This window comes from Chironomus tepperi, unplaced genomic scaffold (genome assembly GCF_022539635.2).
Source record: "Chironomus tepperi strain 1889 unplaced genomic scaffold, CSIRO-AGI_Ctep_v1 contig_33, whole genome shotgun sequence".
Classification (NCBI taxonomy): Eukaryota; Metazoa; Arthropoda; class Insecta; order Diptera; family Chironomidae; genus Chironomus; species Chironomus tepperi.
Genome location: NW_027226155.1, coordinates 23,336 through 284,611, shown reverse-complemented (window position 1 = coordinate 284,611; position 261,276 = coordinate 23,336). Strand labels below are relative to the sequence as shown.

General features: G+C 33.5%; 4 protein-coding genes across 4 annotated transcripts; 3 read left to right on the top strand and 1 right to left on the bottom strand.

The window, feature by feature from the left end:
* The first annotated feature begins 14,253 nt into the window (after positions 1–14,253).
* On the top strand, positions 14,254–26,945 carry LOC139094306 (glucose-dependent insulinotropic receptor-like). Its single transcript, XM_070645336.1, has 6 exons — positions 14,254–14,557; positions 15,521–15,720; positions 17,226–17,354; positions 19,142–19,291; positions 25,690–26,183; positions 26,254–26,945. The coding sequence occupies exons 2-6, from the start codon at positions 15,552–15,554 to the stop codon at positions 26,671–26,673; spliced, it is 1,362 nt and encodes a 453-aa protein (XP_070501437.1). The 5' UTR covers positions 14,254–14,557; positions 15,521–15,551; the 3' UTR covers positions 26,674–26,945.
* A 90,147-nt stretch (positions 26,946–117,092) lies between these two features.
* lobo (lost boys) lies at positions 117,093–218,229 on the bottom strand. Its single transcript, XM_070644698.1, has 6 exons — positions 217,720–218,229; positions 119,158–120,374; positions 118,707–118,761; positions 118,179–118,607; positions 117,833–118,116; positions 117,093–117,264 (listed from the first exon to the last, which is right to left on the bottom strand). Exons 1-6 carry the CDS (start codon positions 218,227–218,229, stop codon positions 117,093–117,095), a joined length of 2,667 nt encoding a protein of 888 aa, XP_070500799.1.
* On the top strand, positions 206,338–216,047 carry dan (protein distal antenna). Its single transcript, XM_070645990.1, has 2 exons — positions 206,338–207,391; positions 213,825–216,047. The coding sequence occupies exon 2, from the start codon at positions 213,836–213,838 to the stop codon at positions 215,762–215,764; it is 1,929 nt and encodes a 642-aa protein (XP_070502091.1). The 5' UTR covers positions 206,338–207,391; positions 213,825–213,835; the 3' UTR covers positions 215,765–216,047.
* A 632-nt stretch (positions 218,230–218,861) lies between the features above and the next one.
* tw (Protein O-mannosyl-transferase 2) lies at positions 218,862–237,551 on the top strand. The gene is made up of 9 exons (XM_070644685.1): positions 218,862–219,016; positions 219,077–219,266; positions 219,474–219,582; positions 220,835–221,616; positions 222,164–222,404; positions 226,582–226,730; positions 232,069–232,231; positions 233,011–233,151; positions 236,626–237,551. The coding sequence occupies exons 1-9, from the start codon at positions 218,862–218,864 to the stop codon at positions 236,814–236,816; spliced, it is 2,121 nt and encodes a 706-aa protein (XP_070500786.1). The 3' UTR covers positions 236,817–237,551.
* Positions 237,552–261,276: the final 23,725 nt, after the last annotated feature.

Below are 261,276 nucleotides of genomic sequence, written 5' to 3'. Positions count from 1 at the left end.
TTGTTTCTAAGCAACAATTAATTTTGAAAATTGCTGATAATAAAGGTAGAAATGGCATGAAAATTTTCTAATTTTATGTTAAGGTTCTCAATCGATACAAATGAAGAAAGCGCCAATGTTTTCTTAAAGACTCACTTATAGTAACACTATTAAGAAGCTGTTCCATAAGGGTGACATATGACAGTCATTTGGATTCCACATAGAGGCTCGTTTAGCGGAAATAGCTGCTTACGAGGGAAAAGCAAAGCAGTTTCTTTTCCGAAGTTTGATGAAATCAATATTGAAGTTTCCACTGGATGTTTACTGGATCTCACAAAATAGTGGGTTCCGAAAAAAATGAGATTGTAATAGCACAGAAGAGATGTGTGACGCAATTTAGGTCAATTACGTTTGAAAGAATTGGAAAACAAGTCTGAATTGAGAATCAGAATCGGAAAATAACTCAATTCAAGGTTTCTGTCATATCAAAATTATATTTCATACGGAACTTGCAGTTTTTGGAAGTGAGTTGAAATGACTCAGTCGCGGTATGATTTAAGTGCTTCGGTCCCTACCTATTGCAATACGCCAACCCTGCATGTACAAATACTTAATTTTGGCTAGATAGGTCACACACTTCGAAAGTGGAATAATGTTGTAGCTGAGGGAGAGACATAAGCTTGCTATTCTCCCCCTAGTTGAAATCCTCAAGGGAAAAGATGTTCAGGTACAAGAGCAATATGGCGTAGGACGGTAATAAAAGAATGCCAGTTAGATGCTAAAACTGAGAATTTATATAAGCTTTGTGATTCGGCCAGCAATAGAGTCAAATAGAAAGCATTTTGTAGCAACCTAGGCTCAAAGTCGGAGCATGTTTCCACTAAGTAAGAAAGTAAGCTGACCCTGCAGTCATGAGTTCGAGACTCGGCAGGAAAAATTCTTAATGGAGTGGAAACGCGACATATAGCTTTCATTTCGAACTTACAGGCAATAAAATCTTTTAAGAAAACTATTAAATTTTATGACTTTACAAACTCACTAGTTGACTTTAATAATTTTAGCTAGCTTTAAGTTCATCATTCCTTTCCATCATTAATCTAAATCTCACAAAATCCAAAAACTTTCCACACATCTAGTAACAAAAACATTATTATAAATCTTTCAAAGTTTGTTACTTCATCTACAATTTATTTCAGTACTGAAAAACAAAAAAATTAAGGCTATTAAGTGTAATCCATTCAAGTCTTATGGTAAGAAGAAAAGCTTGCCAGTCAGTTAACAAAAAAAAAGTGTGTCAGTGGAGCTTATCATATCTGACACTCTTCTTCTATTCATAAAAGAATCTTTTTCCTTTTTATGGCTTTTTTTTTTTGCTAGATTATTTGAATGATAATGGAAATAAGAATTGAGTGAAAACCCGAAAAATGGAAGCGATGGTCCCAAAAAAGTTTTTCGTTTGATTATTTTTGCCCCTTTGGTCATATCCATATTATTATTATGGCAATTCTTCTTACTAACATTTCCAAAAAATTCCACATTATTCAATTCGATTCAGCGTATTTCCCACATTTTATGCCTCGATCAATATCGAAAAAACAACGACAAAATTCTCAGAAATAATGTTTATGAAATAAATAGAAAATAAAGAGCTTTTTGTGGAAAGGCTCGAACAATAAAATAAATGAAAAATTTTATATAAGCCCGTTTCGTTGGATTTCCTCGAAATTTGTTCGAGACAAATTACATGAAAATATGTTTAGGGACTAAAATTTGATGGGAATCAGCAGATTTTTTTTGGAAAAAATAAAATAATGAATATTTAATGTTCGTGTTTTAAAGAAAGGATTACTATTGGCCATATTGTTTAGTTATGTACTCGATCGACACACATTAAAATGCTGCTACCAATTCGCCGTGGGAGGCAGTATACTTAGAACCAAGTTGCAGTCGCTTGGTAAATTTTGTTGCTTTCGCTGGTGGCAGCTAATTGCGACATTTGATGGCAACATTTCAATATGTGCTGATCGGGATATTATTTAAGATTGTTCTATGAACTGTTAGAGTTTCTTGAAATTATATTGTCATACACTCGGATTAGAAATAAACCATTATTTATGATATCACTCGAATAGAATGAAATATGAGAGTCTTGCTGCGGAAGTTACAAAAAGGCGTTGCCTGTACTAAATAAAAAGTAACAGAATTTGAAGTTGCCTCAGATTTTATATCCCAAGTGGACAAAAATACGTTAGAACTAGTTATCAGCTGAACATTACATCCAAAGAACTCATGGAAGAAAACTGTCGAAAGAGATAGTATTGGCAATTGACAGAAGGAAACCAGTGATAGAGCCAACCACTTAATTGAACCCCCTCCACACTACGGAAACGTTTTGTAACAGTATCATGATCCAAAATTTGTACTCCATAACAAAATTGTTAACACCAACAAACAAGGAGCATGTTCATGAGTATTCTTTACGTTTCTCAGCTAACATCCCATAGCTGGGGTGGACTCACTAGGCTTCATGTTCATGCTTAACCTACCCTGTTAGTGCTTCATCGCTTGAGCGGCTTGGCATAGCCAGGAGTGAATCACGGTAAGGTAGAAGTAGGTACTTAGGTAGGATAAGCGAAAGGGCGTTGTTTATGAGCATGCTAAGCTTTATATATTGAGTATACACTTGAGTTAACTCTTAAGCACGATAATATAAGTGAATATGCTCATTTATCGTTTAGAATTGGTAGTCGTTTATTGGCCCAGTTCGGTTCTTCTTTTTATTATTAGCCTGTATTTAACGATGGGAGGTTATGGATTCGACTGATCAGTACGACCAGCAAATTAAGTAACTAAGTATGCATCTTTGTCTCTTTGATTTTCTTTTCATAGTTACAATCTCAATTGAAACTTTTAAAGCTTTTGATACTTCCTTCTGAACAAAAAATCACAAAATCAATATCTCTTAATATTCAATTGAAAATAATTTGTATAAATAGCTGATTGCAATTTTCTCAATAAAATATTTTATTCTCTTTCTTTTCTCTCATAAGTAAACAAAATTAAATCAGCATTAAGGTTTAAATAATTTTGTGCTTTTTATTGCCGTTCATCTCTGATGAGAACTAAAATGGCAAAAAAATAAATAGGAAAAAAAAAACTTTTTTAATCCCGTGAGATTTTCCTATAAACACTTAAGCAAATAAGAAGAAAATTTTCTTGATGATAATTGCGATGATGATGATGATGATGATGATGATGATAAAAATAATATTCAACAACAGCTTTTAATTACTTTTATGAGCGAAGATTAAGGAGAATAAAAGAGAATATTTTCCAACTGAATAATTTCAAGTAAAAAATAAGCGGGTAAAGATAGAGTATTGTGTGATGACAGTAGCTCAGTGATGGGCAACCTGTGTGTTGCGGAACAGTAGTGAGATGCCAAAATATGTTTGGAAGTTCCAAGAATTGTATGATGCATGTCGGTCTAGACTTACTACCAAGGTGTGCCACGAAAAATAAATGGTTGCCCATCATTGCAGTATTTGTAATCCGAAAAGGAGAATTTTGACATTTTTTAGCATGGACGAATTTTTCACTTTTTCCATGAGCAATTTCGATTAAATTTTCTTTCTTTGGTGCACAATTCAACATGAAATCATTCCACACATATCCATACCTTCATGAAAAATTGTGTTAGACTGCGTAATGCGTAATTCTTCAATCTACTTGAATTATTATATTACTAGAGTATCGGAAGCGTCCGTAGCGCCCATCTTCAGAATTTTGGGCTTCACATTCCTTTATGCGGCATCGCATTACACCCCTCATTCCCCTGATACCCCTCAATTTTTGGCTTCACATAACTTCACATTAAACCCCCCAATCCCCTGATATCCCTCAATTTTTGGGGGCTTCCGTTCTTGCATCAGCAAAGGAATTGGGTGTTTATAATATAGATTCATAGAATTAAATCTCCAAATATCGTTAAACATCACAAATCTCAAAAATCTACTTTAATTCATATTACAAAATTCAAATCAACAATAAATGCTTAATTTTATACCTCAACTGATTCTGTTCTATTTTAGTTTTGCAAATAAAAGTGGATTATTCCCTTTAGTCAACAATAAAAAATTCAAAATCTTCTTTTATTTCACTCATTTTTATGCTATTAACTTTTTTATGTAACAAACAACTAAGTCCGGGGGTTTAATAACTGTCAGATGTTAATGAATGCAAATGAAGTTGATATTTTGACGTGCAAAAAAAAAAAAAAAATGGAATTAAAACTAAAATTATACAAGCATATTAAAAAAGGCGGAAACTTTTCAGACTAAGCTGATTTGAATTATAAAAGTTTCTCATTATGCATTTGCATGTTAATGATTTTTTTTTTGCTTCATCTTGTTCCTGTTTCTTTATTTTATTTTTTAATCAACCCTCGAATAACACTTGAACAAATTTTAAGTACTTTTTGAAAAAAAAAATAAAGGAATTGCGAAATTATTATGTGAAAAATGCAACGTGATGGAAATTGCAAATGATGAAAAGTTTTCAAGGTTTTCCTTCATCCCTTTCCCATATTTTTTTGGTTTTTCAAACTTTTCAAAGGAAACTGCACTGTTTATGTTTCTTATCTATTGGATGTGGGAAATAAGTATTGATTTAAGTTTTTAAGTTGTGGATCTAATTGAGTTTTCAGAAAAACTTTTTGCACATTCATTTCTGCTTTATGTAATCGCATGTTAATAAAATGTATAAAGTTTGAAGCAATATAAATTGAGACAAACAAATTGTATGATAAGATAATGTTTAAAGGAAATGCTTTACTTTTTATACAAACGATTGAGGAAATTTTTCTAATAAGATTGAAATTTCTTTGCTCTACTTTCTTGTATTTGAAGTTAATATTGAAAGTTTAATACATAGTTGACAGCACTTTGTGATTATGGACTCCACAGGTTCAAAAGGCGCTTCCACAATATAGTCTTGTCAACTATGATTTACAAAGTGTCTACTCTAATAAGATTCCAAATGAGTAAAATGACAAAAATTTGACAAAAAGTGAGAAACTCTCTGGATCGGCACTTATTGAAATATTGGAACCGCAGCGACAAGGTGGCAGTGTACTTAGAACAAAGTGGCAGCCACTTGGTAAATTTGGTTGTTTGTCACCTAAGCAGTCTCCTCTTAGTCGTGGACTGTGACGTTTTAGAACAATGATTCGACACATGAATACAATGATCAGAGGGTTCAAACGCTTCCTTCCTATTTTTAGACTAAATTCTGAATTTTGCTAAGTGAGAGAAATATCTCAAAATTCTCGTTAATTTTTGCATTCCATAAAAAATAAAATTCATTTATAATTTCCGTTTCTGAAAAATTTCAGGCTTAACCCCTTAAAGTTGTTTTGAAGAGGACTTTTAGTTTTACTAGGGCAAATAATGCCCGAAAATTCAGTGTAGATCGATTTTATTCTGACATTAAACCTGATTTCGAATCTGACCTGACAAAGTGATCACGCTGACTTAGGGTCGGATTTTCGGTCATTTCTACTTCGTATCCCTTTCAGTCTTATGGAAAAATAGAAGAATCGTAAGAAAAAAGTGACTCATAATCACACATTAGAGTAAATTTGATTTAAATTAAAGATTTTATTTACCATTTCATTCAGGGACGTATTTAAGGGGTCATGTTCTCTATGGAACATTTTATCAATTCCCTAGTATTGTTATGAATTTGTATTGAAAAGTTGACTAAAGTCGACTCGACTCCATATAAAATTCTAGTTGAATCCGAGCTCTGCCTCAAATTATCAATTTCCACACAAATAAGCTCCTAAAACTACAAGACAAGTATAAGCATAAGACATAAAGTGTTGACTTTACAATCAATGATGTATTCCAGAGAACTCTTATTTGCATTAAAATTCACACTCGTTTTAATAGAAACCAGTCACTTGGAAGTATGAATCTTATGCATGCATGTTTTTTAAGAAAATATTATTCATCTCAATCGTTGCTGTACACATGATTGCAAACTAATCAAACTCCTAAACTTAGTTCAATGTTAAATAGAGTAGAAAATCGTATTTAATTAACTTTTTTTTTCTATATCCACAACTTCAAGCTTCTCGCAATTTTATTACACAAAAAAAAAAATCCCTTCAAAGTTTATTTTAGCAACTCATTATAATTTTATCAGTGAACTCAAAAGTCAGAAAACTGAGTCAAAGTTATTTAAGTTAATTAAAATTCAACTGATTCATTTCAATGATCCTCCATTTACCTTTTTCTTAGTGCTGCTATCCATAGAAGGGGGTCGTTCAGTTATTATGCAACTCGCTTAAGGAAGTGGGAGGAAGGAGGATAGGTTCTAGATTTTGTTACGTTTCAAGCAATGCAATGCAAATGGACATTGGGGAGTAGAGGATGTCAAGTGTTTCATCTCCCCGTGGTATTACCTGTTATTACTTTGAACACCTCTGGCGACCGAAGCTGTGCCGGGATAATTTCTATAAAGAATAGATTAAAAGTCTATCCAAATTTCTTGCCTGTAGGGTGACAGCTTCAAAAACAGGTTTCGCATAGTAAGTTTACAACCTGTTGTATTCGAAATTATACTGCACCAAGAAGATTAGACGGAGAAGTACAAGCAAGATTTGTGCAAGCATTGTGGTATGGCCAGCAATAGAATCAGACAGAAGTCATTTTGTAATAGCCTAGGCTTCAAATCAGAGCATGGTTCCGGTATGTAAGTGAGTAATGCAAATGGACAGTATTCAAAAAGTTGACGTAACAAGTGAACGACCCCAATAGCCTTTTTTGGCATCATGACACTGGTTGAACCATCTCAAATAATTAAACAAAAAATTAAGAAGTTTACTTTTCCATTTAATACATTCCAGTTACTCATTTAGAGACGACTTTTTTGTTGCTTTATGCCATACCTTCCACGGTAAGCAGACGGCAAGTAAAGAAAGAAATTAAAAAATCTTCAAACAGATGTTTTTTTTTTACTTTAACTCATTTAAGACATTCTTTCTGTCTCTATCTCTCTCTACTTTCGGAAAAGTTCTTATTTAACAAAATTAATCTCAAATAAAATGTATGAGATGAAAGTACACAATGATGGTGAATGTTTGTAGGTCAGATGAAACTTTTTTTTTTTGCTGTTCTTCTTTATTCAATTTCAAGGAAAAAGTGAGCACAAAAAAAGTTTCTTCATTTTGTATTCTTTTTTTCTTCTCTTGATTTTTCTTTGTCCTTTTTTTTCTATTCTTTAAACTATAAACACAGGAGAGTTGTGTGATGTTGGACAGAGTTGAAACAATAAATAAATTGATGAACTACTAGATGAACTTCTTTCTAACATTGCCAAGGAAGTAGGTTGGATCTTATTAAAAATTGTAAAATACTCAATCGGCATAATGCAGCGAGCCTTTTTTTGCCACTACTGTTGAAATAGCAACTTAGGCAGCCCGCCTAGGGAATATAGTGTGCTGTTCAAGAAAATGTTGGGTACTACTTGAAAATCCATTTGATATTGGCAATTGGTCAGTTGATCTGTACGGCCAGCGAAGTAAGTAAGTAAGTAAATATGTAAGTAAATATGTAAGTTAGCAAGTAAGTAGGTATTACCTGAAAATTCTCACTTAAATAACTATCATTACTGTAATTAGGATTATTGATATCTTTGTACATGTTAAGATCGGAGATGGTAGATTGTAAACCTTGTCATTCATGTCCTGATTTTGGGGCCACCAACTTACAGAGTTTGATCGCCAACTGTACATTTAGTGATAAAAGGGGATTCCACGAGAGGGTGTGCAATTGGCATTTGATCTTCTTCGGCTTCTCCAATCCGCCGTTATTAAGATTGAAGAAGAGGTTTTGATTGGCCTGAACAGAATAAGGTTTTATATCAGACGATTTTTGGACAGAACTCAAAGTAGGCTTAAAGCAGACCTTTTAGCTACGACTTTTACTGCCTAAAGTGGAGTTAAGTCAGCTAAAGACACCTAAAATAAATCAGCGAAATTCTTTAGCTGGCTATTAGCAATGACTGACCTTAGTCGACTATAGTCAATAGCTCTGCCACTGGACTCTAAAATTTAAATGAAATAATGAAAAGTTAGTTATCCCTTTTTTTTTGTTGTTGAATTCTTTTTCATTCCAGTTGAATTTTATGTGATTTCTTCTGCTTTTTTTTGCAGCATTAATAATTTATCATTAATATATGTACATGCTAAAGAAAAAAAAAACAACAAGAGAGAATACATAACATTGATATCAGGTGTCTGTTTATTACATTAAGCTTCATTTTCCATCCCCCCACTCTACTTTACTTTTTAACCATCTGAAGTGGAAGTGGAGGAAGCAAAAAAAAAATTATTGTTACAGAATGAATTCGTGTAATCCAATTAATGTCAACTGAGAGTATCTAAAAATTGTAACTTCTTACTTATATATGTATAAATTTGCGCCATACTGTAGACGATGAAAAATATGAGCTATAAATTTTGTTAATCGTCAAAAAAAAAGTTGTGAGCTAGAAGAAAATTTTTGGTTCTTATAAACTCTCTAAGTATCAAAAAAAAAACAAGAAAATCTTCTTTGATGGGAATTAAGTGGATTCAAGAGACCTCTCAGAACATGTAAATCAAACATATAAATACATTAACCTGGAATCATGAAAGTTCAAGCTAACAACATTTTTACATAAATTAATTCAGAGAATCAGGAATGTGAAGCTGAAGCAGTTGTTTGCAGACAATTTACATGCAAAGTATAATGTAGCTATATATATACTTAATAAAGTTTTTAAGCACGAGTAACAATTTTTGAGGATGGAGAAAAATCAATATTAACTTTAAAGCAGCAAGTAAGGAAGGAATGAGAAAAACTTTTAATAATTTTCAATTTCCTTTTTTAAGTAATTTAAGATTAATTAAATTTAATACAATATTAGTAAGAAGGTCGTGACATCCAACTTTTAGTGACATCGCCATAAATTTTGTAGTGCTTAATACAGAGAAAATAACCTGAAATGCATACCCGAATAGCACAAATCGGTTTATCGATCGGATATTTGGCCACAGAACTACGTGACTCTGACTTGATTTTGGATTTTCTGTCAGAGTCCAGCACTTTGGTTGAGTAGCAGGCCGGTTGCTGGATTTTGGGTCGACTTGTGCTATGAGTGTCGAGGTGAGGTTGCTCGGTAGTGGGTTGGTTTCGTGTTTTGGTACCTAATTATTATGATACCGACTACACGGTCATGGTCCCGAGACCAGTGTTGATATGGATTGCCTTTGAAAAAGGCGTTGTCTTTGCCTTTGATTTTGCATTGCCTTTGCAAAGTTTGTCTTTTTTAAAGTCGAAGGCAAGATATCAACACTGTTCGAGACTCGGCAGGAGAAACTTATTCAATTGTCCTATTTCGAATCACGACGCGACTCACAGTCTTTCTTTGTAGGCAAAAGATAATAACGTCATGAAAAGAGTGGTTTCGATCCCACTAAGGGTATTAGGGATTTCAATCCCGTGATCCCGGGATCAGTTGTTCAAATTCCGTAATCCCGGGATTGAGATTTTGTCCCGGGATTGAAATCCCTAATAGGTATACTGAATGCAGTAGTCTGGCGCACCTTCAATCGTTAAGCAATCAAAGACCGTGAAACGTTCTAGCGCAGCTTTGGATCTCAATGATTAAAATAGCTAAATGCCAGCTATAAGTTAGATTTTTTGTTTTATTTGAGATCTAACAGTCTTGCTTGCTAGTTAAATCGATGAAAGCTGACAAAAATTGGATATTTGAAGCTTGTGCTATATTTCAGAGAAGAATAAATAGTTCCCGTCCAAAAATTATGTAGCGTAGTTTACTGCTTCCTCTAACTTATTTAAGATTCAAAAAATTGATTCTCAATCACTCGTAAAAGGTTACTTCCTCGAATAGTTTCATAGTTAACTTTTATTACTCAAGTGTATCCTAAAAACCTTCCGCTTTCCCCAATAAAAATTATTACAATCCATTTCCCATTTTAAATGCCCATAAAATTATACTACCCCTAACCTTGAGCACATTTGCTCTCACAGAATAATATTTAAACAAAGAGAGAAAAAAAGGCAAAATAACAGTTTCAGATGTAACAGCAGCAGCAGCAGTAGTATTTTAAATGGTTCATCTTTGGGGGATTGAAGAGCTTTTTTTATTGTTGCAAGTAAGTCAGATGTAAATCGCTATTTCATCTCAAAAGTTCCCTTTTTTCCTTTCGTTTCCTCTCATTTTAGTTATTCCGAGCAGCACAATATGGAGAAATCTGCAATTCTTGCATCAGTGACGTCATAGTTTGGCCGGTATTACGTTATAGCAGACAAAAGTCATGGTCTCATGAGCTCATCTAGTACATTTAGTGCTGTTCGGGATATATCTCTGCAATAACATGAAAAGATGTTTACTCATCTTCATCCTCAATCTTTCTTCTCTAGTTGCTGTTAAATATGCTTTCAACTGATTCAGTCATGCAGAAAATAAAGCACCAAGTAGTGTAGAGAGGAAGAAAAACAAAGACGAATTGTTTGTTTTCAGACAAGTTTCAACTTTGGTCTTGCTCGTATTCGCATCTTCATATTGCTGCTGTTATTTCTGTTCTTTGTGTCACGTTTGTAGACTTTTATTGCTGAAATGGGTATTGATGCACAAAATTAATAAATATTGTGTAAATAATGAAACATAAACTTATCCCATCTTTATCTTTTTTATTGATTTTTTAGTTGAAATTATTGGAATAGTGCAGGGTAATGTACACAGAGGATGGATATCTTGTTTAGGAATAAGCTGATTGAATACTTGGAATTATTGGATATTTAATTCATTCTATCCATATCTGATCAGAATATATTGAAGTGTTGCCAACATAGGGATGAGGCAGCAGTATACCTAGATCCAATTGGCTTTCACTTGGCGAATTTGGTTTATTTAGCAATGTAGAATTGGTTTAAATCCTTGCACTTGGTTCTGATTGCACTGCTGTCTCATGGTAGCAACATTTCAATATGTGCTAATAGGGATAGCAATTTTGTATTGTCCCAAAACTCACCTGTACTACAAGCATGCAAATTATTTATTCTTATTCATTGATCTACAGTCTAAAGTCAGTGGTGAATAAACTGTGAGCCACGCAACACTAGTATGCCGCTATTTTTTTTGAACATGTGCAGTTTAAATCGAGGATATCATCAAAATAAGACTCGAAAAACATAAGGTTGTATCCCCCTGGTCTATATATTTTCGACAATTCTTTGCAGATACTTCTGTACCTTTATTTCTTTCATTGCGAAACAAAAAAACCTTTTACAGTATTTTTCTTCTTTCTTATTTCAAATAAAAGCTTAAATCGCAGATAAAAAGGTAAACAATTTATGGTCGATGAAATATCCTCCAAGAGAGCAAAGTAAATTTGTTAAATGAGGATAAAAAGAACGCTTCTTTGCTCTAGATCAGTAGTGGGTAACCTGTGTGTTGCGGTACATTAGCGTGTCATCAGTTTTTTTGAAGCATGATGTATGATGTGCGTGGTTTTGATCGAGGCTTTCGATCAAGTTGTACTTACTTACTTCATTGACCGTACAGATCAACTGTGATCCATGGCCTTCCTCAAAAGTCGCCTTTAACTGGTTCTACGCCTTCCAATTGCCAATACTAAATTCAATGCTGTCTCCATCGACAGCTTTCTTCCAGGAGTTTATCGATCTACCACGAGCTAATACACCATCAAGCTGTGCCAAGAAAAACAAAAGGTTGTCCATCACTGCTCTAGATATTCTTTGAACGAATAGCCGAGATTTCAAATAAATTGTATTTAATTTTACATTCAATTGCTAAGTCAATGGTCGAGTTATGCTAGAGGGTATCCATACTTTGCTACTGTTATCAATCAGACAGAGTCAATTTTGTCCAAACTGAGTCCTTCGATACTCTAGAACAGTGTTAGGCAACCTGTGTGATGCGGCACACTATTGTGTTTATAAATGGCATGAACCGTATGATTAGTGTATGCCGCGAAAAATTGTCTGCATTCATAATGTGCAGTGACATACAACACTGAGGAGTTTAATACGTGGACACGTAAAGCACAAAAAGAAGAAGAGGCTCAACTCCTGGTCGACTTGACCCTGACCTGCAACCGGATTTCATCAAATATAGCCTGATGTCAGTAATAATGCTGGTCTGGACCCGAATATTCATCATTTTCTTCACCGCATGTCTTCCGAGAAGCAATCAGACCTTGAAAAAAGCCACAACTTTGTGATACAAAATGAAAATTCATAAAATACTTATAAGTCCCAACACCATGACTAGCTATTTACCATAATAGAAATACTAAAAAATCTCCTACAAATCCACTTCCAACAAACTTTAATTATCCTCATTTTTTGCCATGACTAATTGAAGCTTATATTTTTAAAGCCTTACAAACAGCACGAAAAAAAAAAACTTTTTTTTAAAGTGCACTCAACATCACTCGCACATAAAGCAGATGAAAAAAAGGAACAAGAAAGAAGGAAAAAAGTTCATTAAAGTTGTCAACAAAACTTTCCACTTAATTAGAATTTAAAATTCTGCTTGAGTATTAAAAAGTTTTTTTTTTGCTTCTTGTTCTGCTCTTCTCATTCTTGTCACTGTGAGTTCACAAGCTCTGACACAGTTAACGTAGAGGAAGAAGCTGAGATTATAAAGAGAGAGGAAAAACTAATTTTTATTTTTTTTGTGTTTGTTGCTTGAGGAAAAGCTTCTTTAGTTTATGATGAATAAGGGTCGTGCTTGAAAAAAATGAAAATGACTTTATTTCTGATTCTAAACTTTTTTGAAATAAAAGTCATGGATTTATGTTTTTATGAAATGATTACCTAAATTAATGGAGATAGTAATAAGTAGTCTAGTTGGTAGCTATGTGAAAGTTTTGGGATTCGAAAAAAAATCGTTCCTTCATTTTAATTGATAATGTTCCAAACTTTGAGATTGCTAAGGAGGTGAAGGTTTCCGTCTGGAATTTGTACGGCGTCATAGTGGATTTTGTATTATCTTTTACTTCCATATGGCTGCTCATTGAAGCTTTGTGCCCTCTATGTTAGTAAGCAAACGAATCAAATGAAGAAGGTTTCACCACATAGCTTTCTACATAGTCTCCGCTATGGATTCATTTATTCAGGGTCAGATACCAAAAAAGTACAGTAACTATGGTAAACAACGTAATTACAGTAAGTACAGTAAGTACAGTAAGTAAAGAGAGTACAGTAAATACAGTCAGTACAGTAAGTACAGTAAATACAGTTAGTACAGTAAAATACTTTCGAGTGTCCGATCCATAACATTTATTAACACCATATGGAAATAGCCCCCATATGGACGCTACACGGAGGTGATGGACACTTCTTGATTGCTTTTACGAACCAGAGAACCAATTTAATATTCCTGGATTGCTACCCGATCGGCATACATTGAAATGTTGATACCACGGTGACATCTTTATATTTAGTATCAAGTGGCTGACACTTGACCAGAACAGCCTAATTTGCAAATACATCCAAATGAACAAAGTGACTGCCAAAGTGTTCTAAGAGGACGCGTCAATCCGTGCCCGTCAACCTAAATTAGTATAAAATGGTTGTACGTATGTGTAGGAGGCAAATACTCTTTATTTAAATATTCAAAGTTCAAAAAACTCATCTTGACTAAAAACTTTAAAGCAGCTCATGATATAATCTACACAAAAAATATTAATATTGATTTTATCATTATTCTTGTCTGCGAAATCATGTCTGACATCTCTTTACAAACTATCGTAAATTCTCTCATCTCGCCATGAGATTCATCAAATATCTTGATGCGGTATCTTTTTTAATTAAATGTGTGACCGCAAAACTCAAACGATGGTGCACACATGCTTTGGTTATATTAATGTGTAAGTTATCAATATTTGATTTATAATCTCAAGAACAGATAGCAATGTTTGTGGTTGTGTTGGAAATATTTTAAAGTAATGTTTAATTTTCTGAATAATAAATACAGGAACTTCCATACATAATGAATTTTATTATCAAAAAATTGCACAAAATTTTTAACGTCAAATCGAATTTTAATGACTATGTCAAAAATGATAATCAAGTTATCTTTGAAATTTTGCCTTATCTTTTACGTCAAGATTCTTAAAAATTCATTTGTGTTTAAAAAGTACGACTTGTGTGTGACAACAGAATTAAAAAAATCAGTGCTCAGTTTATCGCGAATAGTTATCGATGAATGTTCTGTGATATTGAAATATTTCATAATTTAATAGAAAATAGTTCTGGGAATTTGGTGAAAATTGACTTTTTGGTGCTATATGAGGAATTGAGTCAATGCAATATGACTTTTGTATAATGCATAATATAATTGTAAAGCATTAATTTGGTCACAATTTTGTCAAAAGTGCAATATAAAATTAGTACCTGCTTTATAAGAGTGGACTGAAGTTACTGAGTAATCAAGTGCATCGACATGAATTTTACTACGATCATGAGTAAGAGTTCAGGTAGAGTGCATGGAAAATTGGAGTAAAAACTATCCCGAATAGCACAAGTCGGCTACTTACCTACTTACTTACTTCGCTGACTGTACAGATCATTTACATTTGATCCAAGTCGTTTGTTGTACGGATCATCTATGATTCATGTCAGTGGTCGTATAGATCATCCATGACACGAGTCAGTAGCCGTACAGATAATCTATGATCTATGTCGGTAGCCATTCAGATCAATTATGATCCAAGTCGGAGGCCGTACAGATCATCTATGATCCAAGTGATACAAGTTTCTAATTGATCCTAAATCCGGCTACAGACCGGTGTTACTCGATTTAAATTAAATCTGACACCAAGTCAGAGTCAAGCCAGTCTGGAGCCAGATTTTTGATCGATTAACCGACTTGTGCTATTCGGGTTCCATTCTTATCATAAAACATGACTCATAATACTTAATATTGATCAACAAACATACCCAGCAATGTATACATCTACTAGTAACAGAACAAATAAGAAGATTTGACACCAACATGTGTTCAAACATAGCTACCGCTTCTTCTTGATGTCTACAAATTAAACATAGTGTTTTAATTATTTAATAATTATTAAAATTGACAAGTGTGACATAGTTTGTGAATGAACAGTGACAATATAGATAGTCGTAATATATTCTGAGAGGATATACCTCGAGTACATGACGAGTAAATTCCAACAAACTCATAAATAAATATTATTTAAGTGAATTATTTACTTTTCGAGTCAAACCGGCTATAAAATAAAGTCATCACGTAATAGTTAAGTGATAAGTCAATGACATAATGAGAAGTCGTAAAAATTAATCGAAAATGAGTCAGAAAATGTCGCAAAAAAATTGAAAATTTTGAAGGTGTGACTGTAAACATTCTCAAAAGTATACAAATAGCAAGCCTACAAATGCATTAAAACTTTATAGAAAATTGAATTTTTTTACACAAGTAAATTACAACAGCTAAGAAGTAGAGCAAGCATGGATTATAATTTTGAAACAACGACATTGGAACAGAGCTTAATACAAGCTGCATCTGCTGAAACAACTACATTAAGACTTTATGACATTTTTATTCCACTTCTCGGAATTTTTATAATTTTGTTAAATTCTATTGTTGTCAACGCTAGTGGATTATTAATTGAAAAGCGTAAGTCTCTTTTGTTATTCTATATGCTTTCGGAATTGCTTTTGTGTTTTATTTTACACTGGGTGTAAATGGGATTTGTACTGACTGCGTGGTAATCCTTAAGGTGGCTTTTCGATGATGTGGTATGTTCTGGTTGTATTTAGACTGAGATTTTGGAATGCAGTCAATGATATGGTGGTCTTGTTAGTATCTGATTACTACTACTTCTCTTAAAGTAACATATGGTACCTAAATGATTGTTTAGTTATCCAGAATGAGCAGTTTGACATAATGTCTTAATATTAACTAAACCTACGGGCGACTAATGACATTTACATCGGCACGTTCCGTAAACTATTTAAAAAGTCTATTTTACTTGCTTACATTGCTGGCCGTTCAGATCATCCATATTTTCCATGCCCTCTTTCAGTTGGCGTCTAAAACTGGCTTTTTCATTAGCTGTCCTATCCCAATTACCAATACAAAATGCTTCACGGTCTCTACCAATAGCCTTTCCAATATCCTCGCATCAATCCCTGGTCATGTCTAATTTTCGAAGCTCTTTTTCATTTCACCGTTCTAGTTGCGAAGCTCATTTCGTGTGTTAGGTTCAGTTTTGAGGTCTTAGGACATAATGTGTCTCCGCTGCTAGGTATACAAGGATATACTAGTATCTGGATTACTTTCTTTACGAAAATCATTTAGATCATTCATATGATCCATAGCCTCTCTCAGTTGATGTCGTCTAAAACGGGCTCTACTGTTGGCTGCTCCGCCAATTGCTATTATCAAATGCTTCATCGTCTCTATCAGTTGCCTCTCTCCAAATGTTCATTGGCTGCTTTCGTGCTTGAAGTCTAGCTTTTAAGAGCGAGATGTGGCCAGCAAAAGAGTCAGATGAAAAGCCTATTTTAATAACCTAAGTTCCAATTTGGATCATGACTCCATACTAACTTACTTAAGTAAGTATATCATTTTGTCCACTCGAGAATCGTTCGAAGCTATCCTAAAAAATTCCATTAAGCCCAACAAAACATTCAGCTCGCTACATACAAAAGCTACAATTGCATCCATTAAATCAAAAAAAATTAGTAGTTTCCATCCCAAAAGCACGTTTACTGCCTCACTCGGGACACATGTATTATGATACTACTGCAAAGTAAATCATTTATGTCTCCGCACTCGCAACGAGACTTACTTCATACCATTTATATGAACATAATGTATATTTTTTGCTTTTCATCCTTACTCTTTCTCCATTTCCACTTTGTCATTTCATCTATCTCTACATAACATTCTCTAAATTGTCGTTGACATAGTTTAAAGAGCACGTTTCGCATCGCTTGCTTCCACTTAAGGACCAGCTATTTTCTTTCGAGTATGTATATATGGATGTATGGATGTATGTGTTGCTGTGAGAAAAATAAAGGAAATTCCATTTTATTGTGCTGCTTATATACTTTCTGTACATATGAGAATGAATTTTTTGTTCATAAAGATTCTTTGCTTGCTCTATATATTTCCAGGTCAACAACCACGAAGTTGCTATATTCTACTTGGTAACTTGGGCTTATCCAATCTGTTGACAGGCATTGCAGTCTTATTTGGACATTATTATCCAAGTCGAAATGATACGTCTTGTGCTATTCAGATAGGTATGTTTGTTGTTTTGCTTATTTTTTGGGGGATATCCATGTTTTGTGTAGGATGTCATTGTTAAGATTTTACTTTCAACCTTCGAGGATAATGTTAAAGGTTATTGGATTTACTTGAATTTATTTTCAACTTTTTTAAATTTTTTTTATGGAATAAAGTCACTCAAATTTAGGAAAATATCAATTTCAGTTCCTATTTTTGTTGATCACTTTTGTTTTACGTCATTTGTTTTATCACAAAACTCATTTATTTTATTTCCTATCCTGTAAACTTTCACATACAAAAGAAAATGAATCCTTAGTTTTGCAAATAATATTTGAACAAAATTGCATAATGATACTGCAATCTGCAATGAAGATTGAGGAAGAGGAAGTTGGTTAAATTAATTGAGAAAGAACAACTTTAGGGCGACTTTGTGCTACATTATGTTTTATTATAATATTCTTCAGAATTCTTTGTTCCAGAAAGTTTTTGGGATATTTTTAAAGACTTTATCTCTACTATTGACGATAGAGATAGTATTTAGCTTGGTTTCGGAAATTGGCAAGTGGAAGCCAGCGATAGAGCCAGCTTCAGGCGACTTTTAGGGGAGGTCATGGATCAAAACTGATTTGTACGACCAGCGAAGGAAGGATATCTCTACTAAAAGTCGCAAAATGGTCCAGAAATAAAAGAAGGCCTAACTAGTATTATGTCCAGAAAGAACACTTGTCGTAAAGCCACCCAAAATACACACAACGTATATTTCCATTTATATACCCTGTGTCTACCGGGAAGTTTGAACCTTCAAAAACTTTAATTAGAATCATTTGAAATTTGCTATCGTTAACTTGGTTTACAGGAAGTCACCTAGGAGTCTAGTTCAGTGGCGTCTAGATGAGCAACCCGGTTTAATTGAGAATCTCAAATTAGACGATTTTGAAAATTAGGTAAAATTCTACCCGAACAGACATGGCGTGACTCTCACATGGTGCCGGATTTCAAATCAAATTTGACATTCTTCAACTCTAACATTTTAATTAAGTTTGGTACCAAGTCATCACTTAATCGATTCATGTGCTATTTGGATAAAAGCTAGTCTTGTAATATCTTTTTGAAATTTTGAGGCTGATGAAGATCTTGATGGCCAGTGATCAATCACTTTGAAGGTGAATAGATCAACTTAATTGGTTTGCCTTATAAAATCCAGTTCATAATAGTGTTCCGCGAGAATTTCTCTATGATCGTGGCACAAAATGTTACCCAGCACTAGTCTCGGTTAGTAAAAATTCACGAGCATGCTCCATGTCAGTTCAATATAAATCTTGATATATTCGAATACCATCCAAAAGCTCAATATTCAATCCATAATCCACAAAATATTCAATGCCGACAAAATGAGCACCAAAACCACAGTTATATTCTTGAAGAAAGCTCATAAAAGTGATTGAGATTGAGTATGAGAAATAAAAGTGACAAAGATCTATGAAAAGCAATTTGAAAATCAACAACTTAAAGCCACATATGATATCTCAACTCATGTACTGTATTCATGAATCACATGTATACACAAGTCTTCACAAAACTGACAAATGCAAATCAATTTAAATGAATGTTTTTTGCTATGGAAAAAGTTGTTGTATACATTTTGTGTTGTTTATCACAAGCTTCTTGTTCTTCCTTTATTTTTTTTTTTGCATCCATTTCTCTTATTTCATTCACATTTGTCTCTTTCCGTTTCACTCACTCAATTTTCATTTGATTTCATTTTTATTTATTTTTTCTTTCTTTCATTCCTTTCTTGCAGGCATGATTGTTTCATCATCACTCGTTTCCGTGTTTTCAGTTCTATTGGTTGCAATTGATAGATTTTTATACATATCAAATGGATTGAAATACCAGCAATACATGTATCCGAATCGTGTACGATTTTTGATTGTGATATCATGGATTATTGGTGAGTAGATTGATGTGGCCTCATGTCATATACTTTATGGAAATTGCTTTTTGATTTATTCAAAGTGATCTATTTTTGTTTTAAGAGCTTATTTTTGGGCTTTTTTTGAAGTTTTGGTGAACACTTTTGGGTATTGTAAGAAATAATTTCTAATTAGACGTCGATTATAGTTTCAATTCTCATAAAAGAGTCACATCTAGAGTTGGCAGGATTCCGGAAGTCGGAATTCATTGTTTTCAGACTCCAAAATAGAGCTTCGCAAACTCTAATCAAAATCCTTACAAACAATGAGCATTCTTAATTAATGAGCGTATTAGTGAGTATAACCCGAAGGCAGATGACGTATAAATGGCAGAAAATCCAACTCCAAGGCAGTGTGACTATGGCCCCAGATCAGATAAGCTGAAATCCGGCCTGAGGCGAGAGTAAAATCAAGTTGGACCCCAATTTTTGGTTGTTTCTACGCTTTATGCTTTTGGAATACTCAATCAATATAAATCATACTCATGAGAATACTCCTTGTCTGTTTGGATATCAATATTTTCCATATAAAAATTCCAAGTCATTAAGTCTTTTTCAAATCAAAGTTGAACCCTGTGAGCCCGGTGTTCTCTGCATTGAGCCCTGTGAACCCGGTGATCCCTGCGATGAACCACATTTTCGCCTTATAAATAAGTCAATACTCATCGTCTCAGAGCCGTCATGGCAGCTTTGCATATTAACATTAATTGGGCAATTTAACGGGAGCTTGTTGTACCCTTGCCACATGGTATACTGTTCGGGTAGAACAAGCTCCACTTCCTACATTTTATTAATATTGGCACATATTCCATAAACATACATATTTAAATAAAAAATATCTCACCCGATTCATATTCATATATGAATATCATTAATTTACACACGTTGGTGTTAATCAATCCCCTGAAGTGCGAAATTCATTTGAAATCATAATGCAATCCCGCTTCATATAGGTGTATTAAATAGGTCATGTATTATACAGGAGAAAATATTTATCCTCATTTTTTCTACACGGAAATAAATGCAGTTTTATTTAAATGTTGTCGGTGATGCTCGGTAGAAATAGGATGCGATAAAATGCATGCTTTTAGTAAGTCGGATTAATGAAATTTGTAGGATTACTTTTAAACGTTTACTAATGCATTTTGAATCGAAAAGCTAAGGCAGTGCTGTACAAACTGTGTTTCGCGACACACTTACTTACTTCGCTGGCCGTACAGGTCAACTGTGATCCATGGGCTTCTTTAGATGGTACTTCCAATAGTTCCATGACCGCCGCGGTACATTGGTGTGCCATACATCAGGTGTTCCGCTAAATCGTTTCAAAAACTCCATAATGTGCTATGGCTCTTAAAATCTCGGACTACAAAGCACTAAACAAACATAGAAGAAATTCCATGATTCATCTCCAAATTCACATCCCATGAAGATGCTTGCATGAAAAATTGATAAGAACTTTTTCTGATTCTTTATCACAAAAGTGTCAGAAAAAAGCTCATAGCTTGCTTCAATTTTAAAAATACATCTTGTCTCATGATAAATGTCCTTTCCATTTTTAGAAATGTCAATTCCAATTTTTAAATCTTCAATAAATCTTTCTAAGAAAGTATTTTGATCTCCTCATCCTACCTGAGATTTTTTTTATCATATCATCAATTTTTCAAACATGCCACTTGTTCATCCTACATTAAAATGAACTATTCATGAATTTTGAACTAAATTGTAGGATGTTTTGCAAGTTTATTTATGGATAGTAATGGAAACTGAATGGAAGTTTATTTTTACAATTTTAAGTATTAGAAATTTCAATGAAATGAAGCTCTGATTCAGTTGACAGACTGTCGTGTCTGGAACAACTTTAATTCCAAAAATATTAACAAATTTTCAATAATTCCTAAAAAGTCCTTCCAAGCATGATTTTCTAATAAGCTTCATCATATGATCCGGAGCGACACAAATGAAAAGTGGGTCCAAATGGCATCTATTTCTAAATCGCCTAAATGAGCATGCTAATAAGTATCCTGAAAAGCATATGACTTATAAAAGATCTGTGATTCTGGATCCAGGCTAGATTAGATGAAATTCGGCTTTAAGCCAGAATCAAGTCTGCTTGAATTCGGGTTTTCGATTGTTTCTATACCATGTGCCTGCCGGATATACTTACTTACTTACTACTTAGCTGTTCCTATAGATCAGTTGTGATCCATGACCTTCCACAGGAGTCGCCTGAAGTTGGCTCTATCGCTGGCTTCCACTTGCCTACCGGATATATTCAATTAATATAATCGATCATGCTCAAGTTTTTAAGCATACCCTTGAGAATTCCCATGAGCATGTTCCTTCTCTGTTCAGTCACATGGCTCCCAAATCGTAGCTGCTTCTATTTGATGTTAGTCCAAAGACCAAACCTTATTACTGGGGTTTGCCAAAATTAAATGTGCAGACCTGCATAGATGCAAAAAACTGCAAGCTTGCAATTCTGGATGCGCATCTAGAACAATAGAAAATGAAGGCTTGTTGTTTTTCGGCAAACCCTACTTACTATCAGAGCTCGAAGTCGATTAGGATTTTGTATGTAACAGTAAACTTAATTCATCTCGACTTCAAGCTCTGCTTATTACGGTACCCATAAAAAATGTCCTTTTCAACCCTTCCGCTCCCCCTCTTAAGAGCGACCGCTGTGCAATAAGTGAACGGCTGATCAAAAGCTTTTGCGCGGAGCCTTCTTCATTTGTGTCACTCGGAAACTAAACATCTACAGCAGCTTATTTTATTCTTTGAACTGTACAAAGAATCATTTGATAAAGCAGAAAATATCACCGAATAGATGTATATATACAGTTTACCCAGTTCACTTACACTGATTCAATTTCTCGCTTAATAAATTCACTTAATCTTAAAAACTTTTGATTACTCCTCGATTTTTCTTATTTCTAAGATCAATATAAAGAAGAAGCAAAGAATAGCAAATCAAAGTAATTAAAGACTTTCTCAATTTCAATTTGAAGGATTTTGCTGACTTTCGTGAAAAAAAAATTCTTCGTAGTAATTTGAGAAGTGAAAATCTCGACAAAAGGCATTAAGCTTAAATACATAAGGAGGAATACTTTGCTTTAGTTTAAGGCGAATGGAAAGTAATGAAGTCCATTTAAGAGACTCTTCATAAAAACAGCATAAAAAAGAGAGAGGAGAAAAAAATGATTTTTATGCTGCCATATCTCATGCCTTTCTTCATTCTTTTAGTGTAAACTCATTCGTCGAAGTTCATCGTCGAGAGTGAAATGAATGAGAAACTTAATGGAGTCCCATAAAGCAGCTTTTTTTTTTATTTGCTCTGTTCGCCTTTATTGTTCGCTTCTTTTTAGCGCAGTTTGTAAATATTTTAAAATGAATGGGGTGAGTTTATGGTGAATTGTCTGATTGGCTTTGTGTTATCTTGAGTGGACAGAAGAGCTGTAGAACTTGACATCATCTGAACATTGAATTGCCATTGAATAGTTCTATCGTATTCTTGTCTTCTCAGGCATATTTAGCATGAAAAAAGCTAGTTGGTTGAATATAGCTTATAATGCGATGTGACTCTATGGTTCGGGGATTTATAGCTTTGATGACTTAGAATTATAGCACTGATTTAATTATTTTGGGGTGAAATCCTGACAAGCTTCAGGAAACATTGTGGCTTGAGCGATACAAATGAAGAAGGCTTCGTCAAGGTGCCTTAAATGTTCCACTAAACCTCATTGAAAGATACAAAGTGTAGAAAGAGCATAAAGTAGTGGCACAGTCGGATATTAGAGTTATGATGACTTGGGGATACTTTTTCTTGCCTTTTCTAGGGCGTGTGATTTTCGAGATCAATTAATGTTGTTGTGGACAACCTGTGTGCCGTGTCCATCTTTGATTGAAAGCCTCCTAATTTAGCATCCCCTGAAAGGCAATAAGCACGTGCACTTAAGAGCAGAGTAAACTGAGAGCAACGCTTATGAGCATAATAATCTAATATATTTAAGTAGACCAAGCTCTTGAATGCATGCTTTTTGTCTATTAGGGATTTTTACGAACATCAATCATATGCACTCAATCATCAACATTTGTAAATAAATGCGCTTCACTTCCTCCATTTGTCTACAATCTTTTCTACTTCTTCCCATACCCACCAACATCTCCAGTTCAAGCGAAATGGTGCTAAGTTTTAAATTGTGCTTAAAAATAGTATTGCAATCTGGGGAGGCAATAGTCGAGAGTGCCGTTTATCAAAAAAAAAAAGTGCACAAGCATAAGGAGGGAAGGAAAGGAAGAAGAAGAAAAAAAATTTACTGATTCACTCGAGTAATGGGAGTGTTGTCGAGATTTTTCAATTTGTAGCCCTCAAGTTACAACTTTCAATTTAGTTCAAGTATATTTTTTCATCTCAGTTTTTTTTTTATTGCTACCACTGCTGCTACATTTACATTATTCTTTTGTTCACCATCATCATCAATTCGTTCACTATTTTGTACTTGCTCTACTATCAACTGCAATTGTTTGAATTTCTGTATATGCACTTGGCAGAAAAGCAAACTGTGCAACAATATTTTTTTTTTCGTCGTTCTTTCCGTTTCTCTCACACAAACGGGACGAGCTTTTTTTGATGTCTGTTGGGTTTCATTTCAATATATATATATATGAAGCTTTCATTTATTAAACGATTTGGAATTAAAAATGCAATGGGAGTGAAATATAATGATGTTGCGTACATTCATTATATTCAGCGATAATTTTAGAATTTTAGCTGGAAATTTGTGTTGCATGTTTAGTTTAAATATAGATTTTGATGTGATGGAGTTGTTTGATCTAAAATAGCGGCGAGCAACCTGTGTGCCGTAGTACATTGTTTGTCTAAGTCTAAATTTAAGTCGGCTTGAGTCAACTCAACAAGCTTAAATTTAGTCGACTTCGAACTCTGTTAGAACCTTAATGAGTAAGCCTTCAAATGTACATTTAAATAGCACTACGGATTAGTAATTAGATAATCATGATTTTGAGAATGTACAGCAGAATTATATAGCATCGTCATTTCAGTTATATAAATCTGGAAAACACGACGAAGAAATGGACAAAAGTCCGGTCACAGTGCGATATGACTCTGGCTACTAAGTGTGACTCTAGCAGATTTGACCAAATTCTGCCTCAAGCTAGAGTCAACTCTGACTGGCAAAGAGACCGATTTTAGGTTTCGTAATAGTCTTTCTGTACCATAAAGCAAGTCTATTAGGACAGACTGATCTGGACGGATTTTTGACGATATATTTGGTTTCCAAGAAACATGATGATGATGAAGTAAGTCTATTTCAAGAGCGTTGCAAGAAGGTGAGGTGTTTTTAGGACAGTGTTGAGCAACCTGTTTGTCAAGAAATCCACAACTTTTTTTTGAAAAATATCACAAACAATATACTTTAGGGGCTCGGGATAATTATATGTTTAAGTTTAATGTCGGGGATCTGTAAGCCAATTTCCAAGCACCTCTTTTAAAGGCGCTACTTCGTATTTCATCCATTATGACCATTTCTATATAGAATCAAATACAATTCGAGTTTTCGATACCAAAACTCACAGTAAAGTTTCAAATTTGCCTCCAAAATTGTTTTAATCAAATTTTCCATTCCAATGCTGTTGCCCAAACAAATGAAAAATTTCGTTCATATTTTTTCTAAAATCCTTTCAACGCATAAACTAATCCAATATTGTGTTTGTAAAAAGTTCCACCATGCATGAATTTTGAATTGATGCTCAAACTTTTTTTTTACCATTTCCAATTCCATTCGGAACCAAAAAAAAAAAAATGTTGAATTAGTAAAATCGAGTGCAGTAAGAAGTGTATAAATAATGTGAACATATAAATGCATACAATAAATCCCATAATCAATAAATTTTATGATTTTATGAGGAAGAAGAAAAAAAAAAAGTGGAAGGCAAGCATTATTCACATTCACATGCATTTCCGACTGCAAAAAGGCGAGAATTGTTGTTGGATAATTTATGGGAAGGAAAAATGCTGTTTTATATTTTTTTTTATTATTGCAGCTTTTCCTTCTCTTTTTGTGCTCTTGAATTTTTTTTTTCATGCTACCCGGTAAGCTGTAATCACTCTAACCACTCAAAAGACTGACTTTATGGCTGGTCTATGTTGTTGATCGATGACTTTTTAATAGAATTTTATTTCAACTTGCCTTAAAACTCTTTAAACCAAAACTTGGCCTTACTATAAGGTAAAGTCGTAAACTGCAGGTTTGCACATCTAAAATGCAGGACATGCTGGCCTGCTGTTTATGGCCGAACCCGAATAAAATAGTATAATTGTCACTATACTTTAATTTATTAAGAATCAATTATTTCAGGCTTAATAGTTGGCTTCCTACCCCTCATGGCCCGTTCACTCAGAGGATCCATGTCCGGCGACCAATGCTGGTTCATCCTTCTCAATCCTGAATTAGTATTAGCAACGACAACAATTGGTACAATACCAATTTTTATTGTCGTCATCCTCTACAGCATTATCCTACGAACGGCATTAAAAAAAGTCGGTGAACTAAAAAAAGCAACAAGTATCATCGCCACAAATACAATTGAGACGGGCGACACTAATTTACGTATATTTAGAGGCAGTACAGTCGATTTGAGACAGACAGTGGATAGAGATCAAGATACGATTGTACCATTGCGGAAAAATTCAAAATCGAAAAGTTTACGATGCTTATGGTGCTGTTCATCGAGTTCAAAGACACTTGCGCCGGAAAATACAGCAATGACAATGACGCCACGAAGACAACCAAGTCGTTGGAAAGCTATAAAAATTGTTATGTTTACAACGGGAAGCTTCGTCATCACATGGGTAAGGATAAATAGTTTTTCATGCACAAATTTTTTTATTGCCTTTATTTCTCCTCGTCCTTCATAAACAGGTGCCGTATTTTATCGTATCCACAATGTATGTATATTGCGATCACGAAAACAATCCGAACTTTTGTAATGGATTAAAATATGCTATCGCGAGTCCACTAGCTATTTTAGGATTCGCGAATAGCCTCTTAAATCCAATTATATATGCATGGTGGCACAATGGATTTCGAACAAATGTGACACGAATTTATACAAAACGATTTGAGCAAATCAAATGGTGCCGGTGGTGCTTTAATAAATCAAATGATATTGGAACGTTATCACCAAGAACGACAAATTTATCATCAACATCGAATTTATCGTCAAGAACAACAAATACGACAACAGTTGGAGCTATAATAGCTGATGTAAATGAAATGGAAATTCAGTCGACTACAACAAGACCAATGACTGAAATGCAATCTGAAAATGTGGAACCGTGAATATGTTTCGACAATTATGGCAATAGAATCAGAAAACTTAACTAAATTCTGTCATGTTCATTATTCCTTGCCTGTATATCCCATTCAATTTTTGGTCATCGTCTGGATGTGATGGGATAACAACAGTGTAATTTGCATTCGTTTAAAATATTCATCAATACAGCTATGGTGAAAATTCGTGATAGTTTATTTTTAGTCGCTGTACATATTCAATAGAGTATATGAAGGTCTTTTATAGTGGTTTTAAGGATGAATATTAGGTGTAGGATTATAGTTAGTTTAATTTATTTCAATTTTAATTAAGATGTAAAATAAAGTTTTAGATTGAAAATGTTTTGGAAATTAATTCATTAATCATTAATTGACGATGTTCATTATCCGAACGATGCAAATGAATAAGGCTCCGCAACTGGGCCCCGCAACTGAGCCCCTTGTGACCTTCATGTGGAATCCATGTTGTATCTATATGGCATCCATAAAGCCTCCTTTTGGGATCTATTTGGCCTCACTGTGACATCCATGTAACCTTCATGTAGCCTTCAAGTAGCCTTCATTTGGCCTCCACCTAGCCTTCATGTGGCCTCCATGTGGCCTCCATGTGGCTTCCATGTAGTCTTCATGTGGCCTGCATTGGGCATCTATGTAGCCTTCGTGTAGCCTTTTTGTTGTCTATTTGTAGTCTACATAGATCCTACATATGTGGTCTCCATGTAGCTTCCATGTAGCCTCCAAGTAGCCAACATGTAGCCTCCATGTAGTTACCATGTGAAGTCTATATGGTGTCAATGTGGCCTCTATGTGGAAACTATGTAGAAATCATGTGGAAACCATGTAGTATTCAGGTGGCCTCCATGTGATGTCCATGTGGCCTGCTTGGGATGGAGTAGGAGATAAACGGAACCTTAAAAGCTCATAATGGCTTAAACGTCTTCATTTGTGTCGCTCGGATAAGGACTCTCCTTGACATATGTTTATACAACCTTTAAAGGTTTATCCCTTACAAGAAGTTACTCAGTTTAATCTACAAAATCTCATAAAAATTACAGAAAAAAAATTTATAGTCCAAATTAAATATTGACTTTATCCCTTTAATATCTCCTCATTTTCTGTCACTCTACTCAATTATAATTTATATCACCCGCTTCAATACCACCCCCAAAAAATTTTTACGTGGGATAAGAGCGGCAGATTTTATCGTCCAATTAAAAGTAATTAACCATGATTACTGGTTGTTAAAAATATCTACATGATTTATGTAATTATCGTCTCAAAAAAAAAAAAAAATTAAGGAAGTTGATGTAAAATTATTGCGTGACCCGAATTCAAACTTTTTTTTTTCTCGGATAGCTTTTTTTTGAGGATTTATGTGAATTAATGAGTGACATAAATATTCCAAAATGAGAGTAATCGATAAAGATTTTTTGTGAGGAAATTTTGGATTTGAATCTAAATATGAATTAAGGAGGAAGTTGGATAATTTTATGGATGTTAATAGGACAGAGAGGAAGGCTGATTTATTAATGTTGGTTTTTCAAGTTTTACAGGAGTTTTGGGTCTGATGATTTATACATTTTCTTGACATCATTATTAAAATGGGAATATTCAGCATTTTCATTGTAATTATCCGAAACATTTCAATCAGAATACCTTCAAGATTCCTAATCCGGAAGGCATACTGCGTAGTAATGACCGAAAATCCGGCAACAGTCCGACATGCCTCTGCCTTGAGGTTGGCTTTCATCGAATCTGGTATGGGGTCAGAGTCAAGTCGGACTATAGCCGAAAATCTCGACCCCTGTTCAACATGACTCTAGTGTGAGATCGGATTTCATCGAATCTGCCTAATAAAGTCAAAAAAGTCAACTCTGCTTTCAGTCGGATTTTCCACCGTTTCTGTACCGTGTGGATTCTGGATGAATATCACAAATCGGTTAATCAATTAAAAATATTGCCCCAGGTCAGTGTGAATCTAACTTGGTGCCTTATTTAGTTTAAATCAGTCACAATATAAGATTTACACCTCAAATTTTGTATCAATTAACCGATTTATGCTATTTGCAATTGCTGACGAAGAAGCATGTTCGAGTATATCTGTTAGAGTGGAAAGTGCTGAAATCACTGAACATTCCGTGTCTCTTCAACTGACCAATTATCCATTTTTCTCTACAGTTGAAAACAATAGCACTGAGTTACTATGTATTTGCTTAATAAAACATAAAAATGCAGCAAATTACATTGTAACTAATATTTTTGTTTAAAAAAAGTTCAACAAATTTTTTATGTTGTTTTATTCCTTTTGATGTTCAGTATTTGTGCTTCATTTCATTTATATGAGAATGAATTTTTCTTTTGTTAGATGGATAAATGAGAGCATATTCAGGGTATGCTGAAAATTTAATCAAAACAGATGGTATTTGTTGTGAACTATCATATGTTTTTCTATTGCTGTAACTGTAGAAAAGTTTTTGAAGGATTTTTTAGTTCATTTAGTCAGGACACGTTTTGTGGGAAAAATAGGAAAATTAGAAGATGCTTTTAGGGAGCTTTTGTTTCTGAGCTTTGGAAAAAAGAAAACGTTTGGAAAATTTTTAAATTTATTTCTTGTCGAATTTTGAATTTTATACGGAAATGAAATTTTGAATATTTAACGATTGAAGGCAGTTTAACGATTTTTAAGTTGTTAAAAACCATTTTTCAAATAAAAAATATCAGATTATTATTTTTGTATTTTAAGCAGAGTTCTTTTTTTTTAAAAAAAAAATCACAAGTAAGCGACCAATTGGGCTAAACCCTGCTTACCAAACTCTGATTTTAATTATTTAGATTTGTTCATGTTTTCAAAATAATATTAAATAGAAACAAATTTTATATTTCAATATTTATACACTAAATAGGACAAGACACTAAATTGGAATAAATACGGAATTCAAATAAACTTATGATAAAAGATATTAAAAATGACAGCAGACTTAAATATTCTTAAACAGAGTCCCGAACAACACACCCCTGTCTCGCCGTCTAAATGAAAAGTCGTCCTAAAAATGTGGTTCGTCGAATTCTGCCGCTCGAAAATTTTAAGATGTACACATAAAACTGTTGTTGTTGTTCGCTGGCCGTACAGCACAAGTGTGATCCATGGCCTCCCTCTGTTGGTTCCTGAAGCTGGTTTATCGCTGGCTACCGCTTGTCAATTTCCAATTCCAAGTGTGACACTATCTCTTGCCATCTAAAAGTTGGATTTCAATAAAACACATAAAATTAATTAATTTTAATTCTATGTCTTTATTAAATTAGGTATTTTAAATGAATCTTAATTTATGATTTTTAAAAGTTATATTAATTAAAATTTCAAAAGTAATATTCCGATAATATTCCATTTTCACGTCCAGCAGAGATGTTAATCATTCATTTAATCAACGCTTTCTAATTCGCCGGTTTTATTTGTTTTTAAAATATTATTTTTCACACATAAATAAGAGAAACATTTTTGAGAGCATAAAGTACCGATATCCGAAGATTCATTACTTCGTGCATTATCATCATCACATGCGCACATGTATAACACGAAAGGTACAACAGAAAGAAAGGACGAAATGAGATGAGAACATTAAGTAAAAATTTTCATCGACATTTGGCCGGAAGTATGTAGTGTGAGGTAATTTCTCTCATTTTTCTTCACCCTCCTTTTCTTTTTGGACATACAGAAGAGCACATTGAAAAACTGAAAACTACACATATAATAAATTTCATGTATGTGAGTGCTACTAGCCATCTCGCGATATATAATTTTAAGATTGTTGGGTGTTAGGGGGTGGCTTGTGGGTGGGTAGCATGAGAATGAGGGAAAAATAAGAAGAAGAGAAGAGAAAATTTTATGTGACGCGCGTTTCTGAAAAGGCTATTTCCCTATAGAATAACCAACTATGGATGTATATGTAGCATAGGCAAAAAAATCTGTAGAATGAATATTTTCTTGTGTATATGCGAGAAATAGCATAAAAAAGGGTCGAAATGAGATCTAACAAAAATCCTTAGATACATCTAAATATTTACCGAAATAATATGGAAATGAGCTTCATATGTGTATATATCGTAATGTTAATTTCTCACCCATCCACTCCCCATCCTTAAATGATAAAATTTTTACCCATTCCTTAATTTTTTTTCTCAAAAAATATCCATCAGCAGTAGCAAAGGCATTAGCATTGGCACATCAAGTCTATATGAATATGCTTGCTTCGTATTCTCTCGCTCTTGGTCCGATTTTCCCTGTTTTTCCATTTTGATGATAAGAATAAGAAGAAGATGAAGTCGTTCGCACGTATACATGCATGTAATTTGCATCTTAATATATTTTATTAAGTGCTCTAGCATCTCCGTCCTTCTCTCTCCGAGATATTCTACATAGGAGCCACATATTGCTCCTTTTGCTGGACAATGGCCAAGCGATTTTCCTTCTTCATTCATTTGTATGTATATGGATACGCTACTAGAATATTGATTTTCCCGCTCGTCGCGTTATTTGGTTGGCTCTTTCGCCTTCGTGAAATGCCACATATTCTCTCCTTCTCCAATCGGATCGGCCTCAGTTCACTTCCCAGTTTTTGTTATTTTCTTCTTGCTTCTTCCTCATCATCATCTTTCGTTTCCTTTAGTTTTTTACTTGCTTTTTGTACGTAACACTACATGACTATATTTTCTTTTTCAATAACATTCATTTATTGCACACACATATCCTATCTACCTCTAGCCATCGAGAAGAAAATTGTCCAGACTTTGTACTTACTTTTCTCTTCTTCCTTTTGCACATAACAAGTAATAGCATTGCTGAATTATAAAGGAGATTGCTTTGGCAGAAATAAGTAAGCAGCAAGAATTTCCCTTGCAAATTTTTTCCTCTTCTTCCTCATCATCATACATTCTACTTGACCGTTATTTCTTCTTATGTTTGTATCCTCCACAGTCGTTTTGGTCATCGGTGTGCCAATGGTTTGTTGTCTGTTTTGGGGTGGTCATGTGAAAGAGTGGGTTTTGGTTGGAATTGGATTCTTGTAATTGTCTTGGTCTATCCACGGTTAGGAGGATACAGTGAATGTATAATTAACACACGGCATTTTGGGACACAGCTGATTAACCCTCGATAGCTCAGTGATAGGAGCATGCAACCAGAAATCATTGGATGTGGGTTCGAGTCCCACTCGGGATCCATTGCTCGAAATAGACTATTTAATGTAAGATCAACAAGATTCAGATTCCCAGTAGTAGGAATCGAATTTCGTGTAATTAGATGTTCCTGAATATTTTGCTCACAGCAACTTCTCAGAACTTGGGATATGCCACGCGATTTCCAATTAACTTTCATAATGATTCTAAAGAAATAGAGCAAGTTTCTTTCTCGTTGGCGTACCATTTTCACCCCATCCTCTCATATACTTACCGTAAATCCATAATAGCATTTTTGTGACAGAATCTCCTACTATGCAAGAAACAGTGAAGCATATCAAGTAAGTAGTAGGAATCGCATTTCATGAATGATAAAATAGTCGACATGATAGAAGTAAAATGGGCAGAGGATTTAATAATAAACAGTCACAAAAATATCCCGGAGGCTCAAATGATGAAGAAATTGTTGTAAGATGAAAACAACACGATGTTGATGCGCGGCAGTAGAACTATCCCTTTTACCTACTGATAATCAATGTCATTATAAGAGGACGAAAATATATTCATATGTGGAATGGAATGGAAGTGAAATGTGTAGTTTATGTAAAGACGCCAATATGCTACATACATACATAATCATACATTGTGCATGTTCTGGCTTATTTTGATGTTCATGATATTAAGAATATTATAAGCATCATCATTTTTGGATAATCCTTGGTCGTGCATAAATATTTTGAAGTTGAAATTTTGTAAGATTTTATTCTGGTTGGTCTTATTTCGATTTAACTTATGCAGGAAAGCAAACTGCGAAAAAATGTCCAAAAAATCCGGTCTCATTTCTACTTGACTCTGGCCCCAGGTCATTTGGAGGAAAACAGGCCTCAAACAAAAGTCACAATAGCTTGGGACCTTCTTTTTGGTCATTTATGTGCCACATGTCTTCCTTAAGTTGAATTAAAGAGCTATCATCTAGTTTCACTCTTTAATATAGTGCTGGTCACACTTTTTAGTGCCACGGCATACCTTGGTGGTAAACCACGACCAAAACAGCACATGACATGCGATTTATGGCATAAAATAATATTTAGACAGCACACTAGTGTGTCGTGGCACACAGGTTGCCTAATACTGCTCTAAATGTTAGCTAATCTCCCATTTATCCTCAACAATTTTTGATAATCTTGACAAAATGTCCAAAATGACTTTGCAAGCTAATGCCCCAAAACAACATCAAAAGCATACATCAATTAATAAATCCTAGGAAATGCTTAACTTCCAATTATCCAATAAACAATTCATCTGTTAATCACTGCATTAAAACTTACAAAATTTCCATATAATCACTCAACCATTGCACCAACTGGAACTAATCATATGAATTTTTAAGACATTATTTGTAAAAACTTTTCAGACAAGTTTAGGTGTCGAATTTATGTAGCAGTAATGACACGCCAATGACTTTTGCATGTTTCTTCCATTTCAATTAGGAGTTTTAAGAACACAAAAGTTTTATTCAAGCAGTTCTTGCCTGGTGATAAGATGCAATCGGATTTTTGTTCTTAAATGATTCTCAGAAGAAATGCTCAGTTGATTAAAGTTCATAAAGATTGAAAAAGAAATTAAGACTGTTGCGTAGAAGCAGTTTCTAATGAAAATATTTAATGATGTTTAGTAAGTATTAAAGGATATGTCTTTAGATTTTTTTTCTAGGGATTAAAGCAAAAAAGGAATGGATTAAGGACTTGAAGTAATTTACAAAGTACCTAATTGTTTTACAGCTACCTTTTACGTTTTACGTTATATTCACAGCGTCCCTGATTGGCTATAATTTCCATGAATACCAAGTGAAAGACAAGTGGTATCCTGAAACGCACACGGGATTATGATGGCCAAAAATCTGTCCTCCGACCAGCGTTACTCTGATCTCAAACCAGATTCGATTATATCATGTCTCAGCCTAAAGTCAAGTCAGCATCATGCCGGTTTCCTGGCCATATCTGCGCCGTATGCTTCATCTAAGTGATGCTTCTTATGGCAATAAACATTGACATTTCCATTTGATCGTTATATGGCAATTACATGGCTGAAATGGCTGATACATGGCTGACACATGAGTGACGCATGGCTGATACATGGCTGATAGGAATTTGTACAGATTAAAAATCCAGTAAATTGCATTTTCTGGAAATTTAACCAATTTCAGACGCCTATCAAGAGGGGCTTTGGATCTCGGTGGATCTGTTTGGTCAGCGATGTAAGTATGTAAATGACGAGCAGCTTATGTTTAAGGTTCAAAAAAATCTAAGATTGAAGTGTGTCGTAAAACAAAAAGTGTTTAAACTCATAGGCAAACTCCAGGCTTAGACCGACGAGTTATTTGAGTTATGTACCTAAATCAGCCACCCTGCTTGCCTTATCTCTACTTCAAGTTTATGACATGTCTATCTAAATATGTCCATGTCCTGATGATTTGCAAACAAAAAATATTCTCAAAATTTCCACTGACAAATGTAATGAAACATTTCATTTCCCCACAGTAAATGACACTTTCACGACAACAAGAAAGGTTAAATCCATATTCATCGTAAAAGGAAGAAACTCTCAGCATTACTATGAAAGACAAAACATGAAACATAGCAAAAAGAAAACGACAAAAATCCTTTCATTTCACCATAACTACTCAACTTCATCTCATACCCATGCAATTTTACTATTACATGCTAGATTTTGGACGGTAAATAAGCGAGAACGTTTTTCATCCTCATCTTCTTTAGTTTCCTTTTTCTTCCTACTTACTACATACCGTACCAACAACAATACAACATGAAATGTCTCCATTTTCAGAGTAAAGCACGAAAAATATAAAATCGCCCTAGGAATTCGACGTGATATCGCGAAAAATTGTGTGTATAACATGTAGATAGTATACAGCACATAGAGTACGAGAGATAATAGAGAGCGAAACAGCACGGAGGCAAAAAAAAAGGGATGAGATTTGAAGTCCATATAATAATAAAATAGGGGTAAAATGATATCTTTTTAGTTTTAGTCATGCCATATACAACATGTTTCAGTTAAATTGTTTCCGCAGCAGCAACGGAATGGTAATGGTAAGAAAATTTTCCAAGCTTATGCTTAAAGAAGAGTGAGATAATGGAGATGTAGAATGGATGATAGTTTGCCAAAAGGAAAAGAACAAAAAAAAAAAAATGTCGAGATTAAATGGTCCTCAAAAGCTATAAATGCTTCTAATGATCCCTTACTTTATGTGTAGTGTGCGAATGAGCTTCTCGCACTGTCAAAGTCCCTCAAGAAAAAATATATATTTTTTGTCGTCGTCGTCGTTGTGCTCACTCCTTCTTTGGTCTTAATGATAATATAGTTTTTGGATGCCTTCATCAATTTTCGTCCTCTTTTCCATTCTTCTGGTATTGATTTATGTGAATTTTTGTTACCGTTTGTAACTGATAGCTCCTCTTCTTGTGTGGTTTAAGTTATGAGGAGAAGATTGAAGTTCGAGTTCCAGATATAATATGTGTCATTTAGAGACAACTGCAAGAAGCACTGTCAATTAAGAAGCAACTGTATCTGTTTTATTATGAGATTTATTCAACAGTTTTGTTTTTTATAGGCCAGTGGAACTCATAAGCCACACAATTTATCCTAATTAACCTAAAAGTTTTTTTTTTTTGATTTACATACGTTGAGATCTAATGTGAACAATGACACATGGAAATAATTTAGTCATAAAATCTGTGTCAAATTTGACCTTTAAAACCTGAAATGTTGTGTCTATGGTTTTTGAGACAAACACAAAGTTTTCTTAGTCTCGGTTTCGAGTTTTGTCAAAATTGAAACTTCGAAGAATAGACTTGCAATCTTAGTTCCAATCAAGGTCTCTTCATGATTTATGCAATTTAGAAATCAAAATTATAAGCAAGATTAATCTACCTTATCGATGAAGCTTTCAGACGAAACCAAGTTGAAAGGTGTTCGTTCTCGTCATATTGATAATGTGTCGTGCATCAAACCGTGTTCTTTTATACATCGGTATGACGCCGAATTAGCCTAAAAATATTAAATAGCCTCCAACTCGTTTATATGACGAAGAATGAGATTCAGAGCATTATCACGCTGCGTTGCGGCACATAGGTTGCCCATTACTGATCTGAAGATTAAAGCTTGATATTGGTTTTCACGTTAGAGCTCTTTAGAGTTAGGAAAGAGGAGTATGAATGAAAAATTTGTAGCTTTTCAGATTCAAACACTAGAAATTAAAATTCAAAATCGGTCAGTCTTATAATCGTCATCACAAATTGATTTTTGAAGTTCATTATAAAGTTTTAAAATCCATCAAAATTTTGGTTTCTATGTCAGGTGACAAAATTTGTCACTTTTGTCACATTTTCTTAATTTACACAATCTATCGCTTTTCACCTAGCTTGCTCACCTTCCGTGATCATCTTCTGTGAATCCAGAAATATTAAAACTAAACCTTTCAAACAACATAAATGCTGTTTCAAATTGTACATATATAAAACTATTCGCTAGTAGAAAACTTGAGTATCTATTTAGAGAACTTTATAGCACACCGAAAATTAATAGATTCACTTACACATAAGCATACATAAACATATGACAGCATAAGTAATCGTAAAATTTTCTCATATAACGCGAATGAAAATTTATGGTAATGATAATAAATCTAAATCATACGCAAGTCAACTTTATAGCTCATACCAAAAAAAAAAAGAATCATTTAAAAATATTTTCTATGCCTTTTTCCACTTTTATAGCTTAAGCTTAAAAACTAGTGGGTAAAGGGCAAGTAAAAGTTATCTCCAAAAAAATCCCCATCTCCTGATGCTGCCTACCACCACCGCCTATGTTTTATAATTCGTATTGCTAGAATTTTATGTTAAAAAAGTTTGTAATAAAATTAATGTCATGAGCCCCATCAGAGACAGAAAGACTAACTAATCTATGAGCGTAGAATAGTTGAATAACAAAAATAATAAAAAAAAAAAAAATCTCGGAAAAAAGGTTGATTTTTTTTAGAGCACTAGAAAATTTGTATATATTCGCATATCTCTTACCCTTTCTGCTCATATAGAAACATATAAAAAAAAACTTACAAATTATGAGATCCGGGACAGTGAAGAATGAAAGAAGGAGAATGATGATGATAACAAAAAAAAAAAAATTAGAAAGAAGAGATTTCTCTGCTTGAACCCTCGTCATTTACATCTTTCACGATTAAAAACATATTAGATTTTCTCCAAAAAACCGGAATAAAAAAAAAAGTTTTAACCCTCATCATACATGAGAGAAGGAAATTTATACGGAAAGAGAGAATAGTTGTCCTTGTTAGGAACAATTTCTTCTTATTTTTTCGTTGTTCTTGTTTTCTAAAAAAATTACTAAAATAATAGAAAAAACTAAAAATGGACTAACATTCTACGTAAATGCTGTGTAATGAGATTAATCCATTAGATTGCAGAGGAAGGAATCAGTTGAGTCATGTTTGGGCAAGGACATGTGCTTTGTTAATGTACATAAGCAGAAATTACGGTGATGTCCAGTTTTAGAGAAAATAAAATGAAATTAGATCTTTATTTTAGATCAGTGGTGGGCAAACTTTTGTTTTCGCGGCTAACCTTGATGATGAGCCTTCACTGAAATTTCTCATTATATCAGATTCATGAAATATCCAAAAAAAAAATTGACGGACCAGTGTACTTCGACGCACAGGTTGCTCAACACTGCGTTGTCTAAGCGGAGTGGAATCTGTCGAAAAAAGTTTCGAGCCATTTATATGCGAATCTGTCAATACACGAGTAAGGCCTCAATGGTCAAGTGGTTAAGCAATAAATCGGAAGTCTGTATCTCTTATGTGAGTTGGTTTTATTCCCACCAGATGCCGATAACTTACTTCGCTGGCCCTACATATTAGCTGTGATCCATTTTTTTCTTTGGTGTCTAAAAATGGCTCTATTGCTGGCTGCCCATTGCTACTACCAAGTGCTACACTGTCTTTATCAATAGCCTTCTTTCAAGAATTTTTTGGTTAATTAGTCGCCCGCCCTCGTGCCCTATTGCCATCTACAAAATCAGATTTAAAGATTTTATTAATGGAACCTTCATTAGGTCTCCTAACAGTGTGCCCTGCCCATCGGAGAAGTCTCGCAATAATAATAAAGAGTGCTATTGATATGATAAGGATTCACACAATGCTCATGACAGGGGGGAATTCAGGAGAATTTTGAGGATTTTGGGGTCAAAACCCCTCTTTTTAGGAAGAAATTCTTTATTTTGCTAGAGTTTATTATGAAATAATCCCAAACCCCTATCTAGAAATTTCTAGCTCCACTCCTGACTCACGACATTACACTATTAGAGAGGTTATGTATCACAATAGAGCTGTACGGTCAGCGAAACAAGTATAAAGATTTGAACGCTACAAATGAATTTCTATTTCGCTGAATATTTCCTAATTTTTGGCAATAATGTCATGAACATAATAATAATTCTAAATAAATTATAATTTTGGGTCTTCATAAATTTAGTCAAATTAAATTTTCCAATATACTTCAATCCCCTGTGAATCACGTTTTTTCTTACAGTTCCAAAGTCAAAATTAGATTTTACATAATAAAATCCTAAGTAGTTATCATCGCACGAAAAGATTGTTGAATACACTTAATTTACACCCATGCCTTAAAAAAGGACACATCACGTTTTATGAGGTGTCGCGAAATATTTCTCAATTACCCGAACGAAACAGTAAAACAAATTAGAAAATTTTAATACAGGGTACAGGGTACGTAAAAGATTTTATTTGTATCATGTCGTGTCAAAAACATCCAAAAATTTATTAGATTTAATTAAATTAAAGAGACATGTAAGGAAAAGGTAAAGGAAAATTCTTGCTTGCATAACTTCAAGGCGCAAAAAATATTTACGTTCCTTTCTGTTATGTAACCCATATTAATGAAGCACATTACATGATTTGGCATGAATGGAGAAAAGGGACTGTAAAGGAACTCTTTTAAAAATTTCATTCAAAATCGCGTCTTTCAGTCGCAATGAGCTGGAACTAATGAATAATTCAGAAAAAATTTTAAATATGTAGCCTTAGCCTTTTATCCTTCTTCATTCGTCTCTCATCATACTCATAATGAATATTATGACCATATAGGTAGCATTACGTCGTCGTCATCAACATACATACAACAACAGAAGCAGCAGCAGCTAACGTTAAAGACAAAAGACATGTTGAATAATTAAAAGATAAAATGGAAATTTATCCTCTCACAATAATTACAGTAACAGCTAACCGTGGCAGCGACGAAAACAAAAGAAAGTCGATGAAAAAAAATATTGTGAATGAGATGAAAAAAAAAATAATGGCTCGCATGTTCATGACGATGGAATGGCTCCTGATACACAATGTAAAAATAAAAAATAAAAAAGTTTTGTTTTACTAAATGATGTATATACAGCTAGGTATCATCGCTTTGTTTGGATGTTTCCTTTTCATCATCGTCATACGGCTTTGTACATACGTCCACATGTCCTGTATATCTTGGAATGGCTTTTCTGTATTTGAAAAGTGTGTTGAACTGAGATATGGGTGGGATGGCTGAGAGGCTGGCTAAGATGTAGTGGGTAGTTAGAGTTGGGGTAGTGGGTGGCATCCTATGTACACTAGAGAGCGGCCTTTAAATGTTTGAAAATGCTATGGACCGCATGTAGTGTCTTGTTTCTGATTGTGGCTCACCAGCTAGGTATATCGTGGTACAAACAAGGTTGCCCTTCTCTAGAGTGGAGGATGTTAGGAAGGAAACAAGCCAAATAGTGTCATCTGAAACCTGAACCCTAACAGGCAAAGACTATCCTCTCGAGACCTTTCTCACCTATACTAGATACTAGATAAGCATGCTTGTGAGCGTTGTTCTAGTTTGATCTGTTCTTAAGAGTGATCTATCGATGCCTAAGGTGATCCATGTCCCTATCCATAACAATTAAAGCAATTAAATAACTTAATATCTCACAAACTTCAAACAATACTCACAGCTATAAGGTTGAACATCCATAAATTCCAAACTATCTTACACTCACCCTCCCATCACCCAGCTCCATCACACATCCACAACCACATAAAAATACCATCTGAAACACGCGAAATGGCAGCAGTTTTTGGTGATTAAGTGAAACGTACAGAATAATTTTTTTATGCATCAAACCATAATCGTCGTTATAGACACCGTCATTGTGGAGCTAGTGAAATGAGAAAATAAGGATCACATGGAGAGAATAAAAAACTTTATCCACGTTCTGTTTCTATTCGGTTTATTGCAACCATCTTTTATGATAGTAACGCGTAGTGAAATAGTAGGAAAATAATGTAAAGAATCGCTTGATGCTCTTTCTGAATCATTGAATACGAATGGTGTGACTTTGAATAGTTATTTTGTGAATTATAGGTGTAAAATTTGGTTTGTATGTAAATGTATACGAAAATACATTTAATTATGGGGCCATTCAGTTACTACGTATTACTTTTTGAAGGACGGAGGGGATGGAAGGGGTTAAGGTATTAAAAAGTCGGTTTTTCAAGGTATGTAATTAGTGAATGACTCTATTAGATCATCGAGATTCTTAGCTGTGCTATATCGATTCTAGACTAAATTTTTAACGAAAGCGGGTTCGCTAGACCATTGAACACAGTAGACTTATAGATTAAAGTTGAATCAGAGCCACTTCTGTGATAATATTACTGTCTTTAAGCCTTTAAAGGAAGGTTATGAGTCGGGTTTCCAATTTATATGATCCGAAAAAGCACATTATAAGAATTTCATCTGTCGAGTCTTGAATTCATGCAGTCAAGGTTAGGTGTTGGATTAAATGAATACAAAACTCCTAAGTCATTCTGCTACCAAGCCACTTCTCTTGAGTTAAGTTACCTGAGTGGGTAAAATTACGTTAAAATTCGACATCAACTTGTCATTAACTAGTTCTAACGCATCTAACGGAATTGCTATGTTCATAGAGTAACCATTTGGGAGCCTAGTGCTTCCCTTAGCCTAACACCACTAAGTATCAACCCCACCTTCCCGTTGTGAGAGGCCGTTAATCCAAGCCACATAGTTTGATAAAGAAATCACGCGGTAGGCCAAATAACTCATGGAAGGAAGCTGTCGATAGACGGTTCCTAGAGATAGTGTCACACTTGGAATTGGTAATTGGCAAACGGTAACCATCGATAGAGTTAGCTTCAGGAGCCGACTGAGGGAGGCCATGGATTACACTTAATCTGGACGGTCATCGAAGTAAAGTAAAGTATGTAAGAATTATTAGCAAACTTACTAAAGAAGTCATTAAATTATAGCTAAGAATGTTCAAAAACACATTTAACCTAATTATTTTCATCCAAATATGTCAAAAAGTAGCTGCAGTTCTTGACATTTTCAACAAAGGAACAAGCAAAATATGACAAAAAAGTACAAAAACATGTCATCTCTTAAATACATCTCAAAATTGCAGCAAATATGCTGATAATAATTTATGTCCCAATAAAAAAGAAGAAATGTCAAAGTGCAACATAAGTGAACCTAAATGCAAAGAATTATATCCCAAAGAATGAGTTTGAATTGAACAATAAAGTAAAAGAAAAGCAAAAAAAAGTTTCCTAAACTATTCACTGAACTGTGTTAACATGCACTAACTCACTCGTATCCATATACACATAAAAATGTGACTGAATTTACTTGAAACTTGCCACAGCTGAAATCAATCGATAGTAAATTCTTAAAGACTTTTTAAAGCTTCTTTTCTTTTCTTTCCTTTTTTTTTCTTGACCATTCTCAAACTTTTTTCTCGTTTTCAGTTCCTTGGAGTTTGAGGGAAAATAAAAGAAAATTTATTACATAATATAAAGTCCAAAGAGAAACAGATGAATAATGTAAGTAAGAGGAGCGAAAGAGATGGAAAGAAGACAGACGTAAACATAAAGATGAAGAAATTATTACTCTATGTAGTCATTAATCTTTTTATGCCTGTTTTTTTTTTTCTTTTTACGAACTTCTTATGCTGCAATAAACAGAAATAAAGAATTTTTTTCTCTCCTCTCGACTTTTCTTTCCTTTTTTTATTTCCATTAAGGAAATACATGAAATGTTTTATTGTGACACGGCTATGATGATGAGATGATGATCTTGTAATTGTTTAAGGATCTTTAAATAAGAGGACATGGGGGTATTAAGTGGATAATCTTTATTGACATTGGGAAGTTCATGATATGGTTGTAGATTTTATTTGGATTGAGGTTGGATAATTTGGATATTTTATGTAAGCTGCTACAGGCTAGTGACTGCTAAAATTTATTCTGACAGATAGTGTCCCGGGCGACACAAGGCTCTGCTAAACCTCCTTTATCAATCAGTTCGTAGTACTGCCATAAATAATCAGCTTCCACGGCATGTTTAGTTCCATGATGACTTGTAGATGGATTGAGTCAAAATTACTTGACGACGGAATAGTATTAAAATGGATTTTTGACTCGAAGGAGAGCTTCTATAGCTAATTAATGCGATCATGGGTTCGAGATTCGGAGAACTTTTTACTCGTCCTTTTTCGAATTATATGTTCTGAAGTTAAAATCCCACTACAGCTATTAAATGGAGCTCATTTGACTGTATAAGTCTGATGCACCCTTACTGCAGGAGCGAAGCCAAAAAGAGGCTCTTAGTTCAAAATATTATTAACAAAAGAAACAAACTAGAGTAGCTCTGGATCTCATTGATTTAAGGTTCAAGTTACTTTCTAGTTGCCAATAGTTCCAATACTTTAAAATCTTCCATTTACAATCAACAAGAACTAAATTAATTAAGCATAAATCAAGTTAAATTTTTATCAACTTCCTCTTAAATTTATAAAGAATTCAACTTCAAATATGTTACAAGTTTTCTGAATAATTACTGACCATCAGAAAACTTGTTGAAATTTTTCACACTAGTCAAATCCGAAAATCTTCTCAATTTCATTATTAATTCACTAAAATAGAGTGAATATTTCATTACTTCAACTACTGTCGTTCTGCGAGAACTCTTGGATGTAGTTTGATTGATCCTTGTCCTAATGATAAGTTTGAGTGCAGGCGGTTATGTTCTAAACTTTTTGATGAAGTTTAGTTGATGTAGAAGCCTACATTTTCTTGAAGTTCAGTTGATAACAAGACATCATTTACAAAAGCCTGACAGAGTAAAACAAGTGAAAAATCTGATGATAGGCTGTTTTTACTATAACTTGAAGTAGGATTCAGCAAAATTGTCAGAGTAATTTGGCTTGTCGATTTTGTGCTTATAAAATGTGTGCTTTATAGGATTGATAAATTTTAATAAAATTTAGTAATAATATATTTATTTCGCTGGCCATACAGATCAACTCTGATTCATGGCATCACTCTTAGTTGACATCTGAAACTGCTCTATTGCTAGCTCCTCTATTGATTTTTATTCATCGTACAATATGTATCAGCTTCGTTTAAGATCTGATGCACCAAAACAAACATTTTGTTAATTTTTATTCAAAACTAGCCTGTGGTCACTGACATTCTAACTGTTTGAATTCTCATAAGCATGCAGCATCAAAGTATTCATTACTTATCATTCAAAAGGTCATTATCTAATGCTCTTTATTTAAAAAGGAGATAAAATATACTTTTTTATGCTGAATAGAAAGAAATAAAGAAAAAAAAAATATGAATGACTCATGAATAAATATTCATACGTGGAATGAATAAATGGCAATAAGCATTTTCCATTTTACTTTGACCATCATCATCATCATCATCGTCATTATTAACATTGCAATGGATATTTCATGTCCTTTTTTTCTCTTATCATCCATCCATACACTTATTTTTATTTTCTTCTTGACTATTTGTACTACATACTTTACACAATATCCACCCCATCTCTTCTCACCATTTTCATGACATGATAGCCAGCGCTTGAATATTTTTTTTTTTTTGTAATTCAAAAGGTTTTTTTCTTTGAATTCAAAATAAAGGAACAAAAATCATCCCTCACACTTTGCAGCACATACATTCATATTTTTTTTATTTTTTTCTATATCGTTGAAACTTTTTCTTTAAAAGATATAAAGCATAAGAAATTCTATATACGTAAATATATGTATGAAGCAATTGTGAATGTTATTTTTCCATCTCTGATTCTCTTTTGACTTTATTTTAATGCTAAAGATTTGTTGATGAGATCAGATTGTGTTGACTGTTTTGCAGAGGTTGAAGTCGACTTGATAAGGAGGGATAGGCTGGTATATAAGAGACTTGGAGGTGGATAAGGTTAGTATAATGACAACCAACTGTCCAGGAGTTAGAATTTTGTCATAATTAAGGTAGCATCGGTAGACTTAGCAGACAATTATTGCAAACAATTGAGAATAATCTTTTCTAAGAATTTTGGCTTCATTGTAATTGGTTGATTTTCCAACTCATCATCATAATGAGGTGTATTATAACAACTACATACCGAATTACTAAGCCATTCCATCAGGGACATGGCTCACAAATTGAAGATTTTTTCTTTCGAAAATTAGGGTCGGTTTACTCAAGTATTGGGTAAAGCTGATTTAGTTCCCAATCTAATGACGTATTTGTATGCTTATCAGGTATATTTAATATGAGCAAGCTCTGATAGGGCTTTTAGTTAACCAAATAGGCAAATGACACTGAAAAGGCTGAAAATCCAACCAGGTCAGTATGAATTTACATTTAAGCTAGATTTGATGACACCCAGTTTCAGGTCAGAGTCAAATCAGTCTGAAGTTGGAATTTTCGTCATTTCTCCGTCGTGTATTTTCCAGGTAACTGTCTTTTCATTTAAAATTAGACTTTGAGGTAACTTTCATGTTATGTTACTGAGCTATCTCACAATTGAATATCGCACTGATTGACATTAAAGCTTATCATCAATCAATAACAAACAATGAGCATACTCACTTAAATGGGGATGCTCATGAGCATATTAATCATTATAATTGAGTATCCTCAATTATGTAAACATTCTCTTTGTCTGTCCAAAGAACTCACTCTCTGACCAAAAAATGCGCTCTACTCACGCCTATATAAGCATGCTCTAATATTTTCTGTATGAATAGAGAATGGAATAAATTGAAAAGTGGAAGAACATTCGCTTGAATCATAAATATTTATGACCAGTGGAGAGAAAGTATTATAAACGGGGTATTTTCTTCATTCACATTCGTGTGCTTATGTTGATAAATAAAAAGATGAATAGAAGAGAATACATACGACTTTTATATGATAGAATATACAGCATTATAATGGAAACGAAGGGTGGAAAAGATGATGAAAAAAATAAAAACGCGTAGAATAAAATTTGTCCAGTTTTTGAAGATGTGGAAAATAATGTATGTATGTATATGTGGAAAATTTGGCACATCTGACAAAAACATAAAAAATTATTCCTTAAAAGATTTTTCATTTCTGTCGTGTGCATGAATTGTTGTAGACATTTTTCATTCCCTCCTTACAAGAATGTCCATGTTAGTTAAAAATGATATTTTTTTTCATTCTTCAATGACCAAGCAGCACAACAAATGATGCAGTCAGACTATCAATGTGTAAGTATGTCTGGCGAAAAAAGGGAAAATTTTTATTCCATTGAGAATAAATAAGATCTCAATGGGGAGTTTAAATTCAATTTTTCACTGCTTGTTGGAACTAACTGAATAATCTGAGTCATAAAAAAAAATCAATGATTTTTGCATCCACCACGTCCATCTGCCTCCACCATCATTCATCATTTAATTGCAGAATCATCACAGTATGCGATAATTTCAATAATCACGTAAAGACGCTGATGCACAGCATGCGAGTGAAAATGACACAAATTGATATGATAATGAATGATTTTGTATGGAAATCAGAAAAAATATTGAAATCGCAATGCGCGACTTGATGGAAATTTACCTTCATCGATCCATTAAATCATCCCCTATACAACATTCATCAGAATAAAATGTCCATTTGCAAAAAATATAAGAAGAGATGAAAAAAATTTTCTTTCGTTTTGTGCTCTTTACAACCCTCATCAAAAATCCCCCGCGGTCGAACATAAGAATACGTCTCACGATTTCTTGTAGTGTGAGCAAATAGCATCAGCAAAAGTGAAGAGAAGTAAAATATCATCTCGTGTTGAATATTATATGGAATTGTGTATGTGGAGATATTTTAGCAAGTTTTTTGAATATATTTTAAGGGATGTCATAGGGAATAATATGAAACTTGAGTGGACGGAGTTTCAGTTTTGTAGCTTAAATAATCAAATGGTTCAATAAAACTTATGATTTCTATTTTATTGTTCATTAATATCATCAATTTTGTAGATTGAAGTCTTATTACAAATAGCACAAATCCGTTAATCGATCCAAAACCGATCTCAGGCCGACGTGATTCTGATTTGGTGTCGGATTGGAGCTTAATATTTACTTGTGCTATTCCGATATCAAGTGTCTTACAAAGAATCATTAAGTTGACCAACATCTATCTCACCTGCTTACTCTCTGCAACCATGTACCCAGAGCTCGAAAAGTTGACTCTTATTCTGCATGGCTAAAATGATCGTCTCGAGACTTCAATTTACAAAAAAAGACTTTTCACCTGACACTGTCACCTAGTTGTCACTTTAAAAACTATCCGTCCGCGCTAGAGTTCATCCAAAATTGGAGTCCTGCAGACAAACCTTGCGAACTATATGAAAAAGTCGAAAAATGAAGACCTATGTATCTGAAATACCGGCTTGCACTTCTAAGCCAAATCAAAGTCCGTGTGTTAAGCTGGCATTTTTTCATCACTCCTTTGCGTCAAGTTGCTTTTGAAGCGTCTGATCGTGGTTTACCACGCGGATTTCAACCAATATTGGTGTAAACATCATGTGAACCTGACCTGCTTCAAAATTTAAGACCAATCTACTTTTTATTGACTGCTTATAGCTTTAAGAACGAGATTATTTATGGGAAAATGGATATCATGGTTAAACTATCCATCTAGAATCATTTGACCATTACGTCACAAAACCACCACCATTAACATTCATTAACATATTAAAGTCTTCTCAAAGTTAATGTATAATTCATTTACAATGTGAGTAAATTTCACCTTCTAAAACTATCTATATGTCAATTCCAACAAACCACTGAGTTTATATTCTTACAAAATGCGCCATTTCCAAAAAAAGTTCATTTCCGCAACTTTAACCTTTCAACTTACATTTCTGCTATTTTTCATCCCTCCAATACATTCATTTGTGTGTGCCTCGCGTGTAATGTTGCAAAATGCTGATGTTATTCAACCCACCAGAATAAAGAAAAGAAAAAAAAACTTTTTCCTTACTTCATGTAACGATTTTTTTTCTGCTGATTGGACACCAAGGAGACCGTTTCCTTAAAGCGTAATGTTATGTCCACATTGCAAAAAAGAGAGAAAATTTATTCGTCTCACATCGAGGATTTAGCATTATCGTCCAAGATCCATAATACAATTTCTTACCATTTCTTCTCCATCCACCTTGACGGTTGCTAGCTATTGCTACGTATGTCAGGAATATGGAGGTATATGTAAAAAAATGTGAATTTGTCAATAACATTACCTTACCATCGCATATTTTTTTCCTTGCCAATCTCTTCTTATTCTTATTCACTTCTGTTACGGTCCACTTTCAACTTCGCCATATTCCGCAATTTTTTTACCTCCTCCTCCTCGTTCCTTTATACTATTTTTTTTTATTCATCTTGCAGCCTGTGTGGACGAAATGATGATGACGATGATGATGGAAAGAAGAAGGTAAAAGGTATGGAAAAACTAAGGAAGAAGGAGAAAAAACGTTTGATATATCGACCGGGATGAAGGAAGCACACACAAAAAAAATGTATACACATAAAAATAGAAGAAAGGAGCATACACAAAAAAAAAAATGAAAAGTGGAAAGATGGCGAAACGAGAAGCTTGAACGGTCAAATTGATGATTCTTCTTTTTTTTCCTCATTTTTCTCCTCGTGCTGACATTTTTTTTTTTGTACTTTCCATCCTTTCTGTATCCTACGGCATAATCATGTGTAAGCAGTGAAGATGTGTACATACATATGTGGCTTGATGTAGTTGAATGGAAATGAAATGAAGGAGAAGGAAGAGAAGCAAAAAAAAAAAAATGTTGATTACATTAGGTTATTAGCTACATTCAAGCCATCCTATATGGATAGATGGAGCATCATATGTGAAGCGTAAGCAATATTGGCAATTTTAAAGATTGACCATCGAAGGACACCTGTGTGGGATGGAGAAGACACAAGGCAACTTTTTTTTGCTATAACATTAAATCAAATTAGGAAGAAAAACTTTTTTTTTGTATGTAAATTCTCTGTCCACGAGTAATTGACCGTATCCACGTGTAGGATCGTTATCACGTGAAAAGTCTTCGTCATTACCATCATTATCGATAACAATTACATCAATTTATCTTCTCCGCATCTGTTTTTGTGTGTCCTGCACGTTGTACATCCACTGCGTCATCACAAACTACTGGCCAAAAATGATGATAGTCATAAGCCTAACAGCAATTCTTGAAATGGTAGGATTACATCTAATGTTATTATTAAGAATATTTTTTCCTCCTTTTTTTTTGCGCAGTAAAACGGTTTATTGTAGTAAAGTAGCTTAACATTGCAGAGAGCAAAATGAAGCTGTTATCTGTTTGGAATTCGTTCTTCTTTTTGGATACACATGACTCGCAAAATCCTTTTTTTTTTATTCATAAAAAGTTTCTTTTTATGAGATTTTAATTTATACTCGACTGAATGGACATTGAAAGTTTTTTTTGGATATACTTCAAGACTTTAAGTAAACTCTTAAAGGATCGCAAAGTGTTCATCAATATTGGGGTAGGAATAAATCCATTCAATCAACTATTTTTTTTTATTTAGGCATCTTCTTGTTCACATCAACCTCATTCGCCACATCACATGTCGGATGGTGATTTAGACCCGAGAAGCATGTGAAGAAGGTTGTTGTTGACCTATGATCAGGTGGCTGTTTGACAAATTTAATCAATTAATTTGAGTCAAAATTTAGTTAGGGTTTGTATTGGAAGAAAAAAAGCAAACGATTGGGCCAGTTTTATGGGACGCATAAAGGAGGTCATGAATCGCAAATGATCTCTACGACCATTTTCGACCAGTGAAGTAAGTTAGCCAAAATAGGGATTTAATGAGACATGTGGAAGCATCTTGACGTAGGCTAAAAAATTAATTAGGTGACTGAGCATGCTCATAAATGTGAGTATGATACACAAATGTCAGGGTAGGTTTATCATTTCTTGTCAAAATATGCAAATTTCTTGGCATGTATGTAACTAGGAATTATAACTACACGGTATTATGACATTACAGTAGCAATAATTGCAGCCTATTTAATTTTTTTAATTAAAATAATTTAGGCGATAATCTCTTAGTCAGGATCATTAACCTTAGAATTTTTTTTCGTAATTTAAAAACTTGATCATGACTTAAGTTTGCGCCAGTAGATTGCATTCAATAGACTAAAAGTGGGATTAGAACCACTTCTTTGATGACAATCCTGCTTAGACTACGGGAAAAGGACAGACGAGTCAATCGTCCATAAGTGAAAAATTCTCTTATCAAGCCCAGTGTCTTGCCAAGATCACAAGATCAGTGTTGCAATAATAAGGTACAGAGGTACTAAATCATTTTCCTATCAAGCCACTGTGATTTGACAAAAATAATTACTTCCATATTTTACAGGAAATATTCGATCTAGAAACATTCAAACTCCGACAATCTTCCCATCTCCTCAACATCATTTTACACCGTCCGGTACCAAAACTATCCTCTCATTTTTTTGTGTTTTTTGAAATATTTTGTAATCTCGATAGTAGTAAAAAAAGGGAGAGGATAGGAGGTCTTTTTTTTTTGGAAAACATAAATTGCGTACGCTAAATCCAATCTATCAATGACTATCCGTAAGCTAAAAAGCTAGAAATATTTGTATAAAACGAATGAAGATGAATGGTTTGGGATAAACATCGACATTTAAAGATATTCATCTTTTATTTTTTTTTTCATCCTCAAGAAACAAGAAGACATGAGGCAAAATACAAACAGCACACAAAAAAAGAGCTAGCAAAACCCTCTTATGCGTTTTCCTTCAACACAACCTCTAAGAAGAGGAAAAAAAATTACAGTTTACGAGATCCAATCACTTTTGTACGAGCATCGTATATCCTCGAGATATCAAATGTGTATAGTTTTTCATTTCCAATTGGTGATGAATTTTTCTCTTTTTTTTTTGAGCGGAAAAAATTATTCCTGAAAAGGTCCATCGACAAACTACTGTTGGCAATCAATAGATAGAGCATCTTATGTCAGAGAAGCACACACAAAAAAAAAATGGCCCTCCGAGCAAAATTCCGCTAGTAAGCATAGAGGAAAGAGGAGAAAAAAAAATGCATTTGGAAAGAAAGGGATGAAAATCCAATTTATTTTTCTTTGGTCGAGGCCATTTATTTCCTCGTTTCTTCTGCCGTTCAATTTTCGCAATTTTCACAATGAAAGGAATTTCACCAATTTTTTTTTTCTGCATGATGTTGCTTCTTTATGGCCATGTGTATATATATGTATGCCTTTTTTGTGCATATTTGTAAATAGAGCGCTAAATAAAACAGTTTGTTTTGCTGGTTGACAGGGGACACTAGCGACACTAATGAAGAAGGGTCCGTCACGAAGAGTTCAAGGCCGCTATACTCCTTTTACTAATACCAAATGGAGCCTTATGGACGTCAAATGAGGGAGGCTCAGTGCTAATTTATTGCCCGGTGGCTTCCAATTGGTAATAATAAAATTGGTTTAGCGTAGCCTTGGATGCTCCTTGACGGAACCTTCTTCGTTTGTATCGTTAGGGGTAAAAGACGATATCTCAGCAACCTGACATCATAGTAAGCTCCAGTTTGAAGCATTAGGTCTATACTATCAAGATCCCTAACAGGTAAAAATGCTGCATTTAGGTACCAAAGTGGTCTTTCTATACCATGAAAGCATGCTCTATGTCTGTAATAGGTTATTCCGGTATTGATTGGTCTGGAAGCACAAACTTATCCATATGCACGTTAATTAATGACTTTACATCCATTAATAAAAGGAAAAAAAAAAAATTGAAAATTCAATTTAGCAACCGTTAGAAATTTAAATTCTCAAAAACCGTTACAAATCTTGTTTTCCCGGATATTCTCAAGATTTGCAAATTGATTCGCGCTTTTTTCGCCAATTACAGATCACTTTGACAAAAATGCGCTAAAGTCACTTAATAAGTTTTGAATACTTTTGTAATTTTTTGCTATTATTTGAGAATGAAGAAGGAAAATTGATCGGCAATGTGTAGGGTGAGTGCTACTGCCTGCTATCTTGACTGATAGGAAGGGTGCGAAATGATGCAAATAAAAAAATTTCAGCTTTTTTTTTATAAATCTACATACAATCAAATTGCAAATGTCCAGAAATATATCTTACGACTATCCAATATATCTATCGATACTGACTCTCTGCGAAAAAAAAGGGAAAAAAGGCAGAAAAAAAAATTTATTTCAAATAAATATAAAAGAAAGGAATGAAATAAATGAATGGCGAATCCTTGATGAAAAATCACATGAAAATTTTTCTTAGAGCCCCTCCATTATAGCCCCTCATTCCTTAACTTTTTTCCAATCACATTCTTTTGATTACGCTGAAGCTAAAAGTCCAATTTATATCCATACGGTTCTTATACATATATGCATGAATTTGAGTGTCATTTTTTTATTTTTATTTCATTTCGATAAAAGGATACACAAAAGAATTGCGAGAATTTTTCTTACCCCCATACTCCTTATTTTCATTTACGATTGATGACATTTGGTAGTAGCCAATTTGGATACTGATGATTGTCAATGGCCTATTACACCTTTTTTTCCTTTCTCGTTGATCACGATTTGTAACAGAATTTTCTTCTTATTATTTTTATAAATCACGTTTGAATGGTAAGGTGAGTTGGTATTGGTTGTGACTTTTTTGAACCTTAGGGCTTTGTAATTTATAGGTAAATTATTGATGCTTCCTAATAACACTAAATTATGTTCATAAGACAAAACTACACGCTAATTATTATTTATTTCTCAACATTGCCATCCAGAATAATTCAGTTTTGTACATTTATAATTAGTAATATACTTCACATAGATGATAAAGGATCAAGAATGTAATTTTCATAGCTTGAATTCCAATAAATTCAAGGTTTTGTTTCTCTTAAAAGGAAATAGCATGCTTTTATAGTATAACAATATCACTACGATACCAAAAAGCGATCTCTTTGCTTGTTTAGCATAATCAGTCGCCTATGACGTATGCAAACAGGGTGCTCAAGTATGATTATTCTACATCTTTTGCGAATAGATTTTAATAGATGATGATACTTTTAGGCACGATTTTTCCAAGCTTTATTCGTAATGGTAATCTTGTAGCTCACGATCCTAGTTTACTTGATACTTTTCATGTTCCCAAACTGGCAGTATGCTTTTATGGTACAGCAATGCCTCTACTGTACCAAAAAAAGGTCTCTCTGCTGATTAGAGGTTTTTGATTTGTTCTTAAGTCCAACGTTGCCCAGAGCTCAATTTGCACCTTGGTCTTTTAAATCAAAGAAATCAACGACATTCGAGTAATATCACCGAATTTGAGCCAAGCGTCATGCTGATTAGTCAACAGAGGCGATCTATTGCTTAAGATAACTTTAAAAGCAAAGTGACAAGGAGCTAAAGAATATTACTCAGCATTAGGGCATAGCTGCTTTGCTTGAGTATTGATACAGTAATTGTAGTTGACTTTTAAAGTTAGTCATACAGTCCCTACTAAAAACTTTAATTTTACAACTTCAAAATAGCTAATATTCCATCAATATTAGTGGAATTTAAATCTGAATTGCTTCTTAAGTCTTCCCCAAACATCTTGATTTCTATTTCTAAGTCAATATTTTCTATCGTTACTTCATTTTTAATCAATTTTGATATTTGTTTTTTGACTTTGAAACGCTTCCTAAGCATTGCAGTCAATACTTGATGTTCACATTCTTCTGAGCATTTAACATTTTTGCATGGATACATTTTTAAGTTCTTGATCTTTCTATACTTGAATATATTGAGTGAAATTCCATTTAAAATTAATTTTCTGCCAAATTTTGTCATTAAAATCAACTCAACCATAAAGACTACCACAGATAATCCACAAAATCCAAGCCATATATTCCAGCCAAATGCTAGATCATCATAGTTTAATACTTTTGGATCCTTACAATCATTTGTGAATTTTCTTGAAAATGTGACATAATTATCAGTCAAATAGATCATAATTCCCGAATCAATTAATCTTTCAGTAATACTACATATCATATTGTTGTAAAATACTTTAGCAGGTAGGAACAGTCCTTCATGTGATGTTATTACTCTCGCATCAATTCGATTCCAATTAAACTCTTTTTGCTCTGCCTGCTTTATGCTCATGTAAAACAGCTCATCGATAAGGAGGCAAATCTTTGCAGATGAATTATATGCTTGTGTGATATATGATTGATGTAAATCAACAGTTTCAATGTTTTCAGTTTTTGGCCTATGGATAATAATTCAAAAATTAAGTGGTTTCAGAGCTGCAAGGGTTGTGGATAGTGGAGGCTTCTCCATTGGAGTATGGACATCACTGGGAGTTGGACTCCGCTGTTTCTGGAGTCCAGACATCACTGGAGTCAGCAGAGTCTGGAAATCCCTAAAGCCAGTGAAATCCAGACATCGCTTAAGTCAACGGAGTCCGTACATCACTGAAGTCAACGAAATCCAGACATCGCTTAAATCAATAGAGTCAATGGACATCACTGAAGACAGTGGAGTCCGGATATCATTGAAATTCGCAAAGTCTTGACATCACTGGAGTCCATGAAGTCCGGACACAACATGATGAACTCTAATAGAGGCGCCTATATGGATTTATAGAGCCCAGACTCCCAAAGTCCTACCAAACTCTGACTAATCTTAATGACCAAGAATAACTGATGCTTACCAATGATTTAAATCATCATTCATCAATACAAACAAGGGTTCCTTTATCGATGTTAAAAGTGTATAATTTCTATCAATCAAATCCTCAACAGTTTTAGGTGGTGAACGTCGTGGCTCATCTGTTAAGAACTCAAAAGATTTACTTTGAAAGCATGTCCGAAAGATCAAACAAAACACAATAAAAAGTGTCAAAATAAATCTTGAGAAATTTTCTGTCGGTAATTTTGTCTGAGATACGCCAAAAAATATACTGATGACATTCCAAATTGGATTGTCAATTTCCTTGCCATATACTTTGTCTTGCACATTCTTTGAGACTCTATTGATTACTATAATTGTCAAAAATGTTACTACAAATGTGACTGTCAATAAAATCCAAGTCTGTTCATCGAATGGCAGCAATAGCTTCTCATATGGCGTGTAAGCATCCGCTGGTGTTGCAAAAAATTCAAATTTTACATCAATAAAACTTCTAAATACTGCATATTCACTAACTATCAAGGCATGTAATCCCATTACATCAAAATACACAAGCGGAATCTTTAAAGCATCGTTAATTTCAAGTAGAAGGACATTATCTTTGTTAGGGAACATGAATTGTGGGCCTGATTGGCCAATTAAATCTGCTGTGAATGTGAGGCCTTGCATAACTGCTGGTTGATAAGCAGCTGTGAAATTGAACTTTTTACCAGCAATTCTAAACACTTCCGGTGTCAATCCATGAATAGAAAGTTTTTTATGTGCTTGATCAGTCCTAAAGTACCCCCAAATATATGATGAATATAATGAAGCCATTGGAACTAGCATAACCAATTCACATCCATTATATTGCATGAATTTTTCATAATTTTCCAATTTTTTTATCCATTGTCCTGTTGTCTTGTTAAAGATGTTAAGTTTTTCCATAGTCAGATTGTTGCAGCTTTTAACAAAATATTCCATAGTTGACAGAGTCACGGCATCTCCATCATTTGTGATAAAGTATGAGTGCATATATATTGAACCTGTCCAAAATGTTAATTTGTCATAAAACCTTATTTGCCATGCATTTTGAAGATATTCAAATGTCTCATTTGTTAAAACTATGAAAAATTTCAGCGGCATGCTGTTTGGATTATTAAGTCTGTAATATTTCAATATATCAACAATAAATCGTGAATTTGAAATAAAAAATATCGTTGGTTGTCTCATAATATGCGGACGGTACTTATTGCCAATGAAGTTAATGGCAAATCGATAATGAAACTTCTCATCTGATTGCGATAAGAACTCATTCAAAATATCCAATGTGAACCTTAAATCTGTTTGTCGGCCAATAAAAATGTCAAATTGAATCTGCTGCTTAACAAAAAATTCATCAATGACGGTCGATAAACTCTTAGCGATCATGGAGATGTCATGAGAAATATTGTAGCAGCAAACTAAGCTGGAATTGAATATGATAAGAAAAGTCCACCAATTCATGACTTGAAGATGAAAGAATGATGACTGAAAATAAGTGTCGACTATGCACGCATTGGATATGCGTGATGACAGAAAAACCTAATTTATCAGAGACTTATCAATAAATATTTAATAAGTCAAGACATCTGTTGAATTTTCTTATTTTTTAAGCCTTACTTTGATTCAGTACAATCTGTGGTGGACAACATGTGTGCCGCGATACCCTAGTGTGATGCCAAGAATGATTAGAAATGCAATGAGTCGTGTGTAGCTTTGGCCTTGGGTTACCAGTAAGATATGCCCCAAAAAATTAAAAGGTTGTCCACCACTGCATTCCAATATTTTTCATAAAAAGAAAACCAAAAATAACATTTTTTTAGACACAATTGTAGATTAATACCTAAAAGAAGAATCCATAAAGTCGTGTTCTCAATCTGATACGCAATTGAATTGCTTAGATGTTCAGCGACTAATTTGACAATTGTTTTGGGACTATGCATGCATATATCTGACAATCTATAAACACAAATACTACTCACACATTGTGGTCTCTTTTTAAATGTTTTTTTCATTGAGACATCTCATCTCATGAGCCACTAATGGATCGGTAATTTTATTAGACACGGGGCAAACATGTACATTGTATATGAATACAAATGAACAGCTAATGGACACATTTTGAAGCTGAATCAGAACCACAAAATTTTTGAGAAATTGATTTTTCGACTTCAATTTCAATACGACGACCGTTTTAATATTTTTTGAGGGTAGGTAGGAATATATATTCCACATTTATATATATATGCTTATTGGAGAGAGAAATGTTGTCGTCTGACATATGAAATAGTAGGAAATAGCAACACTAGCATCAATGCTTTAGCCCCAAAACAAATTAAAATTGTTGTAAATTCAATTAAAATGTAAAATTTTTGATCGCACCGCTCGTACAAGTGCTTTAGATCACTTAAAATAATTGCTGGCAAATGCCACTAAAAGAAAAATTTTTTGCTGCTTGCTGCTTATTGTTTTGTAGAATGGAAAAAGATGTGAAGAGAGTGCGACTTTTATGAAAGTTTTCCTGAGTACATATGAAAAATACCGTAACAACTCCTACTGTATGCTACGGCTGCTGCTGCTGCTGCTTTCGTGGTTAACTATAATTAAAATTAATTTTTTTATAGATGTTGTGTGGAAAATATGTTATGCTGCTCGTTCTATGTCTTGATTGAATTTTCAAGAATATATTTCTTGATGTTGACGCAGTTAAGTGGTTTATTAAATTCTACATGAAGGCATCAAGGTTGGAAACAATTGACTTGAATGTTTCGAGGTTTCGGAGAAACATATTCGTGGAAATGATAAATGTTCTGTCAAGTTGGTGATTGGTGAACTGAAATTAGAAATTATCTTGAGTGACTAGTGGCCGTTCATTTATTACGTAACGATTTAAACGGGTTGGCGGTGTCAGAAAGTCGATATTTTGGGTTACATAATAAGTAAACAGTTCCATTATGTAATACATCCGTTTTATCAATCTATTCCAATCTAGTCTAGTAGACTCTCGTCCTTTTGTATCCGACTACACATTAGGTTTCTGACTCGTTCTTCTTAATTAAAAATTGACTAAAGCTCCAATTCAGACTACAGCTGTCAAAGTATCTACAATTTCCAAAAAGGATAAAATTAGAAATGACTCGATTTGAATCGACAACTTTTGGGTGATACCATCCTGAATTTGAGCGAAGTACTTTACCTGTTTGACCATTAAGGCACTTAGCTGCTTTAAATAAACGGACTCATAGGTAATGAATCAAAAATTATTTGAAAGCACAAGTAGCTCAAAGTCGTACCTGAAAATCTAACATTCAGAACAATGAACATCAGAATTTAATATCAATCTTACTTAATTCGCTGACAAAATAGATCAATTGTGATTCATGACTTCCAATAGTCCAAGTGGACAAAAATACGTTTGATCTAGTCATCAACTGGACATTAATTTGTCATCAACCAATTATAACGTAGTTTTGTCGACTTGGGTAGGTTTTATAGTTTATAGCTAAGGACGTAGGCTTGCAAGGCTAAGGAACTCTGTGATGACAAGAGCCCTGTTTGACTCCACTCTACTGTGTGGTTTAAATTGACCGTCTCAACCGCGGGAAGGCAAGATTGGTCCATAAAGAAGTAGAATTCAATAAAATCACCAAAATCATCAAAAAATGCGTTCTTTAATAAATTAAAGGTCTTTTCAACCTCCATTGATTTCATCTCGCCAACACACATCCCATTCGCATGATCCGCCTTAATACACCCAAACTCATAATCATACAAAAAATATATTTTGTAAATGTTTCTTATTCTTCCAATTCTTTTATATTAAATTCTATAGCAGCCATAGAATCATCATAAGTAGTATCCAACACATCTTTTCTAAAAACCAACATACATTCATTTAAAATACAGTTAGTCATAATGATGAAGCATAAAAGTGCTCATACATCTTTTTTCAAAAAAAAAAAAAAAAAAAACACGAGGAGTAGAGGATGAAAAAAGGAGACCCAACAGTCACCACCATTACCATTACCCTCAGCTGGACTCAATGAAAAACCAAAAACACACAAAACTTTTTCCCTCCCGGTTCTTTTGCAAAGATGGCCGCTTGACCGAAGCAGCAAGATGAGAGTAGAAAATAGTTTTTGAAAATTATTCCTATTCATGCTGTGTGTAGCAATATAGCAGCAGCAATGGATAGATAGATATAGAAAGATACGTTTTATGAGGACAAGGAGAAGGAGGTATAGAATAAGATGTGGCAAAAACGGAAAATGCGATGTGGTGCTACTTGTGCCTGTATACATCAGGACATACAACATTTCTGTACACATTTCATCCATTTTCAAAACGAGAAGAAGTAGTTTTCATCCTCAAAAATTTTTTTGTGACATTGGAGTGAGTTGAATGACGAGGAATTGAAAATGTGTGCTTGCTCCTTTTTGCTCTTAAAAACATACAACCGTGGGTGGCCAATGTGCTATGTGCTATATGCTGTGCCTAGTGAAGTACTGTGAAAGTGTAAGGCGGTGACACTGTTGACAAGTTTTTTGATTCTTTCTTAATTACTGGACGACTATGGACGACTATGGATGACTATGAACGACTATGAACAACTATGAACCTTCTTAACTCCATACGCATTAGAAATTAACAAGTGGAAGCCAGCGATAGAGCCAGCTTTAGGCGACACCTATGAGAGGTCATGGATCACAATTGACCTAAACAACCAGCGAATTAAGTAACTCTATCCGGTGCCCCCAAAACCCTAAAAACGAGCCTCTTTCAAAAATAAATAAATTCAGCAAAAAGTTCAACAGCTTTCAACTTTTCAGAGCTCCAAAATACTTTGTAATTCACGTTAATGCAATGAACACAAGAACACGTTTGGAAAGTCTAGGGTAGGTAGAAGATAACTAAGAAAACTCATTCAATTTTTCTGATCATTAAAGTTAGCTTTTGAACTGAGTACTGAAGCTCAACAACATCAAGAGTTTTCTGCCAAACCTCAAAGTATTTCGGACAGTGCCTCAAGAATTTTTGAGATTTGAACTCCTAACTTTGTAGGAATTTCAGCTCATCCCACTGTCACTAGTGGGGGTTGAAGTATTGGTTTGGACAAGGCATTGACACACGTTTCATCCGGATGAAAGGATTCTTCATCTCCATACAAAAATTTCATCCGGATGAAAGATTGTATGGGCCGGATGAAAGCGGATGAAAGATTTGTATGGGCCGGATGAAAGCGGATGAAAGATTTGTATGGGCCGGATGAAAGCGGATGAAAGGTTTATATGGGCCGGATGAAAGCGGATGAAAGATTTGTATGAGCCGGATGAAAGAAGATGAATGATTTTAAATAAATTTTTAATTGAATATTTTTAATACAAAAATCACATTTTAAGTTGTTTTAACATATTGATATGAGAAAATTAGTTTGAATAATTGCATTTTCCAAAGTTTTTATACAATTATTAGGAAATTAAGATAAAAAATAACAATTTCCATGATTTTTCATCCTTTTTCGGCCAAAAATCGCTTTTTCTCAAACTTTTTCACCCCAATATAAGAGAACTGATGTTAAATTTGGCTTATCTAATGAGTTTTTTAAACTAATATGTAAAAATGTAGTCGAAATTGGCTTTTCCAAAGATTTTTCACCATGATAAATGAAAATCGAGGACAAATATGGCTTTTCCGAGGGGTTTTCACCCTAATATAGGAAAATTCATTCGAAATTTATGTTTTTCAAGGATTTCCCATCCTAATATAAGAGATTCGAAGCCGTTGTTGGGCTTATATGAAGATTTTTCATCTTAATATAGGAAAACTAAAGCAAAATTGGCATTTTCGAGGGATTTTTACCCTAATAGAGAAAAATTCAGGAAAAATAAGGCTTTTACGAAGAAACTTTACTCTAATAGAGCAAAACTGAGGCGAATTTTTTTCTTTTTCGAGAGTTTTCCACCATAATATAAGGAAATTTTTGCAAAATTTGACTTGTTTGGAAGTTTTTTATTCTAATATACTAGAACCGAGGCTATGCAGTGCTTTTCTGAGGAATTTTCACTCTAATGCAAAAAATTTTAAGCAAAATTAGATTTCTCGAGGATTTTTATCCTTGTATAAGAAACATGAGAGCTATTTTCAACATTTTAGCGATGGATATTGCATCATAAAATCCATAGTAGTATTTAAAAACTATTAATATACGTGAAAAAATAGAAAAATGTGTTGAAATGTAATAAAATATTACTAAATTTTAATCAATCTTAATTTTAAACTCGAATAATTCTTTCCTGTATTTATATAATGTTTAAAAATCACAGAAACTGCTTTCTAAAAAATTATCATTCTAAATAAATTAAAATAATAATTTATTTTGAATTCATGAATCAATTCATCCGGATGAATTGTTTTTTTCTTTTTCCATACAAAAATTTCATCCGGATGAAAGATTTGTATGAGTCGGATGAAAGCGGATGAAATATTTATATGGGCCGGATGAAAGCGGATGAAAAGTTTATATGGGCCGGATGAAAGAAGATGAAAGCGGATGAATGATTTGTATGGGCCGGATGAAAGCGGATGAAGAGTGTCAACGTCTTGGTTTGGATAATGTGAGGTTTAAGGACAAGGAAAAATGACAAGGTGTGGTAGGTGAGTCTGTAGGAACGTCTGGTCTGTAGACTGTCACATTTGCTGGGGCACACGGAGACCCATTGTCGTGTTTGGAGTGTTTAGAGCTTGAAGTCAGTTCAGTTTTTGTATGGAAAAGTGATTCGAGTCTACTCAGCTCCATATAGAGCCGTAGACAGAAAGAGAAGATATGGGGGTTGTTTATTCCTTCCTGAATACGCTCCTACATAGTAAGCACTGGTCACTACCTGAACAATTTGTCAGAAGTATTCAAACTCAAACCATTCCTTTCTCTTCTAATTCCTACATATCAAATAGCACTAATTTCAAGTCTTTTCAACCCCAAAGCATCCCCGCCTTGACATTAAACTAGAATATTTTCTCGCAGAAAATAAGGAAAAGATGGTAGTAGTGGTGGTGGCATGAAAGGGATATAATTTTTCTATGAGTATGAGACACTTATGAAAAAAAAGGGTTTTCTCTTCAAGCATATAGCACATAAGCAGAAGTAGAAGCATCAGCAATAGTACAAAAAAAAGGATATTTGGATGGGTCGAATGTATATGTGGGTGGTGGTAAAAGGATAGTTTTTGTGGTTGTTCTATTCCGACGGTTTTTAATCAACGCTGGATATTTTGAAAAGGATCAAATGAAAAAGTTGATGTTGTTTCGGGGGCCAGAAGATGGAAGAGGGGGGGGTTAGAAAATTGGATATGATGGAATGAGTAGCGAAAGTATTTAAACTTTTAAAATATACATACGTATAGTCCACATGCCGAATTTTGCTTTTCAAAAACTTACAATTCTTTCATTTACTATATACCGTATGTATCGAAATGAACCCTTACAATACTCTCTTACTAGCTATATGTATGTAAGTTTGTATATCCAAATATATATATATAGAATAGAGTTGAATGTTTATGAAATGGAAAATGAAAAAGGAAAGGAAAGGAAATGAAGGTGGATTTTGTTGAAGAAAATTAAATGTGCTTATGTGCTATGTGCTATAACATCACAGGCAAATAGCAACTTCATGACCATAAGAGAAAGGCATTTTCGACAAAAAACCACGAGCAAATGGAATGAGTAGAACGATGGTGGCTAAAAAGGAAAGGATGTTAGTGGCGATATTGCGATAGTGGAAGGCAAATATGGCCATATTTTGAGATGTATAAAAAAAGGGTTTTTTTTTCGCCTTTCGGACAACTCATTTCTCTATCCATCCATTCACTCTTGTGTGTTTGTATGTACGTCAATGTGTAGATACTTTTTTAGGAAGAGAATGTGTAATGAACTTTCTAATGAATTTCAAAACGTGTCCAGTTCTATGTATAGTTTTAGCTATGGGTAAGGAAAGATGGAAAGTTTTTGTGAGGATATGGTGATGTGGGGAAGATACTTTAGAGGGATTGTGACTAAGCAGAATTATGGATTTGGTTCCATTGAATATATTGAATGTTTCAAATGAATTTCTTTAGAATTTAGCGAAGGTTTATTTCAGGATTAAGTTGTACATTCGAGGAAATTTATGGTCAATTATTCAATGGAAGGGAAAGTTTGTAGTTTTGATCTCGGTATTTTAAACCATGTAACTTTCCTGAATTTACCCAGAAAGGATGAGAACGGATTTCATAGCATCTGGACTGAGGCCTGAGTCACACTGGTCGAGGACTGGATTCTGGATTTTCGATAATTATCACCATGTGCTTTTCGGATAAATAATCAAATATCAAAAATAGTTATATCTAGTCCGAGCAGCACAATTTACCTGCTATAGTGCCGGTAAACCGCAGCGTTAACAACAAGACTTAAAAGTAGGGTTTGCCAAAATTAGATGCACATAGATGCAGAGATGCAGAAAACTGCAGGCCTGCGCATCTGGGTTAACCCTGCTTAAAAGTGTTTTGAAGGCAACATTATGGATATTATCAGCCCTTTTCTTGCTTGAAGAAAAATAAAATTTATTACATCGTGCTGTTCGAGCTTTCTATGATTCTGTGTCTTATTCAAGTGCCATCAATTAAAGTCATGGATCACAATTGAGTTGTTAGTCCAGTGTAATAAATTAATAAGGCACATGCTTTAAAAATGTGTCCTCAGATCGACTTAAATCAGGCCTGAAACCGAATTTTATCGAATCTTGTTTGGCTTCATATTCTCGCTGGTCTGATGCCTGATTTATGCCAATTTCTATGACGTGTGAATTCAAAGCATATAAAGGTCTAAATACAGTATAAATTCTTCCACTTAACCATCCAACCCCCTCTACCTTTTTCTAAACTATTCACATCTATCCAAAAAATGATGTTGATGAGACACAAAACCAAGGTTCGTTGAGTGCCAATGTGTGGTATTTAAAAACACACGAGAAAGGATAGTTAAAAAAAAAATTTACCATTTGTCCGTACATTCAATCTTCTTCTTCTTTTTCTTCTTACATTCATTTGAAAAATTTATATTTTTTTTTACTCATTTCACAAACATGAAACTAAGTTTTTCATTTTTCCGAGACATACAGAAGCTACCCTTTTGCTTACCTGCCACTGTTTATATATTATTCTCTATTTCTAATTTTTATAGTTTTTCATATGGACGGAAAAATATCCATATTATGTGTGCTTTTTAAAAACTTTATCTTCTTTCTATTTTTTTTGGATGTAAATGTATATACACATTTAACTTGGACATAAGTAATTTTCTCTCTCATACCGCAAACGTACGATGATGAATTTATACATGAATAGGTTAAATTTGAGTAGTCAAAAAAGGGTTTTTGTGTTTTGTGTATCAGAAAAATTAAAAAAAAAAGATAGAGAAAAAAAAAATATTTTTCATTAAGTTCAGCATAGAGAAAAAAAGGTATTTATGTGAGTTTAGTCAGGTATAAGGTTACTTACATACACAAACGAGGCTTTCTTTAGTTTCTTTTTTAGTTATAAAGTATTAAAAATGAACAAATATTATGAAAAATGATAGTTATAAGCACAATTCAGTCATGTTGCGAAATAATTGCTGAATTTCATTAACAAAATTTCAAATTTCATAAATTTTTTTGCATTTTAATGTAAGATTATTGTTAAATACAATCTGGACGTCAGCCAAATTAGTCATGTATAAGACGTTGATTTACCAAATAGGTATATGACTCGGAGTAATGGAATACGACTGTTGCAGACAAGCATGCAGTTAGTGTCTTTGTTTTGAGAGGAAGTTCCTAAGAATTATGCTAATTAATTAAAATGGAAATTAAGTTCAACAAGATTATTGCGTGTAACATATAACATATTTCAGCAAAATTAGCTACAAGTTGAGCATTTGATCGGCAATCAAACGGCGAGTCTTCGCTTTCCACTCGGGACAAATCAATGGGTTAATTTCCTTTTTTTCAACAATTATTAGCTATTTAAGAATCATCTTCGTATCAAAGAAAAATGGAGATTTTGACAAATGTAGGAGCATTGAGGAGATTTACCAGATATGCCTGGTGTCTAGACCAGATGATGCCTCATTATTTGAATTGACAACTGGTAACTTTCTGGATGGAAAGAAATCTCTTGGAAATCTCAAGGCAGACCAAATTATTCATGAGATTACTGTATGAACAACGATGCAAAAGTGTTGGAAATTAGAAACTGGCAGAAGTTATCTGACAAATCCAGCTTTCGACGAGCTCTAAATGTGACAGTGGACCTTCGTGCGCCTTCTCCACGGAAGCAAAGTTGAGTGTCTGACATTGCAAAAAGATTGAAAGTGAATTTGGTTCGATGGACTAGACATGTTAAAAGCAGATCTCAGCGAAATGCTTTTTTAAATAAGATCTTTAAGTCTAACGTTTTAGATGGCAAAAAATCACGAGGATTGTCAAAGAATTCATGGAATAAAGCAGTTAACAGAAACAGTATTAGAAATGAGTAAGCAATAGCCAGCGATACCCTAAGAAGCAAAGAGTATGCTTTCAGGGTACATCAAGATTATTCGGTATTTAAAAGCAGTGTCTCTGCCTGTTATAGATGGAACCAGTTTAAGGCAATTAATGCATCACGATTGATCTGTACGGCCAACGAAGTAAGATATCATTTAACTTTTCGATAGAATCGATCGAAATAATCTCACAATAATAAGACCTAATTAGACTAATCATCAATTACACATCTCTAACCATCACATTGTTATTTCAACAATCCATTCATCCACAACAAACCAGAAAATATTAAAGCAATAACATTTAATTTTTCATAACAAAAAATCCATCTATCTCACATGATAATGTACAGTCATAAAACCTGAACATGTTTAATTTTAATTATTACAACTACAGCCAATATCCATCTAATCTACAAAATAATTTTAGCAATTTACAAAGTTTGCGATGTCAACAAAAAACGACGATGATGATGATGATGATGTTGATGTGACGGTAAAGTATGGTTTGGTAGTAAATATATTCAAATATCCATCCTTTGAATAATGAAAAGAAAAGAGAATATTTTTCCTATCTTTATAAGCAACAAACGACAAGTAAAACTTTCATCTAATATCCTCACATAAAGTTATACATTTTCTAGTTTTTTGAAGGGGTGCACAAAAAATTTGTGTTGATTTTTCCATAATTTCTACCAAAAAACGAGTAGTAACGGCGTTTCGTGAATACATCTCATGTTTGATACTTTTGTTGTCAACGATGACATCGTTTGCTCCATTCATGTATATATATGTATGTACATACATACATGGTTCTATAATCTTGTTAGACATTTTCACCTAAAAGTATATTTTACTCTAGAATCATAGATAGATTCTCTTAGGCCCGTTATTTTATCTTTTTCGCTATTCATACAAATATGTGGATGGATATACAGATATAGTCATGCTACCATCTTCTCACTTTCACTGTTTGTAGACTGAATATTAGTACCGAGCTGTACAGTTTGTTTTCTCGTTTTAGATTTTAAGGTTGCTGAGTGATTTGATCTGTTGGACTGTATCTTAACTAGGAGACGACCAGCAGGTGGCTAGTGAGGAGCACTTAGTGTATCCTCTGCATACTCTCATACCCAATGGTTATTTCTTGACTTATTATTCATAGATGCAATTAAATTAACTTTTGGTTTTGAAAATTAGCTCTTGACCCTGCTCTTGACTTACTTCATAAATACAGGGAATTGAAAATTGGGGAAGCCAAACTCTGGCTCAGTAGCTGACCAAAAGTTAATTGCAAATCTTCTCGTGGTATTCTCTTTTACCACCGCTAACGACCGAGGCATATACCGGGAAATTGACTTGAAATAATAGATCAAAATCCTATCTAAACACTGTCTGAAGGGTTGCGTGACTCGCCACAATCAGGGTAGTGTCCTAACAATCAGGGTAGTGTCCTCTCAATTAGGGAATTGACCTTACAATCAGGGTAGTGTCCTCACAATCAGGATATGAATGATAAGATTTACAACCTTCCATTTCTGAATCCAACATGATAAAAGAAAGCAACACAATGCAAACAGAACTTGATTATCAACGAATACCCAACGCAAACTTCACATGCCTATGCACCGCCCGGTCACGAATATACATTTATCTATATTTTCATACAAAAAAAAAAAAACATATCATCAACATCACGGTTACCCTTCACTATTGTATTATTGTGTGTAAAGCCTTCTAGGTCCATATAGAATTATACATACATATACATCCGGCTTGTATCATCATCAAATGAGAAGAATAGGGAATGGGAAAAAGGCAATTTACTGTCTTTTGAAAATATTTGTAGAAGTAGAAGCAGCAGCAGAAAAAAAAGCATCATTATTATACAAAAACGACGGAGAAAAAGATGCGAAAATAGATGAAGCGCACACATACATGAAATAAATGTCCCTTACTATCTGTGGGACTAGTAATAAGTTGAAGTGGATAAAAAGCGAGAATGAGAATGAATATAGATGAAAAGATAGATAGATAGATGGAAACAAAAAAAAATAAAAATTGTGAAAGGAAGAAAGGAATGGAAAGTTCTAATGTTAAGGTTTGGGGGGAGTCGGGGAGGTAATGGCATCAACGACAGAAATTCTTATATTTTCACCTCCTTTGTTATGCCGCTTGTCGCTCATCTTCACATTCACGAAATGACGATGATGATGCGGAGAACTGAGTAAAGAGAATAATAGACGCATATACATATGATATGATACAGACTAGCGCCATTTCAATTCGAAAGGATTCGACATTGATTTCGAAGGATTCGAAATTGTATTCGAAAATTTAAAAAATATTTTACAGTTACTGTTAATGTAAACAACGAATTTTTACATGCAACAGAATTTAAATTAATATTGATTTTCTGTTTGTAACGTATTTTTTTATTTTAAAAATTTTCAACGGTCATTTATTATTTGAAAACATAGTTTTTATTCCAGTTTTCTCATTCAAATAATAACGGTCAATATTGGAAATAGCGATAGACTGATATGATATTTGTACATGAAGCTTAAATCAATTGGGTAGGATGATGTTTGGCGGATTTGGGTGATGTATATTTTAAAGGTTTTGTTGATTACATTCCCGTTGTCCTTTCTCATACCTCTTATATTATTTTTGCCATTTTGTCTGCGTCCCCATTATGACTATACATCACATCTGTGCATACATATATTACTTATGCTGAAACGTAAATTACAAAGATATTCCGATAGAAAAAAATACCCATCACGGCTCAATACACACATCAGAAACATTCATGCATGCCTCATGCCTTTTAACATCATCGAAAGATCTTCATCTTATGCCCATCACATGAATATATTTTTCTTTCCTTTTTTTTCTTGCTCCCTTCCTTCTTTTTTCGCATATTTAGATGACATGTATATTTTTGTTATGCTTTCACAATTTTTTTTCCTTACATACATCTATAGATATAAAATTTCTGTTAAATATCATACATGGACATTGAGAATTGCTTCATGTTGTCATCATTGATGCTTCTGATGATGATGTTGTTGCTGTTTTCTATTGTATTGGACGGTAAATCACGTTCCTATTTTATCCACATTATCAATGCATGGACACACGCTAACTCAATGTCTTTCTTCATTTTTCTATTCCATCTCAATTACACACTCACACTATTTTTGTGTTCCTCTCATGTCCTATTCATTGATCTCGTACACTTTACTCAATTTCTTATTTTTCTCATTTAGTCGGTTGGTTGTGATAATGGTGATTATGGTTGTATCCAGTTCTATCATTCTTAAGGAAAATAATTGAATGGCTGTGAATATATTAAGAATAAGTAAGAAGTCACATTTTAAGGAGTTCATATATGATGTGTAATAATTTACTTACTGGAACTATCTTCCTATGTGGAGCTTAGGGTATAATAGAAGGCTTTCCTTCAGAATTTCTAACAGAATCTGTTGCAGGCTTTGTAGTCCAGTTCTGTTCATCTTAAGCTGCTTTCTCTGTACAAGTTGAAATGGTTGATTGTAAGCCTTACAATTTCTAGCTTGATTTCGAAGGTGAGGTATTTTGCTGTCCTTTAATGCACTTATTCCGCTGCATAACTCAGTCACCTGCAGTGTATTTAGCAATATCAGTGAATGCCCCGAGAAGTGTATACCCTTAACATTTGGCCAGCTACGGAGTCAGACAACAGTTTCCCTAATTCCCAAATTTAGTGCACTTAATAAGTTCACGACTCTTACTTTTCAGGCTAATTTATTCATCCTCAAGTCAAAAATCCACAAGAACTAGTGTATCGGGTAGAAACCCAATGCGGATATATTCACACCGTCCAATAAAAAGTCTCGCGGGTAGGCCAAGCTTCGCTTGGCGAATGTTTGAGGAATCAAGCTCCAGTGGGTAGGCCAAGCTTCGCTTGGCAAATGCTTGAGGAATCAGGCTCCAGCGGGTAGGCCAAGCTTCGCTTGGCGAATGTTTGAGGAATCAGGCTCCAGTGGGTAGGCCAAGCTTCGCTTGGCGAATGTTTGAGGAATCAGGCTCCAGTGGGTAGGCCAAGCTTCGCTTGGCGAATGTTTGAGGAATCAGGCTCCAGTGGGTAGGCCAAGCTTCGCTTGGCAAATGTTTGAGGAATCAGGCTCCAGCGGGTAGGCCAAGCTTCGCTTGGCAAATGTTTGAGGAATCAGGCTCCAGCGGGTAGGCCAAGCTACGCTTGGCAAATGTTTGAGGAATCAGGCTCCAGCGGGTAGGCCAAGCTTCGCTTGGCGAATGTTTGAGGAATCAGGCTCCAGCGGGAAGGCCAAGCTTCGCTTGGCAAATGTTTGAGGCAGACTATCGCCATTTCAAATATTGACCGTTATTATTTAAATGAAAAAACGGGGAAATAAACTATGTTTTTAAAAAATAAATGACCGTTGAAATTTTTTAAAATCAAAAAATACGTTACAAACAAAAAATCAATATTTAATCAAATTCTGATGCATCTAACTGTTTTCTTTCAAATGAGCCATGTTATTGATGATCATTTGAGTCTTAAATCCATGGATTTTCATGAAAATAATTGATAATTTTTAAAAATAATTTTTCGTTGTTCACATGTTTATTAACGGTAAAATATTTTTTGAATTACATACAATTTCGAATCCTTCGAAATCAATGTCGAATCCTTTCGAAATGAAATGGCGCTAGTCTGGTTTGAGGAATCAGGCTCCAGCGGGTAGGCCAAGCTTCGCTTGGCAAATGTTTGAGGAATCAGGCTCCAGCGGGTAGGCCAAGCTTCGCTTGGCAAATGTTTGAGGAATCAGGCTCCAGTGGGTAGGCCAAGCTTCGCTTGGCGAATGTTTGAGGAATCAGGCTCCAGCGGGTAGGCAAGCTTCGCTTGGCGAATGTTTGAGGAATCAGGCTCCAGCGGGTAGGCCAAGCTTCGCTTGGCAAATGTTTGAGGAATCAGGCTCCAGTGGGTAGGCCAAGCTTCGCTTGGCAAATGTTTGAGGAATCAGGCTCCAGCGGGTAGGCCAAGCTTCGCTTGGCGAATGTTTGAGGAATCAGGCTCCAGTGGGTAGGCCAAGCTTCGCTTGGCAAATGTTTGAGGAATCAGGCTCCAGCGGGTAGGCCAAGCTTCGCTTGGCAAATGTTTGAGGAATCAGGCTCCAGCGGGTAGGCCAAGCTTCGCTTGGCGAATGTTTGAGGAATCAGGCTCCAGTGGGTAGGCCAAGCTTCGCTTGGCGAATGTTTGAGGAATCAGGCTCCAGTGGGTAGGCCAAGCTTCGCTTGGCGAATGTTTGAGGAATCAGGCTCCAGTGGGTAGGCCAAGCTTCGCTTGGCAAATGTTTGAGGAATCAGGCTCCAGCGTGTAGGCCAAGCTTCGCTTGGCGAATATTTGAGGAATCAGGCTCCAGCGGGAAGGCCAAGCTTCGCTTGGCAAATGTTTGAAGAATCAGGCTCCAGCGGGTAGGCCAAGCTTCGCTTGGCAAATGTTTGAGGAATCAGGCTCCATGGGTAGGCCAAGCTTCGCTTGGCAAATGTTTGAGGAATCAGGCTCCAGCGGGTAGGCCAAGCTTCGCTTGGCAAATGTTTGAGGAATCAGGCTCCAGCGGGTAGGCCAAGCTTCGCTTGGCGAATGTTTGAGGAATCAGGCTCCAGCGGGTAGGCAAATGTTTGAGGAATCAGGCTCCAGTGGGTAGGCCAAGCTTCGCTTGGCAAATGTTTGAGGAATCAGGCTCCAGCGGGTAGGCCAAGCTTCGCTTGGCAAATGTTTGAGGAATCAGGCTCCAGCGGGTAGGCCAAGCTTCGCTTGGCAAATGTTTGAGGAATCAGGCTCCAGCGGGTAGGCCAAGCTTCGCTTGGCAAATGTTTTGAGGAATCAGGCTCCAGCGGGTAGGCAAATGTTTGAGGAATCAGGCTCCAGCGGGTAGGCCAAGCTTCGCTTGGCAAATGCTTGAGGAATCAGGCTCCAGCGGGTAGGCCAAGCTTCGCTTGGCAAATGTTTGAGGAATCAGGCTCCAGCGGGTAGGCCAAGCTTCGCTTGGCAAATGTTTGAGGAATCAGGCTCCAGCGGGTAGGCCAAGCTTCGCTTGGCAAATGTTTGAGGAATCAGGCTCCAGCGGGTAGGCCAAGCTTCGCTTGGCAAATGTTTGAGGAATCAGGCTCTAGCGGGTAGCAATTTTCATACAATGTTCAAAGATTCAAAAAATCATAGAAAACATTGATTTTGAAATTTTGTATGAAAACGAAAGTTTTTTGCTTTTTTAGAAGCAAGGGCTGTTCCTGCCATGCCCAAAAACTAATCAGCTCTTCTATAGAGCAACACCGATCGATTGCAAAAAACTAGAAGTCTCTACGATGTCTCGTTATTGAGATTTCTTGCTGATTAACTTGTTTGCTTGTTTGTTTGCTTGTTTGTTTGCTTGTTTGTTTGCTTGTTTGTTTGCTTGTTTGTTTGCTTGCTTACAGAAAGTGAATTTTTCGTTTTTCTCAGCAATGCCTCAACCAATTTCAAATCTGTTTTTTGATTATGGTGAGGAATTCTAGGCACAAACTTTTTGCGATAGAACAATACTTGCCATTATGCTTAGTTTTGCTGAAAAATCAAAAAAACTGATTTTTCAATCTGAACAAATTCAATACATTCACACGTGAAAACGGTGTGAATATAAAAACTAAAAATCCTGTCCAAATAAGCTAAATGTCCATCATAACAATATATTTCAACACAAGACTCCCATAGCCTATTAAATATACCCAAAAATAACTAATTCACAAGAAAACAATCTTATTTGTATAGAAATTAAAGCAATAACAATTATAATGATAATTGTTGTTGATTTGATAAAAGTAAGGAAGGGTCGATATAATGAGGGTGGAACTAAGGAGAGTGTGAGGAAAAATCTTCTGCCTTACTTTCACTTTTGTTCATAAACATAATTTATGCTCATTATCATTTCGAATGATGAATGTGAAATATGATAAGAGGAATTTTGTGAAATGGAAATCTTTGAATTCTTGAAATTGCAGTTGTATTTTATTTAAGGTTGTGGAATGTTAAAGTGATTGTTGAGTTTTTTGGTGATTTTTTGTTGTTTTGTTCTATTTAAAAATTAGTATTTTCAACTAGAATCATCTAAAATTTACTAGGATCTAGTAAAGGGATGTTAGAAAATTACGGTATAAAATTGTTGAAGTTATTTCCCTCAAAAATTACGTGATTTTTCAGCGTCGCTAAGGCCAGTAGCTTATTTATTTAAATGTATTTCCTGAGCGTATGTAGATTCTTACTTCTTTAGTTCGCTCGATGTACAGATCAGTTCTGTTCCATGACCTTTCTCAATTGGCGTCTAAAACCTCTATCACTTGCCACCCTTTGTCAATTCCCAATACCAAATGCTTCACTTCTTCTTTCAACAGCGTCTTTTAGAGATGAGTATGAAGAACGGTTATGACAGTGCAAATTTTAAATATCAACTTAATTCTGTCATTTGAAATGTGAAATACCTCTGAAATGACCTGGTTAGACGAATTTCACTTACTTACTTCCTTGGCGAAGGCGCAAGGGGGCCCATTGCCGCATTTAGAATTCGTCGAAAGCTGGATCTGTTTTTAGATAACTTCTGCCAGTTTCTTATTCCCAGCACTTTTGCATCGTTGCTCACACAGCAATCCCATGAGCTCTTTGGTATACCTCGAGATCTTTTTCCATCCAGAGTGTTACCAAAAGTGTCTCCAAGCTAGCATGACTCTTGCGTGTAACTGGATTTTACCAAATCCAACTCGAAGTTAAAGTCACCCAATCATGAGGACACCAGTTTTGGACATTTTCATACCATGTGCCTTTCAGGAAAACCAGAGTATCAAATCGATTCGAATTTTATATGAAAAAGTCTCCTCGACTCCATATAAAATACGAGTCGATTCCGAGCGTAAATACTAATTACATTCAAAAATACAATTGCGAGCTCAATCGCCATAATACTTGAAAATACCCGTCATAAAATGAAATGAATATTTCCCCAAGTGAAAGACTGTAAAAAAATATATAATCAAAATGCAATTTATGTTTCTTATTCTATTTGTCTCCTTTAATCCTCGCATTATTCTCTCCCTATTCTTTGTTCAAAAAGCGACTCAGAGTATTCTTCACGTTGCCTGACCACCCAACATAAATAAGCGAATTATATTTCCCTCACACCCTCCACGCTACACATATGAGTACAAAAAAGAAGAAAATATTCAACTACTCACTATACAGCATGTGAGTAAGGAAAGGAAGAACGAATTTATTCATCATCATCGTCATCATCCCACATCTCACAGCAACATTCACGCGGCGAAGAGGGAAAAATGAAAATCATCCTTCGCCTTCACATTTTCCGTTATTTTCGTCTTCTTTTCACTCCTGCTGAAACTAGAAAATTTATTATATCGCGCGGAGGAGATGGACACTTCACTTATACATACATATGCAGATGTGTATTTTACACACATAATGTCCGATATGTGTAGTTTCCTCTCCTTCCTTCTCACTCACTCACTCAACTCTATTGCTTCTTATAAGTTGATTCTGCATACATTTAAAATATATATATACAGTCGTCTTGTATCACGTCAAATAAAACGACAAGACGAAGGAATCTCATGCGGTGTTTGTGTATACTGTATATGTGCTGCACACAGTTGCGCTAATTCGCATGTTTTTACATATCGCGTTCGGCTTTCTTGTTCACCATCACATGTGAGTCTTCGGAATTTAACACTGACACATTCAAATGTGTTGTTGAGAAGGGAAACAAAAAATATTTTCATGCTGTAATTTGCAAAAAAAAAAATTAGTTTTTTAATACTTTTTTATTTGTTTTGGAAATGAAGAAATTGTTTGGAATTTTGAATGTTATGGGGGATTTATTGATTAAGGCAATATTAAGGATATTAATGAATTATTAAATTATAATCAAAGATTTTAAGTATTGTTAATGAAATAAAAGTAAAATTGGCAATTTTAAATGAAATTAGTTTAAATTTGTTAGGAAAATTTTAAAAAGTTTTTAAAAAATTGTAATTTTAATTCACAAAATTTTAATTTGAATGACGAACATTTGAAAAATTTCAATTTTAAAACCATTTAATTTAAATTTAAAAATTTATCTTTTAAAATCATTTTTTAAATTAATTTTTAAAAAAGATTAAAATAGGTTATTTTAAATGTTTTAAACCCAGAATTTTGAATCTTATTTGAAATTTGCAAATTGATTTGAAAATTTAATTTCTTTTCAAATTTGCAGTTATTTCTACATTCTTCTTAATTTTTTAAAATGCAGAATTTGAATTCATTTTTAAAAATCTTGATTTGTATTAACCTTGCTAAATTTTTTAAAATTATTAAATTTCCTCCTTAATTTTTGAAAATTTTCTAGACTCATTCTTGTTCCGACTTATATCATGAATTAAATAAAGGAATATATTATTTAACAGAATCTTGATTTTAAATAACTTTACAAGTTTTCTTAAAATGAAAAATTTGAACAAATTTTTAAGAATTCTCAGATTTTTAATAACTTTTATAATTTTTAATTTGAGCAATTTTTTTTGTACTTTTAAAAATGTTTAAAAATTTGTTTTTACCTAGAATTTATTCCCAAATTATTCCAATAAAATGTCAATCAATATTGTAATTTTAACATATTTTTCCTCATAAAAAATCCAGAAATATTCGTTAAAATTTTTACATATTCATGAATATCACACAAAAATATTCAATAACTTCAAACTGCATTAAATTACTCATTAAAATCATATAAAATTATTCACAGTCACTCCTGTGATTCAAAAAAATTCATAATTTTTTTTCCTTTCAAATAGTCAAGAACTAAGGAAAGTAAGAATGCGTGTAGCAAAAAAAACCAGCATGAAATGTGTATAAAGTATCAATTTCATCCGTTAACTAATCTTCATAAGAAAAAAGTCTTCAAAATTTAACAATAGCCAAAAAAAAAGGAATCAAAATCACAAAAGGCACTTTTAACAAGATCATAAAGCATCCATCAAACCTCATTAAAAATCAATCATGCATGATGAAAATTTGCATACTTATTGCTACCGTAGATTGTTGATGTATCAATGATCCTCATATGCACAGGAACTTTCTATTTCATGTAAATAAAGGATTTATATTTAAAATTTATTCATAAACATTTTTATTGCTCGCAATTGAATAACAATTGGCGATAAATTGATTTTTTATTAGTCTTACTTCTTACAAATAATTTATTCATAATTTCCATAAACATATTTAACTTCTCACTAACTGCAAAAAAGGTAGCGAGGCAGAAAAACGATCGATTTAATTGTGATTATAATTAGTTATGCTTTGCGTTATTTGCATGACAAACATTCGCCAGTTAATTCACATATATCTTTCGATATTCAATCGTTTGAGATTTATACACTGTTCATCTATTGTTATTGTAACATGTAAGCAAGGGTATTACGAGTTGTAAAATTTCTTTATTATTCAATTGTTAAAAATTCATTGCATGGAAAATAAGATTAACCGTTGAAAATGCGCCGTCAATCTATATATTTTTATTAAGAAGATGTAAATTTTCTGGAATGTAAAGGAGAAGTGTGAGTTTAGGAGGGAATTAGACTGTGTGAAAAAAATAGATGCACATTTGATGTTTGGTGCAGTTTTGATGAGAAATTGCATCATTTTTATTTTGATAAGACAATTATATAAAATCTAGATTGAGTCTAAATTCAATCAATCGTCCTAGGATTTTTAGTCGCATGCTCCTATCACTGATCTATTGGGGGCTATTTCACTTTTCAGTAATATACTTCCGAATGACAGAACAACTTTTTTTTCACAAATATGAGTCAAAATCAGCCGTCACGATACCATTATGGCAATTTCTCGTCGTATCGTTGATATAGCGACGTAGCGGTGCATTAGCAAACTCGCTGTGCTGTTGGGACACACATTTACGATATCTCTCATATTATTGCAATCCTAATGATCGTTACAACGCGTTGCTAGGCCAGTACATATGTCTTGTTCTAAAAGCGATGAAATCGAATCACGACTATATAAAACTAGTAAAATAGAAATCTGTCAACTTGTGTAAATAACAGAGTTGTCAGATAGGTGCCTGTGGGTAGGTGCCTAACTATATCATGGTAGCTTTTGACTTTGTCTAGGCATTACCTATTAAAAGGCAAACAAATTTGCCTACTTGTAGGCTTACCTAGCCAAAGGTAAAATCTAGAAAAAGGCACTGCCTAGCCAAAGGCAATAGTTTTTGCCTTTGCCTAGGCACTGCCTATAATAGGCATGCCTGTGGGTAGGCAAACCTAGTGTAAATTCAGGTAGGTGCCTATTATTATGTTAAAATGAGAAAAAATCACGCATCTACTCAAATCTATGCTAGGTTTGCCTAGCCATAGGTATGCCTATTTATAGACAGTGCCTAGGCAAAGGCAAAAGCTATTGCCTTTGGCTAGGCAGTGCCTTTGTCTAGATTTTGCCTTTGGCTAGGTAAGCCTACAAATAGGCAAGTTTGTTTGCCTTTCAATAGGCAATGCCTGTGATAGATTTTTGCCTTTTATAGCAAATCGATAGGTGACAACTCTGGTAAATAATATAATATAGATTCTTTAAAATGTTAATAAATTCTCGAATTTTTTGCCAAAAAGTTGAGTCTTGTTGCAGGGGTTGGTTTATCTTATCTCGTTGTATCCAAGACAGTATCCAATATTAATTAATATTCTAATTGCTCGATAATTCTCGACAGGTCTCGAAGTCCTCTAAACTATTTTATGTAAAAGTCGACTCGATTTGATGCTAATGTTCCTTACCTGAGAAGTATAATGCGAAGAACCGGACTTTCACATCTTAAATATGGATCGAAATCAGCCGTGGACCATTCTCTTTAGAGAAGCTTTGCATCTTACCGTTATTACGGCGACGTAACGATGTCCTTGCGAATAAACTTTGCTGTTGGAAGCATGAATTAAAAGTCACAAAGAAGTTTTTATTAATCCGAGTGATTTCAGCCAGAAAATCTTAATTGTAGACACAAAATCGACCAAAGCTTCCTATTGATGATTAAATTACAATTCCATTATAGTAAATCATAAGAAAATAGTTCTGTTTTCTATGCATGAACACTCATTAACCAGCAATTATCATCAAATATATCCATTTCCTCATAATCTAGAATAAAACTTCAACACCAGTAAAATATGAATATATAAAATACATATTTTCAAGTCATTCAATCAATGCCCGATGTAAAGAAAAAATAAGAAAAAAAAAAAAAACAGTTTCAATCTAGCATAACAGCATACACATCTATCCATTCTTTTACCTTTTTCCACTTCATGTCCATTCACTCTCCTTTCTTTTCTTTATTTCATCATCGCAGAAAATAAAACATGGTTGAATTATTGATTAGTTCTCAATTCCGAGTTTTCCTTCACATCACCCTCCTTTTCTATCAATCAAGCGTAACGCTTTTTTCACGCGAGCAAAAAAAAGTGCGGAGATTACGATATACATATGGATATACACACATGTATATATGCACATAAGAATGGTTAAAAGGAGGAGAATGTCTGTATGTACGTACCATGAGTGAATGGATGGATGGATGGTTAGATGGATGGATGATGAAGGGACGAAAAAATTCAATTCTGAACATAAGTATGTATGCGAGTATAATCAACATACATTCTGTTCTGGCGATAAGGACCAAATTGAGAGAAGAAGAAGAAAAAAAAAAGAAAATTTCCTTCATATATCGCCGTTTGCGTGTGCAATACACAGCACAAAAAAAGATGAAAATAAAATATAATAACAGAAAATTGGAAGGAAATAATTTGAGGTAAGGTAATGGAGCGCATTCTGATGTTTTAGAATACCTGGAATGAACATGACGAAAAAATTGGCGAATATCTAGCCACAGACAGAATACATTCTAGACTGGAGCCAAGTTGACTCTAGCCTGTACCTGAATTTCATCAAACGTTGTCTTGGGCCAGAGACACTCTGGTCTGTTCTTCGCTGGATTTTTGTCCATATTTTGTTGGAATTGGATTGATGCGATGGCTGTATTTATGTATCTTTGAAATTAGACTGATAAGGTAGATGCAGAAGATGTAAAATCTCAACATGTCACTTAGTCATATACTCGAATAGCCTCCGATAGCTCAGTGGTAGAAGCATGCGATTGGAAATTTCAGGAAGTGTCAAGTGAGTCTGGGTCCTATTCGGAAACCGTTATTTGCCATGCTGCTTTAAGTTTTGGGGTTGTTGTCAAGTGCCATGATTATTGAAGAAATGATCTTTATGAAGAAATTCAGGAGTTGTCGGCAATAAAAGAATTCAATTTTTCAAGCAGCTTTGAACTCAGAATTTGCACACAGATAAGACTGATTGGCCATCACTTGGCCACCAAGTTTGCTTATAAGCATACATAGGCATTTGGTAGAGAGTTTGGGAAGATACAACAGATCATCGATCGCAATGCCGTTGTGAACCCAACATAATATGTCTGCCGATCGGGTACATGATCATATCTCATTTTTGTCACACAAAACAATTTGCGAATAAACAATTTCAAGCGTTTAAATTCCATAAAGTCAAAATAAACGCATAAACTCATCATCTTATGCATTATTCACACGCAAAAAAAAAAGAGACGAAGTGGGTGAAAATGACGGTGGTGACCAAGAGGGAATTTTCTTCTCTTTCTCTCGTTTCGCTATGACATAGCATTATATGATCTATGTAAAGAATGAATTGTGTACTTGAGATGTAGGAGAAAAAAAAATATTCCTCTCCTTTTTCATGTTATAGCAAAAAAAAAAAAAATTCTATTGATTGAAATCATAACAACAACAACAACAAAAGAAAAGGCAAAGGCATTAGCAGCAAATGGCGATTGAATGAGTCGAGAGAAAAGTAGCGGCGAATTTTTCTTCATCCTCGTTCCATCGAGATGAGGAGAAGGAAAAAAAGGAAAAATTCTTCTGTACTGTATTGCTGTACACATATATGCACGTAATTTTGCTGACATTACGTGAAGTGATGAATAATTTCGAGGCACGAGGGTTACATTTTGCCACTGCCTTAGCTGTTGTATTATATGTGTTGTCCGACGTGCTATGGCATCAGCAAGAAAAAAAATATATAAAGGGATAAGAAGAAGGCGTAGTGAAGGGGCGAACATTTCTTTATCCTCTTCATGTGAAATTGGATTTTTTTTTTCTCGTCCTCAACTGCTGATTCTACTGCTGTGTTTCTGCCTACCTAACCTCCCCAAGCATATATACATGTATGTGCGATAACCGTTTTCATTTCTTGTCTTCTTTCTATTTTTTGCTATTTATTCTTACTTGCTCACTCTCCTTTTATCCATGATATGATTAAATGGTAGAATCTCTATTTTTCTTTCACTATATGTCCAAGAAGCACGGAATATCACATGGATATAAGAATATCTATAGAACGTACCATAATAACATGACCATGTTGTTAAAGAGCAGTGAAGTATAAGCAGCATCAGTCATTTGACGATGTGCACATTTCAAAAGATTGCAAAATGCTGATAGACATACAGACTCAATGGTTATTTCTTTACTGATTAGATTCCATCCTCAATGTACCAACAACAATGCTGGATGAATGTTTGTTTGTGATCATTTGTGAAAGAAATTGAGTCTATTTGTCATGCGATCTGATAGTGGAATAACATAAGTTTCCATTTCTTTGGAGAAAAAGAATGAACTGAGTAAAAAATAGGAAAAAAGTAAAGACGAGGACACAATGAAGAAGTATTTTTGGGGAGGTAATATGGGAATTTGGTGGATGAAGCGCATACATGGAAGGAATGGATACAAAGTGACAAGAATTTCTCATGTCAATGTCAAGATAGTCTCCATCCGAATTTCACAAATATGTTAATTGATCCAACATCCGGCAACAGTCCGCGTGATTCTGGTAAGCTGTCAGATTTGAAACAAATTTGAAACCAATGCCTGGGACCGGTAAGACTCTAACTTGGAGCTGTATTTGGTTAAATTCTGAAGATTTTGAACATACCAGAGTCAGGCGTACCTGAAGTCGTATTTCGGATCAATTAACCAGCATTTGCTGCATATTCGGGCCAAAAGACACATCCATGACAAGCCAGACAAACCACCACCAAAACCCCCTCAAACTTCATCAATTTCTGATTCCACAAAACTTTTCAACTTAAACCTTCTCCTTAAAGGGGTCGAATCAGGAAAAAAATCTTCTTAAATGTTCTGTCTTTCTTAGGATATGATGCTTTATCATTTTCACTGAACTTATCTTCTTATCCTCAATTTCTATTTTACTTTCTTCTTTGCCACACATGATGGAACTAAAAGAAAACAAGAAAAAAGAAAATTTAAAAGAAAAGTTTTTGTAAAAGTTAAACGGTCAGTTTGTAAGAGACTACGCGAAAGTTTTGTGTCTTTATATTTTTACTTCTTCTTCGTCTTTCGGAGTTTTTCTTTTTCAGATGTCATTTGGATGTCTCAATAAAGAATTTAAAGGTATGGATTGTGGAGTTTAATATGATAATCTTGATCAATTTGGGTATTTAATCAGTTTTTAAAATCAATTCAGAGTTCCAATAAGCATTTCCCTGAAATAACAAGTTGACGTAGAGTCTAGACAATAACTAGACCTACAGTCAACTACCCGGAAGGCACAGAGCGTATAAATACCAAACAATCCAGATTCACGGCAACTTGACTCTGATTCCAGGCTATATTTGACCTAATTCGACTTCAGGTCAGCGTCAAGTCTTTCAAAATTTAGATTTTTGACAACTTCTACGCCATGTACCTTCCAGGTAGTAGACCGTTAGTCTACTTATTGACTGAAAATTATGTCAAGTTGTTCACATGAGTTTAAAGTCAATTCCACTGATTTCAATTCACTTCCCTCAATTTTAACCTCCTCAATTACATTAAATCTGATAAGCACAACAAAATAAAGTAATGAACTTTCTCATCTATACAAAAAAATTACATTTTCGCAACTCATACATATGCAACATCCTCGAAAATAATTAAATTATTTTATTGCACGCAACTGTTCATCATTCTATCGCACATATGTAGCACTTCGTGTACAAATAAGGTGAATATATTTTTGTTTTTCTTATTTAATAAATTATAATTGAAATTATTCTGTAAATGTTTCACCATAAGTGCAATCTATAATTATAATAAAAATGGAACAGGTCTTTAGGGGTCGTTTGGATGTTAGGTAAGGGATTTTGAACCTCAGCTCCCCTTCTTTGTGACATAATCGTTGAAGAATGAAGGGTAATTGATTCTTAACCGTAGGTGTGTGTGTGGGGAAGGGGGGGGGTCTCCCTTTTAAGACCGTTACGTAATAGCCAAACAGCAGCCTCTTAGTGAAAGAAGAAGATCATTTAGTAATATTTTAATACCCAAGAATAGCGGTGAAGAGAGTAAAAGGAAGGAAAGTATATATTTTTTTCGTATATAATTCAGTCAATAATAAGAAGAAAATCACCGGGCAAGAAGTCATGTGTAACTTGAATCGTCCAACTGCTATTAAATTCTTAGTTTAAACTTATAATGAGAGTCATACATACTTACGTTGAGCAACTGACGCGTTTCGCGATAGTCTGGACACCACATACTATAAAGACGAGATTAAATAATGCATCAAGTCGAGTCGAGTCTTAAATAATAATAAAAGTAATGAAATGTAATGAAAAAAAAGGGGTTTCATGTTTCCACTTCTTTTGTTCATCGAATGTACACATATCGCGTTTTTATGAACCTTGCATATAGATTGGGAGAGAATAATGAAATAAAAAAATATAAAAGAAGGGTCGTTAACATCCAAAAAAATAATCGTAATAGCTGCTGCAGTAGCATTAAAAACCAGATTTTTTGCTGCTTCTAAATTTCATTTTTTTCTGCTTTCTTTTATTCCTTCCTTTTTTTTCAATAGTTTGTCGCTTGTCGCGAGCCAAAAAAAAAACTCTTTTGTCGCATAAATGCGATCATAATAATGAGATAAGAGTCATTATGTCATAAATATATGACGATTATGCTCGCTGAAAACGAACAAAAAAATATTTAGGGCAATGAAGGAATGATTCTTTGCACATTGAGGCACTTGAAAATAAATTTAAGTGCTTTTTCTTATTTTTTATTTTTTTTGGTTAGTTCCACACATGCAAGCATTATTTAACCTTTTTTTTTGTGAAGAAACAACGGAATTTAATTTCATTTATGTTTTCATACTAGCCGTAATGGTGAGCTGTTGTGATTCTTCTTCACTATAACATCCGTTTGCGGAAAAATTTACGCTTGACTAACATTTTCGTATCGCGTACTCATTCAATCTTATGAACAATTCTTATTTTTTCGATAAAAAGAATATTGAGGTATATAGCAACATGTGCTTTAAGGTGGCTGGGTTCAAGTGTGTGAGGTAAAAATTATTAAAGATTATATTACTTTATGCTGATTATTTTTTAGATTTTTGAGCAAAAATTGCAGGGCTGTGCTTCTAAAATGCAGGAAATTCAGTTGTTTTGAGCCGCACCTTATAGTTCGTTAAAGGTAGAAGACCAGACTTGCTTACCTTTATGCATATTTTACTTTGATTTCGGGTTGTCGATGAAATTCAGATTAAATGCATCTTAAAAGACATTTTTAGGCAAATTTCTTTTCAAGTTGATATCATTTCCAAATAGCTTTCAAGGAGCCTCCTGCATTTTTGCAACAGGAGTTGGCATATTGAGTCAGGATGTATGATATGGAAGATTGGAGAAGCTGAAGTCTGACTCTTTAACTGACCAAATATTAAGTGCATATACTTTCGTAGTATCCTTAGTTACCACCAAATCCATCGATGGCCTCTGGGTTCTGTGCCAGGATATGAGCATGACAGAATGAGTTAAAAGCCTTTCCAATCAACCCTGCAGGAAGGGTGGGAGCCTGGTAATCAAGAGTGCTAAGACATGGAACCTAGTATCTCTAATAAAGCAATAAAATCCCTAACAGGCAACTGTACTAGATGACCATGCTTTTAAGCGTTGCTCTTGAGAACATTTTCTTTGTCTGTTAGGGATTTGGAGTAGTAGTAAAGCCAATGACATATTATTTTAAATATTATCAAGTTATATCGCATTTGATTTAACAAACCCTGAGAAATAATTCCATGATACACAAGTTCTTCCTAGAATGCATCATGCACATTAATTACATTTGAAAATTGCACAATAAATTCATTGAAGTAATTTCTATAGCATAATACTGTTCACTTAATCTTCAATAGATGCAACATATTACTCAATTTATTTATATAATATCCATTATTCCATAATTAAATTAACGTGAAAAATGCGTCATTCAATTCCTCCTGACCGCAGTGTCATTTAAAACTTTTCTTTTCACGTCAGTCGCAAAAAAACTTTTCTTTCTTATATATTTTCTTTTCCTCATATGGGGATGTACATGAATATAGAAAAATAAATGTACGGTCATACCGTCCATTTCGCTTAAAGAAACAGAGCGAGAGCACATCTTCGCTATATCTTTCCATCCGTCGACAAGGAGGGCATCGGAGGAGAATGAATGGGATAAAAAAAAGAGAATAAAAACCGCAGATGTTGAATGCTATCAGGGTTTTCGCAAGTGACCACTACGTTTCATACTTACGATTCTATATATTACAGAAATTTATTGTCATCGTCTGTTTGCTTTTGGAAGAGGAAAAAAAGCAAAATAAATGGTCGAGAGGAAAAAAGCACTCAAATTCACGCGATGTTTGGTGAAAAATAGATGAGAAATATCCCCTTTCAGTTCTTATGCGATTTTTTCCTTTTTCTTTTCACGTTTTTTTTTTGTGCAGAATAAATACGTTATTGATTTTCTCATTCCACATGGATATAATTCTGTCTTTCTCTCTCATCTATTCATTTCTTTTACCCCGCTATGTATAGATCCAGCACGGTGTATATATACATATATATGAAAAGATATTTTGTGCAAAAGTTGTGAAATCTCCGCTTATTTTTTCTGCTGTGCAAAAAAGTCGCTGCCACTACTGCTGCTGCTGCTGTTTTTTTCTTTCCTTTTCATATAGAAAGGACAACATGAAATGCACACAAAAGGCACAGGAGGGGAGGTTTTTAGCGAACGAGACGTGGCTGTCGTGCAATAACAAGGAAAAGAAAGAAAATTTCATCCCACATCATGCTATAGAAATTGAAATGAAATGAGGAGGTAGTATGAATGTGGTCAAGCAGTATGATTGACTGGAGTGCATTTTTCTTAGTGCTTTAATCATATTATGTTATTGTCTGTATGAAGCTACATTTTATTGGCTCTAGAGGATTGGAGGTGACATGATTTAGGTATTTTGTAGTTGTCTGTTGAGGTATGCTGGGTCTCAATATTAGATTTGTAGATATATCTTCAAGATACTCAAGATATGCACTGGTACATGTCCCAATCTAAGGTAGCCAGTTTCAGACGCCAACCAAGAGACTCCATGGATCACAATTAACCTCTACAGACAGCGAAACAAGTAAAAAACATGTCCTGATCTTCGATATTATCCCTTACTCACTACTGCATTTGCCGTGTAGTTAAGCTGTGATTCATGGTCTCTTTTATCCCTAGCAAAGACTATATCGATAAATTGACAGTCTAGATTAAACTCATATAGTCCGTAGCATCCCATAGTCCATAGTATCCCAACAGTCAGACAAACCACACGCATTCTCGTTTCATCCCATTACAAAAAGATGCTCACAAAAAGAAAGAGTTTGAGGGGCTTATAGAACTCAGAGAATATAGCGAGAGCATTGCAGATGAAAATAAATAAAACGTCGAGTTGGAGGGTAGCGAACAAAAATATAAAAGTTGAAGGGAAATACGAATGGAATGGTCATTATTATCGTCATTTCGCGTAGCAAAAACTCGTTACAATTGAAAAATCATTCCAACTTCCACCCTTCGATTTTATATGTATATATAAAGCCGTTCCTGTTGTTGATGCTTCCAACAAAATTTTTACTTGAAAGAAATAATAATAAAGTGAATTCAACTGTCGCCGTTTGCACACCAATACCATTACTAGAGACGTGACGCGCGAAGAAGCCGAAAAATTATTTTTCAGTAGTTTTAATGCTCCTTCCTTTCTTATTTTGTTTCGCGACTGACGCTTTTTATATGCCCTGAAGGCTGTGCACATTTTTTGGGCAAGAAACCTTCTCGTATTTATTTGATAGTTGGCAAATATACATACAAGAAGAATTGAAATAAAATCATTATGCACCGCATGATACGAAAGTGAATATTAAATTTCCAGTGAATTTATCCAAATGTGCCGCTTCGCTTTCTTGCACTTCTTTTCATAAACAGCACAAAAAAAGAGAGACTTAATGTTGGAAAGAATGATTTTTATCACGATGTGAAAGAATTCTTTCTCTTTTTATTTTGGTGTATATTAACATTCTTATGGAAATTTTACAAGGTGGGGTAGCTGTGGATGGTAATTGTGGTAATTAGTTGGTTTTGTGGATTATTGGAATTTTTTAGGGATTCAATTAGCGTAATAAAATTGCAGAGAATTGGGATGAACTTGATTAGGTTTGGTTTAAAATTCATAGATACTTATGGGGCTGTTCACTTATTAAGTAACGCAAAAAATGTTTTTTTTTTTTGATACAATACAATTTTCATGACCTAGGCATCAGTTTCGATCATTAATTGGCAAAAGTGGTTCTTTCATGTCCGTTTTAACAATATTTTATTAGTAAGGTAATCAAGAAACTTTCGTTCGGATTTTTCCTGCGATACTTCATATTCCAGACCCGTTTCTTACCCCAGCGTTCACCAGAGCTCTAATTTTGTCTTGATCAAGTTCATTAAGCAGCTTAAGTATCTAAACTTCAGAAGAAGAACAAATTTGCTAAGGGGCCGTTCACTTATTACGTTCGCTTTTTAAGGGGGAGGGGGTCTAGAATTTTGTAACAGCCTAAATAAAAAAAATTTTTTTACATGGACATTTTGTAACGAGGGGGGAGGGGGGTCTAGAAATTCGTTTTTTTGCGTAACGTAATAAGTGAACGGCCCCTAATGACTGAGATTGAATCGACGACCTTAGACTCACCACACCGAATTTAAATCTAGCCCTTAGCGCATTGCTCCACAAAATCACGTAACTGCTGTTACAAAATCATTGACTTCTTCCCCTAATAAGCGAACCATAAAAGTAATGAGATTCAGAGAAGTTTAGTGATTAAAATAGTTTTTTAAATCAAAATTTAAGTCGAATTGAATATTGCATAAAACTGACACGATTCCATCTAAAATTCTAGTCGCCTTCTAGTTCTGTAGAATTATAAGTCAAATTCTAGTTGTAGACTAACCTTAACAACAAGTCTAAGAATAAACCTAAAAGAAGTCAATGACTCTTCATACCAACCTCATACTCACCTCAATTCCCAAACCAACATTATGAGTGTCACTGCCTTTTCCTTTAGAATGCTAATTACAAAATAATACCATACTGCTAATTTTACTTCTTTTCTTCTTTCTCACTCTGTTTCTTATTCTTACATTTCTCGCATCAATACCAAAAAAAAAATTAATTATGCAACAAATTTGACATTTTTTTGTATGTGCAAAGAAATATAAATTTGCACTCATTTGTTATAAAATTTTTGTTACCCTCCTTGTTTTTCTTTTATTTCGATTCGGATTCATATCCAATTTTTATTCGGTACAAAAGGAGACGAAACATAAAATGCCTCTAAGAAATGCATAAGGTAAAGGTAAAAGGTATGAAAAGAAATCCTCTAAATTCAATTTAAATACCTTTCATGCATCACCACTTTTATTTGTTGTTTGATGTTATCACATCGCTGGCAATAATCTCTGCCTGTACCCCTGCTATGCTTTATATATACACAACATATGAAAAATTAAGGAAAAGATTAAAATCGTCGATTAATCATTAAGATGTTTGCCGTGCATCCTCTCAACGTATGCATTTGGGCCAAACATAAGGGTTGCAAATGCCTTTTAATCGAGGATGAAAGATTTTTTTTTGTGTCTTTGTTTTCTTAAGAAAATAAGAATGAAATGAATGAGATTCCCTGCAGGCAGCGACAGACAAAAAACCACAATTGACATTTTCGCTAGAAAATAAATCAGAGAATCATCATTTGTCATTTTTTTTTCATCTCTTCCTCTGTGAAAGTCTTTGGGTTTTATGGATATGAATATGCGTTGAGGACGGTTTGTTGAGATGTGATTTTATAGGGAAGGAAATGGACGAATGCTTGTAAAATGGCTAAATGCCCGAGCAGTATAAGGAAGCAAATTACATTATTTGATATAAAATTGGGTCTGAGTCAGCCGTTACGGTATCGTCAGGACAACTTCACGCCTTACCGTTAATACGACTATTCCTAAAAGAACACGCTGATCTGTTCGGGGTTTATGACAAGATTGGACTAATTTACAGCAAAATCTGTAAAATCAAACAGATGTTAGGCCACTATTAGTGATTCTTATGCCTGTAGAATAAGAAGCAATGCATAAAATAGGATTTTACTATGAACCACAGACCTGCATTTCCTGCATTTTAGATGCGTTGGCTCAGTTTTGAGCTGTTCATTTAAAATTGTCTTAGGTAAGGCTTTAGGCCTTGCCCATACCATTACCTGTTGGGGACGAACCCTACTAAAAATTAGATTAATTAAAAACCCGAACAAACTTAAAAATGCGCTCTAAAACTCAACATTTTTTTAAAAAATTTCCCATCACATTTTTGATTTATCTAAATTTTTTCTATTCATTCGCTACCTTCAGTCCCATGTATACAATTCATACAACCGTCCAACAACTAGAAATATCAGTTTCATTTATTATTATTCACAACATGCATACGTGTTGTTGTCGCACATATTTTAAAATGCAAAATTGTTTCAATAATTCTGTCAAATTAAGTAAAATAATAACTAAATTAGTTAATTTTATTATCCACCGATTCCGATGTTGCCGACCGAGCAACAATGTTTACAAAAATGTCATCGCCGCACTCACTTTATCTCGTGCTCACCATCAATATGCAGTCTGCTTAACGATTTTATTACACATTAAATGATTATCACAATTTGTAATATCAATGTGACTAATTAATTTCATTACCTGGACAATTCCGATTTTAATTGTGATCCAACAAGTTTTCATCCATAATTTTTTTGCTTCTTTTTGATCGCTTGATTAGCCTTATCGTGATTGAAAAGTTCAAAGATTGGAAATTATTTTTTATGTCACGGAACAGAAGAGAGCATTAATTTCGCGATCATTAAGATTGTTTTCGATCGATTATTTGTGATTTGATACAATGTGCTGCATATTGGATGACACAAGTATGAGTCAAGTTAAACCGTTTGTTTTGAATCGTGAGTTTTACACCTTTATATAGACAGCGAGGAATATGTTAAATAAATTTATAGAAAAACGACTTTCTAGTAGCTATAAGTCGTGAAAAATATTAAGTTTTTTATTGACATCCTAGAATTAATGATGATTTTATGAAATTCTAAGAAGTGTTCAATATAGTCACATTTCTGCAGTCACACTAGATTTGATTTTAGAATACTGATTACTAATATTGAGTTGCATATCAGTTTTACACTGTCTTGCGATGTTCGCTTAACGATCATTTGCAAACGACGGCCAATTTCTAAGAAGAAGTATGTTAGAGATTTACTACTAGATATAAGAAATTGAATGTATAGAGACAGACTTGAACAGCATGATGCTACAAAATTCATTTTTCGACAGAATACATATTGATCAAAAACATTATTTACAACTTTAGGTCTTTTAGTCAACTTAGTGATGAAGCGGTACTTCAGCGACTTCATTATGCTGTTAGGAAGAAAAGGGAGCAGAAGGCGAAACCAAAAGGTTTGTAACCGACTATAATCGATTTTATCATTATTATGTTGCTTTTGGTAGTTTTAACTGACGCTTGACTATAGCCGATTAAGCTCAATTTCGCACTCTGGGAAGAAGTGATTCAATTAATTTTCAATGAATGTCATTGGAATTTGGCCACAAAAGTTATTTTGAGAAAAAGATTGATAAAGTATATATTTAAGATTATCAATGATGACGCGAGCGATACTTAGTTGAATGCTTGTTGATCTGTACTTCCAAATGGAGCCTTCCAAAATATCCGAAATTCAAAATTCCGATTTCTGCTTTTCTAGCTTGCGTTGCACATGATGAGTTTAATTTGAAACATTTGAACAACACTCGATTTATAAGGAATTATTAAAAAGAGAGCCAAGATATTTTGTTAATCTGTATCCTTTTTTTTTTCTTTTCCCATCTGACTCCAGATTTTAAGTCTCCATAATTATCTCTGTCAACTGATTTTTTCAACAATATACATAACTAACTCCTTCACGATATTTTCGTTTATAATCATCCTCCTAAACAAAAATAAAAATCGGTACATATGTACAAATACATAATACACAATAGACATAAATAAGACAGCACTGAAAGGATAGATTAAGACGACGAGGGTAGAGAGGCACATGAAAACTAATAATAATGCAGGCATCGCATTCATTGTATTTCAACTGCGTTGGCACATCTTGGTGAACAATTGAAAAAAACGAAAACTTTTTTTTTGTGTCCTGAAGCAAAAATTATCATCATAAAAGAGGAATTATTCAGCAGAAATAATGACTATGCTTTCTTTTTCTAACGGTCGGTGATGATGACGATGAAGGATAAAAAGAGAGTATTGCAAAAAAGAAGACGAAGGAGGAAATTGAAAAAAAAGGTAAAGAATGCGCATTTTCGAGAAGTTTTCAATCAACTGTGGAGGAGACAGAAGAATAAAGTCCCAATAGATGCATTTCTAAAGATTAAAATCTACGCTCAGGTAAATAAAAATTGTTTTTTTGCAATCAGTATTCTCACGAAATAGCCTCCGATGGCATGAATACATAAATATACGACAATTGTATATGTATGCAGTGAAACAAGCAGTGCACTAAACTTTAAAGCAATTAATATGATTTTTTTTTTGCACAGGGCACCTCATTCATCATAAAAATGTCACAAATTAAAAACAATTAGTCTCTGGTGGGACACAACAAAAAAATTATTTTTTTAGTGACCAAATAATTGTTCATTGGCAGATTTTTTTTTTTATTTAATGCTAAAAATGACGGCGATTCATAATCAATCAGAGTTAATTATCGGTAATGTTGGATGTATTTTTGGCGAACTATGCAATTTTTTTTGAAATATTGAAACATCTAGAAATAAGGATTTAAGGTTATATCTTACGGATTGGGAATAATTTTTTATGGATTGGGAGAATAGACTTACGAAACAGCAGAGTTCGAAGTCCACTCGGATTCCTAGAACTTTCCTAGAACCAACACTCAGTTTGTCATATGCGTTCCAAAATCTGTCCTTCATGTCTTGAATTGCATGTTTCATGCTATCTTAAAGTGAGACCGACCTGTTCATTAAGATCAGACTGCTTAAACAGGCAAACTTGTGAAATATGAAACGCCACTTTTCTGGATGTACAGATCAATTGTAGTCTACGACCTCTCTCATGGGTTCTCTAAGCTTGTTTTAAGGGATATCGGCTTGCTGGGTTGAACCTTATAATAAATAGAGTCCCACTATAAGGCTTGAAATGACGGGTTTCACAGCGAAAAGGTGAGATTGATACATGATGTAAAGCTAGGAGCTGCGGCTAGAGCTAAATGTGATTCAAGTTTAGATAGCCATAAGTAAGAAGATTCGATTTTTCGCAATTAATATGCGCTAGCCGATCACTCCCATGTCTTGCCATCCTTCGATAAAACAACGTCCAACCGGCTTCATTGTGCTCCATAAGACTACAACTAATAGACAGCATCTGCAATCCCAACAAATCTAAATCCAAAAGCATCCAAATTATTCTCTACAACTTAATATATCCATTTTTTTGTCTCCATATCAATTACCAATATCTGTTAATTTTCTCTTTGTTTCCATCAGCCATGTCAAAAGCCAAAAAACACGGCTTTTTGACTAATGAGCTAGTCAAATAATTTGATAACGATAAACAACAAAATTACGGTCTCATATTTGGTTTGAAATAATAGCCAAAACAGCAACAACAAAAAAAGAATTGTTTCAATTAACAGATAGACACGAAAACTAGTTTCGCAGCCAAAAAACTTAATTTATGACAAAACATTGTTATATGTGCCTCATAAAATTGACCATGCCAGAAAGTTCATTGGAAATCACTCAAAATAGAGGAAAAAAATAAATTTTTTGCAGCATAATAGGAGAAAAAATCGTGTCTTGGTGCTTTTGCATGATTATAGCACTACTTTGGCTTTAATAACAATAATGATAATAAGACAAATGTCGCCTAATTAAATGCCAATTTGTGCCTTTAATGTTCATTGTGTCTAAATACATAGTATGTTGTGTCTATTGTTGGATATAAGCAACACACAATGGAATTGCTTCACAGTATATCGACTCAATATTTTACGTATCAAATGACAATCAGAATATTCTATTAATTAAATGGATAATTTAAGCAGCAGTTGGATAGATTAAAGTTTTATTATGATCACGGTGTGACTTGAGATTTTTTTGTTCAGATTGTCTAGTTACTGATTTTGTCCTTTGGGATTTTGTTTGAGATAATGAGTAAAGAGAACTTGAAGGAACTGAAGATGATTAATTAGACTGATTGAGAATACTTGGAGAATATATATTGAGGATTCTTGAGAACAGGCAACAAGCATGCTCATAATTTTGCTCAGAAAATTGAGCATGGGCAGTTGTATTAATTGAGTATGCTCAATAATATACCAAGAAAGCACTCGATGCTCAAATTACTGAAAATCCAGCCCCAGAACAGCATGACTCTAGCAAAAGACAAGATTAGATGAAATCCAGCCTCAAGCCAGAATAAAGTAGGCTATTAGCCGGATTTTCGGCCATTTCTACGCCATATGCTTTCGGCGAGACATGCTGATTGTCTGTTAAAATTTTTAGAAGTATATTCGCGAAACATGGGATTTGTGACTTAGCAAACTGAAGAAGTATGTTATGTTCCAGAAAAATGAAATATCTGTTGGTACCCAATACAAACGATAAGCTAGTCATGACGACCACGCCAAATTTCATCATCAAAAGTTATTTACAACAGTAATAAAATTACTCAATAACTGAGCCAATTAATTCAAAATTATCATCTCAAATATCAATTTGATCCATTTTCAACATAACATTAATAATAACAATATTTTAGGAACTACAATCCTTTTTATTATGTTTCTATTACTTTTTATCGATAATTATTTCGACCTTTATTAATTGTCATCTTCAGGATAAATTCAAATGTAAAAATTGAACAAATATTACTGCGATTTTTTAATAATTTGGGTAGTTTTGTCAGAAAAATTTTTCTGTTAAACTACCCAAATTATTAAAAATCGCAGTAATATTTGTTCAATTTTTACATTTGAATTTATCCTGAAGATGACAATTAATAAAGGTCGAAATAATTATCGATAAAAAGTAATAGAAACATAATAAAAAGGATTGTAGTTCCTAAAATATTGTTATTATCATCTCAAAATTGATTTAAACCCACCAAAAATCATCAAAAACAAACAACACATGTACTCTACATTCCACGTATCCATTCCATCTCCATCCTATTCCCTCTCACTCCATAAATAAACATTTTAATTTTCAATTACTGCTCATTTTCAGTTCACAAATTTTTAATCATCATATGTCAAAATGGCACGTTGGTTATGTATCAAGCACATAGATTACGCGAGATGGAAAAGCAGAACGGCAGCGTTAAAAAAATGAGCAACAGCAGACATTAAATGCTGGAAGCTGCAAAGTGTATAAAAGTCGGCAGCACGACTGCAGATAGCGAAATGAGAGGAAAAATCCAAACAAACTTTTTTTTTTACTTCTCTCCCTCTTCTACCGCTGGCTTTTTTTTTCTGTGTTATCAAACAAAATAAAAATTCATTTGTGGATGAGGAGGAGGAGGATGGAGAATGAGAGGAAAAAAAAAGTTGGTGAAGACAAAAAAAAAGCTGTATATTTTATGATTACGAAACTGACCTATGCCAATAATTTTGATATTATGAAAGGGATGATGAACATAAAACACATAAAAATAAAAATAAGTATCTGAATCACAACAACAAGTTGTGGCTGTAAGAAAAAAAAAAGCAAAAGAAAAAAGAAAGAAAACGAGCCGGAGATGTATATAACATTGGAAGCAAAAATATTGCCATTAATCTTTTATATTATTACTTCTTTTTATGTACCGGAGAGACTTTGAATTTTTATTCTTTTCCTTATGTACAGACATAAATCGTACCAGTAACTTTTTTTTTCTTTTTTTTTTTTTTGCTCGTCTTTCTCTTTCTTTCCTTTTTATTTACTCTGTTATTCTTTTTTGGAGGCATTTTTATGGCAAGATATGAAGAAGATTGTCGATGCAGTTTGGATTAAATGTCTTAATAAAAGCTTTGACCTTGACTAAACTGCTGTTTGCTTGAGTATGCTTGACTTTAACTGGTCATTAAATAACATTAACTACACATGTCTTACACATCAGAAATCTAATGATGATCTGACACATTTTAATCCAACTGTTAATGGTTTGACACATTTGATTCTTATTTTTCATACTCTGGTAAATTGATTATTACTAATTTTGTCCTTATTCGAATTGTACCTGACCCTAATAGACAAAAAACATGCTCTCAAGTGCAGATTAAGCTGAAAGCAAAACACACGAGCATACTTAGTTAGTATACATATTTTAGGTGCGGAAGCGGTCAAGAGCATGCTCATTCTCTGTTAGGATGAGATAGTACCCGAATGAAACAAATCTTTTAATCATGAATCTGACATCGTTTTGGATTTTGAATTGATTGAGTTAGTGGTGAATTCGGGGTTGTCTTCTAGTGAACTAGATCCGAGTGAATAACTTCGCATAATATCTAGTTAACAACTAGACCCACGGACATTTTTTTCGGAACGTTAGATAAAATATGTCCTTACATGACCGGAAACCTATTTATTAACTTGATATTCTGTCAAACTGTTCGTTCTGGGTTATCATTTATTTGTATACTAGAACTGATGGTTACAACCTTAACACATTTGACTCCAACTAGTCAGGTATTGGGCCATTTTAAAAAAAAAAAAATGTCTAAATTCAGTCAGTTTCATACAAAGTATATAGCGGCACACACTTGTTACCATGGCGGCGTTACCTAATATACTTAAGAGTAAAGAATGTTAGTTAAAATTTTGGTTACAATGTACCAGTTTTGGTTCATTTTATGGTGAGGGTCTGGAATCTAAAAATGCTATTTTAAGAAATACTAAATAATTTCTAAACTTATCCTTATTCTTATCCTTCGCTAATTGTCTAAATTTGGTCATTTTAGAACCAACTTTACCGCCGTCTAGACGAAGTTTGAGCAATACTTTGAAATTTGTCGATCGAGAATCATTCATGTCTTACTGCTCTCCTAACATTATTAATCTAAGCTTTTTAAAATGCAAAAACATATAAAAAAGCGCTTCCAATTCCACTCCAACTTCTTATCTTACAAAAATTTCCTTCCTCCTCTCCATGCTGTCTTTTCTTTTATTTTCTTCGTTTTCTTTTCAATGAACCTTATTTGTATCCTAAACAAATTGTTAAAGTCTATAAACATAAAACTCAAATGATATTTTTATATTCTCTCTCTCCATTTCATTCACTCTATCTGTGTGTCTTACTACATCGTCTTCATTGAATAATTTTCTTGTCTGTTTATTTTTATTTACTTTTTTTTTGTGTGCTGGCTGGCCTCTGTTATCGTTTTTAATAAAAAAAAAGAAAGAGAATGAAAATGAAGAGAAAATTAGACAATCACTTTGCACTTATTTATATTGACTTCCTTCTTCCTCTACATAAATGGCAATAAATAAAGATTTACATTATCATTAGGAGAGATTATGACTTCATTAGATACATAGATACATTGATGGCGTGTAAAAGTTAATTGCATGAAAATTGGAATGAAAAATTTATCGAGTCTGTTGTCGTTTCTTTTTTGCACAGCATGGCGCATCGTGATGAGTTGAGTGTGAATTTATCGCTTTAAAATTTTTTTCAATTTGATGTTTTGTATGTAAAACGATCGGCATGCATCGGCATCGGATGAATGCATTTGTAGGTGGTTGTAAGGAATTGAATTAGAATACTGGGTGGATTAATCCAGAAAGGCACACGACAATCCTTAGTTGTCTTATAAGCATAGTCGTTGCCTGTTAGAAATTGAGATCGCGAAAGTGAGTTCTTTGTAGAATTACCTATGTTTTCCCGAAACGAATGAAATCTGTCTAAGACTGTCCAGGTCCCAGATCAAATATCGAGAAAGCATAGTATTCTTCTTCTTCTTCCTTGGCGAACGTGCACGGGGGCCCGTTGTCGCATTTAGAATTCGTCGAAAGCTGGATCTGTCGAAAGCATAGCATTTCCTTGGTCAAAGTCCAATTTGTTATAATCTCTCATTTTAGGAATTACTATCTTGCTCTATCTGGCTGTCTTTCACAATTATAATATTTTCTATATACTCAAGATTTTGAATGTTTGACTGTTTCTGTTGAGAAATTTGTGCTTTTAACTTGACTTCGAAGGCCGTACAGATCAATTGTGACCCATGGATTGCTTCAGATGACGTCTAAAATTGGCTTATTACGTAACATTCTTAGGAGGAGGTGGAGGGGGTTGAGATTGCATGAATATTTTTTTACGGAGGAACTAGAAGGGGATCATAATATCGATTTAACACGTTACGTAATAAGTGAATGACCTCTTTTTACAATTCCATAATTCAAGCTGCACTCAATTCACGTCTTAGTCAGAACTACACAAACGATATCCAATTCATGTTCGTTATAAAAAATGAAATATCCATAAACCATATTAATATTGATATTTTTCCCTATATTTTCCTCGTCATACAAAAATGACATCAACAATATTCTTTATTTGCATTTCTATTGTCTTATTTTCCAATTCACGACGATCCAGCACAGCCAGACATCTTCTTGAATTCAGAAACGAATAAAAATAGAAGACAAAAAATTGTAATAAAAAGAAAGAAAAATATCCCTGCATCAATATAGTATGTAAATGTACGACACAAAAAATGTAACAAAAATATTGAAAAAAGATAAAAGAAACGGCAAAGATGTGCCTTAATGTCATTCTCTCCTTTCTCTATTTATACATTCGATGTGTTATTTCACCGTTACAAAAAAACTAAAAAAAAAGAACATAAAAGATGGCTGCTGGACCGCTGTTCCGTTTCGAGAAAATATAAATGGATAGCAATGTTTGTGAGTGAGTGAGAGCAATGACAAAAAGACTGTGTGTGGACTGACTGTTAGAATAGCAAAAAAAAACATTGATGCTGGATAAGAGTGTGGGGTGCACAGTTGAGAGAAAAGTGAAAAATACAAAAATGGGTGGACTAAATGTATTTTTTAGATCAAAACTCAAAGATGACGATGTTTGAGGAAATACAATGGATGAGATGTTGTGTTGTGGATGTTTATGGTGGGTTAAAATGAAGAAGGAGTTGGGAAAAAGAAGAGGCGTCTAGCAATGAGTGAGTTATGATTCATACTAGATTTATGCACTAACAGACAATGAGCATACTCTCCTTAATCAGCAGGTTGATGAGTATGCTCAATATAATTGAGCAAGGTCAATTTTGTGAACATACTCATTAGAATGATATCAGATCTGAAGGAATTTCAAAGGAGGAGGATGATTTAATTGATAAAGTACAGAGCGCTGATAAAGATGATTTACTTTACTGGACTTTATTGTCCTACAATATATATTAGAGTTCTAACAACTTTGCAAGTTAAAGTTGTTCCCAAAAAAGAGAGTAAGCCATTAAAACTTAATGAACCATAATATTAGTTTTTGTAGATCACTAAATATCTAGTAAAGGTAGCACTTTATGAACCAAAAAATCCAATACTTTGTCATTCATATGAACCAAGATCGAGTTATTAATTTAGTTGGAACTTTAGCTAAATCTCATCGTTGCTTCACCATTTATGGGGTTACTCAAAGGACAATTTCGTAATTTTTGACCCTGTTTAGCGTCCATATGTTGTATATCTAGTTTGCGTTAGATTATCTCCATTAGATCTCCATAAGATTGCGTCTTGAGCAGCATGAAGTATATCATTATTTTGCTGATAGTTGCATTAAAGCAAGAAGCAAGCATTGGCTTGTATATATTGACGCCAGAGTCCGGATCGTTACAGCTGTCCCGAATACAATTTTCTGTCATAAATGCCATACATTTTTTAAATTTTTCCAATACCTCTACATAAAAATTAGTGCTTGAATTCGTCTCAAATTTTGCATGCAAAAGTCAATTTGAGTCGACTCAACTTCATATAAAATTTGAGTTTACTTCGAGCTCTGATAAAAATACTATAAAGATCCTTGCGATCAAGGAAGGTTTAAACCCAATGGTGGCGGATAGAAAAGTCAACGTTACAAAAAATATTTTTTTGAAAAGAAACTTGTTACAAATTTACATCAATAATTTTTGATTTTAAAATATTTTTGACGGTTATTTTGAAGATAAATAAATTCAGTTATTTTGTGACGCAAATTCATATCTTTTATGAATTTACCAACAGTGGCGACTAAATAAACAGTGTCCATTTCGATTGCAACTATTACAATTAGAAAAACAGCATTAACTTATTACTTTCATTTAATCAAAAAACGGTTTTTTAAAATTCAAATATTTTGTTCTATAAGTTTAGTACTTGAGTTCTACGTTTGTTCTAAGTATAAGGCCCTTAGTTCTAAGTATAAGGCCCTAAAATTTTCTCTCCGCCACCATTGGGTTTAAACAAACTCAATTACCCTTTGAATCAATTTTATTTTAAGTCATTTGACTACCAAAAAGTCTTTGCCATTTAACTTAAAAAAAACTTGTCTTCAAATTAAAATATTCAAAACTACAAAATTGCTCCATGAACTGTAAAATAGAAATGAAAGTCCATTACCACTAATTTTAATTTCAAATATCTTGTTCATTTACACCTACACAAAAACAAAACTTTCCCAAACTTCCTCCCATCTCTTAAAAAATCTCATTCATTACTAAAACATTTTCATAAAATATTCTACAATCAAATAATTAAGAACCCCTTTTTTAATGCCAAGAATAAGAAGAAGAAGAAGAAGTAAAATTCAGTAGTGGACATGTACACAAAAGGCACAGCATTAGAGTCGAGTAAGTGAGATGGAGAAGGAAAGGAAACAAAAATGATTTTAAGCAAACACACAAAAAAAAAAAACTAAAAGGATTTTTCACTGCTACGACCAAGTCTGTAGTATGAGATATGAAAAAATTTTCCTAACGAAAGCATTTTTCGGACAATATTTGTTGTGCGGTGTATAAACTCATACCATTTCGCATCAAGCGTCTTCTTTACTTCCCCGAAATAATATTCCTTTTTCCTTTAAACTACACATACTTACACACACATATACACACGAAATGTGGGGGTGAGGGAGGTGAATAATAACAATAATAATACAATAATACACCATTATGGTGGACGAGGATGGTAAAAGGATTGAATTGAATAAATTTCACATCGTCCACCCTTTGTGTCGAAAAATCTCTCTATTTAAACTCTTTTCTCTTTTAAGTCACCACATTCAGAACCCCTTCTTTCTCCTACACATGTATATATACATCTCATCATTCTCATTCCATTAAATCTCTTATATTCACAGCAGAAGCAGCATCAACGCGAATGAGTAAAGGAAGAAGAAATGAGGTGTGGGTGGACATGGAGATATTGGGAATGAGTTGTGGAGTTTTTGCTGTTATTTTTCGGACGGACATAGAAAATGAGTGAGTGAGATAGAGAAATAGAAAAGCTGCTGTGCAGTGGACGGTAAATGTTTAAAAGAAGGAAAATTTTTTTTGTTACTTCTGTGAAGATGTTGGGATATTTTTGGTTATGTGGACGATTTTGGGGATTAAATTAGTTAATTTTAAATAAATTTGAATGATTAATGTGGTGCTGTCCGAATTTTTTTGTACTCCTAGAATGTAAGCTTCGTCCGAAACCGTACATGACATTCGGTACATGACATTTTCATTTTTCCAATTTTGGCAGCACTAGTACCGTGGCACACAGTTTAAACAACATAATATTAAGCCAAATTCTTCTCATTTTCACATGTAGCACACAGAATTTTTGGACTTTTCTTATGCTTTCCCGAAATCCCAGTCCTGGAAGATTTTTGGAATCTACGGGGAACGAGACTTTCCCGGAATTTCACGGTCTAAAGCATACTTTTGCTGTCCGGACTGTCAAAGTCCCACTAATTCTGTTTCATGGCATTTTAAAAAAATTTATCGGCTAACTAGTATCTTCATTGGACATAAATACGCAAAAACTACTTAATGACAAGTTAGAGTCCAGTTGGTGATCAGTTGTGACATATTTTTGTGTATTCCGGAATGCCGCGGCACCTTAGTTTGGATAACATGGCATTAAGTCAAATTCTGACCTTTTATATATCACCCAGAATTGATAGATTGGAATCCGGACCCCCAAAGTCTTCCCATAGTCCAGCCAAGTCTAATAATACCACCCATGAATAATTATAATCCAATAAAATTGAGACCAATCTTCACAAAAGTAAAGAAAATTGTGTATCATTCAAACAGCATATATACCTACATAAAGATAGAACATTGAATGGAACGAGAGAAAAAGATGTGGGTGGTATGGTGAATTGGTGGACGGACACAAAAAAACAGCACAAGCAGCAATATAACGTGAAAACTTTTCAAATATCCAGCAATGGTATGAGGAACGATGAAGTTAAAAAAAAGGGGTTTAGGAAAATTGCGAAGCGAGGGTTTGAATCAGAAAATGTCATATTATATTTTCTTCATCGTCCACTTTTGTTAACATGTACGTACTTAGGTATATAGCATATATGAATTGTTTGCATGTCCTATCATCTTCTCCTGAGACGGTCATTGTAGCAAATGTAGATTTTGTGATGTTAAAAGAAGAAAGGGAGTGAGTGAGGATTGTTGAAGATGGAAAATTTTGTTGTATTTTTCTCCTATCGACAGCAACAACAACAACAAAAACAGCATCATCGTCGTCGTCGTCATCATCGTTATCGTCGTTCAGAAGCAGAAGGAAATCTTGATATGCAAGGCAAAATACTAATTTGAAATTTATGTATAGCCAAAGACTGTGAATTTTCCTGCTGCATACTTATATAAGGCACAAAATATTTTTTTTGAAAAGCCATAACACTGCTGTACATACAGATATAATCATACATATACAATATTTAGAGAAAACTCAATTTTCATCCTTTTCTTAATGATTGTTGGGGTCCTTCCATTCTCATTTGCTCCTCTTGTGTGTACACTCAAGATCTATCTGAAAAATTATTCCTTTTTTTCCTAGTAGGCATGAAGAAGGCTAAAATATGTGTAGACACACATTGAACATAAGATTTTCTAATGAATTTTATAACGGATGAAAGATGGAGAAATTAGGAGGTTCTTGTATATCCTCAATATGTGGCTTTGAGATGAAGAAAATTAACATGGCAGTTGCTAGTTTTCTAGATGTTGACCAGAAATGTTTTGTGTTTTATTTTACTTTATTGATATTTTGAAAATTGTCTAAAATTTAGATATCGGATGTTGTTATGCTGCTCCATTTATGCAGTGCATCTGCATGCTAAATCTGACATAAATATTCACAGTAGTCAGCCCCAAAAAATTAAAGAAATTCGATTAAAATTGTCCAACGTCACAAAATTACTCCGTCGTCTTGACATACAGTACGTAGGAAACCAGTCCAAATGCCTCACAACAATATACGTAAATTACAGCATAAAGACCCACGCAATATCGAAAACGTTTTTTCACGATTCAAATACCACGTGCGGATTCATTGACTTGTGCGATCGCTAAAGAGCAATCTAATTATCTTGTTTATCTCTTCATTTACTTCCTACATGCAAAGGTCATAGTATTTTAGCTGTCATTTGTAATTCAATGTACAGGAAAAAAGAAGTAAATATCACTTACTTGTTGTAAATGAAAATTGATAATTGAAATGGACAAACATTATGTGTATTTAGTTAAGCAATAATGTTGTGTTTTATGAGTTTTGATTAATCTTTTGAGTAGTAAGCATGAATAAGTTTTAATCAAGACAGTTGGGTTTGAAAACGTGTGTAGTATGTTGACAGCCATTTAGAGCATAACAAGGTTCACTTATAAAGCTTATTATTTTAAAAGATTGTCGATATTAACTTCCGAAACTTCCGGAGGGGCCATAACCGGAAAGCGGTATGCTTCAGAAGGGGCCATCGGTCGCAAACTGCAGAATTTGGTCATTAGTAAAGGACGGATATATGCCGAAGAAGCTAATTACGGCAACCAGTAAAAAGGGGTTATCGACAAAAGACAGCAACCTGCGGAAGGTGTACCGGTAAGCGCAAAACCATGCATGCAGTAAAAAGAGTCAATTATTCTACCAATTATTACTTTAATATCAAGCTATAAACTACACGATCGAACAATAGTTCCAACATTATAACAGTTATGAATTTACAGCTACCAAGAATTTTGTTTTTGGCAAGTTTGTAACACACTGAAAAGGATTCAATTAGCTTTTAACTTACTTCTAAAACTTTTGGTTACTAGGGTACAAGATCACCTGCTCTAGTTTTAAACAATAATGATAATGGAGAACTTACTATCCTTTCAATATTTCATTACATAATATTTAATGTTGAGGAACATGTACTTACGTCCAGAAGATATTTTGCCAATTAATATTGTACTGAATAAAATCATGTCTGACTTATTAAAAGGATGTTTTTGAAAATATCTATAAAATATGTAAGTTTTGAAATGAAAATAAGACATCTTGTAAAGCCGAGCAGCACAACGAACTTCCTAGAGCATTGTTAGATTGAAATATCAACTGAAGTTGCTCTGATGGTAGCTTGATGGCTGATTTTGACCCATTTTTTATGGTTTGCAACATTGTATCGTCAAGGAACATAAAAGCGTGCAAAAATACAATTCGTCCAAATTGCATGCCTTGATGAAAAAATGCTGGCCTGCAGTCTTGGATGAACTATAAGGTACAAACGAAATCTGCAGGTTTGTTCATCGAAAATGCAGGAAATGCAAGCTTATAGTTTTTGGTCCAATCCTAGAATAAAATGACCATTTCAAAATGAAGCGAAGAATATCGATTCCAACATTTTTTGTCAAAGAAGTTGCTATCTCAAAGACTAAAAAATTCCAAAAACTTTAGCTTTTGCTCACTTAAAACTCAAACGTTTTCTTTCATTTGAATGTGCATTGTTGCCATGGGGTATCCATTTATTTTGTGTAACTATCGCCTCATGAACTAAATACAACATCATATGTGTGTATCTGGCATTAATGTGGCCAGTACTAACCAATATATGTAGAAGGTGGACTTTACACATATCTTTTGCATCATATTGAGTTGAATACACCGAAAGAAATTATCTTCTACAACTTTGTATATTGAATTCGCATGAGATATATGGAAGAACTTTCTGTGTGCTTCATAAAGCTTCCCATATGTATATTTGTATATGATGATGATGATAAAAAGGAAAAAGGTGAGTATTATAAAAAAAAGTTTTTTTTAGTTTTGAGAGAGTGAAAAAGAAGATAAATTTATACAACACAACAAACATGAAAAGGAATAAAATGAGCTACAAAAAACCATTTCTAATGAAAAAAGATTTTTCAAATGTAAAAAAATATACAGAAAAATTAAAAACTTTTTTTTTGTGCTTTGGACATATGTAAAACTTTTCTATCTTCTAGTGCATTTTTGAAATGGAAAATGGAACAAAATGTTTAATTAGTTGACTGACTGAACTGGTTGACTTAAAGATGTGCTCACTATACTTACTTACTTACTGGAACTGTACTCCGATTTGGAAACTAGGTTACTACAAAAGGCTTCCCATCTAACTCTATTGCTGACCTTATCACAAAGTTTGTACAAATTATTCTTCTTTGTATCTAACTGTATGTTCACTATGATTTGAGTTAATAATTGTTTGCTTATTGTACTTCGCTGGCCAAAATGATCAATTGTAATTCATGATTTCTCATGAAAACACCTAAAACTAGTCAAATCACTAACTAAAGCTTGATAATTCTCTATTTTAAGTACAATTTTGTCTCGATTGAATGATTCTTTTCGTGAGTTCTTTGGACGCAAAAGTGATCTTAAGACTTAACTGTTTCAAAATTGTTTTAGCAGCGTAATGCGGCAAACTATATTCTTCGCCAAAAAATATACCAAAACCAGCCGTTATGGTACCTCAAGAGCATTTTTATGTCTTAAGTTTAACAAGACGGCATAGAGATGTCAAAGCAAACACTTTGTGCTATTTGGTATTACATAATCCAACCAGTATCGATTGTTGAATAAGATGCGCGTTCAATAGTTCATGTAAGTTAATGAGTGATCATTATTTAAACCAAATCATTAGTTTTTGAAGCCATCTGTTTATTGCAGAGTAGTCAAAAGTCGGGTTTTGCTAATTACCAGCTTACCTTCCGCGTTTTATATCTTTCGCATGTGATTCATATTTTCAAATTTCCGCCTTCTGTCGATAACCTCTTCTACAGAGTGTAGTGTTTTGCCGATGTCCCATTTACAGATTGGCACCTTAATGCATGCTAACTCTAGTTCACTAATTGACTACACAACAATTACCTATGACATCCTGCAAAATCAAAAGTAAAAATGCTTCTCTTACCACTTTATTCCTGACATGATGTTTGTTTTGCTGTGATGTTCATTAAAAAGGCTCCAATGTTCCACACATTCGAAGGGTTGCTTTTAGTTTTTTTTTCTCTAAAAAACAGCAAAAAGAAAAGGATGAAACTAATGTCCACTCAGTGAAAAACTAGAGCGGTAAATGAGATCCATTTTGTTTTATAGTCTCATACACACATGTATGAGCTATGACGAAGATTAACATTAAGTGAGTCGAGAGGAACAGAAAAAAAATTATTTAAACTTTTTCTTATAATCAAAATAGAGAAGGCAACGCTCATAGCATATAATATGGCACGAAAATGTAAAATAATCGTAAAAATTCTTTACGAAAATGAAAATAAATTTTACCGAATGATAGTTGTGTAGGCGATAGATAGAAAGAGTTGCCGCTTCCACTTGTCCATGTTGGTTTTTTCTCAAAAAAATATAAGAGAAAGAAGAAGAAGATATAATATTTTATATTGAATAGTGGTAAGGGAAAGAAAATGAAAATCTCCTCGTCCGGGCTTCCGTTGTCAAAAATTTACATATTAATGGCTTTCTCATGCTACTCCTTTAAAATTTTCTCGTTTACATAAGAAACTGATTAAAGGGTTACTAATTTATTGTTGTCCATGTGTCGTAGTTGTTGTGCCCAGGACAAAATCATAGTCATTAGTTCGAAGTCTTGCTTCGGTAAGGTTTTATAAGAGGTCGAAACAACTCAAATAGTTTTTTACATATAAACTCAGAGTCGACTTTGAGCTCCAAAGCCTTGATCAATTTGTATGTCATCCAGAGACAATCTAGAGATCTATGGCATTTATAAAATTTGATTTAGACATTTTGATTTACATGTTAATGCGTATTTGAAGGTATAGTACTGAATTTTGTGTAGGATTCGACTTGTTTAAAAAGATGCATCTTGTATTTTAGATGCGCAGGCCTGCAGTTTTTGGTTGTACTTTATAGTTCGTCCAAGACTGTAAAATTAATTTTGTCTAAAATAAGTCTACTTGCTTTCCAATTGTTAATATTTCTAAAAAAATGATCATAAAGATCAATTGTGATCTATAATCTCCCATAGATATCATCTGAAGCTAGCTCTTTTGCTGGATACAGCATGCCGTTTTCCAATTCCAAGATCAGTACTGTCTTTATTGACAACTCACATGGTGGACAACTCAGAAGATGTGTAACTTCACATTTTGGTTACTTGTTTCCTGCGTTGTATCATACTCATCACAACTTACTTTCATGAGTTCTTTGGTCATTCACTTGAACTCTTGCCATCTTCAAAGTCAAAAATATAGACCTTTCTTAATGGAAATTTCACAGATTTTCTAATAATATATTCAGCACATTTGACAAGATTTATACTCATTTATGCGCCTTAAACTCCTTATTCCCAAATATTCCATTTCTCACTTAACTTTTTGTTGTTTTTTTATTAGAAAATAGCCCCATTTGGTCACATCAGTTTTAGCTTTTAAGGCAATAGTTAAATAGTGTGAGTAAGAGAACAATGATTAAGAAAATCGATGGTGTGAGAAGGTCTACTTCTGTGTTAAATATATTCTATTTAATGGGTATGAGTCCAAATATTCTAAAATAGATTTTTCAACTCATTCCACTTCCATCAAAATCACACCGCATAAGAAGAAAAAAAATTAAAATAAAATAAAATAATATCCTATACTCAATTTTTTATGTGTGTACGCTTTTAAGGATCCGATTGTGAAGGAAAAGATAAATTGAGTTTTTCATGTATAGTATAATATGATGCGGATAAAAGTGGCGGTGTTTATACCCACTATAATAATATTCGACATACACAAAAAAATAGGAGAAAAAGATGTGTGTGGAGGAAGAGGATGAGAATGAAGAAATATGTAAAAGGGCATGAGGTGGATGAGATGAGATGAATAAAAAGGGATTGTAAAACTAGTTTTCTAGTAAAAAGCATAAAAATATTCATATATATATACACATGTGAGTATAGATATGTGTAATTTTAATCTTTTTTATACTAAATGAAAAAAGCGGTCCTGAATATTCATAGATGTGATGAGAAAAAGTAGGAGTGTGGGCAAGAAAAAGGCAAAAGAATGAGATAAAGGCGAGGGATCGCTCATAAAATCTAGCATAGGAAAAAGGGTTTAGTTTTTTGTCTAATTTATATCTAAAAGCTGACTAATTATAAAATATAAAACCGTGTACGTAAGCACAGTTAGTTCTTTTTTTTTCATCTCTACTTATTTAATGGCTCACATACGTATACATACAAGGAGGGGAAATGATGAAGGATACTGGAGAGTTGGGAAGCATTTTTAAGTCAAGATATGTTATGTTTGTTGCTTATGCAAGTTGAGTTATGATGTGAGGAAATTAATGCTCAACCAGGAAAAAATTATGTCAAAAATTAATAGGAACTAGTAAATTTTCAGAAATTGTCATTTATAAGTCTTGCTGTTATTAGACTGATTTTAGCAATATTATGTAGCCACTTTTCTGTCTCTGGTGTGCACCCACCTTTGTACAGTCCTCAAAAACTCAAACCAATGCAAACTTATCCAAACTTCCCATAATTTTCTTATGTAAACCTGAGAACTTTATAAAACCCGTCTACTAGTAGGATTTTTTAAAAAGTTCAGTCACCAGAGGTGTACATAAATAGAACTACTGGTGACTAATGCCAAATTATTTGTAGCGTTTTTGAAAAAATTGTCATTGATTGACCGGAGGCTTAGATATTGACTTCACAATTATGTCAGGAAGTCTACTAGAACACAAGAAAATTTATTTTGTGATTTAAACTTGACATTTGACTAGGGTGGGGGATTGACATTCGACGAGACTCAGCAACAAGTTTGTTGAAAAGTACAGCAGCGTCCCGGTAAGAATACAGCAGATGGTCGCCCTACATTTGACCAGCTTTGGATCCAATCTTTGGTTTCGTCAATCCACCAGACTTATTTTATTACTGAACGCTTTATTAGGTGAATATGAGCATTTTTTGTAAGGATTTCCAATTTTTCCTGTACGTTAGTGATTTAAATGCCAAAAGTTCTCTTCAATTTTCCAATTTTTGGTGATTTTAGTTTAAGTGGACATCTTGACATAATGGGTAGTTGATATCAAGGCCTACGGTCAACCAATTACATTTTTATTAGAAAAAGTAAACAAAATTAGGTATTAGTCACCCGTAGTTCTTTAGTTTAGTCACTATAAAATCATAATCTATAAAGTTAATCTAATTCAGTGATTAATTTTGCTTAAGAACGAAAAAAACCTTCAAGACGACCCAAAATGCCAATTTTCTTTCCCATTTTTCCTAAATTCATGCACAACGAGAACACATTCTTTTTCCGTAAATCCTGTATGAGTCTTTTTTATTATCAAATGGTCGTCATATTAGTTTTTATAGAGTACTCAACACGCCGTATGCATACAATATATAAATTTAGAAAATAATAAAAAGGATTTTATTATCTCAAACAATGACAACAAGTGAACGAGTGTTAAAAAATCGTGAAATTTAATGCTCGATCAATATGAAAAACTTTCTTTATTTTATTTATGAATTTTAATAAATTTTCTGATTTTTAGTTTTTATGACCATCAACCTTATAGTCCCCCCACATATATATGTGTAGTGAATGGGAAGTATTATCATAAAAAACTTTAGATATGAAGAAAGTACAGTAAAGTAACATGAAACCTTCATAAACATTAGTTTTACATTAAAATTATTCCATGTTGAATAGAAACATAAAAAAAAAGTTTTTTTTTTTTACTTTCTATGTGTATATGAGCATTAATGACCAAGCACTACAAGATTTTCTAATGTAAAATATTATTCGTAAAGCATACATACAATACGGTCAAGGCATTTTGCAGTAAAACTTCTTCAACTGAAAATTTTACCTAGCAACGATGCTTGCTTATGCTTAGATCCCCAACTCCTAACAAAATTTTTACCTCCTTTATTCTCAAAAAGAGGATGAAAAAAAAAAAAAAAGATGAAAATATGTGAAAGAAGCTTCAGTTGCCCAGGGTAAGAATGACCACAACAGAAAATTTTCCTATTCTCATTCGTCGTAGAAGAGCTTCATGCACAATATTCAACGTTAAGGGAATCATCATCATCATCTCAATATCTCATACTCCTTCTTTCAATTTTACTCCTGCACATATCCACATTTTTTACCACTTCACATATTCAAAGTCCACCTCGCGTCGCCCACATTTCTCTCTCTTGTTACGGGGGATATATATGTACATACATTCGATAGATGTATGTATGTATATTTAGAAAATATACAATTTGTGCTGCGGATACTTGTCCAGCACATGTACGACGTCGTTGTTAGAAACGGAACGGAACAGAACGGTCTTTTTCATTTCATTGTTCAGGAAAATTCAAGGAGTTTTGAAAGGAACGAGATGAGGGACGAAAAATGAACGGACGGACGATGAAGAACTTTTGAGATGAGGTGGTATGATGAAAAAGAAGAAGAAGAAGAAGATGTGTGGCTGGATGCTACACATGAAAATTATTTCTCGTTTTTCTCGCCCACTTACTCGCACTTCTTTCCTTTTTCTCAAAACTCACTCATTCCTCCCCCAACTGCCTTCACTTCGTCCAACATTCAATTTATGCTCGAATGACCATCCGATGTGTACATACATAGATACATTTGCTATGATATTTTGTGTATTGTATTATATTTTCTGCTGTGCTGTACTTCTGTTGCCTTTTTCCTTTACCTCATCCCTCCCCCTCCCTCATTTTCATATCTTAAGTATAACCAAAAACCAAAAGCATTCCTTCTTCTAGACACTAAAAAAAACTAAAAACTTAATATTCTTCTATGTTGAATTTGTATGGAAGCAGTTTCAACTCGTTCCTAGATGAATGAAATGATTCACAGTGAAATATTTAGCAATAAGACCCCAAAAACTGTACTATACATCAAGACGAAAGTACATAGAGAGAAAACATTTTTTTGTTTTTGTTTTGAATGGCTAACATCAAATGCTTCTAACTTACCATTCCAACAATGAGTCGACGGCAACGACGAGAAACTATGAATTGCAGAAACTTTGTCCATTTATTTTCCACGGAGCAACAGCAGAAATGTAGAGAAAATATAGAAATAAGAAATACACAACATGCACACACGATATGACGATGATATAACTGATATATCTCTAATGTTGTACAGCAAAGCTATAAATGTGATGGGAGGGAGAGACCAAAACCGTCCAAACATCCTAAGAAAAGGAACGAGGGAAAAAAGGCAGAAATGAGCAGAGAACTTTCATAGCTATCGTCATTGTCCTCGTCGTATTTGAATATCTTTGTTTGTGCAGCCAGCAAAATGTATATGAAATGGAAATAATAATGAAGAATAGATTGAACAACATCTTTGCATTAGATTGTTTGTGGCTACAGAAGACGATATTGCCCATTGTGTATTGCACACATATATTACGATTCGTATGGATGTGATTACATCAGGAGGCGTTTTGTGGCGCATTTGTTTGTTGTTCTTTTGAACTTTTTCATAAATTCTTTTGTTTATAGTTCAATTAAATGCTGAAAGTGTGCCGGATATCAGCTTTTTGATGAAACTTACCTTAGCAGGCAAAGAACGTGCTCTTAAGGACAGTGTAAGCTAATAATAGTAAGCCAGTATATTTAAGAAGAGCAAGCTTCTGAAAGCATTCTATTTACCTATTAATGAACCCAGACATGGCTAATTTGTTAAAATTAAGCTGATTTTTAGGATAACTGCTGAACTTACTTGCCTACTTCGCTGATTGTACAATTAAACTGTGATTCATGGCCTAATTGCTAAATATGAATTGCTTTCTACGATGCATAAGCAAATTGACTGATAATAATCGATCCAATTTCCAACACCACGTCGTCAAGACTCTGGGACCGTGTTGGTCTTAAGGGTAATAATTCACAGGAACAGAATCTCGCCGATAAACAATTCGTATCATCAGGGCTATGTCGATGGTCAGCAGCGAAAAAGCAGCATTGGTCAAGTAGTTAGAGCGTCAGCATTGGTTGGCTATGTCAATGGTTTCATTCAAATTTGAGGAACAAGATAAAGATGGATTTCAAGATGGATAAATTGCAATTTGCTGCTCTAAAATGGCCGAATTTTACCAATTTTCTGCTTGAATTCCTAAAAATTTCGTTATATTTTGTGCAGTTAAGAGTAATTTCTTGCCTGATTCCCCAAACAAATCGTTGCAAATTGCTGCTGAACCACAAATTTTCTAATTTTCTAGGAAAAATCAGTGGTGAACCCTTCTATTTTTCTTGGTATGCCTTGATTTCCATCATCTTTTTGCGGCACATAACCTGCTCACCACTGCTCTAAGTTCATATGTCACATGAGACAAACAGCCAATAATTCTGACCACTTCACCCAATAAAGTTCGCTAAAAAAAAGCAAGTAAGCATAAGAGGAGGTTAATGCTTTCTGTTGATGCTTGATTATATTTTTTTTTCTACTGCTCTCTTTATGTTTATACGAAATGTATATATTATAGATATCTACATATTTTCTAAGATGTCGAATTGTATGCATGAGATGAGATGAGGCTTCACGTTGTGGCTATTCAAATTTCATCAAATATTGAACATGTGAAACTTGCTTTTCCAACCATCTTTTTCCGAAAAAGCCTTTCACATAAATGAATTTCTAATTTCTCCTCTTCTTCATCTCCATTCTCTCCATTTCACTCGCACACATCTTGTGGTCACTATAGTGACTAGCCTTTCCATTCGTATATCGTATCTATCTATCATCATCGTCATGTACATCATGTACTTATTTCTCTTCTTTCATTTTGCTTCCTCGTATATCACAAGATATAATGTGATGTGTGTGCACAGTCCATAAGGTACTAAGATATTGTACTTTTCCTATTGCTTATCTATTGTATGCATGGATGATACATGCATGCATTAAGATGAACATTTTCTAGATGAAAAATTTACATTTTCTATAAGATGATGAAATGATGGCAAGCAAGCAAAAAAGAAAAGAAAAGAGAAGAAATTGATTTATTTTGAGGGAACATGCAATACATCCATAAACATTGAATCACGATTTTATCGAAGGAAATTAGAAAATTACCTGAATAATGAAGTCATAGAAATAAATTGAAAATTTTCTTGTTTGTGCATTTTGATCACAAAGAGAAATATTATGCTGACACAAAGTTGCTACATGTCAAATTTTAATAGTGACTATTACAGGATTTTCTAAAATCTTAATTAGATGGTTCTTGTGATCTTTTAATTGGAATACTAGAATTGAGTCTTTTGGTAGCTCAGGTATCAAATTTCTCAACTAATTAATATTGTTGATTAGATATGCATATGTGAAATGGATCCAAAAAAGGATTTTTTTTGGAATAAATTCATTAAGTTTTTGAAATATTCAAATAGTTCAGATAAAGATCACCTTTAATGATGATGTTGATGTCCTTTTACTCCACTATGAACTATAGGACTATTGAAACTATTGAATCTAACCCAATTAGTAGACAAAACTTCATACTTATTATAATATTTGCTCTGCAGAGCCGTCTCTTTACGAATAGACAATTGTCAAGTAGTCAACTTGGTCTGCCATGATTTCATTTACTCATCGGATTCCAGAAAACAGCTTGTCACGTTAAATCTGCAGGGCCTATTCTAATAATGTGATCAATACAGCCCTATTCCTTTTTGCCTATATCATCGACTTAAGGCTCCTATTTCGTCAAAACGTTGACTCTCGTATTGATTATGAGCTATAAGTAACACTCAAAGAGCTCTTTAAATTAGGCTAAGGAATCTGTCTATAGTCCTAATCAAGCTTCTTGTAATTTCTAAATGGAAGCTGCTATCACTTGAGCATCACGAACAGTATAACGTGATCGTCAGAGCATCTCTACGTCGCAAGACGCGAATTTGTAATGACGGCACTCTAACGGCTGATTTCGATCCATTTACGGTAAAAAAATGAGGATCGTCTCATTGTACCGTTATTTTATATCTTTAATTCACAAAAATTTATGATATAAAGGATGTAGTTCAAGACTTCTATGTTTCGTTTATTTCTCACATATCCTCACTAAAATTACAAAAAAAGTTACCTAAACATCAAATAAATAACAGCAATAATCATAAATAAACAACGGTAAAATGAGAAATATTAATTCCAATATATCTTATTGTGCTTATGCTGGATATTTAACCCCGTTACTACTCAATAATCAACTCACTGTGCTGCGTTTTGTTCCATTTTTCTAATTCTTTTTTATGATGACGACTTAAATTCACGAAGTGCATTAAAAGTGCAACGCAAATGTAATTTCCTCTTTCACATGCCGTTCAGGGACTGAAAAAGTAGTTCTTAAATCACAGACTTTAATTACTTTCGAATGAGGAACAAGAAACCCTTTCTCTTTGGTTAATTCCTTATTTTTTGTTGTGAAGGAATTCATGTGAAATTGTTTGACAGAATTAAAATGAAATTTGATCGCGATTTAGAGGCACTGCTGATGATTCCGTAAGTTATACATCAAAACAAAAGTAAACAAATGGTGACTGCTGGCATTAGCATTCTTGTTTTGAATAATCTCACACAGAACAGCACAAGGATAATTGTGCTAAGATCATAAAGTAAGAAATTTTATACCTCTACCGTAACTAAAGGGATCATGGATGTTTTTAGCGGCATAATAGACAATGTAGTGGAAATGTTTCATCCATAAACAGACATAAAATCAAAATGCGAGAGTCAAAAAATGAATAAATTTTATTTCAACGGGATTTTTATGTAAAGAAGGACGGAAGACTGCGATGATTATGAGAATGAGGTCGTGAAGGATCGTGAGCAGCGGTGCTGAATATATAACTTGAATCTTTTTTTTTTCTCATTTAAGCCCTTCTTTCGATGTCAATTAAGCATTTCCCTTCCTTTTACCTTTTTTTTTCTTCCTTTCTTTAACATCCCATACCTTTTATGTGCATTGCGATGCACTCACTCACTGCTACAAAATTCTTTTTTATTATTGTTGTTATTATTATTTACCTTGAATTATAAACTTCAATAATAAAAAATAATTTAAGAAGAAAATCGCAGTTCAAAATTGTAAATCATTTCTTATGGTTCTGTTCTGTTTCGTACCCCGTTTTAGCTTCGGTGATGTTAAACATGAAATTATTGTATTCATTGCAGAAGTTCTCATCAAAGTAAGGGGATAGTTTCTTATGGAACTTAATGAACTGCAATTTTTGACGTTTCATTCTTTTTCTGTTAGTTGACATTTAGAAATAAGACCCGAAAACACAAATGATAGAAATGGTCAAATATCCGACGCCCAGTTGACTTAACTCAGGTTTGAGGCTGCGATTCATCGAATTTGGCAAATAGCTATTGTCACACTGATCTAGAGTTAAATTTTCGTCCATTTTTATATCTTGTGCCTTTTGGGTAACTGCTCTGGATGGGTAGAGCAATTCAAATTCACGATTCCCCAAAGATGCCTTATATAGCATGCTCTATCGAAGGCTAGAACTTTTTTATTCTAAAAATTAGATAATATGCAGCAATATGATCACCTTTTCGGCTATATTGTGAAACTCATCAACAAAACTAAAGAATGTCCAATTTCCTTAATCATTGAATAATAAGTATGTCCCTAAAATTCAAAATTATGACCAGTATCATCAAAAACATCTTAAGACACTATAACAGGAACCTAAAATGTAAATATTCAGATAATATCTCTACTCTTTTAACACTTGAAAAGGAAGTTTCAATCCATATTGCGTCCGATTGAAGATAACAAGGTTAATGAACTCAAAATGAATGATAAAATCTCCTCGACACATTAATGGTTGCATAAAATTACTTAAGGGTCATTTCATTTAAGAAAATTTACATTTTTAAAAGAAATTAGAGGTGACCTTTCAAGATGTTTTAGTAAATATTTAAGTTTAATGTGTATAGGGTATTTAGAATAATTCTAAAGGGTCAAATAGTGTAGAAAATTGGACATTTTAAGGAATTAAAATGTAAAGAATTGGAGTAATTAGACATGTATAGAATATTAAGCAAAAATAACAACTGACCGTTGCTTTTGTGGACTGTTTTGAAGTTGACCGTGTCCAATCAAGAGGATTATTTATCCACATATACAGTTATTCGGGAATATCCTTTATGATAGAGACAAGCAATGGGGTTAACCTCAAGATATTATTCTAATGTTCACTATAAAGTATATTTTAATGGATAAATGGCTGCTAATGCTTCAAAATTGTCAAATTCCGATATATTAAGCTTCAGCAACCGTCAAAATTCATTAAACCAAAACGGAACGTTCGGAAATTGCATAAAGCATAATTTTTGGCCCTGATTTTGAAATAAACCTCTAAAATGGGCAAATTTGGGTCTAAAATGCCATTTTTACCGTTACTTAATTTCCAAATATTCCCAAATTTTACTAAAATCAATTCAAAAACGACCCGATAGTCAAATTAAAAACTATATAATTTGAAATTCCCTTTTAATGCCCAACCATATAATTATTTTATTTACTTAACAATAGTTTTCCTTTCATCTTCAACATAACTTCATGTGCAGTGTTTATGTATTGCAATTCGATCCAATAATTTTGTTGTCAAATATCATTAAATAATCATAAAATTATCGTGATTTATTGGCATTTCATGTGAAATGAATTTAATTAACCTTTTCATTGAGTGCACACATTTTACATTTGCTTGCACTGATGAAATGCTGAAAGTGAAAAGTGGAAATTTGATTGAAAGATCGAGAGGTGATGGAAATGGCCTGAAGGTATCTTGAATGTAATTAAAGTAATTTTTTGGCAAATTTGTTTGAAAGGGTTGTAAAATTGGATGCTGATTTTTTTATTTGGCAATATAAATCATTTTATTATGCAGAAATTTAAAATTAATTTAATTTATTGATTTCTCTGTTAAACTAACTTTTATGGGTAGGGATGTTATATTGTTGAATTGATAAATTAATAAAATTTTGAGATAGTTGCATTTTGTTGAAGTATTCATGCATGAAAACTAAACACATCAGGGTTATAAACCTACTCTTGAACCTATCAAACAGCTACCAAATGTAATGAGTTCCTACTGTCCCACAATACATAACTCATGAGGTCGAAACTCAGTACGGCAAATTTTTCGCTTTTTGAGTCATTTATACTGGAAATTTTTAGCTCACGGCCTCCTTTAATAGGCTACAGACAGTCATCTTGATTCGCACATGTTGGTTAATCGACCCAAAATGCTGCACTAGATCGACATAACTCCGTTTTAAATCCGGTACTAAATTGGAGTCACGTCGGGTTGTGACCGGATTTTTAATTGATTAACAGATTTGCTCTATTCAGGAATTTTGTTAAGAAAGTGTTTAGGATCCCGCTAAACTCCCGAGTGGACAAAAATACTTTATAACTAGTCGATGGCAATTTATTGTCCAGTCTAATGTCCACTCTGATGTCTAATTCTAACGTATTTTGTCCATTCGAGACTGATGACCATTAGACTCTTAATCAAGGCTTACTAGCTGTAATTAAGCAGAATTGCACTACCTAAACCATCATTTTCTGCAACTCGCTAATGCTTTGCATCTTCCAGTTCCTGAACAACTAAAAAACTTTTAAATGTATTCAAACAAATTTTTTTTAATCCATCAGCAAACTTCTTTATATAATCAGTTGTAGATTTATGAAACATTACATTTCAGCATCTCACTAGCAATATCCATTAATGAAAATCTTTCACAGCTTTAACGACTCATCTCATTATGAGTCCACCACGCTTCTCCTACCTTTTTGTCTTAATTTATAGAAGATAATCATCGTCCTTACCCACACTTAGTGCATAAAATAAAGAAAGTAACTGGGAAAGAAATCGCGTCATCAACATTCTACCTTCCTCGCGAGGCAAGCATTAATATGCTCAAGGGAATAAATGATAATGTCAATGGAACGTCGAGTAGAATGAAAGCATTTCATAGCAAAATGTCCATTTTCTGAAATGAAAAGACATTTACAAAAGATTACATAAGGCATCATGAAAAAAACCCCTATCCTTTCCTACACTATACAATATATATACCGTCAAATGTAAGTAGAATTTTATACAATATAAATACATACAGATATATCTATATGCAGCATGCAGAGCAGCACAAAAAAAGAGAAGAAATAAGGAAAAAAATATTTTTTTTTTTCCCCCAAGAAAATTGTGAATAACGTACATTGAATGTGTCCAAGCATCCCTTTTTCTGCTACAATTCTTCTCTCGATGACGACAAGGAAAAAAAAAACGCGAAGGTGGCAAGGGGTGACACGGACGACGGAGGACAAAAAAATCAATATTTTCCACCGGTCAAGCAAACGAAAAAGGAAAAATAACATGAAGCTGCGAATGAGGAAAAGGAAAAATCAAGAAAATGGAAGTAAATATAGCAAAATAGTTTAAAATTTGCAGAATCATATCATCAATCTGTCTTAAAATGCTTCTGATGTAAAATATGTAAAAGCATCTTCATCCTACACAACAAATAATTTCAAAAAATCACCCCTTCCATTTTCTTCAATTTTGAGATTTTAGCATTTTCATTTTCCACCTCCCATCCCTCATACCATTTCTCAATTTTTCATCCTTATCACCTCACATACATATATTTATTTTTCGCGATAGTGTCCATATACCCAAGCTCTTTTTCCTCTACGGATAAAACATACACAAGTGAAATTTATTATGTGTGTAGTTCAACATACATAGAGCATCATCGGTTTTTGTGTCGTCCACTGCACATATATAGATATATAGTGTATAGAACATGTGTATTATACACAAGTCTTGAGCTAAGCGAAGCGAATATAAAAAGGAAGAAAATCTCATCCTTACAAGAATGTGTGCCGTGTTTTTGTGTATTTTGAAACGGTCAGTTGTACTACGCATGTATCATCTTTCCTTTCCTCTTTTTACTCTTATTGCTTTTCGCCTTTTTTCTCCATCTACATTCAAACAAAAACAAGAATTGAGGGTAAAAACCGTAGGAAAATTTTCCTATTTCAGCATAGACCAAAATTTACTTCTTCTTTTGCCTGCTTTTTTACTTTACTTTACTACTATTATTATTGTTATGACGATGATGATTGTGGGTGATGAGGATGCTGATGATTATAAATTTTAAATATACATCTGCAATCAGAATGTTATGGGGTTCCGATGGATCAACAACATGTTTTTGTGTATGGAAATTCCTATTTATTGCTACTCTCGCAAGGCACAAAAATCACACAAAACTATCAAAAATAAATTTTTATTTTTAATTCAAAAAATCCAGCACAAATTCATCCTCAATCATCGCAATCATTATCAACAATTGACACTGAAACACCTTGATTCTTCTTTATTTGCTCCAAGCGACTCGGAATTGACTCAACTAAATTTCCGAATTTTCTTGATGATTCCTCTTTAACGGCATTGATTCGTTGCTGAATTATTTTGCGATGACGTTCAATATTCTCACTATAATTAGAGTTGAAGAATAAAATATTGAATCAAAAATTATTATTTGAACCTTTTTTTATGGGAAATTTTATGTTGGAAATGGCGTTGAGAATTGGGATGAAGGCACATTGGCTGTGTAGACTTCTACTAACAATCGATGAGAGCTCGAAGTTGGCTAGAAATACAAATGCAGTCGAATTGACTCAAGTCGACTTTTTCATAAAAAATCTGAGTCGACTTCAAACTCTACAATTCACCAAGAGCATTGACAACCTATCCGAAAAGCACACGAGGAAGAAATGACCGAAAATTCAGCTTAAGGCCGTCATGACTCTGGTTTGAGACCGAATTTCAAAGAATTTGGACTGATACCAGAATTATACTGGCCTGATGTCGGATTTTCTACCATTTCTGAATCGTGCGCTTTCCAGGCTGAAAGACTAGCTTACTCATCTATGTTTGATACTAAAATCAGAAGTCGGCAATACAATAATTCAAAATTAAACAGTTCTTGCCAAGATAATGCGCCATAACCTAAATCATCTCATTTCCCCACTTCCACTACCTGAAATCATCATCATCTTACCCTTCCTGTATAAATTTTTCATATTCTTGAATAGAAAATTGATCCATATAGCGATGAAGAAAACGCTTGAGTGAATTTAATTCAGCCGTTGACTCATCATATCGATGTTGAAGTTCATTTATCATTTCCTCATAATTTTTCTTGAAATCTTTCAAGCAGTCGTGAATGGCAATTTCAATTTCATTATCTTGCGGTTTTTTATCCTCAAAACGTACGAGATAGGGTGCGAGAAAGTCTGCCTGCTGACTTTTTGCGAGCATTTCACGTGTTTTCATTTGCTCAAACTATAAATTGGGATGTGAAAAATTCAATAGAATAGAAATCAAAAATAACTTTGTTAGCTCACCCTTTGCAACCTCATTTTTCTTGCTGAATCATTCCTTAATGGATCAAAAATACTAAATTTCAATAACGGTTTCGCAATTTGCTGCTTTCGAGCCTCTAAAATCTCCTTTATTTCACTATCACGAGCATGAAAACAGTCGACAGATTTCTCCTCGTCTTTCATTAAGTCTTGCAGCAAATAGAACATTTCTAAATTATTCATTTGAGATTCCCATGGATTTGCGACATAACCTCTCACACTATTAACATTAAATTTTGCTTCCTTCTCGCTGCGCGGCGGTTTAATAAAAGTTTTTGTCGTTGCCGTTATTGCATCTTCATCATAATGAAATTGAACAAAAACTTCATTCTCACTACGATTAAAATGACGTATGGCGACATCGTGATAGGCGTCTTTGTTTTCATTGCGGCTGTATTTTTCAATGATTTTCTGATAATGGTCAGACGTCGGATGAGGAATTTAAATAGATATAGAGAGTATGAATTAATGAAATTTGAATTATAATAGTTGAAGTTGGGTATAGTTTACCTCGATATTTCGTGCTGATGAGCTTCCATTGATGAAGAACTTTCGATAAAATAGTCTGAAAATGAAGGTTTGAAGAAGTTAAATTTGTGAATCTAGGATCAACATAGTTGCTGTGCATAGATATCATTGCTAGGGGTTTCAATCCGGGGAACAAAATATACTGAACATTGTGATTGACCCCTAGGACTTTCTAGGTCTAACAGAGAACTCTTGGGAGGATCCTGTTGTTGGATACCGTAATGCACTTGGATTGAACATCGGCAAGCGACATCCAACGATTAAATAAACTTCAAGCGCTATCTGAAAAAGGCAAAGGATCACAATTGATCTGCATGACCAACCAAGTTAATAAGTAAGTATATGCACAGAGAACTATAATAGTCAATGATAAGCTGAGATAACTAGGACGACTAGGACTCATCATCCCTCAATAAATTCAAATTCAACTCACAAATCGCGTCGCCTTTCGTCATAAAACTCTTCAATATAAGATGTATGAAAGATTGCTTGCTTCATGCAATCAAATCGACTTTTTGAGAAAAACTTCATGATGACTTCCTTCGTCTCGTCGGGATAATGTATAAAAGTCTTCAAGCAATCAACTCTTCCCTTTTCAAATTCCTCAATTATTTCTGTCGTGGAGCAATTGCGTTGAATTGTTGTCATATAATCTTCACGATTTTCGTACCATTCGTAGACGTGCAATGGATTCTCATAGTCAAGAGTTTTGTAAATGGTCAAGCGTTTCATAAGACCGTCGACATTCTTGTATGGAGCAAACTTTTCATAGATTACATATTTATAATGTTCCTTCTTCTCGCCATTAAAGTATCTCTCCTCAAAATCAACAGCACTAATGTGCAACATGTCAACCCATGAAAATGGCATATCAAGATGTTTCTCAATTGCCAAAATTTGATTTTCTGTTGGTTGATCTTCATCTTCATCATCCGGTTTCTTCTCCTTTCTAAGCTCAAATGGTTCGCCGGGCAGGAAATGCTCCCATTTTTGGTTATCCGACACATCCCATTTCATCTCATGAATCGGTGTGTTTGGATATTGTAGATTTACATAATAATTTTGATGATTCCAAATACTTTCGATTCCAAGATAATTTATGTCAGTCAATTCATGCATGAAGCCTGTTGATGGTTCAATGAAAAATGCTTTTGGTTCAACATCTTCTTGTTCGTCTTCATCGTCATGTTGAGGTGTGGCAAATTCTGGCTTGAAGCACCATGGTGAGTTTTTGATCATGACAATCCATGAATGGATACGATAGCCATGCTCTGGGTCAATTTCTGGTCGTTCTAATTCCAACATTTTCAGTTGTTCTTGTCTCATTTTCTCAGCCATAACTTCATTCTTTGCATTTGCTTCTTTCTGTTCACATTGAATCAAAAAACGACTTTTAAGGAATGGTGGATCCTTCAATTTATACTTAGGATCAAGTTCTTCCTCAACAATCTCTTCAACCTTATCCTCAGGTACATAAGGACATTTTACACGTCGTTGATCATTCGTTGTTACTTCACGTGTTGCATATCCCGAAACAACCATGGCTGGAAAGCCAAATCCTATTAAAATACTACACAACAACGTAGCCATTTCAAATGAATTTCCTTTACGTGTTCTCAACACATAATCAGGTGAATGAAGACGCGTTGGCTATAAAAAAAAAGAGAGAAAATATGTGTCATTAGCATTAAGATTCATTAACTCGACATCAAACATATCTAGTGAGACAATAATGAAAATAAAAGTGAAAAAAAAATTACATAGAACGAATAAAAATTGTGTCATGTGCGAGAAGATGGAAAGAGAAGCACAAAAAGGGAAGAACGAGATTTTTGTGGGTAAAATAGCGGACGGGTGGTAGGAAAAAAAAGAATGCATAAAGTGAAAGTCATAAACTTTTTTTTTATTTCACTTTTCGCTTTCATTTCATTCACAATTCGCCTCCATCCACACGAAATAAAAAAAAAGTGCAGTATAGTGAGATATAGGAGTAGTAGGAGCGAATGAGTAAATAAAATAAAAAAAAAAATTCTCACTTTTTTTGCATATAACACTAAACGACAACGATTCATTTTTATGGGAGATAGAGTATGGTATCTGGTATGGGACCGAGCATTACTATCTAACCAGAATATGCTTCGCAAATAAAGGAAAAGAGGAAAAAAAATGTGTGTACAACAACTAGTTCCATGAATGGAAGATGAACAGAGAGAGACGAAATAAAAAACAGACGATTTTTTTTTTTGCACTTCCTTCCTTTCGTCCTCTATATTCAACAGTATTAAATTATGTAATTACATTTTTTTTTGCTCTCATTCTTCTCTATGTACTGTAGTATATACTATGATACATATTGCACAAAAAAAAAGTACTGAATGAGAAATAAAAATGTTCAGCTTAGAAAAAAAAGAATGAATTTTTATATCCACCCTACCACCCTTAATTTCATTCTGCGAAAAAATGTATACAGAGAGAAAAAAAAATGTGGAAATAATACAATAATAAAAGACCATGTGCTTCTGTTTATACCAAAAAAGTTTGACTTTTAATGTTTAGAAATTATCAAAACCTGCTTAATGGGCGTTTAGGGAAATATTGAAGAACAACAGGATATTTTCGAAAGTGACCACTAACAAAAAACCAGTAATTATTGAAAATAGGACTTTACATCATTTTCTAAGTACACAGTACAAATGTCATTTTTGAAATGATTAGACCAAAATTTGTAAGATTTTAAGGGTTTGAATTCAAAAAGTCCAAAAAAGCCTCTTTAAAGGAGTCCTTACTAACTTTGAATAAGATTACCCACGTAGCCAAATTGTTTCATATGAATTACATTAATGTTCTAAAGGAACATAAAATTCTTAAATATCTAACATTTTGGTTTCACGGGTATATTTCTCACAACTAACTTTTAACTAAAGCCATACCAAAAAGCAACAATAAAAATTATGACTCATAACAAAAGACCCCCAAAATTAATAGTAATTAATCATAATTCAAAAAAACTTTGATTTATTTCTTCAAATTCAGATTCCAAAGAGTTTGAAGACCCTCAAGTCAATTTACGCCAACGAAAATCACGTTCCATATATTCAATAGCGTAAAGGTCAACTGAACAAACAAAAAAAAAAGTTGAAACAAACATTCGATCCAACGCCACTTTTCCAAGAATTCTCACAAGCAAAACAACAGCCACACTCTTTCGAAAGCGCAAAAGTAATGTCAATTGACCTTTCAAAAGCAGAAAAAAAATCATTACATTTGATTACATAAATATAAGGTTACGCACAATATTGTCCGTCATCTCCTCATATCTCTCAATACATGAAATTCTATATTATCGCATTGTTATGAAGACGTGTTTACCAATTTTCTGATAAGTAAATTGTACAGATATCGATAAATGGATAGAAAAAAAATCTAATCAACGGTTTATTTTATTTTTCTTATTGCAAAATTGGCAACAAAGGCGATAGCAGGCAGCAGCAGAAAAAAAAACATGTGTAGCGAAGAGAAAGAAAATAATTAAGCGACACGTGATGGTATAAAAGGCAATATTTAGTAGAAGGACGAATGTACACACGCTCATTTGATTCTGATGAAATGTTATACACCGCTTTTTTTTCTATTTTTCCGTCGTTGGCAGATGGAGGAAAAAGAAAGAATAAAATGTGAAATATAGTACCGGTCACTATCACTACCACTCACCATCTTTCCAATTTATTATTTGACGTATCTTTCTTCATGCTCATGTGCTCTATCTTACTTATCTATCTACTTCTAGTTGTACGTTTATTTATACGTGAGTATATTTACGTACATATGAGTAAGATGGGAATAAGTTGAAAGGATAATGAGTGTAGTGAAATGTTTAGAGCGCAATCTATTGATTGTGGTCCATGCTGGGGTTTTTCAGGTTGACATTTAGTTGGAAATGTATTTTTAGAATCCCGAACAACACAAATGCGTCAAGCCGTATTTTTTCTCAGGAAAAATGAGTCGAAATCCAATTTCGCTTATTCTCCTTAATTCTGCGGCGCAGCGGTAACATTGCAGTCACAATGGATTCAGGATTGCTACCAAAATTTAGCAAGATTCATGTGTTTTAAAACAAGATTTGATTAATTCAAAAATTTAAATTTTAGGAGAAATTTATAAGAATTTAAAGTTTTCCTGAGATTTAGAGCCGAAAATCTGTGATTTTGTCCAGTTACGTAGCACTCAAATGCCTCACTGTACAGCACAAGTCAATTATTCGATCAAAAATAAATCCTCAGACCGACGTGACTCTGACTTAATGTGGGATTTAGTTTGAATCCAGTACATAGTCAAGCCATTACCACGGCAGCCTAATGCCAAATTTTAGTTCAAAAATCAGACAAAAATGCCAAAAAACAAAATAATTTTCCACAAAAAGAGTCACCTAAAATTAGAAAGTTTCCAAGTGGAAGGAAAAAAAATATATATGAAGTCATTGAGGGTGAATATGGCACAAAAAAATGGTAATTTACAATCTAAACACATGCCACGATGTAAGAAAATTTCATACGTAAACATTTGAAAGTAAGGAAAGAAACTTTTAGTTCATTTTTTGACCGTAACTGTACAGCACATACATACAATATCGTCATCATCATCATCACTCTTTTGTCGTCCTCATCGCCGTCATGATCAAGAAGGGTCCACGGATATTATTTATGTATTATATGTAGCAGAAAAAAATAACAAAAAAAGAAGGAACGAAGGCGTTATACATGAAATTTTTTTACACGAAATCACCCTCGCTACATCAATCAAGTCGAATTTATTATTTTCTTATTTATTCTCTCTCTTCTCTATTTTTTTTATTTATAGTCAATGTGCTCAATTTCGCGCAAAAAAGGCGATGTAGGAAGATAGAAACGAAGAGAATAAAATAGATGATGAAGGAAACTTGATGAGGATGAATTTGGATGTGTTTTTAAAAATTAAATTATTTATGAAGTTTCTTGTGAATTTCGCTGATTTTAAAATTGTGACGAACTAACCATTTGCCAGCATTTGTATCTAAAATTTAAGGAATCAGCCTAGAACGTCTAAATAGAAAGCTTAAGTCCTCAATATTCTAAAGTAGCACAAGTTCTCGAGGATAAGAGCTAGCTTTAGACGTTCTATCCCCACCAAGGAAGTAATTAAGTCGAAGTCAGCACAGATTTTGTATGGAACAGTCGACTTAAATCAACTAGACTTCATACAACTCTACATATTCCCAATAAAAGCCAATTTTTCATCAAATATAAAAACCAGACACAAAAGGAATTGAATATAAATTGAACGAAGCATACATAAAAGGAAATGCTTCATTTATAGCTTATTTCATGAAAAGGTCATCTACATTAGTGTTTACTGTTTACTAAATCTGAATAGTACAAATCAGTTAGTTGATCATAAATCCAGCACCCGATCACTGTGACTCTGGCATGGTGCCAGATTTAAACCGAATCCGTCACCAAGTCGGGTAACGCCCAACTAGTACTAAGGGCATTTTGGATCCATTAACTGACTCCAGATTTTCCAGACCAGATTTTATCGAGTTTAGCATAAAGTCACGCTGTCCTGACGCAGGATTGTCGCTCATTCTTATATCGCGTACGTTTTGAGCAACTTGTTGTATTTGGGAAACAGAATTGCTCAGTTCTGTAGCTTGTGTCTAAGAAAATTCCCAAAAATTGTCTCACAACAGTCTCAATCCAAAAAATACCCAGAAAATAACCAAAAAGGAAACCCGAACAAATGAAAAAATAATCAAAGTCCTGTCAAAAAAGTTTTGATTCCCTGCTTATCATCAAGCAATACAAGCAACTACCATCAATAGAAGATACATGCAGACATTTGTCCCGATTGTACTTTTTACATATTTCAAATCACACACAAAAAAAAAAAAGGAGAAAGGAAGGAAATCAGTATGAATTGTCGAGAGAGAATGTCCAAAAATATAATACAACAACAACAACTTTAACAGCGAGAGGGAACAAGAAAAGAAAAAGGAAAAATAATGAAGCAAAGGCAGTGAGAAAGAAGGAAAAAGCATCAGCAGCATCAACAAAAAAAAAATTGCCGTCCTGATGGAAATTGTAATAACATCATCGTCCCCTCAATATATTTATACATCGTACACATATCTACAACATTGGCAGAAGAAAGCAGAAACGAACGACCGTTCTTTTCACATATCCACATCCTTAAATGATGGTTTGGCATTTTTCTCGCCATATCGCCGTAAGTAAAGTTGTGAGGGTGGACGAGAACTGGCGATTTATAATAGTAATGGGTATGAGATGTAAGCAGTGCACACAAAAAAGAAAGAATATATATAAAAAATCGCTTTCTTTTTGTTAGTCAAGCATCAGTGAGAGGCAAAAAAAAGGGGTGATTGTGATTGTGAAGTGTATGGCTGAATGGTCATAGCCATAACAGTTGATGGATGTTGGATTCAACGAGGGAAAATAAAGAAGGGATTGAAAAAGAATTTTTTTTTGTATTTTCACTCTACAATGTCCTTTTTTTTCTTCTTTCTTGCTTCTTCTTTTCTTTCGCGAATCAATAATGGACTTTTTTTTAAATGTCCCGCACATGGCACATGCTGATGTTGATGCTGTTTCATCTCAATTTTTTTTATATTCCATTTTCTCATCCCACTACCCTCTCAGTGGATTTCAAACATACATTTATATATTGTGAAATGAATAAGCTCTTTTGTGTAATATTATATATGCTATATGTGAGTGACTTGATGGTGGGGCTGCGATGGGTGGTCAAACTTCTTTTCTTCTTTTTTGATGTGTCATTCGTGAAGAAAATTGTAATCTCAATCTCAATAATGTTTTTTTTTTCTTTCCTTTCTGTGCTTCTGCTGCTGCTGTTGCTGTATGCCATCCATTCAACGAGGGAATAAATATAGAGCAAAATGTGTACATGCACGAAAGAAAACGGTCAGAAAAAAAAATTATATATATCTGCGCCAGTCGGTGACACATGACGGTTCAGATGTGGATAGAGGAGAAAAAAAATTTACTTTTAGTTTATTGATTTTTTATGTCTTTTAGTTTTTTTTTTTTTTTTTTTTTGAAAGACGGTGGTTTTAATGTCATGAAGTGATATTTAGAGAATTGACATGCTTAAGATTTGTAGTTTGACCATCTCATGAGGATATTAGGAAATTGTTTTAAAGATTTTTCTTGGCCATTTGACTCAAAAGTTTTGGGTAAAGTCTATTTAAATTTGTTAAATTAAAACACAGGTCGTAGATTTTTTTGACGTCTTACACGGAAATATGAAAGCGCGTGTAAGACAGCGCCCACTGTCAACATGGGATTCTAAGGAAAATCAAAAACTTTACTCAAATTACACGAGATATAAAATCACGCCTTAGGAAAATTCAAATCGAAATTTAGTATAGGAAATTGTCATTTTTTGAGTTGCATAGCATGAAAAAGTCATCATCTAAGTCAATCGAAGCTACTTGATGGCTTGGGGGTTTTGTTCGACGGGATTGGGAAACTATTCCGTAGTCCTTTTCCAAATCATATTCACTGTAAATGAGGTTCACAGTCCCTCTTTGTATTCTAGACTATCCATAGTAGTCAGTAAGTGTAGGTTTAAGTGCAGTGGTTTTTTGAGCTCTCACTCGTTTAACGGTCACTAGCCCTCTGATGCATAACCTTAAAGATTTTCGAAACAAAATTAAATAGTCGAGTAGGACAATATGGCTGACGAGGTACCCCTACATCCCCACGTTGACAACAAGCCAAGAAAGGACCCTAACTTGAATATCATGACGACTGCTTTTGACCCATTTTCATGATAATAAATGAAATACATTGCATTTTGCTGTTCAGTATAATAAGTTAAATAAGATCAAAACTTTAAATGAATAAAAATTCAAATTATCAAATTCGAGAGATCAATTTCAACAAATAATGCTTCCTATTCCAATTCAAATGCTAATTATATTGCATGTTTGTTTATATGATCCAAATTTTCAGAACGATTTTGTTAGTGCATCATTAAAATTTTCCTTTAATATTATGGATCATTATCCATCATCATATGCATGTGCTACTAACAACAGCGAGTTACGAGTATAGAACAATACAGCAGTAATAAGAAATCTATTAATTCCGCAAATAAGGTACAAAAAAAAATCAATAAACTAATGGATCAATTGATGCTTCAAACATGAAAGAAACTTTTTTTTTATTCTATTCTTCCTACATATTCTACGTGCCATCGTTGCTTTTTTATGCTTGACTATACATTTACCCCGCTTCCAACATTTCAAGTGGACGCGCATTCACGGCAATGTGCTCTCATTAATTACATTTTCGCCTCTTTAAAAAAAGTATAAGGTAAAGAAATGAGTATTTACTAATTATTTTCACCGTGCATGCTCAACATAATGATCTTGGTAGAATGATAAAAAAAAGAAGTAGATTCGAGGCGAGTCAAGGAATGGCTTGCAATAGTAATTATGATTCTTTTTTTCGCGAAATTCTTCCTTCTTTCTCTACTTTAATTTAATGTTTTTTTATTTCGAGTATCTATCTCTATCTATATTACAGCACGTACATGTGCAATTTTTATATCATTGTATTTGTGTTTACAAATTTCTTCAATTATTGGAGCAACAAAAAGCAGACGGTTTCATGTTAAGAGAAGCTACAAAAAAGCAATTGAAAGATTTTTTTTTTGTATAATAAAAATTCAGCAGCATCATGCAATATTTAGCGGACGATTATCCCTCGCAGCATAAACATTGTTGGCTAATGGTCAAGACAGCGATTTTTTTTTGTTAAGGCAAGCAAGCTCTGGGGAGATTGGAAGAAACTTCAATTACTATTGCATGATATCGCTGAATTTTGGCGAATTATAATCATTTTCCTCTTTTTCTGAATAACAAAAAATAAATAAATTTCTGCGAAAAACAAAATAATTTTTTAGTCGAAATTTTTCGGATGTCTGCTCATTTCCTTTTTATATTTTTACTTAATTTTTTTTTTCGGCTATTTAATTTCTTTGGTCTTTAGTTACAATGATTTTAAAGAGACGAGGATTCATTCAATTGAATTTTTTTAAGCATGTTGATTAAGAACTTTTTAAGTATGAAAGCTGTAAAGTAAAGCACTTTGTCTTTAATTGTCTTTAGAAAGACCTCTAATCAGTCACTCAGAATATCACTCATTGACACTTTACTTAATGCTCAAAATACGAGCTTCGAGTCGAAGCATTCGTTCAAAACCGCACGTATCCTACGATTCAAAGCATTTTCAAAATTTTTGGTGTTACACTATGTCCTGGCACACAGTTTACCCACATTATTCAAACACCTAAGTAGCAGACCTGGAAATCATATTACTTAATAGTGGCAAAAAATTGGGGTAAAGGCTAATTTGACTCTGATTTTTAATCAGATATCATCGGAGCCATGAGTTTTGTTGATCTGGGATAATTTTTGGCCATTTTCCAGGATGTCTTATGGGACCCAGTTGAAAATTCAGTCAAAAGTCAAAATCAAGCTAGCTTGTTGGCGGGTTTTTGATTGATTAACTGATTTGAGCTAATCAGGACAGTTCTATTTTACACTTAGGAGTCAATTTGAGTCGACATTTCATACAAATTTACTGCTTAGGAGAAAGCTAAAGATTTTAAAAGAATCAAGCAATTTCACGACAATTTGCCAATTGGTTTCAGATTTCAAAACGACACTCCAATAAATTTTCACATTCGCTCTAAACCCAAAATCATCGCAAACATTTTCTCACTTATCATACTTTATGCTGTCTTTCAGCAGCAACAAATGCACAAAAAATATATAAAACTATATTCGTGATGACCAGCGAAGTGTAATCGCTAAGAAGCCCTAGAAGCAACAAATGAATATGTATACAATGAAAAAAAAATAAAAACACATCAGTCAGCGACAGTAAACCGAAATAAAGCGAGGCCCCTCAATTGTTATATTCAACAATATCAAAGAAGAAGGCAACAATTTCATGATGTCGATTATTATAATTAAAATAAAGAATATATATATAAAAAGTGCAGTAAATAACATAATAAATGTGTTGTGTGTGCATAAGCCCCGTCATGTGTAATGTGGGGATCAACCGGTGAGCAACTGACGCAAAACAGAGCACAAAAAAAAATTGCACACGAAAATTTCGCGATTGTCTTGAATGTGAAATTGCATAAAAGTGCATTATAATGATGCCCACCCGAATATTTTTTGTATATGCGGTTTCATGTTACTCTCATTATTTCCTCACGGCATATATTGTATTATATATATTATTTAAAAAAAAAACAAAAGAAAAGAACAACAGTTGATAGAGAGACGAACGGAAAGATGTAGACGGATGTGCCAACAATGTAGTACAGTTTTTCGTTCACAAAAAATAATAATAAAAGAGGAACGACATATCGGCGAAGAAGACAGATATGAAAAGGTATGAGATTAAAAGCGCCAGAAGAAGAAGCACAAGTGTCAAGAATCAATGTTGACAACAAAATTGTAAGAATATTTTTTTTTTTATTCATCCAGTCAGTCAGTTTCCTTTCTGATGATCTCTCTCGCTTATTCAACTTCTTTGTTTTATTTCATGCAGCAGCAGTCTGTTGCGTTTCTGGTGTGCTATCATATGTCGTCGATAACTTTTTTGCAGTGGATAATTTGACATGGAATAAAAATTATGTGTTGGGAAAAATTATGCATTTTAAAATGTATTTATGGACTGGCTTATGGTCTTTTAAGTAATATTTAGAATCACTTATTTGTAAAGTCGATTAATACTATTCTTCGAATCAATAAAAAATATATCCTTTTTTGATAAAAATCGATTTTACAAGCAACAACCTGTCTGAGGTTTTACGATTATTTGAAAAATTCATTGACGCGACGAAATGTATTTGAATGCAATCAAGAAGTTTCTAATATTTATAATTTGATTGTTCTTCTTATCAAGATGTAATAAAATTATTTGTTAATTCCAGAAACGTAGCCAGGAATTTTTTGTGTGGAGGAAGGAGGGTGGGGGTTGTGCTTTGATTGAACTGTGTGTTGTGGCACATTATTGTGCATTAGAACTTTCTTGCAAATGCCAAGAAACCAGGTGCGGTTTCGTCGTTTGGACAGAAATGACATTGACAAAAGGACTTTGAACAATTTTGGCCCATTTTTAGACAACACTGATCAATATGATAACTGAGATGTCTTTGATGGCAATCCTCTAGTGCTAGCAAAAGATTGATACAGATATCTGGTCTGTTGCTTAATCTCTAGGTCAGAGATTTACTTAAATCTGATAGATTCATCTATATATAGCGCAATGCCGCAGAGGAATTTTGGGACTTTTATCTCGAAAAACCTAGAAAATCGAAGAATTTCCCAAAATAGGATTTTGACACCAACCACATATCCCATCCCTTCACCCTGCTTCTTCTTTCCTAAATGCACCCCTAATTGGTGTTATCCTTTGTTTACAATGTTTGTCAAATTAAATATTAATAAATCTATTCATTCATAAAAATTCAATAACAATTTTAGTCAATATTCAGTTTTCAGAAAATAAACAAATAAATCAAAGTTTTCATTTTAATTTAGAAATGTTAAGCGTAATTTCTATAATTTTTATAATTAGTATACTTCCAGCAGTAGCATCAATTATCAAGTCAGAGATAAATGACAGCAAGACCATCATGGCAAAAGCAATTTGGGATGTGATTGAAGAGTTTTACATCAAAAATTCAATTTCATTCGACATTGTTATTTACAAAAGTTCAGATACGTCGATAGTCGATGAAATTCAAAAGAGAAATTTCGTCAAGAATTCAGTTAAAATTATTGAAATAAATGACAGTAGAATTATAGCAAATTATGAATTTACATTAGACAATTCAGCACTGCTTATCACACAAAATATTACAACATTAAATTACTTTAATATGTACGTTCGATTGACTAACGACTACCCAAAGCCATTAAAATTTTTTGTATATCTAAATGATGTCACAGGATTTTATGACCATATTATGATTGATAAATTTTTATATGCATCAATGGGAAAACCATTGGATTTTGAGTACATTTTTTATGAAGCAACTGATTCCATTGAGCTGATCACATTCGAATGGTTTTTAGTCCACGACTGTAATGAACCGGTAATTGTTGAAATCAATTCCATTGACAAAGACACTCAAGAATGGAAATTAAAACTTGAAAATTACAAGAAATTTAGCAATTTTCATAATTGTAAGCTTCGAACTGGATTTATAGCTGAAATTCCTAATAATTTCTATTTTGATAAATTCACTGGAGATGTCAAAGGATTAATGGCTGATCTATTCATCGCAATGGCAAAATATGCTAAATTTGAACCATGGTTTAAAGTTGTGTCTATAGATATGAAAATAAGACCTAACATTCTTGTACCAAATGACTATATACGATTTAAAGAATTAAAAACTGTTCATGTTTTGCATGAAACAAAAACAGCTGTGGACAATACTTATCATATTTCAATGACATTTGCAGAAAGTAGTCTTATATTCCTAATTACACCTGGTGAGCCTTATACAGTCAGTGAAAAGCTTTTCCTTCCATTTGATGACGACACATGGATTTGGCTGACATTGACGTTTGGTGCAACATTTTTTGCAATTTTTATCCTCAACAAATCACCTCCAAAATATCAAAATTTAGTCTATGGTAAAGGAATCAACACACCAACATTAAACATTGTTTTCATTTTCTTTGGATTAGGTCAAATGAAAGTTCCGGAAAAGTCATTTCCACGATTTCTATTATTGAGTTTTATTGTGTTTTGTTTGATTTTTCGAACATGCTATCAAAGTAAATTGTTTGAATTTATGACGTCAGACATGAGAAAACCGTCACCAGAAACAATTGACGATTTATACTATCAAAATTTTACGATCATAACGATTGAACTAAGTCATATATTGGGGACATTGGAAAATATGATTGAGATTAACAAGAGGTAAGGCATTGACATTGTTTCCTTAACATGCAAGCATATGCTCCATTAGAATCATACAGTTACAATATGAATGAGCGGAATTGGCTACGGGTATCGGCTACGAATAGTGACCAGTAGGCATCTTATGGTACATTAATTAGTGAGCATTCTCATTACTGAATGGGATACCGTAAGATGCCTACGGGTAGTGAGTATTCTCATTGGTTCCATAAGATGCTCAATGAGATGTGCTTTTATGATAGAACTTGAATTTCATTTTTCGTATATTCCAATTTTAAGACCTAACGTCCTAACCTTCACAAATGTATACGAGTTTAACCAAGAGTTTCTCGAGCAACGTGACAATCATTCAGCCAAACTTGCATTTTTTCTGCCCAAAGAGCAACTTCCAATTCTTGGATCGATTTGCAAATGTTCTCCAAGAATCCTCAAGCAGTCACTCCTTACCCATCAATATGGCATATCCACATTCAGAAATCACTTTTTGTTCGATTTAACTGACGAAATTGTTCAGCGTTTTATACCAATGGGAATAATTCAACATTCGTACAAATTTCATACATGGATTAATTTTCGAAATATTATTGAGGAGGAGGAAAGCACACAGAAAGTTTTGGAAATTGACGATTTAGCTTATGGATTTTATATATGGCTTGGTTTTTGTGTAATTTCCATTATTGGATTTTTATTGGAATTAATTACGCATCATTTAACGGTTTTTAGACGGAAAGTTTGTTATGATTTGTGTATGTTTGAAAAGATAAGCAAGTGTGGAAGAATAAAGACAAATTTTTAATGAAAATTTTTCAAGGGTCAGACGCTTAATTGTAATATTTAATATATAATTCGAGTCAAAAATTGTGAATTATTTATTTCTCGGAAAGCACATAGAATTGGCAAAAACTTCGACCTCAAGCCGACTAAGCGATGGTCTGAGGCTGAATTTAATCGAATCTGTTCTAAGACCAGAGTGTCTAATCCTGGATATTTTCGGATAATTGACGTACACGTGTTCACCGTAAATTAAATATTAAAATTTTACAAACTGATTAACATTTGATTGAATATCAAATATTAGTGAATATTAGTGGCTTTTCATACCTAAGAAAGTAAACAACTCCTCAACATTTTTATGACTTAATTACTTATTCTCATGTAAGACGACTAAGAAACAGTTGAAAGGAAGCTTTCGATAGAGACAGTATTGCACGTAATAATCGAAATTAACAGAGGAGAGCAAGTGAAAGAGCTAGGCGCCATCTGAGGGAGGCCATGGATCAAAATTGATCTTCACGGCCAACAAGGAAATAACTAAGTAAGTAAATTGTTTCTAATGCAACATATGCAATTTGAAAAGATTTCAGGACGAAGTTTACAAGACATTTTAGTCTACAGAAGCAAGGATTTATCAATTGTCAACGAAAGTTTGTTGAAATAATTAGGGTTGGGCAAATATTCGAATATATTCGAATATATTCGCATATGAACAAAAAAATATTCGAATATATTCGAATCATATTCGAATATGCATTATTCAAAAAAATTCAGTTGTGTTTGATTTATTCAAAGAGTCATTTCTAATCGCATTTGTGAAGTATGTAATTTCATACAAAAGTTGATCAAAAATCCTTTTTTTGCTTATTTTAGGCAAAAAATTAGAAATTCTTAATAAAATTGCATTAATGCGTCATCATTCTTTCATAAGAGCATTATTCCAAGTCATAGATACATGTTTTAACACAAATTTACTAAGATTTTATCTTTTTTTGCCAAAAATAAGCAAAAAAAAGATTTTCGATCAACTTTTGTATGAAATTACATACTTCACAAATGCGATTAGAAATTACTCTTTGAAAAAACCAATTGCAACGGAATTTTTTTACACGCTTTTATTCAAGTCACTCTGTTTGTCTGCGTCAAATCTTGGAATCGATTTTTCGACCACTTCTGTTGCTCCTATTGAGCTCAAAATTTTTCTACATGTGTATTCTCGATGACAATACAATATTTAGGCATTTTGAAATCTCAAGAATTCTTAATTATGCTATAATTAATTAAACAAAATTTGAGATGGGAAAAAATCCGAAGTCAATTAAGTATATTTCTAATATACATGAATTAGACCATATATAAGGTTGAAATTAGTTTACATGATTTATTGTGCATTGATTAATAATACCAGCTATTAATTATGTTAAATATAGTATTCGTTCAAAGGATTTTCGGAAGAGAAAAAACAAAGCTAAGTATTTTTCTCATGGAATATTTAAAATTCAAAAAACCGTTATAGTTTGAATCTTAAAATACCGTTAAATTAAAATGAAATTTCCATCAATTCCACCAATTTATTCAGTAATAGTGAATCGGGACATAATGAATCTAGATCTTGATATTATGGAAATAGTGTGACTGGATGTAAACAGAATCTTAACATAATGTGCCTGGATGTTACTGGATCTTGATAAACTGCATAAATATGGTTCTGGATGTTACTGGATCTTGCTATATTGTATAAATATGGTGCTGGATGTTACTGGATCTTCCTAAACTGTATAAATACGCTTCTGGATGTTACTGGATCTTGCTATACTGTATAAATATGATGCTGGATGTTACTGGATCTTCCTAAACTGTATGAATACGGTGCTGGATGTTACTGGATCTTCCTAAACTGTATGAATATGGTTCTGGATGTTACTGATCTTGCAATATTGTATAAATATGGTGCTGGATGTTACTGGATCTTCCTAAACTGTATAAATACGCTGCTGGATGTTACTGGATCTTGCTATACTGTATAAATATGGTGCTGGATGTTACTGGATCTTCCTAAATTGTATAAATATGGTGCTGGATGTTACTGGATCTTACTATACTGTACAAATATGGTGCTGGATGTTACTGGATCTTCCTATACTGTACAAATATGGTGCTGGATGTTACTGGATCTTCCTAAACTGTATAAATACGCTTCTGGATGTTACTGGATCTTGCTATACTGTATAAATATGATGCTGAATGTTACTGGATCTTCCTAAACTGTATGAATACGGTGCTGGATGTTACTGGATCTTCCTATACTGTACAAATATGGTGCTACAAATATGGTACTACTGTGATCTATACACAGTCGGACGAACGAAGCGAAGCGAAGTGGAGTCCGACACTACTGTGATCTATACACAGTCGGACGAACGAAGCGAAGCGAAGTGGAGTCCGGCACTACTGTGATCTATACACAGTCGGACGAACGAAGCGAAGCGAAGTGGAGTCCGACACTACTGTGATCTATACACAGTCGGACGAACGAAGCGAAGCGAAGTGGAGTCCGGCACTACTGTGATCTATACACAGTCGGACTACTGTGATCTATACACAGTCGGACGAACGAAGCGAAGCGAAGTGGAGTCCGGCACTACTGTGATCTATACACAGTCGGACGAACGAAGCGAAGCGAAGTGGAGTCCGGCTCTACTGTGATCTATACACAGTCGGACGAACGAAGCGAAGCGAAGTGGAGTCCGGCACTACTGTGATCTATACACAGTCGGACGAACGAAGCGAAGCGAAGTGGAGTCCGGCACTACTGTGATCTATACACAGTCGGACGAACGAAGCGAAGCGAAGTGGAGTCCGACACTACTGTGATCTATACACAGTCGGACGAACGAAGCGAAGCGAAGTGGAGTCCGGCACTACTGTGATCTATACACAGTCGGACGAACGAAGCGAAGCGAAGTGGAGTCCGACACTACTGTGATCTATACACAGTCGGACGAACGAAGCGAAGCGAAGTGGAGTCCGGCTCTACTGTGATCTATACACAGTCGGACGAACGAAGCGAAGCGAAGTGGAGTCCGGCACTACTGTGATCTATACACAGTCGGACGAACGAAGCGAAGCGAAGTGGAGTCCGGCACTACTGTGATCTATACACAGTCGGACGAACGAAGCGAAGCGAAGTGGAGTCCGGCACTACTGTGATCTATACACAGTCGGACGAACGAAGCGAAGCGAAGTGGAGTCCGGCACTACTGTGATCTATACACAGTCGGACGAACGAAGCGAAGCGAAGTGGAGTCCGGCACTACTGTGATCTATACACAGTCGGACGAACGAAGCGAAGCGAAGTGGAGTCCGACACTACTGTGATCTATACACAGTCGGACGAACGAAGCGAAGCGAAGTGGAGTCCGGCTCTACTGTGATCTATACACAGTCGGACGAACGAAGCGAAGCGAAGTGGAGTCCGGCTCTACTGTGATCTATACACAGTCGGACGAACGAAGCGAAGCGAAGTGGAGTCCGGCACTACTGTGATCTATACACAGTCGGACGAACGAAGCGAAGCGAAGTGGAGTCCGGCACTACTGTGATCTATACACAGTCGGACGAACGAAGCGAAGCGAAGTGGAGTCCGGCACTACTGTGATCTATACACAGTCGGACGAACGAAGCGAAGCGAAGTGGAGTCCGGCACTACTGTGATCTATACACAGTCGGACGAACGAAGCGAAGCGAAGTGGAGTCCGACACTACTGTGATCTATACACAGTCGGACGAACGAAGCGAAGCGAAGTGGAGTCCGGCTCTACTGTGATCTATACACAGTCGGACGAACGAAGCGAAGCGAAGTGGAGTCCGGCTCTACTGTGATCTATACACAGTCGGACGAACGAAGCGAAGCGAAGTGGAGTGAACCGTCACCGAAATATTTTAAGTATTTACGTAAACGAATTGAATACACATGGGTCGAAAAATCTATTACTTGATATGACTAAAAAGAATAAAATAAATTTATATAAAAAAAAACTTTTTTTAAAAAGTACACGCTTTTATTCAAGAGTGAACTAAAAAGAAGAAAATAATTTTTTTCCGGACACACAAATATAAAACAAAATTTTTAACTAAAAATAAAAGCGTGGGGCGCTCATAATAGACATAATGTTATACATTCTTAGTTATTGTACATTCAAGCCCCTAATCAACAAGCTATAACAAGAAGATTTGCTCCAACAGGTATTAATATGTAAAATGATAAGATTCTAAATTTACTTCATTTCAAATAAGTATAACCTACACAGCACTAACAAGAAAAGTTAAATCAGTGCTTAAAAATAATTAGGAAATTGTAAGTAAGTATCACGAACAGACAAAGAGCATGCTCATAAAATTGAGCATGCTCAGTTAAATTAATTGATTATATATATAAGCACACTCATTAAAATGAGAATATTCATTGTCTGCTAGAGTATGTGACTACTGTATACGGTAAATGCATACATACAATTTCAAGACTATGTCCAAGTAACTAAGAATGTATAACATTATGTCTATTATGAGCGCCCCACGCTTTTATTTTTAGTTAAAAATTTTGTTTTATATTTGTGTGTCCGGAAAAAAATTATTTTCTTCTTTTTAGTTCACTCTTGAATAAAAGCGTGTACTTTTTAAAAAAAGTTTTTTTTTATATAAATTTATTGAATAATGCATATTCGAATATGATTCGAATATATTCGCATAAAATATTCGAATATTTGTATTCGAATATATTCGAATACGAATTTGCCCAACCCTAGAAATAATTCACCATTCAATTAACAGTGATAAGAGAAGAACCATGGTTTGACACTTAAATCCCCCCTCACCCTCGAGTATACCCGTGTAGCTAATAGCCCTCCAAAATACCAGACATCACAAATAAACGACCTTATAAATTCTCAATTAAATTTAACCTTGATAAAAACTCGAATCTCATTATTTTATATAAAATATCAACCCTTCAAATTAAAATATATTTCCATTACTTCAAAAATGCATTTCGCGGCACTCAACTCGTTCTGAAAAGTGTGCATGCTGCTTGTCGGCTTTTTACTGTAACGATCGTGCTGACATCGCGACATTCCTTTTATTATTGCATATCTAACGTTTAGTCATCGTGAAAACAATACATATTAAATGTCCAGATGAGAAGAAGGGAGACTTCAATACAATCGAGTCGTTAAAATCATCATCGTCGTCCGTCGTCATCATCATCAAGCTTCTATTTTACAAATATTCTTTGTAGCCAAAAAAACCCGCTGTATTGTTAAGCAATTTTAAAATAAATGCACGGTGAGGACATAAAAACATAAAAATCATATTAGGGAGAATCGCTCTTAAGCAGAATTAGGCAATAATAAGGGACGTAATAAAATATCGCGTATGCACGCGACTAATACTCACTTCTTTTCATTGTTGTAACTATTTAGCGACGAGGTTGATTTTATTATGTTCTTATAGATGCAGTGCAGTGTTCTCGAATGGAAATAATAAGAGGACGTATGGCAAGAACATATCTCGTTCTATCCCTTCTTTTATTCACGTCGTTTATTTCGTTCTTCTTTGTGCTATCGAAGCAAATAAAAAAAAAAAAACGCGAATGTGCATGTGCTTCTCGTTTTTTTTATATGCAGTGTTATTATTATTATAAAAAATTTTGCAGCCTGAGGGCAATTCTAATAAAATTACGTCCAGGAGAGTAGCAAAAAAAAGTTGCAATTCTTTGATCGTTAAAACCGTCAATTTATGTGCAGCATAACAGTAAAATATTACGAGTGATTTATTGAAATGTCGCGAAATCAGTAATCAGCACTCGACATTCAAAATAGTTTCATTAAAATGCGAAAAAAATATAAAAATAATTTTTGTTGTGTCGTGTCGAGTTCACATTTAATGAAACACTCAAGAAATCATTCAGCTGTGCTAAATTTATGCAGCAGAAAAAAAAATGTTAAAGGGATTTTCTTTTGCTATGCAATTTTTTATTTCATTTATTTTTATATGCTTCCACTTGCCTTTTTATTTGAGCATGAAAATTAATTTCATAAGTGGCTAATTTTCATATATCTTGAAGGGCTCGTCAGATTCATTTTGATTACTATTAATGTTTAAAAATGTTTGTGTAAATATGTTTTTTTTTTATATTTCATCTAGAAAAGTGAGATGGTAAGTTGAATATTTTTAAGATAAGAGTTGCAAGATATACGAAATGAGTCGAAGTTACTTGGTAGTGGTTTTGATTTTCGGGACTTAATTATTGCGCACTGTCTCAGTAGAAATTGGTTCGAGACTTAAATTCGGTGGTTTGGCTAATCTTTTATCGTTTAACTGTCATTAACCCCTGAGATGCTAATAACGCGAAGCTCTTCGCAAAAAGAGATAACCCATTAGATTTGACTTCACAATATGCTTTTCCTTACGAATTTTAAAATTTTTAAATACTAAAATTATTTGCTTTATATGTATTAGATGGATCCGATAGGTGCCTATAGAATAAAGCAAACTAAGAAGACATAATGCGTTAAAATGACCAAAAATCCGGCACCAACCATGCGGGACTTTAACCTCAGGCTAGATTCAATAAAACCCGGGTTTAGACTAGGTTCAAGTTGGCCTGAATATAGATTTTCGGTCATTTCTAGTCTTTGTGAATTCCGGGCTAGTTATATCATGGAAGGTTAAGCGTTAGCCCAGAGCTAGAATTCGACTCGAATTTTGTATGGAACAGGATTATTTACGTATAGGAATGCCGTTTTATAGCCAAAAAAATGTCTTTGAAAAAGTTTTTGGATTTGCCTAGGCACTGTTTAATTAGCTCATATGTCTAAGTAGTGGTTAGTGATAATAACTGGGTAGTAACTTTGTCTACGTATTGCTTTTGACTAGGCAATGATTTGATGAATGCAAAATTTACTGCTTATGCAAAGACAATGCTTGTTATAGAATTTTGCCTTTAATATCAGAAAATAGGTGACAATTCTGATATTTACAACCTCTCACGCTAAACATACATATTCAGTGATACAAATAATTCCGATCACCAGCATCCAATATACCAATTTATTTCAATTCAATACATTAATCGAACAAAAAAACTATGACAATATGGAAAAAGAAACAAAATCGAAAATGTTTGACAAAAAAAGACAAAGAATAATACAAAAGAGGTTGAAGGACAATTTATCTCATTTAGCTACGGTAAGGCCCACCAATTTATCATAGAAACGGGCCAAAAAAGAAATAACAACAATTGTTAGTTGAGAGAAGAAAAAAAAGTGTCATTAGTGCAACCAACATTGATTAATATCTTTAATAAGATTTTATACTAAAAACTGCACACAAAAAGCTGTCTTTTATTCCCTTTTACACACATATTTAAATTACCACGACGTCCCATTAAAAGACATTTTTCATCGATCCCTGGATTTTTATGTCTCTACATGAATAGTAAACGGGGAAATAATTAAAATAAAAAGGAAGCCTAAAGGCCAATGTATGCATAAAGAACTAGGAAGGCAGTTAACAATTGCAAGATAAATATTTACTCAATTCCATGCCCAAAAAACCAGTTCTCAACATAGATTTAACGACATAAATCATTTTACTATAGCCGAAATTGTATCATATTCACACAAATAAATTGTGTGAATATATTGTTTTTTGTTTTACAGAAATCTACTTTTTTTGATTTCCTGCTTCAGTCTTGCCGAATTATGAAAAAAGTTCGGTCATTCAAAGTTTGTGCTTCGTATTAGCTATCTAATGGTAAAATCAGCTTCATGATTAGTACTTCCAGTGCCGAGAAATCGCAAAAAATCACGTTCTGTCCTTTAGCAAGTTAGTTAGTTTCCGCGATAACTCAATTTAAACACAAAGTTAAGACTTCCGGTTTTTTCTATCGATAGATATTGGTTATCACACGAGCTGTATAGTTTTTGGGGTCATGAGATGCATCCACTGAGGCACAAAATGCAAAAAACTGAAATTTTTTCACCAAATATTAGCCGATTATTCCAAAACATTAACACGTGTTATCCGATTATTTCGAAACAATTTTTTTTTTTGTAAACAAATAAAAAATTCATTGAACTGGATCTTACGATCTCATTTTTAAGGTCGGGATCCTACTGGATCTCGTTTTTATGGGTCTGGGAGTTATATAGATCCTACTGGATCACGTTTTTTTGGTATGGAAGTTATGTGGATCCTCCTGGATCCTATTAATGGTCTGGAAATGAACTGGATCCTACTGGATCTCATTTTAAAATTCTGAAAGTATCCTTGATCCTACTGGATCTTGTTTTTATGAGTCTGGAAGTTATATGGATCCTACTGGATCTCATTAAGGGTCTGGAAGTGTACTGAATCCTACTGGATCTCATTTTAAAGGTCTGAAAGTATTCTGGATCCTACTGGATCTCGTTTTTATGGATCTGGGAGTTATATGGATCCTACTGGATCTCATTTTTATGGGTCTAGAAGCTATATAGATACTACTGGATCTTGTTTTTATGTGTCTGGAAGTTATATGGATCCTACTGGATCTCATTAGGGGCCGGAAGTGTACTGGATCCTACTGGATCTCATTTTAAAGGTCTGAAAGTATCCTGGATCTTACAAGATCTTGTTTTTATGTGTCTGGAAGTTATGTGGATCCTACTGGATCTCATTTTGATAGTCTGGAAGTGAACTGGATCCTACTGGATCTGGTTTTTATGTGTCTGGAAGTTATATGGATCCTACTGGATCTCATTTTGATAGTCTGGAAGTGAACTGGATCCTACTAGATCTTATTTTTATGTGTCTGGAAGTTATATGGATCCTACTGGATCTCATTTTGATAGTCTGGAAGTGAACTGGATCCTACAGGATCTTGTTTTTATGTGTCTGGAAGTTATATGGATCCTACTGGATCTCATTTTGATAGTCTGGAAGTGAACTGGATCCTACTGGATCTTGTTTTTATGTATCTGGAAGTTATATGAATCCTACTGGATCTCATTTTGACAGTCTGGAAGTGAACTGGATCCTACTGGATCTTGTTTTTATGTGTCTGGAAGTTATATGGATCCTACTGGATCTCATTTTGATAGTCTGGAAGTGAACTGGATCCTACTGGATCTTGTTTTTATGTGTCTGGAAGTTATATGGATCCTACTGGATCTCATTTTGATAGTCTGGAAGTGAACTGGATCGTACAGGATCTTGATTTTATGTATCTGGAAGTTATATGAATCCTACTGGATCTCATTTTGACAGTCTGGAAGTGAACTGGATCCTACTGGATCTTGTTTTTATGTGTCTGGAAGTTATATGAATCCTACTGGATCTCATTTTGACAGTCTGGAAGTGAACTGGATCCTACTGGATCTTGTTTTTATGTGTCTGGAAGTTATATGAATCCTACTGGATCTCATTTTGATAGTCTAGAAGTGAACTGGATCCTACTGGATCTTGTTTTTATGTATCTGGAAGTTATATGGATCCTACTGGATCTCATTTTGATAGTCTGGAAGTGAACTGGATCCTACTGGATCTTGTTTTTATGTGTCTGGAAGTTATATGGATCCTACTGGATCTCATTTTGATAGTCTAGAAGTGAACTGGATCCTACTGGATCTTGTTTTTATGTGTCTGGAAGTTATATGGATCCTACTGGATCTCATTTTGATAGTCTGGAAGTGAACTGGATCCAACTGGATCTGGTTTTTATGGGTCTGGAAGTCATATGGATCCTATTGGATCTCATTTTGATAGTCTGGAAGTGAACTGGATCCAACTGGATCTGGTTTTTATGTGTCTGGAAGTCATATGGATCCTATTGGATCTCATTTTGATAGTCTGGAAGTGAACTGGATCCTACTGGATCTTGTTTTTATGTGTCTGGAAGTTATATGGATCCTACTGGATCTCATTTTGATAGTCTGGAAGTGAACTGGATCCTAATAGATTTTGTTTTTATGTGTCTGGAAGTTATATGGATCCTACTGGATCTCATTTTGATAGTCTGGAAGTGAAATGGATCCTACTGGATCTTGTTTTTATGTGTCTGGAAGTTATATGGATCCTACTGGATCTCATTTTGATAGTCTAGAAGTGAACTGGATCCTACTGGATCTTGTTTTTATGTATCTGGAAGTTATATGGATCCTACTGGATCTCATTTTGATAGTCTGGAAGTGAACTGGATCCTAATAGATTTTGTTTTTATGTGTCTTGAAGTTATATGGATCCTACTGGATCTCATTTTGAAAGTCTGGAAGTGAAATGGATCCTACTGGATCTTGTTTTTATGGGTCTGGAAGTTATATGGATCCTACTGGATCTCATTTTGATAGTCTGGAAGTGAACTGGATCCTACTGGATGTTGTTTTTATGTGTCTGGAAGTTATATGAATCCTACTGGATCTCATTTTGATAGTCTAGAAGTGAACTGGATCCTACTGGATCTCGTTTTTATGGATCTGGGAGTTATATGGATCCTACTGGATCTCATTTTGATAGTCTGGAAGTGAACTGGATCCTACTGGATCTTGTTTTTATGTGTCCGGAAGTTATATGGATCCTACTGGATCTTGTTTTTATGGTCTAGAAGTGAACTGGATCCTACTGGATCTTGTTTTTATGTGCCTGGAAGTTATATGGATCCTACTGGATCTCATTTTGATAGTCTAGAAGTGAACTGGATCCTACTGGATCTTGTTTTTATGTGTCTGGAAGTTATATGGATCCTACTGGATCTCATTTTGATAGTCTGGAAGTGAACTGGATCCAACTGGATCTGGTTTTTATGTGTCTGGAAGTCATATGGATCCTATTGGATCTCATTTTGATAGTCTGGAAGTGAACTGGATCCAACTGGATCTGGTTTTTATGTGTCTGGAAGTTATATGGATCCTACAGGATCTCATTTTGATAGTCTGGAAGTGAACTGGATCCTACTGGATCTTGTTTTTATGTATCTGGAAGTTATATGGATCCTACTGGATCTCATTTTGATAGTCTGGAAGTGAACTGGATCCTAATAGATTTTGTTTTTATGTGTCTTGAAGTTATATGGATCCTACTGGATCTCATTTTGAAAGTCTGGAAGTTAAATGGATCCTACTGGATCTTGTTTTTTGGGTCTGGAAGTTATATGGATCCTACTGGATCTCATTTTGATAGTCTGGAAGTGAACTGGATCCTACTGGATCTTGTTTTTATGTTTCTACCCAAGAGCGAAGCTCAGCCCGGCTCTTATAGTGATCTATAAAGAAACTGTAATCTGCCCAAGTCGGGCGAGCGAAGCTCAGCCCGGCTCGTATAGTGATCTATAAAGAAACTGTAATCTGCCCAAGTCGGGCGAGCGAAGCTCAGCCCGGCTCGTATAGTAATCTACAAAAGTGCTGTAATCTGCCCAAGTCGGGCGAGCGAAGCTCAGCCCGGCTCGTATAGTGATCTATATAATAACTGTAATCTACCCAAGTCGGGCGAGCGAAGCTCAGCCCGGCTCGTATAGTGATCTATATAATAACTGTAATCTACCCAAGTCGGGCGAGCAAAGCTCAGCCCGGCTCGTATAGTGATCTATGAAAGTACTGTAATCTACATTGTGAGTAGAAAAGTAGTTCGAGCTAAGCTCGAACATCAATAGTTCGAACGCAGTTCGGACTTGGTTGAGCGAAGCTCATAAATTTTTGCGACCTGAACGGAGCGAAGCGAGTGAAGGCGTGAAAATTTTCCCAAGCACCAGAAACTGGATATCTATGAAAATTTGTTGCCGTTAGCAGAGAAATAGTTCGAGCGAAGCTCGAACAATAATAGTTCGAACGCAGTTCGGACTTGGTTGAGCGAAGCTCACAAATTTTTGCGACCTGAACGGAGCGAAGCGAGTGAAGGCGTGAAAATTTTCTCAAGCCGTAGAAACTGCACATGTTATACTCCATTTATATAATTTTAGTTACTTTTCAAGTAATCATTAAATATCACATTTATTTCATTAATCTATTATTTTGTTCAAGTTGATTTTTTTTTTTTTAATTTATAATTTTCTGTACAGTTTTCTAATCTGCGTATTGTGTGAATATTCCCATGAAGCGTGATCCGCTTCATTACTAGTTTTTATACCTTGTTAGTGAAGTCGTACCTTAAATGCACCTCATTCTCTAATTTGCATTTTTTTTAGTATAGCCGAAAAAAAGAGATTTCATTTTTTAAACGATTGACATCGAGGAGGAAGAAAAGGAGTAGAAAAATAGTTATAAAGAAAAAGAAATAAGAAAGGATAAAAGGTTAAGTAAATACTGAAGCCATAAATCACAGCACCTCATGCGATAAATCATCTACACTGATGGGATCATGAGATTCAGCAAAACCAATATTCTAGTGCGAGAAATTACTAGCAGCGAGTGGATGGAGAAAGAAGCAAAAAAAAATAAATAAATTTATTGAATACAAATTTGCTGGTGTGCTTGATGTATTTAATGATAAGCCACATGTGAATGAATATTAGCAACAGTAAAGGCTGTTGTGTGTGTTTGTGTGTTTTTGTGCGAAAATTTTGTATACACTGGCCCTTCTCGCTTGCTTAACATCCGTTCTGTTTGAATATATATTCATGCTTGACTTACATTTCACATATTCGCGTCTTTTTGTTCACTTTTTTCCATAGAATTCTTATTAATTTCAAACAAAGAGATTGGGTTTGTTGATTTACGGAGGAAATTTACGTATGGTTAGAGTTTTAGGATATGAATCAAATTTGAATAAAGTTGGACGTTTCTGAAGAATTCACTGTAACCCCTAACCGACAAAGAACATCCTTTTAAGGTACAGAATGACCACTACGGTACCTAAAAGTGATCATATTGCCTATTATGGTACTGAAGACAAATTGAGGACAGTTTGAGGTTTCCTAGATCAGTAACAGTTCAGAATAGAACTCACTAGTCGATTAATCGATTCAAAATATGACACCAGACCGACCGATGATAATGCTGACATGATGTCAGATTCAAATCCCATCCAATAATCTCAAATAAGATCAATGAATGCTTCAAAATCTCAAAAAATTCACCAAATACCGAGAAATATCCCACCAAATTCATACCCCTCGATTGCAAAATCAGTCCATTCTATTTCCCAAACATTCCAAAAACATCAAATCTTTCCGCCGTCCCTTAAAAAGAAAGAAATTTCATGTGTGTGCATATGACGGCGATTTTGGACATTAAATTATTTATTTTTCACATCAATTCCCTATTTTATATTACGATATTTGTAACAAAGAAGTATATCAGAACAGAAACAGAAATATGTAGCAGCAGCAGTGGTCATGATAATAATAATTCAACGAGGGTGGCTATAAGAAATGAAAAGTAACGACAACAACAAAATAAAAGGGAAAAAAATCAAGCGAACCGGTCCGAGAGAGTAAAATATCCTTTATTTTGCCATTTCTCGCTACATCCAAACTCGAAAGAATGTGAAGAAAATTTTATTGATTTTTTTCTCATCCTCTATTTTTCAAAAACGACGAGGAATCAACTTTTTACATCAAACAGCTCACAGTCGTCGGTCAAAAAATTGCTTCGATATACAATTTTAAAAAGATGTTTGTAAAAATCCATCCACACAATGCGCCAAAAAGCGAGACATACACACAGCATATAATCCCAAAACGTCAGCAGCAAAAGAGACGTGAAAGAAAGTAAATAAAGGAAGGGAAATGTTTTCTATTTCTTCAATTTATTCACATACAGTGGTCATTATTTCGCGCTGTTTATACTTTTCCTACATCTCATCTGACCATTTGTATTGAATTTCACCCCCTTTACTATTATTTTATATATTTTTGATCAAAATCAAATTGACGATACGGAATATAAAAAAAAATCTCAATTCACATCAGGGAATGAACTGCTTCTCCTTCACTTTAATAAATATTATTGAGTCTAGTAAATAGTTTTGAGTTAGGCGGATAGAAGACCCATCTCAATTACACGCAGTTAAATTATTATATGTTGAAATTGGACGTTGTGTTATTGAGAATCGATTGTTAAAGTTGGTCATGTCCGTATTGCCTATTGTTTTATTTGGATTTTATGGGAAAATTTTATAGTAATTGGAAATTTAAATCTAAAACTTAACATGAATTGCACAAGTCGGTTAATTGATCCAAAATCCGACACCAGACCGGCGTGACTCTAGCTTGGTACCACCTCGATACCAGAATCACCTTAGGCATCTACGAATCGGGTACCTAGTCAGAGTTTCGAAGGCCAGAGGTCGGATCTGAATTAATCAACCGATTTTTGCCATTCGGGTAACATCATGTGGTGTCTGAGCAGAGTACAATCTGCAATATCAACTAAATAAAGGCGAATCTTCCAGTTTGAGAATAATGGCTGAGTGGTTAGGCAACAGACAACAAATCTGTAGCACACTTTTGTAAATACGTGGTTTCGATTCTAACTAAGGACCGATATCTCAATTATTACAAAGATTGCTGTCGATATGACAAGGATTAGCACAATGCTCACGACATTTCACAACATTCGATCAACACTTCATTATTCTAAGGCTCAATTTTATTCCATCTCTAATTTCAAGATTGCTGTCACAGATTGCTGTCACAGATTGCAATTCTAACAAATTCCAAAATATCAAAATTGGTATAAATCTTCTGCTAAATGATCAATACTGCAGATTTCTCTGATCGCATTAAAAACCCAGCAGATGCACATCTGATTGAATCAATCTAAAACGGACACAAAACAATTCAACAATTCCACCCTACAAATATCTGTCATCGCGCATGTGATCGCCTTGAGTCCATGCTATCGTTTGTTCAGAATATTGAAGGTGGACATATTATGAATGATTGGAAAACTGACATCAATAAATATTGAATCTTAAAATATTTGTCAATTTACCGAATAAAAAAGAAACAGAAAGGGTAGAATCGAATCTAATTTTAGAAATACATTAAAATTGTCTATTTTTGTCTCACGGCTATCAGCACCTTTTCAGTTTTATAAGCAATATTCATAATACTAGTTTACAATCAGAAATAAAAATGAAGACAATTTCTCTATAAAATATTCATAGGACAAACAATAATGCGTAAAACAAACATGCATCATCATTCATCAAAAAAGAAAGGAAAGCAGGAACAGCAACAAAAAAAATCATTTTTTCACCAACTGTCCCGTTTGATGAAATCCAGCTTTGTCGCAGATTTCACATAACAATTTTTTTTCATCATATATGAAAAGCATGAAGAAGGAAAACTCGTTCATGATGAGGAGAAAGGAAAATCAAATTTATAAAGATTTAAAACGCATTATCATGTCCACAAAGTATCTCTTTTCGCCCGCTTTTTTTTTCTGTGTTCATGCTCAAGACACACATTTGTTTTTCAAGATCCAGTTTTTGACATTTTATTCGTCATTCATTCTCAAAAGTGCTATAGCATGTCTATGTATGAATACTTGATTATGTTTGAGGATATAAGTTGATGATGAATTCTTCAAAAAAATATAAAAAGAAGTCTTCTCATGTGACTCAAACGGGATTTGTCCTGTATGAAAACGGTTGGCTCGTAAAGACCTCAAAAAAAAATATAAAAAACCAACAACAATAAAAGAGGAACAGAGGCCATTGCACATTCATCAAAATATAATATTGAGGATGATCATCATCATTAACAATGAAGAGAAATGTCTTGTATACAGTTAATGGTTTGTTTGTCACGAATGGACGTGTCTTATGTTAAGTTTGCGATCCCGTATTTCATGAATAATTCTCATATCTAATGGGCGAATGTTGTCATAAAAACATAAATGTCCACTATACCCCGGGACGGGACTGAATCCTTAATAAATGAAATTGTCTAAAAAACCAGTTTTTAAAACTTATAGAAAAGGATTTTCATTATGAAAAATTGACGTGTCTATTTATAACTTTCACATGTCGCTTATGTTCTCTTTCGTGCATCTTTAAAATTGTATCGAAATAGGGACGGGACGATATGTACTGTTTTTTGTTTGAGAACGAAGGTAAAACTCGTTGACTATCTGTCGCAATATTAAAGTATAGAAGACGACAACAATGGGTAACAACAACGGATTAAAGTTGATTCAACTCTTTCAACGAATGGGACACGAAATGAGATGTTTGAGAATTTTTTGTTCTCATGGGAATGGATAAGGCGCATTTTCTGTAAATTAGGAGTTGGATGGAATGAATTTTTGAGTATTTTGATTCAAAATTGAGTCAAAATTAATCTAATTAGGCATTAAAAATTGATAGATTCATGTTATCATTTACAGTTGATGTATATCTAAGACAATTGCATCTTAAGGACATAAACCTGAGTAGTGAAGCACTTCAGAGCTCCTTTAACAGTGATCTACAAACAACACAATAAAGCCAATTCAAGTATCAATTTCTACGACACATAAATTCCTTTTTAACATAAATAAGATCATATAACATCCCCCATACCCCAAAAAATTCAAGAAAGTTTACACACATCAGAGTTGGTTCCTGATTCAGTTTAAATCTGAGTTGGTACTAGATTCGGTTTAAATCCAGATTGAACAACCTGACACCATACCAGAGTCACGACAGTCTGGTGACGGATATTGGATCGATTAGCCGACTTATGCTATTCTAGATGCTTAACTCTGATTTGGAAGACCACAATCATTCAATCATTCCACAAACCACCCAAACTGCTCTACTTTCCAAACATATTCCTCAAAAACCCTCCTAATAATCAAAAGAAAGTAATGAAGAAGAGCACAGGGAAGATAATTTGCTTTCCTATTCATAAATTCCTAACATTTATATTCTAAATCGCTGAGCATTCCTGCTGATGACGATGCCAAAAAAAAGGTCTTCGTTACGCACAATCCCGTAGTAAAATGTCCCAGGATCTCAGTTGTTGTTTTTATTCAATTGCTGGCTAAATAAACATATTTTTCTCATTCTTAAATCCTCTTTTAATGTTTTGGAATGAAGAGAAATTAAGACGGCGAAGATTTGCTTCTTCTTACCTTCCCTAATTGTATTTTGCCTGTATGCCCTCAAGGGGTTATTTCAAATTGTGAATGCATGCATGCATTTTTTTTTTTGTTAATTCTTAATTTTTTTTATTCTGACAAAAATATATATTTTCGAGTCGAGAAAAATAGAACATAACATGCACACGGTGTGCATCGAAAAGAATTTGACGATGACGACGACAACAACAACAACAATATTAAAATCAAATGAGAAGTCTCACGGCTATATCTAATTTGAATAAAATATTTATGCATCATCACTTTTATTTGTTGATGTTATCGGCTTTAGGAATAGGGCTCATACTATTGTAGTTTCGTATTGAGACGATGTATGCATTTCGTTACCGTAATCTGTCGATTAATCAAAACCAATGTTTTGCGTGATGTGCGGATGGGGTCAAAAATTAACGGAATGCATAGAAAAAAAGGTTGGATAAATGCTGAATATAAAGTCGTGAAAAATTGGATTGAGATTCGTTTTTTGGGCTGTCAGTCTATTATTATTGAGGATAGCTTTGGAAGATCTTTGGATGGGTTTGTCACTTTGTCCTAATATGGGGGAGCTTTTGAGATTTATTGGAGGCTCTGGTAATTAAGTGGATTCCGTTAGTTAAGCGGGTTATCCATGATCTTTCTGTTTTGTTCGTCACTCTGACATACATGGATACCTCAAATTGGTCGATCGATTGAAAATCCGGCTCTGGATCTTGGTGCCAGATTTGTTTCTATTCTAACTTGGTACCAGATTCTGTTTAAATCTGACTTGGTACAAGATTCGATTTAAATCCAGATTTAACAGCCTGTCACAATGCCAAAGTCAAATTACAACAGTCTGGTGCCAGATTTTGGACCGATAAGCCATCTTGTGCTATTCTAGATCATAAGATCTAATTTGGAAGGTTGAAATAGACGCAAAATTAAGGATTTATCATCAAATATGCGCTTTTTCCCTCTTACAGCTTCCTAACTCTCATATTATTCCATTTCTATGTATTAATCTCTTTCCATAATATCCCTAAATGCATCAAAATATAGTTTCATTTTCATCTCAGGATAAATTACCTAATATGCATAATAGCGAAATTACGAAAGAATTTTTTATGACTATTAGCCATCATCATCATTAAATATATATATTTTTTATTGGAAGTTCCCGCCATGATTTTTACATATGAAATAAAATAATATAATTTTTTATGTTACAGATTTTTTGTTTATACACATACAGGACAAGCTGAATGCATTTAAAGGAGACAAAAAAAAATCATCATTTATCATTTGCAGTGTGGCAAACACACAGAAAAATAAATGCTTTTACCAGCATTTAGAGGTTTTCTTTTCTTCTTCCTTTATTGTGTAATTTATAACCAAACAATTCATGTACACGAATGAAGGAACAACGGCCAAAAAAAAAAAATGTTACGTATGCATTCATTCAGATGTGTCCGAATAACGATTTTGGAATGAAAAAAATTCAATTTAGAATATAACAAAAATTCGATTTAATGACTATTTTTGAAGCTACTGATGCTGATCAAATATAAATGTCATTAATTTTTATTCCCTGACTGCTTTCACTGCTTTTTTTTTATTATTGTTGTGCATTTTTATTGTCAAATAAAAGAATATTTTCTGGACATATGGAATAATTTTTGTGTGATGCTGTAACTGGATGTTTGGTGGTGTGAAGTTAGATTTAAAGTTATGACACAAAAGGGAAGATAGAGAGACTGTTTGAAGCGGAGTTGGCAAGAATCAAAGGAGGCATTTTTTGGAGTTTTGGTGTTCGGATTCCCAAAGTCCTGACAATTCTGGTTCAGGAAACGTTCAGGAATTACGTAGCGCTCGAAATAGCGTATGCGAACTAGAGTTTGTCTAATATTGCGGGCCTGCAGCATTGGACGAACTATAATGTTAGCTTAAACTGTAGGTCAGCGCATCTAAAACATATAGAAATCCAAACCTCTGGTTCTTGATCGAACCCTAATTCAAACCCATATCCTCATCAAAATCAACCTAACTTCCCAAAAGTACCCATAACCATCCATGTAACATTTACACGAATCCTTTTGTGCAACATTTTCTACCAAATCCTCCACACATACAATCGATAAACTCTCTTATTCTGCTGTAAAAAGTAATAAAGATGAGATTTTTGGCAGTTGTTAGACAATCATACAACCCTCGCCTTTTTTTTTCATTTTTGATCGCTCACATTGCATCATTGTCCACGTTAATTAATGAAATCTAACACGACTATTGTTTGGATAATTTTTACACCCTCGCATATGTGTGAATAGAGTATAAATTTTGAGCTTAAAACGTCAAATTCAATGCACAATGTGTTTATCTAAAATTGCAGTTAAGTACTTATGATTGTATTGAACAGTTTATTTTAGAAAATTGCAATCATATGCACATGCACATCACCTTAAAATTCAATACATAAATCGACATAAAATATAGCTCCGTTCTAAGACTTTTTTCAATTGAGGTCCCGTATCCGGACACACAAAAGGCATAACAAAAGAAATAAATTGCGATATTCTACAAATAAACTAATCAAGCTTAACGAATCCATTATCGCGCGAAATGTGCATAAAAGATATGTTGAGGCTATTGTTTTCCTTTTTTCATCTTTCACTGATCTCAATCGCTATTCTCGTGCATTGTAGAAATATTTATGATGCGCTATGTCAACTAAATTTAACAATTTAGCCGTTATCGCTTCATTCATTGCAGGCACACACATACACACACTTATTGTTCAACACTTTATGTGATGATTGTTTCTTTTAGTTCGTCATTTGATTTTTTTTTTTTTTTTTTGAGGATTTTTGAGTGGATATCTGGAGGAAAGTGGGGTCAGCTTGGATGATTGGAGAAATGTGGCTCTCAAACTGAACTGGAGGATTATTTCTCAAAATAAGGTAAGCATTTGAAGGCAAATGTTATAGAAATGGTCGAAAATCCGGTACTGGGTCAATGTAACTCTAATACTACGTCAGACTCAATTTAGTCCCAGAACAAAGTCAAGTTGGTAGGGGCTTGATTTTCAGGTTTTCAGAATTTTCAAATTTGAACCAAATGCAGTGAAAAAGCGTCACACAACCTCCATATTCACTAGATTATGTGCTTCAATGATGATTCATGATTGACGAAAATTGCGAAACTTTGCTGAAATCGGAGTCATCGGTGTCTTCTCCTCTCCGAACAAATAAGGAATATACTCATGAACTCGCTTATATCGGTGAGTATGCTTATTGCCTGTTAGGACTCACTTTACAAATTGCATCAAATATCATTTCATGTCCAAAAAATGCGCTTCAAGTACCCATCATATTATCACATTGCCACCAGACTTTAATTCAATCATGTTTTTGTTTTCTGGTAAACTATCTTTATGTGCTGGCTATTTTGTAAATTGCTAGCAACACTTGACGGACTCTTTTGTGTAATTTTATTTATAAAAATTGTTTTAAACAAAAAATCGTCGTCAAAGTGTGGAAAGAGAATGAATATCCACATAAAGATGAGAAAAATAAGAACATAAAGAGCTGATAAATGAAAATAACAGTCAGAACAAACAAGAACGAAGTAATAAGTAAGCAGAGATAGAGAGCAGAAGGAAAGCAAATCACATATACGTCAATGCGGCGACACTTGAGTCATCAATGACCGTCATGCATACATTTTCATTTATTCCTCATTCTTTTCTTGATAATATTTTTTTCTTGTGCTTCTTTTCTGTCTTTGAATCATACCGTAAAGTATTATTGTCGATTTCTGGCGCTAAAAATTGATTTCTCAGTTTCGAGAGGGAAAAGAATCATCGCAATTTATTCTGTTTACATGTTCTTTTCAGTGTGTTATGATTGCTGAAGATAACAGGATTGGAAACTTAAGGAAATTGTTATTGATTTCAAGAGTTTGAATGATGTAAAGTTTTTTTTTTATCGTTTGGTTATTTTGAGTGAATTGATTTCGATTGATTTATAGGCACATAAACACTTGATTTAATGGTAGTAAAAAGTTTGGTCAAAATTGTCATTGAATGCTTTGTGTGCATTACTGTGAGTCATTCTAAGAAAATTCGATGTGCTCGAAACTTTAGCTACAGTTAGGATTCTAGAGATAATTGATTTTCTATTGATAATTGGTAAAGTGCAGCCAGTGTTAGAGCCAATTTTAGACGCCAACTGAAAACAACCATGGATCACAGATGATCTGTACAACCAGCGAAATAAGTTAGTTTCTAGAGAAAATATACACTTTCCCTCAACAGACCCTAAATAGAACTCGAACCCACACTCACTTAGCTGCATGTCAAGTGGTCTTATCTACTGAGCTATCGGAAGTTGTTAGGTAGACTGACACAATGCTCAAGTGTACTATCTTTCTCTATTCGTGTTTTGATTCTAATTTAATTCTAGTCATGGTTTAACCTCTAAGACCTTCACTTCCAGAATACACCTCTGAGGACACCCTAGCGTCTTACCGTCAACATGGCGAAATAGCAACACCTAATTAGCTACATTTTACTGCTTAACGAATTTCTCTCTTTGATTCAAAAGTCCTGAACACCTTTCTATACTATGACTATGCTAATTAAAGATAACTTCTGATTTTTGAATATGAAATCCAAAATTTTCAATTATGATATAACGAAAACATCCCTGATTGAACATAAATACATTATGACAAGAAAAAACCAAGTTAAGGTTCAGCTTACATGCATTTAGTTCTAGTTAACATCTAGTATTTTCCTCAGAGGATCAATTTATATCATAAAGTACCCAAACCTCTCCAATCTTAATTATAAAACGCAACTGACTAAGATACATTATAATCCATACCCATAAAGTAATAATACTTCTTTATGCATACATGCATTTACAAGTGGTCATCATAACCATACACAAAACACGGACTAGAGGAATAGAGTAAATGACTATAAAGTCAAAAGGGAAATGATAGAGTCTCGATATTTATGCATACATCTCATGATCTCATATGAGCGAATAAATGAATGATTCTTTCATGAAAATAAAAAAAAAAAACGGCGTTTCGCGACGGAAATACATGATAAATATTTGTACAGATATGTGAATGAATGAATTTATTCTTTGGACTGACTGCGTGATGCATTGAAGATAAGTGAAAGATAATAATTCTGGCTTCTGGCTTTTGATGAATGAATATGTATTTATTGTCAACAATGTCTGATAATTGCCGTTAAGCAGTTTTTGTCTTTTCTTCTTTTATGTATGTGGACATATGCAAATTATTTCATTGAAGAGATAAAAAATGTGTAAAAAGAATTTTTGCTGCTGTCGTCAAGTGGATTAGTCGAAGAATTGACTAGATTTGAGATTCAGTTGCTGTTTGAGCAGACATAGAGACGAATAGATGACCTCAAGGATCACAAATGACATCAACATCTAACGAATCAGTCTCAAGTAACCAAAGTATTTGATATATTGAAATTCCAAAAAGTCCTACTACCTTCAATAACAGTCACCATCATCTGAAACACATCTCATTCCCGACCAATCACTAAAATTAACAATTTTATCTTCCACACAGCTTACAAAGTCCTCAACAAACTACACAGATGCTATATGCATGGTTTGAAATTTCATCGCGAATCAAACACTACAAATTCCATAATAATAAAGATCTTTCCTACCCATCAAAAGTCTGATGTTTCAATTTCAAATAACCAACAGATGAATAACATCCTTTATAAAATATCCAACCATCACGCACAAAAAACAAAAAAAAAAAGAGTTTTTAGTGTACGCTATTTGATGATGTGAAATTGTCAATGCACAATGAAAAATAAATAAATTTACGCTTTATTATGTTGCATCTACTCGATTTGATGTTGTTGTTGTTGTCGTGCGGCATTGAAGGCAGATAAAAAATCGCTGCCGTAAAAAAGTTGCATATGAAATATCCCCGCTGTGCATCAAAATCTCTTCTGCATATATGCATATAATGCAAAAATCTTATCTCATCGTATTAATCTCACTCACTGGCATCGACTACAAAAAAAAATTTATATTTTTTAACTCTGATATTTTTTAATGGACATTCAATGTGCGTTTTTCTTTTCATTCTGTATCGTGTGTGTGTTATTTCTTTCTTTACTGGCTACAGGCCGCAAATTGGCTATCGCCACTGAACAGTATGTAGAGAGATATAAACACACATGTGAAAATCATCCACAGAAAAACAATTTACGTTAATTGATTTCGCTCACTGTATGTTATTTTGTTATAGCTTATGCAGTACGAGCAGCTCTAACTGTCTTGTTGTTGTACATTTTTAACATATATGTGTAGATTTTATTCAAAAAAAGATTGTTGCATGCCACAATATCGCACAATATTGAAATTGACTACAATTATGAGGATCTTAGTCAATTAGTTGTGATGTGTACGCATTGCCAACAATTATAATAGTAACGAATGCAATTTGCTCATTGAATTAATTAATTAACGTAAATATTTCACTTTTTTTTTTGTTCGTGGACGGCATGTTGATGTGCTGCATTTTTTCCCACACCAATTTACAGGTCAGTTTTACAATTGATGTCAAATATTAATGGCAAATTTATTGATCATGTTAAGCATACAATGTTGTTGTCTGTATATTGTGAATAGGAATTGCTTACTACTTGTAATTGTTACTGATTATGATTATTATTATTTATTTTTTTATATTTAGTAAAATCTTCTCAATTACACGAAAATGACCTGTCAATTTATTAGTTATGATTATGAGCTCAATAATTAACACATAATTTAGATGAAAATATTTTTATGGCATTTTTAAGAACTTGTTGGATGTAGTTTACATTTTTGTTGTGAAAGCTGCTAATTGTAAGAGATATTGAAGTGATAGCGAAAGAAGAGAAAAGGTGAACATGTTCTGGTGCACAGGACGTTGTTAAGAGAACTTTGGAAGCTCCATTAAATATGGATTCAAATTTTGTTGCTAGCTAAAGATCGCGAGGAAGGCCTAAGAACTCATGAACAGAAGCTGTCGATAGAGAAATAATTGCATTTGGTATCGATAATTGGCAGATGAAAGCTAGCAAATTAGCTGAAGTAGAAATCAAGGATCTGAATAAAATCTCAAATATCTGAGTATTTTTGGCGTTCTCGTCAGATTTGGCATTTAAAACCCACATAATGCTGATAATTACAGTACTAATTTATAAGGGCTGTAATGAAGTTTTTCAATAGCTTTATGTCACATTGAAAAATCTCCACATTTTAGTAACAAAACAATGATTTAATACATAATTGCATAACTGACAGTTGATTGATCATCACATGTCCAACACCCTCATCATTTCGTAATAAAAAAAACTATTTTATTATCACTTCAAAATCAAATGCAATAATGTGCAACCTTTTTGTGCCATGGCACAACTTAGTCTTATTCCATAGGACTGTTCAATATTTTATTGATCGAGAACAGAAAGACACTTTAGCTCCAAAATCTCAAAAAAACAGCTCAATTATTGAAATATTGGCAAATTAATTGAAACCTGATCTAAGTTTGACTTTGAAGCTGGCAAAATATCAAGTCATTCCCAATTCGTCTCTACTCGTGGTATCACCTGATGCTTTTTAATAAACCGTTGGCATTCAAGCTATGTGCCATTATAAGTTCTTTAAAGGATAGATTGTAAAACTATCTAAATAACCTTTAAAATCTTGTAATCAGACTAGGGATGATAAATTTAAAACCGATCATTTCCAAAAACAACAGTGACGACTAAATGCAGATGACAATGTGATGTACCACGACACACAGGCTGCACACCACCGATATTATTGCATTGAAACAAAATTCCTACAAATGCTCGTTTTTATGTAACAAAAATTAAATTATCCATTATTCGTCCTTATCCTTTTCAAATATATGATGACATTGTGTTAAACATACATTCAAAATTCTGTGTCATAAAATTAAGTAAATATCTCTCAATTTTATATTTCGCACTTTTTTCTTGTATTCACAGGAAATGGTCTGCTTTTCCCAAACGCCCTTAATTTTAACGACTTTCGATAAGGGTTTTGGTACACATCTATATACACTTTATTGATCTCCAAACGATTATTTCACGTGCGTATGTAGCATGAATCTGCAGAGCAGTTTAACAAGAATACAATGAAATTTTATATTTTCTTATTGTTATAGCGAGGTAAAAAAAAAGGCACAAAAGGATTGCATAGTTTGCAAAATGAGATCAAAATTGTTCATAATATGAAATTGATCTGTTTTACATCAAATCGACTCAAACCCCTTTTACCTTTTTCGCGAAATCTATCCTTCATTACTTTCGATAAAAAAGCTAATCTTCATCAAGATTTAATAATAAAAAAAGAATCTTTGATGATCGTTTGAGTGAATTTTTTCTTCTGATTTCTTATTGTTCTCTAATGTGATCACATTTAAAAGGCAGCTGCAATTTTTTAGATCAAAGATATGAAAAAAGAAAAGAAAACGAAGTCCACGTGACCCGTGTGGCCCAAAAAAATAAGAAGATGAGAATAAAAGAAGAAGAGCATGCATTTTCGGATGTGCAATCGATGTTCATAAATTAAATTTCTAATTTTTGCTGCTTTCAATTGATTCACTTTTGATTTTTATTTGAAATAAATGTAGCGCGTTTCTCAAGATAAGGGAAATTCATAATTGAATTGAATTGAATAAACCAACTATTTGCAAAATCCTTAATATTATGTTGGATATTAAAAAGACCTGTAGATGCTACTTTATATAAGGTTTTCAAGTCTGACTTTGTAGATGGTAAAAGATCATGCGGACGACTATAGAATTCGTGGAAGGAAGCTGTTTACAGAGACAATGATGTAATTTATATTGGAAATTGACGATTAGGACCTGTTTCAGGCGACATTTGAGAGAGGTCATGAATCACAATTAAACTGTTCAGAGAAGTAATTAAGCAAGTACGTTAGATAACAAGCCAAAGACCCGGCAAAACAAAAGTTACAAACAAATTCAACAAATTCTAGAAATTTTGAGCTATAGACGCAGCCTTTATATTGATCATGTGAAATAGGTCGATTTATGTGTCTTACACCGAGTTGTTATACGTTTCAGAATTAAATAGGCCTTGATAAACTGGCCCGATAGTAAAATAAGTCGATTAATCGATCCAAAATCTGACACCAGGTTGGCGTGAACCTTACTTGGTGCTGGATTCTGTTTCAATCGGTTTAAATTTGAGTTCAAAGTCAAGTTAATCTGGAACCTGATTGTTGGTCGATTACCCAGTTTAAACTATTCCAATTTCCTAGACATTCTCATAAGTCCAATCTCTATTTATATCAAAGTTCCAAGTCGACTCAAATTTTATATGACTTAAGACTACTTTTCCATACAAAATTCAAGTCGACTTTGAGCTCTGCTTTATATTATCACCAATTAATTTTTCCAAACATCAAAAACGAGCTAATAAACACGCAAAAATCCCATCCACAACAATCCTTCTCAATCGCATCAATAAAATTGCATTAAAAAGGGGGCTTTGTTCCAATTTATCGATCTTCTATCATTGATGCGATTTCAGTGTTCTATTCTTATACCTTTTTTTCTATTCCACTATGTACATTTTTCAATTGAGCAAGCAAAAAAAAAGTCTTTCATTCTCATTTTTCATTTAAAAATTTACGTTTAATAAATTGCAACATTCAATTTTCATTACATAAATTGAAGTGAAATAAGAGGAAAGGAAGAATGAAGAAAAATTAGAAGGAATTTCTTTATACATCGTAGGGTTTAAATAGTATCATTGCATTTATTGTAAGTGTACCTTTCAATATCTACCTGCGATGATCTTGATAAATCTCTGGATGTTAAGCATAGAACGAAAGAATAGAAACTGTAACGAATTGGCATTTTTAACCAATACCATAAAAACTGTCCTCTTTCACAGTCAATCGCACTTAATTCGCATTTTTAAAAGACTAGGCAGTAGAAAATAAAATCGATAAAGGCGCAAAACTGCACGCAGACATACAAGCACACACATAATAAATATCCTAGTGGTATTATTAACGAATAAATAAAATATCAATTGAACGGCATTAAGCATTAGTAGCTCCCGATTTACAAAAGGAAAGTAAGTTGAATAGCATAAAATATCACAAGAAAGGGAAGCAATAGCTGAATGAGAGAAAGTCATTGAAATCAATGAATGCCTTTGCCAAATAAATTAGCGATTGATTTCGATATGCTCGAGATAAAATTGAGATTCATGAGTCTTACATCTTATTCCTTATGCTATCGCTAACAATCGAATATATAAAAGAGAAGTAAAAGCAGTAGAGTAGCTGTGCTTGTGATAATTTATGATTGCGAAATGGAAAGTTATGTGATCCTTTTTTTTCTCCTTTCCATCTAGTTTCGGCACATTGAACGGCATCAGAGAAGAAAAGATTAATTGATAAAGTTAAAAGGAATAATTTAAGCGATCCTTTTTTTGATTCAATTCATTGTGTGTGAAATTATTACATTTAATTTCACTTATATTACACGGTTATAGTTTAAATCATAAGGTTGGAAGTAAAATTGAATGCTGTTGTAAATTCTGGATTAGGGATTTGTCAATTGGGTAACCCTGAAGAGCATAATTCGTTTAAATGGCCACAAATCCGACCCCAGGCCAGCTTGACCATGATATCAGGCCAGATTCAATGAAATTCGACCTCAGACAACAGTCAAGTCGATCAAGGACCGAATTTTCGTTCATTACTACAACAATGTGTCTTCCAGGTTACATATGACCTAACTCATCACCAAGTGGCATAGTGCACAACCCCAAATCTCAATCAGTATCATTATCACACCCATCCATTCTCATCAAACACTTTAAATCACACAATATACGATTATTATAATAATAATTTGTAAGAAAATTATCAACAATCGTCAGGAAGTTCTCAAACAATTCCTTCTCAATACACAAATAATTTAAAGGATTCCGCTTTCATCCGCTTTTGCATAATTAACCGATCCGCCCACCCCTCATTTCACAAAATTCAATTACACGCCGACAAAATTTCTCTCAATTCAAAGTGAAAGTGTTGAAAATCTTCATCAATTTTCTTATTCTTCCTTGTTCTCTTCCGACAACTCCTTTAAGATGATATTATTATGTAAATTCTAATTGAATTGAAATCTATAGACACGACACCATTAATGTCATCACGATGTATTTCCTTTTAATTATGCATTTTAACGTCCTGTCTTTGTCACCGAATTATATTTGTTGATAGGTACATTCAGGTGATTTGTGAGTCTAACCTTATTGATGATAAGGTTTTGATGTGGTTTTTGAGGTTAGAAATTATTTGCTGAATTTGAAGGTAGAATGTGTTTTTGTTTTGAAGATTATTCAATCTTCATATATTAATTTACTATTTTAGGACCATTATCCTAATTTAAGATTTAAGTACAAATACTAGATCACGTATTTGGATTGATTTAACTTGAAATCGGGAATGGTAAGCGGTAGAGCTAATCTTAGGTATCATATATGGTAAGCCATGGATCACACTTGATCTGCTTGGGTAAATGTGAATAAGTAAGTACGAAATCACGTAGAATAACCCAGACATGTCATGGTAAGAAGCTGTTGCTGAGAAACAAGGCTGTACTAAAAATCAACAAGTGGAAATTAGAATCATCTAAAGGAGTTTAAATATTCCCTTGATCTGTGAAGCCAATAAAAAGCCATGAGATGCATCAAATCATAGCTTCCAGTTGGTCTTCAAGGATCTAATACTCCAAAGTACAGTACTGTATTAAATATTCTTTCCATACAAATACAACACGTCCATTACTGTACTTACTGGACTGTCATATCAATTCAATAAGTTCAGTAACTGCAGGACTGGACTTTAGAAGTTTCTGGCACTTGATGGCCTCTATTTGATCCAAAATGTCATCAAAATTTACAGTTAATCGGAAACAAACATGTTAAGCATTAAGTTCAAATGCATTTCGCATAAAATGTCAACGATGCATCAAGTTTCATCAAAAAGAAAATTAACCTGAAAAAATTCATCCTTTTTTGACATTAATTCAATTTCAATCTTATCCATCCCCAATTCATTCAACAAACAAATTCACTCGGAAGCAATGGATTTAAAAAAAGTATAAAATTCTTTTGTTGTGCACTAAAAAAATTCTTGTTTCGCTGCCTACACTGAACGAATCTTTATCTCTTGTAAGTAAAAGGAAGCAAACAAAAAAAGAATCTCAGCTATTTCATCATCCACAGTGTAACGATGTGCCCGCAAAACAAAACAGAAAAAAAACATATTTTTTGGTTTCAATGGAATTTTCTCATTTTTTTGTAAAAATAGACGAGGAACAAATTCCAAATGTGGAAAAAAATGCGAAAAAAAATGGATAACAATGAAAAAATAAACGCAGAAGGATAAGAGCAAGAAGAAGCAAGAAAAAAGCAGAATTGAACACACAAATAGTTAGTTATGTGGCACACAAAAAAAGGGATAGTAAAGCATCAATGCATCGAGGCACGCACGCACATTTTTTTCAAACAAAACAAAACAAAAATACATTTTTTTAGGTGTAAGTGTAGGCGAAAAAAATGAAGAGGAAGTGAGATAGAGTTATGGATGTATGCAAGATATGCATCTGGGGATTGATCGTTGAATTCTTTATTGTATGCATCTCTCAAACTTTTTTTTTGTTTACTCAGAATTTCGCAGGTAATAAATATTAGACGACATTGAAGGGTCTTCGTTATCCTCGCTGTTTTCAATCACACACATCAACTTTTATGCCTTTTCTGTTGCCATTCTTTATAACTTTTAGTGTGTTGGTGGTAGGGAAAAAAAATTTGTGGTGATTTGTCTTCTGTGACGACAACACAATGAAATTCAGGACATGAAAAAAATCTGCGAAATGTCGCCTTTTTGGCTCTTTTTTGAGCATCATTCTTGTGAATGGGAATAAAGTACAGTTTTGCAGTCGTTAGAATAGCAATTTTTGTATTTTTATAACTTTTTCTACGCATTTGATCACTAATCTAGTGCTAAAGATGTCATGATATGTATAAAATTTAAAGACATTAACTCTACCAGACAATGAGTATACTCACTCATCTAAATGAGCCTATTTATGAATATCCTCAATCAAAATAACTGAGCATGGTCAATATTTAAAGAATACTCATGAGCAGGCATCTTGTCTATTCGAGTAATTGGGAAGTACTTTAGCGAAAGTGTGGCTGAATAGATCACATGCTTTGGAAACGAAATACTAAAGAAAGTGTCGCCAGGAGGGTGAAAACACTCAGTTGTTTCACCGTCCTAGGTGGGAATACACAAGAAAAATACGCCTTGGTGCTCCAAAAGCAACAGAGAACAATAATGAACAATATTAGATGTAAAAACAGAGAAATTTTGTGATGTGACCAGCAATTGAGTCAGACGGAAAACCTTTTGTAAGAATCTAGGCTCCAAGTCGAATGATGGTTCCAGTAAGGAAGGTAGTTCTATCACAGGACACCCCTTGTCAATCATCAATACCAAATGCAACGCTTTAACTCTATCTACTGCTTCTTTCCAAAAATTATCAGACAGCTCAATTGTAACACTACATCCTTAACAGACGATCATGCTCATGAGCGTTATTTTCAGCTTATTCTGCTCTTGAGAACATGTTTTTTGTCTGCTAGTCGACGTCACTTGAAGAAGACCCCTAAATCATAATCCATCACTTCCTGAATTCTCCAATCTATAAATCGATTCAACAAAATCATCCCTCAAATTCGATAGCCTCAAATCTCAATAGCCCATACCTCATAAAAATCCACCAAAAGAATCTACACCCTAAAAACTTTCTCAATTTTTGTTCTTTCACGACAGGAAAAAAATGTTAATAATGAAATATGCTGCGTGTTCTATCAATATAATCGACATACTATTTATGCTGACAGCGACAATGCACACGAGAAAGACACGAGGGACAAGTATTTTTTTTATTAATCACAGAAAATATTCCCTTCCCAGTTTTTTTATTGAGATATTCTGCAAAAAGAAAAAGCGATAATGAAAAAAAAAAATGTAATCGCGAGGCATGTCGCAATTTTTTTGTGCCATTTCTGCTTTGTTCTTTTTTTCCATAATTTTTTATCCTCTATTTTTTTATCCTGCGAGGGGTTTCATTTCTATATCCATAAAATGCAATTGCTACTGCTGATGCTGTTTTTACTTCTTCTCATTTCTATTGATGAGAATGAAAAAAAAAAGTCATAATAATAATCCAAATGTCCCTTTGTGTTTTCATTTGCAAAGGCAAAATAATGAACAAAAAAAAAGTGATTTTGTAATTTTTTTTTTACTTGCTACCCTCATTCCATTTACTGTGTTTTATTTGAGATCTATTAATATCCATTGATTATTTTCGCTAAAAATATCAAATACACATATGCAACGAAACATCGTTTAGAAATTGTAAAAGAATTGGAAGTCGAAAACAACAAATAATTACATGAGACTTTTTCATCCGTGGACTGTTGGGTGTAAGGATGTGGGAAAAGAATTTATCGAGAAAATGTGGAGTTTATTTTTAGAAAAATGCAATACTTTGTTATTGATTTCAGTGGAAGTGGCCGGTTTGAGCTGTTTTGTGAAGTAATTATAGATTTTGTAGTGGTTTTTATTAAGTTTCTATATATTGACTTGTAATAAGATCGCTAAACAGAAGAAAAGTGTGATGTCTTTCTAGATAGTAAAAGAGGTCATAAATGACCAAATAATTCTTGGAAGGATGTTTTAGAAGAAGATTGTATTGCACTTGGAACTGGAAGTTGACAAGTGGAAGCCAGCGATAATACCAGCTTCAGGCGACATCTATGGGAGGTCGTGGATCACAATTGATCTGTATGACCAGCAAGTAAATAACTAAGTAAGTTGAATTGAAAGATAAGTCGTCCGAAATCCTTCGGAATGCTTAATTTTATTTGCACCATCAAGAGACTAAAGTGCCTTGACAGCTTAGCTGGCAATATGCAGATCATGAAAGTAAATGCTGAATTTGGACTCCTGGGTTCAGATTCAACCACCTAGACTTCTGACATGGACGGAAGTTCAAATTTCTAGAGTTTATTATACTCAACAATCCTGCTAAAGAGTGAGCTCTGTTTACCTAAGCTTGCACCTCATAATATTAGCATTAAGTTAAGATTGTAGCACTGGCTAATATTTTGAACCAAAAATCCTTAAATAATCAAAATATTGTTAATGCATTCTAGCCAAATTCTAACCATCCCAATGCTACAAAATCTGCAGCTTTGGGTTACAATATTCTGATGATACTTAATATCCCATCTATAATCCCATATTTCTCCCACCCTTCTGTAAAAACATCTATTGAATACATCGACTCTACAGACACCAAAACTAAATCTTCATCATTGCAGAAACTCGCCATACTTTTTATGTATTTTTTTTTATCCTCTTCTTTGTCTTTTTTTTCATTCCATCACCGTGACAATGTGCCTTCAGGGATAAATATGACAATGTTTTAAAAATACAGACAGAGATACAGTGTACAAGAAAGGAACTGTGAAAAAATATGTATAGGAAACATATTTTAGACTTTCATGAACAAAACTTCTGCTCGTATTGCCTTCGCTCTTTCTTTCTTCTTCTCTTTTTGTGCTGCTTTTTTTTATTTTATGACAATATAACACAAAACATTTTTTTTGTCTTGTTCCTGCAGCGATTCCAACACAATCTTTCAGCTATTTTTAAAATAACTTGGACATATCCATAAAAAAAAACAGTTGATGAAGCTATAGAGTATAGTTGAATGCGAGAAGGAAGGATAATAGAAAAACGAAGGCGAACGGAAGAATTGTGAAATGGACATAATCGTGATCATCATCCATTAAAATGTTTTGTAAGTTTGTTAGTAGTTGACGTCGGGAAATGTTTTCTGCTTTGCTGAATGCAGTAATGATGAAAGTTCGAAGGATTCCTTTGCAATTTTGAGAATGCGACTCTAGGAAACAAATAGCTTGCTCTCGAGAGCTAGCTCACCTTGAATCAGAGCTCGATTTCGATTCGAATTTTACATGAAGTCGAGTTGACTCAGGTCGACTTTTTCATGTAAAATCTGAGTCGACTTTAAGTTCAGTCTTAAATAAACTAGATGAGCATGCTCATGAGCGTTTATCTCAGCTAAGTATGCGATTGAGAGCACGGTCTTTGCCTAGTAAAGCTAAGAAGGAATTATAATATCCCCGAAAATCCGTCATTGAGCTAGGTGAACGTTGCTATGAACGTTTGATGAGATATGGACTCAAGTCAGACTCAATTCTGCTTAGGGTCGGATTTTAGACCATTTCTGAACAGTGTGCATTCCTGGATTAGAGACTACAACTCGTATTATTGAGATATGTCCGTATTGTAGCGAATGTCCGTTATATACTCAATATGTTATTTCTGACTATTTATTACTTAAAACTAACTAACCCAAGATAATGCAAAATAAAAATCAAATTTTAACCAAATTCATTCCCAATTCCATCCTTTACCGCCAAAAAAGACTTCAAACATATTTCGACATCCATAAAAATCACCAAAAAATCTCCATCATTTCCAACACAATCTGCAGAAAAAAAACACATGACAGCAAACAGCACCAGCAATAAAAATTTAAACAACAATTCTCAGTACAAACAATTCTTTTCCACTTCCTTTGAACCAATCCAATACCAAAGTAATTTATGCTTATCTATCCCATATTCTCATTTTTGACCGTTTCTTTTTTTTTCTCTCGAATTTTTTTTTTTGACAGTTTGTCTTTTTCTATTATTCTTAACTACATTCCTAGCTTTTTTGTGTAAGTGTAAGTGGTTTTGCGACTAGTTCATTCATTTGGATACCGAATACAAAAAGCAATTTTGTTTCATTTAACAATACCAGCAGGCAAAAAGTAAAGTACAACAGATTTATTTTTTTTTTTCTACGAATCATACACAATAACAAGTATTTGATGCATCGTCAATGCCATTTGAGGCTCGTTTTTTTTTAGAAAAACTTTCCAATTACAAAAACTGTACACAATTGCAAAATGATAGAAATTTTAGTAAGCAAGATAGTAGGGGGAGAGATTCGTCATCGAAATTGATGGCAATTAAGAGCCGATTTTTCAAAAAATCATATAAAATCGCTCCCTCATATGCATCGTCACATTTATATCCCGATAAATAAAATTGAAATTAATTTCAAATCAATTCAAAAATTCACACAAAGAAAATCTTTTATTCAGCACCCTCGCAGCTGTTAAATCATTAAATGGACGACCACTGACAAAAATAAATCCAGCAAGTCATTGTCAACGTCAATGTGCAATTAAGACTCATTTAATGATATTTTTTAATTCCCACATATCTCGTCATCTTCTTAGAAAAATGACCCAAAAATTTTGTGTTTATCGCATGAAGCTTGTCGCACAGCGAGAAAGCGATAAAAGTCCTCAAAAAAATATTCTTTTTTTGTTTTATTTTTACGATCGTCGACAAAATGACGAGGCAGAAAAAAATCTTTTCTTGTTACTGATAATAATAACTCTGTTTGCACATGGATAGTCCCCCGTCTTATGCATTTTTATTTTTTTGTAAGCATGTAGTTGTGGAATGGTCATAAAAAACCATTTACTTAGAAAAGAAATTTACGACTTATAGTGAAATAATAGCCAAAATGTAATTCGTCGAATGTTTCATATTTCAACGTTGTTGCATCTTTCTCTACTGCTGCATGCTACATATTCTCTTTTTTTCTACCTACGCATTTCTATTCAAAAATTTATTTTTTGCGACTAACCCTCGACGAATTCTTTCATTTTCTCCTTTATTCTGTCATTTACGAGCAATTTTTTGCACCCGCTGATTCTTCCTTTTTTTTCAAGGGTCAGACACTCCAGTGGTACAGTACTGTACTTATTGTACTTACTGTACTTTTCATACAAGTACAGTAAGTACAGTAGGTACAGTACAATACTTACTGTACTTTCATACAAGTACAGTAAGTATTGTAAGTATTGTACTGTACTTACTGTACTTTCATATAAGTACAGTAAATATTTACTGTACTTACTGTACTTATATGGAAAATATTATAAGGATTATTCTGTTAATATTTCTCGTGAAGCATATTAAATTAATGTTAAAAATCTTAAATTTATAATTTTTCACCTAAGTTTTCTTATATTAGTGTAAAAATAGTTAGTACAAATTCGAATTCTTGCTAATTTTCGCCTTAATTTTCTTATTTTAAATGAAAAATCTTTCGGAAAAGCCTGATTTGGCCTTGATTTTCCAATGTGGGATGAAATACTGCTCGAAAAGCCGAATTTGGCCTCAATTTTCTTAGTTGAGATGAAAAATCACTCGGAAAACCTGAATTTGGCTTCGATTTTCATATTTGGGATGAAAAATCACTCGGAAAACCCAAATTTGGCTTCGATTTTCATATTTAGCTTGAAAAATCACTCGGAAAACCTGAATTTGGCTTCGATTTTCATATTTAGGATGAAAAATCACTCGGAAAACCCAAATTTGGCTTCAACTTTCTTGTTTGGGATGAAAGATCACTCGGAAAAACCAAATTTGGCTTCGATTTTCTTATTTGGGATGGAAAACCACTCGAAAAGCCAAATTTTGCTTCGATTTTCATATTTGGAATGAAAAATCACTCAGAAAAGCTAAACTTGGCTTCGATTTTCATATTTATGTTGAAAAATCATTCGGAAAAGCTAAATTTGATCTCGATTTTCATATTTGGGATAAAAAATCACTCGGAAAAGCCAAATTTGGCTTCGATTTTCCAATTTAAGATGAAAAACCGCTCCAAAAGACCGAATTTGGCCTCAGTTTTTATATTTGGAATGGAAAATCACTCAGAAAAGCCAAATTTGGCCACGATATTCCAATTTAAGATGAAAAGTCTCTCAATAAAAACAAAAATTTGTCTCAATTTGATGAATTTAATTTGGAAAATTCTTAAAAATGTAAATTTCTACATCACTTTTCTTATATAAATGTGATAAACTTTGAAAAACAATATTTTCTATTAAATTTCCTAAAAAAATTGTGAAATTTAATAATTTCTATCACATTTTCATTTTAAAAATGATAATACAAGTATAGTAAGTACTGTACTGTACTTACTGTACTTTTCATACAAGTACAGTAAGTACAGTAGGTACAGTACTGTACTTACTGTACTTTCCATACAAGTACAGTAAGTATTGTAAGTATTGTACTGTACTTACTGTACTTTCATATAAATTCAACAAGTACAGTAAGTACAGTACTGTACTTTTGGAGTGTCTGACCCTTGTTTTTTTTTTGAAACTATTTACAGCCTTTAGTCAACGAATCCTGTTTTTTTTTTTTGATGAAATGCAGAATTCTCTCTGTGTGTTCAAAAACACTAAAATTTCATGCGAAAAAAATTGAAATTTCACCATGAAAGAAGTGAGAATGAACGACATGCAACATGCACTATGAATGTTATTTTAGGATCTATGTCAATGTTATAACTAAATAGCAAAAAAAAGCGATTAACTTTGAATGGTGAGAGATGAATTCTCGGTATTTTTTTGTGTGTCGTCTAGTTAGCTTAACATACAATGTATGTACAATTGAATGAATCATTCCAAAAGTACATTATAATATTGTTTTTTAGATTATGAGCTCAAATACATCTGTATATTTATGTGTTTTTAAGTCCGTGTTCATAAGTCGGATTTTAAGTAAAATGACTCAGGCACATTATTATCAGCATAGTAGAAAATTATTCAAAGTTTAGTGTTTTACAGTACGTGTTCGTATAGCACAACGTGTTCACGAAGGCATCACCATTGCTATATTAACGATAAGAATAGAGGTTTTAGTGACGGCACCGAGACGGAAGATTCGAGGAATAGTTGTTGAAAGAATTAGGGCGTGTTAGACCACCGGGATTCAATAAACCTGACAGTCGACAGTTGAATCGGAGCCACCTTTATTACATCTAAAGGAAAACATTGTCATTTGTGCTGGGTTGTCGTTGTTAGTCCAGTCCTGTTTGCATATTTTGGGTTCGGAGATTGTAGCTTGTAAACCTTGGGGCTGTCACCTTTTAGGCACGATTTGGATAGGCTTTTAATATATTCTTTTAAGTGCATAGCTCGCTCGTCAGCGGTGGATTTAGTGGAAACAGAGAATGCCACGAGAAGGAAGTCACTTGAGCTTGAACCTCAGCTTTAGAATTAGACGTTGGCTTCCCCAATTCCATTCAAGAAGGACATCTACTCCTACCGAGTCTCGAACTCATGGACAAAGAATCAGTATTGCAATAATTAGATACTGAATTACTTCGCCATTTAACGATTAGCCTAACCCTAAAACCTCATAAATGCATAGCACAGCCAACCTCTAACAAACAACTAGCATTTCAGAGCATCAACCATATCAAGCCAAAAACAAAAAAAGTGAAACAGAGACACGGAGGATAAAAAAATTTGCAATCCTTTAATTCCCATTAACATCATCAGCACTTACCATTGAATAATTTCTTTTTTTCATCGCATTTTTTTCCACTCTCTCCATATTGCTTACCGCACACAATTATACGAGAGGATAAAAAAAAGGAAGAAAAATAAAAATCAGCAGTGGCAGAACAAAAGAAAGAAGGAAAAAAAAAGTGAGAGAGATGCCATAAAAAATCTGAAACAGATTTTTATTATTAAAACACTGACCTCAGACAACAGTTTAGATATTGGAAGTAACATGGAACGAGTGTATAAATGTTGAGAGAATGAACATCGAAATAATTAGGGAAGGGATGGGGGGGTTGGATGAATGACGAAAAAAAAAAAAATCATAAAACACATAAAAATAAAAATGTGTACAGATCTCTAAATCACAACAACAAGTTATTTCCACAAAAAAATATAATATAATATAAGAATACACATAAATGTTGAAGCTGAAGCTGTATAGCTACATAAGAAAGATAAGAAAAAAAATAAAGACGTGGAGGCATATATAACTATAGAAGGAAGTAAAGGAGGCATAGAAATAAGAAATAACATGTATTTTGCCATTAGTCTTGTATTATGTTCGATTTTTATGTCTGCTTTATGTATGTATAGCAGATCGGAAAATAAAACAGAAACAAGCATTGAATTTCTTTTTTTTTCTTTTCTTTCTCATCATCTCCTTCCTTTTTTTATATTTCTTTCTTTTCATGTTGTCATTGCTCTTCTCTTTATGTCTCGCACCCATTCAAACTCCTCATTTAAAAAACATTCATATTACGATTGTAATCCTAGAGATGGTCATCTTCAACTGTCTTAAGATGAAGTTGATATTTGGTATGTAAAGGACTGAATGATTTAGAGAATAAAAGTTGACCAGAGCACGAAGTAGACTCGGATTTGGTAAGGAGTAGAGAAGACTAGAGTTGACTGTTTCTTAAAATGTGGACTTCGAGCTCTGAAGTAGGCTAAGTCTTTAAAGAAGCTAGAATTGACAATTCTTGAAGTAAATAGACCTAAAAAGTTGGTTCTAACAGTCTGACACTAAACGATAGTTTTCCACAAACTCTAAGTAAGTTATATGAATTCAGGTTGGATATAAGCTTATCTAAAACGATCAAGATACTGAAGATGAAATTATGTTCATGACCATTAACAGAAAAATATTTTTGCAACTTAAGAAAGTCAAAGCTTGACACAAATAAAAGGTTTTCTATGATCAAACTGTATCCAAAATTTAGAACCGAAACAAAGAGATCCAAACAAGACTCAGATTATTTAAGAAGCATTCACTTATTACGTTAAAGAATAACGATTGTCCAAAAATTCGTCCTCAAGTCAACTAAACTCTATTTTGCTCTTGGTTTAATGAAATTTGGTCTCACTCAAATCGTCCCCAAGTCGGATATTCGGCCATTACTTGTAGCAATTTACTACGCTTTATACCTTCCGAGAATAGAATTCCATTGTTTAAATTAGATTTACCCCCTTCCCCCCTTAACATGATAAATGAATCAATGAAATTGGGCGACTTTACAAATTTCTGTTTAAGTGTCTGAGCTTTGTACCTAAAAGCATTTAATCTTACCAGCTGATCAAAGTCAACTCAAAGAAATTACGATCAATACTATAAAAATAATATTCATTCAAATTGTGGATTTGAGTTCCAATTCAAAGCTCAGACATAATAATCCTCACAACTACTTCCTAATAATGTAATTCTTTATTAATTCCCCATTCCAAAGAGACAAAGTCACAACAAAAAACTAAAGTCAATACAGTCCAGAAATCTTGGCAGATTAACAGGAAATAAAATCAAAATAGAGAACAAAAAAATCTATTGATAAAAAGAAGGATATCCATCTAATTTTTGCTGTTTTCTTCCTTACAACACAATTCACATGTTCTATTTATAGTATTATAAACTCAATAGACTCAACATAAAAGTATCCAGTCCAAACTTAAATGAAAAGAAATAAAAAGAAGAAAAAAAAAGTCAAAATCGATTTATCTGATGATAAATCATTGAGACATCATTCAACTATGGCTATAAAAAGAGAAAGATCTTTTACAAAAACTTTTTTCATAGAATATGTATGGCGCAAATAAATGATATTTGTTATCGAGTGCAAACTCATTCTATGTTTTACGAGTTATTAGCACAAACATATAAAAGATGTTAAACTGCGATTGATTTTTTTTGTTGACTTTATGACTTGTTGATTCGTTTGAAAAAGAAGTTCCGAACAGCACAATGCGTTTGCTAGGGTATCGATAGATCAATTGTGATCTGTGGCGTCCCTCAGATGTAGCCTCAAACTGAACCTATCGCTGAATTCCGCTTGCCAATTTTCCATACTAAATGCACTACTGTCTCTGTCAATAGCTTCCTTTCATGAGTTCATTGGAAGTTCTCGTATCATTTGCCACTACAAAGTCATATTTTAAGACCTTGTTAGGAGACCGATCATCGCAGTATCAACGTTCAGACGCTAAGTTACCATGACAGCTGATTTCGAATCTAACTACGTAAAATGAAGCTTGCCACATTGTGTTGCTCAAAAATATTGATCATAAATTGACTATAATGTTGCTTACAAATGGGATCTATTTAGATATTCATAACAATTTCACTGAGCCATGCACAATTTCACACATGTGTATGTATCGTACACGTGGTGTATTCATCCAACACGCCTACAAAATTGACAAAACTGTCCTTTAAAAAATATTCTGGAAAAAAGCGGACTATGGGTGTTTAGAAAAGGTCACGCATGACAGTGAAATTAGTAAACATTTTACTTCCAGTTTATGGATAATAATTTTCGACATCAACAAACTTCATTTAAGCGTAAATAAAATGGAATAAAGAATTAGACAAAATACAAAACTCCCACAATTGGAGTCAGAAGAAAAATTGCGATTTAAAAAACTGTTATGGATTAAACGACCTAATAAGTGAAGAAGACATAATATGCAGTCGTGGATATAATGCCAGGAAAAAAGGTATCAATCAATAAAATAATGATGGATAAAAGTGTGTATGCACTTCCACATCGAATTTCTTTAGGTTCGTGTTATGTAATTAATATTAGGTCGACTTAACACTCTAGTCATGTCTTCATAAGTTTGTTGCTCATTTTTTTTTTTTATTGATAACTTTTCAGAATCCTAAATGTGAACTTTTGTTGACAAATTTTACAGAATAATTTCCATGAAAACCATAAATTTTAGCTTCTAGAATGTTAATTTCAGGCTTGATAAAACATCCCATTTTAGCTATAGATTGGGTTAATGTCAAGGCTGATGTAAATTATTATTTTTCCATCATCTCGACCATTTTTCATTCATTATTTTATTTATTCTTAGAATTTTAATTGAATTTTACTAGCTTTTTTTCAAGGACAACGCCCACATCCCAATCATAGTGATAAAAGGATATACAATTCGACTTGATATGAATTATTACTTAATAATGAATGAACTTAATTGACAATAAAACGAGGACAATATTTTTATTGTTCTGGCAAAAGTTTATGATGTATTTTCTTGACATTTTTTATTATTAAGGCACACAAAAGATATTTTTTGCGTCATCAAAATTAGAGGTAGTTTATATTATAACGTGCAAGATTTATGGACAGGATTTAAAACTGTTTTTGATTTTATTTCTGGTCTTTCAATTCTAGGGCATGATCATGAGGTTTTATTGAAATTAAGACTTGATTCAATGAAGCAAACGAGATCATATGGGAATAATGAAGCAAACTAAGAGCTGATCAGCTTGGTACAAACGCTGTCAATGAGAATGATTTTCATATTTTTGTATATTATGTCTTGAACAGTAAAATTGGAAATACGTGAATGACTCATTAGATAAGAATTCTATTGTGGAAATGTTTTTGGAATTCAGAGACAGACGCCCAAAACCTAGACCTTCTAGAAATGATCGTGACATTTTAATTGGTGATTTGATTCCCAAAAAGCACAAGTTGGTTAATCAATTCAAAATTTGGCACTAGGCTCTTGCAAGGCGATAGATTTCATCAAATTAGATATCTAGTCAGAGTGACGTTGTCGTGATACCAAATCCTGATCGATTAATTGTGACTGAATGTTATTCGTGACTGATCACCAAAGTATCGATAATTGTCTTTATGAATTAAATTTTAATAGCGAAAAATTGTGTAGTAAAGATAAACAAGATTTGTTGATAAAGTTGAGGAAGCATCTCAATGGGAATAATATCTAAAGTGGCTACACAGACATTGCTCGATTAAGCATCAGAATTCACCAGCGTTAGTCTGACTTGGTTCCAGATTTGAATTAAATTATAATAAATTGAAACACAAGGAAGGATTATTAGAATTGGGGGATGATAAAACAGATTGCAATGTCTTTACGTCTTCAGCGGAACTTCAATTTAATTCTATTCTAAGAGCACGATCACAAGATTGCTTAATATAATGTAACAGTAATGACACCAGTGTGGCATTAAAAATAGTTTTTAATTTAATTGCAATCTTGAGAGGTAGCTCCAATCAAGACAAACAAATTTTTCTTAGACAAAATATATCAAGGATCATGACTTGATATCATGATGACCATTGACGTGCATTAAATTTCCATAAAATCTGTACAAGTTTAACGAACTATAAAATATTCCTTAATATTTTTTCTTAAGATATATATGATTTATCTTTTGATATTTTAACATAACAAAATTCATGTCCATTTCATTAGAAAAAGCTCCTCAGGTCATTTCTGAAGAACTAAAACCAAAGGAATATTTTCATTCTGTACATCTTTTTCCTTTGAAGGAAATCATTCATTTGACAAAAGAAGCAAAAAAAAAGAGTATGTACCATTAGAATATGCATGTATGAATTCATGAGCAATAATATTTCTTATGTTTACTACGACTGAATAAGCATAACAAATAATGTGAATATCATCCAATCTAGCCCACAATATTATAAGGCTTCAGTAAAAGAAAAGCAAAAAAAAAAAATATAATATTTTTCGTATTAAATTTCAAAATGCAAAATTGAGGATGATATGAATATTCCTGGGCACCAGCAAGCAAACAATAAAATAAAATAGAAATATCTAGGAAAAAAAGGGGTGAGCTAGTTTCAAATTTAGAAAATTTTACGAAGGATAGTTTTTGGTCAGCAACAGACGAGGCATTAAGAAGAATTGAGAAGGAAAAGTTTTTCCTTAAAACAACAAGGAACAATTTTCGAAAAAAATCAAGAAAAATTTCTGCCAACATGATAAAGATAAGGTAAACTTAACATCACAAACAGCTATGGTAGCAAAAGGCAATAGCAAGAAGATGGAAACTAAAAAAAAATATTTCTAGTTTTGCATATACATGAAAATTCATTCTTCTTGCCATTTTTGCCATCATTGTTATTATTATTGTTTTTATCCTAATGTCCACTACTTCTTCCTTCACTCGCCCGGCATCTCTCCTATGTTGTTCCTTTTTCTTCTTCTTCTTTTTTTTTCATTGTCGTCTTGGGCAACGATGAAATGTGCCATAAATAAATGTGCTTCTTCTTGTTCTTCTTCTGATGCAAGCTCTTTTTCTCTTCTTGCAATGCTTCCTCTATAGCCTTCCTCTCCTCCCCCGACATATATACAGACTCTGACACATAACATGAACATTGCATTGCACATCTTTTTCGATTGGTGCACTGGCCACCGACTACCTTCACGACGGAAACTTAAATATGGCCATATCATGAAGTTGCATTGTGAAAACGAGGAATGGGGGAAATGTGGAGAAGGTACAAGAAGAAAATTTTTGCTATTCTGCTGCTTTTGCTGCACAATCTTGAAAACGATAACTTTTATTTTTAGGAGAAAATTTTTGCATAATTGTTGGAATAATTTGGTCAGTTTGGGGTGGTTTAATGATTTTTTGTCTTTGTGCTTGAGATGATTGGTTGAGTTAGGCACGAAGGCCCTGGATATTTTGGACTACTTAACAAATTCTTCTAAGCCACTTCTTCCATAATTTCTTAAGTTGCCTTCAGAGGGGGAGGAAAGGGGAGTAAGCGAAGTATCGAAAATTCAACAACCATGTAAAATGGCTGGGAATCAAACAAAAAGCTAGTGCAACTCTGGTCCAAGGTCAGATTCGGTGAAATTCAGGTTTAGACAAAAGTTAAGTTCAAACAGACATTTCTAGGCCATGTGCCTTCCGGAGTAGTAAATGAACTGTCCCTAAGTGGTCCCCAAAAATCAAGTAATACCTCAAACTATAACCTTTCTAGACAGAATAGACTCCAAATGCGCCTCTATGCTCCATAATCAACAAGAACTCTTTTTAACCATTTTTAAATACACTTGTGCATGAACACACAAAAATATATATAAATGTACGTCTACATACGGAGAGATAAATATATGTACATAGCATAAATGGCACAGTCTACTTCTGTTGCCCAATGTCCACTCACTTTGCTTTTTCCAAGGCACCAATTTTCATGTGAATGTCAATAAATTTGTGTGCTCAAGCATAATATGCTTTCCTTTCAAAAGCCATCAGCATTTTCTATGGAGGAAAAATGAATGAGATTGGGAATGGGGGAAGGGAAGAGCTTGAAAAACAGAGAAAAGTAAGAAACATTCATATGTACAAAAACATAAGACATACGAACATATCATGTGCGCACATATACATATTATTATTGAAATAGAATATAACAGTAGAAGGAAAAATAGCTAGATAGTTGGTATGGCTAGTTGGATACACAGCTAAAATACACAGAGCATAAAACTTCTAATGAATTTTATAAAACCCCCAAAAACTGAAGAAGAGATAGAGAGTGGGGGAGAAATCGACTAGCTCGAGAAAATGAAAATGAAATGAAGGAAGGAAGGAAGAAAAAGCAGCAGCAGCAGCAAATACAACAACGGAGATGTAAGAAGAAAAAGCGACAAGCAGTATGATGTTGATGGTGGTGGCGATTTCAATTCGTGTAGAAAACTCGATGGCTAGTTTTAGTTTTCTAAAACTAAAAGTCCTCGGTACGAGATACGACGATATAGAATGGAGAAAATTTTCGTATAGTTATAGGCAACACACAAAATAAAAAAAAATAAAAAAAAAGATGAAGAGAAATTTCTAAGTGGGTGGATGGATGGATGGCCAGTGATGATGATGATGGGGGTTATAAGTACAGCAAAAGCATAAGCATAATGGCTTGAGATATTTTATATTAGAATTGAGAATGAGTTTGGGTTTTTTGAATATTCCGTTGTACTCCGTGTATATGGGTGTGTGTGGTATTTGCAAAAGGATGGTTAAAATTTCTCATTTGTCCAGTTTTGTGTGTGCTTGAAAGGATATTGTACCGTACGTTTCTATATCTTTTTCTACTGTGTGTCGAGATATAGAAAAATAAAAAAAACTTTTTTTTTTGCACTCTAAATAGTAGAATGAGTTAAATATGGAATAGAAAAAGGACCACTTCTCTAATGCCTTTACATAAAACTTTCTTCTCGTTCCTTTTTTTTCTGTGTGCTCCTCTCATCTCGAAAAATTGATGAAACTATATGGATATATGTAAATACGAGCAAACTATGACCGTTTTCTACTTTTTTTGAATGAGGAGTATGGGTGGATTAATTAAAATGTAATGTCACTAAACTTTTAGATCCTTAAACTCATAGTTATGACCATCCTAACTCTCGTTTATGGACGAATGAAACTTTTTCTTAATTAGAGTGTGAAATTTTTTTGATTACGATCGGAGAGCTTTTTAGGTTTTTATCTATATGACAGCAAATGTCTAAGTCGTAGTCTTTTTAGAAATAAATGAACAAAAAATTGATATTTCATGCACATTCTAGTTTTACTGATCAAATAAAATATCATATTTTTTGCACGCTTACTAAAACAGATCATGAAAGCTTTTTGTCAAAAGGCGAAGCTGTAGTTTTGGAAGATTAAAGAAATCTAAAAACGATTTCTGTTTTTAGATGAACATCTCTATAATAAGTACTAGAATTCTTAGTCCCGTAAGGCATATGGCTAAGAAATGGCCATAAATCGTACTCCAAGACAGCGTGAATTTGAACCTGGGTCAGATCTGATGAAATCCGACTTCAGGTCAGAGTAAAATCGGCTTGATGCCGGATTTTTAACGATTTTTATGCAGTGTGCTTTTTCAGCTCAATAAATAAGCTTAATTTTAGGTATAATTCTCAGCTTGGTGTGCCTAAAAGTTTTGCAATAATGACACAGGATCTAGTGTGTCACAAAGATAACAGTTTTAATAGCTACAATAGCTTTTAGATGACTTTATACTGCCTAGAGTTTATCTAGAATATATTGAGGTACTATTAGTGCATCGCAAATACACAGTTTGAGTTGAAATAACTAGAAACAATGGTCTGACTAGACTTTTTCTGGTATAGAATCCAGATCATTAGAGTCGATAGGCCGACGCTCTAATCATTACGTAAAAATCATCACATTTAACAAATACTGACTAATTTTCCAATAAGGACTTCATTCAAGATTCTTCCATCATTTACGCAAATCTTCTTATTTCTAATGATCTAATTTTCCTGACATTACCATAACTATTTCTATAGAAACTCCCAATTATTCAACTAGTCAATCAAAAATCGCTGAAATAAACATCCCTTCGCCTACATCAGCTACCGAAAAAATTCTAAGAAAAAGCTTCAATCTCACTAATATTCCCATTGCTCCTCCACAACCATCCAAAAAAAGGAAATTTCCATAAATTTAAGATAGTCACCATAAAAAGTCAATAATTTAATGCTTTTCTCGTGTTCTATGAGGTCATTAAAATTATAAAAGTAATTTTCATTCCTTAAAAGCTGACATTCTCGTTGAATGAGTTACGGATGTCTCTCCTTAATACTTTTTTTTTCATCCTATGAAAAGAGGACCATTGGGTATTAAAAAACAGAAGAATCCTTTACTAATTTCAGAAACAAAAATGATTATTATTATTTTTTTTTTTGTGTTTTATAACAAACACGATAACGATGAAATGAATGAGCACATTATAAATAGGAACGAGACACAAGAAGACCTGAGATGGTCAAAAAAAATATATAGAGTGAGTGAAAAGATGAATATATTCTAGGATTTAGATTAAGTATGATATGGATATTTTCATTTTCATTATACACATTATGGAAAATTTTTTCCAGAGTATAAAAAAACTGAAGAATAATAACAGAAATAGGAAGATAAATTAGCTTTTTTGTGATGTATGTATGCGTGTATATGTTAATGGAAAATTTTAGTTCCTAAGTTTTATTTTGTGTGTCCTTAGTAGGGGGTTGTTTATAAATGACGTTAATTAGAAATCGTATTCTTTGGTCACAAAAGTTTCATTGCTTAGAAATTGAATTTCAGGCAAATTTCTTAGGATTTTAGTACGTAATTAAAAAGAAAAGCCGACCCTATGATTATGGCTTCTAAACTTGGCAGGAAAATTCCTTCGCATGTCCTTTATTTTAATCATATGACGTGGAAACGCAGTTCATTGCCTTCTTTTGTAGTTTACAGAGATTAATGACATCAACTAAGTGATTTTGCTCTCACAATTAGCTGTAGATCTATTGAGTGCCATAGACGGGTTCATCCTCACTCGTTAAAACAATAATTAATCACGAAACGCTCTAGGGCTACACTGGATCTCAATGATCTAAAAATCCAAAAGTTTCTTAGGCAGTGGATTAGCAGGATTGACCAATTGTTTGTGTGTCGGTCTCACTAATGACCATGTTTTGATGCCATAGAAAATCTGGTCCGATTTGGGCGCTTTTTTGTTATTTCTAGTCAACTCAGCTTGTGTTATTTATGAGACACAAATTATACTAGATCCATTGGAATGACGCAGTATTGTACTTGGTATTGAAAACTGACGGACGGAAGCCAGCGATAGAGCTAGCACCATCAGAGGGAGGTCATGAATCACAATTGATCTGTACGACCAGCGATAAAATCTGAATATTTCTAAAGTTGTCCTCTATTTTATCCCTTTTATTTTAAATAAAAATACATTACAAGTGAATGACTCCCTTTTATAAGTATATTTATGTCGCAAAGGACATTCGACGGTAGATAAAAAAAAGTTTTTCCCCAATTTTATCATTACAGAAAGTATTCCTTTTTTGAAATATTTACTGATGGAGATGTTCCATTGTTATAAATTCTGATGTGTGAAAATTTTTCATATTTTTTTCAACAAAATATTTGAAAAATGGATCGTCTGCTTAGTGATATTGTGTAAAGATACATTGACTAAATTTCATATGATGAGGTGTGTAACATTTTTTTTATCAAATATTTTTGAGCTTATAGAATTTGTTGCACACAATAGCATATCTCGGCTATTGACAATAGTCTGCATATACATATTGGAGTTATTTTTATTTTCTAAAGAGTGTCCAAAATTAGACTAACAAAAGCTTTGTCTTGTATCTCAAATTGAGTAACATGTGTAAATTTACAATTATTTAAAAAAAAATATGAGTTTTGGATAGAAATTGTCAATTTAATATCAATTTTGTAAGTAAATTTTCGACATTTTAACTTTGTAAGAAAATTTGTTTCTGACAAATTTCAAGAAATATGACTAAAATTGAAATTATTTGAGTATTTTGTGTTGTATAGCAGTGATGGAAGACCTGTGTGACACAGCTCACTAGTTTCCCTCATAAGTGACGCTTAAAAATTATTTAAATGACATGAATTGTTTGCTGAGTCCTGTTTTGATCAAGGCTTACCACTAAGGTGTGCTTGGCTGCCAAAGATTGTCCACCACTGCTATATAGTTCAAATTTGAAAATTTTCTCCAAAAACTCCACAAAAGACATAAGATAAAATTCTAAAACATACCAATAAGAAACTAAAACTTCTTAAATGGTCATACAGTCATAGAGAAAGCATAAAATTCAACATTCATTGCATATTAATTCTTACCAAAAACTCTCCGCTATACAGTGACCCCTCCACCACATTTTCCAACAAACAGTAACAGTACAAAAAGCAATCTAAATTGTGTAAACTTTAGATGATTTTCTTTTCCTTTTTCCCTTCCATCTTTTACCAAACATTCAACCATTTTGATCCATATATGTATGTACAGATACTGTTTGTGTATGCTTAACTCACAAGGACTTAAAATATGCAAATTACAAGTCATACCACAAAAACTTCTGACATCGGCAGAAATAATTTTTTAAGATGATGATGAAGAAGAAATGAAAACTGGATGGAAGGCGGAGAGGACCAAAAAAAGGAAAATATTTCTCTCTATACGTGCTATGTACATGAAAGGCGAAAAATGGTTTTTGGACTTTTATACATGCGAATGAGCAGCAAATATATGTAAATATGGTCGAGCATCAACAACAACAGCAATAGTGGAAAATAACAGAAGGAGACTCGTTTCTTCTGATAATGTAATTTAGTAAAAACATAAATTTCATATGTGTGTTGTGTTGTGTACAGTGTCCGGTCAAAAGTAACCTTACTTCATCTACAAAATTGAGATAGGAAGACAAACCGAGATGAAGAAGAAAAAAAAATATTTTTCCTACCTAAAATTCCAAAAGTTTTGCTTTTTTGCTTCGTTACTGCTGACCCATCTCTCCTCCTTAGGAAAATATACAAAATCTACTTGAATTCACATCTTTTCTTCTTCCCATTCCATCAAATTTATTTCATTTCCCTAAACTTTATACATCTACCGAGATATGCTTACATACATAAAGTACAGCTATAGTCAGACTCTTATTTCTAATAATGTAGATAGATAGATAGACAGATAGATGGAGATGCTGACCAGGGTAAGAATGGCCACAACAGAAAATTTTCCTATTCTCATTCGTCGTAGAAGAGCTTCATGCACAATATTCAACGTTAAGGGAATCATCATCATCATCTCAATATCTCATACTCCTTCTTTCAATTTAACTCCTGCACATATCCACATTTTTTACCACTTCACATATTCAAAGTCCACCTCGCGTCGCCCACATTTCTCTCTCTTGTTACGGGGAATATATAAGTACATACATTCGATAGATGTAGTATGTATATTTAGAAAATATACAATTTGTGCTGCGGATACTTGTCCAGCACATGTACGACGTCGTTGTTAGAAACGGAACGGAACAGAACGGTCTTTTTCATTTCATTGTTCAGGAAAATTCAAGGAGTTTTGAAAGGAACGAGATGAGGGACGAAAAATGAACGGACGGACGATGAAGGTGGTTGAAGAACTTTTGAGATGAGGTGGTATGATGAAAAAGAAGAAGAAGAAGAAGAAAATGTGTGGCTGGATGCTACACATGAAAATTATTTCTCGTTTTTCTCGCCCACTCACTCGCACTTCTTTCCTTTTTCTCAAAACTCACTCATTCCTCCCCCAACTGCCTTCACTTCGTCCAACATTCAATTTATGCTCGAATGACCATCCGATGTGTACATACATAGATACATTTGCTATGATATTTTGTGTATTGTATTATATTTTCTGCTGTGCTGTACTTCTGTTGCCTTTTTCCTTCTCCTTTTACCATTTTCCATATCAAAAGTATAACCAAAAACCCCAAAATTCATCTCCAACCCGTTTCTACCCCACTGTTTTTGTTTTTACTACTCTCTCAACATAGAAAAGACTAGGAGCTTAATATTTAACGAAAAGTAGTCGCATAAATTCACAATGAAATGAAGGAGTTTTGTGTGCAAGCTATATACATACATAGATGCAGGACATTCAGTTAAATTCTAGAATGAGAAGTTGTTTGAGGAATCAAGATGAGGAGAGACAACGTACAAAAAAATTTTCAACATGGCTAACATTCGAATGGCATATCTGACTAGCATTTCATCCAGTAATGACAATGATTGCGGATATAGCAAAATTGTAAATGCTTGTGTCCACGAAATGAAAAGAAAATTTATATACAGCATTATTTGTGTATCTTTGTTTGTTCAGCTATGAGAATGGAAAAGGAATCGATTGAATAAAATTAAATTTCATTTCAAGAATTGCAGACTTAAACATGGATTTTGTGGTATTTTGATTTTGTAGACAACTTTTTTGTAATTGTTTTGATTTTTGAGGAAGAAATTGAAGTTACGAATTGATTTAAATCAAATGCATCATATTATTTCTTACTGATCTGCGCAAAAATTATCATTTTTGAAAATAAACATAAGAAAGAACTTAAAAATATTGCTGGCAATGCCTCTAATTGGCAAAGAGACCGTTTTTAGGTCCCGTAATGATATTTCTGTATCATAAAAACACGCTATTTGTTTGTTTAAGTATTTCAGCTATTTTCAAATACATTTATATAGACTGAATGTTTAACATTATTCCACGGAAGACACACGGCACAGAAATGACCGAAAATGCATACACAAGACACGGCTTTAGCCTGATTTTATCTTATCTGGCGTGGAGTCGTAAACTTCCGAAATTTATTCTATTATTAGTTATATCAAAAATATTTATTTCGATAAGTTTCATAAAATATTCCATTAGTCGACCCTAGGTCTAGTTATCAACCGAAGATTTCGTCAAGTTGTCCACCCAGATATCTTTTCATTATGATACTAGGAATTTTTTCTCTAACTTTTGCTAATTGCGAATTTTTTAGTATTTGAAATAAATCCAATAAACTTGAGCAAAAAAATGAAATCATTTGGCGTTCAACCAATAGGGCAATCGTGAAGAGGAAGAGTAACAAGATGAGAAACTAGCAGAAAGAGTCATTTTAGCAAAAACATTAAATCTTAACAATCGTTTGATTTCTCAAACAGCAAAAGTGGGTTAATCGGTCTTAAAACAGACATTAGACTAGTTTGACTCCGATTTTGTACCAGATTTGATTTAAATCCCACCATCCCATGATGATCCATATGTGTTACATTGATATTCCTTAGGAACGGCAAAGTGATGCATATGGAACATGGGTCAAGTCAGAGACTCGCCAGATTTTTGATTTATTAATCGAGTTGTGATATTCAGGTTAACGCCCTACGATTTACAATGCATCAATAGGAACTAATTATCATATGCTTACTTAAAGTTTTAAGAAATCATTTTTTAAATTCAAATGATTGATTATTTTTTCAAATTTTCAAATTAGGCCTTAGTTTGTGAACTCAAAACATGTCTACAACACCATACACATTTAATCAAAATAATCAGTTAATTAATTATATCTAAATTGCAATGTTCTCGCATTATAAACTTTAATCAACATTAAAATAGACAATTAACAAATAAATTGCATTGATAATGAAAACAATTCAAGAAAATTCAACAAAAAGGACATAAAAAATGGAGCAGTGAAAGCTAACTGAATACATAAATGAGTCATTGATATTGCATTTTTATTGTAAATATTGTGAATGAATTTAGAGAAAAAAGAGTTCATTCTTTTGAATATTGGAAAGTCTGAATGGCTGTATATATACAGCAACAAATAAATAGTTCACAAATTAAATTCAATTCTTTTTTCTCTATTAATGCAAAACATTTATTTACTTATTTATCTTTTTTTTCTGTTATAATATCCAGCCACCCTCTCCATATCCTTATATGCTGGATTTTTTTTTTTCATTCTTGATTTTATATCATTTCTTCTTTCTCCTATTTTCTTTCACATAGTATACAAGTAAAAGTGGTACAATAAAAATGAGAAATAAGATAAATAGAGGAAAAAAATAGCACATTTTTATGTAATCAGATTTTTATATTCCTCTTTCCTTTTTTTTTCTACCAACTTGTTGCATTTTCAGACTTTTATGAATGAGATTTTTTTTTGTGTGTTACAACTTTTATGTAAATATTTAACATCGCTCTTTCTTTCTCTCTCATTCATACAATATGTACACAAACTTTTTTTTTTCGCTCCCACTCATTGCTCTCTCTCATCTAACTTTTATATCATCATCATCATCATGATCATCGTCGTTTATTTTAGTACTTTATGTTTGTATCTTTATGTACATAATATTAACCACATAAAATAAAATACTAGTTGAGGAGGAAAAGAATGAAAAGCTTTTCTTTTTTTTTTTGTGAAGAAGAAATAACGATAAAAAGGAAATTTTAGGTGATATTAACTGTGTTATGATTTAGAGCTGTCTAGTATTTTATTATTGGACATTAATCAAAAGTTGATAATTTGACATGAAAATACGGCAGTGACTATAAATGTCTTTATTGATAGACATCAGTTTTTTGATTTGTACATGCTTTGAGATGTGAAAAGCAATAGAGTCTTATTGAAAAAGGCCTTTTAAGAATAACCTTTAGGACACATTACAGTCGGAGCATGAGAGTGAGCGAGTTGGTAGACTGAGAGAAGTAAGTAAGTAAGTCTCACTTTTTTAATACTGTAGATGAACTTAAATCTTCATTTTTCGACTATTAATGACTGTATAAAGCAAATCACTTAAACACTTCAATCAGGAGATACAAATGAGGAAATACGACTGGAATGGACATGCACTTCAATAGAAGAATTCCAAAGAAAATGTCTCTGTTATTCAGCTTAAAGAATATCAGCCCACGTTCAGACAGAGAATCCGTCCAAAATAGGTTACAGAGCCAGCAACAGAGTTAAATTGAAAGACCTTCTTTGATAACCGAAGCTCAACATAGAAACATGGTTACAGTAAGTATTATGGCTAATACAGTCTAACATATTTTGAAATCCACGTGCATTCGACAACAAGTAGTCATAACTTCCAAATATATTCAATACTCGGTAGCTGCCCACACTTTAGTAAATAACTTTTCAAACATAATTACCCAAAAGTTTGTTACTATCTCAGTATAAAGTTACAAGACCCGAAAAGCATACCGTGTTCGCTAGGGCATCACAGTGCCGCCGTGTTAGCCGTGTTAATAAGAAGTTTTCTTGATTTGAAAATTACGAAGTTTTCTGAAGGGAATTTTATTGTGGATTTTAATCCATTTATACAGCAAAAGCTTCAATTAACTACATTGTGCCACTCGGAGAAGTAGCCGAAAAAAAGGATATTGCATAACTAAAATGATTTTGTTTTATTTTTGGCAATGTATGTCGATTGATTTTCGTAAGCCTAAGATTTATTTTATGATAATATGATAGTCTAGACTCGTAAGCTTCGAGATATTTAGAAACAATTTAGTGCGTTGGAAGGATCTACTCATGAAAAAGCAGTTATGAATGAATTTATGAATTTAGGAATCTCGCATCTGTATTATTGTAAATAATCCAATTTTTTATGATTTTTCTAATGAAATTTTAAAATTTTACAAATAATTGAGTATCTAAAGAATCAGATGCAGACATGAAAAAAGGTGCAAGTGTATAAGCGCGCTTAATAGAAACTAAGCTCAAATACGGAAGTACCAATTCCGTGTATTCCGGACTCCAGCGGAAGTGCCTTTTTGGACTTTTAGAATCTGGATTCCCATTGTCCTGCCTACTCTGAAGTACTCTAACAGACAATGAGCATACTCACTTAAATGAGCGTACTCATGAGTAAACTCAACCAATATAATTAAACTCACGAGTATGATCCTTGTCTGTTCAAGGTAAGAGATACAACCACTTATTCATCACCTATAAAACCCCATCCAAAAAATGTTAAACAACAAAATCAATCTTGTCTATCAAACTCTCATACCAGTCGTTAAAATAACATCTAAACTTACAAAATCAACTAGTTAGCAACATAATAACAGTATATCTAATCTATTTTCATAAGACATATCATTATCCATCGCACGTTGATTAAAAATTCAATCTTAATTGCAAGGGGTTAAAAACGGTTTGACGACGACGATGCGATGAGAGATATTCACAAAAAAATAACAAATTTTTACAAAAAAGAAAATCAAGTTTTAAAGAAAATAAATAAATAAATGAATTTGTCCCATATCAAGACAGGACATATCATGATGAACTCTCTTGCCTTTCATTTGATTGAACATCTTGCATTTTCCATGAATAATTCCATTCGCGTTATTACCGTACCTTTCAACATAAACTACATGTTACAATTACACAACAAAAAATAATATTTATAAAAGAAATAGAAGTAAAAAGCTGACTGCTCTTGACATGGGTTCAACCATAAGACGAACGAAAAAAAAAATTATTTTATTTGCATTATATTTTATTTCTAGTCATGAACGGGGAAAGAAGAAGAAATTGTTAACGATTTCAATCATCTACTTCTTCTTCTTTTTATAATAATAATGTGAATTTAATTGCTTAAACTAGTTCTCATACCCCGAGATATGTAGCAAAAGGACACCCCACAAGACAGACTTTTTTTTTAGGGCCTAAGACTAAAAATCTCTTTTGATTTGCTTCTGTCATAACGCAGAAATAATAATTTTTTTTATATATACCCATAACATAATGTTGAAACGATAATAGGATTACAATTTTTAATAGAAATTTAATAGTCTACTTAAATACATAATATTTAACTAAATAGGTGGATTATGCGGTAATTTTTTTGAAAAGCGGACTTCTTTTGTCGACAATAATAAGTTTGTTTATTTTGATATTGTTATTCCTTTTTGTTGATGTACATGCAATCAAAACACAAATCATAAAAAAATAACAAGCGAGACATGGATAATAAACCGCACAACCACGAGGAAAAAGAATATTTTCGTCTTCTTATCTTCAAGCCATTTTTTCCATCTTTTCTGATTCCATGCACGACAGTTATTTTTTTCTTCTCACCGTCGCATCAAATGCAGACACTTTTAATTAAATAAAGGCGCCACTAGGATGGGAAAATGTGCTGATGGACATTCGGAAAAATGTGATGACGAAGAAGACAAAAATAAGAGGAAAAACTCTTATGTGATTAATTGTTAATAATTTTGAAAAATATTGGAAAAATATGTAGAGACTTAAGGAGATGAAGGATTGATTTAATTTTTTGATTTTATGATGTCTGATGCCAAAAAGATTTGATTATTTAAGTTTGTGGAAATTTCATATATGAGGTTGACATCAGAGATCGAAGTCGACTCGAATTTAATCAAGTATCGGATCATTAGAGTCATCCTATCTAAACTTTTTTGTACAGAAAATTAGTTAACAATTTTTGAACAATTTTTAAATAAGATCAATTCTTCAATTTTATGGACTAAGTTATGTCATATTAATCAAAAGCAGTGAAAGCAGCCCACGATTTATTAGAAATTTAATCAGCGTTCAAGGAAAATCATGAATCAAAAATCAGCTAAGATTATGGTTTTCCAACGTTTCGATTTTAAAGAATTTTCGAAACCGAGACCGAGACAATAAAAGAATTCTTCGAAGTTTCAGTTTCCACAAATTTAGATTGGGAAGGTCTTGATCACTGTTCACGAAACCATAAAGAATAGAATCTTAATTTGGAATAGAATACAATATAATATAGGTTTTTATAGTTAAATCGGCAAGATCGCATATACATAATAAATTGCATCATCCTAAAGCATACTACATAATGCTTATTTCTCTGATAAAACCAACGGTGTCCAAATATCGCTTTTTACGTATGCATACCCTCAACAACCCTTAATTCAAGATGCATACAAATATTTCACAATCAAAATCTCACAACAATTTTCCAGAAAAACGAAAAAAAATTTAAGTGCCACTATATCCAACAGCAAAAAATCACTTCCAAAATTAGTTGATTCTTTCGTCAACGTCAAACCTCGCTCATTAAAAATCAAAAACAATTTTTTTTTCAAACAGCCAAAAAAAAACGTTTTCTAAATTTCAATAAAGTACAACTTAATTGTATATTTTGATATCTTTTTGACGGCTAAACACAAAAGAGAAAGTATCGAAGGCAAAAAAAAGAAGAAAAAAAAATTTCCTTCAACTTTTCTTTTCATGTCTAATGAAATCTTAAACGAAAGGTTACCCATCACCATTAAAAGGGGTTGTATCCCAGAAAAAAAGAAGAAATGTTTTTCATGCCTTTGCCTTCTTCAGGCCAATTTATGTGCATTGTCATTTAATATATGTATGAAATTAAGAGAACGGGAAAAAGTGCAATGAATACAATAATTTCATGTTTAACATCACCGAAGCTAAAACGGGGTACGAAACAGAACAGAACCATAAGAAATGATTTACAATTTTGAACTGCGATTTTCTTCTTAAATTATTTTTTATTATTGAAGTTTATAATTCAAGGTAAATAATAATAACAACAATAATAAAAAGTAATATTGTAGCAGTGAGTGAGTGCATCGCAATGCACATAAAAGGTATGGGACGTAAAAGAAAGGAAGGAAAAAAAGGTAAAAGGAAGGGAAATGCTTAATTGACATCGAAAGAAGGGCTTAAATGAGAAAAAAAAAAGATTCAAGTTATATATTCAGCACCGCTGCTCACGATCCTTCACGACCTCATTCTCATAATCATCGCAGTCTTCCGTCCTTCTTTACATAAAAATCCCGTTGAAATAAAATTTATTCATTTTTTGACTCTCGCATTTTGATTTTATGTCTGTTTATGGATGAAACATTTCCACTACATTGTCTATTATGCCGCTAAAAACATCCATGATCCCTTTAGTTACGGTAGAGGTATAAAATTTCTTACTTTATGATCTTAGCACAATTATCCTTGTGCTGTTCTGTGTGAGATTATTCAAAACAAGAATGCTAATGCCAGCAGTCACCATTTGTTTACTTTTGTTTTGATGTATAACTTACGGAATCATCAGCAGTGCCTCTAAATCGCGATCAAATTTCATTTTAATTCTGTCAAACAATTTCACATGAATTCCTTCACAGCAAAAAAATTAAGGAACAAACCAAAGAGAAAGGGTTTCTTTTTCCTCATTCGAAAGTAATTAAAGTCTGTGATTTAAGAACTACTTTCAGTCCCTGAACGGCATGTGAAAGAGGAAATTACATTTGCGTTGCACTTTTTAATGCACTTCGTGAATTTAAGTCGTCATCATAAAAAAGAATTAGAAAAATGGAACAAAACGCAGTACAGTGAGTTGATTATTGAGTAGTAACGGGGTTAAATATCCAGCATAAGCACAATAACATATATTGGAATTAATATTTCTCATTTTACCGTTGTTTATTTATGATTATTGCTGTTATTTATTTGATGTTTAGATTACTTCTTCATAATTCTCATCAAGAAATGCGAGAATGCGATTTTGAGCCCCGTCAATTGTAAAGCATGGGGAGGAAAAAAAAGAAAGCAAGCAGAAAAGAAGAGAAAGATTTACGATTATTACTGTAGTAAGAAACGACGAAACGTAAAGAAAAGGAGAGATTTGCAGGTAGTACAAACTTTCATCAGTAGGATTATCAGGAATAAGAAGGAAAAAAACATAGAGAGAGTGCGAAAAAAGATGTGAAAGTGCAGGGTAGTAAAAACATAACGCTCAAGAAATGTGAAATGCATGTTGACGAACAATTGAATGACGGAAATGGATTTTTACAGGGTAAGAAATTTATGATTTTAGCACGGTTAATGGAGTTGTAAATTTTTAGTCGTAGCTTCATAAATTTCAAGTCTCTTTTCAATGTCTAGAAAAAATATAACAATAACAACATATACAATACCCATATATGTATTCATACGGGGTTGATGTCATGGGACTTTTTCGCTATACACTTCATCAATTTTCTGAAAAAAAAATCACATCTTCATCTTTTCATATAGTAGTAGTCAGTAAAATGGAACATAAAGCGTCCCTTTCAATCATATTTTATGACTATTGATGAATCAGAATAACAGTCTTAAGATAACAAAGTAGCGATTGCAAACTTTCCAATACCTTTTGTTCCCTTAAATACACAACGATTTAAGAGATTTTTACTTCTTATTTTTCTACAAAAAAAAATAATAAATGCAGAAATTGAGTGCATAGGAAAAAGAATGCAACATGCTGATTTTATGAATAACGAACAACAAAAATGCCTTACACATGTTAGCACAAGAAGAAAGAAGGACAAAAAAAATTAAATGAAATTTATTAGTCATTGGATTATGGATATTATTTTTGGAAATAAGAAAGATTGTGAATTGAGGTACATTTTTAAAATTGAGAAATAAGAAAGATAGGCACACATTTAGTTGCAATAGTTATCGACATTTTTATGATGTTTAAATAGAAAATAAATGCTAATTTAGATATGGGTAAATGAAAAGAAATGTGAAAATAGAATAGTTGATGCAAATTTATGTGATATAGACTTTTTAATAAAACTATTATATTTTGAGGAGCAAATACTATAATATGTTCTATAATTGAATGATTTTTAGTTTATATTGACCGAAATATATTCAAAAATCTTCTTTAGTATCGCTCTGTATAGGAATTTGGCAGTTGTTAGCCTACTCTATAAGGCTTTTAAAAATTCATGTATCATGATGGGCTTGTATGCCCATAAATAAAACAATTTGAGAAATTACAGATCTTTCAGTTAATAATAATTTGAATGACAAGTCCACTGCTCTTCTTAAGCCAATTAGCTCTTATTATACTAGTTTTGGGCATTAAAAACGAGCATCTTTCTACTCATTAAGAATTTTCAGAAATGGTAAGTGAATGTTAATAGGCAAAGAACTAGCAGAAGCTATCTAAAGACTGTTCCAACCTCAGACGAATTCTAAATGCAGTAATGGGCACTGTGCGCCATCACCAAGGCAGTAAGTAGTAAGTAATAGGCAAGAAGACCGCTTTTTGGTACCGAAATGGTATTTTTGTAACATGAACGCATGCTATTTGTCTGTTAAGGGAATTTTGTTGTTTTTGAGGATGTAAGTATACATATTTGAACATAGTTGGTTTCATCCATTGTATGAGAATATAATGGTAATACTACTGGGTGGATCAAAAGATCAACGTTTTAGTGGACTAAAACCATTTTATACTCTAAAGAAACTCAATTTCGTTTATTAAATGAACTCCTGTTTCACAAATTCTACCCAACTTTACAATTCCTACGGAACTAGACAAATCGATAATTCATAAAACTGCAAGTCATTCTACATCCAACAAACTCTTATTTATAGCCGACAAAAAATCATTTTCATTCAAAAAGTTTCATTCTGATTTTGTAACCTTTCCAATATTGATCCTTAAAAAAAATTAAATGATTCCTTCCAAAAGAATGCCAACTGCCAAAATTTCCTAGAAAATCACTCAATTTATATTCTTCTTTTTTTACAAAGTCCTATCTATAATCGTCACCACCAATAGCATCAACTTGCCTGTTGTGAATTTTTTTTTTCTTAACGCTTACAATAGAAACATGCTCCACATGGTTGTCCTCAAATAGAAAAATATGTATGAATTGTATTGTTATAAAATCACAAAGAATAAGGCGATGAAGAAAAGACATCGTTAATGCACGAAATGTAAATAATAAAAATTGGAAACAACCACGGCAGCATGCGAGAAACTTTTTAATTCTAATTTTAATTCTATTGTACATAAAACCATTATTACAATATATTTTAAATTTATTTTCTAGCGCTTAAGATAAATATCCAAAGGAACAGATGTTTCCTGACTGTAAATCTGACGCATTTATGAAATATATCGCGCGTATATATCACATTGATTCCAATTCAATAGACTTCAAACTTTATATAATATATGGTAGTGGCAGAATTAGAACAAAATTTATGATGTCGTGTAGAAAATTGGCCTTCATTCAACACGAAAGAATCCTCGAAATGCACAAAATTCAACGTGAAATCCGTCTATTCACAAAAATTCTCTTCTTTTTTCTTCCACAAAAATTATTTCCCTTATTATTTGTTCGACACCGGGGTCGTTAGAAGAAAAGAAAGAAATCATTAAAAGAAATTTGTCTCATTCAGTGCTTCGATTTATAATTTATTACTTTCATCTTTCTAACTTCTACATGTACGATCTCGTTCAATTTTTTTTTGGTTGGCTCTGTGTATATATCGAGAGAATATCAAGAAATAATTTTTCACATTTCAGTAATTTCCGTGCAACAACACAGAGCAATACAGAGCAGTTTGTAAATTACAATCTTTTCTATTCTGTTCAGTTTTTTGCAACAAGCAATGAATTTGATGTAGGGATGGATAGGAATACACTTTGTCTTGTAATAATTTTGGATGTCTAGCTCTAATTTTTAATATTTGTACATTTATGTAATGTTTAAAGTCCCCAGATTTATAAGCTGGGATCTTAATTAATAAACTGTTGTAACACATCCTTTAGACTTATTTTGTAGTGGGATTCAACTCTTTTATAAGCTCTGCATATTGCTAGGACACTAGTTCGTCATAAGACCTTATTGATCCCGCAGTGGTCCTAGTTGTATTTCGTATTACGTCCCAAAGAAATCAAAACTGCAACACACAAAATGAGTTTGCTAAAATAAACCGGATTTATTAGACCATGACTCTAGCATGGTGACAGATTAAAATCGAGTCCGAGATCAAATCAGAGTTACGTCAGCCTATGGACGAATTGTGAATCGACACATCGATTTATGCTATTCAGTATTACCGTCGCGAAATATGTAACCAAAGGCTTAATTTTAAACTATTTGATACAATCAAAATTTACAACTTCCCAAATGCTTCTTGACCACCCATCAACACTGCCTCCTTACTACCTTTATCTCTTTTTTTCCCAATAATATTATTATTATTTTTTTCTCTTCTTATAATTGTGTGCCTCTTCCTCATTGTTACACATGCATATACACACATTTTTGCCGTGTGACTAAAAACCCCATGGTAACATCACAAATCACGGACCTAAAATATATATGCGAATGAATACATCGCAAAAAAAAGAAGTAAATGTTATAATATAAATTTTGAGTAAACAAGAAGAAAGAAAAATAGCAAAAAAAGTGAACCAAAAAATTTACCTGCAAAATAATGACGACGACGTCGCATTTCTTGCACTAAAAAATAACTCGAATAAAGAAGAGGATGGCAAAAAGTGAAGAAGAAAAAAAACCATTAGCAATTTATGCGTTTTTGTTATGAATAGTTAAGGTAAATGCAATGTTAAATGTTACAATTGCAATTCATTGGAATCGTCCCTTTTCTGCTTATTCCTTTATCTATTCGCGAATGGAGAAATAAGGAAGAAAAAGGGAATGAGAAGCACTTAAGAAGTTCCAAGAAGATGACGACCCTGAGTGAGATTGTGTACCACCACATAAAGTTTGGAATATTTTTAATGGGAATTTTTTTGTGCCTTTTTTTTTTGCTTCTTCATTTGGTTTATGATTTTTCCATAAAAATGCCTTGTTTGTGCTTGCACATTACAATTATTATTGCTATGTGCACAGCAACAGTTCAAAGACATAAAAATTCTGTATTCTTCATTTTTAAGGATCTCTGCACGATGTGGAATAAGAATATAAGTTTTTATGAGGGTTAAGAGAGACTTTATTAATTGATTTCCTTTATGGGGACATTAACAAAGATTTTTATTTCGATGTCTAACTGTTGATATTGATTCCGAAGATGAAACCAATAATTTTCCTGTCAATTCTCATTTAAAAAATCATAAAAATTCATTGATTTATGACATAATGTAATTAGGATACTTGAAGATTATGAATAAAATCCAAGGACTTCCTGTGGATATTTCTAGTTCAATTGATCAGGGCAACACATTAATTTTTTTTTGGATAAAAATCTCAACAGAAAAATTTTACAAAAAAAAAATTTCTTCATATTATGCTAAAAATAAATTTCCATTCATCATCAAACCATTATTTATTGCCATAACATAAGTAGTAAGTCCAGAAGGAGAAAACGAGATGGACCCTTACCATTAATAGCCACCCATATTATACGCAAGATACGATTCACATGATATTTTTGAGGCTCGATATGATTTACGAGTTGCAAGGCGAAAAAGGAGGCATATTAACCAACTATGGAGATATCGAATTTATTACACCTTAGGGGCGACAATGAACACATAATGTAACTTAGTCCTCGATATGAAATACGATGTGAATAGAGTAAGAGTGGATATAATAAAGAAAGTAACTCAATGCCCTGCTATCGGCCATTAGATTCGCAACAAAAAAAGGACGAGTAGATTTTCTTCTCCTACTTCTTTCTCATTTTTCTATGTGGTTTTTTTTTGCTGCTCATCTCACACATTATGTGTGTTATTCAAGGGGCAGCAACTGAATACTTAGATAATTAAGAATTGTTGAGTCAGTTGAGGATGGTTCAAGCTCAATTCTACTTGATTGTCACTAACTTAGACCTTAATAGCATAGAAATCGATTGATCGATCGGAAATTTAGGACTGGCTTCAGTTTGCCAGAGTAACGCCTGTCTAGTTTCGGATTTTGGATCGATTAGCCGACTTAAATGCTGTTTGGGAAAGTTCAGTATACCTTTCAATTTCATAGTCATTAAATGATCTTAAATCTAGCTTCCCACCCTCATGCTGATCCTCAAAATAACAGCAATAATAACACCAACAATGTTAATAATTTTCATGTTATATATAAGAAAAAAATAAAGTACTATTATTACATAAAAGAGCTTCAAAAATGGATAAACCAAAAAAAAGATGAAGTGGAAGCAGTAAAATATTATCTAAAAGCTTGAAACACCATCTTCAAATGGAACTAGATATATAAATGATAGTACGCGATGTAGAACAGAAAAAAATGAGGAAAATTTATGTCATGTACGAGCATTTTGTGTCCATTAACTGACTAAGTTTGTTGGTCTTTTCTTGTGTGGTTGTGGTAATAGTTAAGAATAAGAGGAACGGATCTATTTTTACAAATTAAGAATTTATGAACTGCTGCTGATGTTTCTGAGGGCATTTAATAATTTTTAGGGCATTCTAGGCAACTAACTAGCTGGATTAGTTTGGCATCTTATAACCATCACTGAATGCTGTAATTAATGATTATTCAATTTTCGCTCAAAGATAGTTCAACTCATTCACTTTTATATGCAATTCCAGATATTCCGATGAAACCCTATCGATATCCTTACTCGTGCATGATTAAGATCTCCCACAATCCATTCATAATGCATATTATTCTCAAAATCCAAAACTACAGGGCATGCAGAGATCAAAATTACCTTAAAGATATCAAAAAATGGAACACATAACATTTACTTCCCCACATGCTTTATAACGCGCAAAAATATCCACAAAAAACAGAACCTTATCATAGCTATCATCATCATTATTCTTAAGATACAAAACTGTCATCTTCTTTTATCCATTCAACGTCGTTGCCATTAGTTTAGGGTAAGTATATTGGATAAATTTCCATTGGTAACGGAAGCTGATGTCGCCGAAAAGCACGAAAGAAATTTTCATATGTACTTTACAGTTTCATATCTCAATTCATATCTTTTAAGGGATGAAGTTTACTGTCAGATATGAAAACAATACCTCTTTATTTGTTTACGGATATTTTTTTTCTCGATATTGGACATAATTGTATGCTTATCTTCCCATTTTGATGATGACGGTTAAGGTATAGATATAAAAAATTTAAAAAAATAAAAATATAATAAAATAAAAGGTAGATGAATAAAAAAAAAGGAGTCGCATTGATAGTTCTTCATCTCTTTTAGAAGTATAAAAAATTTCTTAATCCTTTGGATACGTTCATGCTCCTCTTTTCTATACACAACCTTCAATTTTGAATTCCTTAGCATGATTATACCAATAAAAGTTGAATTATTAAATCAATTTTGACGAAATTTCTAATATTAATAGGATATCGAAGAGCAGTAGTCAGCAGCCTATGTGTCACGATACATTGGTGTGTAGTGGCTCCTGACTGGCAAAGAGACCGCTGTTAAGTCCTCTAATTGTAATTCTGTGAAATGAAAGCATGCTCTTCTCCTGTTAGAGAACGTAGCGGCTAGTATGTCAGCCAGCCGACCTTAACAATCCGGATTTAATACCAAGGAAAGCCTAGGCGGATTCGGAAGATTTTTTATATAGATTAGTTTGAAATAACAATTAATTGTCAAGTCTATGATACTTGTGCTCATTAAATAGATATATAATTGTGCTTAATTTGTCTGCCGCGAAAACTAGTGTGACATCAGATTGGCATCATCACTGTTCTAAGACATCTAATCATCCTATTTATTAGAATATTTAACATCCTTAGTCCGATCACACAAACTTTAAATTTCCCTCAAGAATAAATTGCGCTAATGTCACCCCCCAATTTACATCTCAAAATATTTACAATTTCCTATCTTTACAGTGCTTTCCATTCTTTGATATGATATGAAGGAGGCTAAAAAATTCCCTCAAGCTGCTCGAACACACATATATGTGTGTGCATATGGACAGAAAGATATGGCAGCAAAAAAAGGGATCTTAAAATATTTTCATTTTCATTCCTTTTTTACTTAAAATATTTCTATTTTTTTACTTAAAAAATACATACAGAGAAACCCTTTCTCGCTTCTGCTACTGACGTCCACTCAACTACTTTTTATTTTGAGTTCTTTTTTAGATAAACTAGAAGAGAAAAACTTCCTTTGAAAAATATTTTTTTCATATTATTGAATCGCCACAGAGCTCACACATGGTTTAAAAAATGTATGAAGGGATTGAGGGTGTAGAGAAAATAAAATTTATATTTATTTTAATAGAAAGAAAGGAGAATAAAAAAAAAATTTTTGTAGGAAATTAGAAATGATGCTTTATCATCGTGGTTTGTACGGGAAAAATTAATTAAAATTTAGTTACTTTTTGCTAGCATTTCAAGTGGAATTAATATGCATATACAGACGTGCTCGGATATGGAGAAAATCAATTTATTAAAAACATACATATGAGGTATGCTTTCCCGAAATCCCGGTCCCGAAACTTTTCCGGGACCGGGACGGGATCGGGACGGGACCGGGAAATCCCGGGATTTCCCGAAAAAAAATATGTGCTCAAAAGTACAAAATTTTAATGTTTTTTCAGTGTTTTTAAGCTTGATATTTATTTTCAAAAATTTAATGATGGATTTAAATTTAAGAACTCTTGAACCTGGCTAGTTTTAAATGATTCAAAAATAGAATAACACTAAAAAATTCTGAATTTAACTATCATGTTCACCCATATTCACCATTTATATGATTATGAAGAAACAAATCTTTGTTATGAGAAATAATCTCTAATATTTGTAATCAATTTTGCATTGAAACTTTCAATTTTTGGATTAGCTGGAAATCAAAGGTTTATTTAAAAGGGTTTGTTGAAATTGGGTTAATTATTTGCCACTGCATTTGAACAAAAATCAGAAAACCAAAATAATTTTAATTCTTTCAAAAATTCAAAATTTGAATTTATTGCTTCATATTACTCATGTTTTTTGATAAAATTATTTAATTTATATTGATTTTAAATTTTTGGTTACAAATCTAACGTCTTTTATTTTAATTCTTTTTATTTTGTTAAGAGTTTATAAGAATTTTTCTAAAACCTGGTCCCGCGGGACCAGTCCCGGAAGATTTTCGGGACTCGGGACGGGACCGGGACGGGACAGTCCCGGGATTTCCCGGTCCCTCCCGATTATTGAAAGAATATCCACTTCTTTAGGATAGCTTTAGATGAATATAAGATTTACAATGGTTTATATAAAATATTGTTTTTTCATATTCACACAAAATTGTGTGAATATATTGTTTTTTGTTTTACAGAAATCTACTTTTTTCGATTTACTGCCTCAGCCTTGCCGAATTATAAATAGTTCGGTCATCAAATTTGTGCTTCGTATACCTATCAAATGGTAAAATGTATCATGATTGGTATCCAGTGCCGAGAAATCGCAAAAAATCACGTTCTGTTCTTTAGCAAGTTAGTTAGTTTCCGCGAAAACTCAATTTTAACACAAAGTTAAGACTTCCGGTTTTTTCTATCGATAGATATTTTATCACACGAGCTGTATAGTTTTTGGGGTCATGAGATGCATCCACTGAGGCACAAAATTGCCAAAAACTGAACATTTTTCCCCTAAATATTAGCCGCTTATTCCAAAAGTATGTTTTAAAAAAATTGCGGCCTCTTCGCTCGGCCGCAGACAATTATCATTTCTTCATATTTTTCATGATCTAAAATTCATATTTCTATTGTTTTATCCAAATTATTAATAGTACTTTGTATTAAGATTTGGCTGATTGCATTTGGATAAAAGTAATTGAAATCATCAGGTCGTTAGATCGAATCCTATGAAATTCTGAAATTTTTTTTTCCATTTTTTTTGAGTTTTTTTTTTTGAATACTTGAAGTATACAAAAAAAAAATGTAAATATTAAATGCAGATATTAGAAATATCTATCCATTAATGTGCTTAATTTTTAGAAAACAAAAGCGAAGTTAATGGTTAAATCAAAATATTCTTAAGAATCAATACATTTAGCCTAGTTCGTATTGGGAATATATGTATCAGCCGAGCTCGTATAGTGATCTATATAAGCACTGTAATTCAAAGTCGGGCGAGCGAAGCTCAGCCCGGCTCATATAGGATCTATATAAGACTGTAATCTACCCAAGTAGCGAAGCTCAGCCCGGCTCGTATATGATCTATATAAATACTGTAATCTACCCAAGTTTCAGCCCGGCTCGTAAGTTCTATATAAGTACTGTAATCTACCCAAGTCGGGCGAGCGAAGCTCAGCCCACCGTATAGTGATCTATATAAGTACTGTAATCTACCCAAGTCGGGCGAGCGAAGCTCAGCCCTGCTTGTATAGTGATCTATATAAGTACTGTAATCTACCCAAGTCGGGCGAGTATTCAGCCCGGCTCATATAGTGATCTATATAAGTACTGTAATCTTAATCGGGCGAGCGAAGCTCAGCCCGGCTCGTATAGTGATCTATATAAATACTGTATTTTCTCAAACATTAAAATAATTATGAAAATATGTTGCCGTGAGAAGAAAAACAGTTCGAGCGAAGCTCGCAAAATAGTTCGAAGCTCACAAATTTTTGCGACCTGAACGGAGCGAAAGTGAAGGCTGAAAATTCTCAAACATTAGAAACTGCATATCTATGAAAATATTGAGAAGAAAAACAGTTCGAAAAAGCTCGAAAGTAATAATTCGAACGCAGTTCACTTGGTTGAGCGAAGCTCACAAATTTTTGCGACCTGAACGGAGCAAGCGATAAGGCGAAAATTTTTCAAACATTAAAACTGCATATCTATGAAAATTTTGCCGTGAGAAAAACAGTTCGAGCGAAGCTCGAACTTTAAAAGTTCGAAAGTAGTAACTGTACATGTTATTATGGAGAATAATTTTAGTTAATTACTTGCACATTATCATTTTTTATTTCATAAATCTCTTATTTTGTTCAAGTTGTTTTATTTTTATTTTTTACTTTTCTGTACAGTTTCTGATCTTCGTATTGTGTGAATATTCTCATGAAGCGTGATCCGTTTCATTACTAGTTTTTTCATTATATGATTTAAAAATTAATGAAGAATAGTGGACACATTTTAGGTATTTTGAAAATTTTTTGGAAAAAGTATGAATAAATTTTGATTAATTAATTTATAAATTATCCCCGTTGTAACCAAAATGTTCCATTTGTATTACATTAACGTTTCTAAGGAATATCAATTTTTTAATTTTGGATCATTTTGGTTACATTTGGGATAATAGCGCAAGTAGGTTAATCGATTCAGAATCCGGCATCAGGTCGATGTAATTCAGGCATGATGACGAATTTCAGTCGAATTTTGTACCAAGTCACAGTCAAAATGATCTGTTGAACTTGAAGAGAAATTGGAATGAGAAACCGGATAGCAAATGATAAAGTATGATTGATGCTCCATCTAAGAGAGTTATGGTTCAAATCGATCTAAAAATCCAGCGAAGTAAATATTTTTAAAAAATATTTCAAATTAAGCATCTTCACTTAATTTTCAAATAACAATACCCTCTAAAAAATATTCATAAAATTAATACAAAAGCAAAAACTTATCAAAAACAATTCAATATTTTTCTACCTAACAATAGCAAATAGAGGATAAGATGGGAAGTTTCTCCATAAATACAGACAAAAAGTCAACTTTTGCAGCGACCATTTGTGCTGATGAAACTATTTGCTCAATGAAGAGAAATAATGAAGAAAAATAAAAATCCATGTCAGCAGAGAAATTGCGGAAAAAAAATCGCGACATTGTGCGATGTCTTATAAAAAAACAGAAAAAAAAACTTAAGAAAGCAGCAAAAAAAAAGTTTATTATTTGAAAGGAAGCATAAAAGAAGAAAGAAAGAAAACTTGGATAAATTCCAGGTTGAGCGAATTTTATTACCTTATTTTCTTTTTCTCCGTATATATCCACTCACTTGAGTTACTGGATGTGTAGATAAAAGTTCAAGCACGGCAAAAAGAAAAGTTTTTAAGAAAAAAGGAATTTTATATATTTTATAGGCATCAATGTGGCTAATAGGACGGCGAATGAAAAGGACCATTAACTCCATCCATTTTACTTCCTTTTGTCATTTCTTGTTATTTTTAGATTAAATTTCTATTGAACTGTGCAGTGAATGATGTTCGTGGAAGGTATTGAGGAAGAGTCTCTTATTAAAATCAAATACAAGTGAGATAGCTTTAGAGTCACACGGAGTAAAGATATTGGAAATTAGTGTCTTTGGGACAGTATGAGAAGACAGCATGAAATCTGATTTTGATGAATACGGCTTGAAACCAGAGTCAAACCTTCTTTGGGACATTTATTATTAGGTATTGCTTTTTTTATAAGGAGCTGTCAATATTTTGTTCGTAAATTTTGAAACCGAGTGGAAAATTGAAAATTTAATCGAAATTATTAAGGATCTAGATAGGATTTTCGCTTAACATCAGGCTAATTTACAGAAAATTAGTCCATTTTAACATGATCATGTATGAAGCAGAACAAACGCATTATTAATGTCTGAAATAAGAAACCTACACCTGTTACAGTTTTCTTACTGTCTAGAGATCTCTTAAGGAATCAATTTTGGAAAAAATGGACTAAATTTTACTTAAATTTGATTAAAAATTGTAAAACTTATTAAAAAGTTGTGAGTTCTTGCCTTAAATTGCTTAAACTCTTGCTCTCAATTCTTCTATTACTTTAGCTCTGATAATATTTAGCCATCAATTTTTAGACGATCAAGTGATCGTTAATACAGAAATTTATATTTACGCATTTATTTAAATTCAGAAAAAATAAAGATTCAGAATATTTCCTCAAATTTCTAAAATCTTACTTCCATTTCATAATTCATCAACAATTCAGCTCCAACGCCATTACTTCAAAAACACATAAAAATCAATCAAACATAAAAAAATTCCAAAATTTGCATATTTTTCTTCTTAATTTTCTTCATTTTGCGCTTAATTATAAAACATAAGCATAAAATGCCAAAATAATATCTTTCGCGCCCGCCCACTTTTTCCTAATAACAGCAACAACAAACATTGAAATAGCCAACAATAAAATGCTTGTACGACGTTATAAAAGGATACAGTAGAGTAAGAAAATTTTCCCAAAAATTGACCAGAGCGAGATAGCAAAATTTTCGAAAATTTAAATTGCGGTCCAGTTTTTGTTTCAGGACGGGTCGGTCGGGTTGGTCGGTCGGTCGGTTTTTGTTCTCATAGATGAAGTAGAGAAACGAAAAATTTATTTATTTTATCCCTCAAAAAAAGGTGGAAGGTGGTGGAGTTATGTTTTCTAACTAGTTGTGTGGACATAGCATGCAGGGGAGTATGAGTAAGAGAGAGGTCAAGGCGATAGCGAAGAGTATGTTTGAGAAAAAGCTTTTTCTTTCATAGCTATTAGTATGAATAAAAATAGGGGATGGGGTGTATATGGTGTGGGAATGAATGATGAAGAGAAAATGTGTACGAGTTAAAAGAAAGGAAAGTGTAATGAGAATGGAAAATTTTTGGGGTGGCATTCGCACATACAGTAGAGAATGGAAATATAAAAGGAGACCCGAATCCGATTTTCTTCATAAATTCATTTTCGAGAAAATATAACTAAAACTTTTCACATACTGGTCGGTCGGTCGATTTGTATACACACATACACATGTAGTCCATACATATGGAATATGGTGAAAAACGGAAAAACATATCTTAGAAGGAGAATAAAATAGAGCACACACATGTGGATCTCATACCATTCACATCACATCATCCACATCATCATACATTTTACGTAAATACAAAAAAAGGAAAAACGTGAAGAGGAAAATTGCTATGATGACCAACACACGCGAGCCCCGAGTCAGCAACGTTAAAAGAAAAGAAAAGAAAAATGAAAATCTTGATATAAAGCGACGAGAGCGAAATTGTACAGTTGGAAGCGAAAAAAAAATCACTAAAAGGCGGGTGGTTGAATATCGCGAATAAAAAAAAAGAAAGGATTCGTGATGGCAATGAGAGCAAAATTGACGATGGCAAAAAAAAGGAAGAAAAGCGGTGAAATAAAATGGGAAAGAAGCAGCGGTGTGTGGATGAGAAAATCAATAATCCATAGACGTTAGATCTCGCCAAATGCGACGCGAACTATTTGTGTGATTAAACAGGGAGATTTTCTTTTCTGCGGAGACGGTGAATTGAGAGATTAAAGTCAGAGAATATTGGGAGGACACTTGGAGCTATTTGGATGAGATGAATAAATTTTGAAATAATTTTAAAATATAGCAGTTGTGCAATTTATGGCTCATTTAATACCTGTTTGGAACACTTGACAACACATAGTATTTTCACTGTTTTTCACTAATAAAATGAGCATCATAGTAATATTCAGAACACGAAGTTGACTCAGATTTTGTATCGCAAAGTAGACTCGGCTTCGAGTTCTGATAATTACACCACATAGCTATGCACACTAAAAACTATATCGAGATTGAGATTGAGACCGAGACAAGGATTACAGCCGATACCAAGACCGAGACCGAGACTAAGGCTGAGACCGAGGCCGAGATCGATACCGAACCCGAAACTACAATTTCTTGAATTATTCTTAATCTCAATCTCAAGAATTCTTATTATTATTCACTTCCAACAACGCGTTGTCCAACGAACAAATTCAAATCTATGGTCAACTCAATACACTCTGATTCTGTTTTTATTTTACAATCGTTGGCTTCGATTAAATTTCAAAATACTATAAAAAAATGTCAAAAAGAATTTATTCAGTTCTGCATCCAAAAAAAAAAACAAAAACTTTGTCATAGTGTTCATTTCCATAATCGTTCTGTACATGTGCCGCACATTTCTTGATATTTTTTCTGTTCCTTTTCATTTATGCCCATATCAAAGGAAAGAATAAATATATATATATGAAAATAATAATGTACACATATTCATACATATAATAGTTTTCATCTCTGTCTTATCATCATCATCATATCAAATGAGTGAGCGAGTGAGAGCGCACAAAAAAAGGGTCCAACTAAGGAACATTTTTAGTTCATAATGAAGAAGAAAAAAAATTATTATTTCGTATTTTCATTCTCAGGCCATTCACACTCGGGTCCACATATCTAAACGCAAAAATGAGAAAAGCAGGAAGATGTTCTCATACCATAATAATATTTCCTTACTTATTCCATTATATCCTCCTTTTTTGAGTTTTCATACATACACCGTATGTACATCACCCAAGCGAATATCTCCCCATTCAAAATTTTCATACGTAGCACAAATAAGTACAAGAAGAATCGCCTCAAACAAATATACTAGTTTTTTGGAGTAAAAACTGAGTGAGATGGAGAGAGAAAAGAAAATGTACATCAGAAGCAACATCATCAGCAGGTCACTCATCCTCCACACCGTCCCGTACTCAACAATCCTTTTCCTCTTATATGTATGTATGTATGTAGTGAGCCATCCATTCAGTTTGATATAGTTTTTTGAGTAAAATTTCTTCGTTATCGAGCAAGAAAGAGAGAATAATACAACACAGTGAGTAATTTAACTCAGTCCACATCGAACACCGTCAACCCACACCCTCCCAGAGCATACACACGAGTAAGGGAAAAATCATCTTTTTGCGCCTCTTCTCGACTAACAACACACAACACAAAAAAAAAAAAGATTCTCTTCACTTCAGTTGATTTTGCCATCCTTTCTTGTGCGAGAAGCAATTTATTATCGCGGAGATGATGGCTAGTGGGCATTTGGCACTCACTCACAAACAAATATAAAACTACACATACATGCATGTGTGTGTGTTTGTCGTCGTGTGATGGAAAAGATGCCGTTTTCTGAGATTTATAATTTTGACTTCCTTATCGTCGTCTCCTTCTTTTTGTGTGATTTAATAACTATCCACAGGAACATTTACACCGTGAAAGTCATCAATGATGATGATGATGATGATTGTTCCTTATATACATGCTCACAAAAAATATTGAGATTAAGGAACAAAAGAGGCCGAAGAAATATAGCGGCGTACATCAACCCTCACACCATGTGCTCACTATACATATGTATACATACATATAATTTTGCTATTTTTCGCCTTCGGGTCTCGGGTCCATTTTTCGCCACTCATTCGCGTTTGTGTATGCGAATGAAGTTGGAATAATAATATCAATAATAATAATAATACACAAGTAGAAGAAAAAGGAGATTTTCTCTTGTTTATTGTTGTTGTCGAATGTTGCTGCTACTCGGTTCATGCTGGATTGTTGATGATGATGATGTGGGGTTGGTGGGTGGTAGATGTGATGGCTACACAAAAATTACATACGAGAGTGGTGGATAGATGGAAGGTTTTTGTTTCTTATTTCTTCTTCTCGTTTCTCTTGCCGCCTCACAATTTTACTCTATTGGGATTTTCTTTTTTTTTTGTTGTACTGCTGATGATGCTGCTGCTGCCTTTTCTTGTTTCATACCAAAAGGAAAACATAAGAGCATGTATATATGGAAAAACGGAATCGTGTGTACTTTTGCATGTGTTTTTCACATACAGAAATCGCTAACCGTTCGACGAGAAAGGACACAAATTTAAAGTTTGTCCAGTTTGACTCTTTTTCTTATTTTTCTTTTTAAGGAAAAACGGAAAATTTTTAAAAAAATTTAAAATTGTGAATGTGAAAAAAAAAAATAATTTTTAATTTTGCAAGTTTTGTGATAAAATTTAATAAATTCAATAAAATACAAAAAAAGTCGTGAACGCACAGAGTAAAAAAAATCATCGCTACATAAAAATACAAAACAGATGTTTCAATCTGCACCAAACCAACGTGTTGGAGGATAAAAATACACATAAACAAAAAAAAATTAAAAAAAAAGAAAAAAAAAGTTCAACAGAGAAAAAAAAATCCTCCAAAACATTCACAAAGAAGAAGAGAAAGAAGAAGTAAAAAAAAATTGCAATTGCCGCTGAATTGCCGATTACACACATACACAACTACACATTCACAACCGCTCTCTCACATATGTAGATGTGTTTATAGCGTATTAGTGTATACAACGACCACGAAAGAAACGCGAAAGGAGAAAGAAGAAGAAGGAAGCACACAGAACAAAAAAAAAAGGGCGAAAAAGAATCGCATCGACAACAACACAAGCAGCACGTCTCATTCCGTGTTGAATCGTCAAGCGAAATAGTCGCGTTTTATCATTGCTCTGAATTGATAAAAAAATGTGTGAAGAATTTCTTACTTTTATTTCTTGTGACTGATTCAAAAGATTTAATTTTGTTAAAAACACTTTTTTGTATTTTATTTAAAAAATTAAAATATCCAAAAAAATTTAAGGATATAAAAAAAGTGAATTAAAAAAATTAACACAAAATAAAAACAAAACGTGTTGAATTTGAAGCAAAAAAGAGAGGTGATTTTAGCACAAAAAAATAATAAAGTGTTAAAAAAGGATTAAAAGGCACCAAAAAGAGCCGTCTAAAACACAAACAGAAAGAGGATAAATAAACGAGAGATAAAAAAGTCTTTTTTTGATTAAGTGAGAAAAAGGAATTTTTTTTGTTGTTAAAAACACAAAAAAAGTATTAATTCTCATATGATATTTTGTGAATTAACCGGATAAATAAACGGCATCATTGTGGATTACCAACAGCATATCGATTACCGAAATTTTATTTCGCAGAAAAACGGTAAATATTAATTTTATTTTATTTTATTTTAATTATTTGTTTCAAAAAGTCAAAACGATCATGACTTCAAAATAAATTCTCAAAATAAATTCTCAAAACTGCACTTTGACCGGAAGTGATAAGAATGTGAACAAAAAAGTTGTATTTTATGAATTTTTAAGAAAGATTTGTGGTTGAAAAGAGAATTTTAAAATGTCAAATTTTTAAAAAATTTCAAATTTTATCAACAAAAATCTCTTATTTCAATATTAGTTAGGATTTATTTAATTCAAATATATAAGAATCTCAAACTAATTGTAATAATATTTCATCATGAAACTGAAGAAAGTGAATTCCTCACGCGAAAATGTAATGATGAAATACAACAAAAAAATCCAGATGATTTATGAATTTCATAATTACTTTAAAGAAATTGCAATAATTATTCTAAACGAAGCACTCAAATTAAGAAAAATAATTTGATTTAAAAAATTAAATATTAAAATTTTCAAATTTTTAAATTTTCAAATTTCTAATTTTTGAAACTAATTTAATTTTGACAAAATAATCTCAATTTTCAAAAAATTAAAAAAAATTCTCTGAACTTTAAATTTCTCTACAAAAAATTAAAAATATCACAAAACAAACTTAAAAAAATCCCTTCCAACGTCCAAACCGTTCAAAAATAAATTTATCTACACAAAAATACTCATCAATCTCCTTCACCACTTCCTCGATATTTCTCAAAAAACAATCCATAGTTAAGAAGAAAATGTCAAAGCAAAAACGAAAAAAAATCTACCTACTAAGGGACTAAGTAGTTGAAAAATATTAAACATTTACAGAAATAATGCAACTAAAAAATTCTATGCACAAAAATGTTCAACATTTTTATGGTCAAGTTTTGACATGATTTTAAGAGAAAAAGTTCGTTTTGTGAATTTTAGAAAATTTAATTACTTAAACTATAAATTTTCATAGTCTCAAATTAAAAGAATTTAATTCTAATTTAAAGAATATTTACTTTACATTCACATTAAGTTTCATGCAGAGATCAAAAAAATATTCAGGCAAAAGAAGAGACTTCTTTAGAAAAGCCGGCTTTCATGTGCTTTTTTGTTTGTGTTTTCTGTTGAATTTAGTGAAATTGGCTCTTTTAAGCTTGATTTTAATGGTTTATAAGTCGATATTGAGTGATTATTTATGAGAAGTGACTAGAATTATGAATTTCTGGAGATATGACTTGCAAGATTCGATTTATAACTTCGAAAAAGTTTGAAAATCCAAAAAAATCCATTTTGCACGCTCAAAAAATTGTGAAATAATTTTTAAAATATTGAAAAAAGTTAAAAAGAATTTTTAAAATTAAAAAATCAAAAATCTTAAAATTCCTAAAATCACAGCAAAATATTCCTAAACGAACACCAAAAACTGCCCTCACGATCAAATTAGCCATCGTCAAGAAAAAACCTCAAATCCATCACATCATTTAATTCACATCAAGTTCTATTCCAATTCCTCAAAACCAACACGCGAACTCAAAAAAATTCTTCCCTCAATCTCAATTTCTTCTCCGTCTAATTTTTCCACTATTAAGGAATTAAAAAAAAACCAGCAAACAATCTCGCTAAGAAGCCAAAAAAACGAAACTCTTGGCAATGTTTCATGACAGAGAATTAATAGTTTTTGATAGATCTGCCAAGATGATAGACTTCCACCAAAAAAAAAAAACGTCAATAATAAAATAGAGAATTTCAAGTGAGATGGAGATAAAGAGGAAAAGTCTTCAGGCATGAAATCAATAATTTTTCAATTTCTGTAATCGACATTCATCGCCAGCTCATGGCCTAATTTTTTTCATTCTTTATGTCTTGTTGTTCTAACATTTTCTTCTTATCTCCTTCTGCATGTGCCACTTTAAAATTCTTTATATAAAAAAAATAGTGGAATAAAAAATTAGCAATTGATGGAGAAAAGGAGAAAAAATAATTTTTAAACATGCCTTTGAGGTAGAACATGCATTTTTTGAACTGATGCATGGAAATATATGTTTGATAAGTCTGTGATAATTATCAAAATTTTTGAATGTTTAGAGGTAAATTAATAGTTATTAGAGACTACCAGTTTGTTTAAATTTAATGAGCAAATACATTGTTGACTATCCCGAGAGGCACAGTGTGACGGACTGCATTTTTTGTCGTAAAATGTGTCCAAATCCTGCTTTAAGTGGCCGTCAACTTGGCATCATACCGTTAATAGAGTGACTTAGGGTTATCTCAGCGAACACGCTGTGCTATGTTGGTAATGATATACTTAAAGGACCGGATTTCCCTAACAAACAATGAGCAAACTCTCCTAAATGAGCACTTTCATGAGTACACTCAGTTAATGTGGTTGAACATCTAATGAGCATGCTCTTTATCTGTTCAGATTTTCTAGTATATCATTCATGATTTTAAGTCAAAATCATAAAATCTATAGAAAATGCTGACAAATTAAGAAACTCAGTCACAATCCTTCAATACTCTAAAATTCAGACTCAAAACTATGACGCCTATAGAGCTTTTGAAGTTTATTATAAGAATAAAATGTCAAATTCCATAGTAAATTTCCCAAATTTTTAATATAATTCCAATTATGTAACTATTTTTAAAACATCTAAGCAATAATTTGCCAATTAACCTTTTCTAAAGACAATGAAAGAGAATTTTGTCTAATTTTGGATTTCTATTTAAAATCAAAAATATTGTTTGACGACAACTTAGTAGTTTCATAAATTTGAGACAAAAAAATCATGGAAAAATATCACAAAAGCTTCAAATCTCACACTTTTCAATTTCTAAATTCATCGTCAATTAAATAAAATCTTTAAAAATTGTTTAAATTATGAGATTATAAACTATAAAAGTAGAATTCATAGAATTTACTAATTTTCAAAAATTTAGCACCTACTTTTGCCTTTTTAAAATTCAAATAAACCTTCAAAAATATAATAACTCTATCAACCATTCCAATTTGTTAACATTTTATGTAAAATAAGTCCAATTAACTTCATTTACTCATTGAAATTTGCATATTTCTACCTCCATAAAGTCCATAGTTCACAGCACATCCAGTTTTTTGCATCATATTAGGTAAAAAATAAATGTTCACTCCTACCTGGCATGCAACAAAACATGAACCTTATCACTCCCAATCTAAAATCGCGATAAACTCATAAAAATTTCTATTTTTTCTTCAACGTCACAAATATGCTTTTTTATGCTGCTTATTTATGACCTTCTTGAAAATAATAACAATTATTCAGCTACCTGTGCACAAGTGGCGACGGCTATTAAAAAGCAATTAAAATTCTTAAGCTAATTAGCGAATTTTCTAACGTGTTGAGTGCCCACCCATGTCTTTTTTTCAATTTTTTTCTTTCTTCATGGTCAAAATAAAAATTCCAAGAAATTTTTCCTAAGCATCAGAAAATAGATATCCAGGTAGATAACTGCAAACCGTGCATTTAAATTTTTATCTCTATTCCAAGCTCACAACACACATATTTACATAACAAAGTCATCATCGCTTCCTTTACTTCCCTTTAAAATAAAAAAAAAGTTCACAACTTGTTGAATGTGCTTTTTTTTATGTGTAGAATTTTTTTTCCACATTTTCATTATTCGCGTGTTATGAATGAAAATCGTACTTTTTTTAATTTTTTTTTTCTCTACTCTTCAACATTTTTTTTCGTCGCTCTCTCGTTTCCCCCCAGTGTGTATTTACAAGTGTGAATACAACCGATTGGAGTATGTATTGAATGCCTTAAAATATGCAATGAATCTACGCGTTATGCGTACTTACACGTGAAATTATTTTATTATGTAGATTAGTCATTTGTGGAATTCTAATTTACTTAAAGTAATTAATGTATTGAGCATCAATTTAATCAATCAATAACTAAAGTAATCCCTTGAGGAAAATTGTACTCAAGATGCTTTTTCAGCGTGTCTAAGTATTCCCATGATAGATACTAATTGAGAGTAAATTCTGCTTTGATTTGCGGAAGATGATTGAAAAAATGTAAAGTAATTTAAGAATTTAAAGGTATTTTATTGATTTTTACAGTATAACCCAAAAATTTGTGGTTTCAAGGTATATAAATCCTTTAAACAGGGTTCAAAGTCGACTTGAGATTAATATGAAGTTGAGTTGACTCAAGAAGGCTTTCCCATAAAAAATCCGACTCTAATTCAAGCTCTGTCTTTACCTAAAGCTTCCCATATCTTCAAAAAATCACGAATTTCAACCAAAAACCCTCAAACATCCCACTTGCCATAGTAGAAATCAATAAATTTAAAGATTTTTTCAAACATAACTGCGAAATAATTATTAAAATCAATCAAATCAGCATTATTCTTCCTCTTTTTTCATAAAACCCGAGGATAATTTGAGAAACAACTTAGAAATTACAAGAAAAAATTTTGAACTCATTGTTTATTTTCATTCAATTACGATTGATTGAGTCTCACACAAAAATCTTTAATAATTATGAATGAATCATTAATTTGTTTAACCAAATAATTTTAATTGATAATGATAAGAAGATAATTATTGCCTTAGAAACAAATTTTTGTTGAAAATAAAATTGAATTATTGCTTCCCGAATAACACAAGTTGGGTAATCAATCGAAAATTTGGCATCAGGTTCATGTGATTCTGACTTGATGCTGGCTTCGGTTGAAATTTAGCACCATGTCTCAATGTATATCTTGCGTGACTCTGTCATACATAGTACAGGTTTTAAACTAAATTCGACACATAGTCAGAGTCATACCAGTCTTAAGCCGGATTTTTGATCGATTAACTATTATACATTGTATCTAAGCCCAATACAACGATAAGAGCTATGCAATTAGCACTGTATAGAGACGTAGTGTTTAAGTGAGCATTATGCCACGCTTTCTAAGTATCCCCTGTAGCTCAGCAGGTTGGAGCACTTGACATATAATTAAGAGAACCGTGGGTTCGAGTCCCACTTGAGCAAAGATGTTGAGAAGCGTACTTGTTCATTTAGAACAGCTTAGGTTCCGAACATCAACCGAATTTGAACGTTGATTAAATCAATTTTTTCAGATTCTTACATTCTGTCTTAATCGAGTCTTTTTGGTAGTTTTACGTAATTCTAAGAGGTTGAAAAGTTCTGATTTCAAGCTTGGATGTTTTAAAATCCTCGCGACACGAGACTCTTTTTAAAAGCCAAATTTCTCTATTTAGAAGCCAAATAAAAGCTCAAAGCCTATTTTATGTCACTCGGGAAAGCACAATTTCCGAAAAATAATAAAATTCATTTAATTGGTTTCCTCATTGACATTTAAGAACTCCCAACAAGATAAGAAAGGTAATAAAAGAAATCTCCACCAGAAAAACTGCCATAAATATTAAAAATCCATCAGCAAGCATCCAGCAATCAATCAACCGAAAACTTAAATTTTTTTTCTTGTGTCTTAACGCGCAATCAACAGTTTATCATAAGAAATTCTTAATACTTAATGTGAAATGCCAAACAATCACAAATATATTATTAACAGCCGTATAATAATAACAATAATATCAGCAATAAAATCACGCGCCGGTTGTCTGAAGGATGAGAAACACACAAAAAAAAGTATTTTATTTATCCACCATCGAACCAAAAAAAAAAGAAGTCGTCGGTGGTATGAGTTTGGAGTTTATAATTTTTTTACGACAGACACCGACAATGCAGTTGAGAAGGAGAAGAAAAAAAAAGTCAGCAGTAAATGCATTGCAAAAAAAAAGAGAAGAGAAAAAAAATGTAGTAATAAAAAATGAAAGTTAATGTGAAAAAAAAAGCACAACCGAAAAAAAATGTGAATGCGAGAATGAAGAAGTAAGGAAGGAAAGAAGGAAAAAAAAAATTCACGAAAAAGGGCGAAAGGAATGCACATTTTTTTTGTGACACATAGATGTAGATACATGAGGTAGTTGTGGATGTATTTGTGAGAGGCAAAAGAGAGAGAATAAAAAAAAAGTTGGTTCCAATACAGACACTTATCCTTGTGCTATGTGTTTGTTTACAATCTGTATTTGGTATTTTTATACATAACTTTTTTTTTCGAGCACGTGCTTTCGAGAAAATGAGAAAAAAAGGAGGAAAAAAAATTCTACGCAGCGTAAAAAAAATCTCCTTACAAGCTCTGGCACATTGAGGGAGGTATGAGTAAAGCAGACGATTTATGGCCATTATTTGGAGATGAATGTATTTGAGAATGCTATAAACATAAGAAAAATTGCTTTTTGAGGCTCACTTTCTTCTATGTGTCTGGCAATGAATATTTTTGCTTTATCATAAACATGTCTATGCTGCATATAATACATGAGTCATCAACCTCAAAGCATATATAACACAGTTAGAGTAATAAAAATTTTATTTATTTTCTTGTCTTTACAGGACACCTAAAAATGGCAACAGCCACAAAAGGTAAACGTCCGTTACGTCATCTATCAGCCTGCGATAAGATTATGGCCATCCAAAGAATTCATGATGGCGAATCAAAGGCATCCGTTGCACGTGATATTGGTGTACCAGAATCAACACTTCGTGGATGGTGTAAGAACGAAGAGAAGTTACGCTGTATGTCACGTCAATCGCTTGAGAATGCCGAAAAATTAAATCAATCACCAAATTTATCTGCCATGTCTGATCTATTTAATGGACCCGATTCAAAGCGTATGAAACTTGATCCAGCATCACTTTTTGATACAAATGGTAAATTAAAGTATGATGACTATGCATCACATTTTAAAAATGGACGATCATTGGGATTAGATTTATCAGGTGGCGGTGATAAGCGTTTATCATTAGATCATAATGATATGAATTTGAGTGGATTTCAAGCACCTGATTTTAGTGCATTTGCAAAGACATCAGCTGAATTAAGTAAATCAATGTCAAAAGCATCAAAGGGCTATGGTGCTGATCATAATAAACAAAATGATCCAACCAAAGCTGATTTATCAATGGCTGCCATATCACCACTAACCAGTTTATCACATTTATCTGGTATGTCGGCACTCGGACATAGTCCATTAGCATTAAGTTTCAATGATATTGCATCAAATTTAAATCTATTGGCACAACTTAATCCATCATTGGCTGCCATGTCTGGTTTATCAGGTATGCCTGGTATGAATGGTTCACCATCGTCATCGCGTGCACCACGTAATCTTAAATCAACAAGTCCAATTCCATCGCCACGTTCAACAATGAGCGGTGCTGATAATGATAAGCCATCACTTACAGTTAAAAATTTGGCAAAATTACAACAAAAGACATCATCAAGTGACATGTTGAGAGCACAAATGTTAGAGAAATATAAGAAAACATTTCCTGAAATGTTTGCAAATGGTGCAACAACTGATGATGCAATATTTTATTGGCTAAAGTCACAACAAACTATGATTGGATTAAATAATCTCTATAATCAATCACAAGCACCGCAACGTTCATCTAGTCCAAAAACATCATCACCAATGCCACATCATCCAATTGGTACACCAACACATGAGTTAAGCTCACCGGCACCACCTCCATTATCACCGCCATTAGGTACACCAGATGATATGAAGAATGCACCAGGTGGTTCAGCATGGTTTTGGCAATGGTATAAGACATTTGGTGCATCATTAATGGGTGATAAGAATAAAATGACACCAAATAATAGCAAAGATGCATACGAAAATATTCTATATTCACAATTGACAAAAGGATCAAATTCAGCATCACCCGGTCCAAATGGTAATATCAATAATAATACGATCAATAATAATTTTAATATTCAAACGAATGCCGAGAGTGAGAGTGACACACCAAAGCCAGAGGATTTATCAAATCATCAAGATGCCAATGGACATCATTATCATGATGAGGATAGTATTAATAATATATCACCAATACCGGGTGATGAACATCATCAAAAATTAGCTAATGATGATGATGATGATCATCAACATGATCATGATATGGATATTGTAAAGGCAAAGAGTCAACTTGATGATGCACTTATGCACCAATCACCAGATAATGGTAAAATGAGTGGCGATGAGGCATCATGTGATGTAAATAATGACAGTAATAACAACAATAAGAATGGTGGTGATGATGACATAAAGTCACCATCAGAAGCATTGGAATATGGTGAGAAGTTCCTCAAGTACCTGGAATCTTACAGTGATCCATCATTAACGGCAATGCAAGTTATGCAATTTCGATATTTACTTAATAGCATAAAGGCTAGCGTAGAACGTGCACAAAATAATGTCAGTGGCTCATCATCCGGTGCATCATCATCGGTTGAATGTGAAAAGTTACGTCATCGACGTAGAAAATAGGGAAAACCGTTGAGAATGAATAGTTGTATTAAAATGGTACATGATGAATTGGAGGACTTTGCCACACCATATACAATCGTGTATCCATATGATAATGATGAATATGTGTATGATAATGAACAATTTAATAATGAGTCGAGTGATTCTATGGATTCTGAAATGGATTATAATTATGGTGATGAATATTTCTATTGAATGAGATAATTGAGAGATATTTGTGAGAAATCATCACATTAAGATTGTATCCTAAGCTATTCTTGATTATTATTATTTTACTGATAAAAATTCCAATTCTATAGTTTATTATTAACTTCCTTTTTTACTGTTTTCAAAAGATTCTAATTTCTGCCACATTTTGGAACTAGATTTATAATTTGTTTTTCTATAAAAAAAAATAATAAAAAAAAATTAAATTTTCTCATATTTTTCCAAATAACACTTCCGTAAAAAACCCAAAAAAAATATTATAGAAGTGAGAAAATTTTTGAAAATAAAAAAATAAAAGAAAAAAATAAAAAATAAAAAAATAGCAATTAGATAAAAATGAGATATGATGATGAGAGACCGAAGAGTTATGCATATAAGTAGTTGAATTTTTCTTTTCATGAAGATTTAAAAAAGAATCCACAATAAAAAAAAAGTTTAAAAGATGTAACTTAAATACCTAAAAATGATGTATTTTTAGTTGTCATTTTACTATTTTTTAAAAAAATATTTTTCTAGGTTTATAAGTAAAGGCACGAATTAATAATTTGAAGAGGTTGTCTGAATGAATTTTGAAATTTTAACGGTAATTTTTGGTTTGAATTTTTAAAATTTTTTCTGAAATTTTTATCGCAAAAATTGGAAAATAGTCGAAAAATTTATAAAATAACGGTAATTTTGGATTTCAAATTTTCAGTTTTTTCTGAAACTTTAAACGCAAAAGTTGAAAAATATTCAAAAAATCTTTAAAATAATTCAAATTTCAGCTAATGTTTCTTAACATTTCCCAATTATAAATGGTCAAAAAGTTAATTCAAATTTAATTTTTCAGTTTTTTAAAAGATTGATTGTGAAAATCTGAATTTCAGGAGTCAAAATTTCAAATTTACAGTCTTTTTGAATTCAAAAATAAACGGATATTTTTTGAGAATAAAAATAACGGTTATTTTTGACATTTTCTCAGTTTGATTCAAATCTAAAAATACCGTTAACTTTTGACAGTTATTTTTCAATTTTGAAACAAAATAAATTCTTAAAAGCAAGAAAGCTTTAAGTTTTCCCCAAAAATTATTGAAAAATGTCACTAAGAGTCTCAATTTAAGACACAAAAGTTCATTCAGACTTCCAAAAAAGATTTGCTCAAAGAAAAAGTTATTTATCTCAGTTATGTATAGAAAGTATCATCGAAGAATAAACCTAGTAAATTAGTTATTATTTTTTAAAAATTTATCGAATTTAAATTGAAAATCCTGGCAAGACAATGAGAACAAGCAGCCTCACTGAGGTCAGGATTAATAAAAAAGAATTCCAAAGACTTTTAGTTAAAAAATTTAAAAATTTTGTTTAAATTTCATTATTTTGTAGATAAAATGGAATTGTGTTTGTTGCCAATGAATGATTTAAAGACGAAAAAAAAATCCCTAAAATAATGACATTTTTGACAGGATTGGCTCAATTTTCAAAGAAAAAAGAATTCATAAACAAATGTTAATTAAATAAAGAAAAAATTCTCATTCCAATAAAAAGAAAATTGTTTTAATAATGAAGAAAAAAGGATGAAATTTTGAGTTAGAAAATAACCACAAAATGACACATACACACATACACACACACAAAGTACACTCACACATGTAATTAAATGTGATTTTTGATGAAATTCCTTTTCAAACGAACAAAATAAAAAAATGACAAAAAACCAAGAAGAAATAAAGAAAAAAATTTGAAAACAAATCTACATCTTTTGTACTCACAATATTTGTTGAACCTTCCAGCGCCTCATAAACAATGTGATCAGCAACAAAGCTTGCACATGCTTGCCAATTATCAATCAATTCGGGGAACTCAATAAATGTCGTTGGACGAATCGTTGTGGAGACAAATTTTTGCACATGACATTCATTTTCGACAGCCAGCACCAACGGACGTCGCTTTGGAAACAACTCTTTGTATTGACGACGAAAATTTTCAGCAAAAACGAGCACAAGCTTCTCTTTGGGCGATAAAGTAAAGTAAGAGTCTGGTAAGTGTGAATATTCAGGCTTATTTCGTGCCTCGGGAAAGCATGTGTAAATCATTCCTGATTTTGCGTTGACTTCTTTCAATTTGTCCATAGTTATTGGTTCCGGTGGAGTTTCAACCTCTTCTGGTTCCGTAAAGATTGATTCTCGCTTCTTTTCTTCATATCCAAAGAGTTTAAGGTTTCCTAATGAACTTAACACTGAACCGACTAACATGTTCGACATTTCTCGTACGTGAGACATGATTGGAGGTTTTAAGAACGCGACGCGATGGATTTACTGTGTAATTTTTAATTATTTTGTATTTTTAATGAATTTTGAGAAATTTTTATCTATTTCTACACTTTTATGTCAATTCTGCACAGTATTTAATCAAATATACACAATGTCCAGTTATTAATCCACAGTAATTCACAATTTATCACAAATAAATAAACTTTTCACTTTGTTTCCACAGCAACTGATGAAAATTATTCAAATTCAAATGTTACTGTGATTTATATTGGTGTGCGTTAATTTAGCCGAGACACACTTTTGAATTTGAAAAAACCGTTAATAAAAGATGCGAAAAATCGGAATTTCAGAATATCGTCGGTAAAACAGGTGTTAAATGGTAATCCCTAAATGTCTCAAGAGAAAAGATGCAGAAAAGGTTCAAATGTTTATTTTTGTTAATTTTTGATGATTTTTTGCAAAGATTGCTTAGAAATTCCTAATTTTCGTCAAATTTAACTACTTAATTGCCAAAACTTCCAAAAAATCTTTCAAAATCACTAAAAATCACATCAAATAAATTCACATCATTTCCATAAACTCGTCTGCATCTTTTTACAGCTATGTAGAGAAAAGAAAGACTTAAATGCAAGAATAAGAAGATGACGTCGACTAAGAATAAAGAATTATCAATTAAAAGTTCACCAAAAAATACCCCACAAAGCAGTACCAATTGGTATTTTACTGTGTTCATACTTATAGCAGTAGCATCAGCAGCCACACGATTCTATAAAGTATCTGAGCCTGATCATGTTTGGTAAGAAATTAAGTTAAAAATTTTAATTGCGAAATTTTGAATGAAAATTTTCATTTGCAGCTGGGATGAGACACATTTTGGTAAGATGGCAAGTTGGTACATCAACAGGACATTCTTTTTCGATGTTCATCCACCTCTTGCCAAAATGATGATTGCATTGTCTGGTAAACTAACGGGATATAACGGAACTTATCCTTTCGATAAACCATCCGATAAATATAATGGAACTAAATATGAAGGAATGAGATATGTGAGTGACGTGATTTATTCTGAATTGTACAAGTCGGTCAATCGATTCAAAATCTGGAATGGTCCTAGATTTAAACCGAATCTGAGACCAAGTTTGAGTCACGGCGGCCTCAACCCGGAGTTATGATCGATTACCGATTTGTGATTTTCGAGTATGCTTGATATTGAATTTATGAATTGAGAATTAATGTTTAATTAATTATTTCAGTTCTGTACATTTTTGGGAGCAGCAATCGTTCCAATGAGCTACGAAACTGTTTATGATTTAACAGGTTCTGTTTTAGCTGCTTTTGTTGCTGCTGTTTATTTGATATTTGGTAAGTAAAGTGATAAAAATATTTACTGATTGGAAATTGATAGATTTGGAGTTCCGAAATGGAAATTAGAGTTCTTATGGAGGCAAAATGTTCATGAAATAAGAGACTTGTTCTTGCTTATGACAGTGATTTTCAAACAATGCTTCTCTACAGTGGAAGCTGAGTCACGACACAATTTCAGTTGTGACAAATTTAGCGACACATTAAACCAGTGGTTGATAATTAGGGTTGTCGATTATTTGGGGTGGGGTATCCTTACAAAATACCCCAAATCCTAAATACTTGGGGCACCCCATGTTGTTAGGGTTTCTGGAAGCGGTTTTTCGAAAACCGCATAACCGCACTTTTTGACCCTAAAATGCGGTTTTTAAAAAACCGCGGTTTTGAAAGAAAAACCGCAGTTTCAGAACTTTGTATGGAAAAATTCTCATAAATCCACAAAATATAAATTTTTGAAGAAAATTTTTCAAAAATAAATTTAAATTTTCTATTAACTTAAAAAATGGACTAAAATCTGGTAAGAACAATCAAAATAGAATAATTTGATACTTTTATGCATAAAACTCCAAATATAAATTGTTGTAAAAAATTTCATACATCTGTATGAAAATTGAAAACCGCAAAAAAACCGCAAAACCGCAGTTTTTGCAATATTGGAAAACCGCAAAACCGCGGTTTTCAAAAACGCGGTTTTTCAGAAACCCTACATGTTGTTAAGCCTCAAACAAAATTCAACTCGGAATACCGAGCATGGCATTTCCCAAAAATTAGCGGTACACATTTTACCCACCACTGCATTGAACACACAGTCATTTCTGATTGTCTAGAAAAATGGGTCGTTTGTTTAAAAGCTTGAGAACTCCTAATTTGCACAAAATCAGCCTTATCAAAAAAATGAACCAATTGGTTAATTGAAAAAATCAGGTTACAAACCGGTTTGACTCTAACTTGGTACCAGGTTCGATTAAAATCTTCCATCATACTTGAGTCACGCCGATCAACGAATTGGTTAACTGTACTGGTCGGGCTAATGTTAGTGTCAAAAGTCAGGAATTGTCATAATAAAATTACGTCATTTATGAATGACCTCTTTTGCAACAATACAGTCATTTTCCAGCATTGTGACATCAATCATGTCATTGAAAGCTTCATTCTGCAGCGATAAACTGCAAAAAAATTATCCCCTTTGGAAATTATACCTTAATTACTCCCATTATGACACGTAAATTTATGTCATTGTATTTCATTTCAGATGTTGGCATGATAACACTCAATCAGTACATTCTCCTTGATCCACCACTTTTATGCTTCATGACAGCAAGTCTTATGGGAATGGTAAAAGTTTCAAAATACACAACAAGTGGACAAAGTTTCACAAAACGATGGTGGCAATGGCTAGTATTTACTGGAACGATGATTGCATGCACAATAAGTGTCAAATTTGTTGGTCTTTTTATCGTTCTACTCGTTGGTCTACAAACAATCAGTGATTTGTGGATTGTTCTCGGTGATTTATCGAAGCCAATTTTTTATTCAATTAAGCAATTTATGGCAAGAGCAGTGACATTAATAATATGGCCAATTTTTCTCTACGTCTTATTCTTCTATATTCATTTGTCGGTGTTGAATAGAAGTGGAAATGGAGATGGATTTTATAGTTCTGGATTTCAGAGTCGATTAATTGGTAATTCATTGTATAATGCATCGATGCCAAGGCATGTAGCATATGGTGCTGTAATAACATTAAAAAATCACAAAACTGGCGGTGGCTATCTACATTCTCATTTCCATTTATATCCGAAAAGTTTCGGTGCAAGACAACAACAAGTCACAACGTATACACACAAGGATGATAACAATAAGTGGGTAATTAAGCCATATGACAAGGATTCATATGGAGAGAAAAATGTCACGCTGGTAAAACATGGTGACCTGGTGAGACTCGAACATTTACAGACGAGAAGAAATTTACATGCTCATAATGAAAAGGCACCAATAACTGTAAAGCATTTTCAAGTGACTGGATATGGTGAGGTGAGTAGATTTTGAGGGGATTTGGAAGGTATGGAGTATATGATGTGTGTGAATGGATGTTTTGGCGTCAAATTCAGGTCATTTATGACTCATATGTTATACCAGTGGTGGGCAACCTGGATCTGATGGAAAGCCTCGACCGAATGGGGTACACTAGTATGTTGTGTCATACATGTTGTCCACCAAAGAGTCATGCGAAGGAGAAGCACCTTAAATATTGATTTAGGAACACTCAGTGTTGTCAAAACTGTGTACCGCAAGACACTAGTGTGTCACGTCACACAGGTTGTCCACCACTGAGTCATACAAAGAGAAAGCAACTCAAGTATTGATTTGGGAATTCTCAGTAATGTCCAAACTGTGTGTCACGAGACTCTGATGAGTCACTCACCTGTGGGTCGTGGCTTACCCGTGACACAGATCAGTTTGCACAACACTGGATGCACTCCTCAACAGCAGCACTTAAAAATTATTAAAGCTTTTAATCTAGTCACTCAAAAATTAATGACAATCATTTCCCATCCCTTTTAATTTCTCTCATCTACAGAATGGAACTGGCGATGCAAATGACATTTTCAAAATTGTCATTCACAATGGCAGAGAGAATGACCCAATACAGACAGTGAGTACAAAGTTTAAGCTCATTCATTACTTTCAACATTGTGCCGTGACATCGTCTGGCAAGCAATTGCCAAAATGGGGCTTTGAGCAACAAGAAGTATCATGCAATCCAAATTTGAGAGACAAGAATGCATTGTGGAATGTTGAAGATAATTATTTTGAATTATGTGAGTTGAAATAATTAAGATGTGGAAATTTCTTTTTGCCTTGCTGTCTTTTTTAAGCTTAAAATGGCTTAATTTCTTCTTTCTTGCATCTCGTGCTATCGCACAGAAGGAATTCTCGTCTGCATATTTTTTTTTCTTTCTTGTTCCTCTTCTTTATTTGATTTAGACTTTAATGGAACTTCTTTTTTGAAGGGGGAAAAGATAGAAGGATGATGATGATTATGTTCATTATTTAAATTTAAGAAAATTAAATTAAAATGAAGCAGGAATTTTTAATGCTTTTTGAGAGCTTAATGGATTTGTGGAGCTTTTTATAGAACGATATTAAAGAAAATTTGTTAAAATTCGGGAAATAATTATTGTCTAATTTTACATGCAGATGATTTGGTGATCTGCATCAAATTAAGATTCAATAGGGTTCTAGGGTTTCTGTAGATAAGGACAAATTTGAATCCTTAGGGTATAAGCTTTTAGAATCAAATAAAAGTGGGAATCTCGATCTTCACTGAATATGACTCCTATTTAACTATTATGAGTCAAAGTGGTTTGGTGTCGGAATGTTTTAGTACTTTGGTACTTAATTATTACAATGCTCACCCTGCGATCATGGATGGGTTCGAGACTAGACATGAGAATTTCGTCACTTGTCCGTTTTTTAATTACATGCAGTAGAGACGTAGCTTTCAAAGAACGCCTTTGTAGATTACATGCAGTAATGTCATCAAAAGAGTAGGCTATTATTTACTACTTTACAGGGTTGTTAAAAACATAATCTGGAATGTTTTGAAAATGTGTCACATGGAAAAATGCGTGGATATATTTGGAAAATGTGTGAATTTTCACATATTTTCACACATATCCATACATTTTTCCCTATGCACACATGAAATATGTGACAAATGTGTACACAATCTGTAAAACAGAATATGTTTTAACAACCCTGGGAGTAGCTCTTGTCCCACTATAAACTTGTAGGTCAATGTACGACGAGCCCTCACTTTTATCCTTCCATGTACTCTTTTACTGATATCCTTAAAAAAAATACTGTCAGAAATAGGTACAAAAGAGTATACAACCTTCAAGTATTGAAGGGCCACAATTTATGAACTAATTTACAAAACAAACCAGATTTGGCAGTGACTGTAAAAGCTGCTAATCCACCCAAATAGCACAAGTTGAGTAATCAATCTAAAATTCTGCCACATGTAAGCGTGACTCTTGTTTGGTGCTAAATTTAGTTTAAATCCGATACCATTTCAGAGTCACGTCAGTGTAATGCCGAGTTTTCGATCTATTAACCGACTTGTGCTATTCGGGCTTCAAAACAATCATTTTTAAATCAACTTTGAATCTGAAAAACTTTCATCACCCGTAAGGCTCATTAAGAATAAGCATGCACAATTCAAAGAATTATTATATCTTTATACCTTCTTAACTTCCAAACATAAAAGTTTCACAAACGCGAGAAAAATTATTCTTTATTTTTTTCCTCAGCACCTGATGCAAACAGCTGCACTTGACACATTTTGCATGCAATTCTTCCAGTCAATTTTATAAATATTTTCCTCTCACATTTATAGCATAGCTTAATGTAAGATAAAAATTCAACTTTTTTATTATAGATTGAAAATATTTTTCACGAATGAATTGACTTTCGATGATATTAAGTACCTTAAGGAAAAAGTTACGTGAAAAATGATTTTTTTCTTGTGGCAGATTTTCATAATATTTTTCTTGCTCGATGCTTTTGAAGGAAAAAAGGATTTAAAAAGTTTCAAATGAAAGATTTTTTAAGGTTGAGTGCTTGCGCTATTAGTTAAATGCGATGCTTTAAACGTTAAAGTTCATTGTGGATTAAGTTGATAATTATTCACTTTTGGATAGTTTGGAATCCCGAGCGACACAATTCTCCGTGATCTCGAGTAGACAAAAATACGTTGGAACTAGTCATTAATTGGGAATTAACTTGCCATGAACTCATTATAACGTATTTTTCTCCACTCGGGGATTGAGCTTTTAGGGCTTTTAAAGCCGCGTTCATGTACTGACTTACTTACTTCGTTGACCGTACAGATCAACTGTGATCGATGGCCTCACTAAGATGGTGCCTAAAGTTGGTTTTCGTCTGTCAATTATCAATACCAAGTGCAATACTTTCTCTATCGACAGCATCCTTCCAAGAGATCTATGGTCGTCCACAAGCTATTTTATCGACAAGTCGTCGTCATGTGGCATCCTCAAAAGCTCTCCTGGAAAGCACACGGCGTAGAATTGGCCGAAAATCCGACCCAGGTCAATTTGACTCGCATCAACTTGGCTCAGATCAGCTTTGTTCTTGTCTGGGACTGGGTTTTATTGAACTTAGCCTCGTCCCAGAGTCATGATAGATTGGAGATGGATGTTCAGCTGTTACTACGTCGTGTGCCTTGCGGGTCTGTTGCATAGCCTTCTTCATTTATGTCACTCGGATCGAAGTTTAGCTTAATGAATGAAATTGACGAAATATGTTGCATTTCTGGAAGCAATAAAATTTTATTCAAGGTAATTAGCAACAATTCATGAAACAATTTCATTCAAAACTTCCACAAGGAACCTTCAAAAAGTTTCCAACAATTTAACCCCCTATCAATACAAATTTATATCTCAAACTTCAAAACTTCAACTGCTTGAATAAATATCAACGTCTGACACGAAAATTCTCAATTATTTATCGTATTCACGAATAAAAAGCTTAAAAAAATAAGAAAAAGAGGAAAAATCTCAGTTAACTTCTTTCATTCAAGATAAAATTGCAATTCGTCAGAATCTCGCTTAAAAAATTCATAGAGCATCGCTATCGCTACTTTTTTATCAAGTAAGGAAGATTGTATGAGAAAATGCTGTTCTTGGCGCATGCATTTAAATTGTCATTAGATAGATCAGTTTAGGATAGCTTATTAGATTTTACTCGTATAGGACAGATTGAACAATAGATTAAAAATCTGGACCCAAGTTGGAATGAATCTGATTTAGTGTCGGACCTATATGAGCTTTTTTAATGCCAACAAACAGTCTTATTTTACTAGATTTGTGTTCTTACTTAGTTGCTTGCTATAACCAGGTTCCGATATGAAAATAAAGGTTGCAACAAAAATCTAACTCTGTTTCTAACTCTGTCAACTTAATTTAAACTTTCTTGAATTTCAAGTTCCAAAAATTTATTGGGACTCGAGACGGAATATTCCAGTTCCAACATCAAGAAAGCATACCTGGTTTGAACAAAATATTTGTTAATACGATTAGCTTTTGAAGCTCTTAGTCTCCATTTTGGAGATCCTGGTCGAAATGGCAGCACTCCAAATTTTTGGAAGTTGAAATTTTTCGTAGCAATTCTAAAAATTTAGATAGGATTTGGATTTTTTCACGAAAACATCTAGCAAATTGGAGAGTTTTTTTAAAATGGTAATAGGAATTTGACCCTCAAGACACCCTAACCAACCGGTCTCTTCTTCTTTGAATCTCCTACTCTAACTACCTTGATTTACTCTCCTATGACTTACACTTATACCATTAGAAATCAAGCAAAAATTTCCCAAATCGTCCCAAATCATTCGACAAAATACAACCAAATCCATCTTAAAACTACAAAACAGTTCAAAAAAATTACATTTTAAAAGAAAGAAAAATGATAGAGTGAAAAAAGCAGACAAAGAGCAGTAGTTCAAGAGAATAAAAAAAAGTATAAAACTGTAGAAGGAACTTGAAAACTTTCTCATACACAATATTTTAATCTATTTCTCCTCATTCATTTCTATTTTTATTTTTTTGTCTATGCAAGACTTACCATCGCAAGCGAGAAATGAAGAAGCAGAAAGCGAGAAATAAAAAAAAAATTTTGAAACATCTTGTCAGAGTAAATAATGGGATTTTATTCTGCTTTACGTTTGCTTGCTTTTTCAAGCAAAATGCACAGCATACCGACAGAAAAAAAAAACGTAGAGTATTTCTGGCTAAAAGTGAAAATCCATTAATATCTAGCATCTAACTATCCATTTACCTTTTCGCTTCCTGATACGTTTAGTGGAATGAGAAAGAAAAATTGAGGCAAAGAAAGAGACAAGAAAGAAGAAACACCAAAAACCTGTACAGGATTATAAATGATGATTTTTTTTTCTCATTTGTTTCTCTATAATTGCAGTGCCAAATGTGAGCTTTCACGTTTATGCTCCAGGATTTTTTGCTCGCTTCTTTGAATCACATGCGGTTATGCTGCAAGGTAATGCTGGCTTAAAGCCAAAAGAAGGCGAAGTGACCAGTCGTCCATGGCAGTGGCCAATTAACTATAAGGTGAGTTTCAACTCTTTCGTAATTGTTTTATTTCCGCTCCATTTTGCTTTATGATCGTCTTTTTTTATGTATTTTGAATGCAAATATGTGTTGGAACTGCAAACTGCAACAAATATTTATAAGGAAAAAGTTTTCCACTCATTTAATGCTGAAACTGTTTTTCTCTGTATGCTGCAACTTTTTAATGTTAATTAAAGCAGAATTTTTGATGGAAACAAGTTCAAGTTTCTTTTTAAACAATTTTATAAGTTTTCATATCTTTCAAAAAGTTCAAATTCATTATTAAAATTACTTAAAGTTTATAAATGAAAACGTTTGAATTAAAAAGTAAACAGGTGATGGAGCAAGTATTCATCAAAAAGATTTTATAAAACTGTATCGTTGGAGAAAAGAAGTTGAAAATGAGAGAACTACCCCTAAAAGGCAAACAGCATGCTTTTATGGTTCAGAAAGACCGCTACGGTATCTAAAAGCTGTCTCTTTGGCTGTTAGCATACTTTACAATGAACTATAGAGTTTACAAAATTTTTGGAATCAATCTTTTTGGCCAAAAAGGCGTCTCTACTTGAACCTAGATTCTAAAAAAATGAGCCGATCTCTCCTAACAGGCAAAGAGACCACTTTTAGGTGTCCTACCCTAACATACTAAGGGCATACTGAAATTAATGAGTATAATCAGAGTATGCTATTTGCCTGTTAGGGAAAGTGCATCATGAAAATATAATTTTTGCCTGCTAAAGTCCACTTATGAAGTCCGCTGAAGGTGATTCCACAATAAAGTCCTGTGAACTTTGCATTAGACACTCCATTAGGCTCCCTTAGTATACAAATGATCAATCCGATTAATTGGAGAATTTAGAAGCTCAATATTGTTGATTATTAGATTTCAAGTCAATTATACCTCACTTGGCAAGAGTATGCCAAAACAGCACAACCTCGAGTTGATAAAAATACGCTAAAACTAGTCATCACTTAAACATTAAATTGTAGGGTTTGCCAAAATTCGCAGTTTTTTGCATCTATGCGCATCTAATTTTGACAAACCCTATTAAAATGCCATCAACTTGTTATAACATATTTTTGTCCACTCAAGAACTTGTTCACTAAGACACTGCTACGTAGCCATATTAACGGTAAAACGCAAAATTACGTTGACGGCATCTGACAGCTATTATAATTTTGACCAAGTTTTACATTGAAAAATGAGGTTCACTTCATTGTGTTGCTCAAAATGACCCTTACTAGTGATGACAGTTGTTAAATTTCACTATTTTACCCTACAAAATTCAAATTATTCAAACGACATTAAAAATTAATCTTTTAAATTGAAAATTTATCAAAAAGACTTAAATGGAAAGAATATGAATAGCACCAGACGAGCAAAAGATTCATAATAATAATCTTCATCGCTCTATTTTGTTTGCCTTTCATCTATTTACACTGAAAATTAAACAAACACATTCACAGCTGTTATTAAAAGTAATTTTATTTAGCAACAACGTTGGTTCTCTTCCTTATAATTCTCTTAGAGCATTCCATACAATTCAAGCACTTTACTTAATTCAAGGCGTTGACACACGTTTTATTCGGATGGAAGATTTCTTCATCTTCATGTAAAATTTACGTCCAGATAAAATGGGATGTAAGGTTTATATAGTCCAGATTTAATGAAATTAATTATTTCGAAAAAGCACAATTCGGCATCATATGGACGTGACCATCAACAAACTTGAGACCGGATTTTTGATTGACAAACCGAATTGTGCTATTCATAATTTGTAGAAGCAGGATGAAGACAATTTAGCAGTGTCAATGCCTTAACTGAGCTAACTTTCCTATATTACTTCCACATCTATTGTATTCCTTGGGGTGATTGTTTACTCTTAACAATTTCTGTAAAATTTTCCAAGGAAACGTTTATAAATGATGTCAATCAAATTTTGTAAGTGGTCAAGCTGAGCGACACAAGTGAAAAAGGCTCCTAAATGGAGTTTTTAACGGTTAAATAAAGTTTTTTTAGTAGCTTTAAATAGAAATCGCCTCTGTTTGTCGTCCGTATGACTTCCTAACATGAAGGCTTTATTGAGCGTTAATAAAACAGCTTTAAGAAGACCTTTGTGTTGCTCGCGGCAAAAATACGGTATAACTAGTTAATGTCTGATTGTAATGTCCAATCATATAGTTAATCACAGATTGTTGATATTAAATAGAAAATAGGTATGAAATCTCATTCTTAACATCGGTAACGAGCTTTTCTCTATGTTCTCAATTATTTCCAAAAATCGGGTATTATTAGGGATTCCAGAATTCCCGTTCAAGTGAAATTTTGGGAATCGGGAATGGAGATTCCCGGGAAAATTCCCATTTTTGGAAACCCTAGGTATTGAGTCGACGTGACTTTAACCTATTGTCGGGTTTTTAGTCTTTTCTGCGCTTTGTGCTTAACAGGTAATGCTTAACGACGCACTATTTAGCTGCAAATAGCATGCCAAAGAGCGTGCTCTACATTACAGAGTACGCTAAGATCAACGCTCACGAGAATGTTCATCTAGCACATTTGAGATGAGCAAGCTCTATATATATGTGATTTACTGTGTGGCACTTAAAAAAACTCAAAAAACACGAATTCTAATCCTTAAACGATGAACGTTATTTGCAAACAAACGCCAAGAGAAAAAACAACATCAACAACGATAGATAGACAAAAAAAGCGAAAACAATGATGGAAGAAATTATTATGATAGAAATGATGACAACAATAAAAGTTGTTGCAAAAAATGAATGAAAAAAAGATGTTCTGAAATCATTCGAGAGTGCAAAAAAAGGAAGAAGGATGAGCGCGAGACGAAGGAAGCGTTAAGTTTATTAGATTTCTTTTTTTTTTACTCTTCTTTCCTGCTCTGTTGCTTTTAATGAGTATTGTGTCGGAATTTTAGACGGAGATGAAGAGCAACAAAAATGCAATGCACAAAAGGCACTTTTCATTCTAGATATTTCAACAAGTTTCTCATTAATATGTCAAGTTGAGTAGAGAAAATTGAAGTTGAGAAGTAGTGAAAATTGTGGAGATAATTTAGTGATGCTTGATTGGATTTTATGTTGCTATTGAATGAGTGCTTACGTTGTTGGAAAATTTTTGTTATTTTTAATGATACGACTTCTCAGTGGAATCACATTTTTGGTAGTATATTTTCATTAGGGGCTGTTTGCTTAGTATATGACGAAAAAGCATTTACTTCCTTGACTACGGAGCACAAGAACCCAATGCCGAGCGTAGGATATGTCAAAATAAAGCTATATTCTTCGAAACCTTCTGCCAGTTCGGGATATTAGTGGGTAACGCTCTTATGCTTCAGATAGTGAATAATGAAGATTTTATTACTGAAGGGAGGAGAGGTTCAGGCTTAAAAGTCGATTCAGGTTACGTAATAAGTGAATGGAAATAAGAAGTAGCATTTAAGACCCCGCTAAAGCTCTTTTACTAAAACAAAATGGAAGCGACCTCCGTGTGGCATCCATAAAGCTGCCACATAGAGATGGCTTCAAATTGGTGCAGAGTTGCGAAGGCCGATGTCGGCGGCCGAGAGAATCGGCCAGTCGTTCGCCGTTTTTATCGGCCATCGTTTTTTATCGGCCGCCGTTTTTTATCGGCCGCCATTTTGAAAAAATAAACGGCCCGCCGTTTTTATCGCTCGCCGTTTTTATCGGCCGCCGTTTTTTATCGGCCGCCGTTTTGAAAAAATAAACGGCCCGCCGTTTTTATCGGCCGCCGTTTTGAAAAATAAACGGCCCGCCATTTTTATCGGCCGCCGTTTTTTATTGACTAACGTTTTTTAAAAATTACAAAAGTCCTCGTGTTATTGATCGAGCGACTTAAGCGCATTTTTGACCCAGCAATCAGTAATTGATTAAAAATTCACTTTAAGATCTACAAAATGAAATTCAGTAGGATCCAAGTCACTTCCTAACTCACAAAACGAAATCCAGTAGGATCCAGTTCACTTTCCGGTCCACAAAACGAGATCCAGTAGGATCCAGGTCACTTCCAAATCTTAAAAACAAGATCCTGTAAGAATCAGATAACTTCCAGACTTAAAATATAAGTCCCAGTAGGATCCAGTTTACTTTCAGACCTAAAAACAAGATCCAGTAGGATCCAGTTTACTTTCAGACCTAAAAACAAGATCCAGTAGGATCCATATAACATCCAGACCCTTAAAAACATGATCCAGTATGATCCAGTTTACTTCCAGACACATAAAAACAAGATCCAGTAGGATCCATATAACATCCAGACCCTTAAAAACATGATCCAGTAGGATCCAGTTTACTTTCAGACCTAAAAACAAGATCCAGTAGGATCCATATAACATCCAGACCCTTAAAAACATGATCCAGTAGGATCCAGTTTACTTTCAGACCTAAAAACAAGATCCAGTAGGATTCATATAACATCCAGACCCTTAAAAACATGATCCAGTAGGATCCAGATCACTTTCAGACCTAAATAACAAGATCCAGTAAGATTTAAGTCACTTCAAACTTTGATCAGTAAACAATGTAAAAAAATCGAAAACATTGAAAAACACTGAAAAACAATGAAAATTCGTGTTATTGTTTTTGTTATTGTTTTTGTTGTTGTTGTTTATGAAAATGAAAAATTGTTAATTATAGCATATATGCGTTGATTTGAAACTTTTAAACGCCGTTTTTTATCGGCCGCCGTTTTAAAAAATAAACGGCCCGCCGATTTTATCGCTCGCCGTTTTTATCGGCCGCCGTTTTTTATCGGCCGCCATTTTGAAAAATAAACGGCTCGCCGTTTTTATCGCTCGCCGTTTTTATCGGCCGCCGTTTTTTATCGGCCGCCGTTTTAAAAAAACAATCGGCCCGCCGTTTTTATCGCTCGCCGTTTTTGGCCGGCCGATAAAATCAGGCCGTTTCGCAACTCTGAATTGGTGTTAATGCAGCATACATATAGCTGCCAAATAGAGACGGTTTTCAGTTTTTCTTAATAAAAAAGCTTCGACGTTGCCATAAAAGCTCTGTAGCAGAGCCAACTTTATTTATGTCACTCGGGTTAAGCAACTTTGATGCAATCTTAATTTTGTTAATCCAATCAGCTCTCCTAACAAACAATGAGCATACTCACCTAAATGAGCGTGTCCATGAGTATACTCAATCTAGACTCAATCAATATAATTGAGCATGCTCAATATTGTGAGCATACTTTTGAGCATGTTCCTTGACTGTTCGTGTTTTACATGAAAACATGCAATTAATCGCTATGTGCTGCTCGGAGAAAAATAATAAAAATTAAAATGTTTTCTCTTCTCAGGGCCAATATTTCAGCGGAGGAAACTACCGTATCTACTTGTTAGGAAATCCAATTATATGGTGGAGTAACCTCGTTTTTCTTGGACTATTTTTATTCACACTCATGATAGCTGCTATAAAACACCAACGTGGATACGATGCAAATGAAAAGCCCGAAGTTCGAGGTAAGTAAATTCTTTTAGAACGTAAAACTTTATGCTAATTAAATATACATGCAATAGCATCACGTCTATACAACGTTTGTTTGAATTTTGACGTGTACATCCTTCCATCTAACTTGAGTGTAACAAATTTGAATTTTTTGCATATGATTTTGAATGAATAATCATGCTGTGATGCTCACAATGTATTACATTTTGTTATGGATAAAAGCTTTTGAAGCTATTGTATCCTGAATAGCATGAATCGGTTGATCGATTAAAAATTCGGTAGCAAGGCTGAGTGACTCTAACATGTTTTCTGACTTTAGCTTAAATCCGGCACCAGGCTGGCACGATTCTGATTTGTTGCTAGTTTCGGACTAAGTCAAACCCCAGTTTTGCGTGACTCTGACTTATTGCTGGCTTCTGTTTGAATCCGGCACAAGACCTAAGTGACTCTGACTTATTGCTGGCTTTAATTTAAGTCCAGCACCAGATCTGCGAGACTCTGACTTGTTTGTGGCTTCAATTTAAGTCCAGCACCAGACCTAAATGACTCTGACTTGTTGCTGGCTTCGATTTAAGTCCAGCACCAGGTCTGCGTGACTCTGACTTGTTGCTGGCTTCGATTTAAGCCCGGACATAGCTTAAGTGACTCTGACTTGTTGGCGGTTTAAATCCGGAACCAAGTCAGAATCACCTTAGCCTAGTGCCGGATTTTGGATCAATTACCCAACTTGTGCTATTCGGGTATATCCTTCAAATTTTCAAAATTCCATTTTTTTCTCATCCTTTTACAATAGAACATAAGTGGCGTTCATTACAAGCTGGCGTTTGGCTGTTTGTTGGATGGATTTTACATTATTTACCATTCTGGGCCATGGGACGTGTGCTGTATTTCCATCATTACTTTCCTGCTATTATTTTCAACTCAATGCTAACAGGTAAATTTTTGATATGTGACTTTTTTTGGATATACATTCTTTTTTATTTGCATACCAATTCAGCGATTTTTATGCTGTATTTATGTACAAATAAATCCTTTTAGAGTTACACTTAGTGCTTTTTTTTGCCTTTTACTGAATATCAAGTTTCAATTTAAATTGCATGAGTAAACAAACAGCAGTAAAAAAAACTATGCAAATACACAATAATTCAATATCGAAATCGTTTCTGCATGTAACGTTAAATAAAATAAAAAACTCAACAACTCAATGCGCTAATAGAATCACGGGAAAATCTACACAGAAAAATTCACGAGCAATTCCATTTTTCATTACTTTTTATTTGCATGTGTATATTTTTTTATTCTACTGAATAAATACTGCAAAACTCTGCAAATAAAAAGGTAGGATTAAATTTTATTTCTATATTTTTGGAGATGAATCCTTCAAAAAATAAGCGAATATTTAGGCTGCTGTATTTCGAATGATTTTGACTGTACTGATGAAAATTTAATTAATTTTTATGATATGAAAAATATGTTTGCATTTACTTTGAATATAACTAGTGCTTTTTATGATATTTTCTTTGATATTTATGAGGACGATGAGTTACATCATTTTGCTTTTTAGATTTTATAATATGCTTAGATTTTAATAATTCCTATGCAATAGATACATTGAAAAAGGCGTAGCCAAACGGAGACTAAATAAGTCAAAAAGTCCTTTAATTTTTTTAGAATTTTAAGAGCCTCTAAATTTCTCTAGGCCTCTAAATTTAGACTCCTCCAATGCCTAGGACTACTATTCAATCAGGGCTACTACCCAAGGCTACTCAATTCCATAGGAGCATATTCATGAGAAGAGAAGTTTGGCGTCGGTTATCTCAAGGCTACTGTTCAAGACCCTTACATTCTAGTAAGGCGTATTTAAGGGTATGTGGTCAACCCTTCGCCTCTTCCTCCCTTTTCGGAAAAAAATCTTCATTTTACTTGGGTTTTTTAATCCAAAATTCTTAAACGACTCTCAAATTTTGAGTTGGATGTAAAAAATAACCCACTGCTATGCCCCTGCTTCTACATGTTGCCAATACAGAAGCACATACATTAACAAAAGATGATAGGCAAAAATTTTTCGAAGTTTAGAATTTCCATTTTTAGAGAGTTTTTAAATTTTCCCCAAAAAAAGTTGTCAAATTAAAATTCGATTTACTTGTCGAAACCCTACTAACCCCTTAATGGTTATACCCCGAGTAGACAACTTGACATAATATCTAGTTAATAATTCGACGTACGATCGACTAATGACTTATTTTACAGAAAGGCCGTAGAAAATGTTGAACTTTGGTCTAGTTAATAACTAGACATTATGTCAAGTTGTGCACTTGAGCCCTTTATGATCAGGAGAGCTTGAAGTCGCATTGGATTTTGTACGAAAAAATCGACAAAACTCGACTCGACTTCTTATAAAATTCGAGTCAACTTCAAGCTCTGATACCAAGTAATACCTCAAAAACACAAATTTTCCCACAGCCTGTCACATTAAACCAAATTCAATAGCATCAATCTAAAATAGTAAATTGTAAATGAAATTCATTCAGACATCTATCTAGGATAAGTAATCTTATCACATTATAAAATCATTAACTTGTTCTTAATGTGTAACTCCCTATTGCAATAATAGTAAAACTTTCCAATTCAATTATGAATTGAATGAATAATTTTTTTTTTCATCCTTTCTTTACAAGCAGCAGTAGGAGATGAAAAGTTTTTTTTTTGTGCTTACACATTCATTTTCATGATGAGAAAATTGTTGTCAAGTGAATTGAAGATTACATGAATGATAAAACTTTATGTAACTGAATTATTATCATCGTTATTGTTGTAAAGCATAAGAAAGGAAAATTTACAACATGATTTTTTTGTAAGCATCATGCAAAAAAATATAAATTTTATTTGCTGAATAGAAGCAAGAATTGCAAATTGAGGGAAATTTTATGTAATTGTAGAAATGAAAGTGTTAAAGGCATTGGGAAATGAGATTTTGGAGTGCATATTGTGAAGTATTTGTTGAGCTATTAAATTCTATAGTGAGCAAAAGTATGTGTATCAAGAATTGATGTGCGTCAATAGCAGTTGTGGGCAATCTTTTATTTTTCGCGGCACATCAAACTGTTAAGCTTTGACACCATTTTTAAAGATTCTTGGCGGTACACTAGTATGCCGCGGTGCACAGGTTGTTCACCACGACTATAGATTAAATAACACAACGATCATTAATATACATACTATTGCTCATTATAGCAAGTTAAATTATAGCTCCTTCTCAAGGTTTTCTCAAGGTTTTTTGGAATTTTAATGAGGAATTCTGAAAATTTTTAGGATTGAGATTTGGGTCCGAACTTCCAAAGTCCTGTCAACTCTTCCATGAACTAGGATGTCCTAATGTCAGAACAATGAACAAGTAATCTTTCCATGAACATAATTTTTAATCATTTTTTTATTCATCAAAATCTCATTTTAAGTAACAAAATTTTCAAAAATCACAATTTAGTGTCAAAAAGGTTCACAAATTCAACCACGATGTCTGCGTCTGAGAGTCATTCGATGAAATAATTGTTGAAATAATTTAAAGATTTTTGTTAATTAAATTAAAACGATGAAGGAAAAACACCTTATAGATCTCTGATCTCTGATCTGAGCTAAGATAAGGCTCATCGTATCTGACATTATAGTCATGCTGGTCTGGATTTGTATTTTTGGCCATTTATATTCCGCGTGTCCTTCGGGTGAGCTTAAAATTTGGTAAAAAATTTGATGAACTTGAATAGCACAAGTCGATTAATCGATCCAAAAATCCGGCACCAGGTCGTCGTGGTTCTGACATGATGCTGTATTTAAACCAAATTCAGCACCAAATCAGAGTCAAACTAGCCAGAAGTCAGACCCTAGCAGACAAAGAGCGTGGTCTCAAGAGCAGAGTAAGCTGAGAGCAACGCTCACGAGCATGCTTGTCCAGTATAGTTAAGGTGAAAAGCTCTCAAAAGCATATGTTCTTTGGTTGTTAGGTAGATTTTTGATCAATTAACCAATTTGTACTATTCGGCCAAATGTAATTTACATTTTAAAAATATCATAATATAATTAAATGCATAAGGCATCGAATGTCATTAAACTCATTGACTGCCAAATTAAATCCCTTGATATTCATTACCCAATTAATTAATTAATTCAAAGTTTTGCTCAATGTTAATCTCATTAACTTAATTAAATTTGACTAATTTATCAAAAACGAACACAAAACCTCATTATACAGTCAAAAGCTCAATCGTGATGAATGAACAAAAAAAGCAACGAGTTGTACAAAATATCCTTTACTAAAAAGCTGTTTTTCTATCTCCATCATCAATGAGAGTAAACAGCACAAAAACAAAAAAAGTTGAAAATATTTTAAGACAAAAATTTTGTATCATTTCAGGCGTAATGTTTAACTATCTCATTGAGCGAATGCCAAGCTGGATGAAGCAAATAGCACTTGGCACTATTCTCGGCATCATTCTATACAGTTTTAAATTATTTTATCCGCTTGCGTATGGATTTTCCGATGCATCTACAGAGAAAAATTCAACAATGTATGGATTACGTTGGATGGAATCATGGGAATTTTAAATCCATTCCTCTTATTTCCTCCTGCTTTTTTTGTTTGTGCATGTGATTAAGGATTATGATTTATAGAATCACTATCGTACATATGGATACATATAGCATATACTCAATGATTTTTAGATAAATTTTTTATTGCCAATAATGTCAGCAGTCAAGTACTGCATAGGTTTTAAATATTTTATTTAGTTTAAAATTGAATTTATTCATGAAAAAGAGTCAAGCAAATATTTATGATTATTAATGTATAATTATGGTACGTTTGATACTCCACATTATTATTTATTCGACGCTCGGCTATTTCGCGGTTTCACTTGATGGTATTTTGTGCTATTTTGCACCTAAAAATATGCATTTCTTTCGTACTGTTTAATTAAAATGACTAAAATTAATTAAAATTTTTGAACAAAATGTTTAGGGGTCGTTCACTTATTACGTAACGGGCACTTTTAGGGAAGGGATTGAAACTTTATTACACCTCACCCTAACAGGAAAATAGACCACTTTTAGGTACAGTAGTGGTCTTTCTGCACCATGAAAGAATACTATTTGCCTGTTAGGGACAAACAATGAAGGAGGCCAACTGAAGGAGAAAGTCAAAATGATTTGACTGATTTGATTGATTCTATGCGTTACGTAACAAGTGAACTGCCCCACAGTAAATATTCGCCATTTATTATTTTATAGCACACGGGTTAACTATTTTTAAATTAAATAAAATTGACTTTAAATTTCATAAAATTACTGTTTTAATTTTTAAACTACATTTTCAGGTCAAGTTGATTAATTTATTTAAATTCAATCACATTCAATCGAATTTTAATATGATAAATTACAGCTGATAATTCCATTATTGATACATGATTTACAGACAATACAGTACACAGAACATTACTAGCAACACTGGTGATGCAGCAATAAATGATTCATCAGTTCTCGAAGAAAAGAGCCGCTTTTAGTCGTTCTCTCCGCGTGACAATGGGCTCATGTAAGCCCCAGCCAAGAAAGTAGGTAAACAGTAAGTGAAAACTAAGGATTCTCGAGATCGAGATCGAGACTAGGAAGTTCTTGAGGCCGAGAATAAGACTTCCTAGTCTCGGTCTTGAGATTTATCGAAACCGAGACTTCGAAATATTCCCTTGGTCTCGGTCTCGATTTTGGTTTTTGAACGGTCTCAGATTCAATCTTGAACTCGGAAACGGTCTGTGTCAGACTCAATCTCGAAAATTCGTCGAAACCCTAGTGAAAACAGATTTAATTTCAGATTTTGAGAAGCCAATTCAAAAATAGGAAAATTAAGTTCAAATAGCAGAAGTCGGCTAATCGATCAAAAATCTGGCTCCAAGCTAGCGTGACTCTGACTTTATGCCAGATTCGATTTATGTCTAATCTGGTCCATGCCAGAGTTACGTCGGTCTAGTGCTAGATTTTGGATCAAATAACCGACTTGTGCTATTCAAGTAACATCTTCCGCCATCTTCCCCCATCTTCCCTTCCTTAGATTCATCCAAAACCACAAATGTACTCTGAATAAAGCTGAAATTAAGCAAAATAAAATTAAAGCCTAACTTCCCATAGCAAACATAATATGAAGCTTTTTTATAAATCCCATTTGACTTCATAAGAAATTGATTTTCCTTTTTATTGACAGATTTACATCCTCAACCACTTGTAACTTTTTCAAGCAATAAATCATAAAAAAATATATGATTGTGAATTGTTAAACCCAACGATTTTTCACCGCAAAAATGTTTGACATCTTTCTGATGTTTTTTCTACTTCTTCTTCCTTATTGTAAGCTTTCGGATGTCAAATATTATATTTCAATTTTTCTCAAGCATCTCCAGACCCTCATAAAAAATGGAAAGTAAACAGAATGTCAATAAAAAAAGCAAAGCGACAAAGGCGTCAAAATTGTGCGACCTCAACAGTAAATTACTTCATCATAGATTTTTATACCTTTAAGAATTCCAATCCCCGTCACCAATTTCCTTTTTTCTCTATCCTTCGGCTTTAAGTCATCAAAATGAAAATCTCCCAAGGTGAAAATGTTTTTCCATGTTTTTCTTGTTCAAACTTCATCACATCTGCAACGTTAACGCGATTATTTCTTATGACCATAAAGTGCAAAAGATATGCTTGGGTTGGGAAATCGCAAAACAACTTAACGACATCTTTTTATGCTCTCCAATCGTCTCCGTTTTCTCTTCGTTCATCGAATGGAATGGTTTTGTGCTGTTTATTAACTTGAATGGTGAAAACTGTGAGACTTTCTCTTGATTTGAGAGCTTTTTGAGGATTTTAGCAGATTTTTAGTTGGAAAATCATGTTTAGATTATTTGTTGACTGGGGCGTATAGCTTCATCAGACTGTTTTGTAGTTGCGGTTGAGTGTAAGTGTAATTAAGAACTGCTTGCGATTTCTATTTATTTACAATGTTGTTTACTCTTTGGAGTTCAAAATAGAATGAACTTGTGTATGAAAAGGGGGTTTCAACTATAAACAATAAATATTATTCAAATTTTTAGTGATCGTTATATTACATTAGACAGATTTGGCATTTGACAACCTAATTTACATCGATCAATATATGCGACTTGCAGTCCGTCATGTAGGGATTTGAAGAAGCTGAAGTCTGACTCCCAAGCTGACCAAATATCAAGTGCATTTCTTCTCGTGGTATTCCTTGATATCGCTAAATATACCGCTGACGAAAGAGCAATGTGCCGGGATCATCAAAGGATAGGAGAAAAAAATTAAAGGATAAAAGTTTATCTTAAGCATCTTGTTTGAAGATTGGCGCCCCACAGTCGAGCTAGAGATGTTAAGGCTTACAACCGACCCTTTCCGAATTCAAAAATTCAAACTTGTACAAAGAAATCAACTTAAGGTTAGCAAGACTGGTCTTACAATGAAGACCCAACTCAAACGCTGTCCGTCTTTCCGGCCATAGTTTACAGAGTCCCTTTACAGGATTTATGAATTTCTGCGCATCATGATTGGCGAGATTGTACCCTATCCGAACGACACAAATAAATAAGGGTCTACCACGAAGCTTCTAACACTCTACCATAGGACCCCAAACTGAGGGAGCTGCCATTTGGTGCACCTTCTTCATTTGTATCGCTCGAAATTTTCATAAAAATAATTATGAATATTTGTCATTCTCTCTATCATTCAGGTCTAAGCTCCGTCTCTTTATAGATCTCTGCCTGTCATATTTATACTTGTCATGCTTGACGGGATTGTATCCTAGTATAAAATAAAATACAATGTCTCTCTGTAGAAACCACAAGGAAGAGAACAAAGCAACAAAATAATCTCCCACAACACGATGATTTCTCAAAAATTTATTCCTTAAGGTTCTCCCAGTCACGTTCCTAAATCATTATTTTTTCAGTGTTTTCAACATAGGAAATAATCTACATATGAATACGTGTGAGTAAATAAGATTGAAAATAACTTTATTCAATTGAGAAAATATTTAGAAAATATTTTGTATCTGTTATAAATAGGATCAATACTTGCTTAAAAGAATTTACTCAATATGCAGGAATATGTATTAAAAAAGCAGCAATTGTCATTCACAACACGTTTCATCGTCTCTTTTTTGACTATTCACTGGCATTTCAAAATAAGTTTAAAATTTACTCTGTGATTTTTCACAAACAAAAGAGGAGGAACTAAAGTGCCAAAATGAGCATCTTCCTGTCATGAAAGTTCAAAAATGAACAAAATAAATTGAATTGGGTAGCGAAAATTGAGCGAATTTCTTTTTATAGTTTAAATTGGACGTGAATGATGATGAATGATGCATTGTTATGCTGAAAATTACAATGCACAATGCAGTTTTTGATATGCAAATTTTTTTGGCTAGTTTTTGAAGGTATTAAATGATTTAATTTTTCAATAATTTGAGGCTTTGAGTTCATTGATGAGGAAGCTATTGATGAATGGTAACAGCAGTTGTGCAATTTATGCAATAAATGTACACATATTTTGTGGAATATGTTTGGAATTGGATAGTGTTTCCATGTATTTTGTGAATCGACAGCTCTCTGGAGCATTATGAACAGTGAAAATATTAATATGAATTGTGTAGATACCAAAAAGCACATTTAAATTCTGTTTTAATCAAGTTTTTTGGATATAACCTTCACGGACTCAAACGGCACATAGACAAGAAGGCTCCGGCACTAAGCTTTTAACAATTTGGGGATAAACTTCAACCAAAACCACACGCGGTATGAGTTTCATGACATTTCTATAATATTTCGGCAGCTTATAGGTTCCTCCTAGGGTTTCTGAAAAACGGCATTTTTAAAAAACGGGTTTCCTTTTTTCTGAAAAACGGCCGTTAACGGATCCGTTTTTTAATGGAAAGGAAACAATACGTTTCATTCCAATTGAAGTTCTTTTTGATTTGCCAAGATATGTACATGAAAAATTTACTTCTAAAAGTATGCCGGAGGCCAAAAAAATTGACAAATATTAATATTCTTAGTTTAAATTAATATTTAAAAAATTTTTTGAGTCAAAAATTAATAAAATTTTTTAAAATTTTCCAAAAATTCAGACAAAAAGTCATATAAAAAAACGGAAAAACGGCTAGCAAAAAACGGCCGTTTTGCGTTTTTATTTTTTCGAAAAAACGGCCCGTTTTCCGTTTTCGTTAACGGCATCAGAAACCCTAGTTCCTCCGCAACTGCACTAAATGAAAGACGCCTCCATGTGTCATCAAAATGGCTCACATATGGAATCCACATATAGTTGGATTCCATTCGGAGTTAGTAATGAGCTTCAACGGAGCCTTTAAAGCTCTTGTTGGAATGTCTTCCTGTCAGGAGTGTTAAGTGTGTCAGAAGCGTTATCCAGAGGGTATTATGCTGATCAAATTCTCTATTTTTCAACTATTTTTTGAACAAAAGTTTTCAATTTGTTTGGATTATTGTGGAAAAGTATCGAATTAACCTAAATTATTACTTACCTCCTTACTTACTTAATGCAGCCTTACTTACTTAATGAAGCCTTAATTACTACAAAGGGATTTTTGTTTGCTTTTATTGCTGACTTTATAACAAACCTCCCTAAATTTTTGGATTTCAAAAAATTTGAGAATCCTTTCAAAAAAATATCTGGTTACACTCCTGCTACACAGACTCAAAACTGCATTTTTCTTCAAAAAATCAATTCCAAAAATCTGAATTTATTGAAAATCTTCGAAAAATCTGTCCAAATCATTTAACTTTCCAATTCTCCACAAAATCAGACACAATTTACTTAAGTAACCTTCATAAAAATCCCCAACATAAATGCAGCTATGCACAAAAATTTCTCATTTGACAAACAGAAAGCTCTCCAGTCAGCATATGACATGCATTTTATATTATTCTCAATTTCCATAAAGTCAAAAAAAGAAGCAGCATAAACATATCAAAAAGAATCGAAGTGAGCACAAAATTAATGAGCATCATGTAAGTCAATGACATGCAACATGCATTTTTTATGTCATTTTTATAGGTAGCACATTCAAGGACAATTCACACATGCATGTAATAATGATTTTCTCAAGGACATGTACAAATGTGATGACAAAAATTCCCGTCGTCATTGTAACCCCAACGACTAAAAATTCTCTGTATATAAAATTCTTTGAGAGAGGAAGCAAGGCACGCATGTGCAAACAAAAACATGTGTTTAAATGTTTTCACAAAAATCTAGAGAGTAACTGGCATATATTCAACATGCTAGAATGAGAACGGATATAAGGAAAAACGTGGATATTCTCTCATATCATATAAATATCATGAAAAGCTCTCACGGAACTCTCATCGTCGATTCGTATTTGTGAAAAAAAAAATTTTTATTTCATTCATTTGGAGACATTTAAGGAAGAAGGACTTTTTTTCGTGAGCTTTCTTCCTTGAAAAAATATCAAAAAAATACATAAAGTTTTGAATATTTTGGATAGACATAAATAGCATAATCAAATGCAAAATAAGATAAAAGAAATATAGTGACAGATTGTGGATAATATATAGGAACATATGGAAAGAGAATAAAGTATCAAACTGTGTGAGAATATATATATTTATTGCATAAAAGTGAAATGCGGAAAAAATTTTATTTGTGAATGTGAACAAAAAAAAAAGCTTTAAAAGTATGAGAAAATAAATAATGTGAGACTTTATGCGGCACGAGTAAAATGAGAATTTCATTTTTTTTATGTTTATCTGTGTGATTTTGTATATGTTTTCATACGAGTGAAATTTACGGGCTTTTATTTTTTTGGTGGAATATTTAATCTAAAATGATAGGGAAATTTTGATAAAAAAATTAAATATTCTGCAGTGTCGGGGAATTATTTAGTTAGTTTATACTGTTTGCGGTCATGTTGCAATTCTAATTAAGAAGGTCAATCCAATTTAAATTAATAGTGTTGTATTGCACCATGAGAATTTGAACGAGCTTCTCTAGATTCCGAATCATTACAATTTTAAGTGTTGCTTGGTATGTCAATCGTTGGCTTTGACTTCAGAAGCCATGACTTTATATTTACTTGCTGAAAGGTAGCTATAGTTAACGTCCGTCTAACTTTTAGCCAACTTTTAACGGATTTTGTAACTAGTTTGCATTAAGTGGCTAAAACTGTATTTTAATCAAAACAATAACAAAGCCAGGATGTAGAAATGCGATTCTGTAACTCACAAATTTTGTTTTGAGCAACATTTTTCAATTTTACTAAAGTTGATGATCCACGATTTTGGATTGTTACGTTCAGCTTTTTGGAATATCTCAGAGGGTTAAGGACTTTTTGAAAACATAGCTTAAAATCTGTGTAGAGCTCACTTTAACCCTAGTTTCCCTTTACTTGAAATTTTAGAGCTTCGTATTCTTGAGTTTCCAGGTCTTGAGCTCTACTATTTATAATAAAAATTGAATTAAATCTACGGGATTTGAAAAGATACTGAATAATTAAACTGAGTCAACAAAAATACGTTATAACTAGTTAAGGACAAGTTAATGTCCAGTTAATGACGTATTTTTGTACCCGAGTGGACTAGTTTTGAAGCAATAACTAAGACTTAAACTATAAAGAATATTGGAAATTGAGAAACTCAATTTTACGCCAAAATCAGAATTAATGAAGCTCTAAGAATTTTTGAGATATTTTCAAAAAATTGAAAAGATAATCTGAATTTGAAGATAATTCTCTTTAAATAAATTGTCCTCCAAATTCTTTGCACAAATTTTCAATTTGGGTGAAAATATTTAAGTTTAAGTTTACCTCCGACAATGCGTGATAGTGCCAATAATTTAAATTTTTTGACGATCTGGTGCAGGACATTGCAGCCAATTTAAATGTTTTTCGTCAAAATGATCCAAAACCACCAATATGCTGCCTTTTGGGCACGTCCAAGTAATTTTTCCCAAAAGCTCAAAATGGCAAAACTGCACTTTTTGCCGAATAATCGGTCTAAATCAGCCGTCATGGTACTGTCATTGCAATTTCGAGTTTTACCGTTAATACGGCATAGTAGCAGTGATAAAGCTAGCACAGAGCGTTGTTCAGAGTTGACATTTTGTTATAAGAACGATGGCTAAGCATTGTGCCACTTAGGAATATTAAAGAAGTCGATTATTCTGCAGATATAATCGCAAAATTGTATCAAGAATCTACCTTACCATTAGATTTTTTTCCAAACCGTTCTATTAAATTGTTTGGCATATATCAGAGATTCCATCACCCAGATATTGCTATCTGCCATTTATCTGCAAAATTTACCGAGTTAATAAAAGGCAATCGCGTGCACTTTTGTGCCAAAAAAAAAAGAAATTTCTACTGCCATACACCATCACAAACACTCGTATAAAAACATATTTTAATATACATTATGATATCATAAAAAAAAAATATATTTTGTTCCATAAAAAGGCACACAAAAATAAATTTTTTGTGATAAAGGTCATGAGTTTCGTCAAGAGACACAGCAAAAAAAAATGCTGCAGAATGTCAAGTTTATAGAGAAATTAAATTTTTAAGAATAAAATAAACAGCAGAGAATTCAAGGAGAAAACTGATTCCGTCCCTCGGAAAATTCAATCATTCATGACTATACAAACATAACCTAAAAAAAATATGCAAAAAAGGATAATGTTGATAAAATTTTAGACCAAAAAAAAAAATGTGTCGAGTGTGAATTTGATTTGTGCAGAATAAAATAAATATCAAGCAGAAAAGAAGTTGTACAGCATAAGGAGAAATAGCTATTGTTGGTGTCATATGATGAGGGTCGCACTTCTTCTTCTTAATTATGTATAATGGATAAAAATGTAAATAAACATTTTCATTTTTTTCTTCTCATTCATTGCGGTGAGTTCATGCATGTGGCTTGGCTGCATAAATTATTCTTTTTTTGTTGTTGTTGTTCTCCCTCAATTTTCCTTCATTTATGGATTTTTAGTGCTTTTTTGATAGAAAATGAAGCTTGTGATTTCACTTTGAGTGACTGGCTGGCTTGCTGGCTTGCTAGGCTTGCTCGGCTTGCTCGGCTTGCTCGGCTTGCTCGGCGTGCTCGGCTTGCTCGGCTTGCTCGGCTTGCTCGGCTTGCTCGGCTTGCTCGGCTTGCTCGGCTTGCTCGGCTTGCTCGGCTTGCTCGGCTTGCTCGGCTTGCTCGGCTTGCTCGACTTGCTGGCTTGCTGGCTTGCTGGCTTATTGACTGTCAAATATTGATCGCAGGTCAAAAATGCGCTCAAGTCCTCAATAACTCGAGCACTTCCAACATTTTTTGTGCAGAAATGCCACAAGCTTTTTTTTAAGTCTCTTGCTTTAACCTTCTCTTTATAAAAAGCCTTTTTATTATATTGATTTTTGCTATTTTAGCTCTTTATGCCGATTTCGTACTTTTATAGTTTTTCCTTTGTCCTTTTTTTTGCATGTCTCACTCATTCGTTTTTATTGTATGCTTGGGAATAATGTCGAGTGTGAAAAAAAAAGAAATACATTGAAAGCCATGACTTTGTGTTGCTTTTATGGTATTAAATGGAAGGTTAAATTGAAGAATTAAGATCAGCAACACCGTGATTTTTTTTAGAACTGGTACTTAAAAGAAGATTGCTTGAGGAAATTTGAAAAAGGAAGATATCCTTAAGGGAATGTATTTTAGAATCTGCTGACACATAAAAGTTTAGATATTCGCTGATCATTTAACTTATAAATTCAAAGTTCAAATCACAACTTGGTATCTATAGAGTTAAGATGGCCAATTGACAGCATTTTCACGAGCATATAGTTGACTTGCTGGTAGAATAGGTAAGGTGCTTAGCTCAAATTTGATTTAGTAACTCATAGATCGTCGGTTCGATTCCAGCCATTACCAAATTTGTTATTTTCTGGAAGTTTCGATCAATGGTGAGCAGCCTGCAAGTCTCTGCTCTTTAGTTTGCTGCCAAAATTGTTTTAGAGATATCATAAGCCGTGGTTTCTTTATAGGCTTGTCACTTAAGTAGGCTCCGATGGTTTAAGATATTTCAAAAACTTGTAATGCAAGAAATCGAGTCTGAATTGGAGTTCTGGGAAAAGATAAATTAAAGAACTGGCCAAAAACTTGAAGTTTAGCTAGAGAAAAAGTGATAAAGGTTCTATACTACCTAATGCAGTGGTGGACAACCTTATGTTTTTCATGGTGCACATTAATGATAACACTCGAACAAAGCTACACAAGGCCAATGGTTCATGGCATTATCAAACATTTTTGGGTACACACTAATGTGTCGCGGCACACAAGTTATCCATCACTAACCTAATGATTGGTGTATAAAAGAATGGACTATCAAGTGAAACTGAGATGTATTGTATTCCAATTACACTGAATCAAGGTACAAAATCACTTTACTGTTGAGTCACATCAACTCGTGTTGCCAATTTCATTTAAATATAGTTTCTAATTATTTCAACGAATCCGTATCATTCAAAATCAACAGCCAAGAAAGTCAAGGACTTTTAAATCGATATTTATCGAACTAACAAGAATTATAGCCAATTCAACTTTAATTCCAAACAAACTTTATCCATTTAATTAAATTTCTATTTTGAACATTAATTACCACTATTCTATACATCAATAATCATTACAATCTCCTCCCTATTTTACATTCAAATAAATTAGCTCAATACATTACGATTCTCATATGCTTTATCACAATTCAATAATTGATGAATCAACAATCATCACTAATTAGAATTTTCAAACAATTAAGTCCTTTAATTGTTAAAGTTAAAGTGCTGAAAATCGATATAAAAACAGAATTAAAAGCGTCGTAAATTACATCCAACTTGACATTTTATTTACAACATTGAGGATTGTTTATTCCATTGAGAAATTCGGTCACAGTTATCAGTTTGGAATTTGGAAGAGCTACAAACTTTAAAACCTTGAAGTTTTTTTTATTTTTGCTTCCCTCAGAAAAGTTCCTCACTTTTTCCTATCATGACATCCATAGAAGAATCTCATATCTTGTACTCAATAGCTAGGACGGCCATCTGCTGGATTTTTGCCGGGACGATGCTGTACCTTTTGTACCTTGCTGCTGTGTCATGAAAAAGCCTCAAAATGGAATGATTTTTTCAACAAATCCATACAAAAATTGGAATTTTTGACAAATTTTGAACATTTTCCTATTGAATGTCCGGGTTCAAGCCCAAGACTGAAAATATTTTAAGTAGTTCCCTGTATGCTTTCTCGATATCGGGACCGGAAAATCCCAGGACAGTCCCGTCCCGTCTCGAAAATCTTCCTGGACCGGGACTTCGGGAAAGCAAAGTTCCTTGAATATTAAGACTCAAAATAGTCCAAAAGAACCCCAATAGTGCCAAACTTAGAAATGTCCCGATTTATTCCAAAAGTATCCCGACATTTTGCGAAAATCCTCTGGCCACCCTATCAATAGCTTGTTTGTAAAAAAGGCCAAAGCACCATTGCTTCCTTACGTATACAAACAAAGGATAGGAGAAACAAACTTTTTTTATTGCTGTTGTACGAAAAAGAAGCAAACGAGAAATTTTTTCGGTAAAGTTTTTAACTTTTAGACATATTTTTTCCCGGTTTGTTTCTTTCATAATTTTAAAGACTTTTTTTTTCTCTCCGTGGCACTTAAGGATATAGATTTTTTATTCTTTGTTTTTTTTTTGTTCCTTATTTATGATATATTTTAGTCTGACATGAAGATATACTTTCAGTTTTGTTATTTTCAGCTTTTTTTTGGTATTCAAGATAATACGAGTTTATATAGAACATTTTCATACATAAATGGAAACGAAGTTTCGGAAAGATAACTTTTGACATGAGTATCAGTTTAGTATCACTCGCTGCTGCAAAAGAGTCTCTTTAATCAAACTATCTCTTATGAATCTTCTTATACAAAATTAATCTGTAACTCTTATTACGAATTTGGTCATTCTTGGGTCAATCTTGAACTAGTTTTTAAGGCTATCTAAAGTACTTTACCTCTCCTAGGTTTTTAGGGATAAAGTTTGAACTCTGAGATTGAATTGTATGTTATCCTGGGACAGTACATTCTAATCCCGATATTGAAACTCTAGTCAGGAATATCCTATGGTACTCTGCATCAAAGTTGCAAAGTCGGCACCTGTTACACACAAAAACTGTACAAATTCTTGATAATTTGTATGGTTTTTCTTACAAAATCACACAAATTATCAAGAAATTGTACGGTTTTTGCCTGTCAAAGGTGCCTGTTTTGCAACTCTGCTATGCATGTCTTACCTTGATTATTTATTACCAGAAGTATTTAAGTGACAATAAATGTCCGGAATCATACTGGATCATAAAATAAAAATAAAAATCTTTGATTAATAAAATAGCAAAAATCAATTAAAATAGAGTGCTAGCTATAAACATCAATAATTCATCAATCCTGAATAGCAAAAATTGTTTAATAGATCCAAAAAATCTGGCCCCAGAATGTCGCGCCTCTGGCTTTAAATTGGATTTGATATAAACCCATAAACTTATCAGAGTCACGTCAGTTGGATTATTGATCGATTAAATGACTTGAGCTATTCGGGAATTGTTCAATTTCATTTATGTGGATATTTCCCTAAAAGTGTGCCTTGTCGCAGGGCTTTAGTATTAGGGCGCCATCAATTTCAATACCGATCCCAAAAATTTATCGGGATTTTGAGAAAGCACAGGCGCCATTAAGAAGGACCTTCAAATAATTTTGCTAAGTTATACTTAATTATACAATTTGATCCATTAGGATACAAAAATCGCAACGCAACTTTCATCATTTTGCATAAATGCATCATTGACCTAGTGTCGTGATGATAGTTACAAGAAGCTCAATTGAGCGGCACAATGAAGCAAATTTAATTTTTTGTCATAAAATTCGAAATTCGCCGTTACGGTTACAACCTTTAAGACAATTTTACGTAAAGATATTAGTGTATCACCAATTTAATTTAGATTCTTTAAGATATTCCGGGTATCCTTAAAACCCTGCTTTTAGCTGGTCTTCTGTTGCATTTCTGCATCATTTAATATTTTTCTATATTAATTAGGTTCCAAATATTTTCATATTAATTATGGAATGTATTAAAGCATGAATTAAAGAATGCATTGAAAATGTTCCAACTGAATGAAGAGTTGAAAGACAGACTCATAGCCAAATGAAACATTTCTATCATTAAGTCAAATCAGAGATGACCTGAATCCTTCATTGTAAAACTTGTGTAAAACTACATTTTACAGCAATAGCTTTAGACAAAAGAATTTGCAACAAATTGAAAATTTCAACATTTTTTTACAAAAAGCTAACATAAGTCCTAAAAACACATCCAGTCGCCCCTTTTATCCATCCATATAGAAAATTTAATAGCACATACATGTTTTACAAAGCTCACTAAAGAAGCATCCCGCGGTGTAAAAGGAAAGAAGAAGAAGAAGTAAGACTGAGATGGAAAATAATCAATAAGAATAGCGACAGAAAAGTGTGCATATATAAAATAAGAAAAAAGGGGGAAGAAAAGAAAGAAGCTTCATTCTTTGGATATATATGGATGTATTTAGAAGCACAAACATTTCGTATATCTATTGTTGTCAGTTATGAGTACTTATCAAAAATTCCGCTGACGTTTGTCAATGCCACTGATGTTTTATGCAAAGCCAAACGTGATTGAAATTCCATTTTTTAAATGCGACAGGATTTTGACTTCATTCCATGTCTTTCTTGCCATTTCTTACTTCTCGTCGTCTCTTTTGTTCGTCGGATTATTGAAAAAAAAAATCTCTCAATTCTTATTCCATTTCAACAGATAAAAAAAAAACGAAATTCATTAAAAATCGATTTTCATTCTTTAGTGCCACACAACCGGAATAAAAAGTTCCTTTTTTCACGTTCATTCATTCTCGAGCAGTCATTTGGCGCTCATAAATTTCTCCCTCTATAGAAGCAAGAAAAGATTGATTTTTATAGCTTAAAAAAGTTGCTACTTCTCCTATTCGCATCTCCTTTCTCATTTCCTTTCATACTTTTTACTCATGTATGTAATGTGCCTTCAAGCATAATGAAGAATGTATAAAAATTTCACCGAGTATTAGGAATTTTTTTATTATTTTCTTTTTTAAATGCAATTTTTTGGTGGGTACAGGTTTTTTTGGAAGTTAACTTAGAGTTGGCTGACAGCCATTAGTGGTATTTGGAGTTTTTATAATTGATTGGGAAAGTTTATCAAATAAGTTTTTGAGAAGCGATGGGATATTGCATCTTTCATAAAAAATACTTACTTATTCATTTTGTTGGCCGTACTGATCTATTGTTCCGAGTAGCAAAAGTTGGTTAATCGATCAAAAATTCAACTATAGGATGGCGTGACTCTGATATGGTGTTGAATTTGTTTTTAATCCGTCTGATTCCGTTTTAAAACTGGAATCATGGTTAAGCCACGTCGGCTTTGAATCAGATTTTTGATCGCTTAACTAATTTGCGCTAATTGGAAGTAATCCATCGCTTTTCTTAGTTAGCACCTGAAGCTAGCTTTAGAGCAGGATTTTCAGACACACATCTGAAAGGTGCACATCGTGGAAATGGCTATAGTCAATTATACTTCTCTAAAACCATATTTTCGGCAGTTACTACGCCGTATGCTTGTTGGGACAGTGAATTGCAATCTATTTTGACAATCTCATTATGAAATTTTTTGTCATCAATGTGACCTTTTACCATCTGCAATATAAGGTATCATCAAAATCTGAACACTTTACTTACTTACTTCCTTTGCGAAGATGCACGAGGCCGAATGTCGCATTTAGAATTCGTCGGAACCTGGATTTGTCTTTAGACCCTTCTGCGAGTTCAAATTTGATAAAACTAGATGTAACATTAAGCAGGTAGTGCATATTAATAACAAACTTTAGATCTTCGGATCTGAACGATCTACAGCTTACCGTTTTATGGGTCTCAGAGCTAATGACAATTTTTTAATGCCGTCTATAAAGAAGGTTTGAAGAAGGCTGTGAGACATGTTTACAGTCAATATGATTCGGAAAGGGACACGTCAAAAATATCCAATTCCGAATCTCGAGCCCATAATCACTAGGTCGGTAAGGAATGAATAAGTACCCACGAAAGAAACCATTTCGGCAAAAGCCAATTCGAGTTACTTGATTTTTCAAATCATATTAATTAACTCGACAATTCAAATCTAAAAATGCTTCTCATCCTCAACACCTCACCAAAGCCTTTCCCAACTTCCTTTGCACGAAGCGAATGAAAAAAAAATTTGTATATTATTATGGAAAATGTATTGCAGAGCTTATCATTATCGCTTGTCATTGTATTACTTGTCATCAAATTGAATCAACAATATTTCATGTTTTCATCTTTTTTCCTTTCACTCCATTCCGTTCAACTCATGTCATGTCTGAATGAATATGTGTGAGAAATAAATCATTTGAATGATTTATAAGTTTTATTTCTATGACTATATTGATTTTATTAATTATAGATGATGTGATTTACAGCTCAATGACGATTTGAATATGTGTATTGTGTGGCATGTGCAATTGGAGGAAGTGAGCACGGCACACACGAAAATTAATCAATATTATGCATTATTAATTGAAGAGATGTTTGGGGATTATTTTAATTTCAATTCCTCATTATCAAATTACCGAAAAAAAAAGTCACTCCAATCACATAGAAGCATAATGTTGGGGTGGGTAATCTGTGTGTCGCGGCATACTGATGTGCCGCCAACTTGGGAATGCCATGGACCGGATGCTGTGTTTTGTTGTTTACCAAGTTGTACTAACATACTTACTTCGCTGGTCATACAGATCCATGACCTCCCTTAAACGTCTCTTAAGACTGGCTTTATTGCTAGCTTTCTTCGGGCTATTACCAATAGCAAATGACTTCTTACCATGAGTTTTAGGACTTAAGGTACAAAGAGGGCCTATACTTACCTCCTTACTGGAACCATGCTCCGACTTAGAGGCTATGCTGCTACAAAATGCTTTCCATCTGATTCTATTCCTCAGTTTTGATATCTAACTGGCATTCCTTCACTACTGTCCTACGCCATGTTGCTCTTGAAGCACCTGAACGCCTTTTATTCTTGTGGATTCCAATCAAGGGCAGTATAGCAAGCTTAAGTCTCTCCTCCAGCTAAAATACTATTCCGCTTTCGAAGTCTGTTACCTATTCAGTCATATTGACGCATTTGTACTTCTCGATTGATGTCCTCCTGGTCAGCTCTTCCCTAAAAAACTTGATTCAATGGCCATTCCGCAGAACGATTCAAAGATGACTAATAACATTAAAATAAGGTTCCCCATCCACTATTCTAATGCATCGACATTAGTCTGTATACTCAACTCTTTATTGTACTTAATGTCATGCAAACAGTCTCTTTTAATTAGCAATAAATAAGCTTAAAAGCTTGCAATTTAGCAAAAAGCTTTTATCTTCTTATTTCCTCTCAAAATATACAATTTTTTTTTTCTTTTCTTTGCTTCCAATTTAATCTACTTAATGTGCCTAAAACTTCTTTATTGATGGAAAGAAAAGCAAAATTTTCTTAACACACCCTAGTGCTAATAAAAAAAAATTCTTATTCTTTACTGTTGACCGGAGCCGTACATAAACATTTTCATTTTCGGTTTATTTCAAAGATTATGGACAAAAAGAAGAACGAAAAACTGTTATGAGGAAATAATAAAAGCATTATGTGAGTTCATGGTAATAAAACTAATCAGTGTAAAAATGAGGATTTCACTTGATGGTGTTGATGTGTAAGAGATTTTTTTCTTGTAGATTGGTGGATTTTATGATGAGGTCAGAAAAAAGATCTTTAATAAAAATTGGAGATTTTTTGATGACTTTTGTAAGAAAAGTTGAAGTTTTAAGGCTGATACCCGAGTGACACAAATGAAAAAGTCTCCGCCATCTTTTCAACCTTTTTCTTACTTACTTACTTCGATGGCCGTACAGATCAAGTGTGATCCATGGCCTCCCTCAGTCGGCTCCTGAAGCTGGCTCTATCGCTGGCTACCGCTTGTCAATTACCAATTCCAAGTGTGACACTATCTCTATCGACAACTTCTTCATTTCCACCAAATGGAAGCTGCCTATTTTTTTCAGTCAAATGCCAGTAGAGGTCTAGTAGAGCCTTTAATACTCCGTAAAGAGAGCCTTCTACATTTGTGTCACTCGGGATCTTATGATGTCGCTCGGGATACATCATGCTGTGTTATAAAACTTTATGCAATGCTGCATCTTGAAACTGCAAAACGTGCAATTCTAAACATTTGTAGGTCATCTTCAACTCATTACATAGTAAAGAAGCTACATAAGTTGTGATATTGCAGCATGAAATTAGAAAATTAGTTTCTTACGTACAAATATCTGTAATATGTTACTCAACAATATTGTTGCTCTAAGGGATCCGATTACTCGACTTCGACGTATACAATCTTATGTCTCAAGAACTCTTATATGGCTCAAATTAACTAGAATATGTACCTCTGTATTGTTGTTGAAATCACAGGTAGAGTTTGTAAAATGAAGGAGGTTATTAGTCTCTATCACAGGGTTGTCCAAACTATTTTGTTCCACGGCACACCTTGGAGGTAAGCAACACATGATCGTAGAGAAGAAGGCATACCAACAACACAAAAAACTAGCAGGATTAGCCATTTACGCCAGGAACAGAAACTTGTTCAACTACTTTATTAACGCTTTAAGATTCACAGTGGATCAATAGGAACTAATCAAAATCACATGTGTCGTACGATTAATGTCATTACCCAGTATTTCCAAAAATACCTGAGACTAGTGTATTGTGTATGAATTGCTAAAATTTCTCTTAGTTTTCGCAAAATTACCTGGTTTTTGAAGCTTGATTTCCAACCGTATCCATCCTCCCCCAACTATTAAAAGGGGAAAAGAAGGAATTTTAATTGAAAAAACAATTTGAATATTAAATGACAGTTGATATCCCAAGTAGGACAAGTCGGTAAATCAATCCAAAATCTGGATCTCACCAGACCAACTTGACTCTTACATGATACTGGATTTAAACCGTATCCGTTCCCAAGTCAGAGTCACCCCAGTTTGGATCCATAATTTAGATCGATTTTCTAATTTGTCCTATCCGGCTTTATACTCAACAGATGTCAATATTCTCATTATTACAAACACTTTAATGAATTTCATGTAAAGGAACAATTAAACGCAAACACTTAATTACACCTACAGAAATCCAATCACGATTTGATAACAAATATCCTTCATTCTATATTACCACAAAATTGATTCCGGTGAATAGAAAATCACACACGATATCCATATCCAATGGTCCAAAATTGAGTGCTTTTTAACCCATAATTGAAGCCAACACCAACCAATAAAATTGACCAATTAAGATGCCTGACTCCCCCAACACCAAAATTTTTGGATAATTAATGTGAGCAATTTGATTCCGTATGAAAACATGAAAGTGATTGATTTGATATAACAGCAAGGCAGTAGGCAAGCTTTTTAATTCATGTTTAACACATGCTGTAATATTAAGAAAAATCAGATACAATTTTTGTGTTGAATATTCTACATATTGTAATTGTACACAAAGTCATTAATTTAAGGAAAGAATCGATTTATTGGAATAGATTTCATCAATTACGGTTAATTTCTCTCGTTTATATACTTGAAGTTTGTGCATTTATTCTACTTCCTCTCTCTACTCTCGGTAAAATTTCCAACTACGTCATGTTGATTCAAAATTATAAATTGCTAGCTACACAAACATTTTAAGGCAGTGTTGTTCAAATAGTATGTCGCGGCACGTTTGAATGATGTAGTTCAAATGGAATAGATTCACTATTTTATGGATATTAGATAGGGATGACTTCAATTCGTCTTCATAAAGATCGACATGGGTCGAGTCAAGTTGACTTGAAACAAGTTAAAATGTTCCAATGACTTGAGCTACCTTGAGTCGAGTCGAGTTGACCAGAGTCGAGTCGAGTTGACTTGAGTCTAGTCGAGTTTACTTGAGTCTAGTCGAGCTGACTTGAGTCGAGTCTAGTCAAGTCTAGTTGACATGAGTCTAGTCGAGTTTACTTGAGTCTAGTCGAGTTTACTTGAGTCTAGTCGAGCTGACTTGAGTCGAGTCTAGTCAAGTCTAGTTGACATGAGTCTAGTCGAGTTGACTTGAGTCGAGTCTAGTCAAGTCTAGTTGACATGATTCGAGTTGAGTTGACTTGAGTCGAATCGAGTTGACTTGATATCGAGTAGAGTTGACTTGACATCGAGTCGAGTTGACTTGACATCGAGTCGAGTTGACTTGACATCGAGTCGAGTTGACTTGACATCGAGTCGAGTTGACTTGAGTAGAGTCGAGTTGACCTGAATAGAATCAAGTTGACTTGAATTGATTCAAGTTGACTTGAGTCGAGTCAAGTTGACTTTAATCGATTTTGAGCTCTGATTGGAAATACCATGAACCGCTTGCTGAGTACGGTTTCAGTCAAAACTCACCACCAAGTTGTTCCATAGCACAAAACAGGTTTCCCACCACTGCTTTAAGCTATCAAAAAGTTAAACATTGCTGAACATTATGGAAAAAGTTTAATTGTTGGAAATTTTAATTTATAACTCATCAAAAAAAAATTGTTTTCTTCTGGTTCAATTTTAAATTGCAATTTAATAATCCTTTCGTATTTCAAGGCAACATTATCGTAATAAGAGAAGGAGGAAAAGCGAAGAGATGGAAATAACAGAAATGAGGAAAATTATTTAATAAAAGTTAATGAGATCATCATCCTTTCTTTAAAGATTCTTTTCTTCCTTATTTCATATTGAATGAATTATTAATGGCATATTTAGGTTTTATGGATATATCCTCACCGTATGACTCCAAAAAGTTTATTTTTAAGAACGGCCTTGTTGATGACTATGCGTGGTCTAAGATAACAGCGGGTTCTTTCGGATAATGAATAGGAAGTTTTTCCTCTATCATGTCTTCTTGATAATAATGTTTCAAGTTGATTTTACTTTGTGATTACCAGCTGGTAGCTGTAGCAGTTAAGAACTAACAACATGTCAAGAAAAGTTTATTTTATCAGAGCACTTGGAAGAAAGTTTTCGTTTATAAATTGGTATTAAGGATATTTTCTTTCCTTTGAACTTGTTTTTGAAACTTAAGACAGCAGAGTCAAAGATGCTTAAATGTTATGAATTATGGGAAGGATGACTAACTATATTATGTGAAAATTCGAGACAATTTTGAGAATTTATTAGAAGAACAAGGCAAAATTTTAATTTTAAATTGAAATTTTCCTAGAAAAACTAGACCTGGAGGAAATTGTTGCTATTCCGGAAGCCTTATACTTCCTTTCTTACGTCTGTGGTCAAATAGATCAATTGTAATTCATGATCTACCTCAGGTGACACTAAATGCTGGCTCGCATCTGCTAATTGCCAATACCAGGTGCAATATTGTCTTTATTGACAGCTTAGTAGACACACAGCGTAGAAACAGCCAAAAATCTGGCTCTAGGTCGACTCAACTCTGACCTGAGGCCGCATTTTCTCAAATCTGGCTTGGGATCCAAATCAATTTGACCTGGGGTTGAACTATTTGACCATTTTCACGCAGTGTGCTTTTTGGGTTGAAGCTATAAATATGCTCGAATAGCACAAGTCGGTTAATCGATCCAGAATCCGGCACCAGGCTTACATGACTTTGACATAGTATTGAATGACTAACATTTAACTCTCACGAAGCTAGGATCACGCTCACCTGAATCGGGATTTTTGATGAATTAATAGAATTGTTCTGCTCGAGATGGATCTGTCCTTTGAAAATATACACAGATTGTCATCCTAGTTAAGAGGCTTTCTAAAAGAAACAACAATGAATAAATTGTTTTTTAAATTTGCTCCAAAAATAAACTCAAAGCAGAAATTTAAAATTCTATTTTCCCTTAAGACCCCAAGCAGCTACATCTCAGTACTTTATCCTCGTCTTAAAATATACTGAATAACATATCACGCAATGTTAATCTTGTTCATAAGCCATCAACTCACTTTAATTCCATTATAATCCATCAATCATTTTTTCTTTATATTCTGATAACGAAAATGCTTTAAGTTCAAACATGACATTTTGACTTTTTTTTTCTTAGGGGCGATAAAAATATTCTCTCAATATTGAGTGCTGAAGGAGAAGCAGTGTAGGTGTGATTTTGGTCAGCTGATATTCAATTTGAATGGAAGAATGAAATTGAAATTTGAGATTTTAAAGGGGAATGTTCTTAAATGGTGTAAGATTTAGGAGGAAGGGAGGGTGCTAGGAACAATATTGTTCCTTACTTACTTCGCTAGTCGTGCATGTCTATTGTGATCCATGGCCTTCCTCAGTATCGCTTGTAACTGAACCTATCGATGGCTACCGCTTGCCAATTTTGTTACGGAATTCATGATTATGTCACAAAGCATTACGATTTAGAGAGGAAGTGTCTTAAAAAGCTACGTAATTCCCAATCGTCCGAATGACTGAACATGGATTTCCATCCCCATTTGGCCACATTCATAATCAATCGTTCAAAAATAATAAAATTCAGTCATCATTCAGTAAACTATTTACAGTCAATAAAAATTTCAACAATAAAGACTCCCATTAATAAAACACAATTATTCAATATATCCACGGTCTGAATATAAAAATGAAAAACTTTTAATGCACAAAAAAAGAAATCTTTTCAACATAAATTATTAAAAAAGTTTTCTTGCTTTTTATGATGCTGAATAAAAACTCAAATAATATTAAAGTTCTACAAACGAAAAATAAGGAAAAAATATAAAAAAAAATCTTGCATTTTTCTATCCACAATAAAAAAATATGAAGAAAAAAATAAGGAAGATTTGGTTCAGACCTACAAAGGGGGTATCCAGGAAGAGAGTCAAAGGGGGAGGGTTGGAGAAGCATGCTCGTCCTGTGTGAACAATATTCTTAATTTGGTAGAGGTTCTTACACCGACCAGCACAAGTTTTCATGACATCCACAGATGGCGACCACATGGCATCCAAAGTGGTAGTTTTTATGGCAATTAACATGAAAATTGCCTATTGAAAATCAGTTGTCAATCACTTGACTGCCTCGAATATTTTGTACCAATCGGGAACCTCCCCACTCTCAATTTTTGCATTCCATTCAATAGACCTACTCATTGAAATTTCATCATTCTTAACGATTATAGAATAAATATAAAAATGCTCTTGAAACGAACATAACTGCATAAAATTTCTTTGATTTTTCGAATTCTTCGAGATTCTTCATCCGCTCTGTGAGCTTAAGAGATCCAATTACTCTGATAAAAAAAATACTTCGGCGTCATTTTTGATGATTTTTTCGTCTGCTGTCGTCATCGTAAAAAAAAGTGATTCACTTGCCCGAATAGCACAAGTAGCCACAAATGGCAATGTTGCCGGATTCGATTTGAATTTGATTTCGGCTTGAGTCATGTCGGCCTGGTGCTGGATTTTGGATTTATTAACCGACTTGTGCTATTCGGGATGTCATTGGATGCTTTGAGAATGAATGCATACTTATAGTCAAGAATTAGATCAACAAAACAGGAACATTTGAGTAAAATGCAAAATTTTTAATCCAGCTGATAATTTTCGGTAATAAAAGTTGAAATTCCAATCTACAAACAGCACAAAACCCTTCAAATTCCTACAAAAGCTATCAAAAATCTCCCAATCTAATCAATTAAACATTTATATATAGTCTCAGCCTTTTCATACTTCGCGAAAAAGTCATTCAATTTACATTAACAGCATTCACTTAACCACAGCAAAATTGAAACAACTTGAACCTGTACTCATGACCGCCCTCATAAAATCCAGCATTATTAATTAATGTAATTACATACACTGAGTTCTTTTTTTATTTCCACAATATTTCATAAAATATTTTCATTAATTAGAAGCGGTCATGAAAAGTTTATGTATATACATAAACTTGAATTTATGGGAATTTCTGTTGTGCATTACATGATTTTTTTTATTAATGCAAAACTCAACCAATTCGAAGTTTTTTATTACAGGATGTGTGGTTTTGAGTGGAACTATTTAAAAAATGCATGCAAAAAATTGAGTCGAAGTGGCTCCAAGCTGATGTAAAATAAAGCTTTTTAGAGGAAATGAAATGATTTTCTTTATTAATGTTTTATGAAGTCTACAGACCGAGACCGAAATTCGCAAGATTGAAGCTGGAACTGAGACCGCGATTTGAAACGAGACATAGACCGAGACTAAGACCGGAACCGACACTGAGACCGAGACTGAAACTGAAACTGAGACTGAGACTGAGACTGAGACTGAAACTGAAACTGAGACTAAGACTGAGACTGAGACTAGGGAGTTAAGACTAGGGAGTTGAGACTAAGACCGAGACAAAGATCAAGACTGGGACTCTCGGGGCTGAGAATGAGATCGAGACAAACAGGACCGAGATTTCGACCGCACTGAGACTGTGACTGAGACTTAGACCGAGACTGAGATCGGGACAAAGAACACGACTGAGAGACTGAGACGAAGAGACCGGACGATAGAACGAGACTGGGATCACAAGGAAATTCTACGAAGTCTCGATCTCGACAAATGTCGATACTAAGAATTCTTGATCTCGGTCTCGAAAGCTCCTTAATCTTTATCAATTCAATCGAATCAACCAATTCGCAAATCTCATAAAATAATCGAAAAATTCACGCTAAATTTAATCAATAGAATAATTTTTTTTTATTTCTAATTTTCCAGCCCTTCAGCTGCTATTAGATACTTCACTATAAATACGTTGGGAGTTAGTGTGAAATGTTACAAATGACTTGTGAAGTGTGAAAAGTAACAAGTCAAAGCATATCTTACCAGTGATTTATTGTTTTTGCTTTCCAATGTCATTTTACTCATTCTCCCACACACAATGTTCTGCTCTCTCTTTTTCCTATCTCCTCCTCCCTCCCATCCCAGTCAATGTAGTGTATATAACAAATAATCGCATTTTGCCTGATATTTTTTTTCCAGCTGAGTCATTTATTTTTATCCGATATGGTTGATATAAAAAGAGAGAATATAAGAGAAAGAGGCAGGCAAGCAAGCAAGCAGCAAGAAAAAAAAATCAAAAAATGATTCAGGATTTTGTTTGTTTTCATTTTGAGGCTTTTTTATATGAAATGATTTCTCGCATTATTTGGTATTGTGCTTGATTGATTGATAGATTTTCATGAAGCATTTCAAGCGTTAAATTCCTCATTTATTGTTATATTTATCATTATGTATTGGTTTTATGCTTTTATACTAAACATTTCACTTTATACCTTATCATGCCTTACTTACCCGAGCAACACAAATGATGAAGGCTCGGTCATGGAACATTGAAAGCTCCTTTAAAGCTCTTTAATTAACAAGAAAATGGAAACTGCCCTTTGGCAGTTAAAGGGAGACTGATTCCATTTTAATTAATAAAAGAGACTTACCTTGGCTTGGGTGCACGGGGACCCATTGCCGTGTTTAAAGAACGTCTGTAGACAGCTCTATCTTTCGATAACTTCTGCCAGTTCGGGATATTGAGAACTCTAGCGTCCTTATCAACACATCCAATCCAGGAACTTTTCGGTTACTCACTTACTTACTTACTGCAACCATGTTCCTATGTGGAGCTTAGTTTACAACAGATGGCTTTCCATCTGACTCTGTTGCTGGCTGTGTCACTGTAGTTTATACAAATTCTCTGTCCGCATGTTGAGCTGACATTGGTGACATTGGCATACACAGAGGCTGTGTAACAAACTTGTGTTTCTGTTCCAGCAATGACATTTTTCTTCCGAAGAGTATGCCCTATACATCCTCGTCTGTATCTCTTTGTTGATGTTTTGTT

Excerpts from the sequence above, each read along its gene's own strand:
- LOC139094306 (XM_070645336.1), top strand. The coding sequence starts at position 15,552 with ATGGATTATAATTTTGAAACAACGACATTGGAACAGAGCTTAATACAA. Across the intron at positions 17,355-19,141 it reads GTCTTGTGCTATTCAGATAG|GCATGATTGTTTCATCATCA; the intron begins GTATGTTTGTTG and ends CCTTTCTTGCAG. Across the intron at positions 19,292-25,689 it reads TGTGATATCATGGATTATTG|GCTTAATAGTTGGCTTCCTA; the intron begins GTGAGTAGATTG and ends CAATTATTTCAG.
- dan (XM_070645990.1), top strand. The coding sequence starts at position 213,836 with ATGGCAACAGCCACAAAAGGTAAACGTCCGTTACGTCATCTATCAGCC.
- lobo (XM_070644698.1), bottom strand. The coding sequence starts at position 218,229 with ATGTCTCACGTACGAGAAATGTCGAACATGTTAGTCGGTTCAGTGTTA. Across the intron at positions 118,117-118,178 it reads GAAAAATGAGGTTGCAAAGG|TTTGAGCAAATGAAAACACG; the intron begins GTGAGCTAACAA and ends CCCAATTTATAG. Across the intron at positions 117,265-117,832 it reads GAAAAATTTATACAGGAAGG|TGAGAATATTGAACGTCATC; the intron begins GTAAGATGATGA and ends CTCTAATTATAG.
- tw (XM_070644685.1), top strand. The coding sequence starts at position 218,862 with ATGACGTCGACTAAGAATAAAGAATTATCAATTAAAAGTTCACCAAAA. Across the intron at positions 221,617-222,163 it reads AAGTGACTGGATATGGTGAG|AATGGAACTGGCGATGCAAA; the intron begins GTGAGTAGATTT and ends TCTCATCTACAG. Across the intron at positions 222,405-226,581 it reads AGATAATTATTTTGAATTAT|TGCCAAATGTGAGCTTTCAC; the intron begins GTGAGTTGAAAT and ends CTATAATTGCAG.